At 48.6% G+C, this 284,307-nt stretch overlaps 6 protein-coding genes across 16 annotated transcripts; 3 read left to right on the plus strand and 3 right to left on the minus strand.

Moving 5' to 3' along the window:
* Window positions 1-21,178: 21,178 nt before the first annotated feature.
* Window positions 21,179-29,263, minus strand: SLC25A45 (solute carrier family 25 member 45). 2 transcript variants are annotated; one of them, XM_061606058.1, is made up of 6 exons: window positions 29,202-29,263; window positions 28,553-28,596; window positions 27,772-27,843; window positions 26,194-26,379; window positions 23,718-23,988; window positions 21,179-21,447 (listed from the first exon to the last, which is right to left on the minus strand). In XM_061606058.1, exons 1-6 carry the CDS (start codon window positions 29,236-29,238, stop codon window positions 21,179-21,181), a joined length of 879 nt encoding a protein of 292 aa, XP_061462042.1. In that variant the 5' UTR covers window positions 29,239-29,263. The 2 variants fall into 2 exon arrangements, with proteins under 2 accessions (XP_061462042.1, XP_061462043.1); XM_061606059.1 differs by lacking the exon at window positions 27,772-27,843.
* A 12,179-nt stretch (window positions 29,264-41,442) lies between these two features.
* FRMD8 (FERM domain containing 8) lies at window positions 41,443-60,174 on the plus strand. Of its 4 annotated transcripts, none has more exons than XM_061606079.1 (11): window positions 41,443-41,751; window positions 43,917-43,998; window positions 46,070-46,237; window positions 51,255-51,356; window positions 51,706-51,764; window positions 53,415-53,581; window positions 54,122-54,349; window positions 54,817-54,940; window positions 55,795-55,938; window positions 56,993-57,203; window positions 58,354-60,174. In XM_061606079.1, the coding sequence occupies exons 1-11, from the start codon at window positions 41,734-41,736 to the stop codon at window positions 58,470-58,472; spliced, it is 1,422 nt and encodes a 473-aa protein (XP_061462063.1). In that variant the 5' UTR covers window positions 41,443-41,733; the 3' UTR covers window positions 58,473-60,174. The 4 variants fall into 4 exon arrangements, with proteins under 4 accessions (XP_061462063.1, XP_061462064.1, XP_061462061.1 ...); XM_061606080.1 differs by lacking the exons at window positions 41,443-41,751; window positions 58,354-60,174 and adding exons at window positions 41,816-42,024; window positions 57,612-58,336; XM_061606077.1 differs by lacking the exon at window positions 41,443-41,751 and adding an exon at window positions 41,821-42,024.
* A 42,865-nt stretch (window positions 60,175-103,039) lies between these two features.
* PRRC1 (proline rich coiled-coil 1) lies at window positions 103,040-129,192 on the plus strand. 2 transcript variants are annotated; one of them, XM_061606375.1, is made up of 10 exons: window positions 103,040-103,339; window positions 108,423-108,503; window positions 108,954-109,079; window positions 110,448-110,837; window positions 120,099-120,262; window positions 123,046-123,148; window positions 124,149-124,312; window positions 124,792-124,895; window positions 125,771-125,873; window positions 127,766-129,192. In XM_061606375.1, the coding sequence occupies exons 3-10, from the start codon at window positions 108,974-108,976 to the stop codon at window positions 127,973-127,975; spliced, it is 1,344 nt and encodes a 447-aa protein (XP_061462359.1). In that variant the 5' UTR covers window positions 103,040-103,339; window positions 108,423-108,503; window positions 108,954-108,973; the 3' UTR covers window positions 127,976-129,192. The 2 variants fall into 2 exon arrangements, with proteins under 2 accessions (XP_061462359.1, XP_061462358.1); XM_061606374.1 differs by lacking the exon at window positions 108,423-108,503 and having other exon boundaries at window positions 103,041-103,339.
* A 6,144-nt stretch (window positions 129,193-135,336) lies between these two features.
* Window positions 135,337-162,943, plus strand: SCYL1 (SCY1 like pseudokinase 1). Of its 5 annotated transcripts, none has more exons than XM_061606423.1 (18): window positions 135,337-135,640; window positions 136,696-136,836; window positions 138,286-138,408; window positions 139,574-139,794; window positions 140,656-140,746; window positions 141,314-141,469; window positions 144,130-144,288; window positions 147,976-148,083; window positions 149,304-149,417; window positions 149,816-149,971; window positions 151,533-151,721; window positions 159,151-159,226; window positions 159,315-159,503; window positions 159,900-160,030; window positions 160,226-160,327; window positions 160,571-160,861; window positions 162,267-162,333; window positions 162,421-162,942. In XM_061606423.1, exons 1-18 carry the CDS (start codon window positions 135,521-135,523, stop codon window positions 162,543-162,545), a joined length of 2,559 nt encoding a protein of 852 aa, XP_061462407.1. In that variant the 5' UTR covers window positions 135,337-135,520; the 3' UTR covers window positions 162,546-162,942. The 5 variants fall into 5 exon arrangements, with proteins under 5 accessions (XP_061462407.1, XP_061462409.1, XP_061462408.1 ...); XM_061606425.1 differs by having other exon boundaries at window positions 135,338-135,640; window positions 160,571-160,684; XM_061606427.1 differs by lacking the exon at window positions 135,337-135,640 and adding an exon at window positions 135,874-135,949 and having other exon boundaries at window positions 162,421-162,943.
* Window positions 159,067-237,928, minus strand: CDC42BPG (CDC42 binding protein kinase gamma). 2 transcript variants are annotated; one of them, XM_061606421.1, is made up of 37 exons: window positions 237,702-237,928; window positions 207,511-207,602; window positions 206,922-207,005; window positions 206,049-206,144; window positions 205,317-205,465; window positions 203,449-203,542; window positions 201,560-201,760; window positions 200,298-200,546; window positions 199,138-199,217; window positions 198,700-198,815; window positions 197,715-197,810; window positions 196,035-196,156; window positions 195,151-195,393; window positions 188,752-188,862; window positions 187,932-188,065; window positions 187,297-187,387; window positions 186,886-186,998; window positions 183,762-183,876; window positions 183,464-183,612; window positions 182,052-182,140; window positions 180,334-180,386; window positions 178,942-179,034; window positions 176,600-176,677; window positions 175,186-175,291; window positions 173,814-173,947; window positions 172,712-172,851; window positions 171,818-171,899; window positions 170,649-170,865; window positions 170,403-170,465; window positions 169,169-169,756; window positions 168,247-168,344; window positions 166,773-166,857; window positions 166,010-166,130; window positions 165,237-165,354; window positions 164,864-165,008; window positions 164,619-164,704; window positions 159,067-164,397 (listed from the first exon to the last, which is right to left on the minus strand). In XM_061606421.1, exons 1-37 carry the CDS (start codon window positions 237,889-237,891, stop codon window positions 164,341-164,343), a joined length of 4,878 nt encoding a protein of 1,625 aa, XP_061462405.1. In that variant the 5' UTR covers window positions 237,892-237,928; the 3' UTR covers window positions 159,067-164,340. The 2 variants fall into 2 exon arrangements, with proteins under 2 accessions (XP_061462405.1, XP_061462404.1); XM_061606420.1 differs by having other exon boundaries at window positions 178,942-179,037.
* Window positions 237,929-251,151: 13,223 nt separating this feature from the next.
* Window positions 251,152-281,810, minus strand: EHD1 (EH domain containing 1). Its single transcript, XM_061605888.1, has 5 exons — window positions 281,214-281,810; window positions 275,660-275,757; window positions 260,584-260,996; window positions 258,812-258,976; window positions 251,152-253,253 (listed from the first exon to the last, which is right to left on the minus strand). Exons 1-5 carry the CDS (start codon window positions 281,615-281,617, stop codon window positions 252,729-252,731), a joined length of 1,605 nt encoding a protein of 534 aa, XP_061461872.1. The 5' UTR covers window positions 281,618-281,810; the 3' UTR covers window positions 251,152-252,728.
* Between the last annotated feature and the right edge of the window lie 2,497 nt (window positions 281,811-284,307).

Below are 284,307 nucleotides of genomic sequence, written 5' to 3' on the forward strand. Positions count from 1 at the left end.
AAAAAATAGAAGAGTACATATCTAAACAGAATTTGCCTAAAATTACAGATTTTCAGAGACAAGCTATTAATGGCCCTATCACGTCAAGAGCTATCTGAAGCTATAAGTAAAATTAAATTAGGAAAGGCACCAGGACCGGATGGGTTATCAGCAGTGTACTACAAATGTTTAGAGGAGGAACTCTTGTTATCTTTACAGTATACAATGAATTCTATTTTGCAAGAGGGGAAGATTCCTGATAGTTGGAAAAATGTTAATATAACATTAATACCTAAAGAGGAGCAGGACCTAACTAAAACAAAAAATTATCGGCCGATATCTTTATTGAATAATGATTATAAAATATTTACAATGATTTTGGCAGAAAGAATGAAAATAATATTGCAACAATTTATCCAGGAAGATCAATCAGGTTTTTTACCTAAAAGACAACTACATGATAACGTCAGGAATGTTTTGAATGTGTTGGAATATTTAGAACAACGAAATGATAAACAAGCAGCTTTGATCTTTTTAGATGCTGAGAAAGCGTTTGATAATTTGAATTGGAAATTTATGTTTAAGGTTCTGGAGCAAATGGATTTTGGAGATAATTTTATTAAATGGATTAGATCGATTTATACATCTCAGAAGGCACAGATAATTGTCAACGGGGGCTTAACGGATTCATGTGAAATACAAAAGGGTACAAGACAGGGATGTCCGTTATCTCCCCTTTTATTTATCTTGGTCTTAGAAGTGTTGCTTAGAGATATAAGGCAAGATAAAAGGATTTCGGGATTAAAGATAAAAAAAGAAGTATATAAACTGAGAGCATTTGCTGATGACTTGATGATTGTATTAGAAAATCCTTTGGAAGGAATTAATGTATTGATGGATAAATTAAAAGAATTTGGACCGTTAGCAGGATTTAAGATTAATAATCAAAAAACAAAGATGTTGGTGAAAAATTTATATCTAAGGGAACAAAAAGAGTTAATGGACAAGACAGATTTCACAATAGAGAAAAAGTTGAAATATCTAGGTATTATTATGACAAATGAAAATTCAAAGTTGTTTCATAATAATTATGAAAAATTATGGACAGAGATTAAGAAAGATATGTCACGATGAATGTATTACCGAGAATGATGTTTTTGTTTCAAACAATACCTATAATATCCTCTGATTTACCTTTTAAACAATGGCAAAAAGATATTTCTAAATTTGTATGGCAGGGGAAAAAACCAAGAGTTAAATTTAAACTATTACAAGATTCCAAAGAAAGAGGAGGATTGGGACTACCAAATCTGAGACTTTATTTTGCTGCTTGTTGTTTGGTCTGGATAAAAGAATGGATTTTATTGAGGAATAAAAGACTATTGGATTTGGAGGGCCACAACCTGAAGTGGGGATGGCATGGATATCTATGGTATGACAAAGTAAAAGTTAATGTGGAGTTTAATAATCATTTTATAAGACGTCCTTTGTTGAAAATATGGAATTTAATAAAAACAAGGTTTTGTTCCAAAATACCATTATGTGTCTCAAGTCAAGAAGCGTTCTATAGAAGAGAAATGGCCGGAAAAGAGAAATGGTTAACTTATCAAGAACTATTAGAAAATGTGCATGGAGAATATATAATGAAACAGAGAGAACAACTAATAAAGGAAGGATATAGTTCTCAATGGTTTGCCTATTTACAATTGTTGGAAACATATAAAATGGATAAGAAAATGTATGGGTTTGAAATAAGTAAATCTGATTTTGAAATATGTCTGTGTACAAATGATGAATGTATAATTGCAAAAATGTATAAACTTTTGTTAAAAATGGAAATGGAAGAACAAGTAAAAGAGTGTATGGTAAAATGGGCAAAAAATTTGGTTATAACATACAAATGGATCAATGGGAAAATATGTGGAAAAAAGGATTGAAATTTATACTATGTTACAATCTTAAAGAAAATTTTTATAAAATGATGTATCGTTGGTACATGACTCCAGAAAAGTTGTCAAAAATGTATAGCAATGTTCCTAATGTTTGTTGGAAATGTAAACACCAAGAAGGATCATTTTATCATATGTGGTGGTTGTGTAAACAGGCGAAATCATTTCGGGCACAGATAGGTAGGATGATGCAAAAAATTCTAAAGATAAATATTCAATTAAAGCCAGAATTTTTTTTATTGGGTTTTATGGATAAACAAATAGAAAAGAAATATGGAAGAATAATATTATATATGATTATGGCAGCAAGATTATTATATGCACAAAAGTGGAAAATGGAATCAACACCAACAACGGAAGAATGGTTATTGAAATTAATGGACTTAGTAGAGATGGATAAATTGACATGCTTACTTAGAGAAAAATCGACAGATACATTTCTTAAGGAATGGAAGCCTCTCTTAGACTTTTTGCTGAAAGATCAAAATGAAATGATGATAATGGGATTTGACGATTAATTAAGATAGCCTATGGAGAAAAGTGATCTTGTATGTATTAAGGGACAGGTTTGATATATATTATATACTTATAGCTGATCTGCGACAAATCGGAAGTCAAGATTTTTATTGTACTATTATGTTTTTGTTTTTGACTTTGTTTTGTTTTGTTTTCTGAAACTTTGAATAAAAATTATTTAAAAAGAAAAAAAGAAAAGAGGGACTGCAAGGACAGAACCAATTGAGACTATGGGTCTCAGTGTAAAACCTTGGGACCAAGAGATTCGTTCCTGGGTTTGATAAGAGCTCTTTCACATAGCTCCAGCAGAAATTCACATAGCTTCAACTGTATTCAGTTGCCCACTCAGGGCTTAGAAGAGGTAATCTTTCTCTCTTACCTGTCACTCTTTAGAGTAATAGGTTCTTTGATCTCTTTAATTTAAAGATATAAAGGGGTTAGGATTCATTCATTCATTCATTCATTCATTCATTCATTCATTCTATTTCTATGCCGCCTTTTGGCCAAAGGCCCTCAAGGCGGCTCACAAAAAAATAAAATAAACACAAATACAAAATACACATCAGAAAAGAATACAGTGCACAGAAATTCAAACAACAAAACATTAACATTGTTTAAAAAACAAGGTTCTTTACAGGCCTGGAGATAATCTGTCCTTAAAATGTAGCACTGCCACTCCAGGAATTTTAGTCCTCAAACATTGAGCAGCTGTTGTAAAGGATTTGCTCACCAACACCATCTGATTCTTGCCCGAAATCATCGTCCGTAGACTTGAAGTAGAACTTGTAGTTGGGCCGGTTGAGGAGCGCCTTGAAGTCGCCCAGTGTCACCCGCTCAGCCGGGATGAGCAGCTTCACCAGGTACGGCTTCTCCTGGTTGTCCAGATGGTAGATGATCTTGGTCTCCACCACCGCCGTTGCCGCCGCCGCTCTTCGCGGAGGGCACCGCCGGCCAAGCCCGGGCCTTGCTGTCTGTAGCTCGGACGTCATGGCTGTCCTCGTTGGAAAAGCCCAGCAGCTGTTTTTCTTTTTCTGCTAAGTGAGACTCGAGAAAGGATGTTGGTCGAGAACTACCCTCCCAGTTGGCTCAGGGTCGTGGGGAGGGGCGTCAGTCCAAGAGCTCTCTGATTAACGCTACCATGCACCCAGTAATTTTGTAATGCTATTCTTCTCTTAATCAATACATAATCAATATGCAAAAACATTATTTTATAGAGCTATAAAGCTATAAAGGTTCATAACATTTTAATCGTTTAGTAGGAAGCCAGATCTTTTTCTCTTTGGAACTTTCATTACCATGCTGGTTTGTTTGGAACTATTTGTACCCAAAACAATTGATAACACTGTGCTGAATACTTGGTACCTCTAAGACATAGAAAGAATTGCAGAATAGCTATGGTGCTTAGCTCACTATGAAAATATACTTTCATGTGAAACACTGAACACTGCCAAATTCATTAGAACACCAAATGAGGACCTTAAAGGCATGTGTTGCTTTAATCTATCAGACAATTCAGATCAAATTGAATCAAAAATTACTAGTTTAAGGGACATTATATCTGGAATCAGTGAAAGTAACGTTGATCTCTTTTCCTGGCTCACTTACTGCGTTAGACTCGACTGGGGGTGGGTGAAATACTTGCTGTTTGGTTTTTCATGTTTTGCCATACTATCTCTAGTAATGTGCTGTTTCACCTACTGCTTATTTATTTATTTATAAGATTTGTTAGACGCCCATCTGGCAGAGGTTAATCTGCCACTCCGGGCGACTTACAACCAAACATAAGTACAATCTATATAGACAATCAGAATACTAAAATCCTAAAAATTAAATATAGAATTAATATTGCTTCCCTTTAATATATCTTCATGCTTTACCATTCTGAGTTAGAACGCCTCACTTTCAGGGAAGCTGTAAACAGAGCTTATGGTCTTCCTAAGCTGTTGTGATAATGGTGCAGATTGGCTCTCTATGATCGCAATAAGCACCAAAAGGCGGATTGTTGGTGTGGAAAATTCTCCCTCTTCTGAGGTTTATGTCCCCTAGGCACTAGGAAGCGGGGCAGTTGCCGCGGGCCCTGTGCTTTGGGGGCCCCGCTCTTGGCGATCTGCCTAGACAGAGTGAGAGGGTGATCACCCGACTTGCCGCCACGCAGGTGGAGGCCGAGCTGTCGGAGGAGCAGGAGGTGGAAAGGCTGCTGCGGCGCCAGGCAAAGGAGATCTGCCTGCGCAAACTCCAGAGGCTGATGGAACCGCGGGGGCCCCCGAGCGTAACCTGACCCACCAGGCGATGGAGCAGATCCGGTATCTCAGCCGGGAGCTGCCCAAGGACTGGCCTGTCCCCCGCCTGGCGCGAGGCTTCCAGGTGGAGCCCAAGTGCGTGTGAGAAGGACCTTGGAATTGTAGCGGATCGCAAGTTGAACATGACCCAGCAGTGTGATGCTGCGGCAAAAAAGGCAAATGCGGTTTTGGGCTGCATAAACAGAGCTATAGTTTCCAGGTCGAGGGAAGTAATAGTCCCACTATATTCTGCATTAGTCAGGCCTCATCTGGAATACTGCGTTCAGTTCTGGGCGCCTCATTTTCAGAAAGATATAGACAAGTTAGAGCGGGTTCAAAAGAGGGCGACGAGGATGATAGCCGGTATGGAGAACAAGTCTTATGAGGAAAGGTTGAAGGAACTTGGCATGTTCAGTCTGGTGAAGAGAAGGCTGAGGGGTGACATGATTGCACTCTTTAAGTACCTGAAGGGCTGTCACATAGAGGAGGGTACAGGTTTGTTCTCTGCTGCCCCAGAGGGTAGGACTAGGTCTAATGGTTTTAAGTTGCAGGAGCGTAGATTCAGACTGGACATTAGAAGGAACTTCTTGACAGTAAGGGCAGTTTGGCAATGGAACCGACTGCCTAGGGAGGTGGTGGGATCCCCTTTGCTGGATGTCTTCAAGCAGAGGCTGGACAGCTATCTGCGGGAGATGCTCTAGCTGTGGATTTCCTGCTGTGAGCAGGGGGTTGGACTCGATGGCCTACAAGGCCCCTTCCAACTCTATGATTCTATGAGTCACAGAGTCCTCAAGAGCTGCTTCTCGCCTTCCCCGGAGTGCAGCTGCAAGCAGGACTACAAAGCTGCCGCCGCTGCCGCATGTCACCGGGGCCTCTTGGCCAAGGAGGCCACCTTTCAGCTGATGCCTGCCGGCCCCAAAGGAGCTCCCTCTCGGCTTGTTACCCCCAAAGCACGGCCGGCCCCCTCTGCGCCAGAGGAGGAAGAGCAGGAGGCAGAGGCGGGCTGGGGCCAGCGGGTTCTGAGCGACACCGGGCTGGAGGCCCTGGCAGCGGAGGGCTGGAGGCCCTGGCAGCGGAGGGCTGGAGGCCCTGGCAGCGGAGGGCTGGGCACCCCCGCCCCCTCTCCTCCACCTCCTCTCGCCTCCATGTTTATTATTACTTTATTTTTAACTTCACTGGATCTGCAGCATCACCTTGAAAGTCACTGAGGCTTTCAGGATCTAAATGCACGGGGGAAAGCCGCCTGGGTTCGGGATCCTAGTGGGAATAGCCAGGTTACCCGACCGATTTCCCCCCTCTTCCCCGCCCTCCCCTTTTGACTTCGAGGAGAGAGGAGAGCAGGGAGGGGGAAAGGGGGCGAATAATTTTATTAGTGCGTATAAAGTAAAGGACACATTTTAAGGAGGAGTGTTTTAAGATGTGTCTTCAGCGGGATGAAAACAGTTAGCAAAATCGATGGGGAATGATTAGGAGCTCCCGGAGTGTGTGCATGTGTGTGGGGAGATAGCGCAAGTGAGCTGTAAATTTCTTACATTTTGAGAATCCCAGGTTGAAGGGGAGGGCTAAAAAAAAATAAAGAAAAGACTGAATGTGACAACCTGGCTTCCTGGCACGCGGGGGGGATAAAATCAGATCAGAACTGCAGAAGCTGGAAGATACTTCTTTACCCCCCCCAACTGAAAGGATCCCTCTCAGCTAGGAGAAGGCGAAACTGCCAGAGAAACAGACAGAGGAACTAGAGGATTTTTGCATTGCCCCTCTAGGAAGCAAATGCGTGTGTTTAATACCTCACCCCCTACTTGCTCTCCAGTTATTAATCATTTTTATTGCAAGTTACAATGGTACTGGAAGGGTCGGGGTGTGTGAATAAAATATAAGGTGTGTGCGTGAGACAGACAGGCGGACCCAAGGATGCAAAGAAAACCCCGGATCTGGGACTGACAAACCCTGGACGGAACCACGAAAGTGGTGCTCATGGGGGGCCCCCAACTATGCTTTTGTCCCGGGCCCCGCACATGCTAAGGGCGGGCCTGGTTAGAAAGCCCATTGCCCCGTTGCCTGGTATCAGTGATGGATTGGATGGGAGCGAACAAGCTGAAATTAAATCCTGACAAGACAGAGGTGCTCCTTGTCAGTCAAAGGGCGGATCAGGGAATAGGGATCCAACTTGTGCTGGACAGGGTTACACTCCCCCTGAAATCACAGGTTCGCAGTTTGGGAGTTCTCCTGGACTCGGCCTTGAACCTGGAGGCACAGGTCTCGGCTGTGGCAATGTCAGGCCCAGGATGTGACTCAGGAACCAGACCAACGGCTGTAGTTAATTCGTGTTTTATTAGGGTAATGTCCAAACAAAGACTGCGTTTTCTCATGAAGCAATACAGGGATACAGGTCCTGCGGCATTGGGAGAAAGTTGACAGAGCAAGGGACTTCTTCCCGCCTGTTCTTTAAGAAGGGGCCAAACAGGCGCGCAATCTTTCGCTCCTCCTTAACTGCCCCTCAGGTACTGCCCACCTTCCCCCCTTCTCTCCTGTCTTTTCAGCTGTCTGCGTGTGCGTGGTGAGGGGGGAAGCATCACCCCCTCCTCTTCTGAAGTTTCCGATTCCAGGATGGGGGACAGGGGAGGAACTGATGGTAAACTGCCTCCCCGCTTTTTGGCTGTGAGCAGCCCTCCCTCTTCCCCCTCTTGCTCTGAGCCTGAAAGAGGGGGAGGCGTGAGAATGTCCAGGGAGGGCTCAGGCTCCCCGTTGCTAAGCGACCTTATCACTGGCAGTTCCTCTGTTTCGTCTTCGCTCCAAAGGGGGGAAGTTCCTCCCCCTTCCCTCTGCCATCCATCCGAATACTCTTCTCCCAACTCTCCGGGATCCAGCTCCCCGGGATTGGGACCCCAGCTCTGCCTTCCGACACCATCCCCCCTCCCAGGCTGTGCCCCCCTCCCCTTGTCTGGCTTGGGACGGTGGGGAAAACGTTGATGGAAAAGTTTTACCAATTCTGGAGCATGCACATCAGCTGCATCTTCCCATGATGTCAGCCACCCCATAGCCTTTCCAGTGAATCAACTACTGCAGCTTGTGGCGTCTGATCCTGGAATCTAAGATCTCCTCAACTTCAAACTCAAGCTGCTCATTTACCAGGAGTGGAGCTCCGGGAGGTTCCTCCGGCCGTAACTCACTGGGAGGGGCGGCTTTCGTTAAGAGGGATCGATGGAACACAGGATGTATTTTAAACGTGTCAGGCAGCTTCAGTCGGTACGCCACGGGATTGATTTGAGTTTCTATTTCGAAAGGACCCACCCTCTTGTCTTGTAATTTTCTACATTTGCCCGGCATCTGGAGGAAGCGGGTGGACAGCCATACCTGGTCTCCCGGTTGAAGGGGGGGGGCTCCTTCCTGTGCAGGTCAGCAACTCTGTTGTACTCCGTTTTGGCTTCGTTTAACTGCTGTTTCAGTGTCTGTTGCGCCGCTTGCAATTCCTTAAGGAAGTTCTCAGCTGCCGGTACCAGCATTCCTTCTGAGCTGCTTGGAAAGACTTTAGGATGGAATCCATAATTAGCGAAGAACGGGGTTTGTTGAGTGCTGGAGTGCAGAGAATTGTTGTAGGCGAACTCTGCAAAATGCAAATATGATACCCAGTCAGTCTGTTGATAGGACACATAACTTCGTAAATATCTTTCCAAAACGGCGTTCAAGCGTTCCGTCTGCCCATCTGTCTGGGGGTGATGGGCGGAGGAGAGTTTTAATTCCATCTGCAACTGTTTCCACATTGCTCTCCAAAATTTGGCTGTGAACTGAGTTCCTCGGTCTATGCTGTTTGGCAATCCATGCAGCCGGTAGACTTCTTTTATGAATAACTTGGCCGTTTCTTTAGCCTCTAAGGCCCCTGCACAAGGAAGAAAGTGTGCCATTTCGGTAAGTAGATCCACCACTACTAAGATGGCTGTCATTCCTTGGGACTTGGGTAGATCAGTTATAAAATCCATGGAGAGGTCCTTCCAGGGTTCATGTGGGACAGGCAACGGTTGTAACAGTCCTGCTGGTGTCCCTGTTTGTGTTTTTGTCCGCAGACAGACAGAGCAGGACTTTACATAACTCTCAATATCCCGACGCATTTTAGGCCACCAGAAGTCCTTGGCCACGTTCTGAATGGTCTTGTAAATCCCAAAGTGTCCCGCTGTGATGGAATCATGACACTGGCGTAGGATTCTGAGCCTTAATTCCCCTTCTGGCACATATCTGGCGGTTTTGAACCATAACAGTCCATTTCTCCAGTGAAAGGTTACTTCTGAGTCTTGACCTTGTCCCGTCTCCTGCTGATATTTTAGCATGTCTGCATCTTCTTGTTGTGCCTTTTTGAGTTCCTCTTCCCATGAAGGCTGGCATACTCCCAACGTTAATTTCTCTGGCGGGATTACGTACTGAGGCTGGTCCTCGGATTCACTTTCTTTGTATTGTGGCTGTCTGGATAAGGCATCTTATGGTTTTTGGCTTGGGCATGGTAAGTAATCTGGAAGTTAAACCTAGTGAAGAACTGGGACCATCTTATCTGTCTCTGGTTCAGCTTTCTGGTGGTTTGGAGGCTTTCAAGATTCTTGTGGTCGGAGCGCACTTCAATTCGATGAGAGGTCCCCTCTAGGTATTGTCTCCAGTTTTCAAAAGAGTCCTTGATGGCCAGCAGCTCCTTCTCCCAAACTGTGTAGTTCTTCTCTGCAGGCTTTAACTTCCGAGAGAAGTACGCACAGGGGTGCAGCTCCTTCCCTTCTTGGTCTAATTGTAGCAGGACCCCCCCGATGGCAAAATCTGAAGCATCTGCTTCCACTACGAAAGGGCGGTTCGGATCAGCAAAGCGCAGAATGGGCTCAGTAGCAAACCTTCTCTTCAGCTCCTCAAAGGCCTCGGTGGCGTTCTCTGTCCATTGAAACTTCTTCTTCCCCCTTAAACAGTCAGTCAGAGGAGCTGTTAATTTGGAAAACCCTGGAATGAACTTTCTGTAATAATTGGCAAACCCCAAAAACCGTTGTACATCCTTTTTGGTGACAGGTTGGCCCCAGTCCAATACGCAACTTACTTTCCCTGGGTCCATCTCCACGCCTTCCGCTGAGATTCGATATCCAAGGAAGTCTAGAGACTTGAGGTCAAATCCACATTTCTCTAATTTAGCATACAGGTGATTTTCTCTCAGTCTCTTCAACACCGTCTTCACATGCTGGTCGTGGTCTTCCTGGTTCTTTGAGAACACCAGGATATCATCTAAGTAACAGATTACATACGTGTCCAACAAGTCTCTAAACACGTCGTTCATGAATTTTTGAAAAATTCCTGGACTTCCACAAAGCCCGAACGGCATGACCAGGTATTCATACTGTCCGTAAGCGGTCAAGAATCCTGTTTTCCATTCATCTCCCTCCTTCATTCTGATCAGATTGTATGCTCCTCTCAAATCCAACTTCGTGAAGATTTTTGCAGAGCGCAGTCGGTCCAGCAACTCTGAGATCAGGGGCAGTGGGTAGCTGTTGGGGATGGTGATCTGGTTCAATGCGCGATAGTCGTTACAGGGTCTGAGTTCCCCCCCTTCTTTTTCACAAAAAAATAGTGGCGCTCCAGCAGGGGATTGTGAGGGGCGTATGAATCCTCGCCTCAGGTTTTTATCCAGGAATTCCTTCAGGGCCTCCCTCTCATTCTCTGTGAGAGAGTAGATTCTCCCTGATGGGATGCTGGCTCCTGGCACTAGGTCAATCGCACAGTCGTAAGGGCGGTGGGGGGGTAAAGTCTCTGCCTCTTTTTCATCAAACACATCTCTGAATTCTTCATACTTTGGCGGCAGGGTCACTTGCTCGATCTTTTGCACTGCCCCCGCTAGGGTGTTCTTGATTCCTTCAGGTTGACAGTTCTCCTGGCAGTACTGTGAGGTGAACCACACCACCGCCTCCTTCCAACTTATTTTGGGTTCATGCTTTGCTAGCCAGGGCATTCCCAGAATCACCTCAAAGTTCGAGAGATCTGACACGTATAGCGAAATGAACTCTTCGTGCCCAGGGATTTGAAGTTTCACTTCCTCCGTGGCTTGTGTCACCCCTCCTGACTTCAGGGGTCTCCCATCGATAGTCTCCACAGCTAGGGGAGCGTCCAGTTTCCACCAGGAAATTCCATGACGCTTGACTAACTTTGCATCAATAAAATTTGTGGAGGCTCCACTGTCAATTAAGGCAGTGGAATTAAACACCACTCCTCTGGAAGTTGTAATCCGAATAGGCAAGACCAACACCCCCTTTGAGGGAGGTTGGATCGTTGGGGGGCCTTTATACAACGCTGCCCCCAGTCCACCGGCCTGCACGTGGACTGGGTGTTCTAGTTTCCCGACGGCTCGGCTTTCCCCCCTTTCAGTCCACAGTCTCTGGCCACATGGCCCGGCTTTGAACAATAAAACCATAAACGTTCCCGGCATCGTCTTTCCTTTTCTTCTTCCGACAGTCTTGGCCTAGCCCCTCCCTGTCCCTCAGTTGCATTACCTGCCATCCCTGCAGTGGGAAGGGTCTTGTTGCGGGATGCCGAGGCTGAGTATCTCGGGATACCTTTCCAGGCGCCTTCCTTCCATCCGGTGATCTATCTGTAGGCATAGCCGGATGAGCCCTGGTAGGTCAGCGGGGGGGGGAGGTCCTGGCCAACTCATCCAGGATTTCAGCATTTAATCCACTCCGGTACATAAACATCAGGGCGGCGTCATTGTAACCAGTTTCCTGGGACAGAATTTTAAAAGCGTTAGTGTACTCGGAAACAGTCCCTTTAGCTTGCTTCAGAGCGCCTAGTTGCCGCGCTACTGTTTCAGCCCTTTGCGGGTCTTGAAACATCTCGGTCATCTCCTGTATAAATCCTCTGTACCTTCCTAAGACAGTATCCTTTCTCACGAGATACGGAGTCACCCATTTTGCAGCTTCTCCCTCCAGGAGGCTAATCACGAAAGCTACTTTAGCCCCATCGTCTGGAAATTCCGTGTGCCTGACATCCAGATATAACTCACATTGAGCCACGAAGGCTGCCAACTGATCACTTTGTCCCGCGTATTTTGGGGGCAATCCAATGGGAACCTTTACTACGGCAGCTGGAGGGGCTGTTCGCATCTGGTCTATCGTGGCCTTCAAGGTTTGATTATCCGTCTTCAGCGCCTTGACTGCTGCTAGCAGGGCTTGAACATCCGTCTGCAAATCAGCTACCTTAGTCCTCAAGAGTTCCACTTCTTCCGTCTCAGAAGTGGGGTTCGTCCCCCCCGCTGCTCCCTTTGACATCTTGTCCCAGTCAAGTGAAGAGAGCGTTGAGGGTGATTTAGGTGGCTCTGTCAAGCTGTCAGGCCCAGGATGTGACTCAGGAACCAGACCAACGGCTGTAGTTAATTCGTGTTTTATTAGGGTAATGTCCAAACAAAGACTGCATTTTCTCATGAAGCAATACAGGGATACAGGTCCTGCGGCATTGGGAGAAAGTTGACAGAGCAAGGGACTTCTTCCCGCCTGTTCTTTAAGAAGGGGCCAAACGGGCGCGCAATCTTTCGCTCCTCCTTAACTGCCCCTCAGGTACTGCCCACCTTCCCCCCTTCTCTCCTGTCTTTTCAGCTGTCTGCGTGTGCACGGTGAGGGGGGAAGCATCACCCCCTCCTCTTCTGAAGTTTCCGATTCCAGGATGGGGGATAGGGGAGGGGCTGATGGTAAACTGCCTCCCCGCTTTTCGGCTGTGAGCAGCCCTTCCTCTTTCCCCTCTTGCTCTGAGCCTGAAAGAGGGGGAGGCGTGAGAATGTCCAGGGAGGGCTCAGGCTCCCTGTTGCTAAGCGACCTTATCACTGGCAGTTCCTCTGTTTCGTCTTCGCTCCAAAGGGGGGAAGTTCCTCCCCCTTCCCTCTGCCATCCATCCGAATACTCTTCTCCCAACTCTCCGGGATCCAGCTCCCCGGGATTGGGACCCCAGCTCTGCCTTCCTACAGGCAAGGAGTGCCTTTGCTCAACTAAGATTGGTACGCCAACTGTGCCCGTTCCTTGACCTGTCAGACTTGACTACGGTGACACATGCCTTAGTTACATCCCGATTGGACTACTGTAATGCGCTCTACGTAGGGCTGCCCTTGAAGACTGCTCGGAAACTTAAACTGGTACAAAGAGCTGCAGCCAGGATGTTAACTGGAGCTGGGCTCAGAGAACATACCACCCCGCTGTTGTACCAGCTCCACTGGCTTCCAATCTGTTTCCGAGCACAATTCAAAGTGCTGGTTTTAACCTATAAAGCCCTATACGGCTTAGGTCCAGGCTATCTGTTAGATCGTGTCTCCCTCTATGACCCTGTCCGAGCTTTGAGATCATCTGGTGAGGCCCTGCTCAATATTCCATCTTTCTCACAAGCTTGCTTTGTAAAAACACAGAATAGGGCCTTTTCAGTGGCTGCCCCTAGATTGTGGAATTCCCTCCCTAGCGAGGTTCGACTGGCTGCCTCACTTTCATCCTTTCGTGCCCAGGTTAAGACTATTTTATTCAGACGGGCTTTTAACTAATATTGTCTATTTTTAAAACTTTTACTGATTTAATCTATTTTTAATTGTTTTAAACTGTATATTGCTTGTTTTTAATTGATTATGGTTTTTATTTGTAAGCCTCCCTGAGTTCCTTGGAAATAGGGCGGGGTATAAATATTTTAAATAAATAAATAAATAAAATTATATAAAAATAACTTGCTATACATTCGCAGTCACTGTTGGTGTGGAAACTCCTTAAGACATCCTTTGGGGTGGGAGATTTGTCACATGGGATGTTTTGGTGGGTGGTCCCTCCTGCCACACTCTTGCTTCTGTTCACTCCTCAACTGGAGCCCACCCTGGCCATTTTGTTTCCAGCAGCTCAGGCAATGTGAGCTTGTGCCTTTTTCCACCACCAATGGCCGCATGCTGAAGGCACGTTGGAGGTTCAGTAACCTGGTTCTGAGCCACTATTATCTCAAGACCACAACACATGTACCTTGGACACTGTAATCACCATGTGGGGGATTAATCACAGCTTTAAATACATACATCCTACAACTTGGCTCTCAGACATTTGGTTATGAGTGACTGTAAGTTATTGCCCCCATCTGGAAGGCCTCCCCATCTAGGGAAAAAATGGAATAGTGCCAAGTCCACAAGCACCCCCGTTGCTTCCCCGTTGAGGGAAGAGGCACGATCCCCCACAAAAAAATCTTCCTACAAACTAAATGTTACTACTTTCTTTAAACAAGATTTTAAGTGACTTAGGTTTAACTTAGGGTGAGAAAGATGCTGCTGCTAAATGCCAGATCAGTGCATAATAAGATCTCCCTCATTCATGATTTAATTGTGGATGAGGAAGCCGATCTGGCATGTATAACCGAGACCTGGGTGGGTGAGCAAGAGGGAGTCAGTCTCTCCCAGCTATGTCCACCAGGGTACCTGGTCCAGCATCAGGGTAGACCTGAGGGTCGGGGAGGGGGGGTTGCTGTGGTCTATAGGAGCTCCATCTTCCTCTGCAGGCACCCTGTCCATGTGACTACTGGTCTGGAGTGTTTGCACCTTATGTTGGGTCAGCGGGACAGACTGGGGATTCTGTTGGTGTACCACCCACCCCGCTGCCCAACAGACTCCCTAGCTGAGCTGACGGAGGTGGTCTCGGGTGTACTGTTGAGATTCCCCAGACTGTTGGTTCTGGGGGATGTAAACATCCATGCCGAAGCCACCTTATCTGGGGCGGCTCAGGATTTCATGGTCTCTATGACAACCATGGGACTGTCCCAATATGCCATTGGCCCAACACATGTAGCAGGGCATACTCTAGATTTGGTTTTTGCATCTGGACATGGAATTGTTGATCTGAATGTGGGGGGCCTTACATCAGTCCCTCTGTCATGGACAGATCACTGCTTGCTGAAGTTTAGACTTACAGCGGCTTTTCCCCTCTGCAAGGGTGGGGGACCTATTAAGTTGGTCTGCCCCCAGAGACTAATGGATCCGGATGGTTTCCAAAGGGCTCTGGGGAGTTTTCCGGCTGATAGGGCTGGCGCTCCTGTCGAAACCCTGGTTGAACTGTGGAATACAGAAATGACCCGGGCGGTTGACATGATTGCTCCTGAGCGCCCTCTCCTGTGTAGAGCTCGTACGGCTCCATGGTATACCCCAGAGCTGAGAGCGCTGAAACAATATGGGAGATGGCTTGAGTGCAGATGGAGGCGAACTCCTAGTGGATGCAATTATACACTGGTAAGTGCCTATGGTAAGCTGTATTTAGGGGCAGTGAGGGCAGCAAAAAAACAATATTTTGCTGCCACTATCAAATCATCAATCTGCCGCCCACTCAGAGCTCTTCATAATTGTCCGGGGCTATTACACTCTGGCCCCAGGGACATGGTAGAAGCATCTGAGGCCCACTGTAATGAATTTGCTAAGCACTTCCAGGATAAAATCTTTAGCATCCGCCAGGACTTAGACTCCAGTGTTATAGCAGGTGAATCAAGCGAGGTATCCAGAGCACAGCCTTGTCCCGATTTCTTGGATGAGTTTCAGTTGGTACAGCTTGAGGACATTGACAAGGTGCTTGGACAGGTCCGTGCAACCACTTCTGTGCTGGATCCTTGCCCTTCTTGGCTAATAAAAGCTAAAAGGGATGGAACAGCCAGTTGGGCCAGGGAAGTGATTAATGCCTCTCTGCAAGAGGGGGTGGTCCCTGGCTGCCTGAAAGAGGCAGTAGTGAGACCACTCCTGAAGAGGCCCTCCCTGGACCCAGAAAATCTTAATAACTATAGGCTGGTAGCAAATGTTCCATTCCTGGGCAAGGTCCTGGTTGCAGGCCAGCTCCAGACACTCTTGGATGAGACCGATTATCTGGATCCATTTCAGTCAGGTTTCAGGCCTGGTTTTGGCACGGAAACAGCCTTGGTCGCCCTGTATTGACCTCTGTCAGGAGAGAGACAGGGGGAGTGTGACTCTGTTGATTCTCCTTGATCTCTCAGCGGCTTTCAATACCATCTACCATGGTATCCTTCTGGGAAGACTGGCTGAGTTGGGAGTGGGAGGGACTGCATGGCAGTGGTTCCGTTCCTACTGGGCGGGTCGGCTCCAGAAGGTGGTGCTTGGGGAACATTGCTCGGCACCCTGGACTCTCCAGTATGGGGTTCCGCAGGGGTCAGTTCTGTCCCCCATGCTGTTCAACATCTACATGAAACCATTGGGTGCGGTCATCTGGAGCTTTGGAGTGTGTTGCCATCAGTATGCTGATGATACGCAGCTCTATTTCTCCTTTTCATCTTCTTCAGGTGAGGCTGTCAATGTGCTGAACCGGTGCCTGGCTGCGACAATGGACTGGATGAGGGCTAATAAACTGAGGCTCAATCCAGACAAGACTGAGATGCTGCTAGTGGATGGTTCTTCTGACCGGATGGTGCATGTCCAACCTGTCCTGGATGGGGTTGCACTCCCCCTGAAGGAGAATTCTGAGGAACTGAGACAAATAGTGGTAACGAGAGAGGAAGTTCTAGGCTTAATGGACAATATAAAAACTGACAAATCACCGGGCCCAGGTGGCATCCACCCGAGAGTTCTCAAAGAACTCAAATGTGAAATTGCTGATCTGCTAACTAAAATATGTAACTTGTCCCTCGGGTCCTCCTCCGTGCCTGAGGACTGGAAAGTGGCAAATGTAACGCCAATCTTCAAAAAGGGATCCAGAGGGGATCCCGGAAATTACAGTCCAGTTAGCTTAACTTCTGTGCCTGGAAAACTGGTAGAAAGTATTATTAAAGCTAGATTAACTAAGCACATAGAAGAACAAGCCTTGCTGAAGCAGAGCCAGCATGGCTTCTGCAAGGGAAAGTCCTGTCTCAGTAATGTATTAGAATTCTTTGAGAGTGTCAACAAGCTTATAGATAGAGGTGATCCAGTGGACATAGTGTACTTAGACTTTCAAAAAGCGTTTGACAAGGTACCTCACCAAAGACTTCTGAGGAAGCTTAGCAGTCATGGAATAAGAGGAGAGGTCCTCTTATGGATAAAGAATTGGTTAAGAAGCAGAAAGCAGAGAGTAGGAAATTGGTTAAGAAGCAGAAAGCAGAGAGTAGGAATAAACGGACAGTTCTCCCAATGGAGGGCTGTAGAAAGTGGAGTCCCTCAAGGACCAGTATTGGGACCTGTACTTTTCAACTTGTTCATTAATGACCTAGAATTAGGAGTGAGCCATGAAGTGGCCAAGTTTGCTGATGACACTGAATTGTTCAGGGTTGTTAAAACAAAAAGACCTCTCCAAACTGAGTGAATGGGTGGAAAAATGGCAAATGCAATTCAATACAAACAAGTGTAAAATTATGCATATTGGAGCAAAAAATCTGATGGCTCTGCCAGCCTAGTCAGAGGCAGCATGCTTCTGAAAACCAGTTGCCGGAAGCCTCAGGAGGGGAGAGTGTTCTTGCACTCGGGTCCTGCTTGCGGGCTTCCCCCAGGCACCTGGTTGGCCACTGTGAGAACAGGATGCTGGACTAGATGGGCCACTGGCCTGATCCAGCAGGCTCTTCTTATGTTCTTATGTTTAAGGTTCGTAGCTTGGGGGTTCTCCTAGAATCATCTCTGCCACTTGAGTCTCAGGTATTCTCAGTGGCACGGAGTGCCTTCTACCAACTTCGGTTGGTGGCCCAACTACATCCCTATCTTCAGTTGTCCATGCTCTGGTAACCTCCAAATTAGATTACTGCAATGCACTCTATGTGGGGCTGCCTTTGAAGATGGTTCGGAAACTGCAGCTTGTGCAAAATGCAGCAGCCAGATTGGTAACAGGGACCAGACGGTCTGAACATATAAAAACGATTCTGGTCCGCTTGCATTGGCTGCCTGTATGTTTCCGAGCTCGATTCAAGGTGCTGGTTTTGACCTATAAAGCCTTACACGGCTTGGGACCACAATACCTGATGGAATGCCTCTCCTGACACGAACCCACCTGTACATTACGTTCAAGATCAAAGGCCCTCCTCCGGGTGCCTACTCCAAGGGAAGCTCGGAGGGTGGCAACAAGGGACAGGGCTTTCTCAGTGGTGGCCCCCAAATTAGGGAATGCTCTTCCTGACGAGGTGCGCCTGGTGCCAACACTGTTATCTTTTCAGCGCCAGGTGAAGACTTTCCTCTTCTCCCAGGCATTTTAGCATGTGTTTTTAAATTGTTTTTGTATTGTTTTGAATTTTAAAATTGTGTTTTAAATTGTTTTTAAAATATGTTTTTAAATTGTATATTTGTTTTAATGTTTTTGATTGCTGTAACCTGCCCAGAGAGCTTCGGCTATGGGGCGGTATACAAGTGCAATCAATCAATCAAAAATGAAAAACATTTATCAGAATGGGATAGTTAAAATGTTTACTAAAAACGACACTGTTCACAAACCCAAGTGAAAATAAATAGACCACTTTTTTTAGTACTATTACATTACTAAACTACATAATTAGTAGTGTTAATGCATTTGAAAACAGACTGTTTGTGACTGATCATCAGTCTATTTGTGTACAAAACATTTAACAGCGCTTTGTGGACTTTTCTGTTAAAAAATGTTTCAATTATATAATCAACGTTTAGGGGTTTTTTTGCTCTTAATGGGTGGATATTATTGGATCCTGGCCTCAAGTTTTAATAAATGCCAGTATTTATTTTGTAAATTATTGTTTGTTTTTTCATGATCCAGGGCCCCAGGGGATTTTGTCCCCCCCTGCCCCTCCGTCTGCTCAGACTTACAATCATGCTTGAAATAAACACCTTACTGGTAATTAAATAGCAACTTCTTTTAATAGGGTTGCTGAGAATTTTTTTTAATGGCTACTCTGGCTAGTTGGATTGTCTCCCTCCCAACCCGCAGCACCTAAGCTTTGTCCTTATGGGATGGATGGAACATAGCACAATGTCTTGCGAGAAAAAGCACACACTACACCCCAGTAGCGTGGAAAGACAACAGCAGTTCAGCTGACAGCTGAAAAGAAGTAATTAGCAGCTGTCCATCTGGAAGTAGCCTAGACATTTTTTCTTCCTTTTTTCTTTTTTAACAGGAAAGAAATGTGGCTTCTTTTCTCATGGGTTTTCTACTTTGCTCAACATTTCCTCAACTTTCGAAGCCTCTGGTCACACATAACAAGGTTTTTGATGGGATCTGAGGAGTTTCATTGTGTTAGAACTTATGGCACCAAAGAACAGACGTTTGACCTCTGTTATTGTGCTTTAATTCACACTGAGCTTCCTCCCTGTTTTAAGAGGAAGCTGGTGGTACATAATTAAAGTCTAAGGACTAGGAGCTTAGACTCTCTCTGTTTAACAATTCCACTAACTCACCATATCTGGATTGTGACGGGGGGGGGGGAGGAAGGGGGTGCTTTACAGTCTGGATCTACAGGATGCGTGCAGGAGGAAGCTGAGCTAGTGGCCTCTTAACCTTTGAGCCCTCAGATGCAGTTTTGTGGCTGCAGTGTTGCAGGGGACCTGAGTGCGATTTGCATTAATAGATGCAGAGTTGCAGCTGCATCAGCATTATTGTCCTGGCCTGACTTCCTTTTTAAGTTGGAACATTCTGTATGTTTTGGTGCATCAGTCAGCGCATGAGCAGGACTTGTGATGCAAAGATGTACTCTACAGCTCTGGCACAGCACAGCAGATGAGCAAGTCCATTTAGTCCAAATGGGGTTTTGAACATCTATCATTAGTAGAATACTTTTGCCTAAATCAGGGGTCTCTATGTGACCTTGTAGAAGATGTTGCTAGACTCCAACTCCCACCATCCCCCTGGCCAGGCTGAGGGGAAACAGAGTCTGTCCAATAAGATCAGGAGGACCACCCTGGCTTACGAGCCCTTCACGTACAAGGGGAAAAGGAAGGGATGTAGCTGACTTGGCAGAGCACACGATTTGCATGCAGAAGGGGTTCAATCCCTGGCACCTGCAGGAAGGGCTAAAAAGGCTCTTGTCCAAAACCCTGCAGAGTCATTGCCAGTCAGTGTAAACCAGCAGTTCTTGCAGTGAAGGATTGGAAGCCACCTGGAGATTGCTAGGGAGTCTGCAGACCACTTAGGGCCCTGGCATCACTGAGAAAACCAGTCCCATATTATGAACATCACAGGGCCCAGGCTACAGCCTTGATAGCCTGTTTGATGCATGCAGCCCGTATCAAAACAGCCTCCTCAATCTCCACCGTCAGAAAGAGAAAAAAAATTAATCCATCATGCAAATATTCTTGGCTGTCCCACAACCTTTCTGCAGACCACCAATGTAGTTCTGAGACCTCCAGTGCAGACAGAAGTACTGAGCTGGACAGGCCAAGGCTCTGACTCTGGACAAGGCCGGGGTGGGTGGGGCCTGCTTTACAGAGGGCAGCCCCCTGCTTGGAAGAGCCGCATAGTCGGAGCCTGGCATTGTGGACCATTTGCTCCAAGTCCAGTTTGAAGATAAAGGCTTGTGCCTGGACAACAGACTGGTCACAAGTCCCGTTTCCCACTATGGTGAGATGGACTGTATTTCAATTTTAATTTATAGTCATTATTTTTCAATGTGCATCTATGCAAATATTATGCAAAGCTGTATCCTCTTTCGTCCTCTTTGCTGACGATGAAGGGTTTTCTCCATCCAGGTACTGCTCAACAGGCCAGCCTCGTCTAAGGCTGCTTGCCACATTGCACTGTCATCTTTACAAACCTCCAGGAAGGTAGGGCAGCTGCTATTACTCTTGTATGGAAGATCTGACCAGGGGTGGCTGAGGCTGACTGAGTTTGTGCCCAAGTCAGATTTGAAGCAGGCTTCCTGCCTCACAACTCAGTCTGTCAACACTACACAAAACTTGCTTTTTGGTGCAGGGATCAGCAGCATCACATCTGTGGGCACAATAGCACCCTTGAGGTCTTCCCTTGGTGCCCATGAAGGCTCTGAGCCCCCCACTGCCCCCTTGGTCGTGAGGTGGTGAGGGCGGTTACATTTTTCTCCCTTGAAAAGGGCATAGAGTTGAAGGAGGAAGTTGGAAGAGTGACACTCTGCCCCACTTCCTCTTCCAGCTCTATGTGCTTTTCAAGGCTCAGGTTGATTCTCCTGGATGCAAGTTTTACACAGATTACTTGTAAAAGCCACATTTGTGTGCACCCACTTTCTCTCTTTGTTTTCTCAGCGGTGGGGGACTGATCCAGGGAATGGGAAGAGAGGTGACCCACAGCACTTCCTGAAATGTGTCTATGGTCCCAAACGGCTGACCGCTCCTGCTCTAGACTAGAGTATGCCCAGAGGTGGTGGCCACTGTCTTTCAGAGCAAAATGGGCTCCCTTTCCAGCCACAGCACCTCCAGCCAGCTAGCCAGCCCCCCCCCCCAGCTGAGTCTCTGTGCTGCAAAGTGTTGGTGCAAAAGTCTAGTATAAGGTGGGGGAAGGGTGCCAGAGGACATGGTGACCCTTTCTGAGAACACCACACAGCCAATGGCAGCATTCAGCAGAGAACCTTGAGGAGAGTCTCATAGCTCAATAAAGTAATTGCGTTGACTGGGAAAGCACGGAGGCTGTTCAGAGCCAGTCCCCTCAGGAACACCCGTGGGCCCTCCTGCTGGGCGCTGGTGAGGATGCAGTCCAGGATCCCCTGATACCGCACCTGCTTCACCCCATCCATTTGTAAACGAGCCTTCACCACGTCCATTGGGGTAGCCAAGGCCCACGAGACCGTCCCGGCACAACCGCCAGCCACAAGGACGGTTGCAGGGCCTGGGAGGAGAGAAAAGAGCAGAGCGTGTGTTGAGGAGGAGCCAGAGGGAGGGAGCAGGCGCTGTCCCCTAAAACACAGGGGCGGGCAGGCAGGCACCAGGCTGGCAGAATTGACGCCCCTGAGATGCACCCAGCAGCGCCTGGTGCTACAAGCAGACATGTACAATTGAGGGATTCGTTCTGAGTACCAGCACAGACCTGAGCACAGACCTGCCGCCAGACACACAAGCACACGCCTCACCCCACCCTGCCTCCAGCTTTCTTCATTTAAGGGGGACGTCACTCTGTTATCACCCTTGTCAAACAACTGGGAGCCAGAAAGCCGCAGGGGCAACGGCGGCAGCGGGGAGGCGGGTCTCTTTCCACTGTCCCAGCTGTTTTTGGGGGAGTCTGAAAATACCCCTCCAGGCAGTCCTGCTAGATGTCTGCACCCAGTTTTCATTTTTGTCAAGGGCTTAAGAATCTGTCTTTGTCATGGAAGACTAACAGGCTCCAAAGGGGTCCCGGCTCCCTACCCTGTTAGTCTGTCACAAGGAGGCTTGTGGCAACTTAAAGACTAGCCATTTTTTAGGCTGGCTCCAGCCAGGGCTCACTCTAGGTTTGAGGTGGCAATGTGAATCAGGAGGGAGGAGCACTCTCTCGGCAATCTCTGTCACATGGCTGGGACCCACATCCCATTTAAGTCTCCCACAAGGCCCCCAAACCCAGCATTGCTTCAAGGCATTATGGGAAATTTAAATGGCAGAGAGGTCCCATCTGGTGCAGAGTCCCCAGGGTAGGCATCAGTGACAGGCCCTTGTGGGGCTCTGGGCCCCAGGCAGCTCCCCAAGGATGCTGGGCCCCAGGCAGAAGCACCTCTCTTCCCCCTAACCAGGGCCTAGATTTGCTCCCTTTCACACGAAGTTTATGAAGTTTGCTTGGTGCTGCATGGAAAATTTCTCCTGAATTTGTTGCAACCGTTCTCCATAAATTGATGAGAAAACAAATTGCTTTCGAACATTACCAAATGGAGAGGGAGATAAAATCTGAGGTAGTGAGGGGTTTTGAGATTGTCCTTTCTTTCATTCTGCCAAGGGTCTGCGCTCTGCAGCTTTCTCAGGTGCTTCAGTCAAAGCCCACCTTGCAGTGATGCCTCTCCCACTGCAGGGCTTGGTCAGATCAGGAAGCGCAGGCAGCCAGGAAGGCTGCCGAGCACTGGAGAACTGTTGGCTGGAAGGAGAAAACCTTGGCCACTTTGCAATGGTAAGCACAAAATCCCGCACCCACCAACATTCAAACAACGTCTAAAGTGCCCTGAGGGAGAGGCAGAACAATGAAAGTCTCTTCGCAGTGGAAGGAAACTTTCAAGGACACATCTCAACACGGCACTAGATTTGCTTATAAAGGGATAAGAGGATGGATTTCCTTTAATTTCACTCTTGTTTTCCTTATTACTTAATAATCTCTCTAAATTGGGTTTCTGGACTGATCTAGTGCTTATTCTGGATTATCTCACCCACCCATCTAACCACTGTGGATCCATGTTATAGAATGGCAAGGTGAGGTGCGTGGGAATCACAGGGTTAAGTCCAGCTGCAGGTGACTAGTGGACTTAAGAAGTGAACTACTACCCCCCTACTCATGAGATATCTAACAGCTTTGAAGTGCCTTCGGCTTCAGAGTTATTATTTCTCTACCTATTTATTTATTTATTAATTAAATGTATACCCTGCGCCTCCTCCCAGAAGGAGCCTAGGGCAGCAGACAAAAACACTAAAAGCATCTTTAAAAGATTTTTAAAAATAAATCTTTAAAACATCTTTAAAAAAAACTAAAAGCAATTCTAACAGAGGCGCAGACTGGGATAAGGTCTCTATTTAAAAGGCTTGTTGAAACAGGTGCTGAAGATATAACAGAAATGGCGCCTGTCTAATATTTAAGGGGAGGGAATTCCAAAGGGTCAGTGCCTCAACAATTAAGGTCCGCTTCCTACATTGTGCAGCAAAGCCAGGCAGGATGATGGCCACAACTGACTTTACAGAGGCACAGCTTCTCTAAGTGCTTGCATTATTTATTTATTTATTTATTTATTACATTTATACCCCACCTTTCTTTCCATGATAGAAACCCAAGACGGCTTACATATGGTTCCCAGGTGGTCTCCCATCCAGGCACTGACCAGACCTGACCCTGCTTAGCTTCAGCAGTGTGCTGGCCTCATGTGCCTTCAGACCATAGTGCCCCACCCACCCCTAGTGCCCCACCCACCCCTGGTGCCCTTTGCCTCTCACCTGGCTCCTGCCCTTCCATGGTCCATCGCCTGCACAGTCCTGCGTAAGTCAGGAAGTACATGCCCAAGGTGGGCGTGTCACGCAGCACCAGCGCCAGCGCCCCACTGAACATGCCCGGCATGCCTTCCTCCCGCAAGACCCTGGCAGCGCAGTGCACCGGGCCCTTGTACCGTGGCTGGACCTTCCCTGGCAGGACTCTGTGCTGCCCAAACGGGTGGGTCTGGTTCTGCAGCCGGACTTTGACGAGATCCACAGGGGCCAGGACCACAGCCTGCATCAACACAGACAATGGGAGGCAAGCTCAGTTGCGAAGGGCCATAGCTCAGGGGCAGAGCCTCTGCCTTGCATGCAGAAGGTACCAGAGAGTCTCCCTGCCTGAAGCCCCGGAGAGCCATTGCTGCCAGTCAGTGCAGACAGTACTGAGCCAGATGGAGCAATGGGTCTGACTCTGTTCCTCATGGAGAGGGGTCACAGTGAAAGGAAGAGGAACCGCTGCAAGAGCCACACAGTTTAGATCTGTGCTGCACTAAGGCAGAAAATCCCACCATACATCCCAAGAGAGGCTACAAAAAGCTCATCACATGGCTGCATTTCGATGCTGGGGACCCAGCCTCATAGGTTACCCCCCCTCCACAGACACACTTTTCCAGTCTGGCCGTAGCAAGGAACCCAATAAACTGGTTAATCTTAACTATGGTTTATATGAAACAAGACAGCTTCAAACAATGGGTTATGAAGTTGGCCTGCTTCAAGCAAACCATAGATAAGATTAACTACAGTAGGTTCAGGTGTAATGGTAAACTGTAGTTAATCAAAACAGGAAACAAAACTTCCTCATTGTGCTAGAGGGAGAGAGGGGTGGTGGAGCAGGCAAGTACAGGGGTACTAGTCGTATTCCTGTCATGACAAACTATAGTTATCATGTCTGAACACAGTCACAGGATTACATTGCATGGACAATGTTTGGGGACGGAGAGGGAGAACAGGACCTTTATGATAAAACAAAGAGACCTGGGTCACCTTAAAGATTAAGACATTTATTGTGCCATAATAACTTTGTTAGCATTTAAATGGTGATGTAAGACTGCTGTTTTTGCTGCCACAGACCAAAGTGCCCCCCCCTCTGGAAGCTGATGAATGTGACTCCACATATGTAAAATGAAAAAGGAAGCGAAATTAATCACCTGTCACAATTTTTTTTAAATGTATATCTTAATATGCATGAATACTGCAGGTGTAAAATATTATTTAAAAAAAGGGAAATGGCTCTACAAAGGGAAGTTTCTCCAGAATGCTGGTCTTTCATTTTTGCCTCTGAAAGTGAGTTTACTCTGAGTTCATCTGTGTTGAGAGAGAATTGTGCAAAAGTGGCAAAGCAATGGCATTTAACACTTCTGAAATGAGATAAGATCTATAAAGTGAGAAAAAGTTACTGCTGATACTATGCCAAAAACTGAGCAGAGTCCTTCTGCGTGTGGCGAACAGGCTACGCAACTCACGCGTTTTTTCAGGTGATTGTCCAAGCTCTATGGTCCTCTTGTCTCCTTAATTTCATATCAGATTTAGTCCCCAGAAAAAAACATGAGGGGTCATTACAGCCTTTGCCATCTTGGTGTCCTCCAGACATTGTTGGGCTGCAACTCCCATCAGCCCTCGCCAGCCCACCTGCGCTATACTGGAGTCCAAAAAGGAATTCCAACTAGGCCAGAGGGGAGTTGGGAGTCCAGAACATCTGCAGGGCGCTGGGTTGGCAAAGGCTTCGGTACGGAATGCACCAGAACGTACTCGCCACATCTAGCCTGGAAATGTACACAGATCCCCTAGAAAACAATAATGGCCGGGGAAATTATGGGATGCTCTTTTATCAGTTGAATTGACAGCTTTCTGTAAATCTATAAATGCATCTGATCATGTCAATGAAATATGGAACCCACTCAGTGTTTTTGGAAAGAACTCTTTGCCTTGGGTTATGACCTATTTAAATAGTTAATGCCCTTATAAAGGCTACTATTCTGCCCATTGCACGTTTTATCTTACAGAAAGGTGACTTTTATGTGGACTGTATGCTTTAACTTTTGAATGGCTTGATACTAGTATAAAATAAAACTTATAAAAATTAGATAGAAAAAGAATTGATTCCTAGAAAGGAGGGACAGACCAAGAAGGAAACGGCACACACAATTAATACAAGCTCTAACCAGCCAAGCAATTTACTGACAGCAGAGCGATGGAACACAGACAGCTGGCGAAATTGTGCAGCTCTTCCATGCGGTTAAAGAAAAAGGTTAGATTTTTCTGAGCTTTGAGGGGAGAGGAAACAAGAGTTGAACAGAGAAAACGCAGGAGGAAGATGCTTTGATCACGAAGTCAAGCAAAGTAAGTGAAGTGGCCAGTAAGTGCCCAGCGTGGAAGCATCCACAGACTCATGCACACTCGCACATCCGTCCACTCAGTCTGACGGGCCAGCCATCCTTACTTGCACCAGTCCCGAGAAGCAGCCGGCCACAAAGACATGGGTGTAGCTGGGAGGGTTGGAGCTGCGATTGCGGTGGTGAGTGTTGCAGAGGAACAGGAGGGCATTGCTGTAGGCCCCAAACATGATGGAGTTGACGATGGCCACGCTCAGCAGTGGGAAACTCATGCCTTTGAAGAAGCCAAGGACCTGCAAAGGAGATGCATCGCAGACAGGGCAGCTGGCAATGGCTTCAGAGACTGGCCATTGCTCAGTCGGAGCCCGTTGAGAGACAGGAGCAGGATAGTCTTTGAGACCCACTTCTGAGCTTCTTCCCTTAGTAGCTGCAGAGATACGACTGAGAAAGAGGAGGGCAGCAGAGGCAGAAGCTGAGCAGAACTGCTTTTCCTTGCACCCTCCCCATAGCTGACATGTGTGCAAAACGGATGTTTATGTGGAGAGATGAGGGCATAATTTGTCCCAGTTGCTGACCTTGGCTTTTTTCCACGCAGAATTTGGTTGCTGTATGTGCAGGAGGACCAGCGTCTGGGATTTATTTGCAGCAAGGGACAGAAGGCCTCAGAGGCTCCCCACCACCATTATTGCAGGCTGAGGGGCTTATGGCAACTGGAATCTAGCTAGTGCTGGTTGGAGGGGGTCTCACAGAATGAGGAGGATCTCAAAAGTTAGTTCCAGCTTGTGTCTTTGGCAAAAGGGAGCCCCCCCCCCGTCTTTGCACAGCACAGCCGTGGGGACTTCCAGGTCCTACCCAACATGCTAAAGGAAGCCTGAGAGGCATATGGGACATTGCAATGTTTAGTGTGTTCACGGGTTGTATCCATTGTTGGTCAGAGTAGATCCATTCAAATGAACAGGCATGACTAACTTCGGTCTGGTAATTTCAATGGATGTACTCTGAGTAGAATTTAGTTGAATGCAACCCCATGTGTCCTTTAATTGAAGGGCCAAATCTGGCTTAAAAATAAAGTTTGCAGGCACACAGGTCAAAGCCTTCTCCATTATGGTGAGATACGCTGCAGTTGCCTTTAAAATTATAGTCATTACTTCTAAATTTTCATCTATACATGTAAATTATAGTTGCACGCTTTATAAAAATCTGTGTTGCCTTTTGTCATCCCTTCCGGTGATGCACTTCCTCTCTTCTGTTTTGGCAATGCGTAAGTGTCCCCCTCCCCCCCAGCAATATGTGGGGCAGGCCCTTGTGATGCTGTGGGGCTGCCAACTCTTTAAAAAGACAAAAACTGATACCTACGCAGGGCCCTGGATGAGTGTGGTTGAAAAGTAATGGGGCAGTACTAGAGCTTCAAAGGCCCACAAAAATGGGCAAGTTTAAGAATTTCTTTCCATTGGGGGATTATTTCCAACAGGAAAAACTGGGCATTTGGGGAAATATTTTTTAAAGCCTCTTATGAAATATTTTGTTTCTCAGAATAAGCTATTTTGGTTACAGTTGTACATAATATTGCTGCAAACCTCCTACATCAAAAGGCAGCAGTTCAAGACTAGGCTCAGTTTCAAATCCGCTGCCCTGAGGAAATCGACCCCAAAACCTAAGTCTCTACACACAACAAACACACAAACCGCTTCATCTCTGTAGGTCCTGACCACACAGTCCACAATGTTCCGGTATCCAGCCTGTGTCTGCAACCGCACCTGAAACAGAATAAAAGCCCACGTGCAGTGCCAAACCGGCAGCACAAGGAATCTCACCAAAACTCCTCCTGGCTGGGGCCTTTGCCATTTCTTCCAGAACCCAGCCCAGGCTGGTAGGTGTTCCCAATCGCCCACTGCTGCCCGATCCTTCTAACGCAGATGCCAGTGTGAACCAAACCGGGGAGCTTCTGCATGCTCTACCCGCTGAGCCGTGGTCCCTCCCTCAGCCCATTTGTCCTACTCTGCCTGGTTCTCCAGGGTGGGACTTCCCTCCCCCCACACCCTCCACCCTCACCAGCTACGTAGTCTTTTTAAGGGGAGCTGCTGCCACGGATTGAAGCTGAGCATTGCACCTTCTGCACCCAATGCATGTATTCTCCGCTCTTAAGCAAAGGTTTCCTCCTGTCCCACAAAACTCCACAGGCCATCAGGCCTGCTGGGCAGTAAAGAGCTTTTGGAGGCTTGGACCACATCGCTGTTGCGTCCCACACACTGCATCCCGTGGATTCAGTGGCCATGGCTTGCTGTGCAACAGTTGTCGTGAAGCAGTGGCTCAAGGGCACTGGCCCCCCCACTTCTGCCCCCCCTCATCCCTTCCATCTGAGACCCTCCTTCTTTAGGCCTTCCCTGGGACATCAGCTGTCAGTCTCCTCCTTCTCCCTGCCCCCCTCTGGTCCCCTCCCTGAGCATTTCTAGCCCTGCAAATCACCTTCACTGTGTCGATCGGGTGACCCAGAGCCAGCCCGGCTGCCCCTGTCGCAGAAGCAAAAGAAAAGGGGAGTTAGTGGGGCTGCTTTGGGGTTTGAGTTTGCCAGTCTGGTTCAAAGAGAAAGAGAGAGAGACAGGGCTGAAGCCTCTGCCAAAGCACCACTGAGCGGCCAGGGAGAGGCATCTCAATTCGTCTCCCTCGCCTGTATGTAAATCAGGAATAAAAAAGCTCTGCTCCCCAGGGTTGTTGTGACTGAAACAGGCTGCTGAATTGCCCTTGGCAGCTGAAAAGGGAAGACTCCCAGCCGCAAAAGCCAGCTCCACCCCACCCATCCCAGTCCAACTTTGGCTTATTTATTCGTTGCATTTGTATTCTGCTCTTGCTCTAAGGGGTCCAGGGTGGCACATGTGGGTTGCCCCTCCCTTTATCCTCATAACAACCCTGCAAGGTAGCTTAGGCTGAGTGAGTGACTGGAACCAGGTTACCCAGAGAGCGTTGGGATTTGAAGCCACACTCGACCCTGCAGTGTTCCAGTTCCATCCTGGAAAAGGGTGTGCCCCCTTCAACAAAAGCCCCCATGTGCCCCCCGCTTCCAGGGGGATGTATGTGTATGCAGCGGAGTCTATAGAAGCAAGAACCGAGATCTCACCAGACAGCCATCCTGCAGCAAACTCAGCACTGGACATTCCCTCTGAAAGCCTCGGCACATTGAAGAGATGTACGCCTGGAGGGGTGGGGTGAAATCTGGTCAAAGGGAATGCGCTGCTTGAATCGCCTTAATCTTTAACCAAATGCACACCACTGGGGCACGCTCTACCCCTTCCCCTCTTGAAATGGGTCATTAACTGTGCCCCCAGGGCTGAACTGGCAGGACTTTTTGCTATGATGTGGCCTGCCAAGGTCCCCAGAGCCCTGGGCCAGGAAGATTCATGCAGCAGCAACAACAGCAGCAGCGACTGAATGGCTGGCAGCAGAACCTTTTCACACTCTTTGGCTATGAGCCAAAGCAGGGGCGTCCTTACCGGGGTGCGGAGGGTGCGGCCTGCACCCGGGTGTCACCAGGAGGGGGGTGACACCCAGAGCCACCCCGCCCCGTGCCGTTGCCCGGCAAGGCTGCGCCGACTCCTCCTCGGAGGCAGGCAGGCGGGTGGGCGGGTGGATGAGAGCAGCGTCGGCAGGGCGAGGGAGGCGCGCCGGCGTTGCCAGGCCTTCTGCGGCTGGGTGCACCTCCAGCGTGCATCCTCCCAGGGGCATAGACATGGTGGCTGGCCTTGAGTGCGCACACGCAAGCCCAGCCACCTCGTCCATGCCCCTGGTCTGCACCCCCCCCCGCACTCCCGCTAGTGACGCCACTGAGCAAAAGCACCTGCATAAGAACATAAGAAGAGCCTGCTGGATCAGGCCAGTGGCCCATCCAGCATCCTGTTCTCACAGTGGCCAACCAGGTGCCTGGGGGAAGCCCGCAAGCAGGACCCGAGTGCAAGAACACTCTCCCCTCCTGAGGCTTCCGGCAACTGGTTTTCAGAAGCATGCTGCCTCTGACTAGAGTGGCAGAGCACAGCCATCACGGCTAGTAGCCATTGATAGCCCTGTCCTCCATGAATTTGTCTAATCTTCTTTTAAAGCCATCCAAGCTGGTGGCCATTACTGCATCTTGTGGGAGCAAATTCCATAGTTTAACTATGCGCTGAGTAAAGAAGTACTTCCTTTTGTCTGTCTGAATCTTCCAACATTCAGCTTCTTTGAATGTCCACGAGTTCTAGTATTATGAGAGAGGGAGAAGAACTTTTCTCTATCCACTTTCTCAATGCCATGCATAATTTTATGCACTTCTATCATGTCTTCTCTGACCCGCCTTTTCTCTAAACTAAAAAGCCCCAAATGCTGCAACCTTTCCTCGTAAGGGAGTCGCTCCATCCCCTTGATCATTCTGGTTGCCCTCTTCTGAACCTTTTCCAACTCTATAACATCCTTTTTGAGATGAGGCGACCAGAACTGTACACAGTATTCCAAATGCGGCCGCATCATAGATTTATACAATGGCATTATGATATCGGCTGTTTTATTTTCAATACCTTTCCTAATTATCGCTAGCATGGAATTTGCCTTTTTCACAGCTGCCGCACACTGGGTCGACATTTTCATCGTGCTGTCCACTACAACCCCGAGGTCTCTCTCCTGGTCGGTCACCGCCAGTTCAGACCCCATGAGCATATATGTAAAATTCAGATTTTTTGCTCCAATATGCATAATTTTACACTTGTTTATATTGAATTGCATTTGCCATTTTCCCGCCCATTCACTCAGTTTGGAGAGGTCTTTTTGAAGCTCTTCGCAATCCCTTTTTGTTTTAACAACCCTGAACAATTTAGTGTCGTCAGCAAACTTGGCCACTTCACTGCTCACTCCTAATTCTAGGTCATTAATGAACAAGTTGAAAAGTACAGGTCCCAATACCGATCTTTGAGGGACTCCACTTTCTACAGCCCTCCATTGGGAGAACTGTCCGTTTATTCCTACTCTCTGCTTTCTGCTTCTTAACCAATTCCTTATCCACAAGAGGACCTCTTCTCTTATTCCATGACTGCTAAGCTTCCTCAGAAGTCTTTGGTGAGGTGCCTTGTCAAACGCTTTTTGAAAGTCTAAGTACACTATGTCCACTGGATCACCTCTATCTATATGCTTGTTGACACTCTCAAAGAATTCTAATAGGTTACTGAGACAGGACTTTCCCTTGCAGAAGCCATGCTGGCTCTGCTTCAGCAAGGCTTGTTCTTCTATGTGCTTAGTTAATCTAGCGTTAATAATACTTTCTACCAGTGTTCCAGGCACAGAAGTTAAGCTAACTGGACTGTAATTTCTGGGATCCCCCCTGGATCCCTTTTTGAAGATTGACGTTACATTTGCCACTTTCCAGTCATCAGGCACAGAGGAGGACCCGAGGGACAAGTTACATATTTTAGTTAGCAGATCAGCAATTTCACATTTGAGTTCTTTGAGAACTCTTGGGTGGATGCCATCCGGGCCCGGTGATTTGTCAGTTTTTATATTGTCCATTAAGCCTAGAACTTCCTCTCTCGTTACCACTATTTGTCTCAGTTCCTCAGAATCCCTTCCTGCAAATGTTAGTTCAGGTTCAGGGATCTGCCCTATATCTTCCACTGTGAAGAAAGATGCAAAGAATTCATTTAGCTTCTCTGCAATCTCCTTATCGTTCTTTAGTACGCCTTTGACTCCCTTATCATCCAAGGGTCCAATCGCCTCCCTAGATGGTCTCCTGCTTTGAATGTATTGATAGAATTTGTTGTTGTTGGTTTTTATGTTCTTAGCAATGTGCTCCTCAAATTCTTTTTCAGCATCCCTTATTGTCTTCTTGCATTTCTTTTGCCAGAGTTTGTGTTCTTTTTTATTTTCTTCATTCGGACAAGACTCTCATTTTCTGAAGGAAGACTTTTTGCCTCTAAGAGCTTCCTTGACTTTGCTCGTTAACCATGCTGGCATCTTCTTGGCCCTGGTGGTACCTTTTCTGATCTGTGGTATGCACTCCAGTTGAGCTTCTAATATAGTGTTTTTAAACCACTTCCAAGCATTTTCGAGTGATGTGACCCTCTGGACTTTGTTTTTCAGGTTTCTTTTTACCAATCCCCTCATTTTTGTGAAGTTTCCTCTTTTGAAGTCAAATGTGACCGTGTTGGATTTTCTTGGCAATTGGCCATTTACATGTATGTTTAATTTAATAGCACGATGGTCACTGCTCCCAATCGGTTCAACAACACTTACAGCTCGCACCAGGTCCCGGTCCCCACTGAGGATTAAGTCGAGGGTTGCTGTCCCTCTGGTTGGTTCCATGACCAACTGGTCTAGGGAATAGTCATTTAGAATATCTAGAAATTTTGCTTCTTTGTCATGACTGGAACACATATGCGGCCAGTCTATGTCTGGGTAGTTGAAGTCACCCATTACCTAGTTTGGATGCTTCCTCAATTTCATATCTCATCTCAAGGTCTCCCTGAGCATTTTGATCAGGGGGACGATAGATCATTCCCAGTATTAAATCCCTCCTGGGGCATGGTATCACCACCCACAACAATTCTGTGGAGGAGTCCGCCTCTTTTGGGGTTTCGAGCTTGCTGGATTCAATGCCTTCTTTCACGTATAGAGCGACTCCGCCACCAATACGTCCTTCCTTGTCCTTCCGATATAGTTTATATCCAGGGATAACCGTATCCCACTGGTTTTCTCCATTCCACCAGGTCTCCGTTATGCTCACTATATCAATGCTCTTCTCTAAGACCAAGCACTCCAGTTCTCCCATCTTGGTTCGGAGGCTCCTAGCATTAGCGTACAGGCACTTGTAAGCAGTGTCTCTCTTCAAGTGTCTTTGGCACTTGTGGTTTGGCCTGTGGTAATTTTGCTCTTCTGAATTTATATCCTGTGCCCCTGCTCTCACAATGCCTACTTCTAGGCCTACCCCTTTTAAAATTTCATCATTTCTTTGGTCTTTATCCCAGGGGGGAGGTTTATTCCGAACCGGACCTTCCTCAGCTCCTGTCGGGTTTCCCCCCTCAGTCAGTTTAAAAGCTGCTCTGCCACCTTTTTTATTTTAAGTGCCAGCAGTCTGGTTCCGTTCTGGTTCAAGTGGAGCCCATCCCTTTTGTACAGGCCCGGCTTGTCCCAAAATGTTCCAAACCCTTCCACCCGACACCATCGTCTCATCCACGCATTGAGACTGCAAAGCTGTGCCTGTCTGGCTGGTCCTGCACGTGGAACCAGTAGCATTTCAGAGAAAGCCACCTTGGAGGTCCTGGCTTTCAGCATCCTACCTAGCAACCTAAATTTTGCTTCCAGGACCTCACGGCTGCATTTCCCCATGTTGTTGGTGCCAACGTACACCACGACCACTGACTCCTCCCCAGCACTGTCTACCAAACTATCTAAACGACGGGCGATATCCGCAACCTTCGCACCAGGCAGGCAAAACACCTTGCGGTCTACATGGCCATCACACACCCCGCTGTCTATGTTCCTAATGATCGAATCACCCACTACAAGGATCCCTCCACCCCCTGGAGATATATCCTCGGCACGAGAGGATAGCTGCTCATCCCCCAAGGAATGGGTCCCTTCTAAGGGATCGTTTCCCTCTTCCTCAGCTGGATGCTCTCCTTCCCTGAGACCATCGTTCTCCATGATAGCAGAAGAGCTATCATCCTTGGAGTGGGACACAGCTATAACGTCCTTGAAGGCCTCTTCCACACACCTCTCTACCTCTCTCAGCTTTTCCAGGTCCACCACCTTGGCCTCAAGGAAATGAAGTCGTTCCCGGAGAGCCAGGAGCTCATTGCACCGAGAGCACACCCGCGACTTCTGTCCAGCAGGCAGATAGTCGTACATGCTGCAGGCAGTGCAAAACACTGGAAAGCCCCCACACCCCTGCTGGCTTCTTACCTGCACAGTTTTGTTTAAGGTTTATTAAGTCAATGGGTTGGAAACTGTGGTTTAGTTGAGGTCAGAGAACAGACAGGCAGAGTGGGGGGGGGCTTGGCCTCCTCGCCCTGCTGCCGAACTCGCTCTGCTGCTTAACTCACCTTGACGCTTTGTCAGCTGGGGCCTTGACGCTTCAAGATGAGGCCAGGCCGTCATCTGCGATAGGCAGTGAATGCACAAAGCAGACCTGCTGGTTGGTATTTGGCTACAGGAGCTGCAAGCAAAAGGAGCATGAAAGAGAACATGAAGCCATGTGCTTCACATGTATGGTGCAGACTCCCGTCAGCCCCAGCCAGCTAGCACAGCCGCAGAATGCTGGGACTGATGGGAGTTTGTGGTCCAAAACAGCTGTGCTGCTGGCCAGACTCATGAGGGCTGTGGTCATCTGGAGGGCCACCAAGATGGTGAAGGCTGAAATAACCTAGCTATGGCATGCTGTCCCTTGCGCTGGGGCCAATGTACTTTGGCTGTGACATGACCAAGAACGAGATCTTTGGGCCGCAGTGGACAGCTCGATTAAAATGTCAACCCAGTGTGCGGCAGCTGTGAAAAAGGCAAATCCCATGCTGGGCATCATTAGGAAAAGTACTGAAAATAAAACTGCCAGTATCATAATGCCGTTGTATAAATCTATGGTGCAACTGCATTTGGAATACTGTGTACGGTTCTGGTCGCCTCATCTCAAAAAGGATATTATAGAGTTGGAAAAGGTTCAGAAGAGGGCGACCAGAGTGATCAGGGGGGCAGAGCGACTCCCTTACGAGGAAAGGTTGCATCGTTTGGGGCTTCTTAGGGCTTATCCAAACGGAGCGGGATAATCCACCGTTTCCATATCCGGTTTGTCAGCTGATAGTCCTCACTTTTCGCCTTGTTGTTCACTGTTTCCCAATGAAAAAAAATGTCCCAATGAAATTCCAGATTTCAAACAGCAAATCGCATTTTTGCCGGTATTGGAAGGAGCGGATTTAACCCGCGAAAATGTGTGACACCGCGTGACGTCATTTGGACAACTGAAAAATAATAAGCACACATAGCGCGCGTGTCACACATTTTGCAGTCATCTGGATGAGCCCTTAGTTTAGAGTACAGGAGAGTCAGAGGCGACATGGAGAAAGTGGATAGAGAAAGTTTTCCTCCCTCTCATTATTTGTGGACCTCCAATGACGCTGGAAGACAGGACAGACACAAGAAAGGACTTTTTCATGCAGCACAGAGTTAAACTGTGGAACTCACTCCCAGAGGAGGCAGTGATGGCCACCAACTTGGATGGATTTAAAGGAGGATTAGACAAAGTCATGGAGAAAAACAGTATCAGATGGCTCGGCTCTGCCTCCACGGTCAGAGGCAGGATGCTTCTAAATACCAGTTGCCGGAAGCTGCAGGAAAGGAGATTCCTCTTTGCGCTCAGGCCCTGCTTGTGCGCTGCTTCCCATTGGGGTGTCTGGTTGGCCACTGCAAGGACAGGATGCTGGACTAGATGGGCTCCTTGGCCCTGACCCAGCAGGCAGGCTCTTCTGATGTTCCTATGTGCTCCAACACTCTACACATGGAAATAGGGGCATTTATTTGATTTAAATTTATTTGGAATACTTATATGCCACTTTATTGCCCTAAGAGGCTCTTAAAGCAGCTTACAAAAGACTCTCCAAATAAAGCTACACTCTATTACCAGATCGACAATACACATACAGTACAGATGGGTTTGACACCCCTAATCTTCTACCAAAGATCACTTCATGAGCTCAGCCCCCTGCACTCTCCACGGCCAGGCTGCATTTGTTTACGCAGCCGTGGCTTGTTGAGAGGCATAGTGGCCAGCGTGTTGGGCCAGGACAGCAGGGCAGAACCTTCAGCCTGTGGGCCTCATTAGCCCTCAGAGGTTGGCCTGCCAGCCTGCTTTGGCCAAACCTTGCTTACCTGCCCCAGGGCATGTGCAGGAAACATCAAGCCAGGAGGAAGTGGGAGAACACTCTATGTGCAGTCCCAATTCTTCCCTTTGAAATGGAGTCACCTGGCATCATGGAGACTTCAGGTGATTGATAGGTGGGCTGCCACCGCCAACATCTCAAGGCTTTTCCTATAGGGGGCTGCACTGCACTGGGGGAGAATTAAGTTGCACACTGTCCCCTGAAGCACAGCACACCTGGCAAACTTCTCCCTCAGATGACAGACCCTCCTGCAGGCCTCCATTAACAGCCCTGGCCCTGACAGAGAGCTCGGTGTTGCCGACAACAAAACACTCCCACCAGATCCACACCCCAAATCCACCAAAAGACACTGCATCCAATAACATTTTTGAGTTAACTGTGAAATACTGTTAGAAGAATTGCTTAACAAGGTGGATAATAGAATTTAAAAGGTTCAAAAATGCTCTGTATGTCTATGTGTAGTATTTAAGTTTGGCACTGCAGATATGAACCTACTTGGACCCTTAGATCGTCCTCTGAGGCCCTTCTCCTGGTCCCCCCTCTGAGGGAGGCTTGGAGGGTGGGGACAAGGGAGAGGGCCTTGTCAGTTGTGGCCCCCCATCTGTGGAATACGCTCCCTGGGTCCGCCTGGCGCTGTCATTGACAACTTTCCGGCGCCAGGTAAAGAGGTACCTTTTCTCCCAGGCAGTTGCTAGACTGAGATTATGTTTTGTTTCAATATGCTGCCAAACCTTCCTGGGGCTGTGTGTGGGGGGGGTATTGCTATTGTTTTGTTGTTGTTAATTTTTATGTTTTTATGCTGTGCTTTATTTGTTTTCGTTTTAACATTCTGTAAGTCACTTGGGGACCTTCAGGTATCAAGCGACTAATAAATCATCTTCTTCTTGTTAATAATAATAATAATAATAAATGTGTGTGTCTTAGATCTGATAAAAGTATGGAGGTTTTGCATTCCTGTTTTTTTAAAATGCTGTGCATGTACGTTTGTTTGTCTACTCTGAGAAGAGGATGTTGGACAAGATGGGCCTTTGTCCTGATCCACCAGGCTCTTCCGTGATGATCATAGGAGGTACCTGTTGTGGAATCACCTTATTAAATACAAACTGAGGTTCCTAATTAGTGAGCCGGGTGCACTCTGTGCATGCTCAGGGCATTTATTTCTGAGGCTTATAGTTCCTAATCATCATGTCTCCTTTGCTCCAGTCTGTGGGAGCTGGCTGTGGTTTGTGAGGAGGTGTTGGTGGTGCTTACGCTGTGTCACTCTTTGGGTAGAATACGGCCTGCACATTTGCCTCCTCAGTAAGCCAGTTGGCAAGAACTTTCTTCTCTTTATACCTTTAGAAAACAAGTACAGCAGAGGATCTGGAGACTGGACTTAAAATGATTATTTCTGTCCCTGGCTCATGCTGTGGGTACATTACTCTGGTATCCTTTCCATCAAATGGGTAGCCAACTAGCCATAGCATACGGCAGAAATGAAACAACAGTCAAGAAGTGCTTTAAAGACTGTACACAGGAACAGAAAGGTAAGCAATGAAAACTACAAGAAAATGTCTGAAAGTATAATTTTGTAAAAAATGCTAATTTTGGACAGTGTTATGAAATATGTAACAGAGAAAAAATAATTAAAGTATTTGTAAAAACCACCAGATTCTCATCATAAAATGTTTGACATCCACTAGATTCCCCACTAGCCAGGAAAATTTGCTGCCTTATGCTTGCCTAAAAACACTAGATTTAGTGGGAAAAATCACTAAATTGGCAACAGTGAGAGCGCTTTAGGCTCAGACTGGATCTGAATGCGAGGCAGAGCACAACAGTTCTGCACCTGTCAGAGGGACACTAACCCAGTAAGTGCAGCAGCCGCCTTATTGCAAGCCCTGGAGGCAGTGTGGTGCAGTGGTTAGAGTGTTGGCCTACAACCTGGGACACCAGGGTTTAAATCCCCACACAGCCACGAAGCCCACTGTGTGACCTTGGGCCAGTCACTGCCTCTCAGCCTCAGAGGGAGGAGGTGGTAAACCCCCTCTGAATACCGCTTACCATGAAAACCCCATTCGTAGGGTCGCCGTAAGTCAGGATCAACTTGAAGGTAATCCATTTGCCCTCTCTGGAAGGTCAAAGGGCCACTTCATCCGACAGAGAGGGGAGACTCCTGGGATGGCAATATGGCACCCTCAGGCTGGAGTGGCCCTGGCACCTCAGGTTTGCCTGATGGAAGCACTTCTGGGGCTGGCCCTGCCTGTCCTCCCCCCTCTGCTTCACAGTCCTCACCTTTTATCCCCTCCCCAACCCCCAAGAAGAAGAGGAATCAGAGTCTAGGGCCAGGACACTATAGTGGTAAGTCTGAAGAGACTCAGGTACAAATCCTCACTTTACCACGAAGCTGACAGGGCAACCTTTGGGCCAGTTGCTGTCTTCCAGCTTAACTATCTAGCAGGATTGTTGTGAAATTTAGAAAATGGAGTGGGGGGAATCTCTATGGAAGAGCAAGATGAATGTGTAATGAGACTCTAGCTTAATAAACCTCTTGCATTACCAACACGTGTGTGTTAATCAAGGCTCAGTTGCTTTCCATTAACACCTCTTCCATTTCTACGGTCTGCCCTTTGACTCACCTTGGTACTGGGATCCCATTCCGCACCCTCCAGTTGCTGCTTTCAGAGCCAAAGTCTGGATCCCACTTGCAATAGTTGAAGATCCAGCCCCCCCAACCACCCCCATGGGGAGCAAAGGAATAACCCTTTCTCCAGATTGCCCCCCTTTCTTCACAGGATTAAACATTCATTCCTGTTAACCTTTAGACTGGGATCTGATTTGACTTGCAGGTGTTCTGCTAAGTTCACCCCTCTTCACCTGGAAGACTTCAATTCTCTGTGCACTATTTATAACTTTGAACATAACGTCATAAAATTCTGATCTGGCATGTTTGATTTACATTCAGTAAATTAAGCGTTTAAAAAAGGTATGCTATGTTAATTTTACAGGCAGTATAAATTTCTGGAAGTTTTCCCAATAGCCAAAAGGAGTTGAACTGAAATATTTTATTACGAAAAATAAAGATCAATCACGTACTTGGTATGGTTTGAATGCTACATTCAAAAAAGATGCAAAGGTTTACTTGGAAATTATTTTTGCTGGAATATTTGTAATTATTTCAAGTCAGCAGCACACACTCCCTTTATACATCAGGAGTCACCAAAGAGCCACACTGTGCATCCCATGTGCACACACACTCAAAAAATACTTTGTTAAAAGGAGCTTTTTTCCTTGAGGATTTGTTAACTGAGGTATTACTGTAGTGGCCGGTCAGGTACAATTTGACCCATATGCCCTCTCTAAATTAATATTATGGGGTAATACAGACTTGAAGATAGAGAGGCAGCCTTTTTGGTGGAAGAAATGGACTGAATGCGAGATATAAACATTGGATCAACTGATGGAGCTCAGATGGAGATTTTTTGTCATTTTCTATTTTACAGTTTAATAATCATTTATTGGGAAGTGCATTTACCTTCATAAGGGATTTACATCATATGCAGTTCCTGCTCAATGTTAGCTGCCAATTGCTTTTTCCTATTAACAGAAGCAGGCATTCCTCTGGGCGAATCAGTCTCGCTTTTTCCTTCTGGCCCTGCTCTCTAAATATTTCGTTTTTGTTGTGCTTTCTGTTGTTTGTTTGTACATGTTTTTGTGATTTTTTACTATGATATATTGTATTTTATCTTGTTTGTTCACCGCCCTGAGAGCTATTCTGCTAAGGGCGGTATATAAATTGAAATAATAAATAAATAAATAAATAATTAGACATTTCCACTCCTTCTGGTTGCTACGTAACTGAGCATGCTCAGTCAGTTCTACCAACTGCAGTAGGTTCCTTTAAAAAAAACCTGGAAGTGTGAATATCTGTGTTTTCCCTGGTAGGATACAGCTTAAATACAAATCTTTGTTTCAGCATTGTTGTGCTTTTGCACACAAGTTTGGGGGGAAATAAAAGGCACGATCTGCAGCAACTTAAAAAAAGCCAGCAGAACAGAGGAGAGCAACTGCAAGTTGCTTGTCAGCCTAAAGGAAATAACATGAATGAAGGGAGGAGGAGGGAGTGGGCATGGAGAGGGGAACAATTGACACACCCACCTAAAGGCATCAGAGCAGTCTGCAAGCACTAGAAAAAGGGAGTGAAGATGTTTTTTCTTCTCTTTTCTATTATCAGATGATTGGGTTTGTAGAGATTTTTTTGGGGGGGGGACTGCAATGTCATGTGAACCATGCACATTTAAAGGAGATGCGAGTAGCACCACACACACAGTAAACCACAGTGTAGACGAGCCCTTAGTGTCTATTTATGGTGGTTCAGCATCTCCTAAATTGTTGGAGGGACTTATTGGATCCTTACAGAAAGCCAAGCCCATAACTGTTTATTATTATTTATTAAATGTATATCCCAGGAGGCGGCCAGGGTGGCAAACAGAAACACTAAAATCTCTCTAAAACATCTTAAAAACAAGACTCTGTAAAGTGCTTATAAACAAAAAAATTATAAATACTTAATGGATCTTTGTAAGGTGTGGGGGAATTAGAATGCTTTAGAATCTATATGGAATGTTTCCTTTAGAGACTGATTCAGCAAAAACTAATATTTCTGCTTTGTTGGCCTCCACAGCATCCGTATGGGAAGGTGCTGTCCAATAAAGACAGACGTTGGAGGTTAGGGTTGCCAGGCTCAGGGCCTGAGAATGATTCAGTATCTTTAAGAGAAGAGAAAATCCAGCCTCCAAGAGGTCTTCTGTATCCTTAAAAGTTGTGGAGGGGAGAGGGAGAATTCCACCTTGTGGTTTTTCCCATTACAGAGTCGCAAGAACACCTGCACTTGGCTGACTTTCTCTTCTCCTAAAGATACAGGATCAGGATCAGGCCCTGAGCCTGGCAACCCTAGACTTGGAGGTACCATGCTGTACATGGCTCCTTGAGGCATCCGACTTGGGCTTGTTCAGTGATGTATTCTTTTTGGCCCGAAACTGTTGTCCCACTCAATTTTGTATGGGCAATTTTTTTTTCTGAAAAGAAGGGAAGGGAAATTTTTCGGAGGAGTTGGACGTGTGGGGCCTCCCTCCCTGCATCCAGTCCAGGATCCACCTACTCCTGCCCCCCCCATTGCGCCCGCTGCTGGTAAGGGCTCGGTCCCGCAGGCAGCGGACGGGCGCAGGTGGCAGGGCCGAGTCTCGGAAGTGCCGAAGGCTCGCGGGGACGTCGGAACCGGCCGGGGCCTTGAGCAGTGTTACCCCGGCCCGGGCGTGCAAAGCAACGGCTAGAAGGAAGCCCCCGCGATCCGGGAGTTCCCTATAAACTGAGGAGAGCGAGCGAGCGAGCAGCAAAGGCACTTGGTTGGTGTCGTCAGAACGTCGGTCCTGAGGACAAAGGTGGCGGCGGCGGCGGCGGCGTTCCCGCCGGGGCGCTCCTCTTCTTTCTTCTCCCCTTCACGCAGCTGCCCGTTCCCCAGCTACCTACCGTAGTCTCTCTATTGCAAGCGCGTCACAACCCCCCACCCAGGCTTGCCCAACTTCCCGGCGTGACGTCCCGAGAGGGGTGGGGGTGGCATACACGCGTGCGCACAACTTCTTTCGTCTGTTTCCCCTGCCCCCCCCCGTCCGGAGAAATTCCTGGGCTGGAAGAGGCAGCCAATAGGCGAGCTCGGTAGGAGTGACGCCAGACGCAACTTGTGTGGGGGTCCCTTAGGATTGCGGAAGGGCTTTCCCTCCGGCAAGGATGGGAGAGAAGGGCCAGGTAAGGAGAGGGGTGGGCGAGCTGGGCGCTTGATCCTCCTCTCGCTGCTGCTGCTGCTGCTGCTGCTGCTGCTCCTCCTCCTCTGGGCGCGCCCCTTCCCACTCCTCACTTGGCCGTCGCCCACCTGGGCAATGCCCCGCCCAGCCGCGCTCCTTCCTCTCTTCCCTTCGGATGCCGAGGAGCTGGCTAGGGCGCCGGCAGGGGCTTTCTCGGGGCCTTCTTGGGGCCGGTCGGCCGACGGCGGCGCCTTTTCCCAAAGGAAGACCGAGCGAGGTAGCGCAGAGGGGCTTGCCCTCAAAAAGGGGCGGCTAGCCGAGGCGGCCGGCCGGGGACGGCGGGAAGGCGAGAGGCAGCGCTGAGGGAGGAAAGACAAGGGCGTGGGGGTGGAGGCAAGAAAAGAGGCGGCACCCGGCGACGGAGGAAGCGGCCTTTGCTTAGGCTACTGCCTCGTCTAACCCAGCGTTGCCTGCACTGACTGGCAGCGGCTCTCCAGAGGGTCAGGCGAAGAGAGGCCGTCCCCACCTCTAGCTGCCTGATCGCTTGTTTAACTGGAGGCGCTTGTGACTGTGCGTGGGACCTTCTCCCTGCAATTGTCGGATGTATTGCTTTTCGCCAAAAGCTTGTGCAAAATGCCCAGTACAAGCAGCCGTGTGTGTATGTACTGTACTTCTTTATTTTGCACTCCACTAAGGTGTACACACAATGTTAGCTGCAATCCGTGTCTCTGCTGTTTTTTCGTATAAAATGCTGTGTTTTGAGGCATTTTTTCCCCAAGCCAGCTTCGATCTGATTGGAGAAAAAGAACTTTGCTGTATTTTAGGCTGGTAATGTGTACACAGCCTGTGTGTGTTTTCCACACAAAATATAGTTTTAAAATTATATTACTATTAGTAGTTGTCACTGATACTGACTAGAACAATACAGTTGTGAACTAGCAGTTAAGAAATAAAAAAAAGACATGGTTCAGTTAAAGCAAAGATGGGCAGGACATACTGCTTTTCACTAGAACCCAGACTCACAGAGCCTGGTGCAAAAGACACAGAACAAAAGAACTCAGGCCAAGAATTTGAGTGTCAGAACTGAACTGAACTCGCAGTCCTTCCATGCAAAAACCCACTCCTTGGCACCATGGGCTGTCTTAATTTCCACAGTGGGGGATCATTTTCATAGAATCATAGAATAGTAGAGTTGGAAGGGGCCTACAAGGCCATCAGGTCCAACCCCCTGCTCAATGCAGGAATCCAAATCAAAGCATTCCCGACAGATGGCTGTCCAGCTGCCTCTTGAATGCCTCCAGTGTTGGAGAGCCCACTACCTCTCTAGGTCATTGGTTCCACTGTCGTATGGCTCTAACAGGGAGTTTTGTTGCTGCTGTTGTGAAACAGCTGGGAGTCAGAACTCCTTGCCAGCCGACTACGCCACCCACAGATCTACCAGTCGATCCAGATCTGCCCTCTGCCTGGCCTTGAATTAAAGGACCCCCCCCCTTGTGCAGTTACCAGAGCCATCTTAAGGGGCAGTGGCACCCCTGACAGCCAGGGCAAGGGGTAGGGTGTGGTCTTTTCAGCTGCATCAGCTCCAGGCTTGTGGAGCAGAGAGATCTGGATTGGTCCCCTCTCCAGAAAATGGATTCCCACACGCTGTTTCAGGGCCCTCTGCCACCTGTGGAAGCGCTTCCTCTGGCGCATTTCTGGCAGGGGCTTTGCACTAGCGGGTCAGTGTCCCACTTGTGAAGGGCAGTGGTCGGAGACATCCTCTAGATCCTAAACCCCTCCCTCCAGCAGCACAGACTGGGGGCTAGGGTTAAAATAAGTTCCTTTTTAAAAAAGGCAACAGCAAAAAAGGGCTGCAAGTCAGCATGAGAGGTCAAATGCATGGGAAGGAGGTGCTTGGCCCTGAGCTACAGCCTTAGTTGCCCGGGGAACGCCTGTGTGCGAAAGGTTCCAAGTTCAGTCCCCAGTGGCACTTGCAGGAAGGGCTGGGACTGCCTCCTGCCTAAAATCCTGGAGAGCTGCTCCTGGTGAGCTCCATGCATGAGCTCGGGGAACTGATCATCTGTCTCGGTATGAAGCAGTTCCTCACCCTAAAATACATCCTGTGTCTGGGATTTGAACCCACACCCAAGTTCAACGTGCTTCAGATGTGTGGCTGGTTTGTCTCTGCAGATGGAGGGGGACAAGCTCAGCGTGCCCCCCAGTGTGGGCGAGCGGTCGCAGCGTAGCAGCATCTCCTCTACTGGACCCCGAAGTGAGTGGAAAGGGGAGGGGCTAAGGAAAGGGCCTGGGCGGGCGGGGGGGTACTGCCGGCAGCATGTTGGCAGAGCTGGGGGAGATCCTGAAGATCTGTAAGGACCCTTTGCTTGTCAGGCCATGCTGTGCCTCTGGCATATATATGTGTGTGTGTGTGTATATATGTATGTCTATGTAATGTATATATAGGTGTGTGTATATACAGTGCCTTGTAAAAGCAGTCAGACCCCTGACCAATGCTTTCATATTAATGAATTACAAATGGTACATTGTAATTTCGTTCTGTAAGATATTTTATTTTGAAAACTGAAACTCAAAATCAATTATTGTAAGCTGACATTGGTTTTATGTTGGGAAATGTTTGTACGAAACATAAAAAACTGAAACATGTTGCTTGCATAAGTATTCAACCCATCTGCTGTGGAAGCTCCCAGTTTACACAGATGAAAGAAATTGCCCTGTCAAGGACACAATTACCTTACCTTTGGCCTCCACCTGTGAACCATTAAGTTGCTGTCACACTGTCAGGATAAAAACCCTGCTGTTGAAGGATCCTTGGTCAGGCTGTGGATCTGAAGGAAAATGAACACCAAAGAGCATTCTGCAGAAGTGAGAGATAATGTAATACAAATGCATAGATTAGGAAAAGGATACAAGATAATATCCAAGTGTTTGGATATCCCAGTGAGCACAGCTGGATCAATAATCAGGAACTGGAAGCTGCATCACACCACCCAGGCACTGCCAAGAAAAGGCCATCCCTCAAAACTCAGCACTCGAACAAGGAGACTTGCAAGAGAAGCTGCAGAGGCCAACAATTGCTTTGAAGGAGCTACAGAGTTCAGTGGCTGAGAGTGGAGTAATGGTGCACCAGTCAGCCATATCAAGAGCTCTGCATAACCCTGGCCTGTATGGGAGGGTGGCAAGAAAGAAGCCGTTACTCAAAAAGTACCATCTGAAACCACATCTGGAGTTTGCCAGAAAGCGTGTGAGTGCCCCATCTGCCATGTGGGGAAAGGTTTTGTGGTCAGATGAGACCAAGATAGAACCTTTTGGCCAAAACTCAGCACTATGTGTGGCGCAGACCTAACACTGCCCATGCCTCAAGACACACCATCCCTACAGTGAAATGTGGTGGTGGCAGCATCATGCTGTGGGGATGCTTCTCATCAGCTGGGACTGGGCACCTTGTCAAAATCAAAGGAAGAATGGATGGAGCAAAAGACTGGGAAATACTGCAAGAGAACCTGCTTCAGTCCACTAAAGAAACTGAAGCTTGGGAGGAAATTCACTTTTCAGCAGGACAATGATCCCAAGCCCAAGGCCAAAGCAACACTGGAGTGGCTCAAGAACACAAAGGTGAATGTCCTACAGTGGCCCAGTCAAAGTCCTGATCTCAATCCCATTGAGAATCTGTGGCACTCTTTGAAAACTGCAGTCCACAAGCAACGTCCACCCAACCTGAACAACCTGGAGCAAATCTGCCAAGAAGAATGGGCCCAAATCCCTCCGACACTGTGTGCAAAGCTGGTACATACCAACTCTAAAAGACTTAAAGCTGTTATTGCAGCGAAAGGTGGCTCTACCAAATATTAATGGGGGGGGGTTTGAATATTTATGCAAGCAGCATGTTTCAGTTTTTTTACAAACATTTCCCAAAATAAAACCAATGTCACCTTACAATAACTGATTTTGAGTTTTAGCGTTTCAAAATAAAAGATCATACAGAAATTAGTGTACCATTTGTAATTCAGTAATATGAGAGCATTGGTCAGTGGTCTGATTACTTTTGCAAGGCACTGCAATATGTATATGGGGTGTGTGTGTTAAACTCCTAATTCTGTGCTGTGCCAGAGAAGAAAGAACATTTAGTCGCCAGCACTGAATGTCTGAGACCGGCTTGAATCTGGTTCCTTCTTCTGAAAAGCAAAGGAGACCATTGGATTTGGGGGCCCTCCATTTTGCATGGAAAGAGGGAGGGAGTTTTTTGGGAATCTGAATCACACGAGAACTCTGCTGAGTCTCAAGAGATATACTGGGTCCCAATCCTCTCCTCGTTCTTCTCCCAGCTCTCGACGTCCTGGTCTATCTGATTGACGACACAGTAGTGAGGCTAACGCTGGACAACTTGCCATCGATCACAGCGCATGAGCTGCATCGGATTGTCTTGGATACCCTGAGGCTGCCCACATATTCCCTGGAGGTTTTTTCTCTATGGCTGGTGTCCCCCTTTCTTGGTAAGGTTCTGAGGCTCTTTTCCATACTAGTCCTTCACACTTAACTCCGTTGCTGCTTCTGGCACTCCTGGCATATCTCTTGTGATGGCAGCTAGTAGTCGGGTATTTGACCATATGGAGAGTATCTTCCTCTCATGTCAGTGTCCTGTCACCTTCTCGTGTTCCTTAATTCTGGAAGAAAGTGCACCTGAGCATGTGCAGAGTGCCTTTCCCTTAACCACTCTCTGGGCTATGCTGATTTCTGGCACTTGATAAACTAATCACAGGATATAGCTGCAAGCCATCTGTTCAGAACTGATGCAGCAACCTGGATAAATGACTGAGGTACAAATCAGAGGAGTCCCCACTTTGAATGTGGCTTGTAGTAGGAGCCCCCAAAGTTGCTTTAAGCAATTCACCATCCTCTCAGCCTCAGCCCATGTCTGCAGTATGGCAATAAACACAGCTGACCTATCTTCAGGGATGTGGCACCTGCGGCTATATTTTTCTCTGTAGTTTCCCTCTACGCACCCGCTGTTCCCACTCCCCTTGTTAGAAATGCATTGTTGTATAAACGAGTACAATGTAAATAAAGTGCGAGGTTCTGCTTGCAGGCCTCCTTCCTGTAATGGGCATCTGGCTGGCCACGGTGAGGACAGGATCTCCAGCTGAAAGGGCCCCTTTGGCCTGATCCAGCAGGCAGGCTCTTCTCATGTTTGTTTGTTTAAAAAATCATACCCTGCTTTTCACTGCGTATGGGTCTCAAAGCAGCTTACAAAATGAAAACCTACAATATATAAAACTTAAAAATGTAAATCAAACATCAGAAGTTAAAATTCCAGAACAGCATTCATGGTGCAAAGGCCTCCTGAAACAAAACCATTTTAACCAGGCGCCTGAAACTTAGCAGGGACGGGGCCTGCCTGGTTTCTAGTGGGAAGCAGTTCCGCAGAGTTGGGTATGGCGTCTCAGTGACATAAGTCATGCTTCTGGTCTTTAAATGTTCTTCCAGTGAAATCTAAAATCAATAAGATAAAATTTCACTTCAAGAAGGATACAGACAAACTGGAACAGGTTCAGAGGAGGATGATCAGGGGACTGGGAACAAAGCCCTGTGAGGAGAGACTGAAAGAACTGGGCATGTTTAGCCTGGAGAAGAGAAGACTGAGGGGAGATATGATAGCACTCTTCAAGTACATGAAAGGTTGTCACACAGAGGAGGGCCAGGATTTCTTCTCGATCGTCCCAGAGTGCAGGACACGGAATAATGGGCCCAAGGTGTAGGAAACCAGATTTCGACTGGACATCAGGAAAAACTTCCTAACTGTTAGAGCCATACGACAGTGGAACCAATTACCTAGAGAGATAGTGGGCTCTCTGACACTGGAGGCCTTCAAGAGGCAGCTGGACAGCCATCTGTCGGGAATGCTTTGATTTGGATTCCTGCATTGTGCAGGGGGGTGGACTTGATGGCCTTGTAGGCCCCTTCCAACTCTACTATTCTATGATTCTATGAAATTGTCAGGGTTTTTTCCCAGATGACTCTCTCCAGGAAGCACACACATTTATGCATGCAACTCTATAGGCATGGTGGAAACACTACACTAAACAGTTTCCCATGCCTTCTTTTTAAAAAAGAATCTAAACAGAATGCATAGCGCTGGCCATTAACCATGGCTGGACAGATTGTGTGCTGTAGTCAATGTGCCTAACCATAATTCATAACCAGTGTTGCATGCAAACCAGTGACTGGAAACTGCGGGAGGGAAGAATGCTGTTGTGCTCAGATCCTGCTTGCGTGCTGCCCACTGGGGATCTGGTTGGCCACTGTGAGAACAGGATGTTGGATTAGATGGGCCCCTTTGGGCCTGATTCAGAAGCCAGAAGGTGTAAGAGAAGGGTTTGCCACTGGGTTTTATGTCTTAAAATTCACAAGTGTTCTCCAATTCTTTCACAACCCCATTAAAAATCATTTCAGGTAAAGAACTGAAGCTGCCCCTGTTTTGTGAAACAGCATCCCTGTTGCGATAAGACAGTCACCCACTATTTTTTGTTTCCAGAAACAATTGAAGACATTCTTGTTTTGACAAGCTTTTCCAGCTCAACGAGGAAAAAAAAATTCCTCATACCCTATATGTTTATTTGTATTATTTTAAATCTTATGTTTAGTTGTATTTGGTTGTAAATTGCCTTGATGTTTATGTGAAAGGTGATTCATTACATAGTAACTTTAATAATTTTCAATATTTAGTGCAGTATTCCCCAACACCGAAAGAAAGAATTCATATCACTGTCCAACTTGCTCATTCCTTAAAATACCTTACATCATTGCTGTGGAACCTGTGGCTCGTGAGCCTACCGTATATTCCGGCGTATAAGACGACTTTTTAACCCAGGAAAATCTTCACAAAAGTTGGGGGTCGTCTTATACGCCGGGTGTCGTCTTATACGCCGGAATATAGTACCGTATTTCTCCTGCTTGCAGCCTGGCCCGGCGTCCCCTCCCCTGAGGGGAATCCCCATTGCTCCTCCGTCCCTGCCATCTCCTGCGTGGCCTCCTCCGCCGCAAAATGGCGGCCGGGGCGGGGAGCAGCAGCAGCAGCCTCCCCGCGTCCTTCTCCTCCGTGGCGGCCTCGCCTGCGCCGCCTCCCGCCGCCGCTGCTGCTCCTCCGCCCGCGGCTGCTCAGGCGAGCGACGGGGCCGCGGCGGCGGTGGCTGCTCCTCCTCAGGCGGCCAACGGCGGGCCGCTTTCGTTGTTCTCGCCGCCGCAGGCCGCGCCGGCACCTCCGCTGACGCACAACCACCGGGCGGCAGCAGCAGCAGCAGCAGCCTCCCCGCGTCCTTCTCCTCCGTGGCGGCCTCGCCTGCGCCGCCTCCCGCCGCTGCTGCTGCTCCTCCGCCCGCGGCTGCTCAGGCGAGCGACGGGGCCGCGGCCACGGCGGCTGCTCCTCCTCGGGCGGCCAACGGCGGGCCGCTTTCGTTGCTCTTGCCGCCGCAGGCCGCGCCGGCACCTCCGCTGACGCACAACCACCGGGCGGCGGCAGCAGCAGCGGGAGGCGGCGGAGGCGGGAACCCGCTGCCGACAGCTGCTCCTCCGGTCTCCTCCTCGGCGCCCTCCACCGCCGCCGCTGCCTCCGGCCTGCTGGCACCGCGGGAGCCGGCCTACAACTGGCAGGCGACGAAGCCAACGGTGCAGGAGCGCTTCGCCTTCCTCTTCAAGAACGAGGTGCTCAGCGACATCCACTTCTTGGTGGGCAAAGGTCGGTGCGGGCTATGGGGCGAGGGGGCGCTGGCCACGCAGGGAAGAAAGGGGAGAGGGACGCTGGCTTTTTAAACGGGGATCAGGGTCTTTCTTGCGGCTGGGGGCAGGTTGCTATGGGGGCAAGCGGGTTGAAGAGTTGTGGCTGTGGTTGGGGGGCTGTTATTCCGGCGTATAAGATGACTTTTTAACCCAGGAAAATCTTCTCAAAAGTTGGGGGTCATCTTATACGCCCAGTTGTCTTATACGCCGGAATATACGGTAATTAAACTTTAGTGACGTGCTTTAAATGCTGATTATATTATCTTGTAAAAAAGGCTTTTCAGCCAAAGAAGGCTTTTGCAGCAGCTTTCTTACAGACCCAAAAGGGATTGGGAGGGAGGAGGAAACAGGCAAGGTTGGTTATTAGATTTTGACTGCAGTTTTTGTAATGACCAGCTGGAATGGACAACAGTTAAAGGAGAGGAGAAGTCAAAAGTTGCTAGTCTCTCAGCTGAGCCGATGGAGTAGCCCTGCTTCCCTTCTCTCCTTGTGCCTTACTCTGATGGAATGGCTGCTGTCAGGTGACGCTTCAGGGAGGAGCCTGAAGGAATTGGCTGCTCAGAGCTAAGGCAGACCCGTGGGTGTCAGGGGTGGGGTGCAAGGGGGCACAGTTCCATGCCCCCCAATGAATCCTAATCCCCAGATTCTCAGCATAACTTTTTAAAAAGTAAGTCTGTAGCATTGCCACCATAGCCAGGTAAGCCCACCAGTGTCCGCTGACAGAGGAGGATGTCCACTTTGACCAGGAGGACCCTCTCAAAGCTGGTGCCAATACTTGAGTCAAGTTAGGCTGTGGGCTGGTTGTGCCTCCCACGGCTGGGTGTGGCTTGACTCGTTAGAGTTCCCTTGAAGAGCCATCCTGTCTGCCCCTTTGCTTGTGGGGCTTTTCGCTTCTTGCCTTGTATTTATGTCTCTCTTTTCTAACAAATGATCAGGTCAGCTTGCAATCAACAATACACAATGATAAGGACAAAAGGGGGGAAATGGGTGTGATCAGGGTTGGTTTCTGCTGCATGCTGGCCCATGTGTATGGGGCCGGGGGTGGTGGAGAAGGGATAGGCTGGCAGCCTTGCTCTGGGGCAGGGAGCTGGCAGTGAGACCCAGCCTATGGTGGCAAACGTTTGCATTCGCGAGATAAAATGTGCTTGTCAAGGCTAGAGTAACAGTGCTCTGTTCCTAGATATTCCAGCACCCAGTTGTGGGTCCCTTTGCCAAGGAGGAAATTCTGCATCAGTATAATTCGGGGTGTGTTGAGAAGCGGGGTGTGTGATGCATTGGGTGGAGGGGGGCAGCTGTGGCAAGCCCCCCCCGACAGCCGTGGCAAGCCCCCCCGACAGCCGTGGCAAGCCCCCCCGACAGCCGTGGCAAGCCCCCCCGACAGCCGTGGCAAGCCCCCCGACAGCCGTGGCAAGCCCCCCCGACAGCCGTGGCAAGCCCCCCCGACAGCCGTGGCAAGCCCCCCCGACAGCCGTGGCAAGCCCCCCCGACAGCCGTGGCAAGCCCCCCCGACAGCCGTGGCAAGCCCCCCCGACAGCCGTGGCAAGCCCCCCCCGACAGCCGTGGCAAGCCCCCCCCGACAGCCGTGGCAAGCCCCCCCCGACAGCCGTGGCAAGCCCCCCCCGACAGCCGTGGCAAGCCCCCCCGACAGCCATGGACCTTCCCACTGCTCCCCCCTCTTCTTCAGGTAGGGAGGGTGGTCTCTGCAGAGCCTATTGAGCCCCCCATCTTTCCTTGCAGAACTGCAGCTAAAGCCAAAGCACCAGCCCTACAAGGTTTGCCGGCAGTGGCAAGATCTCCTCTTCCGATTCACCAGCTGTTCCAAGGATGAGATCTTCGAAGGTGTGGATGTGAGCAAAGTTTCCTCCTCTGTCCTTCTCTGCTCTCTCTGAACACCTGGCAGAGAGTTTAGGGCTGTGAGTTCTAGAGGGGAAGTGGTGCCTAGTGGGCTAGCTGGCATTGCTCTGTGCGCTGGTTTTGAAAGCTGTTGGGGACACAGGCTGTGATTCCTGCCGTGGATGTTGGCTGGCAATGCTGTGGGTTGGTGTGGTCCTCCCTGGGATCAGCCTGCACCGCAGGGTCCTTGCTCTCGGCTTTTGGGGGCTCCTGGCTGCTGCTTCTTTTGCTCTGCCCCGAGGAGGCCAGGCTGTTGGGCTGTGACCTGTCTCCTGCTTCTCTTTCTCCTTTGCAGATGAGCCCTCACTGCAGTTCCGAAGAAACATCTTTTTCTCGAGAAGGAAGGAGGCGCAGGTGAGTTCCTCCTGGAGGTGGTGTTTAGTTTAATACATTTCTTTTATTCTGCCTTTCAGGGTAAGGCTGTTGTTACTATTATTAGAATTAGGATTTATTACCTGCCCTTCACCCAGAGGTCCCAGGGCGGGTTACAACAGTTTCAAACACAGTTAAAAACAACCTAAACGACATCACAGAAAATAGGGTGGGTCTTGAAAATACACATCTCGAAGGCCAGGGTAAAGAGGTGCGTCTTTAGCATTTGCTGAAAGGTGGGGAGGGAGTTCCACAGCTTAGCGGCTCTATACTTACGGTGTTGGTGCATGGAGATCAATTTATGGATTTGGGGGTAGGTGGAAGGCAGGACATGACCCCCCCAAGCATTGCTGCTCACTCTCGCCAGGCGTCCTGCCCTCACAAGTGGGCTCTGCAACAAAATGCTGCAGCGAGGAGCGCTCCCTGTTCAGGGAGCCAGCCACTCCGTTCCAGTCCTCTCTCCCCTTACCCACCCCTGTTTTCTATTTCATTAGTCAGTTGGCATTCCATGGCCACTGAGCTTGCTCAGACCTCATTGGGCTGTTTTGGGGGTTCCACCATGCCTTTGGACTTCTTCCCCTGAGGTTTTTTGTCTTTGTGTGACCTTTTCTGTGAACCCACAACCCTGCCAGTGCCTCCTCCCCCGCTCTGGTGCATGGGCTGTGCCATGTTGGCCTTATGAGCAACCACACTCAGCAGCCTGAATGTCAGAAACGGAGGGGTGATGTGTATTCTGCGGCATTTATGTCCCGCCTGTCTTCCATGCTGGATCTCAACATCGTCTATATGGGGGTCCCCAAGCTGTCTCCCATCAAGGCACTGAGTAGGTCCAGAGTAGGTCTGCCTGTCATTCTTGTGATAGACCAAAAGCAGGGAAAAATATATTTCCAGGTTAACCAGCTGTGATGGTGTGTGCCCTCTCTACGCTAGCTGTTGTGTGGCGTAGTCTTCAGCAGTCAGCCTGAGGAGACCAAAGTCCCCACTTGGCCCTGAAGCACAAGGTGGCCTTGGGCCATTCGTGAGCCTGAGCATAGCTTAGTGGCAGAGCTCCTGCTTTGCATGCGATGACATGCCGGGGGGGTGGGGAGTCAGGGTAGGGGGTTGATGGCTGGGTCATATTATTACAATAATAATAGGTGGGTTTCTATGTATGGGCTTCTTTTTGTTTTCCTGCTTTCATGCTATCTTTGTTAGTTTTCACTATATCATTTGTGCTTATCACAAAGTCTATATGCTGTGTCGATTACTTTATAAGTCAAAAACGCCAATAAAAATTAATTTAAAACAAAAAGGCTCCAGGCTGTTGGCATTTCCAGCTACGGCTGGGAAGTTCTCCCTCGGGAACCTGGAGAGCGCTTGCAGCTGCCAGTCAGAGGTTGTGAGGGGGAAAGGGGTGCACAGACCCTCCCTTTGCTCGTTGGAGGCAGGGCAGGATAGACGTAGCATAAATAAAATGGAGACTGTTGTGGGGAGGAGGCTGACTCCCTTGATGCCTTTTTGGATTTTGTTTGTTTCATTTGTTTTTTTTGTTTTTTTCATTTTTAAACCGCCCATAGCGAGTGGCTCTCTGGGCGGTGTACAAAAGATTTTGACTCTGTTTGCTGTGTGTGTATCCTTTCCTCCTCCAAAAAGATCCAGGATGAGGATGTTCTGCGGCTCTTGTACGAGGAGGCCAAATACAACATTCTGGAAGGGCGGTATCCCTGTGACCTGGCGGACTGCGAGGTGCTGGGGGCCTTGGTGTGCCGGGTGAACCTGGGACCCTACGATCCGGAGCAGCACACGGCTTCTTTCCTGAAGTGAGTGGGAGGGGGGATACAGCTGCAGCTGATGTCTGTGGGGTGCCCTTCTTCCATGGGGATGGAGAACCTGGGGGTGCAGATGTTGCTGGGCTCCCTCCATCCCTGACCATTGGGCCTACTGGTGTGCAACAACTTTGAGAGGGCCACAGGTTCACCCTCCTCTGCAAGGAGGACCATCAAAGGCTCAGGATGAGTGACAGGCATGGACTGTGGAGAGTGGGGGAGCGTGGAGCCGAACACACTCGCAGTCAGCAGTTCCTGAGCAACTGCCTGGCAGCTGTCATGTATGAACTGGGCCTCGATGAAAAGAAGAGAACTGAATGGGTGGAGCCTTGTGACTCTGCACGTCTGCGTGGGCTGCTGGCCTGAGAAGCCTATAAGGCAGGGGAGGTTCAAATTGCAATTGTTCCCCCAATAAGGAAATGCATGTAGGTCTTTGAGCTGAGGCCCACAGAGCTTCTGTTGGGGGGGCACAGAGGGGGAGGGCTCTTCCTCTTTGCCCTGTGCTGAATGGGCTTCTCCCTTCCCCCCCCCCAGAGAGAGGTTGGACTCCTTCCTGCCCTCCCACCTTTGCCGAAGAGGCCACGGGATCCTCACAGCCCTGTGGAAGCGTAGTGCTGCCCGTCCCCCTGCCGACGAGCAGGGCTTGCTGCAGGCCTACCGTCTGGTGCCTGAGGAAGAGGAGGGGGCCTGCGAGGAACGGGCCGCCCTGCGCAAGCTTTACCACGCCTACCTGCAGAAGTGCCACGAGCTGCCACATTATGGGTAGGCTTGGTGGCTGTGGGAAGGGTGGGGCATGGGCAGCTAGGGTGTCCAAGGACAAAGAATGTAGCCTGGGTATGTGTGTGGGGAGGCAGAACCGAAATAGGAAAGGGGTTTTTCTTTAGGACGCCCGTGTCTGAATGGGTGCAGAGCCATCTGTGATTGACTTGACTGAGGGCGCATAGTGAGTCTGGCAGAGGCAGCTTGGGGGGAAAGCCTTTTGTGCCCCAAGGTGCGCTGCCCTTGCAGGTTGCCCTGTTCAGGTGTTTGGTGTGTGCTCTGTCAGAACGTAGGAATTACCTGCCTGCTGGACCAGGCCAAAGGGGCCATCTAGGCCAGCATCTGGTTCTCACTGCGGCCGAGCAGGGGTCTCCTCTAGGAAGCCCCCAAGCAGGCCTGAGCGCAGCAGCCATCCTCTCCCTGGTTGTGAATCTCTCTCTGTCTGCATTTCCTCCCTGAACTCTCCCCAGCTGTGCCTTTTTCTCCGGGGAAATCGACAAGCCAGCCCAGGGCCTGCTGCACCGGGGCGGGCGCAAGGCAGTGATGGTAGCCATCAGCCTGGAGGGCGTCTACATCATCGACAGCAAAGAGAAGGTAACTCCCTGCGAGGGTGGCTGGCTCTGCCAGCCGTGGCAGCCTCCCCTTCCCAGAGCCCTGGGCTGTTGAGAGGTCCCTCCTTTCAAGCTTATGCAGACAGGGCTGAATGTCTTGCTCCTCTGCTCAGCAATCGCTGTTGCCCTGGCTGGGCGTTCGGGGAGCAGGCTTCCTTACGGGGGTGGAGGAATTCTTGTGGGATGGCTCTGCTGTTGTTCCAGCTCTGTCTGTGGGCCACGGGTCTCGAACGGAACTACTGCTGTGGGAGGGGGGACAGCTAGCCCTTTTTTGGCCCAAAGGCCACATTCACCCTTAGCCAAGGGGGCGGGGGAGGGAGCACTTGACAGCCCTGGATGTGGCCGCCTCATGCAGATCTAACCTGCTTGGCTGAGCCTGTGCAAATCAGCTCCCCTCCTTGCTCATCAAACCATCAGTCTGTTGACTGGGGAGGGGGGTGTTTGCATCCCCCTTGGGGCCCTGGACTAGACGTAGGGGTTGAACCCCCCAAGCATTGTGGGGGGGGCTTGCTGGAATGGGTCTGCTCTGGCTAAGCCAGCCCTGTTCTGGCTAGTGACTGGTGCTCTCTTTCGGGCAGCGGCTTGGCTTTCTGGGCTGAGCTGCCTGCAGCTCTTACCACTGGGAGCCCTCCTTCTCTGTCTGCTGGCTTGCAGGGGCTGCAGTAGTGGGGAGGGAGCTTGTGGGTGCAGGAGGAAGTGGTGGTTTTGGGGTCCTTTCCCTGTTCTGAAAGGGAAGCCAGATGCGTTGTCTCCGGCTGGGCTCATGCGCTTGGCCTCCCCTGCCCGATCCCACCCTTCCCTCAGCTCTCTGCCTGACCCTCCATCCCTCCCTGGCAGCACATCTTGCTGGGCCTGCGCTTCCAGGAACTCTCCTGGGACCACACATTCCCCAGTGAGGAGGACCACATCCTGTGGCTAGAGTTTGATGGGGAGAATGAAGGCACCCCCGTCAACAAGCTGCTGAAGGTCTACTCCAAGCAGGTAGGGGTGTGTGAGTGTGTGTACATTTGTGCCAGCCCCTGTGGGCCCCGTGCCCTCCCAGCAGTGGTGCGGAGCTGCTGCGAACACCCTAGCAGAGCACCTCAGGGGGAGGGCTCCTGCTCCTAAACCCAGTGTGGTGTAGTGATTAGAGTGTCGGACCGGGACCTGGATTCAAATCCCTGCTTGGCCATGAAGCTCACTGGGTGACCTGGGTCCAGTCATGCTCTCTCAGCCTAACCTGCCTCACAGGGTGATTGTTGGAATAAAATCGGGATGAGAAGAATCATGTTTGTACACCACCTTGAGCTCCTTGGAGGAAAAACGAGATAGTAAATAAATAGATAATAAAATGAAATAAAGATTGTCTGGGTCTGTGCTCGTGCCCCCCCAGTTCTTCTGGACTGCAACCCCCATCAGCCCCAGCCAGAGTGAGCTGTGCACCAGGAAGCCCCAGGCTGAGCCTTTCCCCTACTGTGGATTTCTTAGGTGGCCTCAGATAATCAGCAACTGCCCCAGTGTGGAGACTGACTGATAGGGTTGTAGTAAGGCAGGGGTGGGGAACATCTGTGAGGGTCCTCCAGACGATGTTGGACTCCAATGCCCATCATTCGCAGCCAGGATGGCCAGTAGGAAAGCATGATGGAAGTTGTAGTCCGCAACTTCTGAAGGACTAGAAGTTGCCTGCCCTTGTTGTAAGGATTTTGGATGGACAACACATGTGAAAGTGAAATGGTTATTATTATAAGTCTTTGAAAACCCTGCACCAAACTAAGCTTATTAGTATTTAAGAGAAAACAGCAGCGTTTTATATTTCTGTGTTACGCTTTCTATTCCACCTTTCCTCCAAGGAACTCAGGGTGGCATAGCGGGGTCTCCTCCCACCCCTGCCAGTTCCTCCTCATAACCCTGTCAGGTAGGCAAAGCTGAGAGAGAATGACTGGCCCATAAGCACCCAGTGGGCTGTGTGGGGATTGGAACCCTGGCCTCCCAGGCCCTCGCCCGGCCCTCCTCACTGTTCTCACGGCCTCTGCCTGCCTGCCTTCCTCCTCTCCAGGCTGAACTTATGAGCAGCCTGATAGAATATTGCATTGAGCTGAACGCAGCTGCCGAGGGGGTGCCTCTGGAGCCGGCTGCCAATGCTGCACCCTCGCCCACGTCCCAGAGCCCCCCGTCTGACAGGCAGCGGAATCCCAAACTGCAGCGGCAGAACAGTGTCCTCTGCAGCCGGATCCAGAATCTCTCCACCATAGACTACGTTGAGGATGGTAAGATGGCAAAAGGGAGGGGCGGGGTATTTTGCCTTCTTACACACAGGTAAATTGCACCTGTAGAAGGTCATGGGGTGGAGGGGAGCAGTGCCGGTGTTATGGGGGGGTTGGTTAAGCCTGTCATGCTAGCTTTTGGGGGGGCTTGTGGGCTTCCCGGGGCAGATTCCGGTTGGCCAGTGTGGGGAGACAGCTGGCCTAGGCAGGGGAGAGAGCCTGTGGGGTGCCCTCCAGTTCCCAGCAGCCCCAGCCAGCGTGGCCAGTGGGCAGGGATGATGGGAGGAGTAGTTCAGCAGCATCTGGGGGACCGTCCCGGCTCCAATCGGGTTTTGCTCCGATCCAGCTCATCTCCACTTTAGGGACAGGTACTAGAAAACGGACGGTGTCCATGTAAATTCTGTTTTCCAGGAAGAGTTGTAGAGCGTGGTCTGTCCTTGCTGTGAATATAATTCCAGAAAAATCCAAGTCGTAGAGGACAGACCCATCAACAGCTAAGCGATAAAGGCGAATCCCATGTTAGGGGGTCATTACAAAAGAGTGAAAATGGAACTGCCCATGTCCTGACCCCTTTATGCAAATCTGCGATGTGACCACATTTGGAGGGCTGCGTGGAGTCCTGCTCACCTCACCCCAAAGATGGGAAAGGAGGACAAAAGAGCCACCACAAGAATCAAACGGCTGGAGCAGCATCTCTCTTAAGGACCGCCCCAGACCCCTAAATGCCATGGGAGGGGGCTGTGGGGCTCATGTCCTGCTCATTGCGCTTCCCAGAGGCAGGATTGCTGGGCAAGGGTGCATCCAGCAAGGCCACTTGCTGCCACAGGGCAGCCATTGTCGGAGGGTATGTGAGTTTGGGCTGGAACAGTTGAAGTCCAACAACATCGGGAGGGCAGGGCCACCAGTTCCCCACCCTCGATCTCTTTAATAATCAAACTTGGCTTGCGAGGCTAGGATCTGAGAAGGAGCTGGCCCACAGAGCCAATAAGATTCACTGCCCCTGGTTCAATGGCTATTAGCCATGGCAGCAAAAGAGAGCCTCCAAGCACAGGGGCAGCAGTCTGACCCGCAGGCCTCTTCCAGGGAGGGAATTGTTGCAAGCTCTGCATTGCTGCTGTTGAGCCTGTCCCTTTCTGCCTCTCTCTGTCTTCAGGGAAAGAGATCAAGAGGGTGAAGCCCCGCAGGACTACCTCTTTCTTTGGCCGCCAGCTGTCAAACGCCCCCACCTCCTACTCAGCTGTCCAGGCGGCTGAGAACCTGGAACAGGGCTGACTCCCTTCCGCAGGTGGCATGGATGGGACCAGGAGGCCTTGGGGCGGGGTGTGTGTGTGAATCTTCAGCATATGGACTGCCTTCCAAGGTTAGATGCTATTGAAAATCCCCCCCCAAAAAACACACAAGTGAATACATCTCAAGTATACTCCATCTTACTCCATCTGCAATGGTGACGTGCCTTCTTCTGACTTGTTTGGACTTTACCCCGTCCTCCATTTTTGAGTTTGTTCCCAGCGTACAGCAGAGGATGTTGGCGGCTCTTGTGCCGGGAAGGGGCTTCTTCTCTCTCCCCGCCCCCCGCTCCTGGCGGCAGCTGCTGCTGTGCTGTCTGAGTGGGCCCATCCAAATGAGGCTGCCACCCCTGCCCCACAACGTCTTCAACTGAAGGAGGACAGAATAGATCCAAGTTGGTTCTGTTAGGAGTGTGAGGATCCAGGAGAGGAACTTTCTATGAGGGGAAATTGTGAAAGGAGAAGCTGAGCTTTCATCTTGCATCAAATGTGTGTTTTTCTTGATATGCCTCTTACTGCACTTGTTGCATCTGTAGAAACTGTTGCAGACTGGATACTTGTTCTGTTTATTTATTTCAAACCACTAATGGGGGAAGGATTCTCCCCCCTTCCACATGGCTTGGTGCCTGAGGAGCTAGAGGGGAAACGTTCAATGGAAGGAGTGCTGGGAGGTGGTGCCATTTCCTTTTAGATGCAACTTGGAGCACATTTGCACAACAGTGTGCATATGCACAGGGATGGCGCTCCAGTGGATGTGTGGTGGAGCACCTAGCTGGACCCCTGCACATCTACCTGCAGTCCTCAGTACTGGCATTCTTAAGGGGGAACAACTTCTGTAGTCATCACAAATGCCCCCCCCCCGGCTCCAGTTCCCTTGGAGCAGGCTGAAGCAAGCTAAGTTGGTTCTGCTACATCTATATTTGCAGGAACAGACAGAGTGTGCACAGACCCTCCTTGTTCACACTTTGGTGACGTCCTGAGAATTGGTCAAATTGAGTTGTGTTTACAGTATCTGTTAACTTCACACATCCACTTGAGCACTTTTCTACTGGGAAGGGGGGGAAAAGCTATGTTGGCGTGCTGCAAGCTATTTTAAATCCAAAGACCTCTTTTGGGATGAGGGGTAGGTGTCGTTGCATTTAGAAAAACGCTAGTATTTGTTTCTGTGTCTGTAGAAACAAAAAATGCCTTGGTGCATCTGCAGTTCAGGAATAGAGAAACTTGCAGTTCTCCAGATGTTGCTGGATTCTCACTTCTCAGTAGCCCCGAGCTTGGTCAGCGATGATGGGAGCCGAAAGTCCAGCAGCATCTGGTGGGCCACAGATGTTTCCCTGCCCCTTCCACTGTTGGTCCCCTTGTAAAATGGGAGCCCTTCTCTGTTTCCTTCCAACTCCCATAATGATTTTTACTGCTGGGTCCAAACCTGGATTTGTCCCACCTTGTTCCATCACCTCTCCATGCTGTGCACCTGAAGGAGGCAACAGCCATTGTTGCTCTTTGTAATATGCTCACAAGTACCACGCTGGCAACAAAAGTTTGCTTACAAAGTGTGGTGAAAGTGCCTTCCTGCCCCCGCCCCCAAAGCAACACTATGCAACATGTTTTTCACTAATCTTTATTGTCAGAGTGTGTTTGCTCACTAACTTCGTAAAAGGGATTGTTTGTTGCCATAAAGACAGTGGATTTAATTATGTGCTGTGTGTTTTAAAATATGTTTGGTTTTGAAAGTGCCTTAAAGGTAGGAGGGTGCTGTATAAGCAAGAATTGGGGTCCTTCTTGTATAGTCTAAAAAGACAGACTTGGGGGGGGAATCTCTTTAGGATTTCCTTTTGGACCTGTTTTGAGCTGACTAAAACAATTTATAAATCCTTTCAGCAGGTGTGGCTAACCTGTGAGGGCCCTTTATAATCTGTTGATGAACAACATGATCCCTGACCATTGGCTGTGCAGGCTGCTGGGCTAGCAACATCTGGAGCCCTGGCTCCCCAGCCCTGAGAAAACTATATAGACCTGGATGATGCAGTGGGGGTTCATGGAGCTATGGTGTGATGAGCCAGTCCATGGCTGCTAGCAGACTTCTGTTGCCAATACACTACAGTGGTTCCTCTAAAAAGTTTTTTTTGGCAGGGAGGGGGCCTTCTAAATTATAGCACCATAAATATGGCTGTGTTTGGCCTACATTATGCTGCATTAGAGCTGGAATTTGACCAGCAATCACTGTGTCTACACCTCCTTCCCATTAATATTTTTTGTGCTGTAAAGGTGGATGGCACTTGCAGAGCGCAAAGGCAGATGTCCCTCCCCTGAGGCGCTTACAGTTTAACATTCCACACCAGTGAAACTACAGAGGAAAGGAAGGCCAGGGCTGAAGGGGAAGAATGTGCCATTATTTCACTTGTGCATGGTCCTGGCAGCAGAGCTGGAGGTAGGGATGCAGCTCAGTGGCTGAGCGCTTGTGCATGCAAAAGGTTCAACTTCTAGCATCTCCAGGCCAGGCTAAGAAAGGCACACTGGGGGCTGCTGCCGGCCACTGCAGGCAATACTGAGGCAGGTGGATGGATGGTCTGACTTTGAATAAAGCACCTTCCTATGTCCCAGACAGACAGAATATTACAGGGAGTAGCTATTTCTGTGAGAATGACTGGATGTAGGCCTCACTGCTTATTGAAGCCACCAAAGAATCTTCCTCTCTCTCAGCCCAGCTCTTTTGCTGCCTGCTGGGTGTTTGGCCTTGCTCTGCCTTCTGCTTCAACCAGGCAGTTTTCTGGCTTGTGCCAGTGGTGGGATTGGCTGAGGCCTCAACATTGGGGTGTCTGCAGAACCTTCTCAATGGACCGTTTTGGCACCGGAAGCATCACTAGCTGTTGGGTCTCCATGTGCAGCTTCCACCATAAGCAGTTGCAGCAAAGTCAGATTCCCAGCATCATAGACTTGGCTGGCACACCTCTTTCCATACTAAACCTTTTTGGCCAGATTCACACACACATTCCCCCATGTGGATAGGAATTGCCCCCCCCAGGTTTGAGTCCATCTGTAGCCAGTGGGGGGGATGGGGTGCAACCTGCTCTTTGGCCCACTTGCTGTCCACCCTCGGGCCATTGCTGCTGCGATGGCACCTCTTTGTAAGGAGATATTTTGTCACACAGGGAAGAAGGGCAAGGGAATGGTACGCCTGTATGGCTCTGTAAGAATCCTGTGGCATCTGAAGACAACACAACACATATTGTGGCATATACTTGAGGGGGAGGATCACAGCCCACTTTGTTGGCTCGATGTTAATTGCATTAAAAATGGGACCTGTTTAGTGTTGACCAAGTGAAATGTGTACAGGCTAAAAGGGCCTGACTTGGCTGATCTGGTTTGTGCTCATTTGGCTTGTCCGTAAGAGTTGTCGGGTCAGTAGCGTACCAGATCCTGAGGCTCATAAGGTGAAAGAAAAGTCTGGGACAGAGGCCAGTGTGAGATGGCTTAGAAAAATGGGGGGGGGGATGACACACCTGGTTTGTGCAAAGGGGGAAGGCTGAAAAACTACTGAAAGAAAATACTGCATAAGTAAAATACTTCTAAAACTTGTGTTCTAAGACAATTTACTGCAACAGTATCATACTTCTGCAGACTTCCGAGATCCTGAAGGTGGGCATATTAACGATGGTTGGTTTACCACTGCACTCCTCTGGATTACTAGACCATATCCTCTAAAATTTCGCAGGTGAAACTAGGGCCATGTTCGTAACAGCCCAGTGGTACATTTTGAAGTGCAGGAGCTCATGACAACTCCATGGTGATACGCCCACAGATAATCCAAAAATGGCAGCAGCTGTGTTGATCCAATATACATACCTGCCTCTTTGCCGGCCTCTTGTATGTGTAATCCTATGTACAGTTTCCTGGGAGTGAGCTATGTTGAATTCAAGTGGTGCTCACTTCTGACTGCAGAGGTTCAATTTATAATAAAACACGGCTTAAAAGATCTCCATCAGCTAGCTAAAATGCAATCTTTAGATTTTGATTAGAATGCATACAATCTTGGCAAGACCTGTTGCCATTCAAACTTCTAGTGTGAAGTAGGAACTTCATCAAGGTAATGGAAAGAAGCGTCCAGCCTCTTCTTGATTCATTTCTTCATTCCTCTGTATGCTCATTGTCACAAACGAACTTGAATGCCTTATTGCTTCAGTCTCTAGAGCAATAATTCATCCCTGGTCATTGGCCATGCTTGCTGGGGCTGATGGGAGTTGTAGTCCAGCAACATCTGGAGGGCCTAAGGTTCCCCATTCATTCATTCATTCATTGGTGATCACTTGTGGCTGAGTAAGATTGTCTTCCAAGATAAGGTCTTTGCTTGGAAGACGCCTGTGCGTGAATTTGTTTTATGTGGGGAGATTGGCGCAGGATGATCAACACACAATCTTGACAAAAAGGCTTTGATCCAATGGCATGGATACCCCGATGATTGGAAGTCTTATCTGCTGCAGCCTTCATCTGCCTTCACAGCTGTTGTAACGTACACATTGTTCTCCTCCCGTTCTGCCGTTGAGGGCTTTCTTGGATCGTTCTTTGTCTGGTTCCTCTCCCTTGACATGACCGCCATGGGTGACCCTGCTGGGAGGGTGACTCCCAACGACATCACTCACAGGGTTCATTGGAACACGCAAGCCCACTCACCACTCTAGCTAGAGCAAGGGAGGTCCAGCAATTGCCCTGGTGCTCCAGCACATAATGCCATTTGCTCCTGTGGTAAAAGTCCTGGAGTTGCGCTGGGCTTCCCTGTGTTACCACTCCACTAAATTACTGATTGCATTCATGCATACACACACACACTGTGCACCGCATAGAGCTTCAGTGTTTATGCTCAGTTTTACATTCCTACACTGTTGACAAACTGCATCCACCCTTCTTAAGAGCTTGGTTTCTTTCCCAGGGTCCTTAGAAGTCCAAGTCTCAAGGCAGTCAGCAATTCTAGCAACACACACCACTACAAATGTCAAGGAGACTCTGATAAGGAGCCTGTGGCTCTCCGAACGTTGCTGGAGTCCCAACTCCCACATGACACGTTTGCCCTGGTCAGACAAAAACAATGGGAGCAAAGGCTTGCCACTTTGCATCTGTGCTGGGGCAGATAGGAGTGTGGGTTTCTGTGCTCGCCCTGCCCTCCCTCACAGCTGTGTGAGCTTTCGTTTTTAGTTAACTGCTTTGCTGGGGATCTTGAACTCTCAGCCTAACTTACCTCACAAGGTTGTTGTGAGAGTGAAAATGATGTCTGGAGAACGGTGCAGAGCCCTGAGCTCCTCGATGGGAGGTCTTTGCTAATAGGGTGCCCATGCTGGGGCTGGTGGGGGTTTTCAGTCCAAAACAACAGGAGGGCCATGGCTGAAATCAGTCAATACATTTCAGGTCAGCAGAAATCAAACTAGAACAATCCAGACGCCAGGTGTGTCAGGCACAGCAGCAGAAGAAAAGCTGGATTATGTTAGTTTTATTTGTATTAACCTGCTTTATTGTACTGGACTGCCTTCAAGTTGATCCTGACTTATGGCAGCCCTACGAATAGGGTTTTCATGGTAAGTGGTCTTCAGAGGCGGTTTACCATTGCCTTCCTCTGAGGCTGCTACGGCTTTTAAAAAGAGATAAATAGGGTGATGAGTCAACAGCAGGCTTTTGACAGCAAGTAATCTGGGGCAAACTGAGCATGCTCTGTTCTTGCAGAAGCTGCAACATTCCTATCCACATCAAGTGCTATATTTCACAATAAAAGCAACAAACTTTCTGATCCCGCCCACCCTTGCTCCCCGAAAATAACCTGCTTCCCTCTTGTCTACGTTGTGAGGAGGTTTTGACTCCAGGACAGGGCAGGGAGGCTTCGATTGTTCCCTCTGCGCATGCTCAGGATGAACACAGGTTCACTAACACTCGGGCAGGAAAGGATTATCTTTGTGTTCCAGCCCCGCCAGGGGGTGCCACTGCTCCACATTCCCAGCTGCTGCACATTCCTGCCATGCATGCTCTCCTAGCAGCACACAGCCTCGCTCGGAGAAGGGCTAGCCCGTTTCCTTCCTTCTGCTGTCTGCCTTGCAAGAAACCATGTATTCTGCCTGGCATCACAGCAATTTCAGGGGAGGGAAGGAAGGTCTCACCACTACCACCTTGGTTAGCAGCACTGCCCTCCTCTCACTGGGATGTGACAAGATACAGTACAACGGTGCAAGAAACCAGCATTCCTCTGTTTTCTCTTCCTCTGTGCTCTCTGGGGTTTTCCCCCCTTGTACTGTTTTTCCAGCCCCTACCACACCCATTTTGGAGTCTGCTCTGCTCAGAGCAAGGTTTGGACAACAAGATGGTGCTGTGTTCAGGGTTTTTTGCCATATTTATTCCGGAAGGATTCAGAAATAACACTTGTTTGCACACATTTTCTTGGGAACTGTTTACAGTCATTGCCAAAGAGTGCTTTTTTGTTAATTTAAACTTTGATTATAAAAAAGCCCTGTGTATTTGTTTGGTTTTTTTGTGTGTGTGATTTACATGTTAAAAAAAAACACCACTACCATACAATAAAAAATACGATAGAATTAAAAATACAATAGAAACAAAGGCCAACTCTTTATTTATTTATCTGATTTATATCCTGCCCTTCCTCCCAGTACCAGCCCAGGGCGGCAACAATTGCATCTTCCAGAACTGCTTTCTGCCATGCTTCACCATAATGTGAGTCTGGGGGGGGGGGTCATCCTCGCCAGGATGGGATACAGGGCATCTCCCATACTCCAAAAGTGTTAAAACATTTTTAAAATGTGAAACAACTTTTATCACTGCTGCTTTCCCTGCCAAAGGGGGGGGATACCAGATGCTAACGCATGTCATTAATGAAAACATCTGTTGAAAAATAATAATTTAGAAGTGGGGGGGTCAGGACCACAGGACACAAAGAAAGGCTTTAACCCTTTCCTCCCAGCACACTGCAGTCCTGTTTAAAATCGCCCCCTGCACCTGCTTATGCTTTTGTATTTTTGGAACAGACATTTATAATTAACTATTCACTGTCATGTCTAGTTTGGACCTAAGACCTCATGTTTCATTTTTGTCACTCTTCCTCATGCAAGGCCAGGGGAAGTGTGGTCAACTGAAGGGGGGGGAACTGCAAGGTCTGTCTTGCCTGGGTGTGCCTTTGAGTGTAGGCGTCCTTGATGAGGCTCTTTCCTCCTCATCTTTTACATTTTTATTATTATTAAATACCATCAGGGACCTCTAAAAGAATTCCTAGACAGCGCATAACCTCGGTCACATGCATCGTTGCTGGCATTGACTGCTATGGTTTGCCCTGCTGGTCTGTTGCTTGGGAGGAGGCCATGGCAAATTTACTCAGCCAGGCCTGCAAGGGCCACTCACTCGGGTTGCATTTGCAATGCATAGCTTAGATCAGCGGTCCCAAATTGTGGCTCACGGTGTGTATATAATAAACATACAAATAAAAATTGTACAGCATCTGGCACAGCGCATTACAATTGCTACAACAGGCTGAAAAAATATTAAGTGGGCCTCCAAGACCTTCAGCAATTTTCAAGTGGTCCTTGGATTTACAACGTTTGAGGAGCCCTGGCTTAGATGTCAGTGTTGCATGGAGCAAGGAGTGGGGTGGGATGGGGTGTAGGAGCTCCGAGTCAGGGAGCTGCTCTGGCCCCTTAGCCTGATGGCCTCCGCAGCCTCTGGCTCTGTGCCTTCATTTCTGCTGGACTCTGGGTCATGGCAGGCCTCAGGTTGTTTCCATCATATTTATTTATTTATTTATTGTATTTGTTATACCGCCCCATAGCCGAAGCTCTCTGGGCAGTTTACAGCAATGTCATGTGAAACATTCACCCTATACTCACTAATGATTTTATCTAACACTTTTCTTTAATAAATCAAATTATTTTTGCAGAAAAAAAGGCCTGGCCTATTAATTTCATTCGTGAGCAGAAACCCTACCTACACATGTCTGCACATAGATTTCTTTGGAGCTCTGCCATGTGCATTCTGATCTCACAAGCCTCATGACCCCTGTGCACAGTCTGCAATGTCCAGTGATACACCCTGCACTGCAGGTTTCTATGCAGAGCAAGAATACACACAAACCTCATGCAAATGAAAATGCATTTCCAGTCTTGCGACTAAGTTCAAAACAGAGAACACAGAAAGTTCCTGTGCAGATATGCCTTTCCTGTATGCTTCTAAAATGTAACTTTTCCCCCCAGTGGTGTCTGAAAATTGTACTTTTGGCTAAAAGCATGAGCTCACTGCGTAATCTGGCACTTTTAAAAGTACTATTTTCACAAAAACAAATCAAAAACAAAAGGAAACATATAGTGCACATTCTGCTCTGATTCTGATGTAAGTTAGAGAATCTCATTCTGAGGTAGCCTTCTATAATACTTTATTATTATACATATATACGTTTAATTTTTTTCCATTTTTGCATTTTTATTTATAAAAGTGCTCAAATAGAATGCTTTCTAGTGTTTGGTCTTTTAATATATTTATTTCTGGTAGTGATGGAAAACATGGAAAAAATGAATGCTAAGATAAGCTAATTATTTCTTTAGTGAATCTGATTTTAAACGTACCCAAAAAGAGTTCCTTTGATATTTGTGTTCTAACATGGTGCTAGGCTGAACCCAGACCAATGCAATCATGATTCCCAGACCCTCTCAGAAGGATCCTGGTCTGTCGACCACAGAGCAGGGGTGCAGCCGTGGGGCCCACAGGTGGCACTGTGCTCGCTGTGGCCTCCTATGACGCCTGCTAAATGTCTCGGTAAAATCTCCTCAAACACTCACAATGCTCTTCCTGCGCAGTTTTGGCTCGTTGCCCTGGCTCAGCCCTGCTGCCTTGAACATGCCCACTTGTCACTGGATGCCAAGACTGGAGTTTCTCCCTGTAAGCAACTGTGGTGGTGGTGGATGATGTAGGGGCCTTTTCCCCATTCATGGGGGTGGGGGGAATTCCCACAGCATTTTCAGGTCCTGTCTCTTTTTCTGGTGTTTATGTGCCACCCATTTTGTGTTATGCCATACCCCCATCAGCCATTTTGGAATTGCGACCCATGGCACTTTCTCAAAATTCCAAAAAGGGTTTGCAGCCACTACCCTAAAACAGCACTGTGTAATGCTGAGGATTTTTTTTGGGGGGGGGGGAGACAGCAGTGCCAGGATTTAAATAGAAGTGTCTCTACTTTCTTCAGTGGTATTTTAAATCTGGAAACAGCCGGTATAGCACAATGGGGAGGAGAGTCTGGCTGGGAGTCCAGAGTCTGTGAGTTCAAATCCCCACTAGTGTCTCCTGGGCGTCAAGGGCCAGCTAAAGATCACCCCCACAGTGAGTGGCTCAGAGGTTACATGCCCTGCCACCTGGGCAGCCGTGGGCAAGCTGCATAGTCTCAAGGAGCCCAGTTGCCCCCCAGCTGGCAGTTGCGGACAAGGCAGGGGCTGGCTTGTGCAGCTGGGGCAAGCTGAGCAGGCCCTGGCCAGCTGGGGAGGACTAGCCTCAGAGGGAGGCAATGGTCAACCTCTGAATGTCGCTTACCATGAAATCCCTATTCATAGGGTCGCCATAGGTCAGGATCGACTTGAAGGCAATCCATTTCCATTTCCATTAAATCTGGAACCTTCAGTTGGCACTTCCAGAATTTCAGTGGGAAACCAGCCTCTGATTACTGTCTGGGGTGGTGTGAGGAGATTCATTTTATCGCAAGGAAGACTGCAGGGATTTGCCAGCTGATGGTCACCTCCAGCATAAGAGCACATTGGGAGATCCTAAGAAAATGACCTGTTAGGTGTGGCTGAACATGATCAGTACTTTATTACGAAAATACTGAAGGAAAGGAACAACCTTCCTAACCTGAAAAGGAACACTATATCCTAACCCTAAATAACTTCCTTGAATTGAGGGGCAAGCCTGAATGGGGGAGTAACCCATGAAGCACTATTTCCCCCCCACACACACACACACCTTGTTGCTGTGGAGGAGGGGGCCGGACTGGGCATCTGCCTGGAGGAGATGCGGCCCTTCAAGGGCTGTGGAAAAGGAGTAGGCGGCAGCAGCTGCAGCCGGGACACTTTTAGTGGCCCAGTCAGATTACCCATTAGGTTTAGTAGGCCCGGAGCTCTTGGGGGCCCATGCATAAGCTAAAAAAAATGATAGATTACAAAAAGAAAATGTTTGCACTTTGCAATCGCATTCATAACGTTCTAAAAGGATGGCTGAAAAGACATAATGCACACCAGCCAAATAAAAATGGTCTATTAAACATTTTGTTTTCCATAAATTCATTGCGCCTGCACGCTGCGCCAATATTTAGTATTGATTGCTGTTTTTAATCTTCATGGTTTGTGGCGTGCATACTGTATGTTTAGGCAGCGTTCATTGTAAGGGGTTTGAGAAAAATGTTGCCTAAGAGAAGGGCCCGCCAAACACCAATCAGCCTAGGGGCCTTCCTCAGCTTAATTGGGCCCTGGGCCCAGAGGCATCAATGTGATGGGGATGGGGGGAGAGGAAGAGAGGCAAGGAGGGGGGTCTCCTAGTGCAATTTGGGGAGGGGGTGCTGCCCAGGGAGGGCCAGTGTGTGTGTGCATACGTATAAACTGTCGTGTCTCTTTCTTTTCCAAGTGGCCTTCCTGCTTCACTCTCCTCCTCTGCCTCTCTGGATCCAAAGAAAGCCCCTTCCAGCTCCCTTCTGTCTGTCCAGTTCCACCTTTTCCGCTCCTAGTGGAAACAGGCCACATGGCTCTTTGAAACAGGCCAATGGGTAAGAGGATGCTTGAGCAATACAAGACCACTAGCCCTTTTGATGGTGGTGTCAGCATGACTCCCATTTGTTCCACAAGATCAAGAGTATCTTCCAAATACCCAGGTTTTTATGGGGCTGCCCTAGACCAGTGTCTTGCATTAACCTAGTCTTTCCAGCAGGCTGGGGGCAGGTTTGCAGTGGCTGCCTGGGGTCTCCCAGGGAGGCAAGGGGGGGTCCTGGGGTCCTAGACTTCCCTTCCAGATGAATTAACAGGCCACCTAAATAGGAAGCCACCATGAAGCCTGATCCAATCCTTTCATAGCGTGCTGCCTCCCTCTTCCTCGTGGTGCCTTAAATTGTTTTTAAAAGATGCGTTTTTAAATTTGTATATTTGTTTTAATGTGTTTAGTTACTGTAAACCGCCCAGAGAGCTTTGGCTATGGGGCGGTATATAAGTACAATAAATAAATAAATAAATCGAGGTCTTTAAAAAGATGGGGCCCTTCCTGGCCAGTCTTACACCATCAGGAGCGACGGGTGGGGGGAAGCAGAGAGGGAGGGAGCACATCAATGAGGTGAACGTTGGGTCTGTCTGTACCCCCATCACTTTCGATCCCTGCCAGCTGTATTTGAAGTTCCCTGTAGAAGGAAGCGTCTTGTGCTTTAAAAGTGCTCAGAGGAATGGCACCCCCTTTCTCCAGTGGCAGGCAGGGCAAGTTGGGACCTGCGAAGCAGCAGAGTTGGGGGTTAAGAATGGGCCCCCAGCTAGCACTCTCTCCAGGGCTGGATGGATAGATGGGGGGCTCCCTTCCCTTAGGGAGTCCTCAACTTCCAGCCTGGACATTGCTTTGAAAGAAGACTTTGCTTAACCTTTAAGCTGTAACCCAAACACCATCAATGTTAGTAAAACTTCCCTAAATGCAGAGTTGGTAATGACAAAGAGTTTTTACCAGGCTCCTCCTTCCTACAGAGACTTCAACGCTTGTGCCTGATGGACAGGGCAAGCGTGTGCCATCCTAAACAAAAGAACTTTGGACTTCTGGGGGTGACAGCGCTTAGATGTTCACCATCTCTGCCTGATGCAACTGGGACTAATTGGGGCAATGGGGTAGTTTTTCTTGGCATAAAATGGTGCAAAGAATGCTCTAGAGCACTGCAGAAGAGAAATGTACCTACCATATATGAGGGAGAGGGAAGGAAGGGTCCGACTTCATGGCTTATTTTAAGGTAAGCTAAGGTTGGAATCCTGCAAATGATTAAGCCCCACTGAATGAAGCAGGACTTGGCACTTTGCAGTGTCAAGGAACCAGGTGCCTTTGATGGCTTGCCTGATGTTAGTGGTCTACCTGCCTTATCCCAGTCTCTGTGCATTTGTGCAGGAGCCTTTACACAGCCTTCCTCAACCTGGTGCCCTCCACATGTTTTGGACTACAACTCCCATCAGCCCCAGCCAGCATACCTCAAACATCTGGAGGGCATCAGGTTGGCGATGACTGGTTTAGGGACTCCAGGGTTTCTATCTGCAGGGTCACATAACAAAGATCAGTGTTGCTGTATATCTGAAATCCTGGAGAGCCGCTGTCAGTCAGGGTGGACAATACTGAGCTGGGCAGACCAATGGTCTGACTCAGGATGCTTCCAGACAACCTGTTTATTGAGCCTTCCTCCTGATTTGTTCACAGGGAGATTAGACGATGTTGCCTGCTAATGATCATCCACTCTGGTCTGTTTGTGGGGAGGTTAGACAACGTTGCATCAAAGCAAGCGCTACCCCACACCTTTTCCAGGCATTTTCCTGTCACTTTCTTTATTGCAGAAAGTCTGGTCTTTTGGGAAAGCGGATTCCCATTTACTCTCTAGTGACTATGCATAGGGTTGCCTTTTCTATCTTTTGTTGGGGGTGGGATAGGTTCCTAACTCTATCAGAATATGTTTATAAAAGACACACGTTCAGGTGCCAATTCTGTCATATAGATAAAATGCAGATCATCTCTATGTTTGGCTTATGTAAATAGCTCTTAGATCTATGGATTAGTTGACACTTTCTTTTTAAAATTTACCAGGGTTATTGTTTTGTGACTAGGCTAGATTGAGGGAAACTGAAGAAAAACTGGGCTAAAGACATGTATTTCACTTCATAAGGAATATCTGTTATCTTTTAATTCAACCTTTGCCAACCCAGTGCCCTCCAGATGATTTGAACTACAACTCCCATCAGCCCCAGTCAGCACAGCCGCATGATGATGGAGATTGTATTCCAAATGGCAGTGCTGCCTGGGGCTGGTGGGAGTTGTAGCCCAGAACATCTGGGGAGCATCAGGATGGTGAAGGCGCCTTTAATATAACTGAGGGAGTTTTGCATCCCACCTCATGTACATAAAGAACACTATAAGGACATTTAAATGGTAGTGATTCTGTTTGAAGGAGTGGGTTGAGCATGAGACACAGTCATGGTGCATGTTGGGATTATTCATTAATAAATGGCTTACTAGAGTGGTGTTTCAGGAATTAGTTTTGAGTAACTGAAGTTCACTTCTTTACTGATTACTAATCAGTGTTGATATTTTCCAGAGGGATAGTGATGCTAGTCTACTGATGCAAAAACAACAGAGTCTTGTGACACCTTGAGAGCCTAACAAGTTCTATAATGGCATAAGCTTTTGTAGACTGAAGTCCACATCAGCAGCAAAGGTGCCATAATAAAATGTGTCATCTTTTAAGGTGTCATAAAACTCTTGGTTGAATCTGTGATTATGTGACGTTGCTGCTTTGTTGAAGGGGTGGCTTGTGTGTTATAAAGGTGATAAATAAACTTTGTCTGGTCAGGATGATAACAATGTGTAGGGTTTGAATCACATTGGCAACATAACCTCTCACTGGCAACTTTTATTGTCTTCCCAACTGGATCTGAGGGATGTATCCAACATTAATCATACTCAGAGTAGACCTGCTGAAATTAATGGTCATGACTAACAATGATCAATTAATTTTAATGGGTATGCTCTATGATTAATGCTGGATATAACCCTGAATTTTTAAGCTTAAATATAACTTACATTAGATATATTCACAAATTAGTTCATCCATTTGGTGCTAAAGGATTGGCACGACAGATGAATCAAGATGAACCAAATCAGGTTTTTAATGGTGTCTTAGAAATCTGTCACCTGCATCATGCATTTTCTTTTACAGTATTGACTGTTTTAACATAAAACTTGGATTTTATGTTAGCAAAAATCTCTTTATAGTTGCTAGTTCTGAGTTCTGAGAAATGGATTCTGAGAACAGCCTGCTAAATTGAACTAGAAGGTTATGGAAGTTGCTTCACTTTCTAGAAGCAGTGTGGGATTTCGTATAGCACTGTTTCATCAAACGTCAAAGACATTTTTCAGACTGCTTAGTTGTGGTCCTGTAGATCACTGTCAATAAACTGAGGGCAGTTATCCTAGAAACAGGTGACAATCTCCAATGGCTTTAATAAAAACAAACAAATAGAGGACTGGTCTTAAATTGATGGTTGTTACATTTAAATAACTTTCTGAGCCCAATTTAAGATTCTGGTGCTTACCTTGCAAGACTTGGGACCCAAATACCCAAGGGAGGGACCACCTAAACCCATACCAGCCTTCCTGTCTCTTGAAATATTCTGTAAAAGACCTTCTTCAAATATCCTCTTTAGCAGATACAGATATAGATGTGCGCACACACACACACACACAAAAGAGAGGGGGGGCTTTTCTATGGTGGTGCTCCAACTTTGGAAAGTCCTTCCCAAAGAGGCTCCTTTCTGTTTGCCCAGGCACTTTAGGGTTGCCTTTGGCTCTTTTTTTCATCGTCTGCTTGCTTATTCGATTTTTATGTTGTGTGAATAATTCTGTCCACACCTTGGAATCTTTTGATGAAGGGTGGCTAAGGAATGTTTTCAATACATAAATAAGCGACTTTGGGTATTTTTAGCCAGTGGTGTGCTTCATGAATCATAAATGCACTTGTGACACCCCTGAGCATCTCATAATCTTGTTTTTCTGTATGGGTATCAGGAATTAATTGATGTTCTAGAGGAGGACAATAGCCCAAGGAACTAGCAAAGAAGAGCTACTGGATCATTTCTCATTGGCCAAGAACTGGAGTGAAAATGTGGTGGTGTGCTTTTTACCAGTGTGTAAAAATACTTATTGTGTTTGAAGGGTTGACCCTTGAAGGTCTTGTGATAACTCTGCTTCTAATAATAAAACCTTTAGGCTAGGATGAAGATGCTGCCAAGCTACTGAAATAGGAGATTGTTTAATACTTAGCCAGACTTCACTTATATGTCATGGCTGCCTCTGAGCTCCTTTGGAAGGAAGGGCAAGACAGAAATTTAATAAAATAAAATAAAAATTAAATGCTTGTGTCACCGTCTGAACTGGTCTGCTCTTATGAAGATTGCATTGTGTGCAAAAGCAAGGAGAGAGTGGAAATTATCAGTTCCACATTTTAACAAATTGCTGTCAGGCTTGAATTTCAGCCATTGTGATCGGCAAGGGGAGCTGTTAGCTTACACGGATTCAACAGCCTGCGCTGCTCCCTGTTCCTTGTTGCTGCGTCATTATCTATCATTGGTCTTGATAGCTGGATGACAGGCATAAAGTCAGTATGTGCTGCTTACCCTGGTGTGGAGATGCAGCAATGTGGAAAGCTGAACCCACTTGACTTCCTCCTGTTAAAACCACAGGAGGCAAGCACTGAGTAATATCACTCTGACACATGTACCTGTCAGTCTCTACTGCTGGCACTCTAGGAATTGAGGACTCTCAGGGCTGATATTATTGGGCAGCTGCCTACACCGCAGGAGCAGTGGGCTCACTCTAGCCATCAGCCCCAGCACCCAGCATGGCCAAGGGAGTTGTTGTCCAGCAACATCTGGAGGGCACCATGTTGACTGTTGCTGGGTGAGAGTTATGGCATGCCATCCCATTTTTCTACAAGGGGGAAGCTAAAGCACAGGGGTCATCAAATGATCAATATGATGACTGGGTGGGGTGATTTGCATCCTCCTCAGGGAGCTAGATTGAACACAGGGGTTTAAAGCTCTCTGCTCATCCCAGTGCAATATCTACTTTTTATTTTTTTTGCCAATGCCAAATTGGTGTCTTGTGGCGATGGGGGGGGGGAGAAAATTTTGCTGAGAGCTGTGGGTTCACCACCAAGATAGGACATATAAAACATTGCAGGGTGGAGGGCTTGCAGCTGCTCAGGAATAACGCCTCCAGCTAGCATTCTGAGCACGCTTAATTTCATGGTGGTGTTTGTTTGTTTTCCTTAAGGTTTTGTATGTTGTTTGTATTTCTGCAATCCTTGGGGTTCTTCCAGGCCCCCTGCTCCTGCTGCTGCTGCTCTCTTCAATATGACTGGACCTGTTTTGGCCACGTAAGCAATGGCATGTGGCTTAGAGGGAATGGTATCTCGAAAAAGCCACATCACAAATTGCAAATATTTATTTCCTTTAATATTGCTTTTCATCAAGAGTATGTTTCCTTCCTGCTTGTCTTCTGCCACACTATGAGGGTGGTGTCACTGGTCACCATTAACTCCTTGGGTGTGGTAAATTACCTTTGCCTCGGGGGGGTGGGGGTGGGGGTGGAATGCTCTGCTTCCGTCCTGCTGCCCAAAGTGTAGTGATGAATCCTCAGGATGAGAGGAGCAGGCTGGCCTTCATGGCCTCTCTGACTAACCTCTCACAAGGTTGTCTCAGTTGGCTGGGCCTCATTTGGACATTCTGCCCACTGCTAATTACAGCCCAGAGTCTCTCTTCCCACATGTGCTTTGGCCAACATTTATGAGGAAGGGGAGCACAGGTAGGAGTCTAGGCTGTTTTCCCCAGGGGCATTCCAAGGACACAGGACCACGGCACAAATCTGTATAACATTTGCACAGGTTAATTTATATGTGTGTGTATATGCAAATTTAGTTTGATTTTCATAGAAGAAAAACCCAGCACTAGCTCTCGCTGTCAGGATTTACTCTGAGCTATTTTGTTGTTTAATTTCATTTATTAATCCCATACAAAGAAACCCCAAAGCGATTTAACAAGAAAAACAACAGTAAAAAGAGTTATACAAATGCAGACTGGGATAAAAATCTTGCAACTATGGGATGCCAACAGGACTTTTGATGGGTGGGGCTGGGGAATCATTAACACTGAGCTTTCCAACACACCCAGTAAGCAAAGTAAAAAAAATAAAAAGGTAAAAGGAGGGGGCAGTGAACGCTCAGGCTTCCAGCCCCAGTGCAAAAAACCTAGGAGACTCAGGCCACCTGGGGGGCACTCCCTAAGGACCCCCCCCCCGTTTTCATCCCCCCAGTCTAAGTTTGGTCAATCTAGCCAGGCTGGTAGATAAAAGAACCAGGAGAAAGGAATGAGCATGAGCCTCGGAGCAGTGGGGTAGAGTAGTGAGACCATGGATAGAGGACCTGTTCTGGCTCTCCAGATGGTATAGGCCTCAAAATACCCATCACTCCTCATCACTGGCCATGCTGGCTGCGGCTGACGGAAGCTAGAGTCCCACAACATCTGGAGGGCCACGGATTCCCCAGGCCAGAATTAGAGTGCCAGACCAGGACAGGGGAGACCCAGGTTCAAATCCCCTCTCAGCCACAACACTCACTGAGTAACGTTGGGGACAGTTTCTTGCTCAGAAGCCTACCTCACAGGGTTACCTCACAGGAATCAAACGAGCAGAGGGCATGCAGGCTACCTTGGGCGACTTAGAGGAAAGGTGGGATATAAATGTCATGTTGTTGGATATGTAACATACTGGAGTGAGACCCTACCTGCTATAACACCTCTGCTTGGAGATCTGCACTGTTTGCCATTTTGTTACCAGGTCACATTCAAGGTGCTACTACTGTTATATAAAGCCCTTAACAGCTCGGGACCAGTTTATCCGCAGGGCCGCCTTACCCCATATGTGCCCCCTTCGATCTGCAGAACTGGCACAGAATATTCATTCCGCACTTGTAAGAAATGGTTCTTTTAGTGCGGCAGCACCTACTCTTTGGAACTCCCTGCCTATTGACATCCGGTAGGTGCCTTCGCTGTATTCCTTTTGGTGCCTGCTTTAAACTTTTCTGTTTAGGCAAGCCTTTCCAGACACTTAGATGCTGGTCTGTTTTAATATTTTTAGTTAGTAGCTGTTCTAATTGTTTTAAATATTTTTAATTACTTGTTTTTAACCATTTTATTGATAATGCTAATGTTTTTTGTAAACCGCTTAGAGGTCTTTACATTTAAGCATTATAACAATTTTGTTAAATAAATAAATTTAAATTAATGAACATAACTAACCTAGATCTGTAGAACTTAAGTTGGGCATCACCTCATGTGATGGGGGGCAAGATTGGCCCATCTCCAGCAGGGCTAACCAGATCAAAAGGTGGGTGTTGTTGGGTGATCCAAGCTAGTTTATGTATAGGTTACATTTGTATAACCCTTCTCCCCCAAGGAGTCGAGCTTTGCAAGCATAGTTTCAGGAACATTTGGCTTCAAAAATGTAAATGTACTGTCTTCAAGTCGATTCCGACTTATGGCAACCCTATGAATAAGGTTTTAATGAGGCTGAGAGGCAGTGACTGGCCCAAGGTCACCCAGTGAGCTTCGTGGCTATGTGGGGATTCAAACCCTAATCTCCCAGGTCGTAGTCCAACACCTTAACCACTACGCCACACTACATCCTATAATTTATATTCTTTATTTACTACATTTAGATCCCTTTCTTCCTCCAAGGAGTTCAGAGTAGTGCCCCGCTTTTACCCTCACATTGCCCCCGTGAGGTAGGCTGGGCACAGAGAGATGGTGATTGGCCCAAAGTCACTTACTGGGCTTCATGGCAGATTTGGTCTCAGGTCTCCCCAGTCCCAGCCTGACTCCAAGCACTATACAACATTGGCTATGAACCCTGTGTGCTTATAGTAATTTGCAAAAGTCTGGCCCAAAAGCTTCACAGCTGGTGTGATCCATGACCCAAAAAGAACCCGCTCACTCATGTTGTGGCAGGTAGTTCAAGATGGCGACTGTGCCTCAGCCTCAATATGAGAGTAACATAAGGCTTGCAGAGCCAAGTGCTTTGATCACTTGAAATGCACCACACATAAATTCTGATTATTATAGCTGAGCAAGGATTTTGCTCCCAGCAGGTTCTGCAGATCCAAACCTAACAACTGCTCCACACACATAGCAGAAAGAGACAGGAGAATGTGATGTACTGCTTCATCCTGCTGGTGAGGGAATCACATTTTCATCAGCTTGGCAAGGAGCAGGCAGGCTGGGCTCAGACATTTCTTCTTGATGTGCTGGGTTTTTATTTGCAGGGATTATCTGGTTTCTGTTTTATCTGAAGGAGCATTCAAAAACAGCATGTCCCGCCCGCAGTATGAAGTGGCAGAGCCCACTCTTGTCAGCTCAGGATTCCACCACTTCATTTTGATGCATGTGTGGACACTCCAGCCCTGACACCAGACTAGCTCTCCTTCTACCAGGAAAGCAGGATTGTGTGTTAGGGAGCTGGCCTGAGCAGGGTGATGAGTGTGTCAGGCTGGGACCATGATACCCAGACCCAAACCCCCACTCAGCCATGAAGCTGGCAGGGTCGCCCTAGGCCAGTCATTCTCTCTCTCTCTCTCTGCCTAATCTTCCTCACAGGGTTGTTGCAAGGATAAAATGAGGTGGGGGGAGGGAAGAGAGAGAAAAGGAGCATCTCACTCACTTTTTGCTTTTGCCCCCCCATACCACCAATATGCAGCCCGCAACTACTTTCCCCATGGAGCATGGCCCTTGACCCCGGCAAGGCTGCCCACCGCTGCCTTAGCCATTCTCAGCTGCAAGAGTGAGATTCTCATGCGTCTTCTCCCTCAGAGCAGAGGTCTGTTGTGGGCGAGGCTTTTTTTAATGTTTTTTAAAAAATGTTTTTAACCTTGTTTTGTTTTAATGTATTTTAAGTTCTGTTTTTATGATGTTTTAAAGAGTTTTTAGCGTTTCTGTTTGCCACCCTGGGCTCCTGCTGGGAGGAAGGGCACCGAGCCACAGCAGGCTGCCTTCCGTTTGCCCTGCATTCCTCCTGGTGCCTGGGGAGGGTTCTCTGAGTCACACGCCTAAGCCAGAGCAAGTTCGGCCTCGTGAGGAGGCGGCGGCGCCATTTTTAGGCCCAGTGACTCATTCTTTAAGCACGTCGTTGCTGGAAGCTGCTTCCTCTCTTGGCATGAGGTGCAGAAGTGGCCTGTTCTTCCTTTCACATTGACCTCACGGCCGCTGCCTTTTGACAACAAGGCAGGTTTGGGCAGTTGCCTACTTTGTTGACTTTTGTCTCTGAAAATAAAATAAAAGAGCAACACAGTGCAGCCACCAGAGGCCAGCCTCCTCAGGTTCCATTTGGAAACAGTCTGCGAAGGAAGCAGTACTGAAAAGTATGCACGAGCATACTTCCTGCCCTGCGCAGGTCCCCGCGGATGACAGCGCCGCTCGGCCTCCCACCCAGCAGGAAGGCTGAAGACAAAAGCGCGCACACCTCTGGGCCTCGCAACAGAGGACCCGTCAGTGAATGCTGGCTGCCATGGCAACAGGGCCCAGGTCCAGGCTCTTTGCAGCGGAAAGAGGAGCGAGTCAGGAAACGGAAAAGAGAACCGGGGGGAGGGGTGACCTGCGCCGCCCCCACTCCGCTCCGGGAAAATTCCACTGCTCGTGCTCTGGAGAGAACAAAGCGCCTTCCAGATCGGCCCGGCCTCCTTCCGCCATCGCGGGGGCGGGGAGCTTTGTGTTGAGCCTGACTGCAACAAGGGAGAAGCGGGCGGGGAAGGAGTTTGCCCCAAACAAGGTCACATAACTATGCAAGCGCGCTGGTGGAGGCAGCAGCCCGCCTCGGCCTTGCAAATTTCAGTTCGAGCAGGCGGCACCGTAGCCACATCGCTCTGGCCCTTGGCGCTGGCCTACGCGGTCTTCTCCTGCTGTTGCGCTTCTTGGGCACTTTAATGCGGTTCCCAAGCCACACCGTTGCAGAGCACCCTATGCGCGTTTACTCAGAAGTCAGTCCAGTCCCACCTAGTAATGCTTCTCTCTGGTAAACGAGCATAGGATTGCCACCTCAAGCTCATTTCTGCCTCTCCCGTTACACGTGCCCTGAGAGAGAGCCAGGCGGCTCTCAAGGCTGCTGGGAGAACCATGTACAGTAGGGCCCTACTTTACAGCGCTTCACCAATACAGCGGTCTCAGATGCAATTAGACTAAAGCCCCACTCATACAGCGCTTGTTCTGCATTTACGGTGGTTTTGGGGCATTGCGTGCCATTCTGTTCAATAAGTTCTGCTTTAGGAGTTTTCACTTTACAGTGGGGGTCTGGAATGTAACCCGCTGTAGGAGTGGGGCCCTACTGTACACCACTTTGAGCTCCTTGGAGGAAAGGTGGGACATAAATGTACATAAATAAGTGAAAAATATAGCCAAAGGTCATCCAGCATGCTTCCTGGCTGAGGAGTGTGAAACTAGGGTGTGAAACTGGCACAAGGAACAACTTGGGACAGGACAGGCCAGGGGGCTGGAGAGGATTCCCTCTCATAACGCATAATGGGTCAAGCCCAGACTTGGCTTAGTGTTTTGATAGTGTCTGGGCTAACCAGAAGCAAGGTCTTTCTGAGAGTTTTTAAAAAACAGAACTCATGCTATTTTTATTTGAATTTACAAAACAATATACTTCTGAATTCTTAGGAACTCTCATGAGTATGCAGAAACCATGACTGTGCTTTCAAAAATCTGGCAAAGATGCCTACAGTGGCAAATCACGATTCCTGACAGAGCCCTTCTATTCCATTTGCTGCTGCAATGCAGTGAAAATGATTCAACAAGCCTGCAATGAAAAAGAAAAATGAAGAGCCCTTTATGAAGGCAAACAAAAAACAGTACTGATTATTTCTAAGGGCCCTCAATGTGAGGAGTCACCGCTTCATGGTGGAGCACCCACGTTGCATGCAGAAGGTCCCAGGTTTGATCCCTGGCCATTCCCAGATAAAAGGATCAGGTAGCAGGCTGGGGGTGGGGCAAACCCTCCTCTCTGCCCAATACGCTGGAGAGTTGCTGCCAGTCAGAGTAGACAGTACTGGGTTAGATGGACAAATTGCTGGACAGTGTAAGGCAGATCCCTATATTTTATTTGATATTTCTTAGTGGAGAGGCAGTGTGGTATAATGGTTAGAGTGTTGAACTAGCACTGGATAGGGCCAGATTCAAATCCCCACTCTGTTTTATGGAACACTGCAAGGAAATTTACCTCAGCCTCCCCATTGAACTTAGTGGGCTTTCTACAGAGTAGAGGCCCTTGGATTGCTCGGCTCTTTAGCCTTCAAGCTGCTACAAGAACCTTCAAGTGTTGCTTTTGCTGCAACAGACTTAGCTACTGCCTCTAGAAGAGGGTGGGATATAAATGTCAAAAATGGATTTACAGTATGTATTTACTGTATTTGCTTTTATCTCGATTTAATTTATTACGTTTATTTCCCACCTTCCCTTTAAGGAGCTCAAGGTGGCATTCCTGGTTCTCCGCCTCCCCATTTTACCCTCATAACAACCCCGAGAGGTAGCTTAGGCTGAAAGAAGGTAAGCCTAAAATTGTGTAAATATCATAAATGAATAATACACACACACACCCCTAACTCTTTATCCCCTTCCATTCCCTTAAACAAAAAAATCCTCGTAATCTCAGCTTTGTGTTTTAGTTCCAGCCGCTGGAAGTTTGCGAACCAAACAAGCAAAGGGCGGGGAAAGGCCGCTCCAGCCTCGCGCATGCGCACAGAGTCACTGCGGCACAGCAGACGTTGCGCAGTCTGGCTGAAACCGGTTTGAACCGGGTGGAGCTGGCCTCCAAAACTCCCCCCTCCCATCGACTGCAAGAGAAGCTGCGAAACAACCACAGGCGCGTTTTTCCTTCTCTTCAGACCTCACGTTGGATATCCCTCCGCGCTGCGTGTGCCGTGGCTCCCCCGCCCCCCTCGTGATTCCGCCTCAGCGAGTCTAAAGCGTCAAGACGGCGCCCATTTTGTGGCGTAGTCTAAGCGCCGCACTGAAGCAGGCGGCAAAGAAATGTCTCTTTCCGCCCTGCCCCTTGGTTCCCTCTCGTTTTGTTTTTGTCGTTCTCCTCGTCGACGTCGGATGCAACAATCCTGCGCCCAAAGGGTCGCCCTCCCCCACTTTTTGTACTCTTTGGCCTCCTCTCCTTGAGAACAAAATAGTTTAGAGCCATTCCCGAGGAGGCCTTAAAGAAGGATGATGAGGCTGTTACCCTCGGCACAGGCCTTGAGGAGGAAAGGGGGTGTTGGGGGCTTCTTATTAAAGCTTTTAAAAGGAATAATTCTTGTTGGGCGTCTGGGGACCTTGCAGGGCGCAGCCCCGCCACCCCCCCTCCCAAAGGCACCCCTCGCTGCCCATTAGGCCAGGCTCATTTCCACCCCCGTTAGACAGGCTTCATGCTGGAGGAAGCCTTAAGAGCCTGGCTGAAAGGCCTGCAGGGAGGCGGTTGTCCTCTGGTGCGATACCAAGAGACGCTTTCCGGGCGAAGGGGACCTCCGCAACTGGCCATGCCGCTTTTCTGACCCTGGCTCCTGGTTAAGGCAAAGAGCCATGCCCTTACTCGCTGGGCCAGGACTTGGAGGCCCGAGTTCAAACTGCCATAGAGCTCACGGAGCGAGCCAGGGTTGCTGCCACCTCGCAGCCCAACTTCTTGTTGTGCTCCCGGTGGGGAAGGTCACCATACATCCTGGCTTGTAGTCCTCGGAGGAAAGGTGCGATAGGAAGGCAATACATAAAAGAAAACGAAATAAAACCCAGCAACGCCATCTATTGGGTAATGCAAACTAATTCAAAAGGGTCATGATGAAGTCTGGCCAGTTGTTTCAGGGATGAGGTGGACTAGGCCTTTTGCAGCTGGATTAATGTGGAAGGGCAATGGGAATATGGCTCTTCGGATCTTGGGAGCAGAGAAATGCATCCTGGGGTGTTCAGCGGGGCGTGCTTCGGAATGTATTCTAAATTGCATGAGAGAAATACGAACTTGGGCCTGTCCAACATCGTATTTACTGAATCACTTCGTTTAACACGGCATTTAGAGGAGTGCCGCTTTAACAAAAGGATTAACGGACACAATAAGTGTCGTTAATTCTGGAATGCCTTAATTTGGCGAGGCCAGTCTCATTTCCCACCACAAGGTTGCAGAGAACATACATTTAACCTTAACACATTTCCATTTGTTCTGTAAGTGCTCCCAGGAACTATATTTTGTGCTACTGTCAGCGGAAGGCGCGGGCACCTCAAGTGCGTGAGACTGTCTGAGCTATAAATACTGGTCTCCGCCCATCCCTTCTCAGCTGTAGGGAGAGGCAGGCGAAGCATGGAGGTATGGCTGGGAGGAAATGGGTTTAAAAAGGAAAATAAAAACAGGTTAGGTTGGAGTTACTTTGAAAACTATGTCTAATACTTTTTAAAGTAAACAAAGGGGATTTAGCCCTACTAAAATATTAATTACAGTTTCTATTTTTTTAAAAGATGTACTTAATTAGACATCTGTTTGTAAAAAGTGTTAGGACAGGCAATTATTAAATAAAAAAATAGAAATAAAATAGAAGGGGAAGATGAACAAAAAATATTAATAAAACAGGAACAGTTAATTGTTGACAATATGGGCTTTTAAAAAGGCCCCAAAGAAAACAGGCAGGTGAAATCTAGAAATCAAAAACTAAGAAAATACCAAGATGAAGATTTTAAAGAAAATCAAGAAAAAAGAACTTTTGAAGATAGAAAAGCCAAGATAGAAGTAAAAGAAGTGATAGGGGAATGAGAGAAAAAACCCTAACTTGTTTGCATTTTAAACTAACTGAAGACTAGTTTTGAAGGTAAACGTAACATGTCAAAAGGATAGGTGGATATGAACTCTGCTTCAAGCAGAGTCAATGAAAAAGAAGATAAAATCTCTTAAAAGGCAATGGTAGAAGCAATTGGAAAAGAAGACAAGGTTAGGTTTGGGTTACTTTGCTGAAGCTAGAAAAACCAAGCCTGGGAAGACTTCAACTGAGGAAGGACCTAGAAGAGAGACGGGTAGAAGGCAACTTAGAAGACGATCCAGGAAGAGAGACAAGGGAGGGACTTGATCTCGGCTCAGCTGTGTGACAAAGATAGGCAAGAGGAGGGGGGAAAGGATCAGTTACTTTGACTAGGTCGCAGCCATTCTGTGGTAGCTTCTCAAGGACTAAGCTCTTCCACTCTTTTCTAAGGAATGCAGTGGGAAGAATTTTCTTAAAAGCCTTGCTGAGAGTGGTGTCAAGGACTAAAATAAAAGGCACGGTAACTCACCTACCTTAAGCGGGTGGTGTTCGACATCTTATTTTGAAGTTAGGAAGAGAGGCATTCCAGAACCCAGTCCAAATGGTGAAGCTAGAGAAAATATGAAGGCATGAAAAGCAAGATAACTCCTGAGGAAGAGAATGTGGGAAGAATCTTAACTTTAGAAGCCTCTAGCGCAAGGACCCGTATTGGGGGAAGCCTGAAGGGGAAAATGCGTGAAGACCACAAACTTCCCTGTAGTTGGTAACCTAACTGACATCCTGTGATCTTTGTAATACTTGTAAATGGGTCTTTCTTGCCGGGGGGGGGGGGAAGGGATGTTGGTGTCGTAGGTCTCTCTCTTTGCAGGCATACTTCGTGGGCTCTTGCTGGGAAGCGAATGGGCAGCCTGCAAAATCCTCGTTTCCGTGCCAACTTCCTGAGGTTAGGCAACACTGGTGTTTTTCATCCAGCCCTGAGAATGGTAGCTAGCGTCTGTACCCCCCTCCCCCGAATGGGAGAGTCGACAGCCTGGTGCACAGAGAGCATTGCAGGTGGTAGCAGCAAAGCACCCATGGAAAGGGCGAGGGAAGTATGCCCAGTGGTATTTCAGTGGGCCTCCTTTGGAGGGAGGGTAGCCACCCAGATCTTGTTTAGCTTTTGTCCCCTTCAGGTGTGTGTGCGCATGTGTAGAACTAGAGGAATCCCAAAGTTCCCATACTTTTGCAAATGTATATATGAAAAAGAGGGAATGAAAGAAGCCTGTTGAGGATGACCTGCTGATTCCAGTATTGAAAAAGCCGAGAAGGCATTTTGAGGACCACCCTGCTGATGGCAGCCATTAGGAAGAGAGGTGGCTTGTTATTGGCACCTGTGGAGGAGCGACAGCTGGGGACCTATTGCTCAGAGAAATGTCAAGTCCAGGATGCCATGTGCAATTGCATACTTTTTCTTTGGAAAGTGCTAAGTATACCAAATTCTTGACGGTAAACTGCTAGCTGTGATCTGGATGGGGGGGGGATAAACACCTGCTTCTTTCTAGCCTCTTTGCAGGTACTGTAGCGTCCCCTGGTGGCTTGGTTTAGAAGTGTAGTCCTGCAGTATTGTGGCAAGGACAGCACCCCAGAGGGCACAAGCTACTTTTCCTAGGAAGAAAGGACAGTTCCTAAAGTTGGCGTTTGTCGGAGTCGTGGTCGTTCAGCCACCGTTTTGGAAGAGCTGGGAACTTGAAAGCTAAGTTTTTCTTAGGGGGGAGAAAGCAGATACTTCTCTAGTGTTGGTGCATAATGTGGAAGGGGCCATTTGGTTTGTCTGGGAGGGCAGAAGGGGGGGTGATAATATGTTCTCAGATTCTTTTCCCAGGATAACCATAACTTTAGGCCTGGAAAAAATAATAATATTAACCTTCTAGACTGTCAAGTACTTCTCACCATCCCAAATGAACCTGTTTGGAGAAGATCCCCCTTAAAGTAACTTGAAAGATTCATACTAAAGCCCCTGTGCATAACTTGGGTATAAAATGAAGAGAGCTACTTCTCTGGCATTTCCTCTAAAGGGGAAGAGAAGTAAAGCATTGTCTGGCCTTAGCAAGTTTACATGACTGGATTCCCAGCAAAGCAGCTGCAGATAGTGAAGGTCTTGGGGAGGTCCCTTTAGCCTCAGAGTTGACTGGGTTGGGGTGGAACTCTTCAAACCTTTAGATACAGTGGTTTGTGGTTTTCTTTTGGCATTTTTTCCAGGTGCTTAATATGTCACTGTAGAGGCTTCAGGGAGAAAGAAGGAGCTTAATGACCCTGGTGTGTGATTCCTTCTGATGGTAGCTTGTATAATTTTTCCAAGTAAGATTCTGCTTTTGATTGCTTTATTTTGTATACCAGTCCCGAGTCAAGGAATGATATGTGCTGATTCATGTTCTTGTGTGACTGATTTCTGTAATGGGGGGGGATCACTATTAATACCAACAGACCTATAATGGCAAATGTAAACAGATCAATTGATAAATTCATGTCATTAAAACAGAAATCTCCATCTGATGCTCATAGTTTGAAATGTGTCTTTGTCTTGTGGCTGGGGTGTGTGTGTGGTAGGGAAACAACCTTGTCTAGACCTTTTTCAGATCCGTCTTCAGAATGCTAGCGTCAAGGAGCCTGGGAAAAGCAAGGCCTCATAAGCAGAGGGAGCAGCTTCTTTGTGAAGGATAAGTAAAGGCAGAAAGATCCTATTACTCCTTGCTTGATGGAAATGTCCTAGATGTAAACCAGTGAGAATCCAGTACCGTCCAACAGGGGGAAAAATCCACAAAGCCATAAGCAGTGAAACAGGCAAATTGGAAGTGTATGAATTGATTGCAAAATGTCGTGGCTTTCTGTGAAATTCCCACATTCAATGCAATGAGGAGAAAGCATTAAAGCCTTGCGAGAGATCCCATTTCTACAGTATGGGAGGCAAATTGAAAGAGAATCTTCAGGGGAACAGCAAATATGCTCATTACAAACAATATCAAATGTTTGATGTGAAATTTTCATAAATCGTAATGGAATTGAAGAGAATGCTGCAATGTGAAATATTAATAAATCTTAATGGAACTGAAGAGAGAATATTGCAGAGCACTATAGTGTTGGATCAACCTTGTGTTGGAGAGGAGAGGAGGCGGCTTGTGCTGTGTTCATTGTTTACCCCAGACAGGTGCTCAGCCCTTCTAAGGAGAGGAATTTTGCTTCATTCCATCTGGGAGCTGTATAAGCACACAGGCATCTGTTACAGATAAGTTTGACCAATTCTGCCAGAATTGCATGTCAGAGAGAGGTGGGTTATTCAATCTTACTTTGAAAGTTGTTGGCGAAGTAGTAGGCCCCTGAGCCATTGGCCCTGTTGGCTGCTAATCAAGGTTCTTGCTAGCTGGGCTGCTTATGGCCCCCATTTGCCCTCCAAGGGAGCTACTGCTCTATTTGACATATGCCTTTATCCCCTGGGCATATGGGCTTCACTTGCCTTGCCCTCTGATACGTGCAGACCACTCCAGGTGATGCTGACAGATGCTAGGCAGTGCACACCTGCCTGTTGGAGGCTCTTTTAAACAGTCAAATTGCAGAACCTTGCAGCAGAGAACAAAATGAAAGCATGATGGTATTCAAAGGAGTTGCACAAAACCTACTAGAGGTGACATGTTAAAACCCTTGTAATAAAATTGCCAAAGTTCTCTCCCGAATAGGAAGTTGTATTTTTGCTTTTCAATAAAATGTGCTGCTGTTGTTTGTGAAGAGATCTCTGGTTTGTTTGGGGGTAGGGGGGTATTCTTGTTGATCTTTCAGACTCTTTCTCCGTGAACGCCTGGTCTTTATTGGACAAGAGTAGAAATTGAATGGAAGACTGGTCTCTAAATCGGGCAGGAACATTTTTGCAGCCTATTCTTCCATTCCCGTTCCGCTGAGACAAATTGTAGAACCAGGCTCTTGGCATACAGAGGTGCTGTAACTAAGGAAAATGATCTGACCAAGGGATGATTTCTGAAATGTTTAAAGCTAGACCAGTGGGGGAAAACACTTAGCCTTTTGGGGTAAGTAAATTCCGGAGTTAATGTCTTCTGGCTGAAGAACCTTTGTTCTTCCCAGAGCTTGAGCCTCAGTCAGTTTCACTAGGCAAAATTGAAAGAGGAGGACAAAACTAGTACAAGTGTAGGTCTGTGTACGTTCACACCAAGAATAACACCTGTCAAGTCTTGCTGCCTATCTAGAAACTTGCATGTCACTTCAGTATGCTTGCAGTCCATCTCCTGTAGCGCTAGTCCTGTCATTTTCTCCCAGTTAACAACAGGGCTGGGCTGGGCTGAGGGTGGTGAAATGGGGACAATTGTTTCAGTGTCTTGTTTCAGAGGCTTCATCTCATAATGCGTAGACCCTAATCCACCCTTTGTGAAGCTGTTCAGGATGATGACTCTCCTGCTGCCACATTTCTGTGTGCATGTGTGAAGGCCTTTGCAGTGAGTTAACGCTTGTACACTTAACAGCTATTACGATTTTTCAACCACACCTTTGGGTGGGGGGAGGGGCTTACCTTGTTCCAGCTCTTCTTTTTTGCAGACTTCGCGGAGATAACCCTGTCTGAAGCAGATCTGTTCAGTTGGCAAGTAACACGGCAGTGTGCTTGATCTGCTTGCGTAGAGAATATGAATCGGCTTTTCTCTTGTATGGAGTAGTGGTTGTTGAAGGAGCCATTCGGCTGAGTGACATAAATGCCTGTGGTTTGAAAGGAGCTCTTAAATCCGTCCAGTAAAACCTTGCAGTGTAAACGCTGGCTGTGTGACTGAGACGTGCATTTTGACTGCTGATTTAGGTAACATGCTGTTTTGTTCCTCTTTGGCCATGTGGGGGGCGGGATACTGAAGCCTTTAGTCTCTTCCAGATGCATCTTAACATCTCATTGACACAAGAAATAAAACCTCCCAGCCCAACCAACTTCAAGAAACGTAATGGGCAAGTGAACCTCACATTCCACCAGTTAGCGATCTTCTCCCAGTGCAATGCTTTTTGTGTGGTGGGTCTCTCCTTTTCTGGTTTCTTAACAGTGTTGATCGAGAGCATGCGACACCCAAATAAAGCCAGCTCTACTTGCAGAGTCACAGACGTCAGTAAGAACTGCTGTGTTCAAAACACCTTTGTATGGGATTAGTGGGAGGGGTCTAGGGACAAACAAGTGTCTCTAGATTGCTCTTCACAGACCAGTGGAAGGAACTGCCTGACACACGAATTCACACTTCAAGGGACAAAGGAACAGGTGAACAATATTTTCTCTATTCTCACACCAAGCATGAAACCAGTATTTTAAACACTGGGGATACTTGAATTCAGCTTTCTGTTCTGTCTCTGTGGATGTAAATAGCTGACCCAGCTTCATGCTGAAACTGCAGTCAAAATGGTGCTGCGTGAAGTCCATCCTTGGTTGAGGCAAGATGGGTTGAGACCTGTTAAGGTTTCCCTGCTTAGAGATGAGCTTCATGCTCAAGAGCCTCTCAAGGCATTTTGTAATACACTCTTGGAGTGGAGGCAGAGCTAACTGCTAAGGGTATGAAACCCAATTGAAAGGACTGGCTTGCCCAGTGAAACTGCTGAGATTGTGTAAGAAACGGACTTGAAAGATGGCCTCTGCAGTAAATCTGCTACAGGCTGGCAATATTGTCACCAATCTATAAGGTGGCTATAGCCGTGGTGGTGGTAACTCATCAAGCATAGCCTTAAGTTCTTTTAAGTCATTGGCTGACAAGTGGATAAGGGGCAGAAGGGAGGGATTATGCCACAACCAGCGTTTTTGTAAGGACCTTCCAGGAACGGCTGTTCTGTACGTAGCTCAGACAACACAAAGCATTCACTCCATGCTAAAACCTGGATCCTCCCAAGTACTTTTGTTCTCAAAGGTAATACATTGAAATACCAGTTTCAAACTAGATCTAGATGACAGCTTGTTTTGCTTGTAACTTCACTCCAAAGCTAACATCGCAGCTGGAGGGAGGTAAACTACCGAAACACTTGATACTGGCATAGGTAGCAAAATACTGATGATATGACAGGGACAAATCCTTCACCAGTAAATTCTCCATGCTGTATGATAAAAACAGTAACTGACAGTTGTATGCATTCTGACTGGGATGTAACGGGTGGGTACCTTCAGCTTGGCTAGGGAGCAAATGTCCAGTTGCGTTCTGTCGTGGCTTTGGGGAGGGTGATTGCAACTCTTGTTCTAAGACTCTTTCAGGTTGCAGTAAATGACTAGTCAGAAGTGGAAGCTTTATGAACCAGACCTCTTCATATCTCTGGAAGGTTTTTCTTTTCCTGAGAGAACAGCCTTGTGTTTTCTCAGGTTTTGCTTTTCACCTTGTTGCATTACAAAAAAAAAAAAGCAAAAGGCACTGGTGGATGGCACTCCTGGTTTCCAGGATGGGGTTCAAGTCCCTGCAGTGTCCTTGCTTCCTTCCAATGCAACTGCTACATTTTTCTTCTTTCTCTGTCCTTTACTGCCTAAGTAGTTGTAAAGTCCCCTAAGCCCAAAGGCTTACTTTTATTTCTGGTGATGCGAGTGAATCCTTGGATTTCAACTTCAAAGACTAATGCAGCATGGCTGTGGCTGTAAAGCAGCTTCCTGGATGCACCAGCAGTGGGTGTAGATCAGCTGAATGGCATGGACAGTTCTCAGCCTAGCATTCCATCCACTGGTAAAGCTAGTAGTACTTGAGAAGTGGCCATGAGCAATCTTGCTGCAAGTTAACAGCAAATTGCCTTTAATGGAAATATTTGCTGTGGAGCTTGCTATGTGGTTCTAATTCTAAAGCTGCCTGATCAATACTTTTTACTCTTCATTACTATCGATCAGTATATTCACACTATTGGTCATACCATTCAATTTACTCAGTAACTGGTGGATCCACAGTATAAGAAGTGTGAGGTGACTTGCACAAGGGAATTTATCTTAACAAAATTTATATACCACCTGAATGTAAAGACTCCTAAACGGTTTACAAAAAGATGAAAAATTATCAATAAAGAAGCTAAAAATAAGTAATTAAACCATACTTAAAACAGCTACTAACTAAAAGATCAAACAGGTAAACATTTACAGTATGTCTGGAAAGGTTTGCCTAAACGTAAACGTTTAAAGCAGGCACCGAAAGGAATGCAGAAAAAGGCCCAGGGAGTTCCCAAGAGTGAAGTGCTCGAGAGTGCACATACGAGGCAAGGCGGTCTTGCAAATAAACTGGTCCCAATCTCTGAAGGGCTTTATATACTAACACCTTGAACTTGTTCCGGTAACAAATTGACCACCAGTGCAGATGGCTGAGCAGAGGTGTTGCATACTAACATGAACTCGCCCCTGCCAGCAATCTGGCTCCAGCATTCCACACTAATTGCAGTTTCCAGGTCAAGTGCAAGGACATCCCCACATACAGTACATTGCAGTAATCTGGTCTTGAAGGCAGTGCTTGAACTACTGTGGTCCAGGAATGGTTGTATTGTCTCAGCAGGTGCAGCTGATAAAAGGCACTTCTAGCCACTGAGACTACCTGGGCCTCCAGTGACAGAGCTGGATCCAGAAGCACCCCCAGAGTGCATACCTGCTCCGTTGGTGGAATGTGTAGGGTTCAAATTGAAGCCCCCTCCCCAAGAAGGGAGAGTTAGCGCACCCCTCAGCCTTAAAATAGGAGTGCGAGCTTTAGCAATTTAATTTGCCTGTTTCAGTGGTTCAGCCAGATACCAATAAACATAAAATAAACATGGAATAGACACACACACACAGCTGCTTGATCAAGAGGGGTCTCTGCTCTGCACAGACGGGTCTGTCAGGGCAAAGAGCAACGTTTATTGATTGCAGGTTCATTAAATAGGGTTCATAAGCAAAACAAGGTATTGTTGCAAAATCATAACAAGAAGGGAATACAGTGTTACATCGATAAAGCAAGCGCGTCTTCATCTCTGTTACATTACTCATAATTCTAAAAGGCGAGGAGGTGATAAGGAATTCATACACTTGTCAATCTAAGAAACAATGTGAGATAAGAACTGAGGAAAAGCGAGTATTAGAGTTACTTTGACACTTGGTGAAAGTTAAACATGGGGCTAGTAGAAGTTATTTACTCAGCTGTGTGACGTAAAACTTATGAATAAGGAAGATATTTGGGAAGACTTCGTTCTTTGTGCTGGGTATGACATAAAGTTACAGTGTACATGGTGTATAAAGTAGAACAAGGCAAGAGAAAATAATAACATTCCAGAGGGGGGTACACTTTATCTTCTTTCCAAGATTATTATTATTCCAGCCAGAGAGGCACCTTTGGGTGTTATTTCTCATGGGAAGAAACGAAACTGGCTCTGACTACAACTTAGCATCTCTGAACAACTTTTGGGGTCTAGCAATAAAATATTTCCTAACAAATGCAACCGAGTCCAGGGCAGGCAGCTGACCAGTTTCTCAGATACAGGAATCACTCACCAGCAGTATCTCAATCTTGCCAGGATTCAAGCTCAGTTTACTTTCCTTCATCTACCATTGTGTCCAGGCACTGGGATATGGTGGCACTGCAACACTTGAGTTGCCATATCATCTGTAATCAAAATTCATGGTCTAGATCAGCTCTCCTAATATGGAAACAGCAGAACTTTTTGCCAGAGCAGCAGTCAGTTTTGTTGCTAAGCAGCTGTCTCAACACCTGGACAAGTTAGCATTCTTACAACTGTAACTCAGTACCCTCTTCTGAAGATCATGGTGCAGCACTCTGTTCTGGCACCGTGCAACAATAACTGATTTATTTTTTCCTCTTCCGTCCTTGACTTTTGTGTTGTGTCTTAAGAATCCTCTCAAGATGGCGAACTAGCAGGTTGTCAAGGCTAGAGCTCCGCTGCTAATACAACAAGAAACCACAGTCTAAGTGAAAACTTTTCAGCTATATAATCTAAGGACTTTAGCATAATTTTATCTAGACTGGGACAAGTGAAGAATTGAAAAGTTAGCTCCATTATCTCTTATCCTGTTATGCTACAAGGAATGATGGAGACGCTCAGCTACTGTAGTGAAAACATCCCTTTAAAAGTAAGTACTTCAAGGTCGAGAAGGCAGAGATAGTCTTAAAATACTTTATCACTCTGACTAAAAGAACACTAAGACAACTAAACGCCTCCTACAGAAGAATTTCAAAATAATTAGAAATAAGAATGGTGCTTGCCAGGAATGCATGTAACAGACTGGGAATCTCCCCCTCACTTGAATTAACAGCAGCTGCCACCGTTTGAAAGAACAATTGCTGCTAGTGAGCACTGAGGGAAAGCTACAGGCAGCTGGGCACTCAGCAACTGTAATTATTCCAAAGCAATTCAACGTCGTTTCGGCCTTCGCCGCTGCTGTTGTGTGTGTGTGTGCATTGTTGCAGCCTGTTTGGGCCCTGCTGCCGGCGGTGTTGCGTTGCCGCCGTTGCTGCTGCCTGTTCGCCCGCCCGCCATCGTGCCACCGTCGTTGTCATCGCCGGCCCGCTTGCGTGCGGGTGTTGTCGTCGTTGCCGGGGGGCGCGCCGCCGCTGAGGACTCCGTTGCCACGGCCCGCGCCGTCATTGACGTCGTCTGCCCGCTTGTACGCTGTCGCTGCTGCTAGGGGGCGTGTCGCTGCTGGGGACTCTGTCGCCGCGGCCCGCGCCGCCGCTGTCGGCCAGCTTGCATGCGGATGTTGTCGCTGTTGCTGAGGGGCGTGTCGCTGCTGGGGACTCCGCTGTGACCCGTCCTGCTGCCATTGCTGCCGCCGCCCGCTTGCGCGCGGGGCGTTGTCATCGCCGGGGGGGGCGTGCTGCTGCCGGTGGACTTCGTCGCTGCGGCCTGTTGTCGCCACCATCGCCGCCGTGGGTTGCAGGCGTTTTTATTATCGCTGACGGCCGTGCCGCTGCCCAGGACACTACCATTGCGGCTTACATCTTTGCTACCTTCGCTGCTTTTTGTTTGCGTGTGGGTGCTGCTGTTACTGCTTGGTGCTGTGCTGCTGTCCTGGTGCCGTTACTGCGGTTTGCTTTTGGATGGGGGGCTCGAGACTGCCATTGCTGCTTGAAGAGGATTAACTAATTTTTAATGTTGTTTGTTGGGGTGTGTGTGTGGGTTAAATGTGGGGTGAATGTTTTGTATGTTTGCTTGTCTGTGTGGATTTGTGTATTTTTAACATGTGCCTGGGAGAAAAGATTCCATCCTTCTGGGGGGGGGCTTTCGGGGGGCCCAATTAACGTAGTGACGGGTAATGGGAGGTATGGTGTTAGGAGGAGAACAGGCCAGGTAAGGGGAACTCGTCCCAGACAAATTGTGTCTGTGCCTTGTTCCGGTTCTCCTCATATCCACAGGATTGCTGATTGTCCTATCAGCCAGCTCTCGGATCTCCAAGTGCTGCTTTTGAATGCCAGGTCGGTACATAATAAATCCTCACTTGTCCATGATTTAATCCTGGGGGAGGGTGCCGACCTGGCATGTATAACCGAGACCTGGGTGGCTGATCAGGGAGGAGTTGCTCTTTCCCAGCTTTGTCCACCCGGGTATTTGGTTCAGCACTGTGGTAGATCTGAGGGCCGGGGAGGGGGGGTCGCCGTGGTCTATAGGAGTTCTTTTCCTCTCACCAAGCACCCTGTCCAGACGGCAACTGGTCTGGAATGTCTCCACCTTGTATTGGGCCAGGGAGACAGACTAGGAATACTGTTGGTGTACCGTCCACCTTGCTGCCCAACAGCTTCCTTAGCTGAGCTGACAGAGATAGTCTCGGAGGTGCTGTTGAGATCCCCTAGACTTTTGGTACTGGGGGATTTCAACGTCCATGCCGAGGCTGTCTTATCTGGCGCAGCTCAGGACTTCATTGCCTCCATGACAACAATGGGGCTGTCTCAATTTTCTACTGGCCCAACGCATGTGTCGGGACATACTCTTGATCTGATCTTCGCCACTGGACATGGAGATGGTGATCTGGTGGTGGGGTGTTTTTCATTTACCCCATTGTCATGGACAGATCACCGCTTGTTGAGATTTAGACTCACAGCGGCTCTTTCCCTCTGCAAAGGTGGAGGATGTATTAAGTTGATCCGCTCCCGGAGCCGGATGGATCCCGTAGGTTTTCAGAGGGCTCTGGGAGATTTTCCGGCTGATAGGACCGGTGCTCCTGTCGAGGCCCTGGTCGCACTGTGGAATACGGAAATGACCCGGGCTATTGACATGATCGCTCCCGCGCGCCCCCTCTGGTGTAGAGCTCATACCGCTCCGTGGAATACTCCGGAGCTGAGAGCAATGAAACAAGAGAGGAGGAGGCTGGAGTGCAGATGGAGGAAAACTCCCAGTGGATACAACTATGCTTTGGTAAGTGCCACCAATAAGTTGTATACAAAAGCGGTAAGGACAGCAAAGAAGCTCTATTTTGCTGCCTCTATTAGATCATCTTTACGCCGCCCAGCGGAGCTTTTTAAAGTCGTGCAAGGGCTCTTACACTCTGGCCCCCACGATACTATGGAAACATCTGAGACCCGCTGCAACGAAATTGCTGGACACTTTCAAGATAAGATCGCATGTATCCGCAGGGACCTTGACTCTGATGTTGTGACAGATGAATCCATTGAAGTGTCTGGAGCACGGCCTTGTCCTTCTTTATTGGATGAGTTTCAGTTGGTGCAGCTCGAGGAAGTGGACAAGGTGCTTGGAATGGTTCGGGCAACCACGTCTGTTCTGGATCCTTGCCCATCTTGGCTAGTGAAAGCTAGCAGGGCTGGGACCACCGGTTGGGCCAAGGAAGTGGTTAACGCCTCCTTGAGGGAGGGAGTAGTCCCTGGTAGCCTCAAGGAGGCAGTAGTGAGACCTCTTTTAAAGAAACCCTCCTTGGACCCAGATAATCTGAATAACTATAGACCGGTGGCGAATGTCCCTTTTTTGGGCAAGGTTTTGGAGCGGGTGGTTGCCAGCCAACTCCAGGCGCTCTTGGATGAAACCAATTATCTAGATCCGTTTCAATCCGGTTTCAGGCCCGGTTTTGGCACCGAAACAGCCTTGGTCGCCCTGTATGATGACCTTTGTCGGGAGAGGGACAGGGGGAGTGTGACTCTGTTGATTCTCCTTGATCTCTCAGCGGCGTTTGATACCATCGACCATGGTATCCTTCTGGGGAGACTCGCGGAGTTGGGTGTCGGGGGCACTGCTTGTCAGTGGTTCCGCTCCTACTTCGCGGATCGTCACCAGAAGGTAGTGCTTGGGGAACATCACTCGACACCATGGACTCTCCATTGTGGAGTCCCCCATGCTTTTCAACATCTACATGCAGCCGCTGGGTGCAGTCATCAGGAGTTTTGGAGTGCGTTGCCATCAGTACGCTGATGACACGCAGCTCTATTTCTCCTTTTCATCTTCCTCAGGTGAGTCTGTTGATGTGCTGAACCGTTGCCTGACCGCGATAATGGACTGGATGAGAGCTAATAAACTGAGACTCAATCCAGACAAGACCGAGACATTGTTGGTGAACGCCTTCCCTGCTCAGATGGTGGATGCTTACCCTGTTCTGGATGGGGTTACACTCCCCCTGAAAGAACAGGTACGTAGTTTGGGGGTTCTTCTCGACTCTTCCTTGTCTCTCGAGGCCCAAGTGGCCTCGGTGGCACGGAATGCGTTTTACCATCTTCGTCTGGTAGCCCAACTACGCCCCTATCTGGACAGGGACGACCTCGCCTCCATTGTCCATGCTCTGGTAACTTCAAGATTGGATTACTGTAATGCGCTCTACGTAGGGCTGCCCTTGAAGACAGTTCAGAAGCTTCAGCTGGTGCAGAACGCAGCTGCCATATTATTGACGAGGACCAGTCGGTCTTCGCATATAACACCTGTCCTGGCGCGTCTGCACTGGCTTCCTATTTGCTTCCGGGCGAGATTCAAGGTGCTGGTTTTGACCTATAAAGCCTTACACGGCGTGGGACCTCAATACCTTGTGGAACGCCTCTCTCGCTATGAACCTACCCGTTCATTTCGTTCAGAATCTAAGGCCCTCCTCCGGGTACCAACCCATCGGGAAGCCCGGAGGGTGGTTACGAGATCTAGGGCCTTTTCTGTGGTGGCCCCTGAGTTGTGGAACAGTCTCCCCGAAGAGGTACGCCTGGCGCCTACACTTTTCGGCGCCAGGTAAAGACCTTTTTATGCTCCCAGGCATTTTAATCTTCTTAACTTTTTAAATCTTTTAATCTGTATTTTAATTTTTGTAGTATTTATTTTGTTTTTGCTGTGCTTTTCGTTGTTTGTTTGTATATGTTTTTGTATTTTTATTATGATATATTGTATTTTATTTTGTTTGTTCACCGCCCTGAGAGCTATTTCGCTAAGGGCGGTATATAAATTGAAATAATAAATAAATAATAAATAAATTTAAGTCTGAGGGGTGGGATGTTATCTTCCTCTGAAGTTTGAACAGTTAATGGAGGAGGGAATGGTCTGATCTGAATTGTCTCAGGGATTAATCTGTTGATCTTCTCAGTACTTTGGTCAACAAAAGTATCTGAATAGTATCAGTAAAAACCCTAGTTATAATTAAACTATCATATAATCTGTCTTTCTTGGCCGGCAATATGTTTGATATTCTTTTACTGCTAAATGTGAGAATACACCTTACTCAAGTGTATTTTAATTGTATTTTATGTATTTTAATTTATTTTAATGTTTTTGTGATTTTACTGTTTATAATTTTGTTATGTACATGTTCGATTTTATTTTTGTAAGCCGCCCTGAGTGCCCTATTACAGGGTAGAAGGGTGGGATAGAAATATTTTAAATAAATAAATGTTAGAATGCAGCCATTTTATATGTTTCAAATCAATTTTACTGTAGTGAAGAATCAATGAATTAGACAGTTGGTGCATCATAGTCCTTTCGTTGCCATTGCCACATATTTTCCTTATGCAAAGAAATGGTGAAGGGAATTTTATTTGTGGTTTTTCATTCATTCTGGACTCTATGGTTCAGGAAGATAATGGAGGGGCAGGGTCTACTTACTGTACAGAGTACAAAGTGGGACAAAACTATTGAGGAAGAGGTGTGGGAGTAGCTTTCAAGAGTCTTGGGTAACTCCCTTTTCCAAGCACAGGCCAGTGAGGGTGTTCCAACTGGAAATGGGATAAGCCGCTATTACAGTGGGGCAGGAGAAATGCTATGTGTGGAGAGGCAGTGCTGGAGAGGGGGGGACACTGGCTTACTTCTTTGCATTGCTTGACTTGCTAGGACTGTCAAGTGTCTGTTTCCAAGACAACAGTGGGTTAGGGAAAAATTTTGGGTTGGTGTTTGTGAATACCTGCTTCAGGTTGTCCTACATTCTTCTCCACAAATGTTTGAACTCGTTCATGCTTTGTGTGTACATAGCTATATTGTGTGTGCCCCAAGTGGCAATGTGTGTTGCTGTGACTGGTTTAAAATAAAATTGGAAGATATTCTTAAATCTTCTGTCTCATATTTGTGAAAACTTTAACCACCTAGTGAATCTCAGATTTTGAACACCTCATTCCTTTTAATTAATTGGTCATGCATTCTGTTCAGCCATGTATTCTTTTTGGGGGCTCTGAAGAATTTAATCATCCCCTGCCAGGCAAAAAAAGCGATCTCTCTGATTGTGGGAGAGGCTTACCTCTGCATCCTGGTCCTGCCACCAAAATTCAGGCTTTCGGATGGGAGGAGATGTGTTCTAAGCATTTCTCTTGCCTTTTTCTGCCTACTGACGCAGGCATGGAAGCCTTTGACCCTGAGTCACAGGGGACTGGACTTTCTCTGGATGGTTTTCTGCAGAAAATGCTCAATTTTCCCTGGATGCCAGTCCACATAAGCTAACCTGCTGTATGGTGTCCAAGGACAGGAAATGCACTGTAGCTTTGAGGAAGTATTTAGCCATTGCTGGCTTGCAGAGGCAAGTTCATCTCTCAGTCCTGGCTCCCACATCCACCGTGTGAGTTCATAACTTTCCCCCTCTCTTCCTTGACTTTTAATTAGACTCAGTGTTGCATAAATAAACAAACAGGATCCCCCTTTTTTACCCCCTTTGTACCTTGTAGGGTCTTTTTTCTTCTGCGTGGGCCTGGTTTCTTTCCTTGCCTCCACCAAAAAAAAAAGACGGGTTGGGCTTCAAACCCTTCTGTCCCTTTTAATCCCCAGAGATGACTCTTGCTTGTTGGCTACCAGTCTTTGTTCTGAGGGACCGGCACAAGATTGTCTGAGGCGCCCACCTGTATAAAGGGAGCAAGAGGCAGTTGAGACAGCAGCCAGACTGTTCAGATCCTGCTTTTCCTGCCCTTCTAGCCCTTGCCTGCTTGCTCAGATAGGGCAGTAGCTCCAGCAGGCAGCAGTTCATATTCCTGCACTCCTACTCTGCCCACCCAGCCTCAGACGTTCTTTCTGGGCTTTTTCTTCCCCCCACACGGGGAACCCTGCTTCTGTTCTTTGCATTTCAGAAGCTGCTTCTACCATGTTTTCTTTGTCCTTGCCAGCTGTCAGTCCCCAAGAGGCAAGGAAATAACGGATTATTTTGCCTCTCCCTTGTTTTCCCCCCCTTTCCTCTGGCATTTTGCATGGGCAGTTCCTTTACAACACAAGGTCAAGGGTTGCAGCCTTCCCTGTTGGAGAACTTTTACCTACATATTGTTCATTATTTATTATTGGTGGCACAGAATGCCAGAGTTGCTAAACAGGAGCATCCTTAAAAGTTGGGCGACCACCAGCCTCTGTGGACCAGGCTCCAGCAGTGTAAGGTATATGGGCAAGGAGGAAGAGACGTACATATTATTCCTGTCTTATTATTCTCATTGCCTCTGACAGGCTAGAGAGCACAGAGCCCCCATAGAGGGCAGCCATTCATCATGCTGCGCAAGCCTCTCCAGGAACTACTGCAGCTCTCTTTTCACTGCCCCCTCTCCTGTGTTCACCCTCTGCTGAGGAGTCAGGCCACCTGCCCCATTCCTCTCGTTGCCCCACACACACAGGGAGGCTCAGGCCACATGGGCCCATTCCATTACCTAAGCAAGCAGTTCAAAGCTCATCACCCCTACTATGGGAGACACTCTATCCTCTGTCACCCTCCCTCCCTCCTCTTCCCCTTGCCTCAGATAGGGTTAGGAAAGTGTGGATCCCCATAGAGGGCTCTTTTCCCAGCAAAGATCCAGAAGGGCATATGCTGCAACCTTCTTCTGGATAAACAGCAGCCATCCTTTCCCTCCTGCCAGCAGCAGCAAGCAGAACAGGCTGCCACAAGGAAATACAGCAGCAACGCAGGATGCCCCTGACCAGCCCTGCTCGCCAGTTGGGCAAGTTGTGAATATTAACTGGGGCCCAAGGTGCCCCTAAATCTGCCTCAAGTGCCAAGCTGCATGCATAACCCTCCAAGGCCAAAAAGCCCAGAAGTCTCAGGCAACGGCTTCAACAATCAGGCTGCATGCAGGGCCAAGTATGTGGACAAGAGGAACTGATGCAAGGGCCCAACTTGCCTGGCAAGCAAACATCTGACACCACAATGCAAAAAGACAGCCATTGCTAGTTTGTCTGCCTTCCTCCTGAACTTTCAGCCCTATGGAAAAATGTTAAAAAAAACAACCCAGCTTATTTGCTTCTCTGCCTTCTTCCCAGAATGTGAAGGGATGTTAAATGGACTGGGACTTGTTACCACCACCACCAAAACAGCTGCCCCACCAGCTAAGAAGGGACTTAGGACAGGTGCCAAGTCCAACGGCTCTTATGCTGCAATCCTTACCATGCTTACTCTGACGTTAGTCCTATTGAATTCAACAGGGCCTTACTTCCAGGTAAGTGGGGTTAGGACTGCTGCCTTCATTTATTAACTGCATTTATGTCACCTCCCCAAACAGAAATTATCTGGAAAGCAAAACAAAACAGATGAAACTGTAAATTAAAGAAAATTAAAGCACAAAATGCATTCTTGAAAACTTGGGACTTTAGTTTTCCAAGAATATACACTTCAGCATGCAAGTGTCTGTGTATGTGTATATGTGTGTTTGTGTATTTTTCTGTGTCAGACAAATTTAGCATGCAAACATTTTTAGAGAGCTGCAAAATTACCTATCCATACTAGCAAATGTGCCAGGAAGTAGCCAAAATATGATCACGCAGACGAATGTGTTAATAGGTATACAAGATTCTAATCACACAGCAAGAAATAGGAAGCCTCTTTTTAAAAAAACATAAAACTAAAAAAGTGCAACATTGGACAACATAGAAAGCATTCTGAATTGTTTTTCCACTTTAACAATATTTTATATATTTATTTAAAATATTTCTATCCTGCCATTCTACCCTAAAATAGGACTCTGGTGGTTTTAAATTATGGTCAATTGTGTTATTAAATTTATATTAAAATATATTATTTCCATAATGCAAGCTAGTATATTGCATAGCCCAATTTTCTAATTCAACAGAAACGTTTTAAGAAACCTTACATATTAAAATGTGGAACTGGAATGGAAGAAACAAAGTGGAAGTCACAAGGAGTTCACTCTGCTGTTCAGCGCTGGGAGTGGGCAGAAATATAACAAAAACTTGATTGAGTTTGGCGTTATCAACTGGCATTAATTTTGGCAACTTGCCTTACCAGCTCCTGCCAAGCCAGGATGCAGTCCTGAGATCAAGGCAAGATGGAGGGTGGGGGACAGGCAAATCTTACATTCAATTCTCTGTATTTCCACACCAGTTTGATTAAAAAATATCCTTATGAAAATTCATGAACATTTTGCCAATTTCTCTTCATACATGTCTTTGTATGCTCTTTTGCCTATTGCACAATCTGCAAAGCAGTTTCCCATATATAAAATGTATTTTTGTATGTTATTTTTGCATTTTTTTTAGCATATTTTTGACCTGAGGATATGCATGTTTGGCTGGATTGCAAAATTTGGAGAAGTGCAAATTTCAAAGCGGTGCTGGGTTTTGGTTTGTGTTGTTTTGGAAAGTGTGAATTGAGTTCACCTTCAAATGCAAAATGAATCAAATTTCCCCTCCATCCCTAGACAAGACTCCGCAAGAGGCTTCAGGCTGCTGGCATCCTGGACCCAAGATAGGATGGTCATGAGTCTTTCTTTACAAAGGACAGTCCTCTATTTGCAGGGCTGCCCAGTCCAGCGTCCCATCTGCACTAAACATTTAAACTGCAATGAAAGCACTGTCATGGCTTCGCCCGAAGAATCTGGCAAACTGGTTTGTTAAGGGTGCTGAGAGCTGTGAGGAGACCCCCTATTCCCCTCACGGAGCTACAATTTCCAGAGTGGTTTAACAGTCAATCCCAGGGAACTATTGGAATTGTAGCTCCGTGAGGGGAATAGGGGGTCTCCTCACAGCTCTCAGCACCCTTAACAAACCAGTTTGCAAGATTCTTCGGGCGAAGCCATGACAGTGCTTTCATTGCAGTTTAAGAACATAAGAACATAAGAAGAGCCTGCTGGATCAGGCCAGTGGCCCATCTAGTCCAGCATCCTGTTCTCACAGTGGCCAACCAGGTGCCTGGGGGAAGCCCGCAAGCAGGACCCGAGTGCAAGAACACTCTCCCCTCCTGAGGCTTCCGGCAACTGGTTTTCAGAAGCATGCTGCCTCTGACTAGGGTGGCAGAGCACAGCCATCACGGCTAGTAGCCATTGATAGCCCTGTCCTCCATGAATTTGTCTAATCTTCTTTTAAAGCCATCCAAGCTGGTGGCCATTACTGCATCTTGTGGGAGCAAATTCCATAGTTTAACTATACGCTGAGTAAAGAAGTACTTCCTTTTGTCTGTCCTGAATCTTCCAACATTCAGCTTTTTTGAATGTCCACGAGTTCTAGTATTATGAGAGAGGGAGAAGAACTTTTCTCTATCCACTTTCTCAATGCCATGCATAATTTTATAGACTTCTATCATGTCTCCTCTGACCCGCCTTTTCTCTAAACTAAAAAGCCCCAAATGCTGCAACCTTTCCTCGTAAGGGAGTCACTCCATCCCCTTGATCATTCTGGTTGCCCTCTTCTGAACCTTTTCCAACTCTATAATATCCTTTTTGAGATGAGGCGACCAGAACTGTACACAGTATTCCAAATGCGGCCGCACCATAGATTTATACAACGGCATTATGATATCGGCTGTTTTATTTTCAATACCTTTCCTAATTCTCGCTAGCATGGAATTTGCCTTTTTCACAGCTGCCGCACACTGGATCGACATTTTCATCGTGCTGTCCACTACAACCCCGAGGTCTCTCTCCTGGTCGGTCACTGCCAGTTCAGACCCCATGAGCGTATATGTGAAATTCAGATTTTTTGCTCCAATATGCATAATTTTACACTTGTTTATATTGAATTGCATTTGCCATTTTTCCGCCCATTCACTCAGTTTGGAGAGGTCTTTTTGGAGCTCTTCGCAATCCCTTTTTGTTTTAACAATCCTGAACAATTTAGTGTCGTCAGCAAACTTGGCCACTTCACTGCTCACTCCTAATTCTAGGTCATTAATAAACAAGTTGAAAATGTTTAAATGTTTAGTGTTTTAAATTTTAAATTGTTTTTAGAAGATGTGTTTTAAATTTGTATATTTGTTTTTAATGTTTTTAGTTCCTGTAAATCACCCAGAGAGCTTCAGCTATGGGGCGGTATATAAATACAATGAATAAATAAATAGTGCAGGTGGGACTTCCGACTGGATGGGGAGGGGAGTAGGGGTCTCCTCCTAACAACTCTCAGCACCCTCAACAGACGCCACAGTTCACAGGACTTGGGGAGGGGCAGTCTCCACTGTTTGGAAGACCAGGCGGGCCCTTGGCATTGCCCAGCAGCAGCAGCAGCCGCCAAGCGCTGGGGAGTAGGCTTTAGCGCGCACCCAGTCCCCCAGGCAGAGTCTTCCCCACAGGGGTGAGACGGTCGGTATTTCTCATAAAATAGTAACTATGATGATGATAATAACAGGCGGCAGCGCTCTGCCTCAGTCAAGAAAGGCGGGGAGGGGCGAGCCGGCGGCCACCACCGCCCACGCCAGCCGAGGCATGTATTGAGCGAGGGCCGGGCCGGGCGCCGCCACTGGCGGGGCGGAGAAACGGAGGCGCGAGGGAGGGAAGGAAGGAGCCTCCAGCTCCTCCCCGCTGCCGCGAACGTGGCAGCCCCGAGAGGCGGCTCCTGCTGCTCCTGCCGGCGCTTCGCCACCCGCCATTTTAGACCGCGGAGCTCGCGAAGGAGCCCCGCAAGCGGCGGCAGCGGCGACCCCTCCTCCTCCCACTCCCGCCCCTGAGGTGAGGCCAAACGAGGCGGGAAATGGGCGGGAACCGGGGGAGAGAGGACAAGGCTCCGGCCTGCCAGAGGCTTCTCGGTGCTTGTGGGCTGTGGCTTGATTTGTTAGTGTAATGGGCGGCAGTCATTCCTGCTGCGGCCGCCGCCTCCCGCTCCTTCTGCCGCCTCAGGCATTGCCGCGCCAGCAGCGCGAGAGTTACGGGCGGGGGGGAGCGGCGGGAGAAGCGGCAGTGCCTCAGAATCAGGCTCAAAGACGTGGCAGGCGAAGGCATGCCGGTGCGCGCGTGCGCAAGGCGCGCCTCCCGGTGCATGATAGGAGGTATAGTTCGTACCCAACCCGCCTGTGGCCCTCTGAGAGGTTGCGGAACTCCACCTCCCATCGGCCCCAGCAGCCAGCGCGACCAGCTGTCAGCGGTGCTGGGAGCTGTAGTCCCAGCAACACCTGTTTCTTCCCTCCCATCTCCCGGTGTTTTCCTCACAACAGCCTCTTCAGAATCCTGTTACTTGACCTTGTATGATAACTAACTTGTAATAACCTCCTCCATCCCACCCCAACTTTTGAACGATGCAGAAAATGAACTGGGACAGTGGTGCCCCTGGGATAGCCTTGGCGAGGGACAGCCAAGGGTGGTGGTGTGCCACTGCAGCATGCCATTTCTGCTCTGGAAAGAAATAAAAATCCCTAATTTGACTGAGGGGTTATAATTGCTCTCTGAACCTTTATTTATTTATTTATTGCATTTGTATACCGCCCCATAGCTGAAGATCTCTGGGCGGTTTACAACAATTAAAAACATTAAAAACAAATATACAAATTTAAAAACACGTTTTTAAAAAAGCAATTTAAAACGCATGCTAATTGGGTGCAATTACACCTTAAATGGTAGCCATAGGGTCAAACTGCTGGTTGCATTAAGCACATCTACTTTTATTTTTATGAAAAGCAGATAATAGGAAGCTGTTGCTGGTGGGGAGCTTGTGGGGGCCATTCCAGAAGTTGCTGGGCTACACCGTCCCTCGGATTGGCTGTGCTGGCTGAGCCTGATGGGAGTTGAGTCCAGCAACATGTGGAGGGCCATGGGTTTCCCACCCCTGACCCTGGTGAGTACTGGTGACAACCTTGGTGAACATGTTGGTGTAAACCTAACAGTGAACCATGGCTAAGTACTGTGGGGGAAACACGCATTCAGGTGGGGGAGAAAATAATATCCTTTTATCTTTGATGAAGGGATGAAAAGTGTAATGGCTTCACTTCCTCTTTGTCATAGAAATAGAAAACCTTCTAATTTTTAAAGAAATCCCTGCGAGCTTCCACAGAGATAGGCCGTCTACTCAGTCCAGCTGCTTGTGGCTGAAATAAAGGGGGCAAGAAGAATGAAGACCATAGAGGTCTGCAATATGGCATTGAGTGTTACATCCTTCCTAGACAGGAACATGCAAAAACAAAAACCTGTGAGAAATTAGGATTTCAGTTGTTATAATATTCCTTAGTAATGTAGGTCAGCTTCACACGGGCAGACAACAAGGACTGTTGTCAATTCAGCTTGGCACTGAATTGCAGAGGTGAGGGTGATCTTTCTCTGCAAGGCCCGGTTAATATGTATAAAGCTTAAATGGAGGAAATTGCACCTTTCCTATTAGTTAAAACTAAGAATAACTCTCTGAAGAGAGACCAGCTTCATTCTTTGAGAGCCACAGGTTTCATCTTTTGTATTATCATCCTCTGCTTGCTGACCAAGTAGCTCCTCTGTTTGCACAAGGGGATGTCCCATTAACAGTCCTCACACTGTATCCCACACCATTGCTGAGGGTCCCCCAGCCCACAGGAACAGATTTGGGGGGGGGGTTGCAGAGCGAAGAGGAGGTGGGCAGGTCCTGTCTCATGAACTCTGAGCTGCTCACAGAAGGGAAAGTTAGGATCCAAGACAATCTCTTTGGTTCCAAGTCAACTGCTGTCACTAAAGGCTTTAAAATAATGTCAGTTTTCTTGTGGAAAAGCAATATACAAAAAGTATGTACAAACAAGCATTCTTTGAATAGCGAACCCGCCTGGTGATCTGCACTCCTCTCTTTTTGATCTGATGTACAATCTCCCTTGGGCTCCAGTGGGGGATTTCTTCCCAATACAAATAGCAGCTTCAAAAAAAGCAATTGTCACCAGGATGCTCCCTCCCCACCTGTTGAGATCCCATTAATTATCAGCCTGTTTCCCTCACTGGCAAGAGCCAGTGTAGCATAGCGGTTAGAATGTGTGACTACAACCTGGGAGACCAGGGTTTGAATCCCCACCCAGCCACGAAGCTCACTGGGTGACCTTGGGCCAGTCACTGCCTCTCAGCCTCAGAGGAAGGCAATGGGAAACCACCTCTGAATACTGCTTACCATGAAAACTGCATTCAGAGGGTCACCATAAGTTGGGATTGACTTGGAGGCAGTCCATTTACATTTTCCCTCACTGACGTTTATTTGCTAGTGTAGAGTAGAGGCTAAGGAGCTGAACTATGAATTGGGGAGTCACTGATTTGAATGTTTCCTATGCCACTAGGTGGCCTTAGGCAAGGCATTCTCTCTTCACCTCAGCTCTCGCTTTCCCATCTGCAATATGGAGGATAATAATACTGACTTGCATTTAGATCAGAGGTCACCGACCTTTTTGGACCAGAAGGCCATCTCAAATTTTCAGAGTGCTGGATGCATCACTTACAAACTGGCTGCAATGGGGGCATGGCATAACACAAAATTAGAGAGTAGTCATTGTGAAGCTTTTTCCTAGAACTGTATTTCCACACTAGAAGAGGTTTAACCTCCTGAATTTCTACTTGCCATACAATTGCTTTTCCCTGATGCCAACCCTAAACCAATGCCTACTGTCATCCTGTACCTGCTTACCTTGAAGTAAGTCCCATTAAACACAAAAGACTTACTTCTGAGTAGTGTCGTGAAATTACGACTGAGTTCTTTTTGAGGAGACTTAATAATGAAGCCAAAGCCTGTTTTAAGGTTGTTTATTTAGCTAAGCGCTTGGCCAGAGTAGAGTACAGGACTCAACTCTCCTCAAAATGGTGGTTAGTTACAGACGGTTATATACCTTTACCTCCGTCACAATCATGGCAACAATTACATTGCTTTATTCTATGTTACAATGCTACAATTATGCTTTGCCCCCTGTTCCATCCATCCTCCCTCCATTCCTGCAATATCAGTGTCCTTGGCATGTTTTCACTACAACAGCACTATTCTCTATTGTCTGCGTGACTCCCTGTCAGAGAAGAATAGCAGTCAGACTTGTTCAGTATTGATCGAAATCCACCTCAGTAGACAAGTATACCAAAGTTAACTGCACGGTGAATTTCTTAATGAGTTCCTGGTTTTTAGCTCCTGCAAAGCAAGAGTCATGCCAAAGCCTCCTTGCAAAGTTTGCACATGTGTCTTTTGGAGGGAGGGGGATTCTGGAATATTCACCCACACGTATTGTGTAGTAGTATTTGCAGGAAACAACTTCAAAGAACTACCTGTTCTTAGCTGAACCCACCACGGGAAAGATGCATCCTGGTGCTAGGGAGAAAAGAAGGGCAAACTGGAGATTCCAAGGACTAGGAAAAAAAGACAAAGGCAGGAAAAGTGCACCCAAAAGGGGCAGGGTACAGCAGCACTTTAGGACCCCTGGGATTCCTATTGCCTGGTGTCCAAACAAGTCACTTAGCAGTCACAGCTCTGACTTCATTCATTGGCTAATAGCACTGACAGGCAGGAGCAGCCAGGCTGGCTCATTTCACAGAACTCACTTAAAAGGGTACAGCTATATTTTGCTTCATAAAGTTCTACAGACCTCTTTTTAAATGGAACCTGGGAGTCTGAGGCACAAGCTGAGGGTGCCAATGAAGGTTATCATGGGTGCCGGGTTGGCAACCCCGGTCTAGATAATACATGTGAAGTGTTTTGAGCATTTAACATAAGAACATAAGAAGAGCCTGCTGGATCAAGCCAGTGGCCCATCTAGTCCAGCATCTTGTTCTCACAGTGGCCAGCCAGATGCCTATTAGGGGAAGCCCGCAAGCAGGATCCGAGCGCAAGAGCATTCTCTCCTCCCCCGGTCTCCAGCAATTGGTATTCAGAAGCATCCTGCCTCTGACTGGGGAGTAGTATTTGTGGCAAATACCTCCAAGGGATTAGAAAGCTCTGTACAAATGCTAAGTTTTGTTGCTTTATTTGTTAAATATACATCCCACCTTTCCTCCCCCCCCAAATTGTTATAATCTAAAAAACCTGTACATTAAGTGTAAAGATGCATTTAATACAGCATCTGCTTTGGCCCTAAGAGAATTGAGCTCAGGAGCAACAGGGCCTTCCTGTTCCCTGTAGAAGCTGGCCCCTTGCAAAACTCATGGAGCTACTTCCTCCCCTCCTGTCCGGAGCAGTGTTTTGAGAGAGAAAAATTGAGTCTGAATCCTGACAAGGTACAGATGTTATGTGTCCCAACTTAAGTTCTTGAGTCTGGGAAACGGCCTGTCCTGGATAGGATTGCAGTCCCCTTTTCTGGAAGGATCAGGTCTGTTACTTGGGTGCTCCTGGATCCAACACTCACTGGATGCTCAGGTGGCCTCAGTGGCTAGGAGTGCCTTTTTCTAGCTCTGGCTCATTTGCCGGCTTCAGCCCCTTCTGGACACAGATGATTTGGCCAAAGTACTCCATGCTCTAATAGCTTCCAGCCTGGATTGTTGCAATGCGCCCTACATGGGGCTGCCCTTGAAGATGACTCAGAGACTTCAACTGGTCCAAAATGCAGTGGCCAGATTACTGTCTGGGGTTGCTTTTAGATCTCCTATAACCCCTGTTTTGAAACAGCTGGATTGGTTGCCAGTTTGTTTCTGAGCCCAATTCAGGGTGCTTATGCTGGTGTTTAAACCCTAAATGACTTAGGCCCCAAATCTGAAAGGCCTCCTCCTTCCCTGTAGACCCTCTTGGGTGTTAAGATCGGCAGAGGGGGTCATTCTGTTGCCCTCAGGAGTTTGGGGGAGGGTTGTGGAGGCACAGGAGAGGGCACTTTTTGTGGCAGCCCCTAAGATGTGGACTCCCTCCCCACAGGCCTGTGTCTGGCACCTTCACTGTACAGTATATTGTTTGCTGAAGCTGCACCTCTTCACCCTGGCGTTTGACACTTGAGAGGTATATTTTAAGGACCATCTCCTGTTGTGAATGTAATTTGTTTTTTAAAAAGGTATTTTATATTGTTGTGACCCACCCTGGATGGGTAATATCTGTTGTAGTAGTAGTAATGATGATGATGATAATTTAAAAGGCACAAAATAAACATTTTTGCTGTCACAAACATGACACTGATATATTTCTGCATTGGAGTAAGTATGCCATTGCAGAAGAAGGAGGATCTGAACCAGTTGTTGTAGATCTGAACACACTGGAAGTTCAGAAACATCTGAGGCAGATTTCATGAGTGATGTATTTTGGGTACTGACTTGGAGAAGTTTGGCCTATGGCTGGTAATGTAAACGGGCAATTTTAAACAGCCCCTGCTAGATGCACACAATGCAGGAGCTGCTCATTTGCGGCGGGGGGGGGAATCTGTCCCACCCCAACATATTTTCTCTTTCTTTACAGCTGTGTGTTGCTGAAGGAAAATGATGGAAGAGACCGGTATAGAGACCACTCCACCTGCAACACCTCCTCCAAGCACAGCAGGGGCTGCTGTCGCTCCCGCCGCCACCACCACCCCTGTCTCATTAGGTACATGTGCTTTGCCAGGGGCTGATCTTGTTTAGCCATTTGTCTGAGGTGGTAAAAGCAAAGGTTGCAATCAGTATAATTACAGTGGACTGGATCTAGACATGCCCTTCTGCCCTGGAAGGCACTCCAATCCAGCTGAGGGTCCTGCTGGGTGTGGGGAGCTTTTTGCCAATTCCCCCGTGCAGCCCTGCTTCCCGTGTGGTTCTGGAGGGTCCCCCAGACCTCCAGCTTTTCAGAGGGCTGCAAGGGGATGAAGGAATAGGCAAAATCATCACTCTTCCCCATGAGTGGAACTTCACTCGTGAGAAGTCTGGACCCAAAAGAATACACTTTTTCTAATTAACTTTGAAGTATTGTTATAAAGTTTGTTATTTATTTATGTATGCTATTTCCAACCTGCCCTTCACCAACTGGTCCCAGGACAGGAATATGAGAAGTCAATATAACTGTAGTAACATGGTAGTTAAACTACAGAACTTCAACTAGCAGCAGGTGACACGTGGCTTCATATGGACTGTATCCTTACAGTCCCCACCACGACCAGAGTTTCCTTGGCTAACTGGGAATGACATTTCTCCCTCCCTCCTGCAGTTAGGAGGGTGGGTAAGATTAAAATCCCTTTTTTTCAGAGCTAGCACTTTGGCACCAAATTAGTACCAACACTTAGACTGCCAGTTGCCATTTAGTGAGCTTTTGTCTCACTGTTGTTTTTTTCCCCATTCTTGCTAACACCCCGAATGACAGTAAAGTTAAAGAATGTAAACCATTTAAAGAGAAAAGTCCACGCACTGAAAACAGAGTAGCAGAATAGAGACATTACCATTGAGGAAAGTCCCCCCAAAGCCCTGTGGAATAAAAAGGTTTTGTCAGTTTCCCTAAAAGCTTTCAAAGAGCAGACCTTTCTGGATAGAGGGGGGTTGGGTGGGGGTGCCATCGCTGAGAATTCCTGCTTTGTTTCTGAAGTGCGGGGGGGGGGGACTCCAACAGGACGTCTTCACCCTGTGACTTGAGAGTACATGTACAGGGAGGGGCTCCCTCTGATGTCTGGGACCTAGTTGCTTTAGGGCTTTAAAAGTTTGTGCGTGTGTGTCTGGGAAGGGGTGTTTTAAGTGGGGCCTGAAAACAAGTGGGCTGCCACATTCTGACCCAGCTGAAGATTCCACATGCTTTCCACAGAGAGGCCTAAATGGATTAGGGAAGCAGTGTGTTGTTGTTGGGTGGAGCTGCCCCCCTGACACCGCTGCTGCTGCTTGCCATTCAAATAAGTCATTCGCTAATCTGCTGCAGATATCAGACTTTTTGTTCATATCATTTTAGAAGTTTAAAAATGCAACTCTTCTGAAACCTCTTTTCCTCTCTCACCCTCAGCTTTCCCTTCTCCCTCCTCGTTTCCTTCGCAAGCACCATTTTCCTCACCTTTGCTGCCTGCAGGGTCCTCGCTTCCCTCGACGACAGCGCCCCCAGCTCCTATGCCCTTTGTGCCTCCTGCAGCCCTTTCAACTGGTGCATCCCTTGGAACCTCCAACCCACACTCGATGCCTCCTCCAATCACGGCGGCTTTCAGCAGCCCCCTTCCCAAGTTCTCTCCGCCTCCACCCCTCAGTTCTCCTCCGGGCCCTCCCCTGCTTTCTGCTCCTCCAGCTGGCCCTCCCATTTCAGGATTTTCTATTGCCTCAACCCATGACATTACCAAAGGCCATGCTGGGCGAGCACCACAGACGCCCCTGATGCCCTCATTTTCTGCACCTTCTGTCACAGGTAAGAGTGTTTTAATTTGGCTTTTTGAAACGAGTTCATCTATCTTGGTTGTTGCCTTACTGAGGAAACTAGTACTACTTCTCTACCAGGAAATGCTGGCTAATTCCTCATGACTCTCTCTGTCAAATGTAGTGCAGTCCGAGGGTCTAGTTGGCCTGTGGTTCCCAGCATGTAGAGTTTGGGCTCATGCACCATCATCTACCATGTGTGGAACTTTACCCACAAATGCCTATATGAGTAGGCCATGCTTCCATGGGTTGCCTTCTCCTTTATTTTATTTTTTAATTTATTTATTAAAATATTTCATTTACGAAAGAAATACCAAAGTGATTGACACAATTATAAAAGATCGAATAGCAGAGTTGGAAGGGTCCTGTAAGGCCATCGAGTCCAACCCCCTGCTCAGTGCAGGAATCCGACCTCAAGCATACCTGACAGGTGGCTGTCCAGCCTCCAGTGTTGGAGAGAGAGCCCACCACCACCCTAGGAAATTGGTTCCGTTGTTTTACTGCTCTAACAGTTAGGAAGTTTTTCCTGATTTTCAGTTGAAATCTGGCTTCCTGTCACTTGACCCTATTATTTACTATTTATTTATTTATTGAGACCATTTATGTACCGCTTATATTTAAATAAAACTCTAAGCGGTGTACAACAAGTCAAAACATCTTAAAATAGCAACTACAAAAAACAATCAATAAAATACAATTAACCAAACAAAATGTCCTCTTTAGTATCAACGTAATATAAATATTTCATATAAAATTAGGTACAAGAAATACAAGAAAAAAATCATAATAGTCTGATAAGAATATTCCCTAAGTTTCCAGGGGGGGAAAAACCAAGTTGAAACAAGCTTATTTTTAAACATAATAGATTAAACAAATCAGCTCATTTCTTAATCACAGTATAATAAAAAGCAAAACAATTAAAACAGCCGTCCCCCTTTATAACAGAATTTTGTCTAACTACAGTTGGGGAAAAAATCGTTTAGTTTACTCAAAAACACCCTTACAAGATCAGCATATTTGTATTTAAACACATCAACATTCTAAACCAACACACTCACGCTTACCTCAAATCGCACCCTACAAGCACTCGCATAATTCAACCTCACATCCTAAAAAACAGCATACTCACATGTACATACCATGAAAATCACAGTGACAACCACACCAATCTACATACAGCCAAATAATGCACACATTCTAAGAACAACATTCATACCAAACACTCCCCCTTGCTGCTCACTCAAGGAGGCAGAAACTATGCCCACCAGGCTCTCACCCTGTCCTGCACTCCATATCCTGCACTCTGGGACGATCGAGAAGAGATGCTGGCTCTCCTGTGTGTGGCAACCTTTCACGTACTTGAAGAGCGCTATCATATTATAACTATGTCCAATAACAGTCATCAATAAAATCAGTAAAATCACAGTGACGCAAGACATCAGGGTCCAGTATTAGTAATATGAAGAGCCAAAGGAAGCCTGGGTGAACAATTATTGGCAGTGAAAACACCCCACGGTTACTACTTCCCTGATCTCATTGGGGAGAACATTCCTCGTGGGCTCTCTGACCCTGGAGGCCTTCAAGAGGCAGCTGGACAGCCATCTGTCGGGAATGTTTTGATTTGGATTCCTGCCTTGAGCAGGGGGTTGGACTGGATGGCCTTATAGGCCCCTTCCAACTCTACTATTCTATAGGGACCAATAATAGAAGTGCTCCCACACACACACCAGATGACAGGAGTTCCCCCAGCCCACATCCCTTCTCCCTAGGCCATACCCAACACCAGCCCTCCTCAGCTGTGATAAGTGCCTCTTGCTTGTCTGGATGGAGGGTGAGAGATGCGTGTCAGGTAGAAACTGTGCGTTTTGCACAGCCAGAATGTGGGCTGTTGTACAGTTGCATCTGGTGCTCCATGCGCTTACGTTTCTTGCCCCTCCCACAATCATGCAGCCCTCATGATGCTTGAGCAGAAAAGATACACAATGACACAAAAGAGTCTGTGCCAAAAAAGCCCAAATTCTGTGGCATGTAGACATTATGCAAAACTTGTATAATTTCACTAATCCCAGTATTACAGAGGAAGAAGGAACTATGCAGGCATGTAGGATACTGGAGCACCCCATCTCCTTTTCCGGTTGCTGGAAATCTTATTTAACCAAGAATCTATTTCACTGTGTATTACTGCCACTGGCTTTAAGTATATCTTCACAGCTCTAAGGGCTGGAAACCTTTTTTTTAAAAAAAATTGAAAGTGATCAGAAAGATGGCCGCGGAGCAATGAGGCTCTGACAAATGGAGCTCTGCATAATCTATCTTAACTTTGTTTAAAATCCTGCAAAAAAAAACCAGACTGCGGACAAAGTGAGTTTATTTTAACTGCCTTCACCTCAAGTTTTACCATAAATCTTTCCAACTGCTTAGAAAAGCTTAGAAAAGCTGTCTTTGTATTGCCGCAAGATTGTTTATTTTGCCTGTTGTGGAGGAGAGCTCTTACAAGGTTGAGAGAATTAATTGCTGATTTGAAGCTACAAACGCCTTTGAACCTATGGCTAGTAGATAATGAATTAAAAGCTGAACCAATGTCCTGAATCACTTTTGTACTATAAGTATTCTAAACTTAAAAGGAAAGATATCGAGTGAGTTGGAGCCGCGCAACTCATTGAAATTAACTCATTTTAAAGAGACACTTAATTGCAGGAAGTCAATAGAGACATTTATTGTTGCAAAAGTTTTTAGAAAATGGTTCTTACCAGGAAAAATTACAAGGACCTAGGGCTTCAGTTGACCCTGGATTCTATGCAGCCTCGTAACAGAGCAAAACAGGCAAAAATAACTAACTATTACCGTTTAGATGAGAGAACTAAAAAAGTGGAGAATAATCTGGCCATGCTGGATATATCTGATGGCGGAGAGGCGAATATAAATGATTGGACAATAAATAACTATCCTATTTGGGAGCCTTACATCTCCGAGGGACCTATAGATAATTTGGCGCAAGAAATGGCGGGGGTAATGGGTAATGAAGACGTTTTAAAGTTACATCACCCAGAAAATAATTAGAATTACCAACTTTAAGTGACCACAGTTCGATGCCGTCTTTAGAATCCTCAGTCTGCTACGAGGAAGGTATTAGTTGCGAGCAGATAAATGCAAACTCATTTGAGAAAATAAAGCACCTGAGGACTTCAAGTCCCCGAGTAACTATGATGAGCGATAATTGGTGCCAAGTGATGACACAATCTATGAGCCAAATATCCAAATTCGTGGCAGAATCCAACTGTGTTCTAACAACGCTAACAAACCTCATTGCTAATATGATTGGTCAATGCAATTCTGGTCTAACCAATAAAGAGTTAAGTATTAAAAAGACAGCCTCATGCGGTAGTCAAACAATGTATACGACTGCCCCCCCATTTGTGGGGAAAAGGAAGAAAGGCAAAAAAGCATTGGCAAATGATGAAGAGTAAAAATATCAAATCTTTAAGATTACATCATAAATGCCATATGAATTTTGGAAAACTTTCTAGGCTATTAGATGCATCGAAAATCGCACCAATTAAAAAGAAGGGAAAAAGGAAAAGAAATAGGAAAAGATGCAAATCTAAAACTACCTCCTCTATTAACTTAAAGCAGTATGCACCAACTATGACTGAAGCTGGTCAAGTTCAATCAAGCACTGAACGTGAATTAGAAGAAGCAAATAATGGCTCTCTCGTCTCTGATGATAATCAAAATAGATTGCAAACTAAGGCAAATGACAATATAAAACATATGTTTCCCAAGACAAAGCCTAAAACATGAGAGCTGGTTTTAAATACGAAAAAGCTGGCTATTTTAAACTATCCTAAACCAAAAAGAATGCTCTCGCAAAAAGAAAGGAGATGCCATCTATTGAAGACCGTCCCCAAGACAGTTTCTGGATTTATTCATGCTGCTGACATTGTGAATATTGAATATCTATTTTTTAATTATATCAATGCCAGAATGATAATATTATTCCATGATGAAGAAAAAGCAAAGTTATTCTTCGAGCTAAAAGATCTCCTCTTAGCCCAGAATCTTATTGTTAAGAGGGTCTTCGAAAATATAGCTAATCCACTGAAGTTGGTGACATATCCAAAAAGACGGTGTAGTAAGGTCTTCAATCAAAGTGACCACCAATTGAAATCTGTCTCTACTACGGATTTGAAACCAATACCTAGAATCCAACAAGAACTATCCACCACCCATAAAGCTAATAATAAAGAGTCTTTTGCGCAATATCAATTTTTGCCTGAAGAACATATGCTACTTGACACATTTACTAAGCTGCCAGGATTGGTGCAAGAAGAGATTTTGACTAAAATAGATAAGTTGGGGGCTGCCTTAAAGGAACAGAGACTTAAAAAAGAGAATGATGAAAAGAATTTGACTGCTGTTACCATCGAGCTGGAACTTGAGCGCCCTGGGGCCCCTAACTCATTCCAAGACATGAACAATGAAGAAGGAAGGGCTATGGACGCGCACTTGATGACAGAGCCAAGTAATGTTGCAGCTAAATCTGCGCAACATTTATATAATAACAACTGACAAAAATCGAATCAAGTTGTTTCCACTTTAAAGCTCCTCTCTTGGAACGCTGTGGGTTGGGTGAATAGAATTGCTGACCCTCTATATATTTTATTCTTAAAACAACATCATATCCTGTTTCTTCAAGAAACCTGGTCGTTGAATGAAATAGGGTTGGATGGTTTTTCGGCATATCAAATAAGGGCAACCCCTAGTAACAAAGGGGGCGACCAAAGGGTGGTATCTGTCTGTTTATTTCTACCACATTACAAGCTTCCATTACTGTTGTTGAGCCTCTGCCTGATTCGGCAGTAGCGGTAATTCTAAAATTAACCTCCTGTTCTCTACTTTTGGTCAATCTTTATTTATCTCCCAGTAAAGACAAAAAATCTGGTGCAAATAAAATCTCCAAATTAGAAAAATATCTATTGAATTTATTATCATTGCACCCAGAGGTAAGGTTAGTCTTGCTAGGTGATTTTAATGCTAGAATGGGCCCATCCGATGAAGCTTTATTTGCTAAATATCACCAGATGGTCCCTTCCACAGAGAGTCCTATTAGGATTCCCACAAGACAATCCAAAGATCAAGGTATAACATATCTAGGCTTGTGTCTTGCTCAAATGATTATAAAGTTAAATTTGATCTTACTTAATGGCCGAACCAACGGTAATAGGGATGGTGATTATACGTTTCTGTCAAGTAGAGGGGCATCGGTAATCGACCTAGGAATTGTATCTCAAGATCTATATTATTTGGTTAGTAATTTTGAATGTATTGAGAGGCCAGAAAGTGACCATTTTCCTATAGTGATGGTTATGAATTGGGATTTTCCCCTTCAAATTGAACCCCAGACCCTACCAGGAGTAGCCTATGAGGTTTGTCCTAAAAGGGTCAAGTGGATCCCCAAGCTTGAAAAAGAGATAAAAGAAAGATTGCACTCTCCAGACGTTCTTGCCTTAAAGGAATTAATAGTTGCATCTTCTCAGATGTCAATCTCTTTTCATTTTTTTCATCAATTAACGAATCTACTCCAAACATCAGTATTATCGACCTCTAAAATTAAACCAAAAAATGTGATATGCAACTCCAAAATGTGGTTTGATAGTGATTGTATAGAAGGGAAAAAACTCCTAATAGCTAAGTTTAAGGCCTATAAAGAGAATTCTAATCTAGTCGACCTCCAGGCATATTGTGAACAAAGAAAGCTGTTCAAATGCTTGATAAATCAAAAAAAGAAAGCAGCACTTCATGAAATTTGGCAACGCCTCTCTTATCCCTCCCGTCTAAAAAACTCCAACTTGTTTTGGAGAATTGTTGCAAGTAATTGGCCAAAGACATACCCCAATATGGGATGTTATGTTCCCCCAAATGTGTGGGAAAATTATTTCACTAAAATATATGAACAGGACGTTGACCTTATTAGATTTAAAGATCCATCTTATGTCTTTCCGGAATGGGCTCTCGTTAGTACTAATGAAATTATTGAGCTTATAACTACGGTAAATTAAAAGCAAATAAAGCCCCGGGCTCTGATAACATTCCAGCAGAAGTCTTTAAAACAAACGCAGAATGGTGGGCCCCATTGTTGGCAGTCCTATTCACGCATATAGATCACTTGATGCAAATTCCCAGTGATTGGGGATCGGCCATAATTGTTCCAATCTATAAAAAAGGCTCGCTTTATGATCCGGCTAATTTTAGACCCATAAGTCTCCTAAATATAGTAAGTAAACTTTATTCGGCCCATCTTTATGGAAAATTAGTTGCATGGATGGACCAAAATGAAATATTGGCACCAGAGCAAGCAGGTTTTAGGATTGGCCATTCAGCTACGGACCATGCTTTTGTCCATCATTTTGTCAGCAAATATAAGGGAGGATCAGGTAGTGCCCTGTTTACTGCTTTTATAGATTTAAAAACAGCTTTTGACTATATCAAGGGAGAAACTTTGGACTAAGCTTGGTCATACTAATATTGTTACTCGGTTGTTGGCATTAATACGGGGTCTATATGACAACACATATCTTCGTGTCAGATGCAATAATAAGGGCCAGTTAACAAACCCCATCCACACCTTCAAAGGGGTTAAACAAGGATGTATTCTGGCACCCTTATTATTTAACATTTATATAAACCCTATTGTTCAAAGGCTGGCATCAATTATATCACACCCTCCAAGATTAGCAGAAATACCGAGACCTGTTCTGTTATATGCTGACGATATTGTTTTAATTTCAAGAACGTCTGTAGGCTTGAGACGCCTCTTGTCTGCGCTAGCCTCGTTTTGTTCCGAAGAATATCTAAAGATAAACTATGAAAAAACTGAAGTAATGATTTTCACTAACAAAAGAACTAAGCATATATGGAGGATTAATGGGTACCCAATAGATCAAGTCAAGATATTTAAATATCTAGGGATGACTTTCCAAGCAACTGGTTCATGGTCTGCACACACGAAATTGGCCGTTATGAATGCAAAAAGAACTATAAAGGCTCTATTATCCTTCTATTACAACAAAGGGGGTCATATCCCCATGGCAGCTATAAAAGTTTTTAGAGCAAAAATAATTCCACAATTATTATATGGCTCACAAGTAACAACCTATGAGAAGTTTGCTCCTCTTGAAGCTGTTCAAAATACTTTCCTTAGGTCTATACTTGCAGTTCCCACTTGTGTCCCTAGCTTTATTCTAAGATTGGAAACGGGATTATTGTCTATAGAAGCACGTGTTTGGTGCCTTAGATTTAATACATGGCTCAAGCTAATATTCAGTCCAGTAGGATTGACTCCCCACATCCTCCAGGATAAATGTTGTTCAACATGGGAAATGATGATCACTGATAAAATAGTAAAAATGGGATTTTCAATTTCTTTAATTTTATCAATGGATTTTGTAAAAGCTAAAGAGCATATTCTTCAAAGAGTTAAAGATACAGATTTTCAGCAACATTTGATGCTGGTTAAAAAACATATGTACAACAGTAAACCTCAATATGCTATGCCATATTTAGCTAATTTATCCCTGCCCAAATACCGTAAGGCGTTTACATTGGCAAGATTAAATTGCTTGCCATCCGCGATTCTAGAAGGCAGATATAAAAAAATACCCTATTCCGACAGAAAATGTCCCTGTGGGGATGGCGAGATAGAGTCAATAACACACGTCCTACTTCGTTGTCAGTTTTATAGAGAAGCTAGAGCTCGGTTGATTAGCCCTCTAATCACTCATCTCCCTGGAAGAAATGAAGCTTTTTATGTTAAATATCTCCTTGCTGACCAAGTAGTACATATAACCGATTCTGTTGCAAAATATTGTGCTGCAATTATTAGCACCAGAAAAATTTTAACTACATCTTTTTAAGGTTTTAAGCTTTCCTGATCTGTATTGTATCTTAATTTTTGTATACTGTATGTACTGTGTTCAATGTTTTACTGTTTTTTTGGTCTGTGACCGCAATAAATTCAACTCAACTCAACTCATCAGAAAGTTAAAATTTGTGCCAGTGTCAAATTTGGGGTTTCCATGGAATTGCACCAAGCCCTGAATATATACGTTTATTTATTTATTATTTGATTTATATCCTGCCCTTCCTCCCAGCAGGAGTCCAGGGTGGCAAACAAAAGCACTAAAAACGTTTTGGGTTTAAATAAATAAAGCCAAACTTTATAAAATTATTTTCTAAATTATTTTCAAAGGCAGAATCCCCTGTATGTAGTATTATTCTTGCTTATCAAATCTATATTCATTCCAGAGAATATTTTTTAAACTTGGTGTTGATACTTACAAAACTGAATAATCCTACAGCAAGATCTTGTGCATATTTATTCTGAAGTAAGCCCCATGTTTCAGCAGGGCTTACTTCTAGATAAGTATGCATAGGATTACGTCTCCTAAATATTTCTTGTTATAAATTACTGTTATGTGAAAGCAATGAAAGTTATCATTTTTCTGCTATTATTTTTCCATGCAGTTAGTTCTTAATGTTTCCAAAGAAGATGTAATATCGGATGTAATATCAAGCAGACATGTACAGCTTTAATATAATGATCCCAGAGTGGGATTTCTGAAGCAACAAAATATCTCAGTAGTAGTAGTAGTTATAATAGTGAAAGCTACAAAGAAGAAAAGAAATTTTGTAGTGGATTTCTACTTCAGGTTGTCTTAACTTGTCAAACATTAAGAATGCTTTATGCTTATATTTCTTTCTAGCGATCCTGCTGCTAAGTCTGGAATTTCTTTTCTGTTTTTCATTCATAACATTCCTTTTCTTTTCCATATTAAGGAGCAAAGGGATGAAAGATGTTCTGCTTTGAATATTTTATTATATAAAAAGTTACGTTTCATTAAAACATGTTGTACAAGTAGCTTTCATTTTGAATCCACTTACGGGAATTTGGACTTCATAAACTCAGTAATTTTTCTTGCTGTTGGATATTTATGTTATAACTCTCCAGAATTAGTATAATTTTTAAATAAATAATTTGCATAATATGAATTGCTTGGATGTATAATGAAATCTTTGTTTTTTCTTTCTTCTTCTGTCTCTTCCTGGGGTTTTTCCTTTTTTGGACTACATTGCACAAAACTCAATACAGATACATATTTTGATCTGCAGTTTTGTTTTAATTGCTAAATAAGAAGCGGCAGCAGAGTGAGGTATGATGGGTTATATACTATTTTTGTTTGCTGTTGGTTTTCAGGTGTCTTGACAAGCCCTGCATCACAGCAGATCTCTGTGCCATCCCCACTAGCATCTGGCTTTGGAACCGGCTCTTCTATTACTTTCCCAGAGGAACATGAAGACCCCAGGGTGGTTGGCATGCAGAATGATGCATCTCCTGGAGGATTGTGGAGCTTTATCAAAGTAAGGATAAAAAGCAAAGGCAGCTGTACTGGTCCATAAGAAAAAACTCCAGATTGCACAATCAGGCAAAACTGTTCTTGGGACCAACCATATATTACAAAAGCATGGCAAGCTTTTGAATTCTCCAGAACGCTTCATCAGGCAAGGTGTTACACAAAGCAGGAGGGGTGTGTGTGCGCACGAGGGAGGGGGATTAGGCCGACATTGTCACCATGAGGTTGGTTTGTAGACTAGGTTGCAAGTTAATATATTTGTGAAAGTACCACATGACTATTTTTGTTGTGTTAGTTGCAAGACAGAGATTGCAGGCTGAATCAGTCCCTTCTAGGTCATACAGATAGCAGCTTAGACACCTTGGATTCCAGGATGGAGAAGCAAAGGCCACTCCCCAACCCTGAGACATTAAAGTCTGGCTTTGTCACCCTGTTCCATCCTCTGGGAGGAACTGATTCAGTCTGCAGTCTCCATCTTGGAACTGAGTCTGCAAAGCAAGCTGACCTCATGGCTATAACTTCAGCCTGATTTTTGTCTTTTTTGTTCTGTTATTTTTCTTCCCACACGCCCCTCCCCCTCTGCTTTGTGCAGCAGCTTGCTTGATTTCAACATAAACCCAAAGAAGCCCAGGCCTCCATGCCGCTTGTGAACACTGCCCCCCTCCCACGGGGAAAGGAAAAGATATAACTGGTATTAGTGTAAGAAACCAACATTCCTCTCTTTTGCCTCCCTCTGGTTTCTGTTTTTTTTTCCTTCTTGCGCTGTTTTTCCAGCCCCCCCGCCGCACCCCCCAATCCATTCTGGAGTCTGCTCAGTTCAGAGCAAGTTCTGGACATCAGGATAGAGATCGGGCAACCTGCTGCGTTCAGGCTTTTTGCCATATTTATTCCAGATAGCTTTGAAGGGTTCAGAAATAACCTTGTTTACACACACATTTTCTTGGGAGCTATTTACAGTTTTTGCCAAGGCCATCTTTTCTATAAGCATTTGGTAGGTACACCACACCCCTACTCCCAACATGTTTTAATAGGAATAAAAGAGAGCCTTTCAATTTAAATTTGCTTTTGGAAACTGTTGCTCTTCCTGTGCTGTGAGCTGCAAAGTCTGTTCCAGCCACACCATGCTTCCCATAACTGAGTAAGTGCCACTCCCACCCCAAGAAGAGTACAGCTATTATGTAGTGCCATCCCCAGAGCAACACAGCAAATCCAGCTGCTGGCTCCTGGAACAGGCCAGTCCAAGGGATGACGTGGCCCCTTTCCCTGGCTTATTTGCAGTCCCTGGGGGAATTCCAGATAACAGTTGTTTGCAGCCCTTTCCCCACTGTTTGTGGGAACAACTTAAGCCTGCCCAGGCTCACCAAGAGTGTCTGCAGTGCTCCTCTGCTCCTCCTCCCTAGAGCTAGATGTGCGTGCTGGAGGGTCCATCAGTTTTTCCCAGCCTGTTGTCCTGCACAACCTTCGGCGTTATTCGGCATGTGAAGTGCTGAAAAAGTGAAAGCCTTGTATGCTCTTGCTGCTGATTTATTGACCATGTAAATAAATTCATCTGTTAGTCTGCTTATCTTCTGAGGAACTCTTGGCAGTGCACGTGGGGGATTATCTCATGGTATCCTCACAATTTTAGAGATCAATGAACAGTCAAATGTAAGCACTGTCTTTGGAAATATCTTTTTCTTACTCCAAAATTGACTTGGTGGCATTTGTGCGACCTGACTATACAGCAGCCATCCTGAAGGATACTGCTCAGTGAGTGCTTCTGAACGGATCATTTCTTGCACCTAAGTGACCAGGGAGAACAAAGTCCATTGCATCCTTCTCTCTGAGTGCAATTATTCCTGATCTCATTCCCCCTTTTAAGGGAAGGATTGAGAGAGAGGGAAAGGAACATTGTCAAAGGAACGTTGAATTCACAGTAGAACCAAAAAGTATTTGCAAATGCATCCCCAGTTTAAGAGCAGACTATAGCTCTGGGTAGGTGCTATGCCTAAATAGGAATCTAAACATGAATGGGGGGAGGAGCGTGTACACAGCCTCAAATGTTCCTGCGTGCACTGGCTTCCGCATGTGTTCCACCCGGATCTTCCTGAATTTAGTGGGAAGGTCTGAAAGGGGTTTCTGAGTGTGTTTGTGTGAGTGTGCTTGGAAGTCTCTGCCGGATTGGGATGGATCCCTGATAAAGCAGGGCGCCCACCACACAGAAGCTTTCACGTGCTTTCCATTTGAATGTAGTTAGAAACTCCCTTCAGACCTCTCCGCCAGTAGGGGTGTGTGGTGGGGCAGGGCAGGGTGGGGGCGAGGTTGGGGACTCTGTGGCTTCACCGGTAGGACTACTGCCATTTATCCGCTGCTCCCACAAGTGCAACTATGCGGAACACCACCCCCGCCAGGTAAGTAGCAGCGCCATCAGTGTCAGGAGGGCGGCTCCACCCAACAAGAACCTGCTTCTGCTTCCTGCTCAATGCGGGATGGGTGGGAGCACAGGTGGTGGTGCACACAGCAACATTAAGGGTGGGGCTCATGTTTTACTTTCCCTTCCCTATTCTGGCATAATAATTTATGAATTATTCATAGGCTTCTACTGGGATGAAAGGTGGGATATAAATCTAATAAATTAATAAATAAACAAAATTTATTTAAAATGTTTTATTACTGGCTCTTATCTCAGTAGCAATCCTAGAACAGGCTACCAAAAATAGAAAAAGACAATAAAGCAAAATAAATAAATGTCTGAATAGGGCTTAGCAGGACAGCAAAATGAACCAAATGACTTGTGCATTTGTCCTTTAGGGTGTGGCTGGGAATCCTATGGTGAAATCAGTGCTCGATAAAACCAAACACTCAGTAGAGACTATGATCACGACTCTGGATCCCGGCATGGCACCGTATATCAGTAAGTGACGGGGCTTGAAAATCTAGACTGTAGCATCACCAGTCGTCTCTGTAGGGCCATCTTTCAGTAGGGCTTTGTGTCTTTATGTCTCTAATGGATGGGATCTCAGCTGCTCCTACATGGCATGCTGCATGGTGAACTGCAGCATTGCTTGCAAAGCCAGCTCAATCGTTTCACAGGTTTGCTGTGTGCATCTTCATATCAGTGCAAACTTCAGGGATGCTACCGCTGTTGTGTGTGCTGAAGAATGAATTCATAAGGAAAGCTGTAACTGATTAGTCTGACAGTAGAGGGTATCTAGGGGGGGTACTGTTTAAAGAATAGTTTGTACCCCATGAAAAGCCCCTAGTTAAACAGGAGCAAAAACGTAACCTCATTTAAAGTAATCCTACACTTCCCTCAGCAAGCTGCATGAAGAAGGATCACTTTGTACGTAGTGTTGAAGACTAACTTCTGTAAAAGTGGCTGCAGCAAACAATGGCTGCATTTGGACATCACTACGACTATGGTTCTGTGAGAAATGAATGAATCTAGCTATCCTCCTCACCTGTCTTCCTCCCACATGGAGAATGCTTGGTTAACCAGAGCTTGTCATGTCATTCAGATGCAGAACTGTGGTTAATCTTAACTATGGTTAGTTTAAACTTGTTAACTTCAGAAACCCTGGTTTGAAATTGGCTGGTTTGAAACTAACCATAGTTAAGATTAACAATTGTTTGTTGGTCTGGACAAGCTGAGAAACAGCACATAAGTAAAGTAGAAGCTTCCAAACTCATCCTGGTTGTGCAGGGGTGGGGAAGGGGTGGCCTTACAAGGAAGCCTAGGCGCATTCATGTCTCAACTAAGGCACAGTTGAGTATGATATTCAAGCTCAACTACTCTGTAGGAGGCAATCTGCAGTGCTGTTCATATGCATCATAGTCCCTCTCCAGAATGTGAGGGACCCTGAATTCATCTGCCTGTATGGGGTTGTTTTCATATGTTTATCATTATTTTATAGAATCTGGAGGAGAGTTGGACATTGTTGTCTCCTCTACTAAAGAAGTCAAAGTTGCTGCTGTAAGAGAAGCTTTTCAGGAAGTTTTTGGAATGGCCACAGTCACAGGAGAAGCTGGGCAGTCCAACATTGCCCCACAGCCTGTTGGCTACGCAGCTGGATTGAAAGTGAGTGGCTACCATTTGGGAGGATTTGAAGGGAAAATATCTTGGAAGATTTTTATCACATTGTAGTACTTAAAAAGTCATTTTTAAAAGTATTCCATCTTTTGTTTCATACACAACAATGTAACATCCAATAATTCTTTCAAATTATATTCTTTTGTAGCATGGCCACATTTTACAAACTACAAAAATGAAATAAAGCAGCATCAGGAATAATCCATTCTTATAAAAGCACAAAATAAAGGCATGTTTCCTAATGAAACAAAGAAACCCTGAGATTACACTTGGGTGTCCTATAACCCCTTCTGTACCTTTGAGTACTTCCTAGTTGGTTTACTTCACATTCATGATTTTGTTTTTGAATTCTGGTGATGTGGCCATGGTTAACTGCCAAGTGCTGAGCGCTGCAGGAGTCAAATAGTTTCTGTGCCGTACTGTGCTGTACACTTCCCTGTTGACCACCTTCTTTTGTTGTCATGTAGGGAGCCCAAGAAAGGATTGACAGCTTGCGCAGGACAGGAATCATACATGAGAAACAGCCTGCAGCGTCTGTTGAAAATTTCATTGCAGAATTGCTTCCTGACAAGTGAGGCACTTTAATGTGCTGTTCAAGATAAAAGTCCATTTTGCACTACACCTGTGGGACTTGTAGTGATATCCAACACTGGAGCTGAAATAAGAGTTGTTGAGCCTGTTACAGTTGCTTGGCAGTTTTTGACATAATGCACCCTTTTGCCCTCAGTTTGGTGCTTGAAACCCAGCATAATTTGTATAACCCATACTTTAAATAACATAATAAGACCTATTTGGAACTAATGGAATTTATTATCCACATTGTGGTCTGAAAGTTCATAAAATTGTACAAACCCAAATTCAGTTGTACAATAAAAGGCAACAGGGCATGTGGGTCTTTTGTGTGTACTTCCCTCCTAAGTCCCGGATCTCTTGTCTGCTAACAGTGACCACATTTGCAAGTCACGCTAAACCATGACTGAGTGCAACCTCCACAAGCAGGAACAAGCTGGAGGGAGCTGTGGGCTCTTGTGCTCCTCCCCTCCCCTCCCCTCCCTGGGCAGAGCTTTTGCTTGGACTTTTGCTTAACCAGGGCAATTAACTATGATTAGTTGAAAACAAGCCAAGTTGAAGCTGTTGACCACAGTTCCGGGTCTGGATAATTTGGCAAGCTGTGCTTAATCAAAAGTGGAAGCAAAAGCTTCTGATCAGCTCCTACTCACCTCTGTCTTTTTTTCTTTCTGGCACAAAAGTTAGTTCTTCCTCGCTCATTAGTTTTCAGCTGGGGAAACAAACTTTTTCCAAAGGAAGAGCATTAGTGGAGGTCCTTTGCCTTGCTTTTGGCCTGCTGCTTTTCAAAACTACCCACCTATCTTGATCCAGCCAGTTAGTCCCCAGAATTCTACTTCAATGTAATTTAATAAACTGCTCAATTTTCTATCACGACAGGTGGTTTGATATTGGCTGCCTAATTGTCGAAGATCCAATCCATGGTATTCACCTCGAGACATTTACACAAGCAACACCAGTGCCTCTGGAATATGTGCAGCAGGTGAGTTTTAATCTCCAAGGAGTTAGATTCTCTAAGGCAGCCTTTGCCAACCTGGTGCCGTGGCTGGCTAGACTGATGGGAACTGTAGTCTAAAATGCCTAGAGGGTGCTAGCTTGGCAAAGGCTGCTCTAAGGGCTAGACGCCAAGAGTCCAGAAGGTCACTCTAGGAGTTCTACACACTTCTAACATTAATTGCCGTACTTTAAACAATGTAGACTACATTTGTGTGTGAGCTGTCAGTATAACTTGTACTATTAACATTATCTGGGAAGCGAATTAGAGTCAGTATAGTTTTGGCAGTTAATAAAAATATTATGGACCAAAAACCCTTGTGGAATGTTTAAGAAAGTATACACTTTAAGAAGGATGAAGGCAGACTGGAATGGGTTCAGAGGAGGCAACAGAGGTGGCTAGGGTCATGTGAGGAAAGGCTGAAGGAAGAACTGATCATGTTTAATTTTTAGCCTGGGGAAGAGAAGACTTGAAAGGGGAAATGAGAGCCCTCTTCAGATCCTGAATACCTGCCATGTATTATTTTTTGATTTATTAGTCGCTTGACACCTGAAGGTCCCCAAGTGACTGTTAAAACAAAACAAACAAACACTATAAAAACATAACAGTAACCAACAATGTAGAAGAGGGCAAAGGCTTATTTGCTGCTGCCACAGACGGCAGGGCTAGATCAAATAGCCTTAAGTGATAGGAGGGCAAATTTCAGTGGAAAGGAAGAGGGACCTCTTGACAGTAGACAAAGAGCAGTATGACAAAGGAGTCAATGGCCTAGTGGGGGCAAGGGGCTCTCTCCCTGAGCTGAGATCTCCAAGCAGAGACCACGCTGCCATCTGCTGGACTTGCTCCAGCTCTGGGTTCCCTGCAAGGAGCAGAGGGTTGGACCTCCTGCAACTCTTGCCATTCTAAGATTGTGCTGCACAGATATAGAGAGGACATAAACAAATTTTAGTTAGTTAGTTACACCAGCTAAGGCACAATCTGATCAATTTTAGTAAGCCTTGAATACGAGAGCTTTGCTGAAACACATGTGGGTTGTATTAAAGTCTTTGGTAAGTGAGGCTGGTGGGTCTGGCACCCGAGAAGCCCTCATGCATTGAGGCTTTCCTGCTTTTGCCTTCCTGCTATAGGTATGGTGCACCCCAAAATGCCACTCCTGAAAATTGGGGGGTCCTCTCTAAGAACATGGGCTGTAGCCTGCTTAAAAACCAAGGAGGGTCTACAACATTCCAAGGCCCTGTTGAACAGCTTGTACTGTCAGGAGGTTCTTCCTCGCATGTAGTAAAATTCCCTTTTCTTGTAATTTGGTCCCATCGGTTCAGGATCTGCCCTCTGGAGCAACAGAAAGCAAAATAGCTCATCACCCACGTGACAGTCCTTCAGATCTTGTACTCTCAGCTGTAGTACTTCAGCCTGTTATCAGAGGAACTGGCAATGGATACTGATGGTGCTGTATAGATAATGATGAAATAATACTTGTATTCTGCTATCACATCTAGCATTGGGGGGAGGGGGACTTTCGCCAGTTTATTCCTGAAAAGGAGAAAATAGTGTTATTGTCATCCTCTGCAAATTGCCATCCTATTCTGATTGCCTGGAGTTTTTGCTTTAGTCTGTTAAACTAGTTTGTTTCCACAATAAATATCACAGTCGGCACTTTAAACCGGTGAAGAATTAAGATATCCTATTCAGGACAGAACTTTGACTGCCATAGTTGTTGATGACTCTTGAGAGTGGAGTCTATTGCCAGCAGGGTTGTACTTTTGAATCAGCCTTGCCATAGACGCCCCAACCCACGGTAACATCGCTCTGAGCGAAGCTAAATGTCGCCTGCTGCTTGCCCTCTTCTGGTGTACTCACATCTAATTTAAATTACTTCACAGGCTCAAAGTCTAACTCCTCAGGATTATAACCTCAGATGGTCAGGTTTGTTAGTGACAGTTGGCGAGGTGATAGAGAAGAACTTACTGCACGTCAGCAGAACAGACTGGCATGCAGCGTTCACTGGCATGTCCCGTCGACAGATGATCTACAGTGCCGCCAAAGCTGTTGCAGGGATGTACAAGCAGCGTTTACCACCACGGACCATTTGAAAGGAAACAGACTCTTAGCACTGAAGATGCCTCATCCCTTAAGACTGGCATTGAAAAGAAATGATTGCAACTTCAGCTATTTGATGGCCCTCTCAGCTCTACAATCGACATATAAAGTTAATTTTGTTTTAAAAGTGATGGCATCCTTGCATAGAAATGAACCATTCTTAATCCAGTCATATAATTAATTAGCTTCCAGAACCAGCAAGCACATTTGTAGCGAGACTGGGAAATACTGAAACGTATTTGAAGTGATGCATTCCATTCCAAACACCACATAAAGGACGGGGATTCTGAGGGCCTTCAGGTGCTGTTGGACTCCCCATGGCCAGGAGCCCCAGCAGTACTACCGTGGCCAGTAGTCAGGAGTAATGGGAGTTGTAGTCTGGCAACATTCAGAGGGGCACAGAATCCCCACCCTTGCTCTGAAGAGATGTTCAACCAACGTTTAGTACTTGCTTTAACCAGCATGTTAATCATTGCTGTAACAACATCCTTGTTCATGGCACCTAGGATACGTTTGGAATCTAAGGCCAGAGTAACTGACCTCTCAGCATTACAGATGTAGACAGATCTGGCTAGACCTTCAAAGAAAGCAGCTTTAAAAGTCAGCATGCATGTAAATTTACAGTTAAAATGATCTATTTATTTTAAAGCTAAGACAAATCCCCAGAAATCACTGAGCTTTTGCTGCATTACAATGATAGACACAACATTGTAATCATTCTTAGGTTATTTTACATACAACATAAGATATAGGGCATTACTGAACAGTTTAAACTGCAGGGCTAAATAACAGGTATTTTTAAAAGCTTAGTCTCCAACGTGCAAGATAGTATATTACTTGTTTTAATTTTTCTGAACACCATTATAGGCTAGTTCCTCTTGAAATTGATAGGAAATCATCTTCAATGAGATCTAGATTATATTATACATGGTATGATCAGTACATGATAACATCTCAGCAGTGTGGTACAATAAATCAACTGGAATTTGTCTTGCTTAGCTTTCAGGGATCATTTTGTGTACACTAGGGACTACCGAAGGCTCTCACTGGGACAAGAAAATGGATGGCTAATATAGTAAACTATTTTTTTCAATGTATAATAGATCCCATATCCAGTATTTGTGTCTATTTACCTCCATTGCAAATACTGCGCCAGATTCTGTACTCAAATACAGTCTAATTCTGTTCATGTTTATGAACTGCTAAGGAAGAGAGTATTTTGGTGTGTTTTTTTAAATCCTTTCTGCCTTAAATACAAGTTTCTCAATTTATCCTACTTAATCTTTATCTCTCATAGATGCTTTCAAAATATACTTTTTTATAGAAAGTCTAGTTAGCTAGTTTCTTATATTTTTATCTTGTGAAAAATCTGTAGTGGTTTCCAAGTAATATATTTTGAGTTACCTTGTAAAATCAGAATTAAATAGATGTTGCTTCTATAGGATTGTATTTTTTTTCTTTGAAATGTTTTAATAATTTACTCATCATTAGACCTTGTCAGAAATGTATGAGCGTGGCCATGGACTCCCTCTGACAGCACAAAACGTTTCTTGAGTTTTGGGTGGGGGTACAAGGAAGGAGAGAAAATCTTGCTGTACTTATTTTGTGGTACTCTGTGTTGGGAAAACTAAACCGAAGCACGGAGAGATTGAGAACATTTTTTTCTGCATAATCACCAAAAATACTCCATTCCTTATGTTCTGTCGTGGAAATTTCATGCATGGGGGATATTCGCAGGGAGACCAAAATGCTTATCTACAAAGTCATTGTACTGCTGACCTTACTGTATGCCTGTGAAACATGGACCATCTATAAACGCCACTCCCAATTTCTTGAAAGATTCCATCAACGCTGCCTCCAGAAAATTCTGCAAATTACTTGGGAAGATAGGCGGACTAATGTTAGCGTATTGGAAGAAGCAAAGACCACCATTGTTGAAACAATGATCCTCCAACATCAACTTTGCTGGACCGGCCATGTTTTTCAAATGCCTTATCACCGTCTTCCAAAGCAGTTACTTTACTCCCAACTTAAGGATGGAAAACGGAATAGCGGTGGACAGCAAAAGAGGTTTAAAGATGTTCTCAAAGCTAATCTAAAAAATATAACATAAGCATCGAGAACTGGGAAGCTTTGGCCCATGAGCGTCCCAATTGGAGGTCGGCCATTATCAAAGGTGCATGAGTACAGGGTGAACGGGACAAACGAGCTAAGCGGAAGGCACATCAAGCAAATCCTCATCGTGACCATCTTCCATGTGGAAACCGATGTCCTCACTGGGAGGCTGTGTAGATTCAGAATTGGCCTCCAGAGTCACTTATGGACCCACCGTTAAAGACCTTATCTTGGAAGACAATCTTACCCGGCCACGGGTGATCGCCAATGAAATGAATGATTTTGCTATCTATGCCAATATCAGAGTTTCGGTAGTTTACCTCCCTCCAGCTGCGATGTTAGCTTTGGAGTGAAGTTACAAGCAAAACAAGCTGTCATCTAGATCTAGTTTGAAACTGGTATTTCAATGTATTACCTTTGAGAACAGAAGTACTTGGGAGGATCCAAGTTTTAGCATGGAGTGAATGCTTTGTGTTGTCTGAGCTACGTACAGAACAGCCATTCCTGGAAGGTCCTTACAAAAACGCTGGTTGTGGCATAATCCCTCCCTTCTGCCCCTTATCCACTTGTCAACCAATGACTTAAAAGAACTTAAGGCTATGCTTGATGAGTTACCACCACCACGGCTATAGCCACCTTATAGATTGGTGACAATATTGCCAGCCTGTAGCAGATTTACTGCAGAGGCCATCTTTCAAGTCCGTTTCTTACACAATCTCAGCAGTTTCACTGGGCAAGCCAGTCCTTTCAATTGGGTTTTATACCCTAAGCAGTTAGCTCTGCCTCCACTCCAAGAGTGTATTACAAAATGCCTTGAGAGGCTCTTGAGCATGAAGCTCATCTCTAAGCCGGGAAACCTTAACAGGTCTCAACCCATCTTGCCTCAACCAAGGATGGACTTCACGCAGCACCATTTTGACTGCAGTTTCAGCATGAAGCTGGGTCAGCTATTTACATCCACAGAGACAGAACAGAAAGCTGGATTCAAGTATCCCCAGTGTTTAAAATACTGGTTTCATGCTTGGTGTGAGAATAGAGAAAATATTGTTCACCTGTTCCTTTGTCCCTTGAAGTGTGAATTCGTGTGTCAGGCAGTTCCTTCCACTGGTCTGTGAAGAGCAATCTAGAGACACTTGTTTGTCCCTAGACCCCTCCCACTAATCCCATACAAAGGTGTTTTGAACACAGCAGTTCTTACTGACGTCTGTGACTCTGCAAGTAGAGCTGGCTTTATTTGGGTGTCGCATGCTCTCGATCAACACTGTTAAGAAACCAGAAAAGGAGAGACCCACCACATAAAAAGCATTGCACTGGGAGAAGATCGCTAACTGGTGGAATGTGAAGTTCACTTGCCCATTACGTCTCAGTCACACAGCCAGCATTTACACTGCAAGGTTTTACTGGACGGATTTAAGAGCTCCATTTATGTCACTCAGCCGAATGGCTCCTTCAACAACCACTACTCCATACAAGAGAAAAGCCGATTCATATTCTCTACGCAAGCAGATCAAGCACACTGCCGTGTTACTTGCCAACTGAACAGATCTGCTTCAGACAGGGTTATCTCCGCGAAGTCTGCAAAAAAGAAGAGCTGGAACAAGGTAAGCCCCTCCCCCCACCCAAAGGTGTGGTTGAAAAATCGTAATAGCTGTTAAGTGTACAAGCGTTAACTCACTGCAAAGGCCTTCACACATGCACACAGAAATGTGGCAGCAGGAGAGTCATCATCCTGAACAGCTTCACAAAGGGTGGATTAGGGTCTATGCATTATGAGATGAAGCCTCTGAAACAAGACACTGAAACAATTGTCCCCATCATTACCCCTTCTTGGGGATTATTTATTTATTTATTACATTTGTATACCGCCCCATAGCTGAAGCTCTCTGGGCGGTTTAGCAGTGCAACTCCATGCACTGTCTACTCAGAAGTAAGTCTCATTAAATTCAATGGTGCTTATAGGATTGTTGCCTAACCAGTCATCTCCAGCATTAGTGATATCAGTAAGTTCTGTTGAATACAGTTCGGCTTACTTCTGAGTAGACATGCAAAGGATAAGGCTTGCAAGCTAGAGAGATAAAACAGTACCAGATCCCTCTCTAGCTATGCCTGTGCTGTTTACCACACCAGCTCTTTAGCTGGTCTCCAACATCACTTCTATACCTTTATAGAGTTACTTTCTTGCTGCATTTTTTAAAAATGGGAAACAAGTAATAAAATTCACAAGACAAGCAAATTGCTAAAAAATGTCCAGGATTGCACTGTGAGTGTGTAATGTTCCTCCGCTGGCACCACCTGTCAGGCTCCCACCCGTGGCTCCCACCAGGGGGAAACGTAGTTTTTATTTTTCTTTAGCTCACCCTAACACAGATCTCACAAGATCCCACTGCTAGGCAGCACCACCAGTCACACCCTGTAAACAATACTGCTAGAGACTTCGCCTTAGTCTCCCTTCTGGCTTATTGTTACTTTGTGTCTGGGTGCACTTGCATGCCACAACCCCCCTGTATCTTTGTGCCAATAAAGCATACAGCTGCCACCATTTGATACTGTTTCTCCGCCTTGGTAATTACCCTGCTCACCCTTCTGGTCTGTGAAAGCCCCAGCCAAGGATCAGGCTTTTGGTTAAACCAATAATATATTTATTTATAAACACCAGGAAATAACAAGATTATGTAAGGTATGTTTAACAAGCGTATGGTTTCATATAGCGTCACTCTTTACGTTTCTGGTCATATATATATATTGCCTAAATATCAGCCAAATACAATCCAAGCCTCCCTCAGAACTCTGCAAACCAACTCCTCCAAAACCCTCTCATCAACCAACTGACTTCCTCAACAACACTCCCCAACAACTTCTCTCAACAACGCCCCCAGACTCAACTGTCATCCTCTCATTTATACCTTCAGCCATTCAAACACTCAGCCAATCATTCTCCAACATTCTAGCCAATGTACTCCCCCCTCTTAGTCACTTACCATATATCACTTAATAAACCCGCACTTACCATATTTACAGATATTAAAATACAGGGACATCACAGAGAGCTCTTAAAGAATTCAGCTGGAAACTGTTGACCTTTTTTAAAAAAGTAATTCCTCCCCCAAAATAATAAAGTCTCAACAATTAATGTCTCATAATGCTCCCACATTTGAAATCCTCCTGTGTACAGTCTGTCACGTAAATGACACAGCAGAGCATAGACCAAAGTGCTCAAACGGACAACCAGAACAAAGCATTGGGGGGGGGGACTATTAGGACATGACAGATGTGTTTTTCTTTATTCATCCACCATCGCATACTAACATCTCTAGGCAATTTACAAAAAACCAGACACCATACATAATAAACATACAAGATTTGGCAGTTTAAAACACAACTAAACAACGTTTTATAACAGTGGGGGGAAATGATGTGATCATAAGCTTTTTCTCTTTCTCCCTTATGAAACTCAGGGGTCACCCAGTAAAACAGATGGGCAGCGGATTTAGGACAAGCAGAAGGAAGCAGTTTGTTCATACAAGTTTTATTTGAACATATGGAACTCCCTGCCACAGGGTGTGGTGCTGCCATGGACTCATTAGCTGACCTCTGGCAAGGCACTTCCCATCCGCAATATGGGGAGATAATACTTAGTTACTTCATAGGGTTACAGCTAAGTGGGGCATGTGAGGCCTACAAATTTATTATGATTATATCGCCGGCTGTCAGCCACTGCAGCTGCTTCCAGAATGGCAGGTGCCGGCCAAGGGGTAGGCAACCACCTTCAGGCCCTCCTGGTGGGTTTCTAGCTCCATTTAACTGGCCGCTGTCAGAGATGCACTGCTGGACCAGGCAGGCCTTTGGTCTCCTCTTGGCTGGCCCTTCCCGGGAGCAGAACTCTGGCCTTGGCTTCAGGGTTTCTGTACGATGCTCCTTGCACAAAGGCCGCAGATCGGCCCTGGCATAACCCAATGCGCACATGTGGGCATTACTTGCTCTGGGATGCCCACAGCTCCTCACCTCAGCAAGAGCAGTGTGGCAGGTGAAGGGATGGCAAGGGGGCAAAGAGAGAGAGAGAGAGGCCTCAGGCAGCAGGAGCCCCTACTCTATGCTTCTGGGGGAGGACAGCATGTGCCACCAGCATGTCCTGCACCCCCAATTAGCCAGGTGCCTGGAGGCACAGGGCTGATGGCGCTCTCCTCTGTCACCATGGAATGCAGACCTAGTGGCCAGCCAGCCCAGGCGGGCGACAAGGGCAGGCCACCTCATCCTTCACCTCAGGCAGCAAAATGTCTGTATTCTGGGGCAGACTGCCTCTGAACCTGGAGGCACCGCATTGCTTCCGTGGCTAATAGTCATGGGGCTGGGAGGTGCTGGTGTTTTTGGAGCCGAGCAGGGCCTGGGCAGGCAAGCGGAGAGCCTTCTCTTTCTGCAGGGAAATAGCTGACAGATAAAAGTGGATACTATACAAAACCAGAAAAAAGGGGGAGACCCCAAGATGCTAGAAAAACATTTTTTTCAAGAGACTCGAATAAAATATTTTTCTAGCATCTTGGGGTCCCCCCCTTTTTTCTTCTTTTTTCGGGGAAAGAGCTGAGCCAAGAGTCAAATGAAGGTGACAGGGCTTTTGAGCATGTAGTGGTTAAGGTGTTGGACTACGACCTGGGAGACCAGGTTCGAATCCCCCCACAGCCATGAAGCTCCCTGGGTGACCTTGGGCCAGTCACTGCCTCTCAGCTTCATGAAAACTCTATTCATAGGGTCGCCATAAGTCGGAATCGACTTGAAGGCAGTACATTTACATTTAGAGCCTGCACCGCTCCCCCCCCCCCGCAAGTAGCCTGAAAATAAAATAGGCAGCATCTAGGGCTGGGGGGCATGGAGGGGGCAGCAAGGCCTACTGGAGTGATGAGGAACCTAGTATTTTGAAACCGGTTTGCGGGATGGGCGGAAACGGTGACCCCCCCTCCCCGATCTAGCGGGTTCTCCCCCCATCTATGAATCCTCCTCAGAAGTCATTCCCATGGAGTTGACTGGCACTGACTCTCGAGTAAGCACGTAAGGGACTGCTGTCTTGGCGCGTCACGTGTGAATATGGCTCCCCCCCTCTCCCCGCGTCAAGCCGGGGACGCCCGTTCCCCGCCGTCATGCTTTGCACATGTGAACGCGGCGCCGCCAGAGGGACGGGGCGTCTGAGCCACTGTTGGGGTTGTCGCCGCTGCCTCCAGGCACTCTGTGCATGCTCGGGCGCGCTTCTCTCCAAGTACTTCCGGGGCTGCAAAGAGGATCCGGGGCTGAGCCTGCCTCCCGAGCACCCTCCTTCCTTCCTTCCTTCCTCCCATCCTTGCAGGGCTAGTGACGTTTGCCTGGCGAGCCGCCCACCGGGGGCTCCTCTTGCCTTGCCGGGCCGGGGCCAGGGCTGTTCCCGGCCGGGGCCCAGGATGTGGTTCTTCTCCCGGGACCCGATCCGGGACTTCCCCTTCGAGGCGGTCTCTCCGCCGGAGCCGCCGCTGCTGCCGCAGCCGGGGGGAGCCTGGCAGCTGCACCGCGGCAGGAGGAAGGTCCGCCCCTTCCTCGGGGTGGGGGTCGGGGTGCGGGTGGTGCAGGCCGAAGCTCGCCCGGTGGAGAGAAGCGGGGGGAGGGGGCCATTTCTCGAGGGTCCCGGCAAAGGGGGATGCCTCCCCACCCGCCCAGCCCTCACTTGCTTGGGGGTGGGGGCTGCCAGGGCTAAATTGGGGAGGGACTTCTCCGCCCCACCCCACCCGTGGCCAGAAAAGTGGCCGGGGCTGTCTCTTCGTAGCTCTCCAATCCATTCCTCCTGGGAGACGCAACGGGAGGGTCCCCCTGAAAGAAGGGGGCTTCTGTGGCAGGTGGTTCTACCCTACAGAATGGAGGAGGGGGCTTGGCTGACGGTGGGAAGTTTAATCTTCTGCCCCAGACAGAGCCTTTCTGCGGGAGGGCTGCAGTTGCACCGGACCATCCTAGTGGCCACGGGAGTTCAAATCCCTGCTCTGCTGATCCCCTCTGGGCAACCTAGACCCAGTCTTGGTCTCTTCCTGGGGGGCTTTAAAAAAGCCCCCTCCCTCGCTGAACCTAAGCATCTTGGGAAGGGGCCACAGCGTGTAGAAAGCCCCCTGTTTAATCTTTGGCATGTCAGGCAGCAGCTGCTGCAAAAGACCAGACCGGAGAGACAGTGGTGGTTTGACAAGGCAGTGTATGCCCCCCCCCATGGCAAGGGGGCTGTGTTACTTCTCCGCCGACTTGGGAACTGCTCCACCCCAGAGCTGGCCACTACCATCCCCAGCGGCCCCTGAGCCTGCTGTCCAGATCTGGCTGTAGCAGCAGGCGGAGCGAGACACCTCAGGATCACTGACTTCGGGTGCTGTGAAACCAAAGCAAACTGTTGGTCATTTAATTTGTGCTTATTCTGTATTTACTCTCAGGAGGGCACTTGTAGGCTTTTGTGCCGTGGGTGCTAAGATAACATGGCCAGACTTTGTTCCCGTGCACCCTGATTTGGTGGGTGGGGAGGTGGGAACCCCTTTGCACCTGCAAGCAGCAGGCGGAGGGCTGTGTCCAACGTCCGTCTGTCCGTCCGTCCTTTCTTTCTTGACAGGCCACAGGGGAACAAGTCTCCCTCTTCGTGCACGACATGAAACCCAACTCTGAAGACCAGACGCAGATTGCCAAGGCAGCCTTCAAACACCTAAAGACTCTGCGGCACCCCAATATCCTCTCCTACATTGACGGGTTAGAGGTAGTCTGTTGAGGGGTTTATGGTTTTTTTCTGGGGTATGTTACGATGTGGAGGGTGTATGTGCGTGGGAGAAAAGAGCACTGAGACCCTTGTGCTTTGAGCTTCAACCACAGACGTCCACAGATGCTCAAACACGGCCCACAATGGATGGACACGGAACAGCGTTCCGCTCAAAGGTTTGGTGCTGGTTGGGGGCAAAAGGCTTGGGCGTTTGGTGCTGGGCCCCGACCAAGCCTGAGAATGCCGCTCCTTGAATCCCCCATGCCCCCAAATCCTCGTTCTGGAATTCTGTGTGAACTTTTGCACGTTTGCAGCTTCTTTTGCAAAGAGTTTCGCCTGGAGCTCCCTTGGTTGGAACTCTCTGAGCCTCCGCTTCCTCCAGTCACAATGATTTCTTCCTTTACCTCATCTCTCCCTCCCTTCCCCCTGCCCCACTTCTCAGGGCTGGGAAAAATATTCCAGATTCTTAGGAAGCAAAATTAATCGCTGAGAGCCACTCCTTGTACAAAACTGAGAAAACCATAAAGCCCGCAAGAAAAAAACCCGGACTCGACATTAGGACTAACGCTGCCTTAGGCCAACCTAAATGCCACAGCTTTTCAGTTCCCCAGGACTCTCCATTGGGCTGGATGAGGGTTGTAGGCCTCCAGATGTCACTGGGGTCCAATTCCCATCATCAGCTGAGGCTGATGTGAGTTAGGGTCCAGCACCCTCTGGAGAGCCACACATTCCCCACTCACTGGCCAAGTGGGAAGGGGGGGGAATTGGCTGATATTGGAGCTGCCGAGTCTGCATTGAACATCACAGAGGTGGGAGGAGTCGTCAGACTTCTAAATGAGCACACACACCACCACCACCCCGTGCTGTGCAGGTCTCAGGTTGCAGCTGGGACTGTCCCTAGGATTGCTGCGATCAGTAAAAACATGCGGCACTTGATCCCCCATTTTTGAAAACATCACATCTAGCTTTTGTTCTTCAGATCTGTCTCCGTTCTTAGGCAAAACACGCAGGTTTCTTTGTGTAGGTGGGAAACCAAAATAAAGGGAAGTGATGTGGTTGTTATATTAAAGAAGGTAGAGAATAATGTAGGCTAAAACACCTGAGAAAACTGTAACACGTCTTGACTCCAGCAACTGGCACTCTTTTCCCCCTGGACTTAGTAAAAGAAGGTGACAGTTCTGGTGAGGAAGCGAGTCTGGATCAAACCTTCACAGCCAGGAAAGGAGGGGCCGTGGGTCAGCGGTCAAGCATTGGCCTTGCACACAAAGGTCCCAGGTTCAACCCCCAGCAGCATCTCCAAGCAGGGCTGGAAAAAAACCTTGGCTGAGACCCTAAAGAGCAGCCACTGCCTGTAGATTATATTGAGATAGGCCACGTCCGACTCGTGTTGATCCAAGGTAGCTCCCTGGGTTCTCAGTGTGACACGGTGGTATGTTCTTGCTTTGGCAGACAGAGAAATGTTTGCATGTGGTGACGGAGCCTGTGACCCCACTTCTGGTCTACCTGGAGTCGAAGGGAGAGGGGAGAGGCTTGAGCGAGCTGGAGATTTCGTGGGGCCTCCATCAGATTGTGGTGAGACACGTGGAGGTCACAGGAGAGAGCTGCTGGCTGCCCTGTACCTTGCATTGTGGGAGCAGACCTGCTGCTTCGACCAGGAGTTGGGGACCCTGGGGCCCTCCAGATGTTGCCAGACTACAACTCCCATCCCCCTTACCATCACCCATGCTGGCTGGAGTTGATGGGAGTTGTAGTCTGAAACATCTGGGATTCATTCCCACAAGAAGTTGTGTTGGACCCCAACTTGGATGGCTTTGAAAGAGGACTAGAGAGATTCCTAGAGGCCATCAGAGCAGAGCCAGCATGGCTGGCTCAACTACCGCAGGGTGCCCCTGAATGTCAGTTTGGTGGGAATCGGATGTGGGGAGGGCTGCTGCTGTTTGCACTCACGCCCTGCTTGGGGGCTTCTTCCCAGTGGGGCATCTGGTTGGTGTTGCTGTGTGTGTGTGTGTGCTTAACTTAGTATAAAGCAGCACAACAGCAGCAGAGTATCAGCAGATGTTGAAATGCGAGTGTGCCAGCGTGTGTGTGCGTTTACCTAAGAAAGCAGGCTTTTACCCTGCATCAGCATCACTGAGACTGGAAGAAAAGCTACTTTATTTACAGAAATGCATAGTAGATAGAAAGGCAAACCTAGTTCTAACTAACTAAATTGGAGTCGTAACGCCCAGGCTTGGGAGTTGCCCTCATGGCTAGGAGAGAGCAGAGACAAAGGGATGTCTCCTCACTCCCAGACAGGCAGAGAACAAAGGAATGGAAAGGGCGGAAGGAGGAGGGGCAGGTAAGCTTCCCTAAAGACATCACAGTCTAGCGACAGAAGGAAGTCAGTCAGAGCATCACAGGTAAAGGTAAACAAGCCTGTCCATCTGGAGGACCCGAGCTCTATCTTCCCTATGGAGATCAAACAAAAGAACAAAACAGGAGTTGCTCTTGCCCCACTTCCAACAGTTGGCCACTCTGAGAACAGGCCGCTGGACTAGATGGGCCCCCATTAGCCCGATCCAGTAGCCGGGCTCTTCCCATGTTCTTATGGAGGCCTCCAGGTTGGTGACGATTGGTGTATTTCAAGGGTGAGAGATACATCTAAATAATAAATGAGGTTTTGTGGGAGACTTTGTGGAGTTGAGAGTCTCCCTGCCCTGCTAATCTTTGCTTCCTTTCTGGGTGATGTCCCTCCCAGAAAGCCCTCAGCTTCTTGGTCAATGACTGCCACCTCATTCACAACAATGTGTGCACAGCGGCCATTTTTGTGGACCCGGCTGGCGAGTGGAAGCTGGGCGGCTTGGACTACATGTGTTCGGCTCAGGGGGACGGTGCCATGCCACGGAAGGGGGTTCCCGAGCTGGAGAAATATGACCCTCCAGAGTTAGTAGACAGCAGCAAGAGTGCTGGAGAGAAATGGTGAGCTGGCATTCTTATTCTTATTCCTGGCTTGCTTGTTATTGTTGTTGTTATTTTAAGAGCAGCCAACCCCTTCAGGTCCGGTACAGCCACTGGCTCTTTAAAATGCCGGCGGTCTGGCAGAGGATTGTGTGGAGCCCCGTTTCACTTCTGCCAGTGTGGTGTGGGGCTTAGAAAGTCAGACTAGGACCGGAGAGACCCAGGTTCAAATCTCCCACTTGGCTATATGTCAGTGAGCAATCATTCTGATTACAGGCCTTCCCATTCATTGTTTGTTCATCCCATACTTTTCAATGAATTTCCCTGTTACTTTCAAATTACAAAAAGCCCAGGGTGTTGTTGGTTGTTGTTTTTTGGAAGAAGTGGATTGGTTGCATTAGGGCAACAGACCACTTTCATCCACTTTAACTGTGCAAACCTGCAGTTCCAATATGTTTGTAAAGCTCTTCCACAAAATACTGACCATCTGGAGGTACCCATAGTCTAACCACTGTGTAAGTGTTGTGCAAACAAATCTGGATGAATTCTGAATAAACAGGTTGTCTGGAGGAGACGTCTTTGTTAAGGTGCCTCAAGACTTTCTTGAGTTTGAGCCTGCCTCTCTGGAATTAGAGAATTAGGAATATTATGGCCATCGGGCACACTTGTAACCCCCCCCACACACAGAGTTTCTCTGTTAATAAGGGAGTTATTCAGAAAGGATCCACTTTTGAATTAACACTGGGTAAAATAAGACATGTATGGATGCTCATGCACATGACTGCCATTCAGATCAGTAAAACGAGAACTGTGATTTTTGCAAAGGTGTTTCTTTTGGTGCCTTTAATTAAACACACTTAACCCTTTCCTGTGTTGTGACAGGTCAGCTGACATGTGGTGTCTTGGCTGCCTCATCTGGGAGGTCTTCAATGGCCCCCTGCCCCGGTCATCCTCCCTGCGGTCTCTGGGGAAGGTGTGTGTCTCTCTGTAACCAGCTACAACCTTGGAGGTTGTGGGTTGAGCCTGACGTTTGTGCAGGAGGGCTACTTTGCTGTGACCAGGAGCTTTGTGTTGCTGGAGGCTGCCTAAGCAGTTGCGCTGGGTGTAAATGGCAGCCTTGTGAAAGAGCTGGAACAATCCCAGGCTCCTAAAACCTTAGACTTTAGCACAGGAATGGGGAACCTTCAGCTGTCCAGATGTTGTTGGACTCCCAACTCCCATCACCCCACCCAGCATGGCCCATGGTCAGGGTCGATGGCAGTCGTAGTAGGCCAATAGCATCCGGAGGGCCACAGCTTGTTCGTCGTCCCTCTTTTAGAGCTTGGGAGCATAAAATGGTCTTCCTGATTAGAGAAATCCCTTCCGCTAGGAAGGCATATTCGATATGCCTTTAACTCTTCAGCTGGCCGTGGGGCCAGAGTGGGAAGGTTCAAGGAGAGCAGAAGGTCTGGAAGCTGCCCAGACCGAAGGTCTTGCCTCTGGCCATGGACAGACCAGTCTTGCACTTGAGGGTGCAATGGCTCTTCCCCTTCTCTTCCAGATCCCCAAGTCCTTGGTGCCCCATTATTGTGAGCTGGTTGGAGCCAATCCCAAGTTGCGGCCCATCCCTGCTCAGTTTCTGCAGAACTGCCGTGGGCCAGGCGGCTTCATGGACAACAGCTTTGTGGAGACCAACCTCTTTCTGGAGGAGATCCAGGTGAGGGGCGGGGTGGGAGGGGGTGTGCAGCAGACCCTGTTCACTGCAAGGGTCTGCCAGCTTGTGTTACTGGAACCATGCAGGAGAATTAGAACTAGAATAACAATAGAAAAAGAAAGAAGGCCAGGGTGCTAGCGCTGCTGTTCTTTGATCTTCCATGACGGCTGAACTGTAGGGCCACAGATCAGTGGCGGAGCACACACTCTGTGTTCAAAAAGGCCCAGGTTCAACCCCTGCTGGCATCTCCAGTTAAAAAAGAATCAGGTGGCAGGTGCTGGCAAAGAAAGACCTTGTCCTGCCTGCAACCCTGGGCAGCTGCTGCCAGTCAGATGAGACAAATAGTCTGAGCTAATACAACACGGTTTCCTGTTCCCAGAGGCGTGGCAGAACCACGTTAAGTCTGTTGCAGCAAAATCTGCAAAGAGACCTGTGCACCTTAAAGGCTAACAAGTGCATTGTCACACAAAACGTTTGTGTAAATGGAGTCCACTTCATCAGATGGATGAAATGTTATCCTGAGTTACAGGTACACAGACAGGCGAGGGTGGGAATTGTGAATAGTGAGGCCAGGAGGAAATGAAATGCAGGAAGTACAGACGGTAACAACTACAATCTTTAACAGTGACCATTCACAAAAAACAGGTGTTGGTTATAAGACAGATATCCTGGCACTGGAAAATCAGTTAACACACGTAGCGTGATTCAAAACAAATAAACCCTTGTTCCTATTCAGTCCACAAGTAACAGTACTGAATCTCTTGGCTGGATTGTAATGCCATGGCTTTGTGCTGCAGACTCCTTCTGAAGTTCTTTCTGTACTTTTTGCATGTCATTTCCTTCTGACGTTGCTGTTTATCACACATCTGATTAGTGGCTCTAGTCCAGAAATGTACAGCCCTATGTTTGGGGGGGGGGTCGAGAGGGAGCCTAGCTCAGTGGTCAAGCACCTGTTCTGTGTGCAGAAGGTCCCCAGATTACTCTGTTATCTCCATCTAGAAGGATCAGAGAGCAAGGGATCAGGTGGGCCTTTCTCTGCCTGTGGCCCTGCAGAGTTGTTGCCAGTGTGGCCCACACTGGAGCAATATTGTTTTGCAGGGAAGCTGCATTTTTGCTGTTTGAATGTGATCCCAACAGTCCTGACATGGGCGTGTTTGAATTTGACCCAATCCATACAAAAAGGTGTTTCCTTGTAGAGTCTCTCCACCCTGTGTGTTTGTGTGTGTGTGTGTATCTACACCTACATGTTAGTTAATTCCACTCCCTCCATTGCAATACAAAATGGGCCTATTTCTGCCCAATATCACGCTTCCATTTGATTGAACCCCACAGAGCATGCGCAGGTAGCTATTTACCTGTGTGTGTGGGATTTTTAAAAAAATCCTTCATATGAGCACTAAAGCATAGATCTGCTGATAGATCAGCTTGAATCTCCATCCTCTTCTATTCGTTTGTTTTGCAAAGCTTGGAAAAGTTACTTTTTAAAACTATAACTTCCATCAGCCCTGGCCAGCATGGCCACTGGATTGGGCTGATGGGAGTTGTAGTTCAAAAAAGTAACTTTTCCAAGCTATGCTGCTGGGCACATCTGAGGCTTAAAAAGTAAAGAAAGGTCAACAAAGAGGGTGGATTGGTGAAGAGAAACTGACTTGTTGAAACTGATTAAACCTTTTCTGGCTCCCTGGCTTGGCTGTGAGGAGAGTTTGTCAGTTTCAAGAAACAGAGGGGAGAGCTGGATTGGTCTCCTTTTGCAGGAGCTGGATACCTTTCTTTAAAAAAGTAACTGGCCCAGACACTTGCTTCGAACTCAGTTATATGACATTTTGCTTGTGCCTAAATGGGAGGTTTCAAAAAAATTATATATTTTTTTAAAAAACTGCATTTATGCTTTCACCACTTGCCAGAAGCATGCATGGTGGCTACCAGAAATCAAATGAGGCCAATGGAAGCTGGAGGCATGGAAAGTGGGGGGAGGAGAATTCTCTGATGCACTCATAAAAAAACAAACCATAGCAATGCATCTGGTAACAGAATAAACAGCGGTTTAGGGTAGGATTCAGATTAAGAAATCAGAATTCACTGCTAAAAAGAAGTGAGATGGGCACTGATTGAGGGCTGCATGATATAGACAGCACCCCTTCCTCTCCCCCCCATGAGGCTCAATCAGCTTAGAATCCACAGTAAACTCCAGTGTGGACAAGCCGATTGAAAACAACACTGAGCTAAAGAGACAAATAGCTTGAATTAAGGCAGCCTCCCACACCTTTGTATTGCTGGCCCAGCCAATGAGGCTTGAAGAAAAATGTTTGCCAGGGGAGGGGGGGAGGCACAAGAGAAACAACAAGCTAGAAGGCATCCAGAGAGTGCAGGCCTGGGTATAATGTGTCCAGCCGTTTCCTTTTCTAGGGGGAAATCTTGCAGTGTGTCTTTACGCAGGGGGTGGGATGAAGTCCAGGGCCTGGCTGAGAGTAGTGTGCAATACTCCTCTGTTGGGTTCCATGATTCTCTTGCTTTGCTGTTTGGAAAGAAGGGACTCTGCATCGTGAAGTGCTCCTCCATCCTGCCCTGGACACCTCCGGCCCCCTTTTTTGTCAGAGTGAACAGAGCAATGGCCAGGCCACAAGCAGGTAGCAGCTGTGAACCAGTGACTTCCTTTCCCCCAGATCAAGGAGCCTGCTGAACTGCAGACGTTCTTCCAGGCGCTCAGCGCCGACCTGGATGCCTTCCCAGAGGAATTCTGCCGCCACAAGGTCCTCCCGCAGCTGCTGACAGCATTTGAGTTTGGAAGCGCCGGTGCCGTCATTCTCACCCCACTCTTCAAGGTGAGCAGCCCCGTGAACTTGGGGACAGGCGCTCTGTGTGAGACCAGAGGTAGCATCCCCCTCACAGCGCTGCTGTGGGGCTTCCTCTTACACAGACTTCCTCAATAAAACGGAACAGCTGCAGTGCTGTAGAAGGCGTTGAAGGGGAGGGGCTCAGTGGCAGAGTACCTGGTTTGCATGCAGAAGGCCCCAGGTTCAGTCCCCAGTGGCATCGCCAGGGAGTAGGTGGTGGGGAAGACCCTGCCGGTCAGAACAGACAGAATAGTCTGGTGTGGTATAAAGCAGATTTCTGCCTTCCTACTTTTTAATTGCATGAGGTCTGCTTTGGGTACAATGGGACTGAGCAGGGATGCAGGAAAGCTTGTGGTCCATTCTGTGGTCACCTAGGCAAGAGAAGCCCAGGCCCTATATAAGGCCTACTTTTCTTTTCAAGGCCACATGTTGAGGGGGAGGAAGGGGGTCATGTAGCCTAGGAAAAGGCAGGTTGGGCAGCAGGTCTCCGCCTTTTTCACCCTCCAGCTCAAACTTTTGCCTTAGGGGATCCGATTCGCCAACATATTCTAGAAAATATTTTTGTTGTTATTGCATTCAATGTAATCTGAGCTCTAAAGAAGTTCAACCAACTATAAGTTCAAACGGCAAATTTTGATATTATGTCCAGCCTTTCATAAGTCAATCAAGAGTCACGACGCTCCTTCATTTTTTATTTATATTTTTGCCATAAAGTTTGCCAGGCAGCAGTGCTGCTGTTATTCATTATTTATTTAAAAATGCTTCTAGGCAGTCCTTCAAAGATATCAGGGCAGTAGGTGAAGGTAAAGAGCATCAAGACAAGCAAATCCATGCTGTATAATTATAATGCAATTAAAGATAAAACAGCATCATCATAATGAAAAACACTCAGGGCAGTGACAAAACAGGCAGAACAGACTAGATACAAAACCTGTAAACTTTAAAATCCCTTGGTAAATAGTTTTTACCTGGCATCCAAATGATTGCTTGTGACGTTGGCATCAGCCATATCCCTTGCAGGGAGGGCATTCCACAGGCGGGAGAGAGGCCATTGCCTCTCTTCCTCATTGCCGCATAATCAGCTTTCCCCAGAACGGGACACAGAGAAGACCGTCAGTCATGGGAAGGCTGGTATAGGTGCTCATTCCCAGGCCGTTTAGGGCTTTAAAAGTTAGCTTAGCAGCAGTGCCTTGAATTGGGCTCAGAAGCAAATGGGCAGCCAATGTAGACCTTTGAAGAGCAATGTTATATTATGTACAGTACTAGTTAATATTCTGGCAGCCACATTCTGCACCAGTCATATTCAAGGCCAGCCCCACATACAACACGCTACAGTAATTCATTTGGGAGTTTACCAGAGCACAGATAACTGTGGCAAGACTATCCTTGCCCAGGGATGCTGTAGCTGATAAAGAAGCCAAAACTGGCGGAAGGCACTCTGTGGCCTTAGGTCAGCCAGAGACCCATCGGCTGAAGGCTATACTAGGGCATCAGGGCATTTTGAGGTCTTGCACGATTTGTTTTTCTCCCAATCCATTTTGTAAACCTATTCAGCACCAGTGGAGGCTTATTGATGATATCTCCCATGAGACTGCTGGGTATCTGGAGCGAAAAATAGATTAGCTTATATGGAGATGTCATTTTACAAACACTAACATCATTTTTTAAAGATAATTATTCCTATTGAGTTTTCAATGGTTGCAAGCGTGCACAATGATACAAAAAAGGAGGGAGCAGGTTGGGGAAGGGGAGGGGAGTTTCTCCTTGCAACATGTGATGGGCGTGGCCTGTGCTATCCTGGGACTGAATGTACCTGATATGGCTCCGAGAATGCAAATGGTGAACCTCCGGGGGGGGGGGGAGCATCTCCCTCTGCTAGAGGTGGGCCACTGGAAGGAAAAGGGGTGCCCCCCACTGACAGTGTGTGAACCCCGTCAGCTTACCCCCAAGATAATTGTTGTTGTTGTTGTTATTATTATTACACTTGTATACCGCCCCATAGCCAAAGCTCTGTGGGCAGTTTACAAAATAAAATCAATATACATTCACATTTTAAAGAAAAGTAACTGAACAATAAATCTCTGAACAATATACATAACATGAAAACAAAGTAAATCAAATACAAAACAAAACAAAAAAGAATGTAACAATTATAAAATATATCTAAAAATGTTCTCTAATTTCCCATATGTTAACGTTACCTAATTTCCCATATGTTAGCATAATGTTAATGTGGCCTCTGACAGGAAAACCCACCCTTTTTAAACTTAAAACCCAAATGAAACAAACTAAAACAGCACACCTCAAAGGCCTGAGAGAAAAGGGAGGTCTTTGCCTGGTGCCTATAGATATGGATAGAGAAGGCACCAGGCGCACCTCCCTAGTAAGAGCATTCCACAGCCAGGGGGCCACCACTGCAAAGGCCCATTCTTGTGTTGCCACCCTCCGAGCCTCCCGTGGAGCGGGCACACAATGCTGAATGGAGGGTCCGGACTGGTTCATGCGGGGAGAGGCAATCCTTGCGCTTTTGAGATCCTGAGCTGCATGAGGCTTTATAGGTCAAAACCAGCACTTTGAATTGGACTGGAGACTAACTGGCAGCCTGTGCCAGCATGCCAGAATGGGTGTTTTTTGTGCAGACTGACCCACCCCGGTCAGCAATCTGGCTGCTGAATTCTGCACTAGCGGGAGTTTCCAAAATGCAACTGAGTTTCTAAAAAAGCTGTTGCTCTCGCTAAGAGCATTCATTACGAATTTATTTGCCACTCAGAGTAACCCAAGTAGCCACCAAAGAGAAGCACAGAGTGGGAGGAGCCTCCTGGGGCCAAAGTAGACGTAACATTATCTGTGTAAATGCGGTTTATATGTCCATGTTTGTTTTGGAGAGGGGATTTTTGTCAGGCATGGATTTTCAGACTTAAACGTCCCTCTCCCCAGCCCATAGTCTCCAAGCTGCTCAAGGCTTCAGCTCACTGGCACACAGAAGGTCCCAGGTTCAAGCCCTGGCAGCATCTCCAGGTAGGGCCAGGAATTGCCCCCTGCCTGGAATCCCAGAGAGCTGCTGCCAGTCTGTGATCCTGAGCTTGACGGACCGAGATGAGCAGCATAAGCTGCCTTCTGTGCTCCTGAGCTTCCCCACAAGTCCTGTGGCTATGATGGCTGCTGGGCAGGGGTGCTTCAGCTGCAAGGACCCTACACTGAGCTTGTTGGGGTTGGACTAGATGGCCTCCAATGGTCTTTCCAATTCTGTGACTCTGTGATTTGCATAAAAAAACCTGCAAATTGTATTAACGTAATTAGCATCCATGTCGGGTGTGCCCTTAAGCTCTGGGTTTGCTGAGTTAACTGCTGTGGTGCAGTGCCAAATGGGTCTATCCAGAAGTCTGTCCCTTTGAGTTCAGTGGGGGTTACTCCTAGGTAAATGGGTAGTCTACATTGGTTGATCTACCAAGCTGGAATTCCAAAAGGAAATACTGAGGCACCAACGTTATTTTTTTAGGTGTCTGGGCAACAGAGTACCTAATATACCAGTGGCTTCTCTCTCTCTCTCTCTCTCTCTCTCTCTCTCTCTCTCTCTCTCTCTCCCTCCCTCCCCCTCCCTCCCTCCCTCCCTCCCTCTCTCTCTCTCTGTCTCTCTCTCTCTTCATTTTTCTTTGTTTTGTTTTGTCACTTCAGGTGGGGAAATTCTTGAATGCCCAGGAATACCAGCAGAAAATAATTCCCATCATTGTGAAGATGTTCTCCTCTCCAGACCGAGCAATGAGGATTCGGCTGCTGCAACAGGTGTGTGTGGAGGGGGGCTACCAAGTGGTGGGGGTTGAGGGAGGAGTGTTGCTTTGGGGGGGGGATATTATTGTTAATGGGGAAAAAATCAGCATGCATGTTTATATAGCCTAGTCTCCTGGACTCAAAGCTTAACAGAGCAATCCCAGCCATGTCTACTCAAATGTAAGCCCTACTGAGTTCAAATGAGCCTTCTTCCTAAATAAGCATGTATGGAAAGTCAGCCTCAGCACGAAGCCAGGGGATGGACTAGATCGCCCTTCCTCACTCCGGTGCCCTTCAGGTGTTTTGGATTACAGCTCCCATCAGGCTGAGGCTCTGAGGTCCCTTCCAACTCTAACATTCTGTGATGGGCCAAGAGCCAAGAGTTCGCATTCATAGGAAGGTTTGGAGCAGCAACCGGCAGCACCAAGTCGTTGGAGTGCCCTTTTCCACGAAGCCCCCCACCCCCAACGCCCGGTTGCAACAAAAGCTGTTACCAAGCCTAGCCACACATAACCAACAACCACATATGAGTTCTCTGTTTATTGCCTCCTCTCTTGTTTCAGCCTCTGCCAAATATTCGGTTGTAGGTTCCTTCCTCTGGGACTCTGTAAAGCATCACACACACTCCTTTATCTGAAGCATCTTAACCCCACTCTTCAACTGAAAAAGGCTCTCCAAGGAGATTGCAAAGATCAGAAATAAAAAATATGCCCCTGCCCTCAAGGCTTTCAATCCAAAAAGAGACAACAAAGAGGAAAAGAGATTGGGAGGGAAAAGGAAAAAGCAAACTCAGGCACTGCTTCTTAGTTCCTGAGTTCTTGTTAACAAGCAGCTGGAAGTGAAAGAGTTCAAGGAGAGGAAGAGACAACAAATTATATATAATGAAATGCACCAGACTGGATATGTGTCCCTTAATTAATTATTGTATTTATATACCGCCTCATAGCCAATGTTCTCTGGATGGTTTACAACAATTAAAAACATTAAAAACAAGTATACAAATTTAGAACTATACCAAATTAAAACCCATAAAAAATGATAGGCAAGTTAAAAACATGCTATTCAAATGCTATTTATAAAATGTCTCCAGAGTTGTGGATTTCAATCTTCAGTTCTTGCCAGCAAGGCTGATCTGGGTTTAAAAGCATGGGGGGGGCATTGTGGATTGCAGTCTGGGTCCTGAGATGTACTTGCACCAAGCAAGGCCTGTGCTGACTGTGGTCTCTGTCTGCCAGATGGAACACTTCATACAGTACCTGAACGAGCCCACCGTCAACAGCCAGATCTTCCCCCACGTCGTGCATGGCTTCCTGGACACGAACCCGGCCATTCGTGAGCAGACCGTGAAGGTGAAGGGGGCCGGGTGCTGAGAGCCAGGCTGCAGGGGACTCTGCGGATTCCCTCGGCTGGGGGGGCAGGTTTGCTCAGGGCTTCTTGCCGCTCTGCCCCTTAAACAGCATTCCCCGAATTACTGCATGTTCTGGGCTGCAGGATCCACCCCTCCCTGGCACTCAGCCAGCCCTGATCCGGATGGGCATTTCCATGCACTTCCCCAGCCTCCCAAACTAGCTGCCCGTGGTGCTCCTGCGTGGCTTCCCACCACGGCCCTTGGGGACAGCAGGGAGGGCTCGTCAGGGAGGCGGTGTGGAGATGCCAGGCCCTGCAGCTGGAATGTGGGGCCAAAGGCTCCTTGAGGCACCTGCCCAGGGGTCCTGCCCCCTCCCTGACTCTCTGCCCCCCTTCTCAGTCCATGCTGCTCCTGGCACCCAAGCTGAACGAGAACAACCTCAACGTGGAGCTGATGAAGCACTTTGCCCGCCTCCAGGCCAGGGACGAACAGGGGCCCATCCGCTGCAACACCACCGTCTGCCTCGGGAAGATCGGGCCCTACCTCAGTGCCAGCGTGAGTGGAGGATCTGGCGGGGCGGGGCGGGGGAGCGCTTCCGGCTATCCAGTCTGGCTCTGGCTCTGGGGCATGCTTTGCGGCATTCAGAGCCCACCTTTCTTCCAAGGAGGCAGATGCCGTTTCCCCCTCCTCGGTTTCATGCTCACAACAACTCTGCAAGGTAGGTCAGGCTGACAGACTGAGTGGCTGGCCCAAGTGAGGTTCCTGGCTAAGTGCGGATTTCAACACCGGTCTCTCAGTTCTAGTCCAGTGCTCTGAGGACTACGCCAGTTGGAAGGTGGAACCGAGGATGGATATTTAACTCAGTATTGTCTGCTTTGACTGGCAGCAGCTGTCCAGGCTGTTCCCATCACTGGCTGCCTGGTCCTTCTAAGAGGAACTACTGGAGACTGAACCTGAGGCTTCCTGCATGCAAAGCGCAGGCTCTGCCACTGACCTCTGGTCAGTCCGCAAGCTTTGCCTATTCCCAGACTGTTCAATCCTATTTGTATTTTGCTGGGGAATTTAAGTGACATATTAGGTAAATCGCAAATTTAATTTGGTATCTTTTAACAACGGTCCGAGAAAGGGCAGTTAGACCAGGTTGGACTCTTTGTCCATTTAGCCTGTTATTGTCTGCACTGACTGGCAGTGGCTGTCCAGGGTCTCAGCTGAGAGGCTGAACCAGGGACCTTCTGCATGCAAAGCAGGCGCTCTGCCGCTGAGCTCGGGTGCGTCTGTGGGAAGCTGCCTTGCACCAGGTCAGGCTACTGTGTCCACCGAGGCGAGCACGGCCTGCTGCAACCGGCAGCAGCTTTCCTGGGCCTTGGGGAGGGAGGGCCTTTCCCGTCACCTCCCCTCCTCCCTGATGCCGGCAGGGATGGAGCTCCGGCCCTCCTGCGCCTAAAGCAGTGCTCTGCTGCTGAGCTACAGCCCGAGCTCACACGTTACATTCGCAGAAGACACCAAGGTTAGACATGAGGCGCGCATTGCTTCAGGTGTGAGTGCGAGAGATGAAACCCTTGGACATCCACACCCCAAAAGCATGAAACTTTTATCTAGTCTGATTTTTGTTTCTTTGCCAGGAGCTGGGGAGTGAAGCCCAGGAAGTCTTAGGAGGAGGGTTATGTTTAGGGGGTGGGGTGGGAGCTGACTGGCCCCCTGTGGAGACTGCCTAGCGTCCTTCTAAGACTCCGTATCCTATATCCGGGTAGCCAATGGGGTGTCCTCCAGATGCTATTGTACTCCAACGTCCATCACCCCCGACTGGTGGCCATGGTGGCTAACAACATCTGGAGGGCACCACGTTGGCTGTGCCTGCCCTATATACTAAAGCAGACCCATTCTCCAAGTGTGGATGTTTAGGCAGCCCAAATGCACCATCCCCAAGCGAGAGGCAGAAGGCTGGAGGGAGCCACAGTCTCTGCAGGAGTTTTAAACAACAGAGCCACTTGAGAGTTTGGGGTGGGTGGGGATGGGCCTGCAAAATAGCCCATGGAGGGCTGAGCCTGCCCAGTGGCCCTGGGCCCATGGCCAGCTGTTGGGGGAATGTGGATTGTGCCAACCCTTCCCTTTGCAGACCAGGCAGAGCGTCCTGATATCGGCCTTCAGCCGTGCCACAAAGGACCCTTTCGCCCCGTCTCGCGCTGCCGGCATCCTGGGCTTTGCAGCCACCCACAACTTCTACTCCATGAAAGACTGTGCCTTCAAAATCTTGCCCGTCCTGTGTGTGTTGACGGTAGATCCAGAGAAGACCGTCCGGGACCAGGTGAGCTGCGTGGCTGGTGCCAGGGAGGGAAGGCCTGTGTGCGCCTGGCGTGGAGCAGACTGGCTCTCTGCCTCCCTGTGGGATCCCAGTGGGGCTGGCCTTCTGTGGGCCAGAAGGTAAGGCTGCCTGCTTGCATGCCAGGCCCAGCCGGCATTTTGTAAAGGTTGGGTGGCCCGAGATTCAAGGCACCCAACTTCATGCAGATGAACAGAATGAGCGTTCCTTTGTTTCAGCATGCACAACTGAACCGAATCACTGAGTATATGGAAAACACCGTTCTCTTGGCGGGAGCAGGGTCAGTGTCAAAGGCTGGCATGGTTGGGCACTTGGCAAGGCCTGCCCACAGCTCTGCAGGAGGCTGGCTCCCCCTTCTTCTGAGATCCTTCTCCGAATATTTTTATTTATTTATTTATTTATTTGATTTATATCCCGCCCTTCCTCCCAGCAGAAGCCCAGGGCGGTACCCCTACCAAGTGATGGGAAAAGGCCTTTTTGTTGATGGCACTCTAGTGGTAGAATGCCCTTGCCAGGGAGGCTCACCTGGGGCCTCCCTTCAGTGTTTGCTCTTAGGTTTTGGAGGTCTCCTGGGTAAAACACCCTCCACAGGCCCCATTTTCTCCAATGAGTCTCCCTGTTCACTACAGCAGGTCCAGGGGGCTCTTCTCAGTGGCCCCCTGCTGGGGTGTGGGCCCTTGACAGGTAGCCAACCCTTGCCTATCCTGTTGCCATCTCAGCGCCAGGCAAAACCCTCTCTGTTGGCCCCTTTTGATCCCTTCTTGCTTTACATTCGCTTTCATATGGCATATGTTTTTTAATGCTCTTTTTATATTATTATTAATTGCCCGCTATTCACCATTAGGTCCCAGGGAGGATAACAGAAATTGAAAATGCAGTATTAAACACCATTAAAATACATTACATTCACAGGAGTAGGGTGGGTCCTGAAAACATACGTCTCAGGTGCCGATGGCAGTGCCAGCCGAGGTGTCCAATGCAACGTCGAAGCCAGTGTTGTGGGATCAATTCCAGTTAATGCGACCTGATGATGTGGACAAGATGCTTGCAGTGATGCCCTCGAGCACCTCCTCATTAGATCCTTGTCCACCCTGGCTTATGAAAGCTAGTTGGAGTGACTGAATGGGTCACAGGTGTAGTAAATGCATCTTTGCAGGATGACGTGATGCCTGCTGCCCTTAAAGAGGCTGTGGCGCATCCACTTCTTAAAAAAACCACACTGGACCCAATGGAGTGTAACCACTATAGACCAGTCGCCAGCACCCCTTGCTTGGCAAAGGTGGTGAAGGTGGTTGTAGAGCAACTGCAGGTCTTCCTGGATGAGACTGATTATCTAGATCCATCACAATCTGGATTCAGAACTGGTGTCAGAACAGAATCAGCCTTAGTCGCCCTGATGGATGACCTTTATCGTGAGAGAGACGGGGAGTGTGATCCTGTTACTTCTGCTTGATCTCTCAGCGGCACTTGATACCACTGACCATGGCATCCTCCTGGGCCAACTTAGTGGGATGGGTATTGGAGGCACATTATTTCGGTGGTTCCGCTCTTACCTTCAGGGTCGTGCGAGAGAGTAACACTGGGTGAATGTTCCTTGGCCCCCTGGCACTTGTGCTACGAGTTTCTGCAGGGCACTGTTCTCTCCCCAGTGCTATTCAACATCTTTATGAAGCTGTTGGGAGTGGTCATTAGGAGTTTTGGAGAAAGATGTTAGCAATATGCTGATGACACGCAGCTCTATTTCTCCATAACGTCTGAATCAGGAGAGGTTGTGAACGCTCTGGATCGGTGTCTGAATGCTGTAGTGGACTGGATGAGGGCCAATAAACTATGCTTGAATCCTGGGAAGGCGGGGGCTCTTTGGATAAGTGGCTCCCATGTCCAGGAGATAGGCAGGTTACCTGTTCTGGATGGGGCTGTGCTCCCTCTGAAGGACCAGGCCCGTAGTCTAGGGGCACTCTTGGATTCATCTTTGACACTAGAGGCCCAACTATCCTCTGTGGCCAGGAGTGCCTTTTACCAGCTTTGTTTGGCTCGTCAGCTATGGCCATTCCTTGACAGGGATAGCTTGATAGCTTTACCTCTGTAGTCCATGCACTGGTAACCTTGAGGCTGGATTACTACAATGTGCTCTATGTGGGTCTGCCCTTGGCCCTGGTTCGCTACCAAGCCAGGTTCAAGGTCCTTGTATTAATTTACAAAGCCCTGAACAACTTAGGTCCAGGCTGTCTTAGGGACCACCTGAACCTTTGTATCCCAACTGGCTCACTAAAAGCATGTGCAGGAATGACACTGATCATCCCCCGAGTTGCCGAGGCTCATTTAACATTGACACGAAATTGAGCCTTCAGCGTCTCTGGAATGCTCTGCCAACAGAGATTCAGCAGGCGCCTTCTGTTTTAACTTTTAAGTGCCTGCTGAAAACCTTTCGGTTTCATCAGGCTTATGAAGACAATTAAAAAGATGCTTTTCCCCCGCAAAGTTGATCTTTGGTTTTTTTAAAAAGTTTTTTATTCTATGGTTTTTGTTGTCTTAAACATGTTGTAAACCACTATGTTGCTTTTAATGAAATAGTGGTATACAAATATTTTTATAAATAAATAAATAGGTGCATCTTTAGCATTCGCCAAAAACTGTATAGCAAAGGTGCCAGGTGTACCTCTGTAGGGAGGGAATTCCACAGGGGCTGCCACAGAGAAGTCCCTCTCCCGGGCCACCGCAACCAAACTTCTGAGTGTGATGGAACTACCAAGAAGGCCTCCTCTGCTGATGTCAACACCTGAGAGGGTCTGTAGGGAAAGAGGTGGTCTTTCAGATATTTGGGACCCAAGTCATTTAGGGCTTTAAACACTAGCGTGAGCACCTTAGATTGGCCCTGGAACTGAACTGGCAACCAATCCAGCTGTTTTAAACGGGTTATATGAGATCTAAAAGCGTCCACCCGAGAGTTCTCAAAGAACTCAAATGTGAAATTGCTGATCTGCTAACTAAAATATGTAACTTGTCCCTCAGGTTATCCTCTGTGCCTGAGGACTGGAAAGTGGCAAATGTAACGCCAATCTTCAAAAAGGGATCCAGGGGGGATCCTGGAAATTACAGGCCAGTTAGCTTAACTTCTGTCCCTGGAAAACTGGTAGAAAGTAAACTATTAACTAAGCACATAGAAGAACAAGCCTTGCTGAAGCAGAGCCAGCATGGCTTCTGCAAGGGAAAGTCCTGTCTCAGTAACCTATTAGAATTCTTTGAGAGTGTCAACAAGCATATAGATAGAGGTGATCCAGTGGACATAGTGTACTTAGACTTTCAAAATGCTTTTGACAAGATACCTCACCAAAGACTTCTGATGAAGCTTAGCAGTCATGGAATAAGAGAAGAGGTCCTCTTGTGGATAAGGGATTGGTTAAGAAGCAGAAAGCAGAGAGTAGGAATAAACGGACAGTTCTCCCAATGGAGAAAGTGGAGTCCCTCAAGGATCGGTATTGGGACCTGTAGTTTTCAATTTGTTCATCAATGACCTAGAATTAGGAGTGAGCAGTGAAGTGGCGAAGTTTGCTGACGATACTAAATTGTTCAGGCTTGTTAAAACAAAAAGGGATTGCGATTGGTGGCTTTCTCTGAAATGCTACCGGTTCCACGCGCAGGGCCAGCCAGACAGGCACAGCTTTGCAGTCTCAATGCGTGGATGAGACGATGGTGTCGGGTGGAAGGGTTTGGATTTGTTAGGCACTGGGGAACATTTTGGGACAAGCCGGGCCTGTACAAAAGGGACGGGCTCCACTTGAACCAGAATGGAACCAGACTGCTGGTACTTAAAATAAAAAAGGTGGCACAGCAGCTTTTAAACTGACGGAGGGGGGAAACCCGACAGGAGCCAAGGAAGGTCCAGTTCAGAATAAACCTCCCCCCTGGGATGAAGACCAAAGAAATGATGAAATTTTAAAAGGGGTAGGCCTAGAAGTAGGCATTGTGAGAGCAGGGGCACAGGATATCAATTCAGAAGGGCAAAATTACCACAGGCCAAACCACAAGTGCCAAAGACACTTGAAGAGAGACACTGCTTACAAGTGCCTGTACGCTAATGCTAGGAGCCTCCGAACCAAGATGGGAGAACTGGAGTGCTTGGTCTTAGAGGAGAGCATTGATATAGTGAGCACAGCGGAGACCTGGTGGAATGGAGAAAACCAGTGGGATACGGTTATCCCTGGATATCAACTATATCGGAAGGACAGGGAAGGACGTATTGGTGGCGGAGTCGCTCTATACGTGAAAGAAGGCATTGAATCCAGCAAGCTGGAAACCCCAAAAGAGGCGGACTCCACAGAATCATTTTGGGTGGTGATACCATGCCCCAGGAGTGATTTAATACTGGGAATGATCTATCGTCCCCCTGATCAGAATGCTGAGGGAGACCTTGAGATGAGATATGAAAGTGAGGAAGCATCCAAACTAGGAAATGTAGTAATGGGTGACTTCAACTACCCAGACGTAGACTGGCCGCATATGTGTTCCAGTCATGACAAAGAAGCAAACTTTCTAGATATTCTAAATGACTATTCCCTAGACCGCTTGGTCATGGAACCCACCAGAGGGACAGAGCAACCCTGGACTTAATCCTCAGTGGGGACCGGGACCTGGTGCGAGATGTAAGTGTTGTCGAACCGATTGGGAGCAGTGACCATAGTGCTATTAAATTAAACATATATGTAAATGGCCAATTGCCAAGAAAATCCAACATGGTCACTTTTGACTTCAAGAGAGGAAACTTCACAAAAATGAGGGGATTGGTAAAAAGAAAGCTGAAAAACAAAGTCCAGAGGGTCACATCACTCGAAAATGCTTGGAAGTTGTTTAAAAACACTATGTTAGAAGCTCAACTGGAGTGCATACCGCAGATCAGAAAAGGTACCGCCAGGGCCAAGAAGATGCCAGCATGGTTAACCAGTAAAGTCAAGGAAGCTCTTAGAGGCAAAAGGTCTTCCTTCAGAAAATGGAAGTCTTGTCCGAATGAAGAAAATAAAAAAGAACACAAACTCTGGCAAAAGAAATGCAAGAAGACAATAAGGGATGCTAAAAAAGAATTTGAGGAGCACATTGCTAAGAACATAAAAACCAACAACAACAAATTCTATCAATACATTCAAAGCAGGAGACCATCTAGGGAGGCGATTGGACCCTTGGATGATATGGGAGTCAAAGGCGTACTAAAGAATGATAAGGAGATTGCAGAGAAGCTAAATGAATTCTTTGCATCTGTCTTCACAGTGGAAGATATAGGGCAGATCCCTGAACCTGAACTAACATTTGCAGGAAGGGATTCTGAGGAACTGAGACAAATAGTGGTAACGAGAGAGGAAGTTCTAGGCTTAATGGACAATATAAAAACTGACAAATCACTGGGCCTGGATGGCATCCACCTGAGAGTTCTCAAGGAACTCAAATGTGAAATTGCTGATCTGCTAACTAAAATATGTAACTTGTCCCTCGGGTCCTCCTCTGTGCCTGATGACTGGAAAGTGGCAAATGTAACGCCAATCTTCAAAAAGGGATCCAGAGGGGATCCCGGAAATTACAGGCCAGTTAGCTTAACCTCTGTCCCTGGGAAACTGGTAGAAAGTATGATTAAAGCTAGATTAACTAAGCCCATAGAAGAACAAGCCTTGCTGAAGCAGAGCCAGCATGGCTTCTGCAAGGGAAAGTCCTGTCTCAGTAACCTACTAGAATTCTTTGAGAGTGTCAACAAGCATATAGATAGAGGTGATCCAGTGGACATAGTGTACTTAGACTTTCAAAAAGTGTTTGACAAGGTACCTCACCAAAGGCTTCTGAGGAAGCTTAGCAGTCATGGAATAAGAGGAGAGGTCCTCTTGTGGATAAGGAATTGGTTAAGAAGCAGAAAGCAGACAGTAGGAATAAACGGACAGTTCTCCCAATGGAGGGCTGTAGAAAGTGGAGTCCCTCAAGGATCAGTATTGGGAGCTGTACTTTTCAACTTGTTCATTAATGACCTAGAATTAGGAGTGAGCAGTGAAGTGGCCAAGTTTGCTGACGACACTAAATTGTTCAGGGTTGTTAAAACAAAAAGGGATTGTGAAGAGCTCCAAAAAGACCTCTCCAAACTGAGTGAATGGGTGGAAAAATGGCAAATGCAATTCAATATAAACAAGTGTAAAATTATGCATATTGGAGCAAAAAATCTGAATTTCACATATACGCTCATGGGGTCTGAACTGGCAGTGACCGACCAGGAGAGAGACCTCGGGGTTGTAGTGGACAGCACAATGAAAATGTCGACCCAGTGTGCGGCAGCTGTGAAAAAGGCAAATTCCATGCTAGGAATAATTAGGAAAGGTATTGAAAATAAAACAGCCGATATCATAATGCCGTTGTATAAATCTATGGTGCGGCCGCATTTGGAATACTGTGTACAGTTCTGGTCGCCTCATCTCAAAAAGGATATTCTAGAGTTAGAAAAGGTTCAGAAGAGGGCAACCAGAATGATCAAGGGGATGGAGCGACTCCCTTACGAGGAAAGGTTGCAGCATTTGGGGCTTTTTAGTTTAGAGAAAAGGCGGGTCAGAGGAGACATGATAGAAGTGTATAAAATTATGCATGGCATTGAGAAAGTGGATAGAGAAAAGTTCTTCTCCCTCTCTCATAATACTAGAACTCGTGGACATTCAAAGAAGCTGAATGTTGGAAGATTCAGGACAGACAAAAGGAAGTACTTCTTTACTCAGCACATAGTTAAACTATGGAATTTGCTCCCACAAGATGCAGTAATGGCCACCAGCTTGGATGGCTTTAGAAGAAGATTAGACAGATTCATGGAGGACAGGGCTATCAATGGCTACTAGCCATGATGGCTGTGCTCTGCCACCCTAGTCAGAGGCAGCATGCTTCTGAAAACCAGTTGCCGGAAGCCTCAGGAGGAGAGAGTGTTCTTGCACTCGGGTCCTGCTTGCGGGCTTCCCCCAGGCACCTGGTTGGCCACTGTGAGAACAGGATGCTGGACTAGATGGGCCACTGGCCTGATCCAGCAGGCTCTTCTTATGTTCTTAAATTGGGGGGGGCAGACCTGTGGCCCTCTTGAGTATTGGACTCCGGCTTCCCTCACCTCTTGCATGTTTATGGCTTGGTAGTAGTAGTAGTATAATTCAAATATTTTTATAACAATAATTATGAATAGTAGAAATATTCAGCTGTTTATAAGCTGAAGAATGTGCTTCTTAAATGATCATTTACTGTTTGTTGTGAGATGCATTTATGTTATACTAGGATGTATTTGCCACAATATGGGCATATTCACATGCTGCAGATCCTCTTTGTTGTTATTATTATTTATTGCACTTTTAGGCCGCCCTTTAGCAACAAGCTCTCAGGGCGGTGTACAACAAGATAAAATCCTTTCTCTCAGGCGTTCAAAGCTATGCGGAGCTTCACGACCAAACTGGAAGCCGTTTCCGAGGACCCGGCGCAACTCTCTGAGCTGGGTGAGCTGCCATTGGGGACGGGGGCAAGGGAGGGAGGAGCAGGGATTGGAGGGCCCGACCTGAAGTGCCTCTTCTGCCCTCTCTTTAGAGAAGGACGTCCAGGCTGCCTCGGCTGGCCCAGGGGCAAGTGCAGCTGCCAGCTGGGCTGGGTGGGCCGTGACGGGGGTCTCGTCGCTCACCTCAAAGCTGATCCGGACAAATCCTGGGGCACTGCAAGCTGCAGAACAGGCGCCTGAGGGGGCCCCAGCCAGCCCGACCCCAGGGCCTGCCAAATCAGGTCAGTGGAGGCCATGGGAGTCTTGGGGGGGTAGAATGGGGCAAGGTGTGTTGTATCGGACCAGCAGGTCCATATTCTGTGTGTGTGTCTTTGTACACCACAGTAATTCCCCTAGCTAATGGCTTCTACTGCTGGCCAAATATGGATGCTTTACCTCAGGCCTAGAGGCCAAATGTGGCTCTCCAGAACTTTCTTATCTGGCCCTTGGAGCTCTCTCCACCCTCACTGGTCCTTCTTGGCCCCCCGAGTGTGTAGAAATGAGCCTACTTAACATTTGCCTCTGGTCCCCTCCACCACTGACATGTGGCCCTCAGAAAGTTGTCCGGTAGAGAAAGCGGCCCTTGGGCTGAAAAAGGATCAGCCCCCATTTTACCCCTTATTATTATTTTTTTAAAGGAGATGGCCCACCGTCCGCCCCAGAGCAGACATCTCTCTCCGCGTCTGAGCAGTGGGACCTGGAGGAGGATGTGGCCGAGGAGGGAAGCACAGGAGACCAATGGGATGATGATGATTGGGGCAGTTTGGAGGTAAGAGAGAGAGAAAGTGGGGGCCCGCAGAAGCTCCCTGGAGAGATGGGAGGCTAGGCTTCTGTCCCCGTGCAGAGCAAGCGGGGAGAGGGGCTCAGCGGCTATGGCAGCACTTGCTTGCGTTCTGCATTGCAAGGGGGGCTCTGGGGCTCGGTTGAGGGGTCTCCCTTTCCTTCCTCTTCCTCTCTGGCTCAGCAAGAGGACGAGGAGCCGAAGAGGCGAGCCAGCCCAGATGCCTGGAACAGCCCAGGGTGGCCAGAGCCAGCCTCAGCAGCCAAGAACCCTGGAGGCAAGGGGGTACGTTCCGCAACACCCACTACGGCTCCCCTCATTCTCTGGGGTGGGGACAAGACATCCCTGGGGTGCCTAATGCCCCCCACACTTGTGCATCCATGCCTGCTTGCCCTTCTGGTCTCCAAGCTTGCCGTAGGAATGTTATTTGCCTATCAGCAGTCATGTGGACTAGAAACCTCCTCTTCTTTGAAAAGAAAACCCATGTTCGGTTCAAGTGCAGCGGTTTGCTTTTCTTTGTACTTGTAGCATTGTTCCCAGACCACCACAGCCACAGTGAAGCAGGAATCTGACTGGAGTGCCTCTGCCTGGGACCTGGAGCCCACATGGAACCACCAGAAGGGACACGGCTCCACCCCAGATGTGAGCTGGGGCAGGAGCTGCGAGAGGGACTTCCCCTCCACCCTGGCCCCAAAGTCTGCAGCAGCCCCACAGGAAGGGACCAGACTGGCTAGCGAGTATAACTGGGAGAGCGTCACCACTGCGGGCAGGCCGGACCCTTTTTCCTCCCTTGTTGGGAAGCCGCCGGCAGAGAGGCAGGTGCGAGGAGCCACAGGCGAGAATCTGCCCTCCCTCCCACACTTTCGCTTGAGTCGCCCAGGCCGGGCTCAGGGGCAGAGCAGGTGCCTGCAGAGCTTGGAAAAGTTACTTTTTTGAACTACAACTCCCATCAGCCCCAGCCAGCATGGCCACTGGATTGGGCTGATGGGAGTTGTAGTTCAAAAAAGTAACTTTTCCAAGCTCTGGTGCCTTGCATGCAGAAGGTCCCAGGTAGGGCTGGGGAGCTGCTGCCAGTCAGTGCAGAGAACACTGAGGTACATGCTGCAAACATGGCCTGACTTTGTAGAAGGCAGCTTCCCATTTAGGGAGCAGCCATGCCACTGTGCTAGGACACCCCAAGCAAAAGCGTGTGGGACGGGTCCAGTTCAGTCTCTGGTATCTTCAGGGAGGGGCTGGGAGCCATTGGAGAGCCACTGCCGGTCAGTGCTGGCCAGAGGTAGGTCACCTTTCCTGGCAGCAGTGAGGCTGGCCACCCCACAGCCACGCACGTACAACACTCCCTCGACTTCTCCATACAGATTTGGGAAGGAGCGATTTACGTCCCCATTGGGGCGGGGGGCTGCAGGGAGTGTCCAACCTCTCTGCTGACCCCCATCTGCACTCTCTTACTTTCCTTCTCGCTTCGTTGCTGCTGCTGCCGCCAGCAGGCTCATTGGGGTCTTGCTTGGATCTACCCCCAGGTTAGGAGCCGGCCACCCCTGGGGTGGACAGTAGCTTACCTTCCAGCCTCTAGGCCCCACTTTGGCCCATGAGGCCATTTTCCCCAGCCCACACCTCACGTCACATGTGGCAATAGCTGTGGGGCAGGTAGAGATGCCGCCATTTCGCCTGCGGGGGCACAGCTGATCCCTGCGGAATGCAGCTCTGCCGGGGTTTTCCTGAGCTGGCAGAACCTTGCGCTGTGGTTCCCAAGCGCCTGACAACCAGCCGGCCATCAGGTCCTCAGGGAAGCACCATGCGAGGGACTTTGACAGTGGGGTGGGGTAACCCACATGCCAACCATCTGACATCATAATGACATCAGGTGATTGACAGCATGTTGTCCTGCCCCTGGTCAAAGCTGGCCTGTGGCAGTGAGGACAGGTGAGGTTCCCCACCCCAGTGTAGCGGAATGGGCCAAAGAGCTGACCCAGGGAAGGCGGCATCCTGTTCCTCACCAAGCAAGCCTTTGCTCATCCATGCACAGGAAGTGCAAGGGGGTGCCTGCAGCCCACCTGGGCACCCAGTTGGTGGTCCCGTCTGACTGCCATTGTCGCTGCTTGGCTGTGGTTCAAGTGGGGGGGGGAGAGGAAGAGAAAAAAGTGCTGTCCCCCCCCTCCAGATTTCCTTCTCCAGGCCAGAGACGGGTCTCTTCACCTTGACCTCCCCCCCCGTCTTCTTCCAGAGACACATGGATGCACTGGGGGACTGGGGCCTCGAGGAGAACTGGGAGGCGCTGGAGTCGGACCAGGGTAAGTCATATGTCCTGTCCCCCGTCCCCCCCCATCGCAGCTTCCCTGGGACTGAACCGTGACGCAGGGCTCCCTTTGTGCCTGCAGGGCTGAGCAAGGCGGAGCTGGCGCGGAAGAAGCGGGAGGAGAGGAGGCAGGAGATGGAGGCCAAGCGTGCTGAGAGGAAGGCGGCCAAGGGCCCCATGAAGCTGGGGGCCAGGAAACTGGACTGACTCAGCCACACACCCCTTGGGGGGATCTTACTTTGCTGCAGCAGCTGCAGGGGGGGCAAGAGGGCTGTTTCTGGCATGTCTTTGAATCTCTTCCTTCTGGTAGGTTTTTTTTGGGGGGGGAGAGAGAAGGGGGGGCTGTTTGAGGTGGTGTTTGCTGCCTCCGTCTCCGCTTGCCAAGAACTGTTTCCAGGGCCCTGGGTGCTGTCTCCCCTCCCATGGTGCATGAGGCTTGGATTCCAAACGCCCAAAGGGGGGGGTAGGGGGGGAGAGGCACTTTTTCTGTCTCCACAGAATAATTGTTTTGTATAGGTTTCCAGTATGGCCAGTGTGTAATGTAATTCTCGCCTGTTTTATTGCTTTACGCAGAAGTAGACAAATAAATTAACTCTTTAACGAAAGGGCCCTGCACAAAACACGTCCTTCCCAGGCAGCTTCCCGGCCTGCCAGTCGCTGGCGGTGGCAGCGGGCAGAGAGGGCGGCTGCATCTGTGGCAGGGCAGGACGGTGGCAGACGGCTGCCTCTTCGCTTTTGCAGCTTGGGAGTGGGCAATGGGGTGCCTCCAGAGAGCAGGATCCAACTCCCATCCACCCCCACCAGCATGGCCAGTGGTCAGCCGGGATGATGCTGGAGGGGCCCCAAGTTTCCCTCTCCTGGTGCAGAGCGCGCCTCCTCTCTCTCACTCCCTAAGAATGCAGAAGTAGGAGGAGGGGGAGAGGCAGGCCTTGCGGATACGCAGGCAGGCAGACGGGTCCCTAGAGAAGAGCTCACAGCTGCTTTGCCCCCTCCTGCAAAGCCATGGTTTGGCTTATGATACTCCATAAGGGTTGTCTTGCTCGCAACAAACCTCTAGCTGTAAAGGAAGGACAAACCTTGGCTTACAGCTCATAGTTTGTTGGGAGTGCAACAACACACCAGCCTGGGTTTGCACAGAATGCTAAGTGAGACCATGGCTCAGTGCAAGTAGCGCAGCAGCAGGAGGAGGAGGGCCAGAGGAGGAGCAAAGCGGCCCCCATTTCCCCTCTAGGTACCCACATGCTGATGAAGGAGCAATGTGGTTTTGACCCTTTTCTTCCCCCCCCCCAAGAAAAGCAGCCAGCTGCACCGTCTTTGTGACTTTTTGCTGCATGTTTTTTTCTGGCTGAGAGGATGGCGCCGTTACCTGAGAGGGGCTCCCCCTGCCCCCACCAAGATGCAGCTCTTTGCTGACCATGTCTGGAGGTTGCCCCTCATGGCCGCTCCTCCTCCCACCACCACGACTCCGCTGCTGCCGGCGGGAGGGTGCCACCTTTCCCCTCTACTTAGAATATTGCAGAAGTTAGCGTAGCTTTTTAAAAAGTAAGCTTCAGGGTCTCTTAAAAAGGTTTCTGGCAAAGCAGGGGGTCCTGCAACTGTTGCTGCTTTTGCGGGGGGGGGAGAGAAGATAGTGGGGGGGGGCTGGTAGCACCCACCAGGAAAATGCCCTGAAGCAGCTTGGCCTGGCCTGCTGCCTTCCCTGAGATGCGGTGAGGATGAGGCAAAGGGTTTAGGGCATCATTGTGCAGGCTGGCTGGGACTGGCATTGATCGCCATCCGGCCACCAGCTCCAGGCCGCCTTTGAAGGCTGAAGTGCCACGGTCGCTGCTTCATGGGCCGGGGCTGCAGGGTCCAAGCGGCCTCTGGGTTTGTGCCACCCTCGCTTTGCCCGTTAGCTTCAGGCTGCTCCATCCACCAGGCAGGGACACAGTTTGTTAGGAGAGTCAGAAGCGGCCAGCTCTCCAGGCAGGTCTGCAGCCGGGCGCCAACAGCTTCCATCCCGTCATGTGGAGCTGGCACTTCCTGGGCATGGAGGAAGGCTCCGAGGTTGATCCAAGATCTGTCACAAGAAGAGGAGAAAAAGTCAGGGGAAGGGGGATCACGGAAGCCTCGAGGGGAGGGGAGGGGAGGGGGGGCAAAGGGCTGCCCTGGTAAGGCGGTCTTTCACCCGGTGCTGGCTGAACATGCCCAAGAGGGGCAAGGATCAACGCAGTCTGGGGCTGCAGGGAGGGGGAAACGGTGCACGGGGGGAACAGGAATCCAGGCCCAGCAGCTTCTTACCTCTGCCAGCACATCACTGCCAGCGCCAACGCCCGGCAGAAAAGCAAAGGAGTTGCCAGACAGAGAGCTGCCTGTCTTGTGCTTCACTGTGGAGGCAAGAGCACAGAGGGGGGCTGTTCAACATGAGGCAGGGACAGCTGAGGAATCGGCATCTCAACCCCCTCCCTGTGCTGGCACGACCATGGCAGAGCCCTGCTCAAGGGCCCAGGGCGAGGACACAGCCTCCCCTCTGCAGCCCTTCTTACAAGAAGAGGAGGTGGCAGCAGCAGCAGCAGCAGAGGCTCCTGGGGTCCTGTTTGCAGCGCCTGAGGCCGCGGAGGGCCGCCGGGTCTCAGAGAGGCTACTGCAGCGCATCCGAACTTGGGCCTCCTGCCTCTTCTCTTCCTGGGCCTGTAAGCAAAGACCATCGAAGGGTCAAGTTTGTGGGAGCAGGAAAGGAGGGGAGGGAGTGGGAAGAATAAGCACCGATGGGTCGGAGGAGCTGGAATCGAAGGCCGGTCAGATCTGCGTTTCTAACCGAGAGGGCCCAGATGCGGCATGCAGAATGAGCAATAGCACATCAGGCCTGCAAGAATACAGGCCATGCCTTTTCCTCCACCCACAAGCACAGCAGCTCACCACGTGCAGCTCTTGCAGCTGATGGTGCCTCTTGCTCGGCCCAACGTGGACCAGGTGGTTGAAGTTGCAGGGGCCGGAGATGAGCTTGGAGCGGAGGCTTGGGTCGCGCATCATCTCCCTGCAAGACACAGCACACCAGCAAGCGCTAGCATGCCTCCAAAAGGCGGGGGGGGGGAAGGTGCAGAAAAGGGGACAGAGCGACCTCCAATGGGGAAGGGGCCGTAGCCCAGTGGCAGAGCACTGGCCTCGATGCAGGAAGGTCCAGGTTCAATCCCCAGCTGCATCTCCAGGTGGGACTGGGAACGTCCCCCACCTGCAATCCAGCTGAGAGCCACTGCAGGTCAGTGCTAAGCTAGACGGTCTGACTCAGTATAAAGCAGCTTCCCAACAAAACACGTAATTAAAAATATTACAATAATTGAGCTAAGAGCAGCTGTCTGAAACACGAGGTGGCAGCAGTAAACCTGATAAAAGCCTGGCCAAAACCAAAAGCTTTTAACTGATGAAAAGCAGTCACGGAGGGGGCCCTGATGGATCGTCACTCGGGATTCCATGCACATACCCCATATCCACAGCTGTGCTGTGCCCAGGCAAACATGCCAACTCTGCAAACCTCTTGCTCGGTGCTTATTGCACCCTCCCTCCCTTGAGCCTCCGCCCTAGAGGAAAGGCCCCTTGGAAATGGCTCGCACAATGGCCTGTGTGGCCTCTGAGCCCTGAGCACCGCAGCAGAAATGCAGCCCTCGTGGGGAGACAGCCACAACCAGCCTCACCTCCTCTGGTGCTGCCGCTCTTCCTCGGAGATCCGGAAGGAGAATCGGCGCTTGTGCCTGGTCCTCACAAGGTGCCGCCGGCTGTTGTCTGTCATCTGCGGAATTTCAAACTCATCCTGGTCTGGAGAAAGTGTGGAGGGGGGGGGGAATTGGTCCAGATCACCAACTCTCCAGAGGCCCCATTAAGTCTACAGCTGGTTCCCCTGACTGGGCATATTGACTAATAACCATATTGACAAGCAAAAAGCCTGTAACCAGCTCTGAGTGACTCTCCCCACATTGCTTTGTCAATAATTCCTTGACTGAGCCTTCCCTCCTCGGCAGCTAGAACACTTAATAAACACTTGGTGCTGAAATGATGACCTGCCTGGGAAATGCACAAGTCCAGTATTAATCACTCAGGCTGAACCAGGAGATCAATTCCCTCTGCCCCCAAGAAATCTGAATAAAGCCTGCTTCCAGGGCGTTGCTATTTTGTGGGTGGGATTCGACTGTATACCAGCAAATTCAGCCTGCACAATTCAAGTGAATCTGGCATCCTTGTGCTCTAGTGCAATAAACCCCTCAAATCAGATGCTCTGCAGTAAGGAAACTAATGGGGAAACGCACTGGAAAGCATGGATGCCACAGAAGCTCCCTGCAAGCTTTGTACAAACTAGTCAGGCTCAATGCGCAACAAACAAGCTGTCTGGAAGCCACCTGAGCCCCGACGCACATTTTGTGGCAGTTCCCCTCACAGACTTTGCCGCCCCCCCTCCTTTACCTGCTGCCTTGCTTCTGAGGTAAGTCAGGCGGACCTTCTCGCTGCCAAAAGTACAGAGGGAGCCCTCGGGGTTCAGGGCTCGTACCTGGCCAGGCACAGACAAGATGTTTTATTTATTTATTTATTTATTTATGAATTATTTGATTTATATCCCGCCTTTCCTCCCAGCAGGAGCCCAGGGCGGCAAACAGAAGCGCTAAAAACACTTTAAAACATCAGAAAAACAAATTATAAAACACATTAAAACAAACATCTTTAAAAACATTTCTTTTAAAAAAGCTTTCAAAACATCTTCTAAGATTAAAAAAGGTTTAAAAAAGGTTTAAGAACATATTAAAAAGCAATTCCAGCACAGACGCAGATGTTATTCCAAGCCAGCCAGCAGGTGGGTCTCCCTGTGGTAGGAGCCACTCTTCACAAGGAGACAGTTCTGAGGGAGCAGGAGCCTCACGATGACAGCCTGGGCATCAGAGAAGGAGCCTGGAATCCATCCCAGTATCCCTGGGAGCCCATCAGTTATTTGAGGCTGAAACACTCCCCAATTTCTAGCATGCAGACACAAAACAGGGCAGAAGAGGATGGCTGCAATCCAGTGCACACTTCCCTGAGAGTAAGGCCCATGAATGAGTCTTACTTCTGACTGCACTTTAACTGATTAATTGGCCAGATCAATTGATTAAAAAACTGCTGATCAATTAAAAATATTTCCCTGATTAAGCATGCAGCAGATTTTTTTTTTAAAAAAATATTTTAGTATAAATATATGCCCTAAGTCATAAAATTTAAAAAGGATGATCGGGTCTTATCTTAGGGGAGGTGAGAATTGCCGTTCTCAGGGCTTCCCTATCAGTTTTTAAATCATTTTGATAACCTATTATTCAATTTAGTAAATAAATAAATAGACAAATTTGGAGGATCTACAAAAACCCTTTTGGCATCACAGTATCATAGTGGGGGGACCACAAAAAATTTGGCACCCTGACATCACAGCAGGGGCCCCACAGGAATGGTCAATATATTAAAAAACACACAACCTAGATATAGATATATTTGAACAAGCATTTATTTGAGGGAGGCTACAAAAACCTTGATTAACTTGCCTTCAGCTGTGTGTGTGCATGTGTGTGGGTTGGGTGTCCTTGGTCTGAACAAGGCCTTTTGAAGACCATCTAGGCCTCTTGGGACAAGCGGTTCAGAATCTAAGGCTCCTTTGCAGCAGAAACACATTCGTGTCTCCCCGATGCAGAGTCCTGTGTAGCCCAGCAGCTTACATTTCTGGACCAAATGAAGGTGGCCCCAGAAAAAAATAGCAACCGCTTCTTATATTTCCCCGGTCACATCTTTGACACAGCAGCTAAGCCACTGGCGGAGAAAATAAGCAATTGCCAGTTAAAGAAAGCCAAGCAATTTGGGTAGGGGCAGTAAGCTGCAGCGGTGGGGTGGGGGTGGGAACCTTGAACAACCCCCCACATACCTTTTTCAGAGAGACTGTCTGAATCCACTCTGCTTTCCTGGCGTCAAACACATCCACTGCGTCCTCACTGAATACTGACAGGTAAGGGGCACTGTAACCTGGAGCAGGAAGAGGCAACACAACATGGAGAGCAGCTTGCCAGTGAGGGGTGGAGGAAGAGAAGGGGATATCTCCCCTCGTCCACCCAGTGCTACAGCTGGCACTACAGCTGGATCTAGGCCCTTGGGGAGGCAGATGGACTCACAGCATCCACTCTTCCCCAGGCTCAGCGCCTGACTCAGACTCCAGCTGCAGAGTTCATTGCTTCTACACACACCACGAGTGTTTTCAGTGGTTGATCCATACCTACAAGCTAGCTGGAAAGGAGAATGACTACCTTGCAGGGTTGTTGTGAGGATAAAATGGGGAGGGCTGTATATGCATTTACATTCTATTAAGTTTCGTTTAAGTTAATATGTCCGCTGCTTGCTTGTTTATGTGCTTATAAAAAGTAAATATATATTTAAAAATGGGGAGGAGGGAAACCAGGTACGCCACCTTGAGCTCCTATAAAGAAAGGTGGGACATCGATGTAAGCAAGCAAAATAAATCAGTGTGGCCCAACAGAGGAGGTGCCCATCTCTGGATGTGGGCTCGAGTCCCACTGGCGTAGGGGCACTCTTCATTGCTGGGTGGGCCTGTGGCTCAGGGGCAGAGCATCTGCTTGGCTTGCAGAAGGCCCCTGGTTTGGTTCCTGATGGCATCTCCCATTCAGAACATGAGGCAGGAGGCGACAGAAAGGCCCTTCCCTGCCTGAGACCAAAGAGAACCCTGGCCACTGGGCTGGATGGGTCCAGGGGACTGACCTGCTATGAGGCCACCTCCTACATCCCAGCTGGAGGCATCTCAGCCAAGAGCCCAGCCCAAGCTGAGGGCCACTTACAGCAACTGAGGGGGGGTGCCGGCCACATCAGCTCCTGGGGGCGGCTCCTGCGCCCCTGCCCGTCCACGTAGAGGCCAAAGCCACTGAAGCACAGGATCAGCTCGCTCAGGCTGACTTCAACGGCTTTCAGAGCTTCCATCTGGGACACGGCCGCTGCCCGGGGATCCTCAGGGTGGGGCAGGCTCACAGGGGGGCCCTCGTTGAGCAGAGGGTAGAGGGAGAAGCCCGATGGGTAACCCACACAGAGACGGTCCCCCAGCACATCCAGGCACTGCACGTAGCCCGGAGCCTGGATCTCCTTGATGCGCCGGTGCGGAGGGCGAGTGGCCGTCAGCTGGAAGCAGAGGACCTGGCGACGGCAGGCCACGCACAGCACGGGGGTGGTGCTGCGGCAGATGAGCCCCACGGCCACAGCCTGGCAGCCCTTGGCCTCCACCACTTTGGCCCCTGGAGCCTCCGGGGTCTCCAGCTCCGCCCAAGAGAAGATGCGGACGCTGTGGTTCTTGCCGCAGAGCACCGAGAGCAGCTGGGCCTGTGGGGACAGCAGGAGCAGCTGGACCCGCCGGCAGTCCCCCACCTGCAGCACATCTGGAGCAGGGGAGGAAAGGGAGGGGGTCAAGACCCTGAGCAGAAGAGGCACCGCCCAGCCTCACTCACACAGGCCACTAGCCAAGGACATGAACCGCTTGTCCCCAGAGGGCTGGGAGGATTCCTCAGGAACTGCGCTCCTGCACAAGGAGGGTGACTGTGGGGTTGCAGGCCTGAAGCGGAGAATCATTTGGATGCGTTGGAACAGGCAGCGGAGGAACTGGAGAGAGCTAGTCTGGTACGCTGAGGAAGCAGGCTTTGGCTAAACGTTAAGAGAAACTTCCTAACTTGACAGGCTGCCTTGGGGGATGGGAGGTGGTGGCGGGGGCTGTCCTTCACTGGAGGTACTTAAACAGAGGCTGGGCAGCCATCTGTCAAGGATGCTGCACCTGCAAGATTCCTGCACTGAGCCAGGAATGAGCATTCAGACTAGATGACCTCCATAACCCCCTCCAACTCAAACACTGTATACAAATCAGCCGCAGCCTGCTCCAGGGGTGGACTGACCAACACCCTCTGCAAGTGTCAGCACTTGGGACCCCAGCACAAGGGTCTCATTCTGTGCACCGGTTCAGCTCCCCAGCCCACCCGCCCTCCTTTCACAAGCCCCAGGACCACCCCACAGAGCGCACCCCATGCCCCCTACCATTTGTCCGGAGATGAATCAAAAAGAGACCATCCTCTGTGCCCAGTACGATCCGTTCCCGGTCTACAAAAGGGAACGGCCACCATTAGACACACACCTCCCAGCTGGGGACTCAAAAAGTCTGCCCTGGCCCTCGAACAGCGCAGACGTGTGTGCCGGGCAGGGGCGCTCAGGGCGACTTTCCGTGCCCTCAGCACCAGCCAGAGAAGGCCAGCTGCCTTGGTTCCCCACGGCCCTCCTCCCTACCTATGATGGCTGCTGAGAGGGCGTGGGGGATGAAGGGCAGGCCGTTGTCATAGGCCTCCTTGAGGACATAGACGGCGCGGTCGTGGTGATGGTTCTCTCGCAGGATGCGGTGCAGCTCTGCCAGCACTTCCACCCACTTCCTCATCTCGCCCTCGCTGTCAGCCAGGAACAGCATGGAGCTGGTGGTCTGAGGGGAACTCAGCTGGGAGGCTGTCACCTGAGGGGGAGGTGCAGGTAAGGGGGGAGGGACAATCCAACCCCAGAGGGAACTCCGGGCCACCCCAAAGGCTGTCGTGAAGAGGAAGGCAAAGGGGAGACTGCCACAGGGCCCCCTGAGGGAGAATCCCTGGACCTGACTGGCTGGCCCATTTTGGTGTCAATGTTCTTTGTAAGTGCTTTTAGAAACTTGCCGTTTTTATGCATTTGTGCTTGTATTTTACTGATTCTGTTACATGGCGCTACTGATCTTGCAAGTTATCGTCACTCTCTTTTTGCAGACTAGCAGGATATTAATGATAATCAAGAATAATTTAGCACATGCAAACGTCACATTCCCCTCTCTACAGCTGTGGTGCCGATGGCCTCCCACGGTCATCCACCCTGTTTGTGAGCTGGGCAGAAAAACTGGGCAGAAAAACTGGGGAGACTCCTTCACCAAATGTCTTCAGAGGGTAGAGGAATGCTCTTGCAGTTTCTCTAGGGTGGGGCTTACTATTAAATGCAATACAGCTTATTTCTTTTTTCCTAAGATTTTCTTTTCTTGCTGCTGCTGCCGGTGCCAAGAATGGCCACTGGGTTGGCAGCCTGACCACCATTTTGGACCCTCCTCAATGCCCTGGATCTAATGTTCCAAGGGAGCTTCCCCAACCTGGGGCCTTCCCGATGTTTTGGACTACAGCTCCCATCAGCCCCAGTCAGCAGAACAGCAGTGGCTGCGGCTGATGGGAGTTGTCCCAAACATCTGCAGGGCACCAGTTTGGCAAAGGCTGTGTGATCAGATGAGGAGGGGGAAGGAATGGCAGCTGCTACACAAAATGTTGGAGAATATTCAGAGAAAGTTCTGCAAAGCAGCCTCCTTTTTTCTGGAGGGTGAGAAAAATAACATTCTTCTGAGTAATGGTGGCTCGTCTCTATGCTCCTCCTGTGTCCCTCCCTCCCGTCTCGCTTACCCGGAATATGCAGGGCACATCTTTGCTGCTTGCATGGATGACATCCGAGGCCAGCACCGGGGCCACAGAGAACTGCTCATCCCTGTGACGGGGAGAAAAACAGGCGCGTCAGAGACACCTCATTCTCTCCTTAGTGGATGAGGTGGAGCCTTGTGTGCTCAGCATCAGCAGTACCCCCAGAGGTGCAGGACCTCGGCGTGGGGCAGGGGTCCATGGTGGCCCTCCAGACGGTTTTGGACTACAACTCCCATCAGCCCCAGCCAACATGGCCAATAGTCAGGGAGGCCAGGAATTGGAGTTCAACAACGTATGGAAGGAACCGGGTGCCCCCTCCCGGCCTAGTGGACAAGGTCTTCCTAGCGACAGATGTGGGGGTCCTGCTGCCACCTCCCCCACTTTGGGCAATTCTTGCCATTCAGCGGACAAAGGAGAGTCAGGACAGAACTACGCGGGGCTGCGTCTGAAAAGGGCATCCCTGCGCTGAATCCTCCTAAAATTTGCACTACGTACTGGCGCCAACACGTTGTGAGGCTCCCCTGCCCCGAAATAACATGGGCTATGGCTGGTGCCACCACCTGGCATCCTTGGCCACTACTTGGCAGGACTAATGCCCTTAGATATGAGCACAATGCCTGCAAACCTTATGCCTTTTGGATGGACAACATGGAAGTTATTGGCAGTGGAAAAGTGGTTGGGTGTCCCACTGAAAATCAGTGGAATCAAGACAACAAAAAGAAAAGGGGGCAAAAGATGTACTTTTTTCTTCCCTTGAAGGCCCGTAGAGATCCTGGGGTGGTATCTCTGAGTACTAAGGCTCACCCTGGCCTGCCTTCCTCACACGTCAGCCCACAGTGCCGCTTCCTGCGTGCCCTTCCACACATGGCGACCCCCTACCTCATGTCCGTGACATGCATGATGCTCCCATCACTCTGTGCTGCCTTCCCCTCTGGCACATCAAAGAGGAAAATCTTAAAATCACTGATGACTGCAAAAGCCCTCTGCCAGCCTTTCTTCACCCCGGAAGGCTTGGGCACCTTTTTTGGGGAAAGGTGGTACAATCAGACAACATTTCAATTGGAAGGGAACTTGGAGGCCATCTATTTCACCCCATGTTCAATGCAGGCATCCCTGACAGCTGGCAATCCATTCTCTGCTTAAAGACCCCCAGCGGAGAGCCCCCTGCTCCTGCCCAGGCAAGTCTGTCCTCTTGTTGCTCAGCTCTCACCCGAATGAAGTTGCTCCTAACATTTAGCCGAAATCCACTTCCCTGCAGTTTCCATGCGTTGGTCTCAACAAAGCCCTCTTCTCACACAGCAGGAAACATTCTGGGGGGCCCTGGATAGAACCACCCACCCTTCTATGTACAGGAAATCTCTGGCAGGGATAGGGGGAGGGGCAATTGAAACCTAGGCTCCCCACCCACCCCCTCTCCTTTTTTTAAAAAAGTAGAATTTTATTACGTGGTCATAGGTCTCAAGAATCCAACATTAAAACAGTTACATAAAACAAATTGCATAAATTCTAGTCATCTTTTTTGGCCACCATTGGCCAAACCTCTGGGGGCTGCATACCAGCAGGGTGTGCAGCCAAAAGCTGGTCTGGCCACACCAAAACCTCACATGCACACAAACACATATATAGGAGAGGAGGGGGTTACTGCCACTTTGGCACCCATCAAATGGCTCCACCCAGCCCAGCATTTTAATTTCCTCCCTCTTTTTGACACTGCTGCCAAAACTGATGGGGTCTTTGTGGGGGGCATGGCAGAATTTGCTTCACCCCTGAACTGGCATTAGCCACCCTGGTCTGGACTGGCTGGCCACAGCTCTGCAGGCTTTGAGACAGAGATCTTCCTCAGCCTTCTCCGGAGGGGTCACCAGGGACTGACCTTGGGCCTTCTGCATGCAAAACATGACACGCTCTGCCACTAAGCTCCTGGGCCTTGCCCTGCCCAACACTAGCTAAGGGTTTGGGGCGGGGAGACTCAGCGCCTTACCGACAGGAATCCCTCAAAGGCAGTCCCTGTCCCACTTGCTGGGTTGACCCCCAGGGTCTTCTGGAGCTGCTCAGGGGGCAGCGGGCAGATGGAGGCTGCTCCGGCACAGGACACATGACAGATGAAGTTACAAGCTGGAAAAACGGAGGAGGAGGAGGAAGCATGAACGTGCAGCCACAGGCCCTCTGCACCCCTTGCAGGGCAGGCAGGAGAATCTGAACTCAGCACGTGGTCCCGGGGAGGCCATTTCATTGACCGGCTTACAGCATGCACAGATTGCTGTATGCACAAAAGTTCTGAGGATGGATTATGACATTTGGGGCAGCAGCAACAGAGGCAAAGTCTCCCCCGCGTGCCAGTCCTTTGCTGTGCAATTGCAGCAGCCAGAGGCATCCACGGTTGATTCCAATGCCAGGGCAGAATCCCCCCCCCCAGCAGAATGAGCTGGAGACACCCTCCCGCACCCCCACTCCCAATGCAACTGCAGGGCTGGGATGGCCACACTTTAAAGTCAGCGAAGAAGGTGCACATTCCTGTCGAAAGAGGGAGGGGTGTAAGACCATTGCGCCCAGAGCCCAAAATTACGTTAACTGCACCATGGCTGGAAGTCAGTCCTGTGGTAGCTCCTTTGCTCTGGGGAATTTAACTAGTGAATGCCAGAAATCGCTCGCTTGGTGCGCAGACCTGGATCCTGCTCGGGTGATGACAGAGTGTTGTCAAACCCTCCCCCCGGCCCCAGGAACTAAGGAATCTGCGCTGGGTCCAACCAGCTCAGTATTGTTGACACACCAGGGGTGAGCAGAAGGCGGATCGGGATCAACTGGTAGATCTCCGGGCGATTTGAAGAGGATCAGCAAAGATTTCTGACTCCCACTTATATAACAATGGTAACAACAAAATGACACCCCCCCACACACGCACACACAATTATATGTATTCTTGAAACGCTTGCAGTGGGGGTCGCCAGAGACGGAATTTTGTGTGAGTTCAGTTCATTTCTCAGGACCAGGGACCAGGCTCAGATGTCTTTAATTCTAAGTGCACATATTTTGCAGGATCTCCGGGTTCCAGCAAAAACACAGAATAGATCCCACAAGCCTGAAGCCTCTCCTGGTCTACAGTACACAAACTAGCAGCAGCTCTTCGGGGCTTCAGACCAGGAGGGGTGGGGGGAGGGAGGGAGGGTGTATTTGTTGGACTTGATGGCCTTATTAGGCCCCTTCCAACTCTACTATTCTATGATTCTTCCTCAGCCCTTCCTACAGACTGAACCTGGGGCCTGCTGCATGCAAAGCAGGTGCTCTAACCACTGAGTGATGCTTCCCCCCTTGATCTGTACTCACTTCCCACCACCTGGCAAGATGTCACTCACCCTCGCAAACCAAGCCCTGCCGGACCAGCCCAACCAGTAACGATGTGCAGCGCATGCACTTGGTGGGTGTGGAGAAGCTGTGCGTTTTGAAGCTGTGGGTCTTGGGCTAGAGAAACAGAGGGCGAAGCGGGAAGGGTGTATGTGAAAGGAGGGAGGGAGGGAGGGAGGGAAAGGGGGATTAAATGCTTTATTTATTTAGAAATGGTATACTCTGCCTTTCCATTGCAGTCAAAATGCTCCGGGCAACTTCCAGCTATTCTAAAAACATACATGAATTAAGAATTAAGACCAGAGCTTGGAAAAGTTACTTTTTCAAACTACAACTCCATCAGCCCCAGCCAGCATGGCCACTGGAGTGGGCTGATAGGAGTTGTAGTCCAAAAAAGTAACTTTTCCAAGCTCTGATTAAGACTCCCCCTCACATTAAAAATGCAGAGGCTGGATCAAACCAGAGCTTGGAAAAGTTACTTTTTTGAACTACAACTCCCATCAGCCCCAGCCAGCATGGCCACTGGATTGGGCTGATGGGAGTTGTAGTTCAAAAAAGTAACTTTTCCAAGCTCTGGATCAAACAGACTGATTTCCTTTTTAAAGGAAGATTCAACCTAACAGACCAAATGCCTTCCAGAAAAAGGTTTGACCAAATGATAAAAAGTTAGCGGGGGGGTGGGTGAAGCCAACTTCCGGGGAAAGGTAATTGCAGTGTTTGGGTGCAGCCACCCAGAGAGGGCCCCTCTCACCCACTGTGCCTCCATCACTGTCAGGACATGAAAAACAGCAAGACCCACCCACCAACACCCGTTAAGAGTGTAGAGGCCAGCAGCGGAGGAGACGGTCCTTCAGTTATCAGGGGATTAAACCAATTCGGGCTTTCAAGGTCATCACAAACACTTCGAACGTTGTCTGAAAAGCCCGTGCAGCTGTTGGAAAATGGCTGTCCTGCGCTCCAAGGGGGAGCCACAGCAAGGCCCTCGCTGTTGGAGTCTTGGAAAAACATCTTGAGGTCCCACAGGCCTCACCTGTAGGCCTGCCAGTCAGGGCCCCCAAGGCATGTCCCACAATGCCCCAGAGCACCTGGCACAGAAGCACCTTCGGGCACTGCAAAAAATTTACAACGGCAGTTGTGTGAGACAACTGCCACTTCTGCCAGGCAAGCCTATGGCCAGGGTGACTGCCCAGTGCAGAAGGGCCTCCACAGAACTGGAGCCAGCCCTGCTCAATTTGGGACTCTGTGAAGACAATCCCTCCAAACATGTACAAAGTGCCTTTCCCTCCCCACTAAGCAATCTTCTGAGCCCCGTTTGAAAAGGCCCGGGGAAGGAAAGAGCAGCCTCCTCCTCAGCCGGGGCACTCAGTCCAGAATCATGCAGAGAAACAGGGACAGACAAAGATATTGAGGCCGACAGCCTGTTACCTTCAGGGATCCAGAGCTGCTGCTGCTGCTGCTGCTCTCCATGGTGCCCACTACGGACTGGGTGGAGGACTGCGACGCCTTCAGCGAAAGAGAGAAATCACTGTGGCTGCTCTGCTTTGCAAGGCCTCTTGGCTAATCCAAACCTCCCACTATCCACTTTTCTATAGCAGGTTCCCCTCTCTCCCGTTCAGTGAATCAACCTCCTTGCCATTGTCATCACTGTGCATTTAGTTGCCCCCGGGCAATCCAACCCACAACACTGGCCACAGCTCATCCCCCTTGGTCTAGCCATGCCCCATATGCCTGGAGAGGACTGGTCAAGAGGCAGAGGCCACAAGGAGCGCCCCCCTGCTGGGGTGGGGGCTTTGGCAGACACCCAGCAATGCCAGCCCCTGACGCCTGCCCTACTGCTGTTTCAGCTTGGCTTTCTCCGAGGGCAACCAACGCGATCAAAGGGCTGGAGCAACTCGCCTATAAGGAAAATTCGCAGCAAATGTTTATAGAGGTTTTTATTTTGGAAAAACATATGAATAAGGAGGGACATGATAGAGGTGTATAAAATTATATACGGTGTGGAGAAAGCGGATACAGAGTTTTTCTCACTAGGACCTAAAAGGGCCAAAACTCCAATGAAACTGAACCGTGATGGGAGATTCAGGACAGACAAAAGAACGCAGTTAAACTATGTAATTTGCTCCCACAAGATGCACTGATGATGATGATGAGAGACCCAGTGTGGTGTAGTGGTTAAGGTGTTGGACTATGACCTGGGAGACCAGGGTTCGAATCCCCACACAGCCATGAAGCTCGCTGGGTGACCTTGGGCCAGACACTGCCTCTCAGCCTCAGAGGGAGGCAATGATAAACCACCTTGTCAGGACAGACAGAAGAAAGTTCCTTCTTCATGCAGTTAAACTATGTAATTTGCTCCCACATGATGCACTGGCAGTAGTCAATCTAGATCACTTTTAAAAGGAAATTCAGCAAATTAATGGAGGAATATCAAAGGCTATCAGTGGCTACTGGTCACCATGGCTTATTACCTCCAGTATCAAAGGCAGCCTGATCAGCTGCTGGGAGCACGAGTGGGGAGGACTTTCGCGCTCCTGTCCTTCTCTAGGGGTGAGATTGCCCCTAAAGGACCAGGTCCGCAGCCTGGGGGTCATTTTGGACTCTCAATTGTCCATGGAGCCCTAGGTATCTGCAGTAAGTCGGGCAGCCTGATACCAACTTCATCTGGTACAGAGGCTGCGACCCTACCTTCCTATACATCTGCTTCCACGAGTGATACATGCCCTGGTCTCCTCTCGATTAGACTACTGTAATGCGCTCTACGTGGGGTTACCCTTGAAGACGGTCCGGAAATTGCAGCTGGTACAGAATGCGGCGGCACGCTTAATAAAGCATAGCCGTCGCCGGGATCATGTCACCCCAGTGTTGATGGAGCTACACTGGTTGCCAGTTGTATACTGGGCCCAATTCAAGGTGTTGGTATTAACCTTTAAAGCCCTATACGGTTTCGGCCCAGTTTATCTGAAGGAACGCCTCCAGTATCACCAAATATGCCGCCAAACAAGATCGGCCTCACAAGACCTTCTCTCGGTCCCACCGGTGAAAACAGCTAAGCTGGTGCGGACCAGAGAGAGGGCCTTCTCGGTCGTGGCCCCCACCCTCTGGAACTTGCTTCCTTTTGACCTTCGACATGCCTCCTCCCTGATGGCTTTTTGTCGAGCCTTAAAGACCTTGTTATTCAGGCAGGCCTACGGGATTTCTGGGGTGGGTTAGGCTATTATGTTGTATTACTAACGGGTGGTTTAGATGTATTGTTGTTTAATATGGTGACTGTTGTATGAATATGTTTTAAATTGTATTTTATATTGTGTAAGTCGCCCAGAGTGTCTGTTAAGTCAGACAGATGGGCGACTAACAAATAAAATTCTATTATTATTATTACTAGGGCTTCCCCCATTGGGACATTCCAGGGGCCGCAGTGGAAACAGAGGAACAGGATCCTGGACTAGATGGGCTCCAAAAGGTCCACACGTTCTTACAGCTGCAATTTCCAGGGAAACACGGCATCGTCTGCCGGATCTCCAGGGCAAGGAGAAGCATTTTGCCCGTTTGAATTCCCCAGTTCACTTCCTGGCCTCTTTGGGTTAAGGGGTCTAGACTGGGGAAAAGACCCCTGAAGACAGCACAAGGCTGGCCAGCCTGGCTCCAGAGAAGGCAGCTCCTCTTATATTTGGAGACACCGAGAATGAGCATCAGCAGAGAAAGGGGAACACTGGAGCCTCCCCACTCGAGGGACGGCCTGTTATGGGATGGCAGAAAATGGAACTCACGCTGGACCGCAGGCTCCTCCGCTGTTCTGGGTGCAGCTGGGCCCCTTCTGTGGCCTCCGGGGAATCTGGGGAGCTCCCAAAAGCAATTGCGTCCTTCTGACAAACAGGGTGACACAAGCAGATTGTTAGTGGGCATCATTCAGATTTTGCTATCGGGGCACTTCATTCACACATGCACTGTAAGCTGTAAGACCGTAAGAGCAGCTGGACCACTCCAAAGTGGGTCCATCTAGTCCTGCATCCTGTTTCCAACAGAGGCCAACCAGATGCAAGCAGAATCACAGTGCAAAAGGCACTCCTCTCCCCAGCATCGCTGGTATTCAAAGGCATGGAGCCACCGAAACCAGAGATAGTTCACAACTGTGATGACCAGCCCTGCTTGGCATTCCACATCTGCCTTGGGCGGCAGGATCTCTGCACTTGGATCTGCACGCACAGGTTTCTATTTATATTCAGCTCTCATTTTTGAATTTTTTTTCAACATTCCCAGTTATGGATTCTGTCGGCACTTAAAGATTTTATTTATTATTTATTTATTAGATTTATATCCCGCCCTTCCTCCCAGTAGGAGCCCAGGCGGCAAATTTGGGGCAGTGAGCAAGCAGGTAAAGACTCGCGATATTCAGTACAAAATACAAGTCAGTAAACATGACTGTATTAAAAATGTAAGGGTGTTAATCAAGAGCTAATCAATAATTTTCTGAAATGTATTTAGATAAAAAAAAAGACTGAACATTTGAAATTTCATTGAATGTTGGCTTTAAGATATTTAATGTCAGAAGATTCAGGACAGACAAAATAAAGTCCTTCTTCACGCAGCGCACAGTGAAACTATGGAACTCACTCCCACAAGAGGCAGTGATGGCCACCAACTTGGATGGCTTTAGACAAACTCAAGAAGGATAAGGCTATCAATGGCTACTAGCCACGATGGCTACGCTGTGCCACCATTGTCAGTGGCCGGATGCCCCCGAACAGCAGTTTGTTTATTTGTTTGTTTATTGTTTGATTTATATCCCACCCAGTAGGGTGGCAAACAAAAGCACTAAAAACACTTTAAAACATCATAAAAACAGACTTTAAAATACATTAAAATAAAACATGTTTAAAAAAAATTTTTTTAAAGCTTTAAAAACATCTTTTAAAAAAGAGAAAAGGGGATCGTGTGCAGGAGAAAGGTTACGTTGTGCTCTGCAGGAGAGATATCTGGTTGGCCACTGTGGGGAACAGGACACTGCACTGGATGGGCCCTCCCTGGGCCTGATCCAGCTGTGGAGCTCTGATCATCTTGCTATGAGCGAGTGCTATTTTAATGGCCCTTCTGTTCTGAACCCAGGAGCCCTGCCTCTTGGCTTCTCTAACCAACATTACTGGCCAGTACCGGAGACTTACGTTGGCACTTCGGAAGGAGAGGAAGGGAATCAGAGGTCCTTGGTGCTTGATGCCTATCAGAAGAGCAGAGAAAGGGAACACTCTGAGGATTGCCTCTATTCTTCACCACAGACCACAGACGGGCACCAGAACACAGAGGAAGAAGGTACTCGACACCGAGTCAGAGCTATTGGCCCACCCAGCTTAGTGTTCTCTACACTGATTGGCAGTGGCTCTCCAGAGACTGCAGGGGATATCTGCCTGTCTTTCCTGGAGAGGCCATTGGGGACTGGACCTGGGACCTCTGCATGCAAAGCGGGTGCTCTGCCACTGAGCTAAGGCCCTTCCCCATAAAAAAAACCCTGAGCGTTCCCGGTGCTGTACAGTGCAGCACAAGCATCACACAGATGCTGACCCTACGGCCTAAACCTGGCTTGTTAGCTGCCCTCCCCTTTCCCTCTAAAATCTTTCTCCTTTGGGCCAGAGATTGTTAACGGCTCCTTCAAGTCTATCCTCCTGCCCCATTAACCGTTTGTGTCAAGTTTCTGGCTTAAGCCCTTGGTCCACATCCCAGACTGAATGACCTCCCCTTACAGTCATCCCTTGTGCCCCCCCCATGCCTCTTGCCTTTCCCCCCTCCTTGGTTGCCTCCTCCAATATCTAAAATTTAGGTTGCTTCCATGCTCGGTGCTTCCCTCTGAATTTAAACTCTTTGTTCCCTTTTAATAGAGAATCCAGATGACAGGGCCAACCTGTTCATTCCAGTGTTTCCCTCCTGCCTTAAAAAATAAATAAATAAATAAATACACAATTGCTGCAGTGCGAGCCTGTCCAGTGGTGGATTGGCAAAGTGCTGTTGAGGCTTCTTGGGGACTACTGTCCCTTCAGTTAGTCATTTCCGCTTCAGACTCAGGCACGACATTACTGATTTGACCCTTAAATTAGTAGATTCTCTATTGAATTCTGTTCATAATAAAATAAAGTAAAATAAAAGAGCAATTCCTCTTAGAACAGGTAACTACTAATTAAAGGGGTGGCACAAAACTGCAACTCCCGAGAGCACCTGCCTCAGACCCCTCCTCAGTAGATGAATTGCCATTCAGGGGAAAACCTGTCCAGCCAAAAGATGGAAGGCAGACAACTAATTAAAGTTGCCTTAATAAGGTGTTGAGAGAGAGTTGCTTGAATCAATGAAATTGACTGACTGAAGTCTGTAGCCCTAAGCACACTTCCTGTAGCTGAAGTCCCATCACAACTCACAATCTTATCTGTCATTGTCAGATGTTACAGAGAACGCGGCCCCATACCACGTGCCACGTGGAACCAGCGTTTCAGTTCTGATTGTGGACAAGCAGCGCCTCCTCAGCTGTGCTAAAGGGCACGAGCACAGAAGCAACATTAGGTTTCTGGTCTGTCAGGACAAGTGACTGTCTTCTTTGGCCAGAAATGACAAATACTTTGATGGCCCTAGGTCAGGAGTGAGGCGCTGGCATCCTCCAGATGTTGTTGGACTCCAGCCCCATCATCATCCCTGCCCCATTGGCCATGCTGGGGCTGCCGTCCAGCAACATCTGGCAGGCCACCAGCGCTCCATCCCTGTTGCAGACACTGAGACCTGAGCAATGGGGACATCGAACCCTACTCATTTCCCAAAGGCTTGCACCTTGCCCCACTGCTGGGATAAGTCCTTGGGGGGCTTAGTGCTGCTGCACAGACACAAGCCCCAGGCTGCATCTTACCTTCCAGGGACCGGCCCTTCAGCTCCGCCTTTGCCTTCTCCAGCTCCAGATGCAACACCCTGTTCTGATTCTCTGCCTCCTGCAATTGGCTTTTGGATACAGGTGGGTGGGGGAGGGAAATGTTACTTTATGGCATGCAGAGAAATTCAGCATCCATCAGAGGGCCTGTCCTCCACCCCGGTACAAAGTTTAAAGGAGAAGAGGTTTGTGGCAATGAAAAGAATCCTTCAACGGCTTCGGCTGTTCACAGGGCAGCTGTCTGGACGAAACAATCACACCACCCTGGGCCTGATGCAGACTGCAACAAACCATCTCTTGCTGTTTTTAAAAGGTTTAATAGGTCTCCACCTCTCTCTTCACTTCAAAGGCGTCTGTATTAATTGCTCCAGTAAGGACACTGTGGATACCTCTAGGAGAAGCCACCTCTTGGCTTCCAGGGTTTTGACAATGTTTGCAGCAGCTGAACTTGGGCGTTGCTGCTGTCCCATGGGACCTCATGAGGCTGGAACAAGGGATCCACAGATTGCACAGGGGGTTGGACTTGATGGCCTTATAGGCCCCTTCTAATTCTACTGTTCTATGATTCTATGATCCAAATGCAAATGTGAAGGGTTTCTTAAGAACATTACACCAGAAGAGCCAAAGTCCCATCTAATCCTGCATCCTGCTGTCATGGCGGCCAACCAGACCTTCCTGGGAGGAGCCCCCAAGCAGGACCTGAGCACCACAGCAGGCCTCTCCCTACTTGGGATTCCTCCCAGCACGCTGCCTCCAACAGTGGAGGCAGAGCAGAGTCCTCGTGGCCAGTAACGCCTGACAGACAAACTCATGGAGGACAGGGCTAATTCCTGTCCAGATACAACAGGCGTCCACTATCTGCACTTTTCTGGAAGACATTTTGGTTCAACAGGCTTTCCCAGCTGGATGAATGGCTCTCTGCCATGGGCTTCAGTGTTGCTTTTGTCTTCAATACATCTACCGTCTTTGGTGGTGTTGTTTTTTGCTGCTTTTATTGTGCGTTGCCTTGAGATGATTGTGCAGAAGGCGATTCATAAATTAATTATAATAATAAATTATAACAACACTTTTCTTTTAAAGCCTCCCAAATTCCTGCTCTAACGTCTGCACAGCTTTCGCCAGTCTTGCCCCCTTTCAGATGTTTTGGACTACAACCCATCAGTTGGGCTCCTGCTGGGAGGAAGGGCGGGATATAAATCAAATAATAAATAAATCAGTCCCACACACCACCGCTGCGCCCCAGGCTGCTTCTGCATCAGGCATGATTCTCAAATGTTTCCTCTAGCTTATTCGGTCACCCGCTCTGCCAGGGTGGCTGATCCTTCCGCTCTGCTCTCCCTCTCCCTCACCACTTGCCACCACTGCCACCACCACCACCCTCAATGCCTGCTCACCGCTTAGCCGCCAAATGGGCCACCTTCAGCTTGTCCAGCTCCTCCTGGACGCCTTGTTTGGCCCGGATCTCAGCCTCCAGCGCCGACTGCAGCTCCAGCCTGGCTGAGGCCTCCACTTTTTGCAGCCGTCGAGCCTTCCAGAGTGTGTCCTAGAGCAGGAGGCAAGGGAAGAGTGTCTGCAGGGTAGGAGCAGCAAACTGGGCTGGTTATGGGGCCAGCAGTTGCAGCAGCTGCATTGTGGGTGGAGAAGTGGGGCGTGGGGGAGAAGGAGCCCCTGCCCCTCCAAGGGGTCTCTTACCGGGGTTCTAGGCCCAGGGCTCTGGGTGCCTGTCTGCTTCAGAGCTTCCACTTCCTCCATCATGTGAGTAGCCATGGCCTGCAGGTAGCCCCTGGACTCCTTCTCATCGCTCACCCTGAGACACAGGCAAGGAGGCATGCAAAGCTCAGGGGGAAACTGCAACACTCTGTGTGTGCGCATGGGCATGGATGCATGCGTGCTTGCAAATTAGCAGCAGCAGCTCCATGAGAAAGGAATCCTCCCCCACACACACACACCCTCCCCTGGGATGACCCTTTCCAGGCTGACATTCAAGGCATCTCCTGGCATTCTGTTCCCACAGCGCAGAGCAGATGCTGTTTATTGCTTATTTTGTTGCATTTTTATCCCACTGTTCCTCCAAGAAGCTCAAGATGGCACATACATGGATGTCTGCCCTGCTCATTTTATCCTCACAACAACTCTGAGAGGCAGCAATTGTTCCAAGGTCACCCACTTACTTTCATGGCTGATTTGAACCTGGGTCTCCCTGGTCCTAAGGCGCTTCTATATGTGGATGTTTTAGTAGCCCCCAATCACTGCCGTTCTGCTTTAAGCTGAAAGTGGAATAGCATCTCCGCTTCCAGAAGTTTGACACTCTGTAGCCAGGTAGGCAGTCCCTCTTCCCACAGCCCCAAATATTGGAGTCCAGCAATTTTCTTTGGGATGACTGTTTGTGAGGAAAGCACTATATACCCCCTCCCCCTCACTACATGCCTGATCATAATTCTCCCCATCCCTTGCTGGAATTTAGAGGAGGAATGTTGATAGGGACAATGCTATTTAGAAAGGAAAGGATTAAAACGGTAAAGGTATTTCCTAGAGAGACGAGAAATATGATAAAGAAAAGGCTAGAGCAACCTATGACACAGCTACAGCATACAGGCACAAATAGCAGCACAATCGGTCATCCATGCCTGTGGAAGTTGCCCAGTGAGTCCACCGAGTTTTTTAAAGTGTCAGATTTTGTGAGTTTCAGAAGCTCAGAGAAAGTCGATTGATTTGGCTCTGACAAACCTGGACGAAGCACTGAGTAACTTGGAGGAACGGGGAGATAGGTGGGGGTTTCGATTCACTCCCTCTGAGACAGCCAGTGTTTTTTTTCCAAGGAGGAAGGTGCCTGAGAGAGTTACTCTGACCTTGTATGGAGAGCAGATTCACACGGTGCCCAGTTCCACATTTCTGGGGGTTCATTTTGACACACAGCTGACTTGGAAGAAGCATTTCATGAGTAGTTTGGATAAGTGTAAAGCTTGCCTAAACTTACTGAGGGGCATTTTTGGCACTACTTGGAGTGCAGATAGGAGGACCCTGGATGCTCTGTCATGTGGTGGTTCGGTACAGCTGCAAGGCACCTGCACCTGCCTCACAATCGCTGTTGCAGAAGGCTGATGCTATTCAAACAAAGGTGTGAAGCGTAATTTGCGTGGCCTTCATCCTCTGTCCATGCAGTGTGATGCAGGGAAGGACTGGGGAATGGCCCAGGGACTTGAGGTGGGCTTTGTTAGATCCTACCTTTTCTTGGGATAGAAGGGGAATCTCACAGTTAGAGCTTGGGTATAATTTCTATGGGGGTTGTCGGGAATTATTTGCTGCTCCTGAGAAGTTTGGCAGGTGCGTTCCACCTGTGGTTAGTGGTTCAGGCTTAGCTGAAGTCTAACATGATGCCAGGACAGGGTGTCCCTCAATTGACTGTTCGTTGGCCTTATGGATGGCTGTGAGTTCCTCCTCAGGTTGATATGAGTCGTGGCGAAGCTACTAAAAGTCAGCTTGGGATGGCAATTTCTAAAACCAGGGCAGTGGCGTCCACTGTGTCTAAGTGGGATCCACGGTGTGGAATCTATAGAGACGGATCTCAAGATCCACAGGACGGCCGTGTGCCTATTGCATTCCAGCATTCCAGGTTCAAAGGGCTTGTTGCTTTTCTGATTGGTTCTCAATAATGGGTGTTGAATGAATAGCGATCCTCTTGGCATTGGAATGGAGACGGGATGCGAGACCTGAGTGGACGGTTGTGTTTTCAGACTCCCTGTCAGGCCTGATGGCCATTCAGAATGGGGCTATGGGTTGCAAAAGGAATGAGATTTGGGGGCTGCATACTGAATTGCCAGCTAATGGGTTTCTTGGTTCAGTCTTGTTGGATTCCAGCTCATGTGGGCCCTGCTGGGAGTGAGATGGCTGGCCAGGTGGCCAGGAAGCCTTTGGGGCAGAGGAACATTGATCTCTGTCCTTTTCAGGAGTTGGGGTAAGAGGACATTGTTGGGTGAGGGGCAAAGGCAGTGGGAGGCGGATTCTACGGATCGACGGGTATTTGGAGGATTTTCGAGTATTTCATCTGAAAGGGCAGCAGAGACAACTCAGTCTGTTAAAAGAGTCCTAATGGAGCATTGCGCTCTTCGGAGTGGCTGGTGCAGAGTTCGAAGAACGGATTCTGAATATTGCTGGGTGGTAGAAACAGTGGATCATGCTTTTTGGGATGGCGAGAGATATATGGAAGTTGGAGAGCCTCTCCTCCGTAGGCTTAGTGACTTGGGGCTTACAGACTTGTCTGTGGGACTGGCCCGTCGGGATAAGAATTTTTTGGGCTCAGAGATTCTGTGGAGGTTTCTTAAGGCTATACAGCTCTACGAAAGGTTGTGAGTGACATGCTAACATTTTCTGCCAGCAGGTGGCGATAGTAGGACCTTTCCTTGGCCCTGATTCGTCATTAAACCAGAGAAGAAAAAGAATTTCGGGATGGAGGAGAGAAATGTTTTGTTCACAACAACGTAAAACGTGAGTGAACAAAGTGTGGTTATTTCACAGTCAATGCCTAGTGTGGAACCAGGGCCCGAGCCTGACATTCGAGCTCTGTGCCCTCCAGATATTTTGGACTAGAATTCAAAAAGGACTGAGAACAATCGATGGTGAAATTTCCAAAAGCAAAGGAACTGTGGCTCCAGCTCTGCCTGGGAGCTATGCCCTCCCCACAGAATCTGGGGGCAGCCTCTAGTTAATCAATGGGGAAAGGGAAAGGCCCTCTACTTATGCTCAGATGCATCTCTGCCTCCACCATTGCTCCATGCATCAGGCCATGTTCAAAGAAGGTGCACAGTCGGCAACTCACCACCGCAAGATGTCAGTGATCTGCATCTCCCAGTTGGCAAAGGCTAGCTTGTGTGTCTCTGAGGCACACAGTTCTTGATCCAGGTGGGGGATGTCAGCGCTGGGTGAATCCACCTGTTGGACCAAAAGGAGGCAAAAATAGACGGGAAGGAAACAAGCAAAGGAGGTGCCATGAGCTTTGCAGAGAAAATCCTTGTATGACAATTGGGTTTGAGGACCTTGGAGATCCAACATCCAGGTGACAAAAATTTAAAAGCACAGAATCCAGGACTTATGTGCAGTTAGAACTTGGGCTTCAGGATTGAGGGCTTTTTGGAATTACTCCTGAGAAGAGAACCCTTCTCTGCACTTGTGTTCTGGAGAAGCTGCAGCCAGGAGCCCCAGAGAGTTTTGTAGGGAACAGCACACATACCTGGTCCTGAGAGTGCAAGGTGCGGTGGCTCTCCACAGGTGTCAAACTGCACAGCTCTTTCTTCCAGTCTTTTGGTTCCAGGTTTTCCCACCTGAGCAGGAAAGGCCATGTGAGAGACAGAGAGAGAGAGAGAGAGGAGAATTCTCCTTTCCAAACTTCTCAGAGCTGAGGACTGGGAGTGTGGACTGTCTGGGTTGCAGCGCTGTCAGTTGCACTTGGTTCCCACAGAAATCCATATGAAAAATGGCCACCCTGGCCCCCTCCACAGGTTTGTACCACAACTCCCATCAGCCCCAGGCAGCACAGCTGATTTGGACTACAACTCCCATCATCCTGAGGAGGCTGATGGGAGTTGTAGTCCAAAACATCTGGAGGGGACCGGGGGGGGGAAGGCCCATTGAAGTTGATTCCAACTGATTCCAAAGGGCATTGAATGCAGTCTGGATCCAACCTCTAGTTCCCCTTTGCCACTGGATTCTACCCCCTCCCACTACACCTCCGCCCATTTGCAGGAATGGAGAAGCCTGGTCCTAGTTTTTGCTTGGCCAACTCATTTCCTGCTCTGGGGTGCCCCAGTTTTCTCTTGCCACCGGCTTCTGAGAGGGGGCCTTGGGTGGGCTCCTGCCTCTCCTCACCGTTCACTCCTGGGTTTCTGAAGCTGCTCCCGGCATTGGGCCATCTCAGCCTGGAGTGCCTCCTTTGGGGTGCAGGAAGCCCCCGCCGTGTGCTTGGAGCCACCAGCGTGGAAGAGGGACATGCTCTGCTTCACCTGCAGGAGGCACCACAGTCATTAGGAGAGGGTAGCAAATGGGTCACTCACGGATCCTGTCTGGGCTGCCTTTTGAAGCAAACTGACAGATTCTCATCTCCCAGACTAATGCACAGATCTGAATGCAGGCAGCCCTCAGCATTTGGACTTCTTCGAATTCTGAGATACAGTTCTTGGCTCAAAAAAGTAACAGACTGCACATACAAATACATATCTTTGACTAAAATGTGTACAAAAATGTACCTTTTAGGTTAAAATGCTTACAAAAAAATGTATTCCGTGAAAAATATATAGACAGTGTGAATTTTGGTGCATTGAAGAAAAATTGCAGTATGATGTAGAAACAGGACAGAAGAGACTTTGTGCACAAAAAGAGGATGCGCAAGGAGGGGAAGGCCCCTTGCAGGTAGCGGGGGGGGGGAGAGCAGCTGCTTTGCATGCAAAAGGTCTCCGGTCCAGTCCCAGCTGGCACCTCTGAGTAGGGCTGGGGAAGATCCCTGCCTTGAAACCCTGGAGAGCCGCTGCCAGCCAGTGTGGCCAGCACTGGACTCGATGGACCAGTGCTTCGGCTTGGCGCAGGCAGGTTCCGATGCCCCCACATGCCTCGACTAATCGGCCCATCCGAAGCATCCCCCTGGCATGATGACCCCCCCATAACGGGGCTCCCCCCCACCCCCCGCACTTACCCGCAGCTCCTCCCGCTCCTTCTTCAGCCTCCGCAGCTGCTGCTCAGCCCTCTCCTTCCCCTTCCGCTGCTTGGACACCTCGCTGACCAGGCCCTCGATCCGAGCCTCCAGCTGCAGGGGGCAGAGATGTTCTCTCGCTCTCACAGGGACTGGAGTTTTGGGGCATCCCCCCCCAGCCCAAGCCCTTCTGAAGCCATGGAGGCACAGTGGGGGGGCAGGCGGAGCACCGCACAGTCACCCCGGGGGGGCAGCCCTCCTGCGGGATGAGACGGGCGCCCATGATCTGGTCTGCACGTTCTGGGAGCCATTGAAGACATTCTTCTCCCAGCGGCTTCCCCAGTTGGCTGAGCGGGTCTCTGCCACGAGCGCCTACTTCGCCTCTTTTCTTTTGGGTTGGCTTTAAATACAGCTGCTCATCTGGGTTTTGAACTGCTTTTTGTATTGAGCGTTGCCTTGAGATGATTAGGTAGGAGGCGACTCGTAAACAAATGATGATGATGATGGCAGCTCCAGGAGGGCCAAGCAATTTGGCTTTCCAAGGGGAGGGCAGGTTTTGCACCTCCCCCCATAATGTCAGCCCCGAAATGCAGCACATGGTTTTTCACATACAAGTAGGTTTCTTTAGGGGGGGGATAAAGGGTTGGGGGCCACCCCTAGAGCCTGTGCACTGTACCATTTGAGGGCACTGCTGAGAGAGGGCAAAACATCCCCCCATGACCCCAATATCTGCAACCCACTCTTAGCAGTCAATTGCCAGCCTGGCCCACAGAATCCAATGGGAGCCACTCAGAATTATGTCAGCCTCCAACATTTTAACCAGTGCTGGCTCGTGACTCCATGTCAGTGGGGCCATGGAATCCACTCCGGGTTTTAGTCCAAGCTTTCGAGGAGCTCCTTGAAAGTTCAGACTGAAACCTGGAGCGGACTCCACAGCCCCACTGACATGGAACCACCAGCCGGCACTGACCCTAACTCCATCTTCCATCTGCATAACTCCACTTTGGGTTTCATCTCCTGGTTGTCCTAGGACAGTGATTCTCAAAGGTTCACCCAGGCACACTGGTGTGCCGCAAGAGGTGACTAGGTGTGCCGTGAATATTATGAAAGTGTATGAAAGACCTGAGAGACTTGGGAGGCAGCTGACCAAGAGAGGAGGAGGAGCTCTGGTGAGGCTTGGCGGCGCTCTGTGCGAGGGAGAAGGGACTCGGGATTCCTGACCCTGAAAGACCTGACAGACTTTGGAGGCAGCTGACCAAGAGAGGAGGAGGAGCTCTGGTGAGGTAAGCAGCTTATCTGCATGCTTTCTTTCCTATCAGGCTTGGCGGCGCGACTACAATCCGTTCAACTAATTCCTGGCAGTGACAACAGAAACATCAAGACTGCCACTGACAACAGAAACAGGAAACAACAAACATAAAATGGAGGGGGATCAAGCAGTTGTTGTCACATGCAACGTGTGTGCTATGTTCATCTTCTTAACGGAACCCAGACTACACTTGCAGCAAGTGCAGATTGGTGGCACTCCTAGAATAAAAGGTTAGGGGGCTGCAGCAACACATAGACACCCTGCGATTTATCAGAGAAGATGAGGACTTCCTCGATAGAACACAAGAGGAATTAAGGGAGCGACACAAAGTGCAGGAAGAAAGTGACAAGGAAGAACAGGACTGCAACAGCAACAAATCCCCGTGGAGGACTGTCACTGTAAGGGCAAGGAAAAACAGGAGGGATTCAGAACTGCTGCAACTAACAAATCGCTTTCAGCGTCTCTCGGCAGACAGCACCCCTGAAGAGCCTCAACAAACTCACCTGCATCAAGAGACACTGACTGCAATGGAAGACTCCACACCCCAGAAGAAAGAAACTGATGCAACCACCGCTCGCGGCAAAAAGAGGAGGGTGCTGGTGGTTGGAGACTCGCTGCTCAGGGGGGTAGAGGCACCGGTATGCCAGCCGGACAAAATCGGGAAGTCTGTTGTCTCCCTGGGGCACACATCCGGGACGTCGTTGACAACCTGCCAAGGCTCATTGGGAAACAAGATAGGTACCCCTTTCTCCTCATCCATGTGGGCACAAACGACACGGCCAGAAACACCTTGGAACAGATCACCTCGGACTATGAGGCTCTGGGTAGGAAGGTCAAGGATTTGGGGGCGCAGGTGGTCTTCTCGTCAATTCTTCCCGTGAAGGATAGAGGACTACAAAGGGAAAGGAAGATACTGCAGGTCAACGACTGGTTACGCAGATGGTGTCGACGGGAGAGGTTTGGATTCTGGGACCATGGTCTAAGCTTCTTGGAGGGGGGACTGCTGGCAAGAGATGGGCTGCACCTCACGAGGACTGGGAAGAATCTCTTTGGCAGAAGTATGGCAAAACTCATCAAGAGAGCTTTAAACTAAAGCCTCTGGGGGATGGAGATGATAGCTTAACTACCGATCCAAAGACAGCGGGTTGTAAACGCAACGATTTGAAGGGTACAGCAGACACTGGGAGACAGAAAGGGATGCACGGCAAAGCTCACAGTATATTAACGGAGGAATCCAATCGGGACAAAAGAGACTTCTGGTGTCTATATACCAACGCACAGAGCTTGGGAAACAAGCAAGGGGAGCTTGAAGTCTTACTGCATCAAGGCAAATATGACTTCATAGGGATAACAGAAAATTGGTGGGATGACTCCCATGATTGGAATATAGCCATTCAAGGATATAAACTCTACAGAAAGAATAGGAGCAACAGAAAAGGAGGGGGAGTAGCGTTATACGTCAAAGACAAATACACCTCTATGGAAATCCAAGAGAGCCAACAAAGTGGTCCAGTAGAGACCATTTGGGTAAAAATAAATGGAGAAACAAAACCGACATGGTAGTAGGTGTCTACTACAGACCCCCTGGCCAAGAAGAGGTGGTAGACGAGGCCTTTCTCAAACAAATCTCTGAAATCTCAAGGAGGCAAGAAGTAGTAGTGATGGGGGACTTCAACTACCCGGATATCTGCTGGGAGACAAACTCTGCGAAGCACAAAGCCTCCAACAAATTCCTGATGGGCCTTGCTGATAATTTCCTCTTTCAAAAAGTAGAAGAAGGAACAAGGGGATCGGCAATCCTGGACCTGATCTTAACTAACACGGACGAATTGGTCATGGGAATTAAAGCGGTCGGTACCTTGGGGGAAAGTGACCACATAATGCTGGAATTCGGGATTCTGGGGAAAGCCAAAGAAGAATATAGTCAAACATGGACCTTGGATTTCAGGAAAGCCGATTTTAACAAGCTCAGGGAAATGATGGGTAGGATCCCGTGGCTAGATAGACTAAAGAAAAAAGGAGCCCAAGAAGCGTGGGAGTTCATGAAGAACGTATTACAAAAAACGCAATCGCAAACAATTCCAAAGAGGAAGAAAAATGGAAGACATCGGAAAAAGCCAATGTGGCTACATGGAAGACTGGTGGAGGAGGTAAAAGTAAAAAAGAGCATGTATAAAGAATGGAAGGAAGGACGCATCACCAAGGAAGAGTACCGATGAGCGGCTTGGGCTTGCAGGAATAGCGTAAGGAAAGCTAAAACCCAGAATGAGCTGAGGCTGGCGAGGGAAGCGAGGAACAACAAAAAGGGGTTTTTCAGATATGTTCGAAGCAAGAGAAAGACCAAGGAAATGGTGGGACTGCTGCTCAATGAGGATGGCAAAATGTTGACAGATAACAAGGAAAAGGCAGAACTGCTCAATGCCTATTTTGCCTCCGTTTTCTCCCAAAAGGGGAACAGTGTGCAACCTTGCATCGGTAGCAATCTCAGTAAGGGGTTGGGATTGCAGTTCGAGATTGATAAGGAGATAGTCAGGAAATACCTAGTTAACCTAAATGAGTTCAAATCTCCAGGGCCTGATGAACTGCATCCCAGAGTATTGAAGGAACTTGCGGATGTACTCTTGGAACCTCTTGCCATCATCTTTGAGAAATCCTGGAGAACGGGAGAGGTGCCGGAGGATTGGAGACGGGCAAACGTCTTCCCGCTCTTTAAAAAGGGTAAAAAAGAAGATCCGGGGAATTACAGGCCGGTCAGTCTGACTTCAATACCGGGAAAGATATTAGAACGGATAATAAAAGAGTCCATTGGCAACTATCTAGATGACAATGCTGTGATTAGAAGGAGCCAGCATGGGTTTGTCAAGAAAAAATCCTGTCAAACTAATCTCATCTCTTTTTTTGATCGGGTCACTAGCTTAGTAGATGGTGGAAATGCTGTAGATGTCATCTATCTAGATTTCAGCAAGGCGTTTGACAAAGTCCCCCACGACCTTTTGATTAGCAAACTAGTCAAATGCGGACTACATGGAAATACTGTCAGGTGGATTCACAACTGGTTGGAAAGCCGTACTCAAAGAGTGGTCGTCGGTGGCTCTGCTTCGGACTGGAAGGAGGTCTCGAGTGGAGTGCCACAGGGTTCTGTCCTGGGGCCGATACTCTTCAACATTTTTATCAATGACTTAGATGATGGAGTGGAGGGAAGCCTTATGAAGTTTGCGGATGATACGAAACTGGGAGGGATAGCTAACACAATGGAAGACAGGAATAAAATCCAAAGGGATCTGGATAGACTAGAAAATTGGGTTGAAATTAATAAAATGACATTCAATAAAGACAAATGCAGGATTCTGCATTTAGGCCACAAAAACAAAATGCACGGGTACAGGATGGGAAATACCCGGCTTAGCAGTAGTGCGTGTGAGAAGGACCTTGGAATTGTAGTGGATCGCAAGTTGAACATGACCCAGCAGTGTGATGCTGCGGCAAAAAAGGCAAACACGGTTTTGGGATGCATAAACAGAGCTATAGTTTCCAGGTCGAGGGAAGTAATAGTCCCACTATATTCTGCATTAGTCAGGCCTCATCTGGAATACTGCATTCAGTTCTGGGCGCCTCATTTTCAGAAAGATATAGACAAGTTAGAGCGGGTTCAGAAGAGGGCGATGAGGATGATAGCCGGTATGGAGAACAAGTCTTATGAGGAAAGGTTGAAGGAACTTGGCATGTTCAGTCTGGTGAAGAGAAGGCTGAGGGGTGACATGATTGCACTCTTTAAGTACCTGAAGGGCTGTCACATAGAGGAGGGTACAGATTTGTTCTCTGCTGCCCCAGAGGGGAGGACTAGGTCTAATGGTTTTAAGTTGCAGGAGCGTAGATTCAGATTGGACATTAGAAGGAACTTCTTGACAGTAAGGGCAGTTCGGCAATGGAACCGACTGCCTAGGGAGGTGGTGGGATCCCCTTCGCTGAATGTCTTCAAGCAGAGGCTGGACAGCTATCTGCGGGAGATGCTCTAGCTGTGGATTTCCTGCTGTAAGCAGGGGGCTGGACTCGATGGCCTACAAGGCCCCTTCCAACTCTATGATTCTATGATTTTAAAAATGAAAAGAAACCCATTTGTATGTTATTTTTATTCATAGTTTAAAATATATTAATATATTTTTAATTTTGTACACGAAGTGCGCCAGAATTTTTTTTGTTTTACAGTGCACCACAAACCAAAAAAGTTTGAGAACCACCGTCCTAGAAGGTGATAAGCAGCAGGAGCCCAGGAGGTGCCTTTCTAAATGCTGAGACTCATGACAACTCCGTTGCTCTCTCTGGTGTCGCACTTGGTGAGGTGGTGCCTCATTTGTGGTTTTTAGCAAGCGTAATATGGGCCACCTCGCAGAAAGGCATCTCCCCCCTGCCCCCTCCAGCAGCTCATGGATAGAGCACACAGTCCACCAGCCAAGGCTGAATGTGAGTTTGGACAAGGTCTACACCTCAAGAGACCGAACACAGGTGATAGACCTAATCACAACTGATACCCACCTGACTCCCAGAGCTCCAGCCTTGCCATGCCACAAGGGGAGGCACCATGCTTAAGGCAGCACCCACAGGCGTGGGGACCTGAGACCCAGAGTGCTTTGTGCGGTCACCCACAGACCCAGTAGGCACACACTGGCATCCGTCTCAGCACTTTGCCTGGGCAAAGCCTGGAGCCCCGTGCCAATCATATGGAATGCATGCAGAAACGAATAAGCAACTGGGGGTGTGCTGGTCTCCCTCGTCAACACTGGCCACCCCACAGCAGACCCCCGCCCATCCAGGAGAGTCCCTGCCACCAAATGGCAGAGAATCACATCCAGGCCACGGCAGGGTGGGGAGCAGTTAGTAAGGGAGGCAATAGGGGATGCCTCTCTTTCCATAAGTTGAGCCCTGGGCCAAGTCTTCCAAGCACAGCCATCCCCCTCCCCCACCCACCCCACCTGCCCTCTGGCCCCTTTTCACACTCTTCCCCAGTAACAGCAGGAACACAAGGATGAAACGGTGGCAGGGAAGGATGTTAGCCCTGGGTATTCGGGCAACATGGGGGAAGTGGGCACAGGTACCTCTTTGCGCCCACTCTCCGTCCGGGCCAGCTCCTTGCGCAGCCCCTCCACCCGCCGAGCCGCAGCCTCCGTCTCCTCCTGCCGCTCCCGCAGCTGCCTGGAGTGCCTCAGCAGCTGGGCCCGCAGCTCTCCGCACTTTGCCTCGGCACTCTGCAGCTCCTCAGAGCTCTCCTTCTGCCGGAGCTGTTCTTCCTGCAGCTCCCATGCCTGAGCTCGAAGCTGCTCCTGGGCAACAGCCACATCCTGCCCCAAAAGAAAGGCATTGTGCAAGTCAGTTCCACATGCTCACACCTCCAGGAGAGTCTCCTCCATGGAAGGGAATGCATCCAGCATCAAGGGAATCTGACTTACTAGAGCAGAACCAAGCAGTTTCTTCAAAATGTGCAGAATCTCAAAAATAAAGACATTTTGTGGAATGCAAACAAAAAACAATGGAATGTTTCCAGTCCTTTATTTTTTTTTAACAATTTGACAACTTTTCTTATGATGTAGAGTTCCCCTCACTCCCCTTATGTGGTTAAAGTGTTGACAATTATCACATAGTTGGAGGCCCAACTATGAAAATGACCCTGTTTTAGTGAACATGCAAGGCTTCAGCCTCAATTTGCCAGCTGGGAAATGGGAATAATATAAATTACATCCCTCCAGTTGAGCATTTTGTAACAAGCGAAACCTTCATTCCAGCTCCATTTTTGTTGGCAGTCCCCACCTGAGTTTATTGTTATAGGGAGCAATTGCCTCATTGCAAAAACTGAAGGTTCAGAGCTCTCTTAAGGGTTCAGGGCTCTCTCTGACCGAGCAGACAATGGTCTTCCCTTGCCTGGAAGTGCTGCCGTGATGAGGCAGCCAAAGCCCTCACCATGGGCCCAGGTGGTATGCCATACCTGAAGTGCCTTCTTATTCTCCTCCTCCAGAAATGTCACCCGCTGCTCCAAGGTCTTCACTTGGCCTGACTCCACCCTGTCATGGTGCTGCCTTTGAACCTTGTCACTCTCCAGCTGGTTCTCTGTTGGGAAAGAGGAACAGAGCACATATGAGCCTCAGATGCAACCTAAACCTCCCTTCCCTTCCAGCTGTTGGCACCAGCCTACCTTTTAAGCTTCCCTGCAGTACCAAACAGGGCATACAAGGAGTTAAAACTGCATCTGTATGGGAATACCTGACGTTCGCTGAGGCATGTGCACATTTTCATGCTCCACAGAACTCTACAGCACATGGCACAGACTTGTAAATAATGCAAAAGCCTTGCACACTGTTATGCCAATCAAAAACTGGCTTACTTTAAACAAACCAACCCAGTTGACTCGCTTTGGGTTCCACTGATTTCAGTGGGGTTATCCATTGTGCAAGTGGAATGACCTGCTCACACAACAGAACGTGTCCTCCTTTTCTGTCACCCACTTATTTATTTATTTATTTATTATTTGATTTATATCCCCCCTTCCTCCCAGCAGGAGCCCCCCATTTTTCTTTTTGGGTTCCCCAACCCCCTACAGCAGATGGGGAGAGCACGTGGGGGTGAGGAGCAGGAGAAGAAGGTCTGTAGTGGTTTTTTTAATTCTTGTATTTCATTTTCCATAAACAGATGGGTATGTAATACATATTTATATATAATAGGAAGGGAAATCAAGTACTACCTTGTTGGGAAGCAATTAAATAAATTATAATAATAATAAAAAATTTAAAAAAAGCAATTTGCTGCTGCCACAAATCAAAACTTGTTCAGTTTTGTTCTTTTGTTGTAGATTTTTGCAGGAGGTTCAGGACCCAAAGTTTCACCATCAGTCATCAGAGGAAGGTCCGTTGTGTAAGCAGAAATGTATCCAGCTCCCAGAAATTAACTTCCAAAATGGGAGGTTCTAGGTGGGACTCTGAGTGGGTGTTGTGGCTGGAGTGCTAGACCTGGGGGACCGCGGTTCAAATCCCAGCTTGGCCGTGAAGCCCACAGGGTGAATGTGGGCCAGTCACAGTTCGGTCAGGGTTGTTGTGAGGGTAAAATGGGGAAGAGGAGAACCAGGTACACCCCCCCCTTGAGCTCCTTGGAGGAGGAAAAGTGGGAGATACATGTGATAAATAAATAAATAAAGATATGTGGGAGTCAACCATTACCCACTGGTGCAGAAAATGCACTTTGCACGTGGTCAGGTTCCAAGAATGGGGGTTCCTGGTGCTCTATGCTGGTTTGGGAGAGAGATCCCACACACCAGGACCTCATACCTAAATCCTCCCAACCCCTTCTGGGGGGCTTCTGAGCCTTGAATAGTTCCTCAAAAGAGAGAACTTCAGCTTTGCTGCGCATTGCATTACGGCAGTGGGAGACACTGCCACAACCAACACTTCTCTCTTCGGGGTTGGCCCAAGGTGCTTTGATTCCTGAAGCAAAGGGCAAGGTGGCACCCCCTCCCCCTCCCCTCCCCTTTCCACATAGAGCCACTGCCGAGGCGGGCAGCGGAATTGTAATCCAGTGCTGGTAAACTGAGATGGCCCCCTCCCTCTTGCACCAGCCCTTAAAACTGGAGGGAGGAGGCCCCACCTCTCCTGAAGGTGCACCCGTGTCCAGATACCTGCCAGCTGCTTCCGCAAAGCCACCATCTCGTTCTGGAGGCTCCTGAACTCGGAGTCCTTGGCTGGCGTCTTGGAGGGGGACTTTGCCAGAGAATCTGTGCAGGATTGTCAGACAAGCGTCAGGACACAAGCAGAGCCCAGCTGCTGCTGGATCAGGCCCAAGGGCTCCTCCAGAATCCTGTTCTCCCATACGGCCAGCCAGGTGCCCACAAGCAGGCCAGGGGGGGGGGCAGGCCTTTCCCTGCTGCCTGTCCCGAGCAAAGGGGTGGGAAGCTCTGAATCGCGACCACAGGGAGACAAAGGATGAAAAGCTCCCTAGTCATTCTGGTCCTGATGGAGAACCCCACTCCGCTCCCAATCGCTGCTCTATTCACTCAATTGCCAAGTGTGTGGATGATGTTGACTCTGGTTTGGTTCCAAGCTTTACTACGTCGGGAGGCAAACAGACTGCACACAGCTCCCTCCCCCCAAATTATTTTGCATGCAAATACGGGGAGATAAAAATAGGAAGCCCCCCCTTCCCCATTTGTGGCTTCAAAGGAGAGAAATGAAACGGTGCCAAGAAGGACGGCGGCTGTAATGCCAGGGCCAGATTCTTAGGCAAGGTGCCCAAGAATCAGAAGGCAACGGAGGCAGCGCAAATACCGTGGAACAAACTGCTGCCGGCCAGCCTCTGCCGGACTGGTGCCCTCCAGATGGCCGGGGCTAACGGGGGTGGTAGCCCAAAACATTCTGGAGGGCACCAGGTTGGTGGTGGCTGGGATATCCTCTATGTGTGGGGCTGGCTTCTCTAGTGACACGCTGCACCTGCTCAGAGCCACCATCTTTATTAACCACGTCGCCTGTTCCCGGACTGAGTTCCAAGGGAGATGGGTTCAGAGGAAGCCCCAAGTTAGCCACCATGGCTACCTGCGGGGCTCTCTTCCAGCAGGGGAGATGAGCAGGGCTGGAGGCTGCCAGCGCCACCTGGTGGCAGTCACGTACCTTGCAGCTTCCGGGCCAGCTCCTGCTTCTCTCGTTCCAGATGGCGGATCCGTTTCTCCAGCTGGGCGATGCTGGAGGTGCTGGAGGAGGAGGCTGGCGGCCTCTCAGAGAGGGGGCTGCGGGGACAGCGAGTTGAGGCAGGGTCAGGGCCCTTGGCTCTTTTGCATACAATGTGCATTGGCATGAAGCCTCACTCAGGGAAACAGATTGGCAGCTGCTTCACATTTGTCATATGTGAGAGTGCGGGCTAGTGGTGAAAGGGCTGAGCTAGGAACGGTGAGACCCGGGTTCAAATCCCCACTCAGCCACAAACCTCACTGGGTGATCTTGAACCAGTTTCTCTCTCTCTCTCTCAGCTCCGCACCACCAAAAAAACAAAAAAAGTCACCCACCCGTCTGGCCTGAAACCTGTAGGAATAAATGGGAGGCTTCCCTCACCTCCCAGAAGTGAAGGTAAATCCCACAAAAGGCAAGTGGTGGCCGGAGAAAGCAGCGTGAGATACCGGCGGAAGTGTCTCCTAGGAAGAGGAGAGGAACAACATTCAGTGAACGCCCAAAAACGCAGGTGGGCGCCCAGGACCATTTTCTGGGCTCTTGTTTCCTCCCGAATGTCACCCAAGAAGTCAGAGGTGGTAGAAGGAAGGAAAGAGCCAGTCTGGAGGGTGGGAGCCTCTCCCCTGCCAGTCGGCCCTCTTGGCTACCCAAGAGGCAGCAGATGGTCACCTCAGAGCAGAAAGGGGGAGAGGATCTACAGCTGCATGACGGAGCGCCTGCTTTGCACCTGGAGGGTCCCAAGGTCAATCCTTGAAGGCATCTCCAAAGATAAAGGATCTTGGGGAGCATGTGATGGGAAAGGCCTCTATCTGCTGACACACCCAAGGAGCTGCTGCCAGTCAGAGTAGACACTACTGGGCTGGATGGACCCACAGCAGAAAGCAGTTAGGGGCTGCAGCTCAGTGGCAGAGCATCTGCTTTGCATGCAGAAGGCCTCAGCTTCAGTCGTCCCCAGCACCTCCAGATTCCAGGTCTGGGAAACAGGACACACCACTGGGCTGGACAGAAAAGCAGCCTGGTGAGGCCACTTCATATATGAAATACAGCATGGTGTAATGGTTAGAGGGCTGGACTAGGCCTGTGACCTGGGAGACCAGGGTTCAAATCCCCACTCAGCCATGAAGCTTGCTAGGTGACCTTGGGCCAGTCACTGCCTCTCAGCCTAGCCTACCTCACAGGGTTGTTTCAGAGCTTGGAAAAGTTACTTTTTTGAACTACAACTCCCATCAGCCCAATCCAGTGGCCATGCTGGCTGGGGCTGATGGGAGTTGTAGTTCAAAAAAGTAACTTTTCCAAGCTCTGGTTGTTGTGAGGATAAAATGGAGATGGAGGAGAACTACCTACGCCCCCTTGGGCTCCTTGGAGGAGAAAAAGATGGGATATAATAAAAATAAAATATGTGGCCCCTGACCTTCTGTCTCATCTCAGACATCATGCCTGCAAGAGAGCAGGCCACAAGTGCGAGCTGCAATAAAATGTTGCAGTGCAGAGTGCTCTTGCTGCCAGCCCACCATGCCCTCTCCCAGGATAGGCCCCTCCCATACCGACTCCTTCAGCATGTCGTCATCAACATCAAAGTTGGATGTGTCTGCAGGGCTGGCCACCTCAGGCGTGTAGGGGGGCTGGCTTCTGCGGAGGTTGTCCCAGTCGATGCCCTCAAAGAAAGGATGGCGCTTGAAGTCCTCGATGCCATTCTGGCCCAGGCGCAGCTCCTGGCGGCAGAGCAGCCCTCGGATGAGGCCCTTGGCGCTCTCTGAGACATCGGTGACGTCCGGTGGAAACTGCAGGTGGTCCTGTGGGGAAAGCCCAAAGAGAGAAGGGGGGAGGGCACCATGGGCAACGGGCAACCTCAGCGCTGGGGGTGGGCGCTTTCCAAAACTTTGTGGCAGAAGCGACTGGGGAAGTCCTCCCTCTATTTGAGGCCCAGCAGGCGCAGCTCAGGCAGAAAGCCTCACATGGAGGGTGGGCCGCAGCTGCCTGGCACAACATCTGCTTTGCATACGGAAGCTCTCAGGTTCGGTGGGGTTGAAAGAGTAGCTGCCAGTCAGTGTAGGCAATATTGAGATAGTTGGACTCCGTATAAGGCATATTCCAAAACGGCAGCAGCAACCTTTGGGGATTTTGAGTTCTTACCAGCAAGACGATTGCTCCACAGCGCCTAGAACTCATACTGGGGTCCACAGCTGAAGAAACTCAAAAGCCAGCCCCGCTCCCCGCCAAAGGGCTCTCTGCACTCCAACCCACTCGCCACAGAACCCCCATAACTTGAACTGCAAAGGCCCCCATAGAGAGCAAAAGAGCAGAGCAACCAGGTGGGGGGCTCACGCAAGAGAAGGAGAACGCAGACGGCCCCCGGGCCCCCCGGCAGCCCATTCGACCAATGGGGTGGGGGGGAGACTTTACAGCTGACTCTGGTGAGTGGGATCCGCCAGGTGCTGAACAGGAGCAAACCCAATCCACAGAGCCAACTGGAACCAGGGGTAGTTGGGGATCTGTCAGACTTCTTCAGCTCACAGCCCCCATCTGTAGATGGCCATGATGTGTCTTCCTTGACTGGCTTCAAAATGTGGGGAGCCAGCCTCTCTGCGGTTGGGGACCCTCCAGCTCCTTCTGCTCAGTCAGGCCCTGGACCTCTGCCCCAAAGTCCTGCCTTGATGGCACCTCTGAACCAAAGCGACGTTTCACTGGCTGCTCCTCCAGGCCACCCATGATCCTGTCTCCCACAAAGGTATTAGGAAAACATCCCCAAAATCTCTCCCGTCTGTTCTGCTGCCCCACAGGCCCTGCCCCGCTCTGCTGCACTCACCTCGTGGTTCATGATCTTGCCATACGTCTCAACCAGCGACTCGGCATAAAAGGGGGTCTCCCCAAAAAGCAACTCGTACATACAGACCCCCAGGGACCACCAGTCGCATTCAGGGCCGTATTTCCCTTTTCTGTCCTCCATGGCCTGCAGGATCTCTGGGGAGATGTAGTCAGGGGTCCCCACAGCCACCGAAGACTCCACCTGGGGTGGAAAGAGAAATCAGGCTCCACCCCTTGAGTCGGGTGGGGGCGGGCTGTGTCACTTCCATCGGGCCTCGGCCATCTTCAGAATCCACCAAGAGCATCTCTGGAGCAGGAGTGTCAAGGGCCCCAACATCTATAGGGCCGTGATCGGCCAGAGGGTGCACTGCACACCAGCAATGGGCAAAGCTGGATCCAAAAGGGGGGCACCCACTTTTCTCTCTTTTTCTGCCACTGCCCTCTTACCACCCTACATGAAAGGCCAGAAAGCACCTCTATAGCTGACGGCTGCCGACCTGTGCCTTAGACTGGACTCAGGTCCCTCTAGGCAACTTATTTGGCAGCAGAAGGAATTCTGGGGGCAGGGGCTGTCCTGAGGTTACAGGGCTCCTTCGCACTGGAGACTCACCCAAGTCTGAGCATGGGCATGGTCTGAACGTAGAGAAAGTCCTTTCTGAGAAGCCTGGCTTTGGAAGGCAGCAGGGGGAGTGCGCATGTGCACAGTTGAGGAAATTAATACTGTATCTAAACCCTTCCACTGTACTTCAGTCCTGCAGAGGCTGTTTGCATTAAAAACAACAACCATTGAACATGCCATCTAATTTGGCTCTTAAGTACACTAGTTTGGTCCTCAGCTCAAGCAGGTGGAATGGAAATCATTGCACAGTCTTCCTCTCTTTATTCCTGCCTCGATTTTCTCTGCTGATTCCCCTCACTTGCGTTTTACACTGTGATCCTCTTGGGGCAGGGACCTCTTGTCCTCTAAACAGCCCCATGCATGGGGTGGCACTGCATCAAGAACAGCAGCGGGAGGAAGGGGTCTGAGCTCGGGGACCTCAAAGCATCTTCTCACGATAACAGAGCAAGAGTGAAAGGAAACCTCTGTGTGATTGTTTCGGGATTCAGGTAAAAACCCTGACAAGTTTCAACTGTCATTCTTTGTTGTAATTGGACAGATGGAAAGCTCTGACTCTGCACACCCTTTTACTGTTATTTGTTGCACATTGGGGGGAAATAAATGAATGAATAGGCAAGAAGGTCCCTTAAATACCCAGTCGATCACTGCCTCTGCAGGTGAGGGCCTCCTGCAGATACCATCTTATCAGGAGGTCCGTTCCACACAACATAGGAAACGGACCTTTAGTGTGGCGGCACCTACCCTGTGGAATTCCCTCCCCTTAAATATCAGACAGGCGCCATCTCTGCTATCTTTTTGGCACCTTTTGAAGACCTTCCTCTTTCAACAAGCATTCTGAGTTGAGACCTATCCCAGTCTGTGTCTGTGTTGGAATTGCTTTTGAATATGTTCTTAAACCTTCTTTTTAAAGATGTTTTTAATCTTAGATGATGTTTTGAAAACTTTTTTAAAGAAACGTTTTTAAAGATGTTTTGTTTTAATGTCTTTTAAAGTTTGTCTTTATGATGTTTTAAAGTTTTTGCCACTTTTGTTTGCCGCCCTGGGCTGCTGCTGGGAGGAACGGCGGGATATAAATCCAATAATAAATAGATAAAATAAAGAATATGTTCAGTCACTGGCCCATCAGCCACACTGGCTGCTGGGAGTCCCACAGGCCCCCCCACCCTGGGGCAGGCAATGCCGAGCAAGGTGGGCCTGGTGGAAGGTACCTTCCTGATGATGTCCATGGCCCCCGGCCCCACACCACCACCCAGCACCCCACATGCACTCACCATGCCATCCGGACGCAGGCGCAGGCAGGAGCCAAAGTCGGCCAGGCGGATGTGCCCATTGGTGTCGATAAGGACGTTGTCTGGCTTGATGTCCCTGCAGGGGGGGGAGCCACAGTGATAAGCAAGGGGCCTGTGTGGTGGGGGTGGCATCAGTGGCCAGAAGGGGGCAGGGCCTTGAACAAGGACTCTTGGGGTGAGACTGGATGTAAAAGCCAGCTGTGGAAGTGGATCCTCCCCTCTTTGTTCTTAAGACCCGAGCACAGGGAAAGCCCTGCTCTGCCTGTCTGCAGCTGAAGAGGGCTGTGCTCAGAGTTGATTTACGAATATTCTTCTCATGCATCCTCCCTCTCAGAGCACGTTTCCCACTTAAATGCGATTGTGTGGAATTTTTTAAAAAAACAATAAGATGTTAAGTTGAATGCATTTACATGTTGCACTTAGAAATGGCTATTTTTTTTCTTTTAAAAAGTCTGCCAGAAATTGAGTAACATAAGAGAGGCAGTGTTGTGTTGTAGTCAGAATGCTACATTAGGACTTGGGAGACCTTGGTTCAAATCTCCACTCAGGCATGAAGCTCACCTTGGGCCCATCACCTTCTTTCACCCTAACCTACCTTGTTGTGAGGATAAAATGGGGAAGGGGGAGAACTGTGTATACCACCTTGGAAGAATTATGGGATATAAATGTAACAGTAATAACAACAACAATGCATAAGAGCCCTGCTGAATCAGTCCACCTATTCCAGCACCCTGTTTCATCTCAGAGGCCAACCAGACATCTATGGAGAGCCCACATGTGAGACGTGAGCACAACAGCAGCACAAGCAGCTTGTATTCAGAGCTGCTGTCTGGGGGCCTCTGATCCTCAGACTGCCAAAGTTCACTTTGCTGATGAGTATGCCTGCCCCAGAAGTGCACTCTGCAATCCACAGCCAACTCCTGATTTTCTGTGATGTCTGTATACACTTTGGCCTCTTGTGTGGCTGGTGGGAGATTTGGGCCTAGGAAGTGGATGCAGTTCCAAGAATCCAAAGCTAGGAGCCCAGAGCAGAGGCTTGGTGGGGGCAGGGGAGAGAAGGATAGAGATGAAAGTGCTGGGGTGTGTTTAGCCTGCAGAAGAGGTGATTACAGGGAGGAGACATGACAGTGATTTTCAAATACACCTGAAGGGCTGTTAGTCATGCAGAAAATGGTGCAGACTCCTTCTCTGTTGCTCCAGAGGGCAGGACTAGAAATTACAGGGATGCGGATTTTGTCTAGGATTTTGGTTAGGAGAAACTTCCTAATGGCAAGAGCTCTTTGACAACGGAACAGATTTGCTTGAGGAGGTGCTGGGATCTCCTTCATTGGAGGTACTGAAAGGAGAGGCTGGGCGGCCATCCAACAGGAATGCTGTAGTGGCACTGAGCAAGGGGTTGGGCTATATGACCTCTAAGTCCCTCTCAACTCTAAAATGCGACAATTCTATGACTCAGCAACTTGTGGGAAGCAAAGAGGCTGGGAAGAAAGGGAGGAAAGAGGGAGTCCCTCCTGCACGTAAGCATCTGCTACTGAGCACTGGCGGGAGCTAGTTGGGGCCAAGACTCCAGAGTCGTCGTCCCCATCCTGCTCCCGCTTGAGATTACACAGAGGGAGCCCTGACAGGAGTTGCAATAACAAGCATTTTTAAAAAATTAAATTACATTGCATTTAAAAAGCCCACATAACAAGCATTCACATCCACAGGAAGCTGCTCTCTGATTCCACCACTTGCTCGTCTTTCTCTAGCCTGCCTCAACAGCAGATGCACCTTTCCCCATTTTATGAGTGAAGCAACTGAGGCAGAAGGGTGCTGCATGCCAGTTCAGCCAGGAGCCGGCCGGTGAGTACCTGTGGACATATCGGAGCTGATGGAGCGAGTGGATGGCCAGGACCATCTCGGCCAGGTAGAAGCAAGCCATGTCCTCCGGCAAGCGGTCCTCAAACTTGCTCAGGAGAGTGAGGAGGTCGCCGCCTGCATAGTAATCCATCACGAGGTACTGCAGAAAGGAGTTGGGGGTGGGAGTAGAGACAAGCAGGGGAGGGGGCAGTGAAAGACGGGGAGGAGGCTCAGCAGAGCTTAGAAAAACTGCCCTGACTATCTTCCGCCTGCAGATGAAGAAGGTCTCAGGTTCAAGTCTCTGCCATCTCCAGGCTGGGAAGGGCTCCTCTCTGCCCAAGACCTTACAGCCGCCTTTGCCAACCTGGGGCCCTCCAGATGTTTTGAGCAACCGCAGCCAGCAAGGCCAATAGTCAGGGATGATGGGAGTTGTAGTCCAAAACACATGGAGGCCATCAGGATGAGGAGGACTGCAATATATAGTGGAAAACTCCTTTCCAAATCTTCCCCCAGTTGCTGGGAGGCTGGCCCCGCAGCATCTCACCCAGGTGTGGAACCCAGATGTGGAGACTGGGATGGCCTAATCCTTGCTATGCTCAAATCAGTTGCCCCACAAGGAATCCTGCCCCAGATCGAGGCATCTTCAGACTGAGGAGGGCATACAGAGATCTCAGGCTGGGGGCTCCATGGAAGCCAGGCTCCTCCCATTTCTCTCCGGGCCCAAGTCGTGCCATTAGGCTCACCAGATAGTGATTGTCTTGGAAGGCATAGTGCAAGGTGGTGATCCACTGTCTGTCCCCGTGAACCAGCACGTCTCGCTCTTCCCGGAAGCAAGCCGTCTGAAAGTAGAGAAAGCAGAGGAAAAGGACAACCTTGCCCAGCATTTTGTCTCCAACAGAGGACCGTCAGGTATCCAGAGGAAGTTCATAAGCAGGAAGAGATTACTGCATGCCCAGCCCACACTGGCTGGCAATCCGAGGCATCCAGACTGTCTCTGAACAGACAGGCTGCATTTGGCCGCTAAGGCAAAGGACTCTTGGCAGACCTGCTTATGGGGCCACAACGGACAGATTGCCAGCAGGGATTCACACAGAAGCAGTCAAGTGAGGGCCCGTAAAGCCGGGAGCCAAGATGGGCCCGCCTGCCAAAGAATGCATGCCATGCCATGCGGGTACCCTTAGTCCCATGTGGAAGCGTGGAGGCCAGGGGGTTCTTGATTCGGGGAGTGGGTTTGCATTTAGTGCTTTTCCAACGACGGAACGGCCTACAGGATTACCACACTCCCTTCCCACCCCCATCATGAATTCACTTCTGCACCATTTTGGTGCTGCCTGTCCCCCTCCTCTGTTTCTCCGTGAGCCTGAAGAGAACCGTGAGCGTTGAGCTGGTGCAGCAGAGAGATTTGTCAGCCCAATCTGTTTCCTTACTGATTGCTGCAGATATCCGGTGACAGGCACGGCTGGGGAGGGCCCAGCAGGATGGATTGAAGGGCCACATCCAGCCCACAGGCCGGAAGCTCCCTACTCCGTCCTAAATTTGTCCCCCCCCCCCCAGTTCTCATCCACCTTGAAGGAAACACTTGTTGCTGCTTCTTAGGCGGGGTGGGGCACACCTACCTCTGCTCTCTTCAGCATCTCCCATTTATGCAGAACCTTCATGGCGTAGACCTTGTCTGTCTGTTTCATTCTCACCACCGCCACCTGATGGGGTTACAGGAGGACGCATAGGAGTTGCCCATTTTCTCATAGGTTAGGGACACACAGATAGCACCTCCCCCCAGGTGGCACTGCAGGTTTGGGGGTATCATTAAAAAACAGCAAGTTCTCAGTGGTTTAGTATGCTGTTAAAAATATGACTCTTCATGAGAGGTGCTTCCTGTTGGAGGATACCACCATGTCTTTTATATACTGATTAAATCTATATCCCACACTTCCTCCCAGAAAGAGCCGTGGGTGCTGCGTATGCCACACACAGTCTGCCCTGGGGCCCTTAAACTAGCCAGCTGGTCTCAGGGGCAATGAAGGAGGCTTCCCCATCACCTGTGCTGAAGTCAAGATTCAAGGACCGCACCACTTGGGGAATGGGGGGAGGGAAGCGCCATCTCGTCCCTCACCTCAGGCAGCAAAAGGTCTGGGGCCAGCTCCAAGCCAAAAGCCCTTCCCTGGAGGGCATTGCCCAAAGATAGCAGGGGCCATTTGCACTCACCTCTCCAAAAGCCCCTCGTCCAATCACCTTCAAGATTTCAAAGTCATCTCGCCGCAGACCCAGCTGCTTCACTTTGGCCACAAAAGAGGAAGCTGAAGGGGGGGGGAGGGAAGAGGTCCCACTGGTTTTACTGAATAGTTTACCAATTGGCTGCATCAACTTAATTAAAGGGGGGGGGAAGACAAACACATCAAGTCTCTCTCTAAAACTGTCCGTCATGTTTGGCTGCTAGGGGTGCTAGGAATCTATCAGATACGCACTTTCTGAAACATTATGAGAAGCTAAACACAGCCGTCCTTCCAAATTCACACTTATCCGAATTTTGTGATGCAGTTCTTCAACAAACCAGTGTCTTAAAAATGCGTATATTAGAAGAAGGTGTGCATAAAAGTAAATATATTCATGAAAATAACATACAAAATGCATTCTCTCAGATAAAATTGCTTGCAAAAATGTGAACATTAGTCAGAACGGCATACCTGAATGTATGAGAAGAAATGGGCACTAAAAAGCTGATTAATTTTCACAGAGATTTTTTTGCAGGGGAGGGAATTTATTATTGTTGTTGTTGTTGTTGATTTCTACCCGCCTTTTGGCCAAAAGGCCCTCAAGGCGGCTTACAAAAACACAAATATAAAAATACATCAATAAAAACAATACAATTCACACTAGGCAATACATACATAATCACAAACTGCGGCAGAAAGGTGGAGAACTGAGTTTAATGCCAAAACATCCATGAGATAAATCCAGACAAAGAGTTAGCGCAATGCCAGAGATCATGGTTTTGAGTTTTAAGAGTGTTTCCATTTTTAGTGTTAAGTTGGACTTTGTTGTGTTAAATGTTTTATAAACTTTATTATTAAAACATTTATTCTTATTCCTTTGTACCCAGTGGAGCATATTTTAACATTGTCAAGGCCGACGACTAGTACAATAAAAATTCTTCTCTCCTTCTTAAAATTTAATACTTAATTCTTTAAATTTAATACTAGCAAAATGAGAAACGGAAATAACCGAAATTGACAGATCTTTCCATCACTATTGGCTACAAAGTCAGCAAATAGGTGCCCCTTTGCAAGGACAGCTTGCAGGGTTCCCTGGCTCTGCCTTACTGAGATCCTCCACTGAGCTACCAAGAGGGGTTCCATTATAAACACACACAGATCTGCCACCCTACAGCCTCTGGGCACTGGCACTTGGTTTTTCTGACCAAAACCACTCCCTTTGCACATTCACTACAATACTGTAGCTGGGGCAGTGATATAGAAATTATTTTAAAGTTATATGCTTTGTAAATTCTGAAATTTTCATTCCCTTTACAAAGCCCAATCAAGGTTTAACCAAAATTCAATCATGCCAAATTCAGGCTGCAGCGGAAGACTTGCTTTGTTCATCAGTTCTAAACCTTCATTTCAGACAACCATCCACGTGTAAAGCTTATTCTAAGCTGCAGAGTCCAATCCCATTCATATGCAGGCCAAGGTAAAGCCAGCAAAAGCTACTAGTCACTTCAGATAGCCAAAGACCCGCTCTGTTCTGATTGCAGATTGTGAAATGACATGCATTGTCATTCAAAGCCTATCTTGAACTGCAGATCCCAGTGCAATGAAAGCAGAGACAGGAAGTTGGCCGGTGCTCAGGTGACCACTGGCCCATGGGCTTCTTTGCTTCACTGTGTTTGCTTCACAACCTACAGAAGAGGATTGAGGCGGAAAGACCAGAGAAAATCTTGGCCATGTGGTGGCGGCAAAGTTGTCAGCAAGCACAGCAGGCGGGATGTCTTTTCTCCTGATGGGAATTGGGACATCCAGGCAGGCACCTTAACTATGAGTGCATAAGTGAGGTTTTTTTTTTTATAAACTCTTCTTTTAAATAGAACTTTTCAGATCCTAGAATTTATTTGGAGTTTTGTTTTGTTTTAAAAAGGTGTGTGTGTGTGTGCACGCGTTTGTGTGTTGGGAGGAGAGACATGGCAAAATTTAACTTCACTGTGGCTCTATATATGTTAGCATTTATACTGTGCTTTAAGGTCTTGAAAGCATTTCACATTTATTATCTCAGTATGTTAGATAGCAACACTGTAAGGTTTTTACACCTCCACTGTGGACTTCCCTCCCTCTGAAGTATGGCTGGTGCCAACTCTTAGTAACTTTAACAAGACGTAGCTTTTTGCCCAGATGTTTAATTGGTACTAGTGTCTGAGTCTTGAAGTTTTAGCCTCCTGGTTGTAATATGACATCCAGATACTGCCTAGCCTGCGGGTGCTCCTACATCCAATTCTGTCCCTGGAGGCCTTGGTGGTTGGAAGTGCCTTTTCCCAGCTTCAGCTGGTAAGACAGCTACAGCCATTCCCGGATCAGGAACAGCTTCATCACTGTTGGCCATGCATCAATAACCACCAAACTGGATTGCTGCAATGCACTCTTGAGGTTGATATGGAGGCTGCAGCTAGTGCAGAATGCCCTAGCTTGCGGGGAAAACTACCACCAGCATATCATGCCTTGTCTGCAGGATTTGCTACCAGGTCAAATTCAAGGTTTTAGTACTAACATATAAAACCTTACAGAGCTCAGGACCAGGTTACTTGAGAGATCCCCTGACCCCTTATATAGCCAGTGGGTCACTGCCTTCTGCAGGAGTTTCTCTTTGAAGTCCCTAAAATATCAGAAGCCCCCTGCACAGAAAGTTGGAGCACGGCTTTCAGTGTGGCAACCCCCATTCTGTGGAACAGCATCCCTACTGAGATACAACAGGTACTCACTACCCAGTACCTGCACTTTCCAGAAACAACTGAGTATGTTTTTGAGAAGCCTTTCCAGCTAGATGAAAAGGTTAGGTGTTCATTTTCTATTGTTTTAAAACCTATCCTTGGGAAGGGGAGGGTTTACGTTGTTTTAAAAATTATTTTTAGCTGTTTCTACTGTACGTCTGCAAATCATTCTGAGATACAGTATAAGTAAAAGACAGATTAATAATAATAATAATAATAATTGTGTTTTAAATATGTACACATACACAATTTTATTCATTTTATTTATAAGAATATTTCTGAACCACTAACTCGTTAAGTGGTGCACAATGAAATAATTAAAACATCATAAAATTATAAAATCATAGAATAGGGAACAAATGAGCAATACTGAATCAAATTCTCTAAAAACCCTTGGCGAGACAGAAATGTTTTCAGCAGGTGACAAAATATCAGAATTGGAGGTGCCTGCCTGATTTCAGTGGGAACAGTGTTCCAAAGGACTAGTGCCATGCTATGAGCCCCAGCTCACATTGAAACTAAACAAATCAATGACACTGCAGAGTAACTCACTCGGATATTGCTTTGCAATGAAGGGGGTATTAATAAATAATAATTAATTAATATGTCAAAGAAAGAAAGAATATTCCCATCTAATTCTTGTTTTCATTATCATTTATTTATTTATTAAAGTATCTAGTTACATTGCTCTTCAGCAGAAAAAGCTCCTGGAACAGCTTACAATGGTCAATAATAACATGGTCCCTCCCACCATCTAATCCCTCCCTCCTTCTTTAGCCTTGCAATCTAAACTTCATCATTTTTGTCAAATCGTTCAAAAATAGCACAAGGCACATGCTAGTCATTGACTGTAACAATAAAGATTATTATTAATATTATTATCAAATAGCACAAGGCATGCAGTGCAGCCCCTTGTTACTGTCCCTGTATTGTGGTGACCAGGGCAGGAGGAGGGGGCAGAATTAAAGCCAAGACCGGGAGGTTTACAACAAGCCTAATTTTTTTTCCCCTTGTATGGTGTGCCATACACCAGTGGGACTCGCCTATTTACCCTGAAAGAGGACAGGACAAAGCACAGGCCATTCCAATACAAGTAGAAAGAAACGGGGGAAAGGCAGCAGGGACTATGGACAGGAAGGACACTCCAGTGGTGGTGACCTGCAAGGTGCGTGCCATGCTTGTTTTCTTGCCTGAGAACAACATGGCATGCACGTGCAACAAGCGCAAGTTGCTGGAAGAAAAAATGAGGGGCCTGGAACGGCAGGTGGCCACACTGAAGACTATAAGATAAGATGAAGAGTGCCACAGGGCTCTATCCTCTCCCCCATGCTATTCAACATCTATGTAAAGCTGCTGGGGGCCATCATCAGGAGATTTGGGCTGCGGTGCCACCAATATGTGGATGACATTCAGCTCTATCTCTCATTTAAGTCCTCACCAGAGTTGGCAGTGGACACCATTTCCAAGTGCCTGGAATCTGTAAGTGAATGGATGGGAAGGAATAGGCTGAACCTAAATCCCGACAAGACCGAGGTGTTGCTCGTGGGAGACAGGGGCAGGTTGGGGGATATAGACCTGGTGTTCAATGGGGTAAAATTGCCCCTAAAAGACCAGGTCCGCAGCCTCGGGGTCATTCTTGACTCCCGGCTGTCCATGGAGGCTCAGGTCTCGGCAGTGAGCCGGGCAGCTTGGTATCAATTACATCTGATAAGGAGACTGCAACCCTACCTTCCTGCCCATCTGCTCCCACGGGTGATACATGCCCTGGTCTTCTCCTGCTTAGACTACTGTAATACGCTCTACGTGGGGTTACCCTTGAACATGGTCCGGAAATTACAGCTGATACAGAATGCGGCGGCACGTCTGATTAAGAACAGCCGTCACCATGATCATATCACTCCGGTGTTAGTAGATCTACACTGGCTACCAGTTGCTTACCGGGCCCAATTCGAGGTGTTGGTGTTGACCTTCAAAGCCCTATACGGTTTCGGCCCAGTTTATCTGAAGGAGCACCTCCAGCATCACCAATTATGCCGCCTGACGAGATCAGCCACACAAGACCTTCTCTCAGTCCCACCAGTTAAAACAGCGAGGCTGGTGCGGACTAGAGAGAGGGCCTTCTCAATCGTGGCCCCCACCCTCTGGAACTCCCTTCCTTTCGGCCTTCGCCGTGCCCCCTCCCTGACAGGTTTCCGCCGAGCCTTGAAGACCTGGCTGTTCAGGCAGGCCTATGGGATCCCTGGGGTGGGTTAGCTTTTAATACCGGTATATTAATTACTGTTTTGGTTTTCATTGTTTTTTATTGTATTTTAATACGTAAATGTACGTCACCTAGAGTGACCGTTAATTCGGCCAGATAGGCGACTCATAAATAAAATTTTATTATTTTTATTATTATTATTATTATTAGACAGAACACTGGAACAACAGCAGCAAAGAGAACTACAAGAGGTAGAACAACAACAGCACATTGAAGCAGAAGAGGAGACTGTTGTGGAGAGCAACAACAAAGTGGAGGAAACTCGGTGGAAAAGGGTGACAGTTAGGAGCAGAAGCCTCCTCTGGGATGCACACCTTAACGTGGTGAGGGTGTCTGAGAGTGTCAAAGAAGCAGACAGCAATGCTGTCAGGAGTCTAGACCAAGAGGCTAGACTCCTAGCAGGGTGACCAAGGCGGAATGGTCACAGCTGAGACACCAGACTAAGATGAATCCAAACTCAGAGGAAGGCAATGGGAAACCACCTCTGAATACCTCTTACCAGGAAAACCCTATGAACAGAGTATCCAAAATGCAACACGAGATAGTGCTGGAAGATGAGACCCCCAGGTCAGAAGGCACTCACCGAGCTACTGGGGAAGAACAAAGGACAAGTACGAGTAGCGCTGTGACTAATGACGCAGCTGGGTCAAAGCCGAAAGGAAGTCCAGAGGTTGATGCGCACAGATGCGAAAGGAGAGTCCGGAGTTGTACGACGCACACAATAGGAACATGGAATGTGAGAAGCATGAACCAGGGAAAGTTAGAAATCGTCAAGCAAGAAATGGAATGTATCAACATTAAAATGGATGGGAATGGGGCATTTTCAATCAGGCAACTACCAAATATTTTATGTAGAAAATGAGAAATTAAGAAGAAATGGGGTTGCTTTAATAGTGAGAAGTGATGTAGCAAAAGCAATTAGGAGCTATAACACAAGGTCTGAGTGAGTGATATCAATGAGCTTAAATGGAAAATTTGTTAACATAACCATCATCCAAGTCTATGCTCCAATGGCAAACACAGAAGAGGAATTGGAGAGAGAAATTGATCACACACCAAAACAAAATGTGCTGATAATCGTGGGGGACTGGAATGCAAAAGTAGGGAACAGAGAAGAACTAGGAATTGTGGGGAAATGGGGCTTAGGTGACAGAAATGAAGCAGGAGACTTATTGAATTCTGTGAGGTCAATAATATGTTTCTTGCAAACACATTTTTTGAGCAACCGAAAAGACAACTGTACATGTGGACATCACCAAATGGTCAATATAGGAATCAAACTGATTATATAATTGGTAGCAGAAGATGGAGAAGTTCCATATTTTCTGTGAAAACAAGACCAGGAGCACTGCGAAATAAATGCTAACATAACTGTGGTACAGATCATGAACTGGTACTATTGAAAATCAAAGCTAAAGAAGAAGAACAAAGCAAGCATAATGCCATAATACAATTTAAATAGTATCCCAGAAGAATATAAAAATTAAATAAGGAACAGAATTGAGGCTTTAAACTTAATTGATAGAGAACCAGAAGAATTATGCATTGAAGTGAGAGACCTTATCAGGGAAGAAAGCAAAAAAACAATACCTCTAGTTAAAAAGAGAGAAAGACCTCAATGGATGACTGAAGAAACTCTTAAAATGGTTAAAGAGAGAAGGAAAGCAAAAGGAGACAGAAACATGGTCAGAACCCTAAATGCAATAATACAGCAATGTAGGGACAAAGACAACTATTACAATAGTTATTGTATAGAAATAGAAGAGGACAACAAAAAGGGTACAACAAGAGCCCTATTCCAAAAGATTAGAGAACCTAAAGGGAAATTTAAACCAAGAGTAGAGATGTTGAATAATCAACAGGGGACACCGACTAACCAATGTAAAATAAAAGAGAAATAGAAGCCATACACTGAAAAACTTTATAAAAGAGACACAAGGATGACAGATTCATTCAAGGAGGAACCATATGATGGAGAACCAGAAATTTTAGAAAGTGAAGTGAAAGCTGCTCTTAAAATACTTGGAAGAAACAAATCACCAGGAACAGATGGCATACCAACAAAGTTGCTACAAGTTACTGAGACTGAATCTGTCCAAATGTTGACAAAGATGTACCCACAAATATGGAAAATAAAACAATGGCCCACAGACTGGAAGCGTTCAATATACATTCCAATTCCAAAGAAAGGGCATCCCAGGGAATGCAGTAAATATTGAACTATTGCCTTAATATTCCATGCAAGTAAAGTAATGCTCAAGATTTTACAACAAAGGCTCTTACCATATATGGAGTGAGAAATGCTAGATGTCCAAGCTGGATTCAGAAAGGGAAGAGGTACCAGAGATCATATCGAACCATATGTTGGATAATGGAACGGACCAAGGAATTTCAGAAGAAAATCACCCTGTGCTTTATAGATTACAGCAAAGCCTTTGATTGTGCTTGTTGTTATGTGCCTTCAAGTCGATTACAACTTATGGCAACCCTATGAATCAGCGACCTCCAATGGCATCTGTCGTGAACCACCCTGTTCAGATCTTGTAAGTTCAGGTCTGTGGCTTCCTTTATGGAATCAATCCATCTCTTCTTTGGTCTTCCTCTTTTTTTACTCCCTTCTGTTTGTCCCAGCATTATGGTCTTTCTAGTGAATCATGTCTTCTCATTATGTGTCCAAAGTAGGATATGCTCAGTTTCATCATTTTAGCTTCTAATGGTAGTTCTGGTTTAATATGTTCTAACACCCAATTATTTGTCTTTTTTGCAGTCCATGGTATGCACAAAGCTCTCCTTCAACACCACATTTCATATGAGTTGATTTTTCTCTTATCCGCTTTTTTCACTATCCAACTTTCACATCCATACATAGAGAACGGGAATACCATGGTCTGAATGATCCTGACTTTAGCATTCAGTGATACTTCTTTGCATTTGAGGACCTTTTCTAGTTCTCTCATAGCTGCCCTCCCCAGTCCTAGCCTTCTTCTGATTTCTTATTGTCTCCATTTTGGTTAATGACTGTGCCAAGGTATTGATAATCCTCGACAAGTTCAGCATCATTGTTGTAACTTTAAAGTTACATAAATCTTCTGTTGCCATTACTTTAGTCTTCTTGACGTTCAGCTGTAGTCCTGCTTTTGTGCTTTCCTCTTTAACTTTCATCAGCATTCATTTCAAATCATTACTGGTTTCTGCTAGTAGTATGGTATCGTCTCCATATCTTAAATTAATGATATTTCTCCCTCCAATTTTCACACCTCCTTCATCTTGGCCCAATCCTGCTTTCCCTATGATATGTTCTGCATATAGATTAAACAAATAGGGTGATAAAATACACCCCTGTCTCACACCCTTTCCGATGGGGAACCCATCGGTTTCTCCATATTCTGTCCTTACAGTAGCCTCTTGTCCAGAGTATAGGTTGTGCATCAGGACAATCACATGCTGTGGCACCCCATTTCTTTTAAAGCATTCCATAGTTTTTCATGATCATTCTACACAATCAAAGACTTTGCTATAATCTATAAAGCACAGGGTGATTTCCTTCTGAAATTCCTTGGTCCGTTCCATTATCCAATGTATGTTTGCCATATGACTTCTGGTGCTTCTTCCCTTTCTAAATCCAGCTTGGACATCTGGCATTCCTTTAAAAGAAATGGGGTGCCACAGCATCTGATATGCTGAGAAGATCTGTGGACTTGCCAGGTATGCTGCCTCCCTGCAGGACAGAATAGAGATGTGACAGAAGGGTTGCCATCGCTCATGAAGCCCGCTGACAGATATCCAAGTGGGAATGAATGATACTGCCAAGCAGAGCTACGAAGAAATCACGTCAGAATTTGAGGCTCTGGGAAGGAAAGGACTTTGGGGCCCAGATAATTTTCGCGTCCATCCTTCCAGTACTTAGAAGAGGAGTGGAAAGGGAGACAAAAATACTCTGGGTGAATGACTGATTACGGAGGTGGTGCCAACATGAGATTTGGATTCTGGGACCATAGGCTACGCTCCCTGGAAAATGGACTGCTGGCAAGTGATGGGTTGCACCTCACAAGGACTGGGAAGAATGTGTTTGGCCACAGCATGGAGAAATTCATCAGGAGAGCTTTAAACTGAATCCCAAGGGGGAGGGAGATGTAAACTTGGTGGTAATGAGTAACAAAGGTTTGTGCACAGTAACAGGAACTGAGGGAACGGCTCTAATGGGGCCCAGTAATAAGTCTTCATAAAAATGTAGGAAGCAAGCCAGGCCGTAAATCACATGGTCTTTGATGTCTGTATACTCATGCCCAGAGTATGGGAAACAAACAGGACGAACTTGAACCCTTAATGCAGGAGAGGAAGTATGACTTGATAGGTATAGCTGAAACTTGGTGGGACGACTCCCATGACTGGAATACAGCGACTGAAGGATGTAATTTGTTCAAAAAGAACAGAAGGAACAGAAAGGGAGACGCGGTCGCACTATATGTTAAAAACGCATATCCCTGCACAGAAATACAGGAGGATGAGCTTCACCAAGAGTATCTGGATTAAAATAAACGGGGCAAGGAATAAAAGGAACATGGCAGTTGGAGTCTGTGACATCCTTCCCCGGCACCACCTGTGAAGCTCTCACTTGTGGCTACCAGCAGACAGGAACGTTAGGTTTTCTTCTTACTCTTTACAGCTCTAGCACAGTTCTCAGAAGATCCCCCTGCTAGGCCTTACTACCCAACACTCTGTATCTCTTATAACCTTTAGACTGTGCCTTAGTCTCTGCCAGGCTATCTCGATACCTTGTGTCTATGGGTATAGGTAATTCCCAAACCCCCCTGCAGCCTCTTGCACTGAAGCTTACAGCCCTGGGTTTCTCTGTGGTACTGGATACAATACCTTTTCCTCCGCCGCTGCCACCATTCGATACAATTACTGTTCAGTCTTGGTTACTCTGCCATCCCCCCTGGATTGTGTATCCCAGCTGAAGAATCAGGCTTTTTGTAAACCAAGAAATATTTATTGAACACTAAAAATAACAAGATTGCTTAATTACTTTGTTGACAAGCTTATGGTTTCATATATGTTCTGACATGTACTTTACTTCTCATTAATTGCCTCAGAACTCCAACTCACTCTCAACAACAACACCAAACACCATCCACCTCTCTCCAACATCCACCTCCCAATTCACCACCTCCCTGATTCAACTGTCATTCTTCCATTTATACCCCCAGCCATTCAAACGCTCAGCCAATCATCCAGCATTCTACTGCTCATGTACTCCCCCTCCTCTTTCACTCCACTTACCATATGTCTTCTATATAAAGAGCACTTACCATATCTACAATATAAGCAGGAACATCACAGAGTCTACTGCCAACCACCCAATCAAGGAGAAGATGAGGATGAAATTTTTGCAAAGCAAATTGCCAGTGTTTCAAGGAGGATGCTGTAGTAGCAATGAGGGACAATTACCCCAATATGTGTTAGGAGACAAATTCTACCAAACATGGCCCCTCAGGAAAGTGAAGGAAGCAACTAGAGGATCAGCTATCCTTGACTTGATTCTAACCAACAGAGATGACTTGGTGGATGAAGTGACAGTTAAGGGAACTCTGGGGGAAAGTGACCACACCATACTAGAGTTCTTCATTTTAAAGGAAGCAAAAGCTGAGAGTAGCAATATGTGTACCCTGGACTTCAGGAAAGCTGATTATAATAAACTCAGAACAATGGTAAGTAAGGTTCCATAGCAAGCGACCCTAATGAGAAAAGGAGTCCAAGATGGGTGGGAGTTTCTAAATGAGGAAATTCTAAAGGCACAATGGCAGACAATGCTGTCAAGGAAAAAAGGGGGAAGACAACAGAAGAAGCCAATGTGGCTTCACAGAAAGCTTAGAGATGACCTGAAAACAAAAAAGGACATACATAAAGTGGAAGGAAGGCCAGGCTACAAAGGAAGGGTACAGGCAGGTATTATGGAATTGCAGGGATGGTGTCAGGAAGGCTAAACCTGAGAATGAGCTGAGGTTAGCGAGAGATGCTAAAAGCAACAAAAAAGCTTTCTTCAGGTACGTCCATAGTAAAAGACAGAGAAGAGATATGGTGGTACAGCTGCTCAATGAGGATTGCAAAATGATAACAGAAGACAAAGAAAAGACAGAAGAGCTCAATTCCTACTTTGGCTCAGTCTTCTCCCAAAAAAGGGTATATGACCCTCCTGAGAAACATGAACTTGAAGGGGCAGGATTGCAGCTTGAGATTTATAGATAAATGGTCAAGGAATACCTAATCACTTTGAATGAGTTCAAATCTCCAGGGCCTGATAAACTGCATCCCAGAGTATTGAAGGAACTGGCTGAAGAACTCTCGGAACCACTCTCTGTTATCTTTGTGAAATCATGGAGGATAGGTAAAATGCTGGATGACTGGAGGAGGGCTAATGTTGTCCCTATCTTCAAGAAGGCAAAAAAGAGGAACCGGGGAACTACAGACCAGTCATCCTAACATTGATCCCTGGGGAAATCCTGGATTAGATTATAAAACAGTCAATCTGTAAGCACCTTGAAAACAATCCAGTTATTACCAGAAGCCAACATGGATTTATCAATAACAAATCCTGCCAGACTGTTATCTCATTTTTTGATTGGGTAACCTCCCTTGTAGACTGTGGGAATGCTGTGGACATATCTCAACTTCAGCAAAGCTTTTGACAAAGTGCCCCATGATATTCTGATTAGCAAACTAGCTAAATGTGGGCTGGATGGAACAACTATCAGGTGGTTCCACAGTTGGCTCCAGAATCGTACTGAAAGAGTGTTTATCAATGGTTCCTTCTCAAACTGGGCGGAAGTAACAAGCGGGGTACCACAGGGCTCGGTCCTGAGCCCCGTGCTCTTCAAATTTTTTATTAATGGCTTGGATGAGGAGGTGCAGGGAATGCTTATCAAATGTGCAGATGATACAAAATTGGGAGGGATAGCTAATACCTTGGAAGACAGAAACAAAATTCAAAGGGATTTTGCTGGAGCATTGGGCTGAAAACAACAGAATGAAATTTAACAGGGATAAATGCAAAGTTCTACACCTAGGAAAAAATGCAGATACTTAGCTCAGCAATACTACATGCAAGAAGGATCTTGGAAAGGTTCTTGATCACAATCTGAATATGAGCCAACTGTGTGATATGGCTACAAAAAAGGCAAAGGCAAATTTAAAAAGGCAATTTTTTAAAGAAATATAGTTTCCAAATCACATGAAGTATTGGTTCCCTTGTGTTCAGCACTGATTAGGCCTCATCTTGAGTACTGAGTCTAGTTCTGGACACCACACTTTAAGAAGGATGCAGACAAACTGGAATGGGTTCAGAGGAGGGCACCAAGGATGATCAGGAGACTGGAAGCAAAGCCTTGAGAGGAGAGACTGAAAGAACTGGGCAGGTTGAACCTTGAGAAGAAAAGGCTGAGGGGAGATATGGTAGCACTGGTCAAGTCCTTGAAAGGTTGTCACACAGAGGAGGGCCGGGATCTCTTCTCGATCATCCCAGAGTGCAGGACACGACTAATGGGCTCAAGTTGCAGGCAGCCATATTTCAACTGAACATCAGGAAAAACTTCCTGACTGTTAGAGCGGTACAACAATGGAACCCATGACCTAGGGAGATGGTGGGCTCTCCAACACTGGAGGCATTCACTAGATAGCTGGAGAGGCACCTGTCAGGGATGCTTTAAGGCCTTAGAGGCCCCTTCCAACTCTGTGATTCTTTGAACCCTGGAATATAGCCCACTGTTTTTATCACAGGCTGCAGTTCAAATGAAGCCATGGCAGAGATCTCAAAACACATGTTGAGGAGATAACTCAAGGAAGTGAGCCAACTAAAGTCATGATTTGGTTGATATAGCTACAGAATTAAACACACAGAAAATATTTTATATATTTTGCAGATAGTAAATAGAGAGAGACATGTTGATGTGAATATTATTTAGTTAGCAAAAGGCCTTGATGAAGTGACTCACACAGCCAAGCCAGTATAAATACTATTTTAAAACAACATAATTCAGTTTAAAAAACTGAACAATTCTCTGTGTTTATTGTAGCTGTACCCTAAGATCCCACTTGACCTGAGGGGGGGGAGAGATGCCTTGTGGCCCTCAGATATTGTTGGCCCTACAGTGACCATCATTCTTGATCACTGGCCATGCTGGCTGAGGCTGGTGGAACACCATCCACCACACCTGGACAGCCACAGGTTCCCTATCCCTGAAGTACATGAACAACCACATTTGAAACGTTCAGGAGACAGAAAGGGGTCCTGATTCAGAGCAAAAAACATGGACTGGATCATCTTCAAGACCACCTGAAGGAGCTTGCCATGCCATGGCTCGCTTATTTCACAGGTGAGGATGAACCAGACACTGTTGGACGTCAGCCTCAGCCAATGGCCAGGGGTGCAGGGAGCTGGGAGTCCAACAACAGCTGCAAAGTCACCAACTCTAGGGTTTCTCATCCCAAGAGACTCGGCTTTCCAGCGGAGCTGCTCCTTGAGCTGGGACCTGGATTTCCCCTCCTTTTGCTGTGCAGGAAGCAAAAGAGGCACAAGCCTAGGGCTGTGTTCCATTGCTGTTTCGAGGTCTTTCAAGCAGGACATGGTCCCCAGCACTCTCCTTGCTCTAACCACTCGCTCTCACCCCTCCCAAAGCTGGAGTCCTGCCCGCCACCACACGCCTTCTTTGCTTGGAAGGCTCCAAGAGAGGGCAGAACAAGGAAGGTGGTGGCAAGGCTGCCCTTCTCTACCTGTGGCAAAAAGCTGCCGTCATCCACCTTCTTCCCCTGCCCCTTTTGTGCTCAGGGTGGAGCACTATGCCTGCGTGCCCCATCATGCCACTCTTGGCAGCCATGCTCACGCTGTGGCACCTGTCTCTTCCTGTACGGGCTGCTGAGGTGTTTCTGAGAAGGAAGGAGGCAAAGCAACTGGCCACGTGAAGAAACATCAGAGCATCTCCGGCACAGCCAACTTCATGAGCTCAAAGCGTGACATTCAGTGTGGGGACAGATATGGAGCTTTCTGAGAATCTGGGGGTTCCCCCTTTAAAAAGAGCAAGTCTTATGGCTACAGAGGCAGGGGAGCTGAGCAGGTGCCCAGAGGTCAGGTCGGGAGACCTCTTGCTTCCTTCCCCAAGATTAGCAGAATAAATCATACAGAACAAGCCAACCTATGGAAGAGTTTGATTTCCAAAACTCGTTGGCATTGTGGCAGTCACCTAATCTTGGTGCCAGTGGGGCACGCAGGCATGATCCTCCACCTTTGCATCCTTTGTGTGGAGGAGAAGCCACATTGGCTCACACTAAACCTTCTCCCCCAGTATCCCGTTTCCATTAGCAGTGCAGAGCAGGCGCTACCAAAGCTTCAAAGGTCTTCAGCAGGGATGCGGGACCTACGATTTTCCAGATATGGTTGCTGGCTGGCTGGGGCTGATGGGATGTGGGAGTCCAGCAACATCAAGAGAGCCACACATCTCACACCTTGTTCTACAGGCTCACTCAGCAGCAGAACATGAAAGTGGAAAGTGGAATAGCTTAAGAGCTGCAGAAGTGCCCGGGCCTTGCTGAGCCAGCAGCGCCCGCTGATAAGAAATTAACAGAAAATGATCCCCTCCCCTCCGATGCGTAATCTCTAGAAAGTATAAGATGTGCTACCGCAGTGTGAACATTATGCCCTCTGGTCCCTGATTCTAGAGGCATGGGGAATGGCTGAGGTGATCTTAATGGTGGAAACATACTGTACTCAAACTCAGAGGCACTGTTTCTTCAGTTATCATTCAGGGACAAGAGAAATGGACCCTGGGACTGAAAGCAGGCACCTTTGATGACCCAAAATAAGTCCAGCATACTACTTTTCCCATATATAAAATGAATTAGGCTATACACGCTGCCTCAGGCTGAACCCAGGTGGCAAGTGACAGTAGCGATCGCCAATTTTCCTTTGGGGTTCTTTCTCACTCTCAAAAGTGTCATCACAGGGGCTTGCTGGGTGAGGGCCACCTTCATCCCAGGAGGTAAGGGCTCCAGTGGAGACGTAAGAGGTTTCTTTGCTGGCTGTCCAGGGCTCCCAAAGCTCACCCACGTGCCGTAAGGGCAGGAGAGAGAGGAAGGCTGGCAGCAGAGGCTTGGGGCACAAGCTTCTCATGCAGAGGCAGGTTGGCAGGCCAGCCAGCCAACCAGCCGGCCGGTCAGCAGCTCACTCTGACACTTGCCAGGAAAATGCCCATTGCGCAAGCACAGTGTCACAGCATTCTGCAAGACAGCTTTGGCTATGGGTTGGTATATAAATGTAATAAATAAATAAGCAGAAAACAGAACTGCTGGATCTGCTGAGCCCAGCTCCCCACCCCACCCCACCTCATAGAGGAGTGATCCAGGAGTCCTGGCCCTAACTAGCAGTGCTGCAACCTGGGATGGGACAGCATGGAGGATGGCAGCTGTAGTCTAACAACATCTGGAAGACCACAAGTACCCCACCCACCACCCACTCTGTCACTGGCTCTCTCTGTTTCATAGATGAACATGCGGAGCAGGAATGCTGCACAGGAGCGCAGTCTCCCAAATTAAGCCAGTCTGCCTCAGTCTGCTCTTGCCCTCAGGTCCTGCTTGCATTGGATTGGCCACTGTGAGAACAGGATGCTGGACTAGATGGGCCCCCTTGGGCCAGCTCCAGCTCCAGGGCTCTGCTGAGATTCTTAAGTCAGGATGGAGACTGGTGGTTGGTGGTTCCCCAAGAACGGAAGTGTTATAATAATAATAATAAATTTAATTTTTGTGTCGCCTATCTGGCCGAAGCCACTCTAGGCGACGTACAAACTAAAATTCAGTAAATTACAATACAATACAGATAAAATACAATAAAATCAGAACGATCATTAATCACAGCAGCATGAAATCAGTTAGGGCGATCAATAGATAATAAAATATCCCAAAAAAGTTAGCCCTCCCCGGAATTCCTGAAGGCCTGTCCAAAAAGCCAAGTTTTTAATGCCCGGCCAAATATATCCAGGGAAGGGGCATGGCGAAGATCGAATGGGAGGGAGTTCCAGAGAGTGGGGGCCGCCACTGAAAATGCCCTCTCTCTAGTCCCTGCCAACCTAGCTGTTTTCGCTTGAACTTGGTGTTACGCTTGAACTTGTTTTCTTCTGGTGAGCTGCCTTGAGATGTTATTATTACTATTATTATTATTATTGCATTTATATACCACCCCATAGCCTCTGGGTGGTTTACAATTAAAAACATTAAAAACAAATATACAAATTTAAAAACACATTTTAAAAAGCAATTTAAAAACACATGCTAAAATGCCTGGGAGAAGAGGAAAGTCTTGACCTGGCACCAAAAAGATAACAGCGTTGGCGCCAGGCTCACCTCGTCAGGGAGATCATTCCATAATTTGGGGGACACCACTGAGAAGGCCCTCTCCCTTGTTGTTATCCTACGAGCTTCCCTCAGAGTAGGCACCCAGAGGAGGGCCTTAGATGTTGAGTGTAGTATACAGGTTCATCAGGTATTGTGGTCCCAAGCTGTGTAAGGCTTTACAGGTTAAAACCAGCACCTTGAATCGAGCTCGGAAACATACAGGCAGCCAATGCAAGCAGGCCAGAATAGGTTTTATATGTTTGAACTGTCTGGTCACTCTTACCAATCTGGCCGCTGCATTTTGCACAAGCTGCAGTTTCCAAACAGTCTTCAAAGGCAGCCCCACGTAGAGTGCATTGCAGTAATCTAATTTAGAGTTTACCAGAGCATGGACAACTGAAGACAGGTTATCCCTGTCCAGATAGGAGCGTAGCTGGGCCACCAACTGAAGTTGGTAGAAGGCACTCTGTGCCTCCGAGGCTACCTGAGCCTCAAGTGACAGAGATGGTTCTAGGAGAACCCCCAAGCTATGAACCTGCTCCTTCAGGGGGAGTGCAACCTCATCCAGGACAGGTTGGACAGCCACCATCTGGTCAGAAGAACCACCCACTAACAGCATCTCAGTCTTATCTGGATTGAGCCTCAGTTTATTAGCTCTCATTCAGTTCATTGTCGCAGTCTGGCACTGGTTCAGCACATTGACAGTCTCGCCTGAAGAAGATGAAAAGGAGAAATAGAGCTGCGTGTCATCAGCATACTGATGGCAACACACTCCAAAGCTCCAGATGACCGCACCCAATGGTTTCATGTAGATGTTGAACAGCATGGGGGACAGAACTGACCCCTGCGGAACCCCATACTGGAGAGTCCAGGGTGCCGAGCAATGTTCCCCAAGCACCACCTTCTGGAGCCGACCCGCCAAGTAGGAGAGGAACCACAGCCATGCAGTCCCTCCCACTCCCAACTCAGCCAGTCTTCCCAGAAGGATACCATGGTAGATGGTATTGAAAGCTGCTGAGAGATCAAGGAGAATCAACAGAGTCGCACTCCCCCTGTCTCTCTCCCAACAAAGGTCATCATACAGGGTGACCAAGGCTGTTTCCGTGCCAAAACCAGGCCTGAAACCCAACTGAAATGGATGCAGATAATCGGTCTCATCCAAGAGTGTCTGGAGCTGGCCTGCAATGTTGTTGCAGGATGGCCTAGAAAATACAGCTAATAAATAATAGTAAATAGACGATCACATTTAGGTCCTTCTTGTTCTCAGTTCATAATTTTGCACAGCTCAGCAAATGAACTTCCCAGCTATCATGAATTTGCCCCCAGGGGGTCGCTCCTTGTGCATCCACCCCTTCTGGTCCTTCCTTCCTTCATTCCATCACATGATCTGGCAGAAGGTTGGCTTCTTTTGGAACATAAAATTACAATTGGCGGTGAAAAAAAAGAAAACTAAACTGCATTTGTTGTGTTTGCAAGTAGCCAGAGAGGAATTCCTATTTCATTCATTCCAGGAAATGTTGCACCAACATTGGGTTGAAATAACGACACACAAACTCACATGCATGCATGTACACACACACACACACACACAATATCTCAAAGAACGCTGTATTTGTGTGTAGGAAATTTGGCTGGGTCCAGTAGCAGAATGAGGATGTGGGTGGTAGCTGCTGTCCTCCTTTGGCCCAAAGGAGGGGGAGGCTTCCCTCTGCACAAATTCTCCTCCAGCTGCTCTCCCTCTGGCTGCCAAACTGTTTCCAGCCTTCGCTCCACGGTGGAAAACCAGACTCTGGCCCAGGCATGCCTGGTGGAACCAGTGGAACTGCATTCCTCGCATGGCAAGGAGGGTGGGGACAGCACCAGGTCTGAACCCCACGCCCCAGAGAGGAGAGGCAACCCCTTCCTATGGGTCACTGGCCCCAATGCTGCCGCCTCGCCTGCAGGACTGCTGTTGGTTGTTGCTCCTGTGCAAAGGGATGGTCCTGGCAGATGCTTTCAGCTCCGGCATGATGTCCCAGGAGCGCATTGCCGCAAGCCAAGGTTGCTCCCCTCTCAGCAAAGATAAGGAAATTGCACCTTGTCATAAATGAGATCCCACGCTGTCAGGAGTGCGCCCTGGAGCTCAGCAGCACAGCATTTGCTTTGCAAGCAGAAGGCCCCAGTGCCAGTCCCCACTGGCAGCTCCAGTTAAAAGAGGGTCCAGTAACAGTAACTGATGGGAAGGACCCTTCTCTCCCCGAGGCCCCCGAGAGCCCCTTCCAGCCAAAGCAGATGGCAGTGAGCTTGACGGTCTGGTATATGACAGCTTCATGGCTGATTCACAGCAAATTGCAAGCAGAAGGCCCCGGTTCAGTCCCCAGCAGCCTCTCTAGGCTGCTGCCAGTCAGTGCGTAGAAAACACTGAGCTGGGGGGCTGTGGCCTGACTCACTGTGTCAGAGAGCAGCTCCCTGTCTGATCAGAACGTTACTCTGGGAACGCTACTGAAGGACCATATGAAAATCTTTTTTCAAAAATTAAGTGGTATCATAAATCGTGCTAAGTAAACATGAGGCGGGGCTGTTGGGAACCTTAGGCTGTATCGCTCTACACCCGCAGGGGTGTGGGGGAGAAATGCCTGGTGGGATTGCAGGAGTCGGAAGCAGGTGCGGAGTATGCCTCCCAGCAGTCGGGGGGTGCAGCCGATGGGACTTCTCCCCAGACCGAGAACAAGCAACTGGTTCAGGCCGTGTAGATCATCTTTCCTTGGCATGGAATGCAGCAAAGAGCACATGTACATGCCCAGGCACATGGAGACCACGGGAGCAGGGAGGCTTCTGCAGGAGCCCTTGGCTGGGTGGGCTGCAGCTACCTTGAGGAGTCTCCCATCTGACAAAACAGCCCTCCTGAAAACCAACAGGTTGGGATCCAAAACCTACCTGCTGGGTTGCCAAACCCAGCCAAGTTGCCTTGGCAACAGGAACAACAAACACCTTTGGAATCCCTTCCCTCTCCCATGCATCACCCTCAATCAAGAGCCAAGACAGGCAGCCGCAGCTCCTCATCAGGAAAGCTATGCAGGGCAAGTGGAGGTGGGGGGTGAGGAGTGGAAATGTCACTGTTATTTACACCCACTCAGGGAGCATCTGGGGGGCACAACGGAAATCACGAGGGAGGGGCATGCAGGTAGCCGGGCAGCCAAGGCGGCCTTTTGCGGCTGGTGGCCACGGTGATGCAAGCATGCTGGCGAGCCCCAGTGACAGAACAGCCCCCCACTAGGAAGCTGACTGAGCTAGGGAGGTGGCAGGATGTCACATGGGCCAACTAGGAAGGCTCAGCAAGCCCTAGGGAGGGGCTGTAGCTCAGTGTTAGGGCCGGGAAAGGCCCCTGAAAAATCCTGGCAAGCCAGTGGGGCTGGAGCAATGGTATGACTCAATGTAAGGCCGCTTCTTGCGTTCTGTTGAAAGCAGAACCATGAGGACTGGAACCTTACTTTACTTTTAGGGGAAGGAGCACAGCTTGTTAGCAGAGCACATGCTTCACAAGCAAAAGGTTGCATCTGTGACATTTCCTGGTGGGGCTGGCAAAGACTGCCTGAAACTCTGGGGAGCAGCTGCCAGTCAGTGTGGGCAGTACTGAGCTAGATGGGCCAAGGGTCTGACTTGCCATCATCCCTGGTTTCTGCACCAAGCCCTTGGCCGACCCCTCTCCTCCTCAGACCGGAGACCTTCTGCTCATCCCGGCTGCTTGCGCCTCAGCAGTGGATGCACATCGGCCGCCACTTGCCAACCAGCCAGCATCAAGTAAGCACACTTTGGATCCCAGAAAAATATCTGCACTGCAAGATCCAGGACACACCCACCCAGCAGCACCCAGACTTGAAGAACAGGTCCTGCCTGGCTGGGGAGCGCAATTCACATGGGGAGAAGGAGCCACAGGGAAAGGGGTTGTGTGGTAAGGGTTACTTCATATATTTCTTTCCAGAAGAAAAGCTCAAGTGCTTGTTGCAGGAGAAAGGCTCCTGAAGACAAAGGGGAGGGAGGCCCTCCGCAGGGCGAGGGCTGCTGCCCTGATTAAGATCGAGAAGAGCAAGGCCAGGCTGCATTCAGGCAGCAGGTCGTTCCGCTGCCCTGACATTTCCTCACCGGATCATTTGATCTTTCACGCAACAAAAGCACCACTCTGGAAATCTAGCAGAATCTAGTGGGCGTTGAGCACTAGATTCCAGGTAAAAATCCATTTGCAGCCCCATTAACCAAGAAAATTGCAGGAATAAAGTGACAAAATTTGGGGTGGTCTTCTGGCATATGGTTCTTTCCCTGAATCATGAAGAAACAGAAGTCCGCATGTGCTATGTGTAGAGAGTGGGGAGTGGCGACATGTCCAATGATGTTCATGGTTGTGTCCATGCCCACTGGTGTGAATGAAATTTAGTGCAACATGGCGGCATGGCGGCCCCAAAGCCACAGATGCAGAAGGCAACAGGAACTGCGGTGCAAAAGAACTGTCACTAAGTGAGACAGAAGCACTGCCACCATAAGCAGTCAAACCCCATGTCTGAATGCAGCTGGGGTTGGGTGGGTCGGTGGCAGCTCTTTGCTGCCCTTGAGTAAGATCCTGGCACAGGCAGGAAGCTGCGGACACCTCCTCTGTTGTCAGAGCTTCTTCGTTCAGTCCAGTTTCCAAACACCTCTTTAGCCTCCCTGCCTCACCATTTCTAAGACTTCATTTCTTGCTGCCAGGATATTACATCTCCTCCTGCCCAAGGTCCCTGTGTGAAGTTTTTCTTTCAGCCAGGCAGGCCTTTCACTGCCTGCAAGAAAGCTCTTGGCCTTGTCAACATTCTATGGCTGACAGGTTCCCTCTGAGCAGCTGCAACATTTAAGAACATCAGAAGAGCCTGGTTGCTGGATCAGGCCAAAGTGGGCCCATCTAGGCCAGCATCCTGCTCACCCAGTGGCCAACGAGATGCCTTTTCAAGACAAGCACAACAGCACTCTCCCCTCCTGCAGTTACCAGTAACTGGGAATCAGAAGCATTCAGCTTCCAACCATGGAAGAAGAGGGCACATCCGTCAGGGCTAGTAGCCACTGATAGCTTTTTCCTCCATGAATTTGTCTAATCCTCTTTTAAAGCCACTCAAGCTGGTGGCCATCACTACCTCTTCTGGGGGCGAATTCCACAGTTTAGCTGTGCGCTGTGTGAAGGAGGACTTTCTTTGGTCTGTCCTGAATCTTCCAAAATTCAGCTTCAGATGTCCCCAACTTTGAGTGTTATGAGAGAGGGAGAAAATCTTTTCTCTCCACTTTCTCGATGACATGCATAAATTTATACGCTTCTGTCGTGCCACCTCTGACTCACCTTTTCTCTAAACTAAAAAGCCTCAAATGCTCCAACTTTTCCTCATAGGGGAGTCGCTCCATCCCCTTGATCATTTTGGTTGTCCTTTTTTGAACCTTTTCCAACTCTGCAATATCCTTTTTGAGATGAGGCAACCAGAACCGTAGACATATGTGGCTGCACCATAGATTTATATAATGGCATTATGATATGAGGAGTTTTATTTTCAATCCCTTTCCTAACTATCCCTCCTAGCACGAGATTTGCCTTTTTCACAGCTGCTGCATACTGGGTCAGCATCATCGAGCTATCCACTACGACCCCAAGATCTCATTCCTGCCAGTCCAGACTCCATGAGTATATACAGGAATACCCCGCATTAACATATGCAATGGGACCAGAGTGTGTATGTAAAGTGAAAATTTACTTAAAGTGAAGCACCACTTTTTTTTCACTTATCGATGCATGTACTGCACTGCAATCGTCATATACGGGCATAACTGATGTAAATAATGCATTTATAACTAAAATAAACATAAAATAAAATAAGCTTCATATCTAAGGTGATAGATTTATGACTTTTCTTTGTATCTGCCATTATGTACTGTACTACAGTACCTGTACTGTACTGAAGGCAAGGGAAATGCACACCCCACACACACACAAGCCAGCAGCGGCAAAAGCCAGAACTAATGATAGGCAGAGAGAGAGAAAAGTATTCAATTAAAGCAGGAAAGGAAGATGGGACAATGGAGAGGTATAAAATGAAATCAGGGGGATCTACAGTACTGTAAAGAGCACGAGGTGCCCCCCCCCACAAACACACACTGCCACTGCCGCCACCGCCGACCTAGGACGGGGCAGGCAGTACTCCGATCGCAATACGGTACTGTACTGTAGTTAAGAATTTAAACAATTTAAAGAATATTTACTGAAAACGAGGATGAAGCAGACCAGACGAGAAAGGACAGTTGCTCAGAGTTGCTCTAAACGCTGCGGGAGACGACGCTTCGCAACGCACGCACGTGGAACGCAAGTTCGGGCGTTCGGTCAGTGTCCGTTATTGCGAAGCGTGCGTATGTTAAGTGGGGTATGGTGGAGTTGGAGAATGTCTGTTATAGCGAGTGTCTTTTAAACGACTGTCTGTTATTCGGGGTATTCCTGTATGTGAAATAAGTTTTGCTCCAACATGCATCACTTTACATTTGTTTACACTGGATTGCATCGGCCATTTTACCGCCCATTCACTCAGTTTGGAGAGGTCCTTTTGGACCTCTTTGCAATCCATTTTTGTCTTAACCAACCTGAACTATTTAGTATCATCAGCAAACTCGGCCACCTCACTGCTGACCCCTAACTCTAGATGGTTTATGAACAAGTTAAAAAACACAGGAGCTCCCAATACCGATCATTAGGGAACTCCACTTACTGCATCCCTCCATTGGGAGACCTATCCAAGGACCTTCCCTCCTATTTCATGACTGTGAAACTTACTCAGGATGGTTACACCCAGAAGCTGCAGATGTGTTGAAGAGTTTTTTGGGTGATCAGCAGCACCCTGCACCCAAGTCTCAGAATGAAATAGTATGGTTAAGAATAAAGCATGGAGAAAGGGGAAGGGGCTCCCCCACTTTCAACTAAACATCCCCACCAATTGCAGAATTAGCGTCAATGTAAGATTTTTGTTCAGTACAGCTATAGGGAACCTGTGGGGGCCCTCCAGATGTTACTGAACGACAACTGCCACCATCTCTGACCATTGGCCATGCTGGCTGCTGGAAGTGGGCATCCAACAACATCTGGAGAGCTACAAATTCAAGCAGATATTCAAGCTGAATATGAGCCAACAATGTGATGTGGCTGCAAAAAAAGGCAAATGCTATTTTAGGCTGCATTAACAGAAGTATAGTTTCCAAATCATGTGAAGTATTAATTCCCCTCTATTCAGCACTGGTTAGGCCTCATCTTGGGTACTGCATCCAGTTCTGGACACTGCATTTGAAGAAGGATGCAGATAAACTGGAACAAGTTCAGAGGAGGGCAATGAGGATAACCAAGGGACTGGAAGCAAAGCCCTATGAGCAGAGGCTGAAGGAACTGGGCATGTTTAGCCTTGAGAAGAGAAGACTGTGGAGAGACAGGATAGCACTCTGCAAGTACTTGAAAGGTTGCCACACAGAGGAGGGCTGGGATCTCTTCTCAATTGTCCCAAAATGCAGGACCCGGAATAATGGGGTCAAGTTAAAGGAAGACAGATTTCAGTTCAACATCAGGAAAAACTTTCTAACTGTTAGAGTGGTACCCATGACCTCAGAAGATGGTGGGCTCTCCAACACTGGAGGCCTTCAAGAGGCAGATCGACAGTCACCTGTTGGGTATGCTTTGATTTGGATTCCTGCATTGATCAGGGGGTTGGACTTGATGGCCTTATAGGCCCCTTTCAACTCTGTGATTCCCCACACCAACATATCTCAGGGATGCTGGGAAACAGCGCTCAGGTTCTACATTTACCTCCCCTCCTTTGTTGACCATGAAGCTGGGCGAGAGCAGGGTCATGGGTCAGCGGCAGACCCATACACTGTGTTTTGCACACACAGCCAGGGCCCTCGTTCATTTCCCAGCATCTCCAGATAGGGCTGGATGAGATTTCTGTCTGAGCTGCTGCCGATCAGTGTGCGCTGCATGGACCATTGGTCTGGCTAAGACAACTTCCTGCACTCCCATCTTCCTAAGTTACCTGCAGGGCTAGATCCCTATCAGGAACATGGGAACCTGCCTCATACAAAGCCAAACGATTGGTCCATTTGGCCAACTATTGACTGGCAGTAGGTCTCTAGGGCCTCGTGCACGGCCTCCCTTTGGAGGGAGACGCCAGGGACTGAGCCGGGGCCTCCTGCATGCAGAGAAAGTGCTCCATCTTCTGTGAGCGACAGACCTTCCCCCAATTCTTTATGGCTGGCTAGCTGGAAAAGGCCCACGGGGGAAGCATGCAGCAGAATTTCCCTCCTGTCGAGCTTTCGTGGAAGAGACCAGTTTAAAGCTGCCTGCAAGAACCTGGAGAGAGAAGGCTGCCCCCAGCATTAGGCAGAGAGAGGCAACTGGGAGCAGCCAGAGCAGCAGCACCCCCAGCCGTTCCACCGGAGGTCCCCCCCACCTGGCCATTCCCCCCCCATTGGAGGACAGAGGTGTGCGAGTGCCAAGAGGCCTGTCCTGCGCCCATCAAGCCAGCCTGGTCTCCTCGGGCACACTGAAAGAGGCTACCCCACTGGCAGCGTGGATGCAAGGCTCGCTTCTGCGGATGTGTGGGGATCACGGGGGAGGCACCTTGTCCCTTGCCTCATAAGGCAGCCTAAGGGGGTCCCCCCTTTCTCCTGCATGGCCCCCTCCGACCAAGTTCAGCAAGACTCAGTCAGGGCAGCCTTTCACGTGCTGTTGAAACTTGTTCTCTTTCAGAGCAAGGAAAAGAGAACGGATGGCTGCCTGCAAGGACATGTGGGCCATCCAAGCCAAGACCTGTGGTTGCTTTAAATTATATTCAGTCATGTTCTTCATTAAATTTATATTAAAATATATTAATCATTTCAATAACACAAGCTAGTACATCACTTAGCCCAATTTTGTAATTCAGGTTTTGTAAATTTCAGGTTCTCATCCTTTGAAGCTTTAGTCCACTCTGCTGCCAGCAGCACTTTTCACAGTGGTTTTGAATTGCCTGAGATCAGGCCTGGCACCAGCAGGCAGCCAGACTGGGCACTGGCCGAGGGCCCCTGCAGCTGGGGCTGGGAGGGTGAAGCTCCCACTCTGCGATCCACACCAGCATCTTAACTGCCCTGCATCACAAGATTCCAGGGTCATGTACAAAAGTGTGAATAAAATTCACACAAGTAGAATGGCAGATGGCATGAGTCCGGGCCAGAGTCTACTTCATCAGATGTGTGAAGTGGAATTCCACACTGGCAATAGCTATTCATACATGCACATGGGGGTACGGTCAGAGGAAGACAAACTGTAAAAAGTACAGACAGGACATGGAATTATGTAAAAGCAAAATAGTTCCAGTACCAATTAACAAGCCTGCAACAGTGATAACACTAACATCCTGGCACTGGTAAACTGGTTAACACATGCAGTGTGATTTATTTTAAAAGCCGTGATCTTGATTCAAGCCGTACATGATAGAATTTAATTTTCTGATAAAGTACAATTCAGCAGTGTTGTAACATGGGAACAGTCACATAAGGAGATTGTTTTGCGACAGCGCAAGTGTTGGGAAGTGAGTATGGAATTGGCTCAATGCTGTTTGTTGAGACGTGGGGTGATTTGAATGCACACTGGTAGGGTTGGGGAAATGTTTCTGATCTATGGGCTCCACAATAGCAATTATTTCCAGAGACAAAATCCAACTTCTTAGGTGCAAAGCATAGAGGGCTAATTTAAGTTGTGATGTTGGCTATTTCTCTCCATCTTTAAAATACATGAGACCTTGTTCAGAAGTGGGGATTTATGCATACAACAGTGTTCATGAGTGATGGGGAAAAACTGTGATGGGGAGAGCTTCTGCCTGTCAGAGCGGACAAAAGTGGCTTAAACGGCATGTGGCACCATGATACAGGTGCTCTCCAGGCATTGGGTCTGATTTGGTCTAAGGCAGCCTCCTTTGTCCCTACCAAATGGTGTCGGAGGGGGACAAGTACTCTGCTTTGAAGAGGAGTCCTTGCTCTTCCTGCCTGTCCATTCTGCCTCTGATCTCAGCAGGAACAGGAGTTAAAAGGTAGCTGTGCTGTTAACCAAGACTCGCCAACCTGAGCATGGGCAGCTGGCACGGGAGGAGTTCATCTGGCTTCCCGTCTGTTGCTGGGTGCAATTCAAAGGGGGGGGGGCTTTAACTGCAGACCCTGAAGCAGCTTGGGACCAGAGTGTCTTCTCCTATACAAACCTGCCCAGGGCTTTAAGATCATCAGGCACCCACCACCTTTGGGGGCTACATTATGGAGGTTTTTGGTGTTGCTTTTATAGTCTTATGTATTTATGTTTTCAATGTGTTGTAAGTACAGGGTGAACGGGACAAAGGAGCTAAGCGGAAGGCACGTCAAGCAAATCCTCATCGTGACCATCTTCCATCTGGAAACCAATGTCCTCACTGTGGGAGGCTGTGTGGATTCAGAATTGGCCTCCACAGTCACCGTTAAAGACCTTATCTTGGAAGACAATTTTACTCGGCCACGAGTGCTCACCAATGATGAATGATGAAGTTGATTGGAGACTTTCCAGTAGCAAGCAACTAGCTAGCTAACGAAAATAGGTGGGTGGCCAATGGGACAAGGCGTCTGCATGGTGACATGCAGGTTAATGGTACTCCCTCTTCAGGTCTCCCTCCGATGCCCAGTTTGTGCTCTTTCAGGCAGGGCCAGCCCTACTGTTGAGCAAAGTGAGATGGATGCCTCTGGTGGCCCATGTGCGGAGTGGGGCAAGGTGTTGGCAGGCAGAGTGCTGCCCCCCTAAGCTAGCCTGCTGCCCTCAGGTGGGGCGCAGGATGCTGCCCCCTCACCACAGCTGAAGTCAGATTCAGCTGCTAGGTCTGGGCAGCTTCTTCTATATGTGCAGTGGAAGGAGGGTGCCATCTTGCCCTTCACCTCTGGCGGCAAAAGGTCTTGGGCCGGCCCTGCCTTTAGGTGCTGAGTGAACCACTGTCTTACGCTCCTTGGCCTTTGGTGGACAGAGCATTGGCCGTCTTTGCTGCTGTTATTTTCAACTGGGGATGAGACTTTGATGTTTGATTGTTTTCAGTATTACTGTTGCAGTTGCTCTGAATGCTTTGAAGCCAAAAGGTGGGACATCACTATTCCAAATAAAATAAAAAGTACGCAGAGGAGTTGCTTTGCACGCTTGCCCAACTGGAGCAGAAACACGGTCCCAACGGCACCGTGGAGCAACGGGGCCCATTCCTGCCCTCCCTGCCTTCTCAGCCTGGAGACAACGGGCATCCCCTGCTTGCGCTGCTCCTGCACATGAATACACAGGCCTGGCCCCTGCTGGCACTTCCCCATTTCCCCAGCACCAGTCACAGAGGCAGGCAGGGCCTTTGCACACACAGACCATTGGGGAAGTGGGGCCAGGGTGTGGTCTGAAGGCACGTGAGAGACCACCACCACCTTGCTGAAGCTAAGAGGGGCTGTGTAGGGGGCAGTGGCTCCAGGATGGAAGAAAGGCCGGGTATAAGAAATGAAAAAATTAAAGCAGTACCTTGCCCTTCCCAAGCCGGGAGATGCTGCGCAGAAGGGAAAGGGGAAGGACCCCCCAAACCTGAAACAACTCCTCCCTGTCGGGAATGAAATGGTGACTCTCTTACTGACGCAAATGAGAGTAGGGGAAGGTGAGGTCCTTCCAGGATCAATCAGAGGGCAACATAACGCAGCCTTTGCCAACCTGGTGGTCTCTGGATGTTTTGGACCCAGCTCCCATCAGCCCCAGCCACCAAGGCTGCCATACCACCAGCACCTCCACAGTGCATCCAGGGCCACGGCTCAATCCAGAGCATCTCCAGATTAAAGGATCTGGAAGCGTGTTGTGGGAAGGACCCTTCCTTGCCTGAGACACAGCTGTCGGTCAGAAGGTCAGATACACTCTAGCCTGGTCTGTAAGGCTTTCAGTGCTCCCAAGACCCATCACAGAGTTCCGCTGTTTTAGAATGATTAAACGCTGGCAGGAGAAGGACCAGAAAGCTCACGAGTCACACAATCTGTACTTGTGCTGCCGTGAATTTTGCCCCTTTCCAGATGCTGCCTTTACCAAACCAGAAAGCGGCCAGATGTGCCAGGGAAGTCTGTGGGCTGACTGTGGGTCCCGCCCTGGCTGTGCCACATTCTCCCCGCCATCACTTTAGGCATGTTAGAGCGACACTGCTCCATGCCTCAGTTTCCCTCTGTGTGATGCAAGGGCACCGCTGGTCCAGTCATTTTCTACAACAACATCTGTGTTGTATGCCTGTGGGTGGTCCCAAGCGCCGAGGATGATTTAGGGATGTCGTGGAGATGGCACAGGCCAAACCCTGGCAGCGAAGTGGCGCAAAAGGCTCCCTCCCTCCCCTTCATCTGTTCCCACTCTAAACACCCACTAACCCCTCAGCAGTAAAGCATCAGGTCTGCATGAAGAAAAGTCTCAGATTTGATCCCTGGCATCTCCAGGTAGGTTTGGGAGAGACTCTGGTCTAAAATCATGGAGAGCTGCTGCCAGTCAGAGTAGACAGTACTGAGCTAGCTGCACCATACTCTAACTCAGTATAAAGCAACTTCCTGTGTGGATGAAGAATTCTGTGTAAATCAGAAGACTTACCCATTCTTGCAACAAACAGCCCAATTTGTCTATTACCCAGTTCATTTTATTCATTTTATTACAAAATTCATATCCTGCCCTTCCTCCCAGAAGGAACCCTGTAATTGCTCTGACAGCATACATGCCCCCCCCAGCAACCTGTATCCTTATTTCTACAACCCTCACTCTTTGGAGAAGAACTTCATAGCAACAATGGTCTGCAAGAGGTAGCCAGCATGGGGCCCTTCAGAGGTTGTGGGGCTACAGCTTCTACCATCCCTGGCTATTGGCCACACTGCCTGGGGCTGATGGGAGCTGAAGTCCAAAACATCTGGAGGTCAGCACATTGGCTGCCCCCTGGTCTACAGCATGCCAGAGAAGAGGGCTTGGATGGTTGTTGCTCTCAAGCCCCTGTGGCAGAGAATCCCATGGATATTTTTACCCTCCAAATCCCACAGATGGGAGAGAGGCACTCAACACATGCTCAGAGAGAAGCACTAATTATGCAGTAAAATGTGGACAGAATGGAACAGGTCCAGCGGAAGGCAACAGAGATGGTCAGAGGGGTGGGAAACTAGTCTGATGGAGAAAGGTTGAATGAACCGGCGTGTTGAATAGGGTGGGGGTGAAGGTGTTGTGACCGCGCAATGCAAATGCCTGCAGGAGTGTCAGACAAGGGCAAAGACTCCGCCTCTGCTGTCCCAGAAGGCCAGCCGCAATTTCATGGACTTAAGTTACAGAAGATTAGATTTTGGTGGGACGTTAGAAGAAACTTTCTGAATGCAAGAGCCGTTCAGCAAGGGAACCAATGGCCTAGTTTGAGGCTGGAGGCGGAGGCGGAGAGCTTCAACAGAGCCACCTGTGGAACACCCTCGAGCTCCGGATTCCCTGCATTTTGGGGGTGGGTGGAGCTGGCTAGCCTTCAAGACCCCTCTGGGGTTTTATGTTCCAGAGCTACCTTTTCTCCTCCCCGCCTCGCTAAATAAGCTCCACGAGGAACTCGGTCCGGGGCTCAGGACTGGCCCTGCTAGCCACCTCGCCTCCGACGCCTGGAGGCCGCCTGTCGCGGAGGAGAGGCACTTTGCACGCGCACAGAAACGCTCCCGCCCCCTCATGCTCCCTCCGGGGCTGTCCCGGCCGCCCTGACTCACCCCAGTCCAAGAAGCGCTGCGCGTTCCGCTCCCGCCGCAGGGGGGCGCCGCTGCACTCCCGGTAGACGCAGAGCAGCAGGTCGAGCAGCGCCTCCAGCCCCGGCTCGGACACGGCGTTGGCTGCGGCCCCTTCGCCGCCCAGCAGCGCCTCTCGGAGCCCGGCCAGGCGCCGCTCCACCGGGCTGCACATGCTCCTCGCCGCCGCGGCTGCGCTCCGTCGAGCAAGCGGCGGCGACGCTCGCGGGAGCCCGGCCAGATCTGCCGCCTCCGACGCTGGCGCGCCCCGGCCCGGCCCGCCCCGCTGCTCGTGGGCTGGGCGCAACCTGATACCTGGCCCAGCCGCGAGGGTGCTCCGGTCCGGGCTGCCAGGCGCGGGGAACGCCCTCCATGCCGCCTCTGCCACGGAGTCGCCGGGCGGCCTTAGGCACGCTTCCTCCCCTCCAAAAAACACCACCACACAGGGTGGATTGGGGGGGGGATTGCTCCCCTCTCCCCATTGCTGGCCGGAGCCCTCCGGCGGCCTGAAGGAGGAAGCTGCCTTACTCCGAGTCTGCCCGTTGGTCCGTCCAGCCTGTACAGCCCACACTGACCGGCAGCGGCTCTCCAGGATCTTAGGCCGGCGGTGCCAGCGGGGAGCGAACCGGACGCCCTCCGCGGCCTTTCCCCGAGCACAACATGCTACACCCGGAATAACATCGCAGAGGAATGCGAAGCGGCCGGCGTTGCAAGCTAGTGGCCCATCTAGTCCAGCATCCTGTTCTCACAGTGGCCAACCAGGTGCCTGAGGGAACCCCCAAGCAGGACCTGAGTGCAAGAACACTCTCCCCTCCTGAGGCTTCTGGCAACTGGTTTTCAGAAGCATGCTGCCTCTGACTAGGCTGGCAGAGCACAGCCATCAGGGCTAGAAGCCATTGATAGCCGTGTCCTCCATGAATCTGTCTAATCTTCTTTTAAAGCCATCCAAGCTGTACTTCCTTTTGTCTGTCCTGAATGTCCACGAGTTCTAGTATTATGAGGGAGAAGAACTTTTCTCTATCCACTTTCTCAATGCCATGCATAATTTTATACACTTCTATCATGTCTCCTCTGACCTGCCTTTTCTCTAAACTAAAAAGCCCCAAATGCTGCAACCTTTCCTTGTAAGGGAGTCGCTCCATCCCCTTGATCATTCTGGTTGCCCTCCTCTGAACCTTTTCCAACTCTATAATATCCTTTTTGAGATGAGGCTACCAGAACTGTACACAGTATTACAAATGCGGCCACACCATAGATTTATACAACGGCATTATGATATCGGCTGTTGTACTTTCAATACCTTTCCTAATTATCCCTAGCATGGAATTTGCCTTCTTCACAGCTGCCGCACACTGGGTCAACATTTTCATCGTGCTGTCCACTACAACCCCGAGGTCTCTCTCCTGGTCGGTCACTGCCAGTTCAGACCCCATGAGCGTATATGTGAAATTCAGATTTTTTGCTCCAATATGCATAATTTTACACTTGTTTATATTGAATTGCATTTGCCATTTTTCCACCCATTCACTCAGTTTGGAGAGGTCTTTTTGGAGCTCTTCACAATCCCTTTTTGTTTTAACAACCCTGAACAATTTAGTGTCGTCAGCAAACTTGGCCACTTCACTGCTCACTCCTAATTCTAGGTCATTAATGAACAAGTTGAAAAGTACAGGTCCCAATACTGATCCTTGAGGGACTCCACTTTCTACAGCCCTCCACTGGGAGAACTGTCCGTTTATTCCTACTCTCTACTTTCTGCTTCTTAACCAATTGCTTATCCACAAGAGGACCTCTCCTCTTATCCCATGACTGCTAAGCTTCCTCAGAAGTCTTTGGTGAGGTACCTTGTCAAATGCTTTTTGAAAGTCTAAGTACACTATGTCCACTGGATCACCTCTATCTATATGCTTGTTGACACTCTCAAAGAATTCTAATAGTTACTGAGACAAGACTTTTCCTTGCAGAAGCCATGCTGGCTCTGCTTAAGCAAGGCTTGTTCTTCTATGGGCTTAGTTAATCTAGCTTTAATAATACTTTCTACCAGTTTTCCAGGGACAGAAGTTAAGCTAACTGGCCTGTAATTTCCAGGATCCCCTCTGGATCCCTTTTTGAAGATTGACGTTACATTTGCCACTTTCCAGTCATCAGGCACAGAGGAGGACGCGAGGGACAAGTTACATATTTTAGTGAGCAGATCAGCAATTTCACATTTGAGTTCTTTGAGAACTCTCGGGTGGATGTCATCCGGGCCCAGTGATTTGTCAGTTTTTATATTGTCCATTAAGCCTAGAACTTCCTCTCTCGTTACCACTATTTGTCTCAGTTCCTCAGAATCCCTTCCTGAGGTTCAGGGATCTGCCCTATATCTTCCACTGTGAAGACAGATGCAAAGAATTCATTTAGCTTCTCTGCAATCTCCTTATCGTTCTTTAGTACGCCTTTGACTCCCTTATCATCCAAGGGTCCAATCGCCTCCCTAGATGGTCTCTTGCTTTGAATGTATTTATCGAGTTTTTTGTTGTTGGTTTTTATGTTCTTAGCAATGTGCTCCTCAAATTCTTTTTTAGCATCCCTTATTGTCTTCTTGCATTTCTTTTGCCAGAGTTTGTGTTCTTTTTTATTTTCTTCATTCGGACAAGACTTCCATTTTCTGAAGGAAGACTTTTTGCCTCTAAGAGCTTCCTTGACTTTGCTCGTTAACCATGCTGGCATCTTATTGGCCCTGGCGGTACCTTCTCTGATCTGCGGTATGCACTCCAGTTGAGCTTCTAATATAGTGTTTTTAAACAACTTCCAAGCATTTTCGAGTGATGTGACCCTCTGGACTTTGTTTTTCAGCTTTCTTTTTACCAATCCCCTCATTTTTGTGAAGTTTCCTCTTTTGAAGTCAAATGTGTCCGTGTTGGATTTTCTTGGCAATTGGCCATTTACATGTATGTTTAATTTAATAGCATGATGGTCACTGCTCCCAATCGGTTCAACAACACTTACATCTTGCACCAGGGACCGGTCCCCACTGAGGATTAAGTCCAGGGTTGCCATCCCTCTGGTCGGTTCCATGACCAAGCGGTCTAGGGCATAGTCATTTAGAATATCTAGAAATCTTGCTTCTTTGTCATGACTGGAACACATGTGCGGCCAGTCTATGTCTGGGTAGTTGAAGTCACCCATTACTACCACATTTCCTAGTTTGGATGCTTCCTCAATCTCATATCTCATCTCCAGGTCTCCCTGAGCATTTTGATCAGGGGGACGATAGATCGTTCCCAGTATTAAATCCCTCCTGGGGCATGGTATCACCACCCACAACGATTCTGTGGAGGAGTCTGCCTCTTTTGGGGTTTCGAGCTTGCTGGATTCAATGCCTTCTTTCACGTCTAGAGCGACTCTGCCACCAATACGTCCTTCCCTGTCCTTCCGATATAGTTGATATCCAGGGATAACCATATCCCACTGGTTTCCTCCATTCCACCAGGTCTCCGTTATGCTCACTATATCAATGCTCTCCTCTAAGACCAAGCACTCCAGTTCTCCCATCTTGGTTCGGAGGCTCCTAGCATTAGCGTACAGGCGCTTGTAAGCAGTGTCTCTCTTCAAGTGTCTTTGGCACATGTGGTTTGGCCTGTGGTAATTTTGCCCTTCTGAATTGATATCCTGTGCCCCTGCTCTCGCAATGCCTACTTCTAGGCCTACCCCTTTTAAAATTTCATCATTTCTTTGGTCTTCATCCCAGGGGGGAGGTTTATTCTGAACTGGACCTTCCTTGGCTCCTGTCGGGTTCCCTCCGTCAGTTTAAAAGCTGCTGTGCCACCTTTTTTATTTTAAGTACCAGCAGTCTGGTTCCATTCTGGTTCAAGTGGAGCCCATCCCTTTTGTACAGGCCCGGCTTGTCCCAAAATGTTCCCCAGTGCCTAACAAATCCAAACCCTTCCACCCGACACCATCGTCTCATCCACGCATTGAGACTGCAAAGCTGTGCCTGTCTGGCTGGTCCTGCGCGTGGAACCGGTAGCATTTCAGAGAAAGCCACCTTGGAGGTCCTGGCTTTCAGCATCCTACCTAGCAACCTAAATTTTGCTTCCAGGACCTCACGGCTGCATTTCCCCATGTCGGCACCACGACCACTGACTCCTCCCCAGCACTGTCTACCAAACTATCTAAACGACGGGCAATATCCACAACCTTCGCACCAGGCAGGCAAAACACCTTGCAGTCTACATGGCCATCACACACCCCGCTGTCTATGTTCCTAATGATCGAATCACCCACTACAAGGATCCCTCCACCCCCTGGAGATATGTCCTCGGCACGAGAGGATAGCTGCTCATCCCCCAAGGAATGGGCCCCTTCTAAGGGATCGTTTCCCTCTTCCTCAGCTGGATGCTCTCCTTCCCTGAGACCATTGTTCTCCATGATAGCAGAAGAGCTATCATCCTTGGAGTGGGACACAGCTATAACGTCCCTGAAGGCCTCCTCCACACACCTCTCTTTACCTTCTCTTTACCTTCTCTGCAACCCCACCTTTGACAGCCACATGTGGATCACACTAGACATTTGCTGAGCTGGTCTCTAGTCCACCAACACTTATACCACAATGCAGCATTTTGTCTGTGGCACCCTGGGCTGCTACTGGGAGGAAGGGCAGGAAATAAATCAATAAATAAAAGACAAGCACAACCTGCTTCTCTGCAAATAATATTGTTATTTAAGTCCCGCACCTTCTTCCAAAGAAGCCCACAGTAGCCACATTTCTATAGGCACCTTACAAATAACTGCCCCTGACTCCTACAGCTGGTAGTTCAAAAGCGAAGCCCCCCCCATGAAACCCAGACCCAAGACGGAGCTGGACACTGAGATAAACAAAAGAGGGCACATTCCAACGCAAGGCTTTGGCACTTAAGGGGTGAACTGTTTCCACTGGCAAGTCTCATGGCTGAGGTGATGACGACAGTCTGTCTGTGGAGTCACATCCGTCAGGGCTAGTAGCCACTGATAGCCTTTTCCTCCATGAATTTGTCTAATCCTCTTTTAAAGCCACTCAAGCTGGTGGCTATCACTGCCTCTTCTGGGGGTGAATCCCATAGCTTAGCTATGCGCTGTGTGAAGGAGGACTTTCTTTGGTCTGTCCTGAATCTTCCAAAATTCAGCTTCAGATGTCCCCGACTTTGAGTGTTATGAGAGAGGGAGAAAATCTTTTCTCTCCACTTTCTCGATGACATGCATAAATTTATACGCTTCTGTCGTGCCACCTCTGACTCACCTTTTCTCTAAACTAAAAAGCCTCAAATGCTCCAACTTTTCCTCATAGGGGAGTCGCTCCATCCCCTTGATCATTTTGGTTGCCCTTTTTTGAACCTTTTCCAACTCTACAATATCCTTTTTGAGATGAGGCAACCAGAACCATACACAGTATTCTAAATGTGGCCACACCATAGATTTACATAACGGCATTATAGTATCAGCAGTTTTATTTTCAATCCCTTTCCTAACTATCCCTAGCCTGGGATTTACCATTTCACAGCTGCCGCACACTGGGTCAACATCATCAGAGAGCTATTGCTAGTCGGGCGGTATATAAATCTAATAAATAAAATAAAATAATAATCCACTACGACCCCAAGATCTCATTCCTCCCAGGCAATGCCAGTTCAGACGCCATGTGTGTGTATGTGAAATAAGTTTTGTTCCAACATGCATCACTTTACATTTGTTTACATTGAGTTGCAACTGCCATTGTACCGCCCCATTCACTCAGTTTGGAGAGGTCCATTTGGACCTCTTTGCAATACCTTTTTGTTTTACTACTCTGAAACAATTTGGTATCATTAAACTTGGCCACCTCACTGCTCACCCCAACTCTAGATTGTTTATGCACAAGTTAAAAAGCACAGGAGACCCCAATACGGATCCTTGGGGGACTCCACTTTCTACATCCCTCCTTTGGGAGAAAACTGTCCATTTATTCCTACTCTCTCCTTCCTGTTTCCTAGCTCGTTCCTGATCCACAAGAGGACCTCTTCTTATTCCATGATGGCTAAGCTTACTTGGAGTCTTTGGTCAGACTAGTCATTATGATGCCCCCAACAGTCACCCCCACCCACCCAAAAGGAGTCCAAAGATGCAGGCAGCTCTGTTTATATTACAGGTTGTTTTGGGGCTCTTTTGGACAACTAGATGCATGAGACTGAGCATTATACAGGGGTGCTGGCTGGGGCTGATGGGAGTTCAAAATAGCTAGAGGCAAGCAGGTTGGTGACAGCTGGTCTATTATACACAAACACATAAGCACACACTATACAAAAGGAGAATACTCCATTTATTAGGATCAGCTGGCAGTCATAGAATAATAAGATGGGAAACGGACACAGTTGGACTTTTGGGCAGTGCCTCAGAGCGGCCTTCACATCCCTCAGGCACATGCAGTTCACCAGTGATCTTGGACAGAGTAAAATTTTGCAAGGACATATTTCTGACAAAATCTCAGATATTTTTTCTTTCCCTTTCCCCCAGCCCTGTTTGAAAAAAAGGGCACATTACAGAATTTCCTCCAAACTTCCTCCATCATCTTTTTGTGGTGGCCACCATCCTTCTCCATCCACATGCCACCACCGCAGCCCCCCATCGCAATGTCCTGGAATGATGTCTGGGCCAAGGCCTTGTGGAGGAATGCCAAATGAAGGCCAGGTTGCCACTTGAGAGTCAGAGGAGGAAGAAAAATAATTGGGGGGAAAGCTGTATTTTTGCAGCTGGTGAGCCCCGTCCCTGAGAAGCTATTGGAGAATCTCTCGCCTCCCTCTCTGGAGAAATCCAGTGAAATGCAGTCGCTAATTCTTCTGCCCACAAACAGGGTAGAGAATTTGAAGAGGCCACTTTAGCACAGAGCTCTAGGCCAGCTACTGTTTGAGGCCAGCCTATTATTACGTTATTATTATTAATAATAATAATAATACATTTTATTTTTCAGCCGCCTATCTGTCCGGGTTAGGGACACTGTAGGCGACGAACAACAAGAATAAAACCAATACATCTAGATCAACATAATCAAATTTTAAGCTAAAAAACCATTAATTCAGAACATAAATTAATCTGTCCCAATCTTGTAGGCCTGCCTGAACAGCCAGGTCTTCAAGGCTCGGCGATAACTGGACAGGGAGGGAGCATGTCTGAGATCGAAAGGGAGAGAGTTCCAGAGGGTGGGGGCCACAACAGAGAATGCCCTCTCTCTGGTCTGTACCAGCCTAACTGTTCTCACCGGTGGGACCGAGAGAAGGTCTTGCGAGGCTGATCTCGTCAGGTGGCACAATCGGTGATTCTTGAGGCGTTCCTTCAGATATACTGGGCAGAAACCGTATAGGGTTTTAAAGGTCAACACCAACACCTTGTAGACAACTGGTAGCCAGTGAAGATCTAATAACACTGGGGTGATATGATCCCAGCGACGGCTATGCGTAATCAAGCATGCCGCCGCGTTCTGTACCAGCTGTAATTTCCGGACCGTTTTCAAGGGTAACCCCACGTAGAGCGCATTGCAGTAGTCTAAGCGAGAGGAGACTAGGGCATGTATCACCTGAGGGAGCAGGTGAACAGGAAGATAGGGACGCAGTCTCCGTATCAGATGTAATTGATACCAAGCTGCCCGGCTCACTGCTGTAATCTGAGCCTCCATGGAGAATAAAGTGGGGTGTCCTACACCCCATCATTCTCCTATCCTTTACAAGCATCCAGGAGCTGTACTTTCCTGCATCTCCCTCTCCTCCTCACCTGCCTGGGTTTAAGTCCCTTGAATGTAACAGGAATGACTCCTGAGTAAACATGCACAGGATTGCACTGCATGCCTTTTTAACCTCTAAACTTTCTTGAATTGTGTAGCTGTCTTGGCACTCTGTGTTCCTGAGGCATTATGCACAGCATGCAACTAATCCATGCAACTGCCTGCAAATTCACATAAGGGGAGGCCTGTTGGATCAGCCCAAACCTGTCTTCAGTCCAGCACCCCATTTCTCTCAGTGGCCAGTTGAGGTCTTCCCAGAAAGCCCACAAGGAGGACATGGGCACAGTTTCTCCCAGAAGCTGGCATTTGGTGCCACCATGCTATCTCTGAACCTGGTGGTAACATACAGCTAACATAATCTTGATTAATAGCCCTCCATGGATTTGTCTAAGCCCCGGTTAAAGCCATCTAAATTAGTGGTGGCCCTCACATAATCTTGGGGCAGCAAGTTCCATAAATCAGCACTATTTTCATGGCTGCAAAACTGACACTTTCACTTCTGCATTGGACTCATGCAATCCAACCTCTTCCAATTGCAGAAGTGCTCCAAGTCTTCCCAGAGCAGGAGCTGCCAACCTTTTCAGGCATGTTCAGAATTTTGAGTGTTGTGGGCACTCCAATTCCTTCTCCTCCCCCACATCACACACACCCCGGACAGAGAAAGCACACACGGACAGACACACTCCTTGCTATTCCATCAGGTCTGGGTAACGTTAAATGGAGTAGAATTAAAACAGATCCTTCTGAATACACATGACTTTACAAAGGGCCCCCAAAATCATCACCACATTTAAAGCTTATAGTGGTCAACTGCACAGCACAAACCAGATCTTGTGCCTGCCAGCACCACCAAAGCTTTGATTCAAGACACAGATCGTTTTGGATCGCCAGGACTTTTACACAGGATAACAAACCCATCAACAAATCACAGCATGCATCTGTGGACACAGAGGCGACCTGTGACTTGCTGCTGGAGCCACAATCTATTGGTGCAAAGACGCACCTGTCTGGAAGCTACCACAAGGGTGAGAGGGAAACCAGAGAGGTAGGTTCACCAACCAGCCATGTCAAAAGCCACGCTGCAAAACCAGGTGAGGCAACAGTAGTACATTAGTTCACACCTGTAAACTTACACAAATTATGAGGATCTGTGGCTTGTTTTTGAGGCATGCCAGTGTGGATCCATGGTTTTTATAGTTCAGAATAGAGACAGAGATGATCTGTCATTTAATGATGGCTGGGGCCACTGCAGGGGGATGCTCCCCTCCACACATCCCTTGCTGGCTGCCCCATTGGGAGGGCCGCTGTCATAATCCGTGTGGGAATGAGGGATCAGCCCTATCCTTGCCTACATGCCAACCCAAGCCCTCTCATCCTGTGAACACGTTACCGGCTTGTGTGAAGCTGCTATGCCCTCTGCTGGAAAAACAATGGTTAATGTTCCACTTTGAAGTGAAAGATGGTAGCTACCCCCAAACAGATCTAAAACCCCTTTTGCAGCTCTCTGCAAGTGATCAGTTCAGATTTCTGGCAAGGGAAGCCTGTCCCTCCCTTGGCAGCCTGCAGGGTGTGTGTGTGTAGGGAGGGAGAAGTGACGCGCAGTAGTACATCAGTTCACACCTGTAAACTTACACTACAAGTTATGAACCACAGAAGGGAGAGGCAGTGAGAGGAATACAGGTATGCCAAAGTTTTCAGTTGCATTCCCAGCAAATTCTGTTGATAGGCAGGTTATAAATCCCTTTTAAAGAAATGGCTGCATCCTCCAGAATATTGTCAACAGCAGAGAAAAAGGCTCTTCCTGCCCCAGGAGAGAGGCGGAGAGGCCATTTCAGGGGCCATGGGCACCTTTGCCACCTACTGCCAGGGCCCAAGGGCTGATGGCTTCCATTTACCTCCAGGCACCGGGATGCCTCCATCTGCAGGGGAAGCTGTGCCAATGCTACTCACGCAGCATGCTGGTGCGTAAAATCCACAAGTATGGCAATCCCTTGATTAGGAGCAACCAAAACATCACAAAATAATGAACAAGTATTTGCATTCTCCAGAAATCTTCAGCAGATTAAGGAAAAAAGATGGAGGCAGTGAGGAGAAAAATTCTGGCCTGATGCTAAAGCCAGTTGCCCAAACTGCATGGCCACAGCAGATTACTCCCCAGGGAGTATCATTGCAATGTCCAAAACATGACGCATCCTGTTTGGAAAAAGTTTGGACAGTCACTGCTCCAGTCTAGAACTGGACTGGAAATGATCACAAGCTAACAGTGAATTCAGCCAGCAGCCTCCTGCCTCCCCCCCCCACCTTTTGGTATGTGCAATATTGCTCCCCCGCCTCCCCTTGCAAACAAGACACACACAGTGGTAGGAAGCAAACCTTGTACTTGTGAGTTTCCTTCCTTTGACTCTGCTCCAAACAGGGAAGGCGATGATGGGATCAGGAATGTTGCCTGACACCCAAGATGGCCTTTAAGATTAATGCCCTCCTCCCATCCCCTGTGGGGAGAGAGAGGCATGAACAGTATTATTCTCTCATTCATCTTTGGAATGTGCGAAGGAATTTTCCTTGAAAAGAGGGTAGAGCAGCCAATAGCAAGTTCACCCACCCGAGGACTGGCTGTTCCAATCAGGCTTAAGCTCCAGCACTGGGAGCCTTGGGAGGAAGGGCAAGATGTCAAGTACCACTAATAATAAATATTCTTTACCAGTTGCTGAGGTAAGGAGAGCCTGTTACCCCATAGCCTGATCCCAGGGGTCACAGAGGAAGCCTCTTTAGAGGAGGCTGTACCTGAGTGGCATTCAGAAGGTTCAATCCCCACCGAGAGCACTTGAAAGGATCAGCCAGCAACAGGCGACAGGGAAGAGCCTTCTCTGCCTGAGACCCTGAGGAAGCTGCTGCCAGTCAGAGCAGACCGTGCTAGGTTAGGTGGCCCAACACGGTATAATGGCAGAAGCAAAAGGGAAAAGCACCAAACTGTGTTTACTGTGGAGCTGGACAAAGAATTTGAATTGCCTGGATAGAGTAAAGAAAACAGATCTCCACTGCTCCTGAAGAAGGATAATTCTGAAACACGTTGAGCTTACAATAAATCTACTCAGCACCAGAGCCTGACTCTCTTTCCTGCCAACACGGTATAAGGCAGATTCGGTATAAGGCAGATTCACGTGCGGTGGCTGCGCTCTTCCACACTGGATAATGGAGAAAGCCCTGCGGACTGCACCCCTTTGAACCCAAGAGTGCAAATCTCACATGGGCCACCTTTTGCAAAACAAAGTTCAATTCAAAAGGGCTGAGAATGCAGCAAGTCACAGAAGCAGGAACCAGGCTGGGGGGAAAACCCACACACACGTGTGGAAGAGAAAAAGGAGGCCTCTTCGCCCAGCAAGACAGCCAAGGGTGGGGAAGAATTTCTTCCCAATGCAAATGCCGGCTTCCAAAGGAGGATTTTCCTCAGACCTAGCAGCAGGGGCAGCTGATCAATTTATCAGGATCACAGTGGGCATCAAGAGAGGATTCTTCTCCAAAATCTAAGGAGGAACTTGTCCCAAGACTGCAGAAGGGGAGGAAAAGGTTGAATTCCCCCTTGTTACCTGTCCCTCCCCTACTTGGTGCCATTTACCTTTTTTTTAAAAAGTCACAGAGCTGAATTTAAGCATTACATGCAGCTTGGCTCAAGTTTGGGTGAAGAGGAAAAGGGTGGAGGAAGTAAAAAAAAGACTCGAGAAAAAATTAGTAGCGAGCAGAACAAACCACTGGGGCAGCCAAGCACGCCTGAAACTCCAGTCCAAGTGGCCTTCTCCCCTTTTGCAAATGCCCCGACTGCCACTTGGCTTTGGAGAGGGCTGGGGGACACCTCATTACGCACATCGCCCAGCCATGGTGGTGCTCCGTTGTTCATTGCTCAGGTAATGGGGGCTCCAAGAAGGCAGCAGCTTGTAGCCCCACCTGCGTAGCCAGCCGCCACCAGCTCCCCCAGGCTTGCCCCTCCCAAAGCTGATCTGGCACCACAGGCATGGCCAACTGCTCAACAGGCCCAGAAACTGCACCTTACGGCTCCCCCCTCCCCAATTACTCTGGGCTGCTCCTGGGTCCCTGGGGCTGGCTATGAGCATGAGTAATGCTTAGCAAAAAATAAAACCCGTAAGAATGCTGGGAACAGATCCAGGGGAAGGATCGCTGCATGGCTTGGCCTGCAGGAAACCCTTTCTAAATGCGGATGGGAAAGAATGCCTCATGAAGAGGCCCCTCCCTTCACATCACCGGCATTCCTGGTGATGAGGACACCAGGCGATAATCAGCCCCAAATTCCAGTCAAAAGCACTTTAGGCGGCAAAGGGGACTTCAGTCTCTTGGCCAAGATCACAGGGCAGCTTCGCTTTTACCAGGAGACTGAGTTGCGGAGGGAGAAGCAAATCCTCTTTAAGGATGCACTCCTCCCTAATTTGTTCTTCAGAATTCCTAGCTCGCTGCTTTCACTTGAGTCTGTTGCTCCCCCAGGCCCCCTCTCGAGAGCTACCAGGTAGAATTCCTCTCTGCCACTCAACACCTAACTTAGCAGCTTTCCTGGGATGCAATCCTACCAAGCCTTTGTTTTGTGCTATATTATGGGAAGAGAAGCATCCTCTTTAGTTTTCAAATAACCACAGCTCTGTACAAACCAGGATAAACTGTACTTAGTTTTAACCATACCACTAGTTTATGGTTTGTCTAAACAAGCAAACTCCAACCAAGGTTTCCCATTTCGGCTTGATCAAACAAGAGTTAAAACCAACCTGGTTTGGATAGCACAGCAAACTGGCTTGTCGGAAACAGATTCTTGGAACCATCTCCTTCTGGCTGCAAAGGGGAGAGGGAAGATCTGTTCAGGAAAGGCTATTCTAACCCTGAGCTTTTAGAGTCATCTAATAGAGGATGGCTATTATGATCCAAGGGCTTGCGGAGTTGGGAGTTAAAATAACCACCTTTCAGAATAAATATCCCAAATATCTTCAAGTTTATATGAGAGCAGGGGCAATCACAGGCATTTAGACTAACTGAAATTGTACCCTTTCAGAACTCAAAACCCAGCATCAGACAAGAACACATGATCACCGGAATTTGAGAAGTCATGTGTCAGAAAATTCATGCTGTCAGAAAAGCCGCTTTCCTAGAAGACAAAAGACTGACATTTCGATTCCTTTCCCCCAATTCATTAGCAAGGTGTCTCCAGCTATTTTTCACCTGACAAAATGTTGGGGTGTATGGCAAAATCTCCCCAAAAAGTCAAATTGACAAAGCAACTTTAAAAATGACAGGTGCTTTTTTCCGAACCATTATTAAAAATATCACACACTCCTCAATGAAACAGAGCCAGGGGCTTTCTGCATTTATGACACAGGAGAATAGGATTTGTGATCCAGTGCCAATCAACATCCTGATACTTAACAATATGCTTGCATGCCCAGGGGCCACGCTCGGTGGAGTCTCTGAAGAGAGGCTAGCAGGACTTACACCGGGCAGGCTCTGTGATCCCTACTGTTCCCCAAAGAAGGCACACAGTTATTCTAGATTTATTCAGGGTGAAGAGTTTGGCTTTGAAGTCAAATGTAGCCCACTTCTAAGTTGGCACTGGAGCAATGAAGAATTTATAGACGTTTGAAATGCAAAAGAGAAAAACATACAGGCCACTGCAAAACTCCAAAATCAACTTTAATGTAAGGGGCGTGGTTGGAACATTTAACAGCCCCTCCACTTCCCACACCGAATGCACTTTTGACATCCTCTTGTGTCTTAGTAGGATCTCCTCCTAAGCTGCTCTGAACAGAAGAGGCCAATTGTGTTTCACTTACAGGGTTAAAATACTGTACCAGTCCATTTTCCTTTGCACCTCTGGCAGAGAGGAAAAAAAGGAGTTATGCCCCCACCTGCAGGCTGAAGATTTATTGGGCAGCCAGTAATACAACTCTCCAACTACTTCTTTTCCTCCAGGAGAGGATCATAAGCCTCTCTCTTCAGATGTAACCTACAACCAGGAAGGCTTCAAATCCATTCCCACAGAGCTTGCACAAGACCAGGACCGGATCAGCTGCAGAGACCACGGGCACACGCAAGCCCAGCTTCTCCCCACAGACCTCCTTGCGCCAACTCCTGCCAGGAACTCCTTGCGATATGGAGAACCACCACCCTTCTATGCAGTGCCCCCACCTCCTCCCCACAAATTCATTCCCATCCATTCTTGCCCAAGACAGCACAACATGGAGGCGGGGGGAGGGGGAGTCTATGCACAGTTAACTCTTCCTACCAAGATGTGAGCAAAATCCTCTTTGGCACCACTTTGTGAAGGTACAACCAATTTTTAAGAGCTACGCTGAGTGAGGTTTTTCTAGCTCTGGGGAGACCCACCCCTCCATTGAAAGGCCAGTCTACCCAGTGGGAAGTTTACTCAGTCACCCCAACCCCAGTATCAATCTTGCAAAGTGGCATCTCGGGCCCGATTCAGAGAAGGCTAGAACAGGAGGGGGGGCTAAGAGTGATGGGGAAGTGATGTCTGCTTTGGCCTGGGGCTTTTTAACCAGCAAGGCAGTCCAAATGTCAGGTGTTAAAATCGGCAGGGTGGATGTGAGGAGTGTTCCAAGAATGTGACTGTGACAGCAAGGGGACAGTGCGGAAGTGCGCTCAGAGGTCACCACAGCTTGCTCGTGCCCCAGAGGTGCCAGGGTGTGTGTCTCTACAAGCAACAAGAGGCACAAGACCAGCCCCACAACACCAGCGGGTGCGAGGAGGGTGCATGCAGCGTGTTCCTCCTTGCCAAATGTCAACCAGAAAACCATCTGTGGGAGAGAAAAGCACGACGTCACATACAACTCGGCCCAGGCAAACCATTCATCAGGGAGCTGCTGGGATGGGCACCCCCTTTTTCAAACAACACACCTGGTGAAGAAAGAATAGGCTGATGGAAAAAGGGCATCCCCCCACACATACACAGAGGTTCTCGTCTAGAGAAAAGCAGACCAACTAGAATGAAGAGACAGCAATCTCCGCAACACCACACAAGACCATTGCCTCAAACATAGTTGATGTATTAAACATTTCCCCCAAAAAAATTGTTATTGTGCCCGGGCTCCGTTCCTTCAAAAAGGTTTTTTTTTGCTCTCGCAGGTGGCAAAGTTCAAAGGCAGGTCCTGCTGGCAGCAGTTTGGTGGGCACCAGAAGCGTGCCGAGGCTGAGCAGAGTCAAGAGGTACCCCCCTCCTGCCAGGAGGAGCGTCATTCATGCCGGCGCTTGGAGGGAGGCACCAGGTGGGAGGGAAGATCGGCAGGGAGTTCGTGACCTTCCAGCTTTACCTTGATGAGATGGTTGGCGAGCGCAAACTCCTCATCATCCAGAAGCCCGTCCCTGTCCACATCCGCCAGTTTCCAGATCTTGCCCAGGACAGTGTTGGGCAGCTTGGACTTCACCATCTCCCTCTTGGCACTGGCGCCCGTTATCTTGCCGTTGACGGGTGAGAGGGTGTAGAAGATCTCGTCATACGTCGGCTTATCTTTGCTGACCACCCACTCCATGTCGTCGATGCCCTCGCCTGCCCCCTCTCCGTAGCCGTGGCCAAAAGGCCCGTTCATGGTGCCCTCAAACGCCCCACCCTTCACCACCTGCGTCGGCATCTGCGACTCCTCTTGCCGCACCATCACCATAAGACGGGCGATGTCGTTGGCCAGCATGTCATCCACAGCATCCAGCAGCTTCAGCTTCAGGGGCTGGAATTTACTGAAATCCTGCGCCATCAGCTGCTCCTGAGAATGCAACGTGGGGAGTCAGCAACATTCGCTTCCAGAACATATTGGGTATACAACACACACACACACACACTAACATATAGGCAGGTTCTCAAAACTGGCCTGTGGACCACTGGAGGCCTGCAAGCTCCATTCAGGTGGTCTGTGCAAATGTGCTGCAGAGTAGCTGGGAAGATGGCTCTGAACCTGACTGTCAAAAAAACTAAATCAACTTCACAGAACTTTGTAACAGAAAACAAAGCACGTCCAATCACACTGGAAAAGCAAGGCGACATTATTAAAATATGGGCTGAGCTTTGATTTGTGGAGATAAAAAACTTTTAAGTGGCCCACAGAGAAAGTCTGAGAACTACCACTATAAATTTCACAATAATATTAAATGGCACAAGTGGACAAGGTGCAAATACTGGGTGGTGATACAAGCCTCTGTTCTTCAACCCAGATGCTGTTGGACTGCAATTCCCATCAACCCCAGCCAGCTTAGCCAACAGCCAAGGATGATGGGAGTTGTAGCCCAACATCAACTGGGGACTCAAAGGTGAAGGACAATAAGTCCTTGATGGCATCAATAGTTGGATGCTCCATCCCCACCCCAGCAGCCTCCAGATAATGATGGAGAGAACTTACAGTTCTCATCATCCCTGATCGCTGGTTGGGAAGATGCAACACTGGGAGCCCAACACCACCCGGAGGGCACCAGGTTGGGGAAGGGTGGCCTAACCCAGTGCTGTTACCTGCCTGCACCAGCCTTGCACAAAAATCAGACGCGTCTCTGGCACCACAAACTGCTCTGTTTTATTTAGTAAACTTATATTCCACTTTTTTTTCACAAAGTGAATTCAAAGCAGCTCAGAATTTAAGAAAATGCAATGTTGTTGTTACGTGCCTTCAAGTCAATTACGACTTATGGCGACCCTAAGAATCAGTGACCTCCAACAGCATCTGTCGTGAACCACCCTGCTCAGATCTTGTAAGTTCAGGTCTGTTGCTTCCTTCATGGAATCAATCCTTCTCATGTTTGGCCTTCCTCTTTTTCTACTCCCTTCTGTTTGTCCCAGCATTATGGTCTTTTCTAGTGAATCATGTCTTCTCATTATGTGTCCAAAGTAGGATATCCTCAGTTTCATCATTTTAGCTTCTAGGGATAGTTTTGGTTTAATTTGTTCTAACACCCAATTATTTGTATTTTTCGCAGTCCGTGGTATGCACAAAGCTCTTCTCCAACACATTTCAAATGAGAAAATGCAATACATGATACAAATTCCAAAATACAACTACAAGAATCAAACTATGTATGTATTCACTAATAGGCAAAAAACCTTGCAGTTTAAGAATGTACCTGTAGCCCACAGCTATTCTACCAAACTTTAAAAAGCAGGGAAATTGGACAGCTATAGTGAATGCACCAAGGGAGCAGGAGACCTGAACTCCTCTCTGAGATATTGTACTACCCTACAAAGTTGTCAAAATGCAAACACCATTTCGGTTGGTCTTTCCCAGTCCAATCTACTTGCTGTGTAGCTTGGAAGAATTTGGTAACGTGCCTCTGAGCATATGGTGAGTGGTGGCAACACCTGCCATCTCCAAAGATGGAGAATTATATTTTTGTATGTTTGTTGGTGTTCTTCTTACTTTGCTTCTTTCCTGTGTTACTAATGTTTCTACAGAGAATCTAAACTAGAAAATTTTATTTCCCTCATACAATATGCTGCTACTTCAGCAATGACTCTAGCTGTTGGAAAAAAGAGGATGCATGTTTTCAGCCTGCTATGTTTAAACCACTTTATTTAAGGCAAGGTGTTCACGATCAATTAAAAACATAGAGCACACCTAGAATTTTGCTAGAATATATTTCACCTTCCACTGTTTTATCTTGTGCAAATTGAGACACTTCTGAGGTCCACTGGAGACTATATTGCAGAAGTCAGTGCCATTCCACAATTATGTTTGGAGTTTTTTTAGTATAAATTTTGCAAAGTGTTGCTGTACTTCACATATTCATAGAAACAAAAGCAAAAGAAAATGATTTCCTATAGAAAACTTCACTAAAATTGCAAAGTAAATCAGACATATTTAAAGTGACCAACTGAACTATATCAACTGTCTTAATAATGCTGCTTCCTCACGGCTAAAACAAGATCAGCACAGGACATATCTTCTTTCTATTATTTGGGCTGATTACAGGTGATGCCACCATTCACCATATGCTCAGAGGCACATGTTACCAAATTTTTCCAAGCTACACAGCAAGTGGATTGGACTGTGAAAGACCAACCCAAATTGTGTTTGCATTTTGACAACTTTGTAGGGCAGTACAATATCTCAGAGAGGAGTTCAGGTCTCCTGCTCCCCTGGTGCATTCACTATAGCTGTCCAATTTCCCTGCTTTTTAAAGTTTGGTACAATAGCTGTGGGCTATAGGTACATTCTTAAACCGCAAGGTTTTTTGCCTATTAGTGAATTTCCCTGCTTTTTAATCCGGGAGGTAAGAAACGGGATCCTGTGCAAGTTTGCTGAGAATGGATTGATCATTTGCATGCTTATTGAGTTAAGTGGGATTTGCACACACACACACACCAGGCAATCATGCTTAGGACAGGTGAAACTGACCACAGGGGATGGGGAACGGAGGAGGGAGGGGTGGAAAGGCAGAGGGGAGGACAGGGATGGGAGCAGGCAGGAGGGGGAGGGGAGAAGAAGGACAGATGTGGTCCTTTGCATGTTTATTGAGTTCAATGGGATTTACTCCTGTGCAATCATGCTTAGGATAGGTAAAACTGACCGGGGGGGGAGGGACGGAGGGCTGGAGTGGGCAGGGAAGGCGGAAGAAGGAAGAGGGGAGGGGAGGAGGCAGGCAGAGGAGAGGGGAAGGAGGGAAAAGGCAGGTCTGATCATTTGTATGATTATTGAGTTGAATCGGATATACTCCTATGCAATCATGATTAGGATAGGTAAAACTGACCAGGCTGGGCCTGGCAACCAAGACGTCTTCTGTATCTTTCAAAGTTGGGCAGGGGGAAGGGAGAATTCTACCTTGTGGTTTTTCCCATTACAGCGTTGCCAGAACACCTGCACTTGGCTGACTTTCTCTTCTACTAAAGACACAGGATCAGTCTGAGGCCCTGAACCTGGCAACTCTACCTCCCACCCAAATTTAAAACAAAGCTGTCCCTGGCCACATCCACACCAGGCCTCTATTACACTTTGGACAATCATTATTTATTTAACTATTTATTTAATGTATTTATATACCGCCCCATAGCCGAAGCTCTCTGGGCGGTTTACAATAACTAAAAACAATAAAAAGAAATATACAAATTTAAAAATACATCTTTTAAAAACAATTTAAAGCAATTTATGACAGCTTCTCTGAAATTATTATGATTATTAATCTTTATTTATACCCCGCCATTTTTCCAAAACTGGAACTCATGGCGGCTTCCAGATAAAAAATACAAATAATTAAAAACATACAAAGTCTACATTAAAATAAGATTAAACTATTTCCAATATTAAAACCATACACACATATAGCTAAAAAAGTTCAAACTAGTTTAGAAATGATATAATAGACATTAGCAATGCAGCACCCTTCGCGCCCTATCCTTCAATTCCAAAGGCTTGTTGAAATAGGATGGTCTTTGCTTGTCGGTGGAAGGACTGCAAGGAGGGGGTCATTCTTACCTCCCTAGGAAGGGAATTCCAAAGCCTAGGGGCAGCCACCGAGAAGGCCCTCTCACGCGTCCCCTCTAGTCATACTTGAGAAGTTGTGGGTATTGAGAGAAGGGCCTCTCCTGAGGATCTCAGGGCCTGGGCAGGCTCATACAGGGAGATACGGTCTGATAAATAGCCTGGACCTAAGCCGTATAGGGCTTTATGGGTCAGCACCAGCACTTTGAATTGTGTCCGGAAACAGACTGGCAACCAGTGGAGCTTTTTTAACAGGGGGGTAGTATGGTCCCTGTAACCAGCCCCAGTTAACATTCTGGCTGCAGCACATTGAACCAACTGAAGTTTTCGAACAGTCTTCAGAGGCAGCCCCACGTAGAGCGCATTACAGTAATCTAAAAGCCATGGCTCAAAGCCAATCATGGCTTCTCTCAAAGAATCCTGGGAATCTGAGAGTTGCTGGGAGACGCTCTGTTCCTCTCACAGACCATCAATCAGAGTGGCTGACTGTTAACCATTCTCTCAGGGGAATAGGAGTCTCCTCTCAGCACCCTTCACAAACTACACTTCCCAGGATTCTTTGAGGGAAGCAATGACTGTCTCAAGTGAAATCAAGTCTGGTGTGGGTGTGGCCTTCTTATTAGCCAAGCCCAGCAGCTGTGAGGCTTTTAGAACACTGACAGTTGGTCCTTACTGAGCATGCCCCGCATTATAATAGGCTTCCAGCCAAAGTTTATTAAATTAATTAAAAATCAACCAGGCATTTTTTTTAACTTTTAAACTGCAGTAGATGAAGGTCAGAGTATGGGGCAAGGTCAGTATTAGGAGTACAGGTACTCTGTGACCATGGGTGATTTTTAATGAATTTCAACAGATTATGAGCTCGCAGAAAAAAGTCCAAAAGGGCTCTGAGGTTTTTCTCTCTCTCTTTAGACTTTGAACTCTCGATTCTCTCTGACTGTTTTGTGTATCGCCATGAAAATTGATGGGGTTGTTAAGCAAGCGTTTCTGAGTTCAGAACTATAAGTTTTGTAAGGTTTTGTTTTGAAATGAGCTTATGGGAAGCCTCAGAATGGCATGGGGGATATTTTCCATTTAATACTGCGGAATGTGAAAAATCCCCGCTGACTATAGTATACAGCCACTCTTGTGGCTGTATAATAGACCAGGACAACCTTGCAGTATATTTTCACAACTTTCAGCCTTAAGGGCTAGAAGCTTGCTAAAAAAACAAAAACAAACGCAGAAGATTCTCAGGGCACATCGTTTTGTGGCCAAACAGGAATTTCTGTGCTCATATGACATGCCTGTGGCTGTTGCAGCACCGAATATTGTTGCCCTTAAAAACTAACCGTGGTTCCTTGTGGAGCTTATGTTCTCATCAGGTGCTCTACAGCCCCCCGACCGCCCCTTGCTCTGCTGCTGCTCATTTCACCCTTGCTGGGAGAGGGAGGGCAAGGACCACATCTGTTGAACCTCCCCACCCCCTTCAAAACATGCCTTGATCCAGCACTTGAAGACACCCGAATGGCAGATGTTGTTGGACTCCATCTCCCAGCATCCCTGGCCATTAGGCTGATGGGAGGTGGGAGTCAATCACCTGCCGCTCCCAAAGTCCCCCATCCGTGCGTTAAGGCTTTAGCGGTCCTCTTCTCTAAATCCTTCTCCCCCGTTTCCATCCTGAATGAGGCACCCTCGTTCTGCACCAGCGTTAGAGAGCTCCCACCCAGCTCACTCTGACTTGCAGATGTTCTGCATGACATCCCAAAGTGTTGGGGAAAATCACACACACACACACACGCACGCAAGTGCCACTCCAACACACAACAGGAGAGGTCCACATGACCTCACAGGTGCCTCCCACCCCGGGGCCCAGCTGCCCATACCTGCATTTTACGAAGGCTGGGGAAATCCCCCGGGGAGATCTGGTGCTCCCTCTCGACCTTCAGGTAGATCTCCCCCAAGTTGCTCACCAGCTCCTTCTTCTTGCTCTCCTTTCCGAAGACGTTGGGCATTTCCTTCTTCAGGGAGCTGATGATGTAGGCGTGGACCTGCGAGGAAGGGTGGAGTGGAGGTATGATGAGACAGGAGCATCTGCATATGATGCAAGCTGCGAGATGGCTGTGCCAGCCCCTGCACCTCACAAAGCAGCCCCCCCCGGCCAGGTCCCCCACCTCCACCTGAAGCAGCAGAACTGGGCAACGCTCCATTTTATGTCCTCATCAGAAGTGGAGTACGGTGCAGTAGTTGCAGAAGGGCGAATAAACTGCAACTGAGCGAAGAGGGCAGGAAGAGAGATGGAAAACAAGCAGTCCCACGAGGAAAGGGTGAAGGGCCCGAGGTGAGAGGTGGGATGTCCTGGAAGAGCGGTCTCCTAACAGCCGAGGACAATGTTACCGGCTCTGCTTGCTTATTAGGGTTATTAAAAATGTATTTCTAAAACATGGGGAAATCTCTATGCTACATGAAGCCTCAGTCCCTCCCTCTCTCAAAAATAAATAAAAGAGGATCTCCACAGTCTCTCTGTGGCCTCCGTTACAGGATCCTGGCTTCACTCTTGCCTCCCATACAGGCCTTGCTGAGGACTGAGTGGCTGGCAGGCCACAGATGTCCCGAGTGCAGCCTAGAGCGGGCCAAGGGGGAGGCACTCAACCTGGGGAGGCCCCATAGCAGCTGGTAGTCGCTGAATGCCGGCAACCGAGCGGGCAGCCGGGTTCTGGAGGTCAGGGGTTCCAGCACCCCCCTCTCAGCCCCAGCTGGTAAGCAAGACAAGGACAACCTTGGAGCTGGCCAGGAGACAGGGATTTATCCCCCATGGATGCAACATGCTCAGAGCACCCCTGAAGTGCCACACAACTGCCGCAATGACCCTCCGCCTGCACAGCTTCAGGCCCAGGGGTGAGCAGAGCATTAGAAGGCAGGCACTCCGCTGGATCAGGAGGTGGCAGGTCTAGGTCAGCCTCTCCTGATCCCCCCCCAGAGACCCACCAGATGCCCAGTGGGGAAGCCTGCAAGGAGGGCGTGAGGGCACAGCCTGCTCCTGCCAGCTGGGTTTTACATGTGCCTTGCCCAGGGCCCTGCGGGAAAGGTTTCTGGCTGGCTGCCAAGGCACCCCAAATTAGTGGGCTCCTGCTTGAGGTTCAGGGTGCCCGAAAGGAAGAGCTCTTTGGAAGGCTGGGAAGACCACACAAGCCCCTTTCAAACACAGGCCTATTTGCTTCTCAAAGAAGTGAACTGGTGAAAGGAGGAAAACCTCTCCCGTCCACCCTGCTCTACATCCCCCTTGTGCGGACCTGCTGGGTGGGAAAAGTTCCGATGAGTCTCGCTCTGGTGGCAAGGGGAACGGGTGGTCAAGTGGGGGAGGGGCCTTGCTCAGCCAGGAAGCCCCTGGAAGTGGGCAAAGCTGGAGTCCCAGCACTCCACAAGCCGAAACCGCTGATCTCGGCAGGAGATCGGGCAGGGCACCACACGGGCACGAGTAAGTGGACCCTCTGGCCTTGGAAGCTTTCGACTGGCAGCTCAGCCCCTAGCAGCAGTTGAGGGAGCCCCCCGCTTCCCTCGCTATTGGGCAGACATAGCCACCCTTCCCTCTCTCACCCCCCCCAAAAGCCCACATCTGGTTTTAAAGGACAGGCAAAAGCCCCCATGGGATTCTGACCTTGGCCAACCTGGCCCTCTTGATGAGGTCGTTGAGCTTCCGGAGGGCGGCATTCCGTGGGAGAGACTGGATGTCCTTGAAGAGGTCCTGCTCCTCTGCCTCAAACAGCTTCCGGTTGTCCGGGATGTGGAGTGGATGCGACCAGAAGGAGCCGATGTAGACTCTCACCACCTCGGGTGTGTTGATGATCTTGCCCAAGGACCACATGAGGGCCCCGTAGACCCGCATGAGCTGCTGCGTCTCAATCTGGTCCGCCTTGTTCAGCACTACCCGGATCTTGTCCTCGTGGTTCTTCAGGGCCTTGATCACCTCCGAAAACTCATCTGAGATGTCCAGCTTGTGGGCGTCAAAGAGCAGGATGATGCGATCCACCCGCTCCGCAAACCACTCCAGGACCGCGGCAAAGTCGTAGCCTGAGAGAAAAGAAAGGCGCCGTTAGGCAGGCACGCCGGCCGCAGAGGCAAGGAGATCAGGGAGGGGCCAAGGCTCCGTGGTCAAAGAACACTGGCTTCCTTGTCAATCCCTGGCAGCATCTCCCGGTAGGGCTGGAAAAGGCGCCTGCCAAAAACCCGGAGAGCAGTGGCTGCCAGTCAGTGTAGACCACCCTTCCACATCTGGGTACCCTCCAGCTGCTCTGGACCACAGTTCCCATCCGCTCCAGCCAGAACAGGATTGTGATGCTGGGGCTGATGGGAAATGTAGTCCAAAACATTTGGAAGGCACCAGGATAGGGAAGGCACTGGGGGGGGGGCAGCCAGCTACCTCCTGACATTTCCCGGCCTTGTTCAGACTAGACTAGGGCCTGCCTGCCCTTCAAGTACAGGAGGGCATGAGAGCACCAGGCACACAGGGGTGTTGCTTTGCAGGTAAGGGAGTGGTGGACCCAGCCTGGCCATCAAAAGCCTTTCCAGTGTCGCAGGCATCCAGACACAAAAGCCAGCATGTTGTTCAGGAGAGTTCAGCACCACTACCAGCCAGCCCCAACGCTCACTGGCTAACACTCAGGCCAGCCACACACACACCCTACCCCACAGGATGGATGCAAGGATAAAATGGGGGAGGGGGGAACCATGTACGGCAGCCTAAACTCTTGGGAAGCACAGCAGGACAGAAATGTCTCTCCAAAGCCAAGGCCAGCAGCGCTCTCCCCAAACTATAACCCCAGGGGGCTCCTTTCTGAACCTAAGAGGAGACCTTTTGAGCTCCCCAAGCACAGACACAAGAAGCCGCCTTGTACCAAGTCAGACCACTGGAGCATCTAGCTTAGCATTGTCTGCACCGACTGGCAGAGGCTCTCCAAGGTTTCAGAAGGGGGACATTCCCAGCCCTACATTGAGATGCTCCCATTGGTCATTGAACTGAGACATTTTTAAGTGGAGTTTAAAAAACCCATTTTAGAGACTTGTTTTTGAATTGGATAGTGTTTCTACTTTGCCATTTTATTTATGTTAAACTGTCCCTGTTTTATAAATATGTACATGGCTTTTACATGACTAGTTTTTGCAACTCAGAAAAGCAGCCAGGTGGGCTGCCACCCTGGATGCAACTAAAGAACTGCAGCTGCGCACAGTTTAGACCAGGGGTCAACAGTCTTTTTGGACCAGTGGGCACGTTTTGAATTTTGAGAGTGTGCTGTGGGCACCAAAACGGCTGCCGAGGGAACGTGGCAGAACACAGAAGCAGGCAGAGCACAGTCACTCCCTGCTCCCACCTGCAGCCTAGACAACCTTCTGTCGACCATGGGAAGTCAGGTACATCCGGCTGGTCCTGATTGTGGAGATGCAAAGGCACAAGAACCCTGTTTTCCTCAATGCTGACCCTAAACAAAAGCCTGGGCTGCCATCCTGTCCCCACGTTCAAGGAAGAAAGCCCCAGAAGCAAGAGACTTACTTCTGAAGTAAAGACGGATGCCAGTGTACTGTAGTGTTAACTATGCAGTCACGCTTAAGCTACTTTGTAAGTTTTTCACATTTTGCATTTGTCATTTGGGGAGGGGGTTATTTAACATCTACCCACACTCTCGCAGATAATAACTTCTAGGGAATACCTGATCTCAGATGAACCCACTGTAGGAAAGATGTGTCCTGTTTGCTAGGGGGGGAAAACGGCAAACTACGGAGGTTCCAAGGACTACTAGAAAATAAGATAGAACCAGGAAATGTACACTAAAAGGGAAACAGCTACTCTTTAGGACCCCAGGGATTCTTACTGCCTGGCATCCGAATGGCTCACTTACCAGTCATAGCTCTGACTACACCCATTGGCTGAAATCACTGACAGGCAGGAACAGCCAGGCTGGCTCATTTCACAAAAATTGTTTAGAAAGGTGTTGCCAAATTTTGCCACATAACGCTCTTCCCAGGAGGAGACTTCCTTTTTAAAAATGAAAGTTGTGAGTCTGGGGCCCATTCCTGGGGGCACCAGTGAAGACTTTCCTGGGGCCTGTGGGCACCAGGCTGGCAAATCCTAGCTTTAAGAACTGATCTGCGTGAGTAGATTATTCAACCTCAGGTGGAGACAACCCAAGCCTGCCTTTAACCCTCCGAGCCACGAACTGTCACAGGAGTTCCTTGCAGGAGATAAAAAGATTACAGCTGAAAGCTACTCTTCCCCTAACTACATTCTCTTCTCCCTCCTCCCCCCTCCCCCCAAAGCCTATAACCTCTTCTGGGACCTCCTGAGAGCCACTACAGTGCGGCGGACAGCATCCTCTCATGTCCATTGTGACATCATCAAATTTCCCAACACAGACACAGGACAACAAGAAATGCAAGCAACAGGCACTTCTCCACAACGGGGTTTCTACAGTTCCCATTTCCAAGCAGGGCCCTGCACTTTGACTTGATGCACACAGAATAGCATCACGTGGTGGACATAGAGCTGGATACACAATCGTGGCTCTGGAGATGGAACCAGTTTCCGCTTGCATTCCATGACCCACGCTCTTGAAATAACACTGATATATACAGTTGCCACATGGGCTGCTGCGGTTGAGTTTGTTGAGAGTCTTGAGGCACCTTAATGACTAACAATTTAAAGTATTCTTGTCCTGCATTTTATCCCCAAAACACTCAAAGATCAGTAAGACGGTCCCCTGTTCTCAGGCTTCCAATCTAAAGACATGAAACACACAGAAAAAGGAGAAAAGCACAAATTCTTGAAGTTGGCAGTTCTTGTAACAACCAGTTGGAACGGAACGCATCTGATAGCGTGGACTCTGGACAACCAACGTTTGTGGCAGGAGTGGCTGGCCTTTGGCCACCCAGATGTTGCTGGACTACAATTCCCAACATCTTGGACTATTGGCCAGGCTCACTGGGGCTGATGGGAGCCCAACAGGAGTAGAGAGCCATCTGTTAGCCGGCCCCAGCTTATGCCAAAATGAATTTGTTAAGTCTTTTAAGGTGACTATTTTTGTGCTACACATACAAGTACAAATCTAAATTACTACAGATCAGGTATTTCAACAGAAAACTCTTAACTGGCCAGCAGAGGAGCAGAAAGACCCCATCAAAAAGCAACCAATTAATATGCCTGTTTTACAGGCAAGGAGCACAGACTTGTGCAAGCCCAGCCACAGCAGTAATTTCTTTTAAAAAGGAAGAGAAAAGTTATGTCAGCACTCAAGCATGAAGTTCCAGTTTGTAGTGGAAAAACACCAAGGCTCAGGTATGCACAATTTGGCCAAACTTTGTTCATCAGTTGGATTTTTACGGGTGGCGAAGAGGCCTTTTTGTTGCTGTTAAGACAGGGTCTTAAAAACCTTTTGCCAACCTATTGAAAATGACCTGAGACCTACCTTTGGCCCATCCTTGCAAGTCTAACACAGCTTAAGAGAAACTGCTTTTATATCCTCTCCTAGATGCCTGGCCTGAATCTAAAGCTCTGAGCTTTAGCCAAAAGCCCCAAATTGCCATCCTGCTCTAAACTGGCTGGATGCAGCACCCTGCAGGACTCAGCTTGATCTCCTGCCCTGTCAATCTTTTATCTGTTTATCTCATGCCAAAGCCAGTCAATTCACAGACAATGAGCTGAAAAACAGGAAGTGGGGAACAGCCGGGGGGGGGGGGGAGAGGAAGAGAGAGATGAGTAGCTGAATTTACTGCATGGCCTGTACACTGTTACTAGACAGAACAAGAGAAACTGGATTTGCTTCCTTGTCCAAGAGGCTGCTATGAAATTGAATGGGAACTGTGTGTTGGATGCCCGAGAACAAAGACGGAGAGCCTGTGGGGCCCTACCCATGTTGCAAGGCATTAACTGTCACCTGTCCCAGCCAGCATGGCCAGTGGTCAGGGATGATGGTGGCTGTGGCCCAGCTGCATCCGGAGGGCCCCCACAGGTTCCCAATCCCTGCCCTAGAAGGCACAGGCTGGGGAAGAGGAAACTGGAGGCCACAGGAGAGGAGAGGCGACACAGGTAGGTCCAGGGGTTCACACACACAGCAGCACATCTGCATCCAGGCGACATTTCAATGCAGAAATAGCAGAGAGACTACCCTGAACCAATCATACACACTGATCACTGTGTGCTGCCAAAAAGATAGGGAGGTTTCTCTGCACAAGAGGGAAGTATTGGCAAGCTTGGGGGAACCCCAAGGTTTGCAGAAGTGCAAAAAAAGTTTGGGAAAAAACGGACAAGGTATTCCCCCTCCCAACAGCTTAGAACTGAGCATGCTCAGTGTCACGGAACAGTGGCTGCTGGGAGGAGCCCAGAGAACGAGGCATGCGGTGCAAGATGGAGCAGCGGAGCAAAGGGCAGGGATGGCTGGGACTGGGAACAGAAAGAGATCCACTGCAGAGCCACTGCACTGCTTTTACCAGAACCGACTAGGAAAGTAAGCCATAAATGCTAACAGGAGAGTCAATGAAGAGTACATTTTACTTGCACTGTTCCAGCTACTCTCAGGTGCAGGCATGAAGGCACGTACACGAAAAACACGACATTTCAACATTACAGAATAAGACTGCCACCTACGAGTCCATATGCGGATGAAAACCCAGCAAAGACTTTAAGATTCGTGACCATTTTGCCGTCAAAGCTGCCTTCTTCCAATAACTCTTTGCTTATGGAGGAGAGCATCAGAAGAGCCCGCTTTGCAAACAGAAGCTGCTGCCAGTCAGTGCATACACTACTGAGCTAGACAGACCAGTGGTCCGACTCCTTCCTATGAAAGTTACAAGGCCAGCAAAGGGGGGAGGGGAGAGCTTTGCTCTAGAGGGTAGACTGGACCCCTCCACACCCACACCCAGAACTCGGCTAATGGAGGTCCTGGTGCAGCCCCAGACGTGCATCCGGCACAACCAGCTGCAGGGAAAGGCATCTGCATTCCCCTCCAGTTCAGGCCATGCACAGTCCAGTCTCACAGCTGCTAACACAGGCTTTTAACCCTTCAGGCGCACTCATCATCAGGGCGGTAAGGAGAGAGTTCCCTTCTCCTTCTGCAAAGTGGGAATCCCAAGTCTAGGAGTGAGTGTGCTTGTGTGGCACTGTGAATCAATCACCAAGCACAAAAGGATGATCTTGCGTTAGGTGGGACTGGGGATTTCTTTGAAAAAATATTTTAGGGATTCCGCAAAAGGAACACACCCATTTTAGCCCAGGGGAAAGTTGCGGCTCACCAACCAAAGAGGAACTTTCCCCAAGGCAGCTTCCAAATGAGGTTAAGCCGCTGCCAGGCACGAGGTCACCAAGGGTCATGGCTTTCCCACAAGGCGAGGCTGGCGCCCTCCGGCACATAGCCTCTCCCTCAACCCAGCCCCCAAGTGGCACACAATACCAAACTAGGCTTTGCAAGCCCTTCAGCTTCCATTTCTACCAAAATGAGCCATGCAGCTCAAGATCTCTGGCTCCCACTCGCACTCCAAAGCCATCATTGAAAGTTTCTAGAAAAAGAAGGCTGCAGATGAGGCTTCCCAGGACTGGCATTTGAGAGAAGGGCCTGGTGGCGAGGGGCCAGGGCCACAGAGCTAGTCACGCAGAGCGCATGCCAAGAGCTGAAACCCAGTGGCCAAAGGAGGCTTGTGGAAGGTGCACCACCCAAGTGGGGGAGGAGAGCCCATCGGCTCACAGCTCTCAGAAGTGATACGCAGAACACAGGGGAGGGGGAGCAAGGCCCACCAGAGCCCCCTCCCAGCAGAACTGCCTCCATCTGCAACAAGGACCCCTGGGTGATTTCCAGGCAAGCTGAAGAGGGGAAGTCCCCACCCCAAGCTTGCTTCCTAGAACGGCCGAGTGGTTTGAGGAAGTTTTTACAGGCGAAGTGACCGTGGCGCTGCTAGGAGGGAAGGCAGGCAAACTGAGGGAGGAGGAAGTCCCAAGTCCAGGGTATTGGAGGGGGGACCCAGTCCTGGAAACCCTGGCAAACCAGCACAGCCAGCACAGAGCTAGATGGAGCCGCAGCCTGACCCGGGACGAGGGCACTTCCCAGTTTGGGATGAGTGAGGAGGAGGAGGAGGACACCCCAAAGGCCACTTTCCTCCCCCCCCCCGATTCACCTTCCTAGGAAAAGAAGAGAGACCTGGGACTTTTGAAATTATTATTAGTAGTAGTAACCACCTTTGGATTCTATGAAAATGCATCTCTAAAAGCAAACATTTCTCTGTAGAGAGATCTGGATGTCCAGGAAAAGGCCAAAGCCTTGCAGCGGTGGCGGGCAGTGGGGGGAGAAGAACAGGAGACCTCCTTCGCCGTCGGCCTTCCGGCATCTTCCAGCACCCTCCTGATCGAAGCCGCCTCACAGAGTTACACCCCAAGCAAGGCCAAATCCAGCACCCAAACCCTCCCCGTGCTTGATGACGGGCAACAAGGACAACCGACACGTCATGCCCTCACCCAGCCTCACTGCGCCACGGCTAATGCCCAACTTCCCCCGGGCTCTCGCCAACTGCCAAGACGGCCAAATTCCGCCACCTGCATAAGCTGCACACGCCTCAAAAGTTGTGCCTTGCTTGGTTTGTTGGATTATTTTGCTTCAGCTGCTCAAACTGTGGCAGAGGTTCCTGTGGGGAAGGGATCACAGGCCAGGCCCGATCCCCGCTGGCATCTCCAGGTACGGCCAGAAGAGAACCCGGACTGCAATCCCACAGGGCAATACTGAGCTGGATGGACCAGCAGCCTTTACTCAGCCTCAGTGATCCCCCTGACCTCTGGCACAGCATCATCTTCTGCCCACATATTTTCTCTTCTGTCTTCATACCCAAAGGGCTATAGATGTTTGGCCCTGAAGATTCTCAGAAGTGCAACCAAATCCCCACTTCCCCATACTTGTGGAGCATGGCAAGCAGAAGCAGTGGTCACAGCAGCCACTGAATCATCACAGCAGCAGCTTTATCACAGCCACAGAACTACCTCCTCTTCCTTCTCAGGAGCACAGAATCAGCACGCCCTGCTTTGCCCTCCAGCCCAGAGCAGAAAGAGGCGACCCTACCTGCTCAGCACCTGAAGGAATCCACCCCTTGGTGCAGCTCAGACTGGCCTGGCCACATGCCGTGGGGGGAGAGGGCAAAGGGGAAGGGAGGCATGCACAGCGCTGCCTCAATAAGGGCAGGAGCAGCTCCCCTCTTCTGCCAGGCCTGTTTGCTGTTGCAAGCAGATGGCTGACACTTGCTATGCATGCACAAAGCGCCCTGTCCTGGGACCCTTGGTTGCAGGGAGACAGCGGCTGGCATTTAGCCTTAACTCCCCCTCTGCCCCTAGCGTGGCCATGAGGAGGCAGGCAGGTATTTTCAAGCTTTCCCCACAAAGACAATTTGCCCTTCTGGCTTCACACTCTTGACGCTTTCCAGGTATGTGTGGGCAGGGCATCCTCAATCCCGTGCAATTCTGTTCTGCAAGAGTATACTGGTTAGTCCTATTTTGGTGCAGATTTTTAAGGAAAAACCTTCAAATCTTAAAAAATCTGCAAGATTTTAATTGTGCTGTTTTTAAAAAAGGTTTTTAAGACTTAGCGGAACTATCCAAATACATACTCTCTCTCATGTTTTACAGATAGTAGCTGCCTGAAGTGGCTAGTGTGCATGGATCGTTCCTCACATTTAAGGTGTTTCCGCAGTTCCCCCTGGGAGCAATGTGACGTGACAACGGCCTCATTCTCAGGGAGTTTGTGCAGGGTCAGCTATTTTCCCCCTTACAATCTCTCTGAGAGTGAAAGCCATTTATGTCTCATCGCTCCAAGAGGGAACTACAGCAAAATCTTCAACATGTGCGGAAGCAGCTGCATATCCTAGATGCTCCAGGCATCTACTCTCTGCAAAAAAAACAGAAGCGGGGAAGGTCAGCCCTTAGATCACCTTGTGATGGAATACAGCAGAAGTGCAGGTTCTGAAGTGGATCCATGTCTGATCTTCACCTTCCCAGCCAATATGCAAATCAGATGAACAGAATTCAAACTCAGATCCCTCACCCAAATCTAGTTTAGTTGTAGGACAATTCTCATCAGCAACTCGTTCCCAATAATCCAGGCAGTTAAATAAAGCCTGCACATCAACATCTTCACTGAGAATTGAGCAGGGAAAAGTTGGCTGTGTCCTGAAGAACTGTTGATACTCCAACCATGACACAAACAGCCCCCCCCTCCAAAAAAGAACAAACACTGACAGGCAGGGACTCTAAGCAATCCTGACACAAGCCAGTTCAATTTCCTTCCATTCGAAAGTGGCACCTTCAATCTCAATTAAAGTTCTGGTTTCAATGGAAAAAGCTTTACAGGTCCCTCAGCTTGGACTTAAAGCCAAAAGTAAAGCCACTTGAGAGAACTTCTGCATGTTTAAAAGCAACATGGCGTTGCCATCACAAAATGGGTGGCATATTGTGTTAGAAGTTTATTTAGTTTAAACTATGGGTCAAGCAAACAAGCCAGGATCATGGAACATAGTTTGATCTTCGCTCCTTTGAACTACCCAGAGATGAAGCCAGAGTCCCTGCGGGTTTGGGCATAATGTGGAACTTGAGTAAGCATAAAAGGCTCACGCACATAACAGTAAACCAGAGTTTAGCGTCACACGCTTAAGAGGCTCAGTGAAAGCACCCACCTGCCTGGGGGCCCAGGGTTCAGCACCAGCCGAGCTTCTTTGGTGCTGGGAGGGACAGAGATGTAGAGACTTGAGATATGGCTCAAGCAGCTCACCCCTCACACAGAGATCAGGAGTGGCACAGGGGCGGGGTGGTGGTGAGTTCCTGACTCTTGGCACACATTTATGTGCAGCATCACAATAAGCTGTCATTTTTAAATGCAGATTACATTAGGTGAACAATGCCATCTCTGTATGCACAGGACAAAGACAAATCCAGACCTGGCTGAAAAGCTGCATTTCTGATACTGCTGCATGGACTGCAATCAAGAAGAGACAGCACGCGCTTTTCATGCCAGAGGTCCCAGGCTCTACCCCTGGCACCTCCGTTAAAAAGGATTAGCTAGCTGGGCTAGGAACGGTCCTGGAGATCTACCTGGCACAATACAGCCAGTTGTGGGCAGACCATTCCCCAGTTGCCCACACTGTGCCCCTGCGGTTCAGTTTGGTACAGAGGTCATCAGTGTGCTTGGAGGGGAGTGGCTGCAACTCAAAACCCTAATCCTATTACGGCTTCAATGTATCTGCATAGGGGCCGTTTAAACGGATTTTTATTTCATTTAAAAAGGTATAAAGATATACATCAAGTATGGTGATGCACCAACAGAGGTTGCTGAGCAAATGACCATGCGGAATACAAGGGAAAATAAAGAAAGCCATCAACCCACCAGCACATCTGCCAGGGTGGCAATACGTGTCTGTTACCCATTCCACAAAACTGTGTGCAGCAAATGAGCTTTTCTGAACTCCTGCTGTCCACTGGAAATTTAATAAAAGTAAACAATTAGGATAAAACATGTCTAGCTGAATTTGTCTTCTTGAATCTGTCCCATAAGCAATCAGATCCTCTAAGTCAGCTTGCTCAATGCTGCTAAGTGCCAACCCTTGCCACATACCAAAATACTTTCTCGCTGCCCTAAGCAGAAAGCAAACTAGTTTATCATCTTTGGCCTCCTGACTTGGACCATCCCAGACATTTGAGAACATTAGGGAGGGGAAAGGCAGGAGACTGCCCTATAATAAGATTCAAAATGTACACCCCAAACACTAGCACCAGGGGACATTCCCAACATGGGTGGCAATATGCTCATTTGCTTGCGCCACATCTCCAGCAGGATGGGAAGACGGTTTTGGATCATGCAGGAGAATCTCAGCTGCATTTAATGTCAACTAAAAATGGTTGTCAGCCATCACTTCTCTGACCAGAGCAGAGATGGAGAGCATCAGCGCTGTATCACAAAGCTTGTTCCCTACAGCAGCATCAGTGCCACTCTGGAGAGTCTTCTCCCAACACTCTTTCAAATCTTGCCAGTTTCTCTCATCACCTGCTAACCTGCTATTAATTGCTTATACAGCCTTGAAACCTGACCTTTAGATTTAATCATGTATTTTTTAATCTTTTGTTCACTGCTTGGAAATTTTTATGGTTTATAAATTCTTCTACAAATAAAACAAAGGTGGATGGCAGAAATCCAGAGAAAATAATAAATAAATAAATAAATTTAATTTTTGTGTCGCCTATCTGGCCAGAGGCCACTCTAGGCGATGTACAAAACAGTTAAAACACAATAAGATAAAATACAATAATACAATATAAAAACAATATAAGAATACAGCAGCAATATTAAAACAGGGTAGGAGGCATTTCAGTCTTAGCAATTAACCCTCCCCGGAGATCCCAAAGGCCTGTTGAAAGAGCCAGGTCTTTAAGGCTTTACGGAATGCATTTAGGGAAGAGGCGTGCCGAAGATCTTGTGGGAGGGAGTTCCAGAGGGTGGGGGCCGCCACTGAGAATGCCCTCTCTCTTGTACCCGCCAATCTAGCTGTTTTTGTCGGCGGGATTGAGAGAAGGCCTTGAGTGGCTGATCTCGTCGGGCGGCATAATTGGTGGCGTTGAAGGCGCTCCGTAAGATAAACTGGGCCGGAACCGTATAGGGCTTTAAAGGTTAATACCAACACCTTGAATTGGGCCCGGAAAACAACTGGAAGCCAGTGTAGATCGAACAACACTGGTGTGATGTGATCCCGGCGGCGACTATTCGTAAGTAGTCGAGCCGCGGCATTTTGTATAAGTTGTAATTTCCGGACCGTTTTCAAGGGTAGCCCCACGTAGAGCGCATTACAGTAGTCCAAACGAGAGGTGACCAGGGCGTGTACTACCAGGGGGAGCTGATAAGCAGGAAGGTAGGGTTGCAGCCTTCGTATGAGGTGTAGTTGATACCAGGCTGCCCGGCTCACTGCCGAAATCTGAGCCTCCATGGACAGCCTGGAGTCAAGTACAACGCCAAGGCTGCGGACCTGGTCCTTCAGGGGTAAACTCACCCCATTGAACCTCAGGTCAACATCTCCCAACCTTCTTTTGTCCCCCACAAGCAGCACCTCGGTCTTATCGGGGTTCAGCTTCAGCTTGTTCCTTCCCATCCATCCACTCACGGATTCCAGGCACTTGGACAAGGTCTCCACAGCCAACTCTGGTGAAGATTTAAACGAAAGATAGAGCTGACTGTCATCTGCATATTGGTGACACTGCAGCCCAAATCTCCTAATGATAGTTCCCAGCGGCTTCATATAAATGTTAAATAGCATGGGAGAGAGGATAGAACCCTGTGGCACACCACAATTGAGAGGCCAAGGGTCTGAAACCTCCTCCCCCAATGCTACTTGTTGGTACCTATCGGAGAGAAAGGAACGGAACCACTGTAATACAGTGCCTCCAATTCCCAATCCCTCCAGGCGATGTAAAAGGATACTGTGGTCGACAGTATCAAAAGCCGCTGAGAGATCGAGGAGGACAAGAAAGGTGAATTCTCCCCTATCTAATGCCCTCCTCAGATCATCTACCAGAGCGACCAAGGCTGTTTCAGTTCCGTGACCAGTCCTGAAACCCGATTGGTATGGATCCAAGTAATCCGTTTCATCCAAGTGTGTTGACAACTGGTTGGCCACCACTCGCTCAATGACCTTGCCCAAAAATGGTAGGTTCGAAATTGGGCAGAAGTTATTGAAAACTTGGGGATCCAAGGAGGGCTTCTTCAGGATGGGCTTTACAATTGCCTCCTTGAAGGCTGATGGCATCACACCCTCTTTCAAGGAAGCGTTAACCACCGCCTTGATCCCCTCGCCCAATTTCTCTCTGCAGCTCATAAGGAGCCACGATGGGCAAGGATCAGTTAGACAAGCGGTAGGCTTCACAGATGAAAGCACCTTGTCCACATCCTCAGAAGGGAGAAGCTGAAACCGATCCCAACTTACCGGCATGCAACTGGTCAACTCTGGTTCATCCACTGTATCCACGGCGCACGGGATCGAGCTCCGTAAGTGTTCGATTTTGTCAGCGAAGTGCTTTGCTAATATATCACAGGAGGCCTTTGACTGTTCCAAGGGTTCCTGAGCAGCTGGACCGACCAGGCTTCGGACCACCTGGAACAGCCTCCTGGGACAGCATGTTGCCATTAAATTGTCTAGAGGCTACTGACAATTATGGCCTGCAACACTCAGGAACTGAGCCATTCCATATGAAACTACTTCAGTTATGAGAATAGCCTGTACATCAAAACTGCCACAAGTTCACTAAGAGTTGGCACGCGCACATTCTGATAAAACTGCCCTCAGTGCAAAATCTTAAATCCACCCGCATTCTGGAAGCTGAAACAGAAAGCTGAGCCACATTTTACCAGGTTACATGCTCAGCACCTATTGGCTTAAAAAGAACTCTAGGCCAATCCAGATTCTGAAGGCATGTGCAATTTTGCACCAGCCCATACCTACAACTCCAGTGCTCTTGCACCCACGTCTGCATTTCTTCCTTTTAAATGTATCTGGAGGCAAGCGTCTCCCAGAAAGAACTTCACACACTCCAACACCTTCTGGGAAAAGCTGACCCAAGAACTTGGAGAGAACAGCATTCTGTCAATACCACCTGAAGAAGGTTTAAGGTGGACTGACCAATCAAATCTCAAAGCCACACATAAACCAAATGGAAAGCAAACAGCCAAGCATCTTCTCTCCTGTGCTCTGGCGAGGCAAACGGTGAAACCAAAGCTTATTGACCACCACATCCTGGTTTCTTGCTAGCTGGGGTCAAGCGGAGTCTTATCGCTGATCAGCAGAATTTCCTGCTAGGAGGCAGGGAGAAGTTTGCACCGGAGCCGGTGAGGAAAGAGTCCCCTTCCACCCCACTCGAGCAAGAAGGGGCCACCAGCATCGTGACTCGCAGGCACAGGAAGGCTAACAGCCCTGCAGGGCTCCAGCCAGCGCCCGTTCCCCCATCTCTCCCCAAAGGTAGCAGAGGCACTGCACACCCCTACTCAAAAGGAGATGGTGGCCAGTCCAGGGGATGGGAGCTCCGGGGTAAACGGGGGGTGTCTCGAGATGCAAGACTGGGAGAGGAAGGGGAGAAGATGCCCTGAGACAGGCGCCTGGGAGAAGGGGGCTGTGTTTAGCTGCCATCCACGACTGTTCGCACAGCAGGAGCAAAGCCTTGCTATCAGGCCAGCACGAGACACCAGAGACGAGACTCGGAGGCAGCAGCCAAGCACTGCCCAGCGGCCAGAATGCGGATGCTTCCTGGCACTGCAGTCTTTGGCAGAGGCAAGTACACAACCTGGAGGGAGCGGCAGCCCTAGATCCCTCTTCTTGTGCCAGCTACATATTTCCAAGCTACGCCTGGAAACTTCAGCAAGGGGGGGGGAGTTTCCTCCAGAGAGGCCGTCACTTGGCCAAGAGGAACAGGCTGTAGGCCAAAGGCGGGGTGGGTGGGGGTGGGAGAGAAGAGGCTATTCTCTGCCCCTCCCCAACATGGAACATTCCATTTAAGAAGCCACAACACATTTGGAGCACACTCAGCCCTCCAGATTACCAATCCAGGCACCCCTCCTACTTTCAAACCCACCACCCCCAACAAGAGTCATACACCGCACAGGCACACACACTCGGGGGGGGGTCATGCCGCCCTTCCTCAGACCCTGAGCATTTGATTTGCTTTACTGGGCAGTCACAAAGGACCCAGGGACCGAAATGGGACATTATGCTGGTTTCTTGCTGGGGGGATAGCTCCCCCCTCGCCCCACTTTGCTGGGAGGAAGAAAAGGTGAAGCACCACCTTGTCCGTCCTCTCAACTGCTTTGAGTACCTTTGGCCTTCTGGACTGGGATAGGAATTAACTGGGAAACTGGGCTCCAGTTCCTACGTAGCAGGCCAGTTACGGCCACACCAGTTCTACTCCACCCACTCAACAGCATCTGCCTGAAAGTGCTGAGTGGGCTCACCCACGGATTTGGAGTCAGGCGCCAGCTTTTCTCCTGCCAACGGGTTCAGGAGAGGAGTTGGGACATGCACCATGGGCTCATAACGGGCTGGATGAGTCCTAATATACTGAAACTCACCCAGATAAAATGTGGGTCCTGGGAGGTATTCAACACACACGTCCCACCAGTGCAAGGACTGCCACTAGCACAGTGCTACTTTCCTTCCTCCCCCTGCGCCCTCCCCTAATCTGCTTCGGAGGGTGCGGGAAATCCTTACAACAGACTTAGGAAGCCTGTGTCCTGACTTGGACCATGCCAGACATTCGAGGACATTAGGGAGGGGAAAGGCAAGAGACTGCCCTGTAATGAGATTCAAAATGTACACCCCCAAACACTGGCACCAGGGGACATTCCCAACATGGGTGGCTTGTTGCACTAGCTGCACACTGACTTAGCGCTGTGTCAGATGCAACCCATGGTTGCTAGGGGGCTTGTCTGATCAGGAAGGGGGTGCTCAGCCTGTAACAGACTGGATTGCTCCCCCACCCCAGCCAGGGACATGGAACCTGTGCGCCCCCACCCAGGGGTTGCTGAACACCAATTCCCATCAGCCAGCATGACCAATGGTCAGGGATGATGGGAGTCAGGGTCCAGCAACATCTGGAGGGACCTCCCAGGTTCCATGCCCCTGCCATAAAGGACAACACAATCCGCTAGCCTCCACCTCAAAATGCCACGCGCCACTCCCTCAAGCCTTACCTCTGCTTATCCGCTGCTTCTCTCCAGAAAGGATCCCGGGGGTGTCAATGATGCTGATGCTGTCCAGCACAGGGTTTGGCAGCTGGGCGCACATGAATCTAGAAGGAAGGGAGAGGCAGAAGTGAAGACACTTGTTTCAGCTCAGAGCAAGCAAGGAGAGGAAAGAGTGGCTCCTGCCTATCACCTCTCCACACTTTCTGGGGAATGGAGAACTGCTTTATAGGCCGCCTGGGAGCCACTCTCCAGGTCTCAAGCAGGGGCCTTGCCCCGGCCCTAAGCGGAGACGCCAGGGATTGAACCTGGGGCCTTCTGAACGCAAAGCAGATCCTTCTCCAGCTGAGCGACAGACTTTTTCCTTTAAAGGAAACACTGGACATAATAAATGGGAATTCTCTGCCTGCAAAAAACATCAAGGGGAGTGGACCATGTGTTATAACTGCAAGGTCTCTGGCCAAGCGCTACGCCACCTATAATATCTTACCACACTTCGCTCCCAAACGGCGCCAAGCGGAGCATCCTAGGGGGTCAAAGTTCATCTAAGGTTTAGATGATCAGTGCATACGAAAGGGCCCCAAAGTGGCAGGAGCACCCCTGGGAGTAGACAGAAGAAGAGAGCAAGGAGCAATTGCTGCACCACTGGCCACGGCGGATCCATCTGAACCTCTAACCCTCAACGGGTGGTTTTTTTTTTTACAAGTATAGGATGCTACCTTAGACCTAGCCTGGTAGTGTCTACTCTGGCTGGCAGCACGAGGGTCTCAGGCAGAGAGAGGTCTTTCCCATTGCTACTTCCCAAGCCTTTTCAACTAGAGACGACAGCAGGGGCTGAACCTGGGACCTTCTACATATTAATCCTTGCCTCCCCCCTCCCGAGCTATGGCCCTCCTGTGCAAGACTTGCAAGTTGTGCACACCCGACTCGTCTAGTAACTGTTCTGTTTTTACCAAGATTCAGGTCTTCTGTTTCCTCTCAGTTTGGCAAGAAGGAAGTCACAGCAAACCCACAAGGCATTCATAGGGCGAGGACCAATACACAGGCCCCGGGCGGGCTTGTTCTTTTAGCCCACAGATGGTGAACCTGCCGCCCTCAAGGTCTTGCTGGCCTGCAACACCTGCCGTCCCAGACACAGTGGCCAGTGGCCAACAACTGGAGGCCCCCACCCTTAAATTAGCTAGGCCCGTGGGCTGGTTCTGAAGTCTAGAACACGTACACCTGCTTTGAACTCTAGGATACCATACCTGGGAGCTTGAAGGAAGGCTATTTGGCTTGGCAACCAAACCTGACGCAGCACCTTAAGACTAGAAATAACGATCCGCAGAAAAAAGTCTCATCTGCCTCCACCAGCTCTTGATACGGAACAGTTCTCCACCCCTTAAGGCCATCTTCACATGATGAGCAACCAACTGAGCAAATCCTCAAGGCACCAAGACCTGGACTATCCTCAAAGGAGGGAGGAAGAGGATGAACCACCCAGCACCTCTCCTGAATTTCTCCTCCTGCAGCCACGGCCACTGAAGGCATTGCCACTGCTGTACGCACACACACACACCACACCCCGCCTCTCAAAGAACTGGGACTGCTTTCTCTTTAGAAATGTTTAAGACATCCTCCCATGACCTTACTGAACCCATTCCCCTGTGGGAGAGAAAAGCATGGAATGCTCCCTGTGCAACACAGCATGAAGGCGAGAGACACCCTCCTCCTCCCCCTCAACACTGCACGGCGCCTTGGTGAGAAGGGTGCTATTTTGGCAGCACTGTGGGAGCAAGGAGAGAGCCTCACAGGGCTGCTCTCTGGGAACTGGCTCATAGCTTCACTCTGCAAGCAGCAGGGAAGACGACAAAGACCAAAGGAGGCTGCCTTGCCCCGCCATCAGTTCCTACGCACAGACCCTCTGCTTCGGCCACAGAAGGCTGTGTGCCCATTCACCTTCTGAACTGGTTCCCCCAAAGCCAAGGGGGCAGGGAGGTCAGCCCTCAGGAAGGACACGGCCAGCTAAGATTATCCTGCAGGGATCCTCTGGAGATAAGGCACCTCCAACACTGCCCCCCCCCCAAGCTGGCCATCATGATCCAGAAGGACCACAGATACAACAGCATTTGAGTGGGTGCATCTGAAGGTTAATGGGAACCCTGTTAAGTATTAACTATGCTCCCCAACGCCACATGCAAGACCCAAGGCAGAAATCCTGAAGAGAGCAAGCCTGGCAAAGCAACCTGTACATGAAAAACCCCAACATGCACCCATTGGACAGGCAGGCAGACAACCCAACAGTGTCACCAAACTGCTTTGGGTGCAAAAAGGCCCAGGTCCCAAATTCTGCACCAGCCTGCATGAAGAGTAGGGCTGTAGCTTCAAAACACATTTTTTTGGAAGGGCCCTAGTGGCAGAGCCTCTCCTGTAGAAGGTCCAAGGTTCAATCTGCAGCATTTCCAGATATTGGTGCGAGAGACTCCTGCCAGTCAGTCAGCACAGACAAGAGTGAGCTACATGGACCGACCATCTTGACTTATGGCAAGGCAACTTCGGCTCTTCAAGTGCTATATTCAAACAGAATCGCACTCAAAATTGTGACCCCACTTAAGCCATGCTCAGAGCCCCAGTAATGCACACAACTTACAGGGGAATTCCAGGGCTACTTATTTGAGTGTAGAAGTAAGGAGAGAGGGGAGCAAGAGAGTCATGCCTGTCAGGGTGTAAAATTAACTAGAAGGCACAGATTCCTCCTTCGAACCGCTGAACTGTTTTGCTAGTGAGGAAATCTGCAGGAGCCACAAGCTGCCCCTAAACCCATGACCCCTGTTTGCTGGAGGTCACACAGATGCCCCGCAGGGCCAACAGTTCCCTTTGTGTGGACTCTGCTCATCCTGAAGGGGAGTTGTGGAAGCTTTAACCTCTGAGCTTTGGGGGGCACCTTCAGCTCAAGAAGGCCTTGCCAAAACTCCCGTTTTGTGCAGTGTAAAATTTGCAAACACTTGCACCGATTATCCCATCCCACCCTTCCTAAGCAGAAGTTTTGAAATTTAAGCAGAGGACACCAAAAGAGGCAGGGCAGGAGCAGTAACACAACATAGAGATAAGAACTGAATGAGCAGGGGCACCCTACCAGCACTTCCTGTGCCAGGCCAAGGTCCAGGCCACTAAAGCACCATCTTTGCAAGAGTCTAGTGCCAAAGGCAAAGCATCCAGAAAACAACAACACCCCCACCTCATGGTGGTAAGAATTCAGCTTTGGCTGGTACGACAATCGGGGCTGTTCCTGGATGAGGGCAGTGATCTGGATCACACAGTGGTGACATTACACTCCGCTTCCCTTGCCCTTTTCCTGGAAACCAGTTAGTGCAGACCGCTACAGCATGACTGCTGACCGGAGTGAGACCATGTCAGCATATTACCTCCCTGCTCAGAGATCCTCCCTGTTATAAGGCGGAATTCAAAGCATTACTACTAGAATCTAAAGCCCTCAACAGCTTGGGACCAATTTACTTGAAAGACTGCCTTTAACACCACAGCCACTCTGATCTGCACACTGGCACTTTTACAAGTGCCACATAATGTTTGCTCTGTGCAGGCCAAGAACCTTCAGTGCGGCAGCACCTACACTCTGGAACTCCCTGCCCATTGATATTAGGCAGGCACCTTTGCTGTGTTGTTTTCTGTGCCTGCTAAAAACCTATGCAGACAGTTTACAGACAAGTAAATGTGACATGTATTTTAAAATGTATTTGTTATATATATTTGTAAAACTACTGATTTCATTTATTTTAAAAAAAGTTAATTTGTTTTTAATTTGTTTTAAAAAGTTGTTTTTAATGTAAGGTTTTATTCTGCGTTTTATGTATACTTTATGTAAGCTGCTTTGATGATTAAGCAACATACAAACCCTTTAAAAAAATTAACCAATAAAAAGTGTGATCTGGAACACAGTCTTACAGTGCATCGGTCCTCTTCTTCAGGGTTCCACCATGATGTTTCATCTCCACTCCTCCCTGGCTTTCTCCCAGAAGTCAGCTTTCTGGGGCTACTGAGCATCATGCTCAGTCCTCACTTAGCTTTTTGTTGGGAGGGGTTGCCCCATCAGTTTTACTTCCCTGCGGAATTTTTTGAAAGCTTTAGGTTCACCCAAGCCTTCCAATTCCTCATTCCTGTGAGTGGGAGCTGCTCTTTTAGCTGACATAAGGATGAGTCCTCACCCTGATCACGAATAAGAGTGAGGATGGGAGACTGCTGGGCGCCCTACAGTGGTACCCCAGGACCCTGGCCTACCAGCTCAACCTTCCCAGCCCGCTCCCAAGAGCTCCTTGGTGCATGGGTGGGAGAGAACGGGAAGGCAAGACACCGCCAAGGCAGATTCTCGGGTGCCTGAGTTTTGCCACTGGTATCAGCAGAGGGTGTTCAAGCTCACCCCACTGTCCAATGCCACACGTTCACTTTGCAGTTTCTGTTTTTCTCTGACAGCTCAAGACGCCCTCCAGAAGGGGTTGGGAGCAGGGGCCAGTGCGACCCTGCCACGGCCCTCCGGCTGGGGAAGTGGCCAGGCCAGGGAACTAAGCAGGGGATGTGGCTGCTTTGAAAGACCATTGCCCAAAGCTGACGAGGGCAGAAGCAGCCAAAAGGCGGTGGCAAGAATGACCACCCAGGCAATGTGACCAAGCCCAGCACAGCCACAGCCCCAAGGCAGCCTGGAAAAGAAAGTGCTGGGGAACTCATGTTTGGAACCGCCAACAGCCAAAGAAAGAGGTCCCCAAAGTGGACAGGCAGTGAGCGGGCCAGACTTCGTTGGGGTGGGGCGGGAGAGGTAGGGAACACAGTCCGGGTGATCCCTCCGCAGGGCGGCCTTTAAAAAGACCAGCATCCACTGCTTGGGGACAGTCCAGGGAGAGAACAGGAGGGGCAGAGGAATCATTGACAGAACCTGCGGAAGAGACACCAGCACCCCCTGCAACACCTCAAGGGAGCCCAGACCATCACCCGCACCCCTCAACAGCTCCCAGCCCAAGAATTCCCTTCCAGCAAGGACTGGCCCCCTCGAGCTTCCTGGAAACCAGGCCAAACTGCCTTGTCCCCTCGGGTCCACCTGGCCCAGAATGGGCGTCCCTGGCCAGCAGTGGCCCTGCGGGGGTTTAAAGAGAACGTCCCTCTCTCAGTTCGACCTACAGACGCCAAGGGCTAAACCACCCCTAAATACAAGGTTTCCAGTCCTCATGGCTGAGAAGAAAGCGCCAGCTGAAACCGGAAACACAGACAGCTGCCCGGCACCGACTGAGCCCGCCGCTCCGTCCGGCCCCGTTTTCGGGCAGGGGTCCTTCCCCAGCTCTGCCTGGCGACGCCGGCACGGCCTGATCCTGGGACCTGCCGCGGAACTAAGGCCCCTCGTGCGCGAGGAAAGGCCAGGATATGGATCAAGCCCAAAAGCCCCCTGCCCGGCGCGAGAAATGTCAGGCCGGGCGGCCGAGCAGGAGGAGGAAGGGTCCCACGTCGCCTGCCCAGCCCAGCCGCTCCCAGCCCCGGCGGCGCTGAGCCCCTCGCCCGCCCCTCCGCCGGCCGGCCCCACCTGTTGAGGAAGGCGTTCCCGAAGGCGTTGAGCTTGCGGAAGGGCCGTCGGGGGTCGACGACCAGCGCGTTGCCCGGGACGACGCCCTCGCTCTCCCCGCCCATGACGGCGATGAAGGAGTCTGTGGTGGGCTCGGGCCCGATGCGCATGCCGGGGAAGTCTTGCTCCAGCAGATGGCGGATGAAGGTGGTCTTGCCGGTGCTGTACTGGCCCACCAGCAGCACCATGGGCTTGCTCTCCCAGTCGGCGGGCTCCAGCGCGGGCGAGTGGAAGTCGTGGAAGCGGTAGTACTCCTCCAGCGGCAGCAGCTTGCCGGCGTACAGCTGCTTCAGCCCCTCCGAAACGGTGCGGAACAACTCGGGCTCCTTGCGCCGCCGCGCGTCGCGGCTCACCCAGCTGAACATGGCCGAGCCCAACCCCGCTGCGGGCGACGAAAAGAAAAAAGAGATTTTAAAAGGGCGGCGTTATATGCGGGACAGGGCCGGGTTCAAGAGCGCTATAGGCGGCAGAGCGGGGCTCGCTGGCACAAAGAAATGCTCGCCGGCAGCGGAATACACCACAAGGCGCCACGCGCCGCCCGGCGCCACCCTTTATCAAGCCTCCGCCACGCCGCCACGCCCCCCAGCAGCTGATTGGCGTCTGCCCGGCGGACGCCTCTCGCTCCGCCCCTTCCCCTTTTCCTCCGCCTGTTCCGCCAAGCCCTGAGAGCTACGGCGTAGAAACCTATGTGCAGCTTCAACTTTTAATATATGTTTTTAATTGTATATTGGATGTTTATCTGTTGTGAACCGCCCAGAGAGCTTCGGCTATGGGGCGGGATATAAATTTAATTAATAAATAAATAATAAATAAATAAATTTAACCATAGGGACACGAAAAGGAGAGATGACCCATCGCAGTCTGGCTAATACCGCCTATGGAAACGGGCAGTACTGGCGGGTCTGCTTCACCACCAGCTGTGGAGCATTACTGTGGTCCTTGCATCAGATCCTCCAGTTTATTTGTTTAGTTCTTTGTTTGTTTATTTAGACCGTTTATATAAATAAAACTCTCAGCGGTGTAAAACATAAGTCAGAACATCTTAAAACAGCAGATACAAACAACCACAATTGATAAAATACAATTAACTGAACAAAAACATCCTCTTTAGTAGGGGGAGGGGCACTCTGCACATGCTCAGAGGCCCTCGGCGTTTCGTTTTATTTTTATTTTTCCTCTGACCTTAGTCCTAGGAATTAAGATTTGAGGCGGGGCTCAGCCCTGGGGGAGGGAATTAAAACAGAACAGTGTGTGCCTGTGAGCATGTGCAGAGCGTCTTTTCCTAGGCTACGCAGCAGCTTCCCCCTTCGCTCATACGTACTTATGGGACTAGTTTGCCAAAGTTTCAGGCTGAAGCTGATTCCTAGTTCTCAGCTCCTTGTTTCTCCTGTTGGTTATCTAGTCCAGGTTGGAATTTGCACTTGAGCAACCCAGGTGGCCTTTTTTCTTTTCTTTTTTTTTTACAACTAGTGAGTGAGCGGATGCTGAATGAAGCGCTGTGCATCGATAAACCGATCAGTCTGTTTCAGTTTCAGTCTGTAGCCTTGGTCCCTGGTTAGGCTTCCCTTCTTGACCCGCTGGAAGGGAGCGCATGGGCCAGTTTGAACTCAGAGTCCCAGACTCCTACCTTCCCCTTTGTAGAGCTTCGTTAGCAGCCTCAATAAGGAATAAAAGTTTACTCTTTTAATATTGCTTTGTGTGCTTTTGCCTCTGGGTAACAGTATTATTCTGGGGGGGGGGAGATGCCTACCGTAAATAAATAATGCCCTCAATACTTCATGAACTCATGCAACCTAGGACACCCCCCAGCCCCAGCCAGGGATTATGGGTCAGGGCTGGGAAGGGGCACCTTTGGCCACCAGATGCTGCTGAACTATGACTCCCATCAGCCCCAGCAAGCCAGGGGTGATGGGAGTTGTAGTTCAGCTGCATCTGGAAGGCCAAAGGTTCCCACTCCTGGCTAGGTTGCCTGGGGCTGTAACCATAGTGGGGCTGATGTGAGTTGTAGTCCAAACGCCTGAGAGTGTTTATTCTTCCATTTATTGAAATCATTTGTGACCTGGCCTCCATCTACACAGATAGCCAAGCAGGACACAGTACATGAAATAAACAAAGGATGCCATAAACACCTATGAAGCAATCAACTGATAAACAGAGGCAGTGAAAACAACAGACTTCAACAAAACAATCACCAAGTAAACCATTTAAAGGGCTGAGGCAAATAGATCAGTGTTGACCTGAGATGGATAGCTGCATCAGTGCCAGTCATAGTTGTACTGGGAGGGGTACAAATGGGGGGCATTACGGAGAAGGCTCTCCTCCCCCAAAGATCTTAACACAGGGGCAGGCTGCTACTGTATAGGGAAAGGTGCCCCCTCAGGCTGTTGCCAGGAGCAGGATGCCTCTCAGTACCAGATGTTGGGAACTGCAGGGGTTGAGAGTGCCACTTGGGCATCTGGTTGGCCACTGTGAGAAAAGAGTGCTGGACTAGCTGGGCCCCCTTGGGCCTGGTCCAGCAGCCAGGCTCTTCTAACGTTATCATGTCTTTGGGTCCAAAGCTGTTTAGGGACACTCTCTAGACTAGTATTGAATGGAAATGGCCTGCCTTCAAGTCGATTCAGACTTATGGCGACCCTATGAACAGGGTTTTCATAGTAAGCGGCATTCAGAGGTGGTTTACCATTGCCTCCCTCTGAGGCTGAGAGGCAGTGACTGGCCCAAGGTCACCCAGTGAGCTTCATGGCTGTGTGGGGATTCGAACCCTGGTCTCCCAGGTTGCAGTTCAACACTACGCCACACTGGCTTTTCTACAGCATTGAAAATGGACTGCTTTCAAGTCAATCCCGACTTTGGCGACTCTATGAATAGGGTTTTCATGGTAAGCGGTATTCAGAGGGGGTTTCCCATTGCCTCCCTCTGAGGCTATTCCTCCCCAGCTGGCCAGAGCCTGCTCACCTTGCCACAGCTGCACAAGCCAGCCCCTTCCTTGTCCGCAACTGCCAGCTGGGGGGCAACTGGGCTTCTTGGGACTATGCCGCTTGCCCACGGCTGCACA

The sequence above is a fragment of the Rhineura floridana genome, chromosome 22 (assembly GCF_030035675.1).
Source record: "Rhineura floridana isolate rRhiFlo1 chromosome 22, rRhiFlo1.hap2, whole genome shotgun sequence".
NCBI lineage: Eukaryota > Metazoa > Chordata > Lepidosauria > Squamata > Rhineuridae > Rhineura > Rhineura floridana.

Bases quoted from the DNA above. Each gene is read 5' to 3' on its own strand.
- FRMD8 (XM_061606077.1), top strand. From the start codon at position 41,923: ATGCCGAGGAGCTGGCTAGGGCGCCGGCAGGGGCTTTCTCGGGGCCTT. The intron at 42,025-43,916 runs GTAGCGCAGAGG...TTGTCTCTGCAG, and splicing joins CCAAAGGAAGACCGAGCGAG to ATGGAGGGGGACAAGCTCAG. The intron at 54,941-55,794 runs GTAACTCCCTGC...CCTCCCTGGCAG, and splicing joins TCATCGACAGCAAAGAGAAG to CACATCTTGCTGGGCCTGCG.
- EHD1 (XM_061605888.1), bottom strand. From the start codon at position 281,617: ATGTTCAGCTGGGTGAGCCGCGACGCGCGGCGGCGCAAGGAGCCCGAG. The intron at 275,758-281,213 runs GTGGGGCCGGCC...CCTTCCTTCTAG, and splicing joins GGGAACGCCTTCCTCAACAG to ATTCATGTGCGCCCAGCTGC. The intron at 260,997-275,659 runs GTAAGGCTTGAG...CTTTTCTCTCAG, and splicing joins GAAGCAGCGGATAAGCAGAG to GCTACGACTTTGCCGCGGTC.
- CDC42BPG (XM_061606420.1), bottom strand. From the start codon at position 237,891: ATGTGCAGCCCGGTGGAGCGGCGCCTGGCCGGGCTCCGAGAGGCGCTG. The intron at 201,761-203,448 runs GTGAGTGCATGT...TTTCCACCCCAG, and splicing joins GCCTGCGTCCGGATGGCATG to GTGGAGTCTTCGGTGGCTGT. The intron at 187,388-187,931 runs GTGAGGAGAGGC...TTTCCTGCTCAG, and splicing joins CAGAAACCCAGGAGTGAACG to GTGGGAAAACCTGGAACCAA.
- SCYL1 (XM_061606423.1), top strand. From the start codon at position 135,521: ATGTGGTTCTTCTCCCGGGACCCGATCCGGGACTTCCCCTTCGAGGCG. The intron at 139,795-140,655 runs GTGAGCTGGCAT...GTGTTGTGACAG, and splicing joins AAGAGTGCTGGAGAGAAATG to GTCAGCTGACATGTGGTGTC. The intron at 160,862-162,266 runs GTGCGAGGAGCC...GTCTTCTTCCAG, and splicing joins AGCCGCCGGCAGAGAGGCAG to AGACACATGGATGCACTGGG.
- PRRC1 (XM_061606375.1), top strand. From the start codon at position 108,974: ATGATGGAAGAGACCGGTATAGAGACCACTCCACCTGCAACACCTCCT. The intron at 110,838-120,098 runs GTAAGAGTGTTT...GTTGGTTTTCAG, and splicing joins TTCTGCACCTTCTGTCACAG to GTGTCTTGACAAGCCCTGCA. The intron at 120,263-123,045 runs GTAAGGATAAAA...TTTGTCCTTTAG, and splicing joins GATTGTGGAGCTTTATCAAA to GGTGTGGCTGGGAATCCTAT.
- SLC25A45 (XM_061606058.1), bottom strand. From the start codon at position 29,238: ATGTCCAGTGCTGAGTTTGCTGCAGGATGGCTGTCTG. The intron at 26,380-27,771 runs GTTTGTGTGTTT...TCTCCTTTGCAG, and splicing joins GGACCTACAGAGATGAAGCG to GTCCTTGGCTTCTTCAAAGG. The intron at 23,989-26,193 runs GTAAGGATGGCT...GTGTTGATGCAG, and splicing joins GCTTCTCGGGACTGGTGCAA to GCTGTGGTCCTGGCCCCTGT.